The sequence below is a fragment of the Taudactylus pleione genome, unplaced genomic scaffold, assembly GCF_031769625.1.
Source record: "Taudactylus pleione unplaced genomic scaffold, aTauple2 ptg000447l, whole genome shotgun sequence".
Classification (NCBI taxonomy): Eukaryota; Metazoa; Chordata; class Amphibia; order Anura; family Myobatrachidae; genus Taudactylus; species Taudactylus pleione.
Window position 1 is genome coordinate 4,380,559 of NW_028284849.1, and position 257,527 is coordinate 4,638,085.

Here is a 257,527-nt window from a genome sequence, read left to right on the forward strand (position 1 = left end):
CGCCGACCATGTGCCCGGCGGTATTTCATACCGATTCCCTCAGCCGGACCCACAGCTATAATAGTAATATCTGATATGTGGTTATGCAGAAAATGATGCCCATTCATTCCAGGGAATTTCACCTCAAACGTTATGAAGTACTGATAGTTGTAGAGGTTCCATGGAACAGCTGCTCCGTGCCTGGTAATCAGCATTCAGGACCCTCCTGTGAGTGGGAAGCAGAGGCTGTAGGGGAAAGATAGGTTTATAACTCCAGTTATTCTAAATCTAAAGGAAAGTTGTTGCTGTTTCTAAAAACCCATCCACTTGATGAAGCTGGCCATGCTACACTCAGACAACAGGCACTATAATATAAGGCAATATTCTCGGAAGGGGGGTTATATCCATTATTTTATTGAAAACATTTGCAATCTTTTACTGTGTCTACTTTTGTTATATATATATTTTTTTATCTGAAACACTGTGATTACTTTAGGTCATATTAAACACCATTTTGTATTGTGTTTATATTTCATATTCATGAGCAAGGCAACGCTTGGTTACTTTGTAACGCTACATCTTAAGGTGGATATTGTTAGGAAAACAATAGATTTTATTTAAAGTGCTGCAAGGTGAGATAAGTCTGGGCAAACTCAAGAGCGTCCAGCCAGACTTTAGCTTTGGGAAAACCAGTTTTAAGTTGGGCATACACGTCCAGATAAAATGCCTGTCAGACCGACAGACATTTTACCTGGCAGCATGCCAGCCGCAGATGTCCCCGGCGTACACCGTGAAATCTCTCACAGTGTATCAGCCCGATATCTGCGCTCCGCCCCCGGGGAAGGAACACAGGAAATGTCTGTCTGTCTGTCGGCCGCTGCTGGGCATACACTGCTTGATGTGGCCGACAGTTTACCTCATAAATATCGCATCGGACGGGCATGCTGGACAATCGAAAGATTTTTTTTCCAACCATCCAACTTGTTGATCGGTTGGAATGAAAATCTGGTAACGTATGGGAGTAACTTATAATCAGCAATTTGCTCCTAAATGCCAGAAAACAGATGAAAATGGCGTCAGACAAGTTTGTTAAATGTTTGATCTAAACAATTTGTTCAAACAACAGTTTTTAGTCCATTTTCCGGCGTTTGGGAGCAAATTGCTGATTGTCATTTGCTTTCATCCCTTACCAGATTTTCATTCCAACCAATCAACTAGTTGGCTGGTTGGACAGATAGGGCCTGATTCAGAGCCGGTCGCTATTTGCGCTCGCTTGTTCTGAAAATAGGGGTGGCTATTCAAATGAACCGTTCGCTGTTTGCGGTCTGATCACGCCTTTAGGTCTGAACGAGCGAACAAAACTTGCGGTCGTTTTTTGGGAAACTACGCCCCCTGGCAGCTCGCATCCTACGTCATGTCCGCTATTTATTAGATTAATCGAGTACATCGAACAGGGTATGAACTGCTCGCTATTCTTGTGGTTGGTTTTTGCTACCACAGTTTTGCGAGCAGTTCTGGCTATAAAATAACCCAGTGACGTGGTCAATGACGCTGCTGTTTTAATTATACACACCCATAAAACACCCGTTTTGACCTTTAAGCACACCTGCGATCGGATATCCACTCCCCGTTTTCAAGCACCTTTCCCTGTTACCACCCACATACGCCTCTTTCTGTCACTCAAATTATCAGGCATTCGCTATTTTGCGAGCACATGAATTTCGGCCGCACTGACTGGTTCACGCATGCGTATAACGATCCGTACGCATGCGCATTTGGGCAAACATCGCTCGGAGCGAACGAGCGGCCGCTTACGAGTGGCTCTGAATCAGGCCCATAATCTTTACGTGTGTATGCACCTTAACGTTGACATCCAAACTGCAGGGCCGCACTGCTTTACCGTTACAAAGGCGCCTGCTCGACCGACATGTCATTTCAAGGTGAGCGCCAGTTTCACAGTCATTGAAGACATACTGTAAAATAATAAGTTTTTTATTACCCTGGTTCTAGGGCCAATAAAAATAGGGACAGGGTTGGGTTTCGGCAGATCTGACCATCAGAGGATTCAGGTCCATTTGCTGGAAGGAGAAATCTGTCCAGCTACATGGAAAACGGGGAACGCATCCCTAAATTCACCTTCTCTTCCCCGTCAGCTCGAATAATTCCATTCAGCACAATGAAAAAGTACAACACTGACACACATGTACCAAGGAAAGGTCTTAGCTGATTCACTACGGTACACAACTGCGATTTTTTCATTCTGCGCCTGCATCGCAGTGCGCAAACTGGCCGCTACGATCGGGACTGCGATCGCAGTGTCTAATGAGACCCATCGCAGAGTGATGGACAGGAAGTGCTGTTTGTGGGAGGTAACGGGGGGGGGATTTCTGCAAAGCGCAGGCATCCCAGTGTGTTCGGACGCAGTTGCAGGGCGTGCATAAATTAGCTACTGCGATGAATTACGCAGCCTGAGTTCTCATAGTGTGCGTGGAAGTTAGCAATTCCTGAGTACGGTCAGAGTTTGTGCAAATGTACGTGAGGCTTGCGATGGTCCTCGATTGTACCGATGGTTTCGCAGTCTTGCTAAACATTACGGATGTGTGCTAAGTAAAGTGGGCGTCCTTGTGTAGTGCTGCGAGGGCATTGTGATCACAATGGATTAGCATACCATCGCAGTTGTACTGCGTACGTAATCACTATTACATGCGCCAGAGGTTCCTAAACGCGGTCCTCAAGGCTCCCCAACAGTTCAGGTGTTAGAGCTTTCCATGATTGAGCACAGGTGGTTAAATTAAATTGACTGAGGTACTAATTACATCACCTGTGCTCAGCCATGGATGTCTCTAATGGGGCCCCACACATCAGAGATGGATTGCCGCGATCCCGTGATGCTGCAACCCGGCATCGGATGATCGCAGATATTCAACATGTTGGATTCAGCAATTTGACGATTGCGATCAAAAAATTATTGCAATTGTCAAAACACAGACATTTTAACATGTCAAATGTCTGCGATCCGACGACGGATCGCAGAACATCGATGGTGGGCGATCGGAAATTTCCGATGGTGATCGGAAATTTCCGATTGCAGCCCTGCATCGTGGCATTTCTTATATCTTTGTCGGGCTATCTTGGTCTGCAAATGTAACAGGTACATTTACGCAAAGGTATTAGTGTGATGATCTGGTGCCAGTTGGGCCCCTATGGCACATCATTGGAATATTTAGCTGTAGCAGTTAATGTGAGAGACTATTGCACCCCTGGGCAGCCTTGATTGTACAAAAGGATCCTGCAATCCGCTTTGTACAGAGATAATTGCACTGATGATGGTAGCTTCCGTTCACGCGGCGGCATCTGAGCTGTGATTTCGTCAATGACATACTAATGTCTTTATCTTGATTACAGATTTTCCTATGCAGTGTGTTTCTGCCGCACTCTCATTATCTGGGGCAGCTATTCCCAACCTCACATCAGGCTACAGAACTTTGAAGATGTAACTGATTCAAGGCAAACAGGCAGAAAATCCGGGGAGCGCCCTGCTTACCTACACGTGGGGGAGAGGAATATCTTACAGCAGGATGATCTCCAGTTGGGAACAGAAGTTGTGTCAGAATGGGGCTGTACAGGGTCCAAATTAACATTTTATGTAGCAAACACTTATTAATTCCCATTGACTAATGATTGGTTTCAAACCATCACAGGGCAAGAATAATGTTATTTATTAAATAAAATATATATAGCATTTTTCTCCATATAGGGCTCAAAGAACTTTAAATTTAAAAAAAACCCTACAACTTACGTTACAAAGGGCGGTATGTACTAAAACACAATGCGTTAAAAACCCCGAAAATGCAGTTTTTAGGGGGTTTACCGTATTTCCCATAAGTTCTAAACACTACGTCCCAGTGGGTAACGCCATCTTCAGATGGCGTTACCCAACAGAAGCCTATGTGCTTCTTACCGGGACGCCCCCTGAGAGGGATCCAATCAGATCTCCCCCAGCGGTGCGCGTGCAGAACGCCAGAGTGGTAAACCCAGGTCCCTCTATTCGGGGGTATCACGAAGGACAGCTCTTATTGGGAGAGTTGTTCTTTGTGACTTAGTACATACCAGGGAAGTAAATCACGGTCTGTACCAAATAAGATGTGGTATGTACCACACTGCGCATGCGATGCTTATAACCCCCCCCCCCCAAATAAGCTCAACAGAAAGAGAACTAAGCATTTGGGTTCTATTTTTTTTAGGAACCAAAAGGGACAATAGTGAAACCCCTGTCTGTCTGCCCCCTCCTATACACTGTAAAGTCACACGAGCAGGGCCCTCTTTCCTGATATGCTTTTCCTTCTACCACCATATCCTCCCCGTTGCCTACAACGCCACCCAACCTTTGGCTTCTGCCACCCTCCTGCCTATTAGAGTACAATGAATGCTGGTGTAGCAATGCTTATACACAATGGGCCTAATTCAGACGCGCTCGCAAGCGGGTCGATGTTGCCCAAGTGCGCATGCACACGACGGAGGCGGCTCCATCGTGCGCATGCGCGAGACCCGAATAACGACAGCCAAGCCGTCGTTATGGGTCTCGCACCAAAGGGGGCGTGCTGTCGATGGTGATTGACAGCACGCCCCCTTTGGTGGGGGTGGCTGCCCAGACGGAGGCGTTCCCATGGGAACGCCTACCGCCTGGGGCCGGCCCCACTGACATCACTAGTGATGTCAGTGGGAGTGCTTTTGGCTCTGATAGAGCCAAAAGCACTCCAGGGCTTGCAGCAGCGTGACCCTACCGCAAGGGTCTCGACGCAAGCCCAATGGTCGCGATGGTCTTGACCATCGCGACCATCATTTTGGCCGCTCGCTATAGCTGTGGGTGGTCACCCACAGCTATACAAGCGGCCAGGAGGCCGCTCCAAACAGTAGGAGGGAAGGCCCTGATTCAGAGCGAGCGCTCTGTCAGAGTGTCCAGCTCTGAATCAGGGCCGATGTTGTGTAATGTATGTCATGTATGTTCCTGTGTTATCTGTTCATACCGTTTGCGTTTATGTACTGTGTAAGGCACTGCGGATCCCGTGTGCCTCCATATAAAAGGATAATAATAATAAATACGTGAGTAAACAGGTCAGTCTTGAGTTGAAGGTTTCTAGATTGGAGGCCTCTCGAACTGTGTGAGGAAGCGAGTTCCAGAGTCAGAGCTGCAAAGCTAAAAGCTCGACCCCCAGATGAATTAAGGGAGAACTTAGGCACTACTAATAATCCATCTACAGATCACAGTAAGCGAGCGGGGCAATAAGGAATCAGACACCACGCCCGGGACCTTGTGCCCTGGTTATGTTGGTCAGTGAGCCAATCTTGAAACAGATTCACCATGTTACAGGCAGCCAGTGAGGGGAGCAGGACTGTGCCATCCAGTCCACAGATATTTTTCAGGAGCTCAATTAGAATCCCGTGGTCCACAGTATCAAATCCTGCTGAGAGATCCAGAAGGATTAAGACTGAACAGTCACCTCTGTCTCTTCCCATCAGAAGATCATTAAGCGCACGCACCAGGGCTGTTACAGTGCTAAGTTTCAACACATTTGATGAAGATTATTGTTTTTATTTATTGTGTTATTTCTGCAACTGGAGCTCTCACGTTTTTTGCTATTGGTGGATTTTTGTCCACTTACAGCAACACACCATAACATCAATGCCCTGAGGAGGCAACAGGGATGTGGGAAAATGTTTATCAGGTAGATTATAGATGAAAACAAGTGGTTAATGGATAGGCTGCACTTTCAGTGATGTAACTGGTTCCTCGTGACTGGATAGGCTGCATTCTCAGTGATGTTACTGGTTCCTAGTGACTGGATAGGCTGCATTCTCAGTGATGTCACTGGTTCCTAGTGACTGGATAGGCTGCATTCTCAGTGATGTCACTGGTTCCTAGTGACTGGATAGGCTGCATTCTCAGTGATGTCACTGGTTCCTAGTGACTGGATAGGCTGCATTCTCAGTGATGTCACTGGTTCCTAGTGACTGGATAGGCTGCATTCTCAGTGATGTCACTGGTTCCTAGTGACTGGATAGGCTGCATTCTCAGTGATGTCACTGGTTCCTAGTGACTGGATAGGCTGCATTCTCAGTGATGTCACTGGTTCCTAGTGACTGGATAGGCTGCATTCTCAGTGATGTCACTGGTTCCCAGTGACTGGATAGGCTGCATTCTCAGTGATGTTACTGGTTCCTAGTGACTGGATAGGCTGCATTCTCAGTGATGTCACTGGTTCCTAGTTAATGGATAGGCTGTATTCCAAGTGATGTCACTGGTTCCTAGTGTATGGATAGGCTACATTCTCAGTGATGTCACTGGTCCCTAGTTAATGGATAGGCTGCATTCTCAGTGATGTCACTGGTTCCTAGTGTATGGATAGGCTGCATTCTCAGTGATGTCACTGGTTCCTAGTGACTGGATAGGCTGCATTATCAGTAATGTCACTGGCTCCTAGTGACTTGATAGGCTGCATTCTCAGTGATGTCACTGGTTCCTAGTGACTGGATAGGTTGCATTCTCAGTGATGTCACTGGTTCCTAGTAAATGTATTAGCTGCATTCTCAGTCAGGTCACTGGCTCTATAAATTGTCAGAGTAAGATTCTTATTGTAATTGACATAAAATAACCAGTCACTTATCTGTGATACATTAAAGGCTCAGAACTCATATTAATAACATTGCATCCTTTAATATGTACATAACCTTCCTATTTATATCCTATTAGTTTAGTGTGGAGGAAAATCTTTACAAAAGTAAAAAGTAGTGTTGTTTCCATTGGCATTTTGTCCATGTTAGAGCAGAGCGTACATTCATGCGCAGATTATCGCGGCCGGCAGCAGCAGTTGTTTTCAGAAGATCCCGTCCGGCGCTATTGGGCCGCAGTTCTAGACTTCATAGTCCCAGTCGGGGTGGGGGGTGTGACTATTATGTCAGGGACACTCTGGGCACCATTGGATAATTTGCCGGGGGTCTCTTCACTCCTGTTGCAAATCTGCAGCCCTGGAGACATAAGGAAGAGTTATGATGAGTTAAGGTTGTGGCCAAACAACAGAGGTCACCTTTCATAGGCTGAGGCCACTTCTTATGCAATAGAGTAACATGGCCAAATAAATATAAAATTGTGACACAAAATATAATAAAAACAAGAAATGATACAAGAAAAAACTGGTTTCTGATGGTACCTGGGGAAGAAAGGGGGAGGGGGGGGGATAATAGTGCATTTTAATATTAGTTTTGTTTATAGCTCTTTTGAGTGAAATAAATAGAGTCCCGGGTGCCAGCTGAGCTGTTATCCAACTGTCCCTACCTTACCGCTGCTTGATCTTCTGAGTAGCAGGCTGGGGAGTGACTTGCAGACTTCCCCCGTAGATGCCTCTGTGTGTGCCACATCTCCGCTGTGCCTGGCCGGGCAGCCGATGTTGACGTCACCGAAGCCGGCTGGTAGATGAATGAAACTCTGGGTTCTCCTCCATGCTACCAAAGCGTTTCGTGCTGTTGCAGCACTTTTTCAAGGATGGCTTTTGTTGTGATGGTTTGCCTTTTAACTAGGATGAAAATTGTTATTGTCCATTTAGGAAACAAAAACGGAATTGTTAGAAAACAGCGGGATCCATATGTATCATGATATACATTTATTTATTTATTTTATGAAAAAATTAATTGAAAGTAATAAAATTAAACAAATAAAAATAGGTTCCATCAATATAAGTAAAAATCACCCACTTTTTATAACTGTTTTACATCACATAAGACATTCACTTACACTTTTTAAATTTTTATCATTCATATTTTTATCTTATTTTCACTTATTCTGCTGGCACCTATTTTTTTTTTGTTTTGTTTTGTTTTATTACTTTTAATGAATTTTTTCCTAAAAAAAAAAAAGAAGATCCAGGATACATGTGGATCCGACTGTTTTCAACACTTCCGGTTTCTTCCTAAATGGACAATAAGGTTTTTCCATCCTATTTAAAGGACAAACCATCACAACAAAAGTCTCCCTTGAATAAGTGCTGCAACAGCAGAGTTTCATTCATCTCAAAGCCGCACTTTATTATTATTATTATTATTATCCTTTATTTATATTGCGCCACAAGGGTTCCGCAGCGCCTTACACAGTACATAAACAAACGAGCACACAAGAAAACAGAAATTAACAGTACAAACAATGCAGGACAGATACATGATTAATACATTGCTTCATAACACTTAGATAAGCAGCATGGTGTCGGCAACCAAGGGTGGGGTACTGTTATATATTAAAGTATAATCATGTGATGGAGAAGCACATGAGGGAAGAGGGCCCTGCTCGTAAGAGCTTACATTCTAAGGGGAAGGGGCAGACAGACAGGGGTGACACAGTAATATAACATTTATGGATAGGTTAGTTTAAACTTAAGAGGAAAGGACAATGAGTTGATCCAAATTTCACCAAGCCTCTTTACCGCTAACTCCCGCTGACTACCAGCCCACTCCGGTGACATCATCATCGGCCGCCCGGCCAGGCACGCCGGAGAAGTGGCACACAGAGGCATCTATGGGGGAAGTCTGCAAGTTACTTCCCAGCCTGCTACTCAGAAGATCAAGCAACGGTAAGGTAGGAACAGTTAAATAAGATCTCAGCTGGCACCCGGGACTCTAATTTTTTCACTCAAAAGAGCTATAAACAAAACGGATATTAAAATGCACTAATAACCCCCCTCCCCTTTATTCCCCAGGTACCATCAGAAATACATTTTTATCATTTCTCATTTTTAGTATATTTTATATCACAATTTTATATTTATTTTTACTTGTTTTATACATCAACTTAACTATTATATTACCACTAATTACTATACCACACAAACAAACAGCGCTTATTGATAATTTTGTTACCCAATTAATCCTTTGAAAATAAACAGCTTTTTATCTTGAGCCCGGATATATCATGAGATAAAAGAGTAACATGACCACTGAGTATACAACTCCTCAGCCTCTACGTCACTGATGCTCATTTAGTAGCAGGCCTCTAATGTCAATGGTTCTAGTATACTAATTAGGGGGAGGAGCCAGACTCAGCTTCAGCTCTGATAGGTAACGGAGCAGGATCACCCTCAGCAATGATGCAGGCTGTGCAGGACCGGCCCTAGCCCAACTTTTTTGGTAAGCAAGTATATTTTTTGGCGCCCCCCTATGCAGTGCCCCTTTTACAGTGCCACCGGTAGTGGTCCCCCCTGTGCAGTGCCCCTTGTGCCCCCAGTAGTATTCCCCTTATATAGTGCCCCCAGTAGTAGTCCCCCTATGCAGTGCCCCCAGTAGTGGTACCCCCTTTGCAGTGCCCCTTTTACAGTGCCCCCAGTAGTGGTCCCCCCTGTGCAGTGCCCCTTGTGCCCCCAGTAGTATTCCCATTATATAGTGCCCCAGTAGTACTCCCCCCCCCTATGCAGTGCCCCCAGTAGTGGTACCCACTATGCAGTGCCCTTTATATAGTGCCCCCAGTAGTATTCCTCCCCCCTTGTAGTGCCCCCAGTAGTAATCCCCCCCTTGTAGTGCCCCCAGTAGTATTCCCCCCCTGTAGTGTCCCCAGTATTACCCCCTGTAGTGCCCCCAGTAGTATTACCCCCTGTAGTGCCCCCAGTAGTATTACCCCCTGTAGTGCCCCCAGTAGTATTACCCCCTGTAGTGTCCCCAGTAGTATTCCCGTTATATAGTGCCCCAGTAGTACTCCCCCCCCCTATGCAGTGCCCCCAGTAGTGGTACCCACTATGCAGTGCCCTTTATATAGTGCCCCAAGTAGTAATCCCCCCCTTGTAGTGCCCCCAGTAGTATTCCCCCCCCTGTAGTGCCCCCAGTATTACCCCCTGTAGTATTACCCCCTGTAGTGCCCCCAGTAGTATTAGCCCATGTAGTGTCCCCAGTAGTATTCCCCCCTTGTAGCGCCCCCCTGTAGTATTCCCCCCCTAATAATCCCCCCTTGTAGTGCCCCCAGTAGTATTCCACCTTCCCCCGCCCCCCGCAGTAGAGACGTAATGAAAATTTAAAAAAAAACACTTACCCGAAGCCCGCTCCTGGTCCCGCCGCCGATACCAGCTCCTCCGTCCGCCGCTTTGCATTATGGGAGTAACGTCACTCCCATTACCCACTGCGGGAGCTGGAAGATGTCCGGCTCTGGCAGTGGGAGCAGCAGCCGATGAGTCTGTCTGACTCTTATCAGCTGCTAAAGCAACACACAGCTGCCGGCTCCGGCGCCTGTGTGTTTGTGCTGTTTAGCGCTGACCGAACTCCGTCTGGTCAGCGCTACACACGCGGTGCAGCTGTGTCACAGAGACACAGTCTGCCCGCGGCCCGCATGGTATGCAGCTGAGGCGCCCTTCACTATGTGGCGCCTTACGCAGCTGCGCACCATGCGTAACGGGAGAACCGGCCCTGAGGCTGTGCTAGAATGATAACGGTTATGTAGATATATCCTTGTATTCTATATGCAGGGCAGGAATGTGATTTGCGGGCTGCAGCTGATAAATCTGCTAGACCCCAGTGTAATCGCTGAGACGCTGCGTGGATGCCGTTACTGTACAAACACGCTAAAATCACATGTATGGATCCAGCATATAGGCCATTCCAGCATCATTTGTATACGAACAGTAGGGTCTGGATTTTGAGATGTACGTTCATCCGAGGATAAAAGCACATCTCCGATGTTTAGGGTCCTTGCTCGCAGACCCCCCCAACCAAAGCTGCAGCATGAATGACATATTGCGGTGTTTGGGGGGGACATGCCTTGTCACCGTGCTGCCTCCATTTCCCGTGAGGGACGAGGTCAGGGTCTGCGTCAGCGGATGCAGATTCCTGGCCTCTTGCATGACCAGGCTGCGGGAAGCTTCAGCTCCTGCAGTCTGACCAAAGGAGCAATCATCGGTCACGATGGTTCGGATGGTGATCCCGGCCTGAGACAACGGTCGCAGTGCTGGGATCGCAGATGTAACAATGAGGTCTCTGACACCTCCTCCTGCACTAGCACCTGAGATGGACGGATTTGTACAGACGCTTGTGTGCCGCTGTGTAAATCCGTCCATCTGTGCATCAGGCGCTTAGTACGCCAATCGGGAGAACTCATATGTAAAAGGTGAAATCCCAAAACTTCGATTTAATAAATCTGTATTATTTTCTATATCCTGCGGATGGCGCTAAAAGGGACCAACCGAGTAATGGACAGGAAGTACACAAACGGGTTCAACAAAGGGGGCAGAGGAAGGGGCAGGACCACCCTCCCGATGATCTGGGAACAGGCGGGAGCCAGCTCATGTGCAATGAAAGCCCCAAACGGAACCACTGGGCCTGTCCTGAAATTTGGCTAGTGTCCAGCGATGCCGCTTACGTGGCAGCAAAAGGTGGTACTATAGTGGGTGCAGTTGCTGTGTCCTAGTTATGCCCCAGCAAGGCAGCCTCTGCCCGCCAGTGCCCCATGAAATGTATCTATAGAGCATGACACTGGCTGGAGAGGGGGCACAGCTTTCTGGGTGCAGCAGGGACTAGTGTCACACATCACTATATTCTCTTGTATATGGATTATTGTACAGTATAAAGTATTCTCCCATCTGCTATATATCAGATGTGTTACTGTTGTACAAATAAACCCCGGGGATTACCTTGTGCAGCAAATCCTCCATTAATAACATTGAAAGCGCATATAGCGATATCCAGCTGTAATGCTGGGCGACAATTACATTACATCGGATTACTGTGAGACAGGAGACTGCGCTACAATAACTGGCGACTACTGAAACACCGGGTATCAGCTTCTCTGCTGTGGAGAAGAAAGAATTCACCCCCATCTCGCCATCTTAGCGGGTCCAGGGTATAGATCATTAGGAGATCTCCCCCCGCCCCCAAAATAAAAGGAATTATTCTATAGTCCAGAGATTCCCAAACGTGGTCCCCAACAGTTCAGGTTTTAAGGTGCATCTACACACACACAACAATTTTTTGAACGACTGTCGACAACGATACCGTTCAAAAAATTGTTCACTTTCTGAGTTAAAACGATGAACGATTATCGTTCATGCGCGTTCACGTTTGTAGTTCAGTCAGACTGACCAACTGAACGATATTCATTAAGGGAATCTGCAAAAATCGTTTGTAGTTCAAAAAAATCGTTCATTACACTTTAAAAAAGCTGACAGAAAATCGTTCATAAAATCGTTGTGTGTGTGCAGCTTTAAGGCCCCCATACATCAGAGACTGATTGCAGCAATCGTGCAATTTGCAATCGATTGTGTATAAAAATCTTTCCCCTTTTCAATCGATTGCAGAATTGCCACAATCAATTGAAAAAGGGAAAGATTTTTATACACAATCGATTGATTGCAGCAATCGTGCAATCTCTGATGAATGGGGGCCTTTCGACATATTCTTGGTTGAGCACAGGTGACTTAATTAGTTCCTCTGTCAATTTGATTTAACTACCTGTGCTCAGCCATGGATAACACCTGAGCTGTTTGGGAGCCTTCGCAAACTTCCACAAGCAAGCCATCCTCGAAACAGTGCGTTCACCGTACGAAACACGTTGGAGGCAGAAAGGAGAACCTGGAGAGACATCTCATCCACAGCCGCTTACGCCTGCTGAGTCCCAGCCCGCTCCAAGCACGCCGGAGACGCGGCGCAGAGAAAGGCATGAGAGGGTGGCCAGACACCGCTCCCCAACCTGCTGCGCAGAAGATTTCTACAGCGGTAAGGTAGGGACAGTCAGGGGCTGGCTGGCAACTTTTAGCCTGGGGGGCAAATGCATGCAGGCGGCCCTGGCAGAGGAGTAGCGTGTAGCCAGGGTGTCCGACGAATATGCGTGCTACGGCGCCTTCCCCCCCCTCAAGTGTTCCAGGGAGGAGGCGGGTACATATGGGATTAATGTAAGGTAAAAATAAAGATTAGGGCAGCCCCCTGTCGTAGTGCCCATATGCAGTGCCCCCATGTGCCACAGGAGAGAACACCCTTATGCAGGCCTCCAGTAGTGCCCCCAGTAGTAGTAGTCCCCCCCCTTTGTAGTGCCCCCATTAGTAGTAGCCCCTCCTTGTAGTGTCCCCAGTAGTAGTAGTCCCCCCCCCCTTGTAGTGTCCCCAGTAGTAGTAGTCCCCCCCTTGTAGTGTCCCCAGTAGTAGTAGTCCCCCACCCCCCTTGTGTGCCCCCGGTAGTAGTAGTAGCAGTAGTCCCCTTATAGTGCCCCCAGTAGTAGTAGTCCCCTCCTCCTTGTAGTGCCCCCAGTAGTAGTAGTCCCCTCCCCCTTGTAGTGCCCCCAGTAGTAGTAGTCCCCAGTAGTAGTAGTCCCCTCCCCCTTGTAGTGCCCCCAGTAGTAGTAGTCCCCCCCCTTGTAGTGTCCCCAGTAGTAGTCCCCCCTTGTAGTGTCCCCAGTAGTAGTAGTCCCCCCTTGTAGTGTCCCCAGTAGTAGTAGTCCCCCCCTTGTAGTGTCCCCAGTAGTAGTCCCCCACCTCCCTTGTGTGCCCCCAGTAGTAGTAGTAGTGGCAGTAGTCCCCTTATAGTGCCCCCAGTAGTAGTAGTCCCCAGTAGTAGTAGTCCCCTCCCCCTTATAGTGCCCCCAGTAGTAGTAGTCCCCCACCCCCATTGTAGTGCCCCCAGTAGTAGTAGTCCCCCACTTGTAGTGCCCCCAGTAGTTGTAGTAGTCCCCTTATAGTCCCCTCAGTAGTAGTAGTCCCCAGTTGTAGTAGTCCCCTCCCCCTTGTAATGCCCCCAGTAGTAGTAGTCCCCCCCTATATAGTGCCCCCAGTAGTGCCAGACCCCCCCCTCCCCAGTAGACACACATAATATAAAAAAGAAAATAAAAAAAAAACACTTACCTGAATCCGCCGCCATCTGCTCCTCCGTCTGTCCTCCCGGGCCGGGCCGCTCTGCATTATGGGAGAGATGTCATATGACATCATGATGTCTCTCCCATTGCCCACTGCGGGAGCCGGAAGATGGAGCGGCTCCTGCAGTGGGCGCAGCAGCAGCTAAAGAGAGTCTGACAGACTCTCATTGGCTGCTGCTTACAACAAACACACAGCTGCCGGAGCCGGAGGCTGTGTGTTTGTCACTTGTGTAGCGCTGACCGAACTCCGTCCGGTCAGCGCTACACACGCGGTGCAGTCTGTGTCACAGTGACACATACTGCACCGGCCCGCGGCCCGCATGACGCTGCGGCCCGGGGGGCACATGGCACCCTGCCCCCCGGCCCAGCCCGCCACTGGGGACAGTTAGGTTATACATCTCCATACGGCTGGCTCCACCAGGACTCCTCCAACATTACTCAAAGAGAGCTATATACATTAAATATTGTATTTCCGTAATTAACTTTTCCTTTTCAGGTACTATCAGCAATAGTGTTTTAAATTGCCTTTTTTACACAGTGTTCTTATTCTTATTTTTATTTCATTTGCGTTTTTATAATATTTTACCATTTTATTTCAATTTTATTGTTATTTTATTCTTATCTCTGTTTTTACTTTGATTTATTTACTCGATTTTAATATTTGTATCATTTATTAATTTATTTATTTTTTAGTTATTTTAATTTTCAGTTTTTATTTATATATTTTTCTCTCTCTCCCCCAAACATTACATTATTAATTTCACACATTAACTCTAGAATTGATCATTAGCGCTTATCCATCAATTGCATCGTCTCTAAAAACCATGAACTGTTGGGGAACCTTGAGGACTGCGTTTGAGAACCTCTGCTATAGCAAATGAATATATTATTAAATTCAAAAAATAACTAGTAAACAGTAATACAGACCCAATGTCCCCCCCGATGTGATGTCAAACTTAAGGCGCCAGTTACAGCCTGCACCACGGGGAAAAGCTGGTATTATGGGGGTCTGGTACGTGGTTAGTTGTAGGTTGGACTTTGAAGGAAATGGTTTCCCTCGTTCCACCAGCTGCATTTCAATATGGACCTGAAATCCTGAAAACTGGGCGCAGATATATTTATTATTCATTTAGTAACATTAAATTATATAGCGCAAGCATATTCTGTGCGCTTTACAATGTGTAGTTCCCAAAACCGCAACATCGGTGTTCCCGTGATGCCGCCAAACCCGACCTATAAGCGCGTTTCTGCCGGTTTTGCCCTTTTGTGAATGACCTGAGACTTTAATTTACATTATCTTGGTTGATAAAATGCGCGACGGCTTCTGCTTATTCTAATGACAGAGGAAGAAGGTGGTCGCCTGGGCAGTACGACTCGGTACCTTATTACGGACTGAGCATTAAGCGGCTGACGCACTAGTTATACAGTGGTTACAAGTGCTCATTTATCATGATGATTTGCAGCAAAACCAGACGCACGTGCGACACACAGAGAGGCGGGCTCATCTGGAGATGCATACAGCGCTATATCTGGGCGAATATGCGCATTCATTTTCAGTTACTTCTGCGCAACGTACTCCCGGATTCAGTTCCTGCTCTGTAGGAGGGGCCTTAGTTAGAAATAGGATATATATTCTGCAGAGCGATAATCAGACACGTCGTTAGCTTTCACCATATAAGCTGTCGCTGCACAGGAAATACAGATTATGCAGCTACAGGAAGTGGTCGGCGCTACACAGTAACAATGATTTATACAAAGATGGTCACCGGTGTCAGCTGCCAGGAATAATTCCCCTACACTTGTACAGCGCCGCGACATATTACACAGCGCTGTGCACTCAGGTGGCTTCTGTTTAGTGCATAGATCTGGGATTACTACATCGAGATTGCGCTCTCGGTCTCAGATTAGACTCGTAAAACAAATTGTATAAAAAACACTGTGCAAGAATAATAATAGTAATAAAGTGACATTTAGCTGAATATAAAAAGACACAATAAAAGGAAAGACAGACACGTTGTGACAGCCGCCGCACCACATAAACTAATACAGCCGCGCTCATACACGGCCGGGGTCCCTCTCTTGTCACAGGAAGTTGAATGGAAAATATGAAACCACGATAAACACTTTTCCAGAGATGTATAAACCAAAAATTCATAATATTTGGAATGAGAGTTCCACATCACTAGAGACCGTACCTCTCGCCCCAGTAACAATGAATAGAAAGTCGGGGGGGGGGGGGGGGGGGTAACGGAGAAGGCGACAGCTCTCAGTGACTTATGGTCCTGCCGCCAGCCCATGTGCAATAATTTACGGCCGCCCCGATGCTCTAAAACACAAGACCGATAATAAGGAAACATTTTGGCCGTTTAAACCCAACAACCACTTAAATCTATTTAAACGGACTCCTACTTTTCTCATCTTATGGCGCCATTGTAGGGGAGATCTTATTAGCCGGTTAGTGTGGAGGAGCCTGGAGACAGACATAGAGGAGTATTCAATTTCAGCCGAGCCGCGATACTTTTTCGCATCCCGGACTTTTCGCCTGTTTTGCAGGCGGAAAAGTATCGCTCGCGTGCCCGCTTTACCCCATATTCAATTTGAAAGTAGGCGAAAACGGAACCCGGCGAAACTGTAACAAGCGGAAAGTACTGTCAGATTTGGGGAAATCAGCCTGACACCCCCCAAAAGATGCTCTGACATGGGGGTTAGCTATGGTACCCCCCGGTTTGGCTTGCTGAAGGTATTTGGGGTTTTAAAATGGGCTGCTAAATAGCGTTTTACTATACCTGATGCAGAATAGTATTCAGGAGGTTTTTTTGCAAAAAATAACTTATCCCAGCAAATTTGGGGTACTTGAAAATGGGGGTCAGCATATTTAAAAGTTGCTAAAGTTAATTTGAAAAAAATCCTGAAAAATCCACCTGCCGCAAACACCTGTAATAAAAAAACACCTGGGGCATACTTGGGGACCCCCCCAGAGTCAAGTTCGCTAGTTTTTAACTTTGCCCCCCAACATTTTTTTTTATTTTTTTTTACCCCTTTTTCAAAGTCATTTTTTGGGGTGTCCTTAAGTGGTTTTTTTTGTTTTTTTTTTTACACAGATTACCTTTGGGGGCCTGTCTGAAGGCTGCACGGGGATTCCCGCAACATTGCACCCCAACATTTTTTTTTATTTTTTTTTACCCCTTTTTCAAAGTCATTTTTTGGGGTGTCCTTAAGTGGTTTTTTTTGTTTTTTTTTTACACAATTTATCTTTGGGGACTGTCTGAAGGCTGCACGGGGATTCCCGCAACATTGCACCCCAAAACCCCAATTCTGCACTTTTTTCCGCTTCCCATTCCTAGGCGATACTTTAACGCCTATTACATTGCATTGACTTTCTGCCTAGGCGGAAAGTCTTTCAAATTGAATACGGAGTAAAATCCAAACAGGCGAAAATGACGTCATCGGCGAAAAAGTATCGCGGATCCGAACTTTTCGCCTCAAATTGAATACGGGCCATAGTATCAACATTCAGGCTGAACCAGTTACAGGACCAACATACCCTGACACCGTCACAAACAACCTTGTTTGTAGGAGGCATCGTCTGACCTATATTACCTCTATGCCGATCCCGGACAATACAGGGAGATACAATCATTTCTCTACCCTCCAATATGTGGATTTATCAAGACAGCCCATAGTGACATTTACAGGTATAATTTCTCTATGGATTGGAAGCTCTCACAAGCAGGGCCCTCCTCCCCTCACTTATACCATCTTCTCCCCTCTGCTAGCAGGCACTGACCCCTGTGTGGGCATATATGTGAGGATATACAGTAGTGTCTGTGTGGCTTGTATCCTTCTATGTTCTACATTATTTTGAACTTTATCATTATTATTAATTTATATGACGCCACAAGTGTTCCGCAGCGCCTTACACAGTACATAGACACATAGGTGACCAGTATTTACAGAACAATACAGGACCAGGACATGGATAATATACATTGCTACATTAGTAACCACAACACCCAGATAAGCAACAGAGCGTAAGCACCAAGTGTTAGGTGCCCTGGTGGGGGGTAAGAAGTACGGTATCTTTCCATGCGTCATGTTAGACGCGGCAGACCCCTTGTGGCGCCATATACATAAGGAATAATAAAAAGGCATAATATTGGGAAACGTATATAACACATCACATGGGATGCACTTCGGTATTAGTGGAAGGGGATTCTACGTGGGAGAAACATTTACTACCTTGCCTATATTTGCACGTCCGCCTAAGTGCACTATGTATCTCTCTCTGTGTATAGGGTATTGGAGGAGGTAAAGTAATAAAGTCCGTCAGTAGGAAAGAATGTGGGTCTCATTCAGACCCGCTCGCAAGCGAGTCGATGTTTGGCTGTGCGCACGCGCAGCGGCCGCACTTCGCGTGCGCAAGCCCCGGAACGAGAGAGAAATTCGATGTTGATCGACAGCTCGCCTCGTTTTGTAGGCGTGGCGGGTGGGGTGGTTTCACAAAAGGAGGCGTTCCCAAGCGAAGGCTTGCCGTTTGTGGGCGGCCTCACTGACATCACCAGTGATGTCAGTGGGAGAGCTTCCGGCTCTATTAGAGCTGAAATCTCTCTGGGGCTTGCGGCAGACGAGACCCTACCACATAGGTCTCGTTGCAAGCCCCGATGGTCGTGATGATCTTGACCATCGCGACCATCATCCTGGTCACTCGTTAAGGCTGTGGGTGGTAACCCACAGCCTAGTGAGCGGTCAGGAGGCCGGATCATTTTTAGATGCGGCCGCCTTCATTCAGAGCGAGCGCTCGCATTTTGCGAGCGGCTCTGAATGAGGACCTGTGTGCCTACCTATAATATAGAGACCACATCACTAAACGGCTATTGTAAATCTTCTGCGTGGCACTTGCACAAAATTAGGAGCATTTGCACTTGGTAAATAACCCTTAGAGATAGAGGGTCTGATTCTTAGTTGGGAGCAGGCAGAAAAAAATTTACTTTGCGCCTTGGTGACCCCATGCTGCACTGCGGGTGGGGGATATACAGAGAGACTGAGGGGTTTATTTACTGAGCGGCACATTCTAGAACATTTAAAAGGGTAATGATTTTACTAGACGTGTTTTGCTAGTCGTTTGTTACTTGGCGTGTTTTGCTAATCATGTGTTACTTGCCATGTTTTGCTAGTCGTGTGTTACTTGTCATGTTTTGCTAGTCGTGTGTTACTTGTCATGTTTTGCTAGTCGTGTGTTACTTGCCATGTTTTGCTAGTCGTGTGTTACTTGCCATGTTTTGCTAGTCGTGTGTTACTTGTCATGTTTTGCTAGTCGTGTGTTACTTGCCATGTTTTGCTAGTCGTGTGTTACTTGCCATGTTTTGCTAGTCGTGTGTTACTTGCCATGTTTTGCTAGTCGTGTGTTACTTGTCATGTTTTGCTAGTCGTGTGTTACTTGCCATGTTTTGCTAGTCGTGTGTTACTTGCCATGTTTTGCTAGTCGTGTGTTACTTGCCATGTTTTGCTAGTCGTGTGTTACTTGCCATGTTTTGCTAGTCGTGTGTTACTTGTCGTATGTTACTTGCTGTGTTTTGCTAATCGTGTGTTACTTGCCATGTTTTGCTAGTCGTATGTTACTTGATGTGTTTTGCTATTCGTGTTACTTCCCATGTTTTGCAAGCCGTGTTTTGCTAGTCGTGTGTTACTTGCCGTGTTTTGCTAGTCGTGTGTTACTTGCCGTGTTTTGCTAGACATGTGTTACTTGGCATGTTTTGCTAGTCGTGTGTTACTTGATGTGTTTTGCTATTCGTGTTACTTCCCATGTTTTGCAAGCCGTGTTTTGCTAGTCGTGTGTTACTTGCCGTGTTTTGCTAGTCGTGTGTTACTAGTAAAACAATTACACGTTAAATTTCAGGCATAAATTTTAGAACCCAACGCTTAGTAAATAAGCCATACTTGCCTACTTTCCTAATCTCCAGGAGGAGCCCGGAGAGGAGATGCAGGTGGTCGGTGAAGGGAATGGGGGCGGACTAGGTGCGTTATTAGGCCCCATTCTCTTGCTGCAAAATGCCGCAAATCGCACATATTTGAGTGCAAAAACAACGTGATTAGCATAGAATTGCTTCACTAAACCCCGCCTTTACCTCACGGACCGCGATTCTAGGTATTATTATCCGCCCCCATCCTGGTCACGTCACTAGGAAGTACCCACTCTTCCAGGAGCCCGGGGGACTACTTGAAAAACTGACAGTCTCCTGCAGGTTCCAGGAGGGCAGGTACTGGAAGTATGAAATAAACCCCATAGATTTGGGAGGGGCGTGTACACACTCAAATCTAAATTGCAGTGTAAGAATAAAGCCGCTCAGTATATGTAGGCTACATGCAAAAGCAGCCAGTATTTACCCTGCATGCAAAATGGTAAATGTATTTTGTCCCCCTTGTAGTGCAGCATGGTTTGTTCCAGGTGCAAAGTTATTGGCTTTAATCTGCGGAGATCTTGTGGCCAAGTTTAGTACAGACGGGTGAAGTTCAGTACAGCTACACAACCAGAACAGTCATACATACAGCGCGCACGCGTGCACACACACACAGCGGCCCTAAAGGAACCCTCCCATCTCTTTTGGACCTCCCAAATATTACTTTAGCAGGTCCCCCGCCTACTATCACTGCTCCGCTATCACCGACAGCCCAGATGGACTTCTCCAATATAAGAGCTGAACGTATAATTCCCTGTATCACCCTAATTTCTAATTGTAGAGACTTAAGCTCCCAGGAAAATCCCAATGATGTCCCCAAACATGCTGGGTTCTCCCCGGCCCTGATACCATTGCAATGAGCTGTGGTGATGACGTCCTAACTGCGTGAGCTGCTCCTAGAACACAGAAGCGCATCAGGTAAACATGGGGCACATGGGGGGTTGGGACATTGCTTTAAGTGGCAGGAAAAGGTGTGGAAGGACCCCCCCAAGGCTTTTATACAGTCAACAAAATGATACTGAAAGACACTGCTGCGGAACGCAAACATAAAGCGGGCACATACAATGATTAGTACCTACCACCCCGTTAGTGCACACAGGATGTTCTTACCTTTCAGACAAGAGAGATGGAGCCCCATCCTGTCATTCTGTCTTCACACTTCGGCCGAGTCAGAAAGCTCGCCTCGGTTGTCCCAGCGCATCTGCGGTGACAAGGAAACTGAGTGAGGGGTCTGGCACAGTGACATCTGGCTTCTCATATATGATGCACAGAGCAGGATGTAGCAGCCGGTGGAGTTTGTCGCACTCTGTAACTCACTTACTGGCAGGAGGGACCTCTAGAGCCCCAGTATTACAGAGAGGTGTCTGGGCAAACTCTGCACAGAACTCATGCACTTATCCGGGTGATCAACAGAGACACAGAACTACAGGGACAGAAAGAAAACACTAATTCGGGCAAAAATAAAGTTATAACAAAGTCTACAAACCTCAAACCACTGGTTGTCTCTGCATTGCTGGGGAGGGGGATGGGAGGTTGTGCAATAAAGAACATTCATTTCGGTTTCATGTGTTTATTTGTCGTTTCAATATACGTTTACCTAATGGGCAAAGGGCATTAAAGGGAGGATAACACAAAAATAATTCACTTTTAAACATCTTCGTGTATGACTGGTATCAGAATCGCGTCACTTGCTAAAATCAGTCTGTCCGCCCAACTATATGTCCTCAGTCAGCTCCGAATAGTTCTGCGAGATCGCGAGGTAACATGGATCAGCAGGACACTCATTTGTGCATCATGTAACGGAATTAGAATTACACGTTACATTTCCTCTTACACCTTAGATCCCACGCTGGATAATACAGAACACGGGACAGTCAGGTGGAGATGACCGCAGAGGGGAACATACCTTATACAATGCTCTATAATATGGATTTACCACCTATAATGCATCATAGATTGGAACCAATATTACAGATATTAAGTGAACTGTAGGATTACTGCAAATAATGAAGCAGTATTGGAATACAGTATAATTGGCTTGGGTGTGGGGAGGATAATGAGGTTTGTGTGTCAGTAACAGCTGGAGTGAACTCATGTAGAGACAGCACCAGATACTACAGCAGGTCTTGCTCACCATAAATAGACATCTCTCTGCGGTGCAGCATGAATGCTCTGTGTGTGTGTAAGGGCTTCAGGTATGGACACAACACAACAGATCATTTACAGACATGGCTAAAAGTAACCGACAGGCTCTTACCGTAAGTGTCCGGACTCTGCATGTCCACAGCCGTCCGCTCTGCCGTAGTTTACCTGACCCGATATACAGGGGACCGTCCTCTGTGCCAATCAGCAGCTGCTTACAGCTGCTGGGAAGAGATGAAATTTAAAATCACCTTCACCCCCCCCTTTTCATTCAGCTGTACAAGGTGGACTGCAATCCGTTCCTGGTACTGCCTCTGTGAATTACAAATCACTCATGCGCTGCATTACAGTAAACTTGGCAGGGATGGCTCTTTTTAAGCTGCTAAATGCACTTTTAAAGAATTAATGGAACGTATACAAATGTAGCTGGGACTGATGCGATTGCTGATGTGGGGCGCGGCGCACGGCTCCATCACATCGCAGAGGGTAATGGGAAGGATATTAATATTCACCGTTATTGAAAAGTTTGCAAAGTGCATTTGTAATTTACAGCCAGGACGGTCAGCATATTATAAAGTTACACGCATACAGAATGGCTGTGATCTAGAGACAGCTGGGAGGCATAGCAAAGGCTTTCACGCATTCATGAATCGCACATCATCTCAGCATTGTCATATATATAAAAACCGCTGGACGCCCTATATATACGGCTAACCAGGCTGCAATATGAGACCTCCGTATGTAAGAGATCACCATCAGGGTGCGTTTAAGGGACCAGCGCATCTCGGCTTAATCGGTTTTCAAAATCAAGTCCAAGGGAAGAGCCCAATTCATGACGGAGAACAGGGAGTTAAAGCGCTTACGCCAGGACCTAAGAGCGCAAATTCAACCTGCGGCGCAGGAAGCCAATTTCATCAGGAAGTCGGTGGAGAATAACAGGGAGCAGGATAGTCAGGAGCGGAGCATAAAACACTCACTATACCAGCAGAGCACAGGCAATGGCCTAGCAGAGCACTGGGGGAAGGCGAGATGGTCATATGAACCAGCCTCCATCATGTATTATACAGCCCTAAGCGCATATATACGGGAGTGACGGCTCTGATCATTCCGTAATGCTTTAGGAGCCATTTTACTGGAACATCATGGGTGCAGATATTATATTAGTGTGGTCAATGCTAATTTACGACTCAGTGGTACGGAGTGATCATCTTCACAAATCAGATGTGGCATCAGATGTGGCCCGGCCTATTCTACCAAACACCAGATGTGGCCCGGCCTATTCTACCAAACACCAGATGTGGCCCGGCCTATTCTACCAAACACCAGATGTGGCCCGGCCTATTCTACCAAACACCAGATGTGGCCCGGCCTATTCTACCAAACACCAGATGTGGCCCGGCCTATTCTACCAAACACCAGATGTGGCCCGGCCTATTCTACCAAACACCAGATGTGGCCCGGCCTATTCTACCAAACACCAGATGTGGCCCGGCCTATTCTACCAAACACCAGATGTGGCCCGGCCTATTCTACCAAACACCAGATGTGGCCCGGCCTATTCTACCAAACACCAGATGTGGCCCGGCCTATTCTATCCAACACCAGATGTGGCCCGGCCTATTCTATCCAACACCAGATGTGGCCCGGCATATTCTATCCAACACCAGATGTGGCCCGGCATATTCTATCCAACACCAGATGTGGCCCAGCATATTCTATCCAACACCAGATGTGGCCCAGCATATTCTATCCAACACCAGATGTGGCCCAGCATATTCTATCCAACACCAGATATGGTCCGGCCTATTCTATCCAACACCAGATGTGGCCCGGCATATTCTATCCAACACCAGATGTGGCCCGGCCTATTCTATCCAACACCAGATGTGGCCCGGCATATTCTATCCAACACCAGATGTGGCCCAGCATATTCTATCCAACACCAGATGTGGCCCAGCATATTCTATCCAACACCAGATATGGTCCGGCATATTCTATCCAACACCAGATATCGACATATTCTATCCAACACCAGATATCGGCATATTCCATCCAACACCAGATATTGGCATGTTCTATCCAACACCAGATATGGCCCAGCATATTCCATCCAACACCAGATATGGCCCAGCATATTCCATCCAACACCAGATATAGGCATATTCTATCCAACAAAAGATATGGCCCGGCATATTCTATCCAACACCAGATATCGGCATATTCTATCCAACACCAGATATGGCCCAGCATGGTCTATCCAACACCAGATATGGCCCAGCATATTAGACATGGCACCAGATGCGGCTAAGTATATAATACTGTACTAGATAGTATAAATAACCATTTATATTTAATATATGTATATTATATAGTTTTATTTTTACACATAATTGTACACAATTAACTTTATATCGGTTTTATATACCCATGTCTTTTATATACACATTTTTATTTTATATACCATTGTACGTATATTTTTAAATCTACAGTATGTTTTTCACATATTTATGGATTCATTTATATTTCTAACTAATCATCAGATTCAATTCACCACCAGCCGTCAGCAGCACGCGTTGGCCGTTTATCTGCCAGTTACGGTAGGAAGATTCTGTTTGCAGCTCTTTAGGGTGCGAGCAGAAACGTCCTTCGTGGAAGCCACTGGGACCCGTCCTGCGCATAAATGAATCTGCCCCTAATACTTCCTTATGTGCAATAAGGCAGGGTATGTGCAATAAGGCAGGGTATGTGCAATAAGGCAGGGTATGTGCAATAAGGCAGGGTATGTGCAATAAGGTATGGTATGTGCAATAAGGCATGGTATGTGCAATAAGGCAGGGTATGTGCAATAAGGTATGGTATGTGCAATAAGGTATGGTATGTGCAATAAGGCATGGTATGTGCAATAAGGTAGGGTATGTGCAATAAGGCAGGGTATGTGCAATAAGATATGGTATGTGCAATAAGAATTGGTATGTGCAATAAGGTATGGTATGTGCAATAAGGCATGGTATGTGCAATAAGGCATGGTATGTGCAATAAGGCAGGGTATGTGCAATAAGGCAGGGTATGTGCAATAAGGTAGGGTATGTGCAATAAGGTAGGGTATGTGCAATAAGGCAGGGTATGTGCAATAAGGCAGGGTATGTGCAATAAGGCTTGACACTGCGACCTGGAACGGAGTTGCTGGTCCAGGATTTATCATGTGGACAGGTTCACGGTACAGCACGTTTTGTGATTAGCACAGGGTGCGGTATGGAAATTGCGCACACAACATTCTTTTGCTGTAAGCGAGGAACAACGCCCCAATTATAGAACTAATCAGCTCTGATCGTCATACTTCTGGGCCTAGCTCATCATAGTACTTACCTCTTCCTCCTGAGCCCAGATACAGTCATCCCTAAAGAGCAGATTACAACGACGAAAAAAAATAAAAATTGCAGTATACAGTTAACTCATCCAGTACACGGAGCTGTTCCTCTGTAGGAAAAGATGGCAGAATATATTTGTTTGGAGCAAATATGTGTTGCAGAGAATGTAAATCATTTCTGTCCATGGATCTACATGAACGCAGCCACACAGATGCCGATCGTACGTGTGCGGGCTGATTAGCATAAAAATGGTGTAACACAGTCTATGGACAAGGAAGGCAGGGGACGCATCTGTCCTGGAGGCTGCGGGTGTAATTAACACACAATACGCGAAGCAATTAGCGCCCATGTTCTGTAACTCTCCACAACCAATCAGGTAACAGCATCATGATCACGTACATAGCTCTGGTATATAATAATCTATGTCTATTAGAGCATACGATGAGTGATTTATCTAGCAGTCAATGTATGGAAATCTGATATCATGACTCTTGGACAGAGCATTTTATAGTAACCCAGACCAACGTACAGTATATAACTTAGAGCTGCTTCGCTCAACACAAAACTCTGGATACTGGGATTGGCGAACGGTAAATTTAGTTAAAATTTAACAGCTTTGAAGGTCTTTGTAGGATTGAGATTGTAACTCTTTGATATTTGATAACATGCCCTTTAGAGGTCAGAAAACAGCACTGGACTGACTACCGACACGAGTTCTACGCACCCACCTACATTCAAATTATCTGTGCGTTTTATTTAGAGATATTATGGCAAAAGTAAAGTAATTTCGGGCTTGAGTGATCGGTCAGTCTCTTCTTATGAGATTAACAAACAGGTGCCTCCAATGAGCTTCTCACATCACAGTAAAAAGTTTTCTGGGACATGTAGCCGAATCGTTAAGATGATAATTAGTGCAACTCTACCGCTCCGCTGACACAACCTATACGTTGTTAGAGGTCTCGCCAATCAATGAGGGCACAGATGGAAAAGCTGCCAGTTTCTATATCCGTACATCTCAGGCGAGACTAGTTATAAAACAAATAAAACTGTGTTATTGTAAACAGGTTTCATTGATTGGAAAACAGTTAATTACAAGTAATGAGCAAAAACCTGAAGGTGATACAATACTGCTGGTCAGCAACACTCGTTACATCTCTAGTCTTTGTGTATTAATCCACCACTCTGGAGGATCATGGTTACCTAGGAGACTGCAAGCCCATAACATAAGCCCGTGCTGGCCAAACTCAGGGCCTCATTCAGAAACGGTCGCTCGGGAGCGATAGGTCGCACCCAAAGTGATCGAGAATATGCAAAATGAGCGCTCAGTCGCAACGCACATCGTAAGCGCGGAAACACCCACAACAATGAAAGCGCACCCCTATCTCTACGTCCTAATTCAGAGCCTGTCGCAGGCGGCAACCTACGTCAGCACTATTAACACCTGTTACATTGTTAATTGCCTACAAACATCGGTTGAGGCAGTAACCATCGCCAGCACTCGCAATGCTTAAGGTAGACCCTGGGCTACCCTTAGCTCTGCGAGCAGTAGCGTCGTTATTGCAACGAGATGACGTGTGTGACGACTCGCTCAGTAATATATGCACGCCCTTAAAATGCCCCACCACACCCCCGTTCACAAGCACCTTCCCCTGTAACCACCCACAAACGGCACGAAATGTCAATCACAGCTACGACCTCGTAGTGACTAGCGAGCAAGAGGATTGCGGTCGGGAAGACAGGCTTGCGCACGCGTACTGCCATGTACACGCATGCGCAGTTGAAAAAAACATCGCTCGCTACAACAAATCGCTCCGTGCGACCGCCTCTGAATCAGGCCCTCAGTCTGCAGGGATCCCTAACATTTCATGGTTTACAGACCACCTGCAGATCTTTTAAAATGTGTCAGTTAGTAATGAATATACCTGTGCACTTGCTAGATCTGGAAAACATAACCTGTTATAGGACAGAGGGCCTGATTCAGACCCGCTCGCAAGCGGGTCGACGGTGCCCGAGTGCGCATGACGGAGACGGCTCCGTCGTGCGCATGCGCGAGACACGAATAACGGCGGCCAAGCCGTCTTTATGGGTCTCGCACCAAAGGGGGCATGCTGTCGATGTTGATTGACAGCACGCCCCTTTGGTGAGCGTGCCGGGGGCGTGTCTGCCCAGACGAGGCGTTCCCATGGGAACGCCTACCGTCTGGGGCCAGCCCCACTGACATCACTAGTGATGTCAGTGGGAGTGCTTTTGGCTCTGATAGAGCCAAAAGCACTCCTGGGCTTGCGGCAGCGAGACCCTACCGCAGGGTCTCGTCGCAAGCCCGATGGTCACGATGGTCTTGACCATTGCGACCATCATTTTGGCTGCTCGCTATAGCTGTGGGTGGTCACCCACAGCTATGCGAGCGGCCAGGAGGCCGCTCCAAAAAGGAGAAGGGACGGCCCTGATTCAGAGCGAGCGCTCTGTCAGAGCGTCCGGCTCTGAATCAGGGCCAGAGTTCGGCTACAACGGACACAAACAACACCACCATTCTAAGCAATGTGCAGATCCACACAAGCTCTAAGTGGAACCTAATACCAGGTAACCATCCGGGAAATATCGCGGCAAAGAAACCCATTCACCTCTAAGCCTTGCAGCCTGCCCACAGTCTGGGGAGCCCGCTGGCAGAATATTGCATCAGTTACATTCAAGTCGTTTCATATTTTGCATTAACAGACCGCCGATAGTCAGAGACACGTGTACCCTCATCCCAAGGAGCAAATGTAAGACCACTCAGCTTTAACTAGATAATGAAGAAAATAAATAACACCACATTTTATCCTTGTAGATCAGGGGAACTAGTGTAGGTTTAGTTTTATTTCTAGGACAAAAAGAAAAACGCCATGATTTCAGTGTAAGACATCGTACCGCTCCCAGCAGAAGCCTACGCAGAACAGGGAATAATGACAAGAAAAACGCACAGGAGAAGGCGGCTGAACAATGCATTGCGCAGAGTCTTCTGTCCAACTACATGCGAAAACGGCCACATCTGGTTTATGAAAAAAAAAAAACTTTTCCTGGATACAATAATATCTATTTGTAGGCAGCAATATAAGCACAGCCGCCACTTACGAATGACCAGAAATCAAATGAAAGAAGATGGCGTCCTCTTCAGGCGTAGCGACCACAACCATCGAATATTACGACCTTGTCAATCCGGACGTGAATTATTCTTAAAATTTTCATTTACAAACAGATAAAAATCACACTGCAACATCACCCTATTATTTTACATTATATTAAGTCATCTGTTCATACAATTTTGTTTAGATGCCATCTGGAAAAAACTTAAATAGAACCGAAGATTTATTATCCTCTTACGATGATAGAAAAACGGATAAATCTGCCCAGAAATCTCTGCAGAACTTAGCAGGCTGCTCCCCAATCTCTGGGACAGGGACACACGTTTACACGGGTGGGATCCAGCAACTGCAGACCCCATCCGCATTGAAGAGAGTACGCCCCGGCTCACCGGACACCTCGCCATCTACAGACAGGAGACCGCGTCCGGCAGAAAATGTTTGTCCGTACAGAGGTCATCTTGCATAGCTTGGGCCCGCGGAGATCTGTGTAGCCTTAGCACAGATGGATAATGGATTTATTGATCTCTGAGTTGGCCCAATCATTTCTCAGGTCATCGAGGTGGCTGTCAAAATCCACAAGGGTCTCGTAAGACCGGCTGTCCAAGAGAGAAGCCGAAATCCTCTGAGCCTCTGGCCAGTCTTCAAAGACGTCCCTGGAAATATTAACAGCTGTCAAAATCACTTTACAGAAAAAAAAAAGAAAGACAACAGAGCAATGGCGGATAGCATTTAATAGGCCCATCAATATGTCACCACATGACCTCGATAATCCAATCAGGGGCTGCCAGCACTTAATATGGCGTTGCCCACTTTGAGATCATTACAGGGACTACATTTAATAGTGAATTTGAATAACACTGCAAGCGAAAAGCAAAGACGGTGTACTCTGGGCCTGATTCAGAGCCGGACGCTATTTGCGCTCGCTCGTTCAAAAAAAGGGGCCAGGTATTTAAATAGAGCGCTCGCTCTTTGCGCTCTGTTGACGCCTTTATGTCTGAACGAGCGAACGAAACATGCGCTCGCTATTTTTTTAAAAATGCCCCCTGGCCGCTCGCATCCTACGTCATCTCCACTATTTATTAGATTAATCAAGTACATCGAAAGGCGTATGAACTGCTCGCAGTGCTTGTGGTAGCATTTTCCTACCGCAATCATGCGAGCAGTTCAGGCTAAAAGACAACGAAGTGACGTGGTCGATGACGCTGCTTTGTTAATTATGCACACCCTTAAAACGCCCGTTTTGACCGTTTGGCACGCCTGCGTTCGGATCTCCACTCCCCGTTTTCAAGCACCTTCCCCTGTTACCACCCACAAACGCCTCATCCTGTCACTCAAAATAGCAGGCATTCGCTATTTTGCGAGCACACAATTTCCGACCGCAATGACTGGTTCGCGCATGCGTATTACAACCCATACGCAGTTGTGCGAACCTCGCTCGGAGCGAACGAGCGGCTCTGAATCAGGCCCAGTGTCCTTGCATAAGCAGAATGTTTGCAGTCCATCCATGTGCTGGCAGGAACGTGATCACTGCGGGAGAAACCCCCCGTGATGTCATGAGCTGCCAGCTTTCAGTCCATTGGCTCTAAATGATCACGAGACCAGTGTCGCTCGCAAACATATCACACAAACGACGTGCAATAACTGTACAGGGCCGGAAGGCTTTTACGCAACCTGCGCCATTGTTGTTACATTTCACAACTACAGGACACGGATGATTTGCAACCAATTTTAGTTTACTGCTGTTTGGCTGAAAATCATCATAGAAATTCCATGTTTCTATATATAATATTTGCCCAATAATCTGAAACCAATGAACCAGTAGTTAGCCCGGAGCCAGCCTCAGAGAGATCCAACTACAGGCTTACCAAACTCAATTCACACATCACATTGCATCTCTAGCTCACAACTAGATAGGCTAGAAATGACCTTACCTAGGCTTTTTCTACCAAAGGTGAACAGCAACAACACTCCGTAGATATTATAATGAATCAGGGGCTACAAATCATTAGTGAATTGAATGTAAAAGGTAAGTGTGGCATTTGCATTTCCCATTAGATGTAGCGGCCACCCAACTTGTGCCCGGTCATTGGGCGATGCTGCCGGTAATACTCACTCCTGCGCATCCTTGCCTTTCCACTTATTATCGTGGTGCTCGTACACGTGAATTGAAGGAATTACGCAGTCCACTGAGAATTTAGCGTTGTCCATCTGTCAAGGTAAAATCCAGGGCACATTACCGGGCAAAATTCAGAAATAAAAGTACTATTCTGTAACATTACTTCTAATATAAGACAAAAACATAAACCACTGCTGCGTTTCAGAGAGTTCAGTGAGAGAAATATAAGAAAGAAGTTATTCCACATCACCACCAGGGGGCACTGTGCTACGGCAGCGAGCTCCAGAAAAAGCTACATAATAACATTGATAAATAGCAAATCTTAAGCCACGTTCTTATATTTTAATGAAGTCAAACTTATGATGAAATGATAGTTACAGTATGACGAGGCGTGCTGGGAGATGAGGTGCGTCAGGCGTTGAGAATAAAGGTTCAGCCCACTAAATAACCCGTCTGTGTATCACTGTATGTACCACTATGCCTATGATTATGTATACATGTGTATGTACTATATAACCGTGTATGTATTACATGTCGCCAGGCGCAGACGTTCCCGAGCTGCCATCTGACTGGTATCTATCTGGGTAAAATTAGCTTATTTTATTTTTTTTAAACATGTTTATTTTAGATTTTACAAAAATAAAATAGTACAACTATATGTGCATAGGCAAAGAGAAGAGTATTTAGTATATACAGAATAGCATGGTATCATATTGACACATAGATCAACAAACTAATCCAAAAAATAGATATAGTATAGAAAAATAAAAACTATTATATATCGAAACACATTAGAATAGATCGTATATAACAATACAAAAAATAAGATTTTAAGAAAACATAAGCGGGAAACAGAATCACTTAGGAGAGAGAAAAAGAGATAGGAAAAGGAAAAAGAAGGGTAAGAATATGGCGGGGGAGGAGACAGAGGGCCTGATTCAGAGCCGGACGCTATTTGCGCTCGCTCGGTCAGAAAAAGGGGCCGGCTATTTAAATTGAGCGCTCACTCTTTGCGGTCTGTTGACGTCTCTATGTCTGAGCGAGTGAACGAAACATGCGCTCGCTATTTTGTAAAGACGCCCCCTGGCCGTTCGCATCATACGTCATCTCCACTATTTAATAGATTAATCGAGTACATCGAAAGGCGTCTGAACTGCTCGCAGTGCTTGTGGTAGGTTTATCCTACCGCAATCATGCGAGCAGTTCAGGCTAAGAGACAACCAAGTGAAGTTGTCGATGACGCTGCTTTGTTAATTATGCACACCCTTAAAACGCCCGTTTTGACCTTTAAGCACGCCTGCGTTCGGATCACCACTCCCCCGTTTTCAAGCACCTTCCCCTGTTACCACCCACAAACGCCTTCTCCTGTCACTCAAATTAGCAGGCACTCGCTATTTTGCGAGCGCTCGATTTCCGACCGCAATGACTGGTTGGCGCATTACGACCCATACGCATGTGCAGTTGAGCGAACATCGCTCAGAGCGAACGAGCGGCCGCTTACGAGCGGCTCTGAATCAGGCCCAGAGTCCGGGGTTACATTGGAAGCCTGAATAAAAAAATCGCCATAGCAAAATTAAAAGAAAATAAACGAATAAATAATATAAGTAAATTATGATCGTTGAAGTAGGAGGATTGAAAGGCCTGAGGGCAGGGCTCCATGTGGCGTGGTAAATGAGCTTATTTTTAAACTGGGGATATCTGGGAAGGGAAGAGGGTACAGGATACATTTTGGACCAAAATCCTAAGGCGGAAGGTGGGGCGGGTGTTGGTGGGGCGGGTGTGGGTGGGTGGGCGGGTGTTTTGTTGGTGGGTGGGCGGGTGTTGGTGGGTGGGCGGGTGTTGGCGGGGCGGGTGTGGGCGGGCGGGCGGGTGTTGGCGGGCGGCGGGTGTTGGCGGGGCGGGTGTTGGCGGGGCGGGTGTTGGCGGGGCGGGTGTTGGCGGGGCGGGTGTTGGTGGGGCGGGTGTTGGCGGGGCGGGTGTTGGTGGGGCGGGTGTTGGCGGGGCGGGTGTTGGTGGGCGGAGGGGTTTTATCTTCACTCTTAACTACTGGATTCTGGGAGAGCTCCAGCAATTGTACAAGAAGGAACCTTCCCGTCTGCTCCCCCCAGCACGTAGCTGATGTATTAGGGAGCAGGCTGCAGAGTCTCACTGTGGTATAGATATATAATAACTCTTTATTATGTACATATGTTGCAGTACAGTAATTGTATGGGGCCAACAATCCCAAAACAAATTTAATGCAGACTATCTCCAGTTCTAGGTCAAACAAGATATTAATCACATAATGCCAGGCGCTATACCCAGCACGAGGATTGGCATGTACTAAGCATTGGTGTGTCCTGGAGAATAAGAAAGTTGTGCCATAGCTAGTTAGAATGTATCTTCTGGCCCAAGAAACAATATAGACCAAACACTACTTCCCACGTTCCTTTAGTGAAATTAACATTATTCATCTGGGACAACGTTAAAGGGGTCAAGCGATGCCCAGCCCCAATACAGGCACATGCCCTCTTCCCACCAGGGCACAGTGATGATATTTCCTCCTCAGACTAGAAAGCAGCGGAGGGAACTCAACTGCCACAGGCAAGAATACACCCCACACTGGTCTGTGCCACCATACATTGCCCTACACTGGTCTGTGCCACCCTGCACTGCCCTACACTGGTCTGTGCCACCGTGCACAGCCCTACACTGGTCTGTGCCACCGTACATTGCCCTACACTGGTCTGTGCCACCGTACAGTGCCCTACACTGGTCTGTGCCACCGTGCACTGCCCCACACTGGTCTGTGCCACCATGCACTGCCCCACACTGGTCTGTGCCACCATACATTGCCTTACACTAGTCTGTGCCACCATGCACTGCCCTACACTGGTCTGTGCCACCCTGCACAGCCCTACACTGGTCTGTGCCACCGTACATTGCCCTACACTGGTCTGTGCCACCGTACAGTGCCCTACACTGGTCTGTGCCACCGTGCACTGCCCCTGCCCCACACTGGTCTGTGCCACCGTGCACAGCCCTACACTGGTCTGTGCCACCGTACAGTGCCCTACACTGGTCTGTGCCACCGTGCACTGCCCCACACTGGTCTGTGCCACCATGCACTGCCCCACACTGGTCTGTGCCACCATACATTGCCTTACACTAGTCTGTGCCACCATGCACTGCCCTACACTGGTCTGTGCCACCGTGCACAGCCCTACACTGGTCTGTGCCACCGTACATTGCCCTACACTGGTCTGTGCCACCGTACAGTGCCCTACACTGGTCTGTGCCACCGTGCACAGCCCCTGCCCCACACTGGTCTGTGCCACCATGCACTGCCCCACACTGGTCTGTGCCACCATACATTGCATTACACTAGTCTGTGCCACCATGCACTGTCCTACACTGGTCTGTGCCACCGTGCACAGCCCTACACTGGTCTGTGCCACCGTACATTGCCCTACACTGGTCTGTGCCACCATGCACTGCCCCACACTGGTCTGTGCCACCGTGCACTGCCCCACACTGGTCTGTGCCACCATGCACTGCCCCACACTGGTCTGTGCCACCATGCACTGCCCCACACTGGTCTGTGCCACCATGCACTGCCCCACACTGGTCTGTGCCACCATGCACTGCCCCACACTAGTCTGTGCCACCGTGCACTGCCCTACACTGGTCTGTGCCACCGTGCACAGCCCTACACTGGTCTGTGCCACCGTACAGTGCCCTACACTGGTCTGTGCCACCGTACAGTGCCCTACACTGGTCTGTGCCACCGTGCACTGCCCCACACTGGTCTGTGCCACCATGCACTGCCCCACACTGGTCTGTGCCACCATACACTGCCTTACACTAGTCTGTGCCACCGTGCACTGCCCTACACTGGTCTGTGCCACCGTGCACAGCCCTACACTGGTCTGTGCCACCGTACAGTGCCCTACACTGGTCTGTGCCACCGTACAGTGCCCTACACTGGTCTGTGCCACCGTGCACTGCCCCACACTGGTCTGTGCCACCATACATTGCCTTACACTAGTCTGTGCCACCATGCACTGCCCTACACTGGTCTGTGCCACCGTACAGTGCCCTACACTGGTCTGTGCCACCGTACAGTGCCCTACACTGGTCTGTGCCACCGTACAGTGCCCTACACTGGTCTGTGCCACCGTACAGTGCCCTACACTGGTCTGTGCCACCGTGCACTGCCCCTGCCCCACACTGGTCTGTGCCACCATGCACTGCCCCACACTGGTCTGTGCCACCGTACATTGCCCTACACTGGTCTGTGCCACCATGCACTGCCCAACACTGGTCTGTGCCACCATGCACTGCCCCACACTGGTCTGTGCCACCATACATTGCCTTACACTAGTCTGTGCCACCATGCACTGCCCTACACTGGTCTGTGCCACCATGCACTGCCCTACACTGGTCTGTGCCACCGTGCACAGCCCTACACTGGTCTGTGCCACCATGCACTGCCTTACACTAGTCTGTGCCACCATGCACTGCCCTACACTGGTCTGTGCCACCGTGCACAGCCCTACACTGGTCTGTGCCACCGTACATTGCCCTACACTGGTCTGTGCCACCGTACAGTGCCCTACACTGGTCTGCGCCACCGTGCACTGCCCCACACTGGTCTGTGCCACCGTGCACTGCCTTACACTGGTCTGTGCCACCGTACATTGCCCTAACAGACCACCGTACATTGCCCTACACTGGTCTGTGCCACCGTACAGTGCCCCACACTGGTCTGTGCCACCATGCACTGCCTTACACTGGTCTGTGCCACCGTACATTGCCCTAACAGACCACCGTACATTGCCCTACACTGGTCTGTGCCACCGTGCACAGCCCTACACTGGTCTGTGCCACCGTGCACTGCCCTACACTGGTCTGTGCCACCATACATTGCCTTACACTAATCTGTGCCACCATGCACTGCCCTACACTGGTCTGTGCCACCGTGCACTGCCCTACACTGGTCTGTGCCACCGTGCACTGCCCTACACTGGTCTGTGCCACCGTGCACAGCCCTACACTGGTCTGTGCCACCGTGCACAGCCCTACACTGGTCTGTGCCACCGTGCACAGCCCTACACTGGTCTGTGCCACCGTGCACAGCCCTACACTGGTCTGTGCCACCGTGCATTGCCCCACACTGGTCTGTGCCACCGTACATTGCCCTACACTGGTCTGTGCCACCATACACTGCCCTACACTGGTCTGTGCCCACATACCTTGCCCCACACTGGTCTGTGCCACCATACACTGCCCTACACTGGTCTGTGCCACCGTGCACTGCCCTACACTGGTCTGTGCCCACATACCTTGCCCCACACTGGTCTGTGCCACCATACACTGCCCTACACTGGTCTGTGCCACCGTGCACTGCCCTACACTGGTCTGTGCCACCATGCCCTACACTGGTCTGTGCCACCATGCACTGCCCTACACTGGTCTGTGCCACCATGCACTGCCCTACACTGGTCTGTGCCACCGTACATTGCCCCACACTGGTCTGTGCCACCGTACATTGCCCCACACTGGTCTGTGCCACCATGCGCTGCCCCACACTGGTCTGTGCCACCATGCACTGCCCCACACTGGTCTGTGCCACCATGCACTGCCCTACACTGGTCTGTGCCACCGTACCTACACTGGTCTGTGCCACCATGCACTGCCCCACACTGGTCTGTGCCACCATGCACTGCCCCACACTGGTCTGTGCCACCGTACATTGCCCCACACTGGTCTGTGCCACCGTGCACTGCCCTACACTGGTCTGTGCCACCGTGCACTGCCCTACACTGGTCTGTGCCACCGTGCACTGCCCTACACTGGTCTGTGCCACCATGCACTGCCCTACACTGGTCTGCACTGCCCTACACTGGTCTGTGCCACCGTGCACTGCCCTACACTAGTCTGTGCCACCGTGCACTGCCCTACACTGGTCTGTGCCACCGTGCACTGCCCTACACTGGTCTGTGCCACCGTGCACTGCCCTACACTGGTCTGTGCCACCGTGCACTGCCCTACACTGGTCTGTGCCACCGTGCACTACCCTACACTGGTCTGTGCCACCGTGCACTGCCCTACACTGGTCTGTGCCACCGTGCACTGCCCTACACTGGTCTGTGCCACCGTGCACTGCCCTACACTGGTCTGTGCCACCGTGCACTGCCCTACACTGGTCTGTGCCACCATGCACTGCCCTACACTGGTCTGTGCCACCGTGCACTGCCCTACACTGGTCTGTGCCACCGTGCACTGCCTTACACTGGTCTGTGCCCACATACATTGCCCTACACTGGTCTGTGCCCACATACATTGCCCTACACTGGTCTGTGCCCACATACATTGCCCTACACTGGTCTGTGCCACCATACACTGCCCTACACTGGTCTGTGCTACCATACATTGCCCTACACTGGTCTGTGCTACCATACATTGCCCTACACTGGTCTGTGCCACCATACATTGCCCTACACTGGTCTGTGCCACCATACACTGCCCTACACTGGTCTGTGCTACCATACATTGCCCTACACTGGTCTGTGCTACCATACATTGCCCTACACTGGTCTGTGCCACCATACATTGCCTTACACTGGTCTGTGCTCACTCACATACATTGCCCTACACTGGTCTGTGCCACCATGTATTGCCCTACACTGGTCTGTGCCACCATGTATTGCCCTACACTGGTCTGTGCCACCATGCAATGCCCTACACTGGTCTGTGCCCACATACCTTGCCCTACACTGGTCTGTACAACCGTACATTGCCCTACACTGGTCTGTACAACCGTACATTGCCCTACACTGGTCTGTGCCACCATGCATTGCCCTACCCTGGTCTGTGCCACCATGCATTGCCCTACACTGGTCTGTACCACCGTACATTGCCCTACACTGGTCTGTGCCCACATACATTGCCCTACACTGGTCTGTGCCCACATACATTGCCCTACACTGGTCTGTGCCCACATACATTGCCCTACACTGGTCTGTGCCCACATACATTGCCCTACACTGGTCTGTGCCCACATACATTGCCCTACACTGGTCTGTGCCCACATACATTGCCCTACACTGGTCTGTGCTACCATACACATTACATGACAGATCGCACTAGGATCTAGGCCTGGTTCTAGATCTTTGCATTGAAATGAGAAAACAATATGTAATTACCATTATTAGAGCTGAGTCACTATACCCCTCTGCGATCCGGGATGCGATTCTCTCAGCGACCTGGTTAGGACTAAAGCACATATTCAGTTATTATCTAAAAAACAAATTGAATAAAAATGCAAATGGACAAATAGACAGACACAACATGGATCAGGATTTCTATCACAAGAGTGTATAAAATGTAGAAATTCCCCATCTCAGGGGACGGGATCTCTTAGCAGGGCTTTCACAGCGAGTATGAGCCGTCTCTGACCCGGGGAGATGTCCCATCTCAGGGGACGGAGAGTGACGGGATCTCTTAGCAGGGCTTTCTCAGCAAATATGAGCTGTCTCTAACCGGGGAGATGTCCCATCAAAGAGATTACCCATCTCAGGAGACAGGGAGTGACGGGATCTCTTAGCAGGGCTTTCTCAGCAAATATGAGCAGTCTCTAACCGGAGAGATTTCCCATCTCAGGGGACGGAGAGTGACGGGATCTCTTAGCAGGGCTTTCTCAGCGAGTGAGCCATCTCTGACCTGGGGAGATGCAGGGCTTTCTCAGTGAACATGAGCCGTCTCTAACCGGGGAGATGTCCCATCTCAGGGGACGGAGAGTGACGGGATCTCTTAGCAGGGCTTTCTCAGCAAATATGAGCCGTCTCTAACCGGGGAGATGTCCCATCTCAGGGGACGGGGAGTGACGGGATCTCTTAGCAGGGCTTTCACAGCAAATATGAGCAGTCTCTGACCTGGAGAGATGCCCCATCAAAGAGATGCAACAGCTGAAACCTTTCATTTAGAATGACGTAATGCAGCCTTCACTGACAAGTCACATAGATATGAAATCGCAAACAACAGCGGGGAATAAAACCAAACACGACCAACCTGTTGTCCTTCAGGCGCTCATTGGCTTGGTAGTATCCTGCGATCACATAACTGTTTTCTTTGCACCAAGTGTCAATCTAGAAACAGGGAGTATGTAATAAGTAGCATATATTACCCTCCCATAGGTCTGATCTCAGGAAAAACAAGAGATATGGTAAGAACTTACCTTTGTTATCTCTGTTTCTACGAAGTCCATAGGGTCCACAGGGTTGACCTTGGGGTATAGCTGGATCTGGATCCATGGGCACCACGCAGTTAAAGCTTTAGCTGCTCCCAGGATGCACTTGGGTCCGTCCTCCTCTATACCCCGCCCCCGGCCACAGCACCTCAGTTGGTAAGCAGCCAAGGCCGGAGGAGGAGACTAAACAGAGAGAAGGAAGACTGGAACACACAAGAAACCATACTCACAGAAATGGGAGACGGAAAACCGGTGACCAGCCACACAGCCCATTTGAAGCCAGGTGCGTCAGGGCGGGCGCCCTGTGGACCCTATGGACTTCGTAGAAACAGAGATAACAAAGGTAAGTTCTTACCATATCTCTTGTTTTCTACTTCAGGGTCCATAGGGGGTCCACAGGGTTGACCTTGGGGATGTCCCAAAGCAGTACAACTAAGGGCGGGGACGCTCCTGTGCTGAAAGGAGTACCCGGCGCCCAAAGGATGCATCCTGAGAGGCAAAGGTGTCAAACGCATAGAACCTCAAAAACGTTTGAATTGAAGACCAAGTGGCCGCCTTACACAGCTGAACAGCAGAAGCGCCACGTCTAGCAGCCCAAGAGGGACCCACAGAACGAGTGGAATGAGCCTTAACAGAGGCTGGCACAGGTAAGCCCTCCTGTGCATAAGCCTCACAAATAACGGAACGAAGCCAACGGGCTAACGTTTGTTTGTTGGCAGGCCAACCCCTCTTGTGAAAACCAAAGAGGATAAACAAGGAATCAGACTTCCTAACCGAAGCCGTCCGGTCTACATAAATTCTAAGCGCCCGGACCACATCTAAGGAAGTCTCACCAGCTGAAAGATCAGGGGACTGAAAAGCTGGCACAACAAGTTCCTGATTAATATGGAACTTCGAGACCACTTTGGGCAAAAACTCAGGACGAGTGCGGAGCACCGCTCTGTCCTGGTGAAAAATCAGGAAAGGAGGGCGACAGGAAAGCGCCCCCAATTCAGACACCCTCCTGGCCGAAGCAATTGCCAGGAGAAAAACCGTCTTAAATGTCAGCCACTTGAGCTCCACCGCCTCAAGAGGCTCAAACGGAGGACCCTGCAGGACCCGTAGCACCACCGCCAAGTCCCAAGGAGCCACAGGAGGCACAAAGGGAGGCTGGATCCTGAGAACACCTTGGAAAAAGGTGTGAACGTCTGGTAGTATTGCAATCCGCCGTTGAAACCACACGGACAAGGCGGACACATGAACCTTCAGAGATGCAAGGCGTAAGCCGAGATCCAATCCTGACTGAAGAAATTCCAAGATCCTAGAAACTCGGAACACCTGAGGATCATAATGTCTGGACTCACACCACTGAAAGTAAGTGTGCCACACTCTGTGATAAATCCGTGCTGAAGCAGGCTTGCGTGCCCTGAGCATGGTACCAATAACCGAACTGGAGAAGCCCCGAGACCTCAAGACGGCTGTCTCAAGAGCCACGCCGTCAAAGACAGCCGACCCAGATCCGGGTAAAGGCAGGGCCCCTGAGACAACAGGTCCCGACACTGAGGAAGAAGGTACGGAGCGTCGATGGAGAGGCTCCTGAGATCGGAGTACCAAGGACGTCTGGGCCACGCCGGAGCTACCAGCACGAGCATGCCGCCGTCCTGCTTGAATTTCCGCAGAACCCGAGGAAGCAGGGATATCGGAGGAAACAGATACGCCAGGTGAAACGTCCATTTCACCGACAGCGCGTCCACCAGACTTGCACCTGCGTCTCTTGTCCTTGACCCGTAAACGGGCAACTTGTGATTGTGACGGGAGGCCATCAAGTCCAGCTCCGGCAGTCCCCACCTGTCCACGAGTAGCTGAAACACCTCTGGGTGAAGCGACCATTCCCGGGGATGCACGTCGTGACGGCTGAGGAAGTCCGCCTCCCAATTGAGGACTCCGGGGATGAAGACCGCCGAGATCGCTGGAATGTGACCCTCCGCCCAAGTCAGGATACGAGACACCTCCGACATCGCTGCCTGACTGCGAGTTCCGCCTTGGTGATTGATATACGCCACCGTGGTGGCGTTGTCGGACTGCACCTGTACCGCCCTTCCGTGAAGAGCGGGGCCGGACGACTGCAGGGCCCTGTATACTGCCCGCAGTTCCAGGATGTTGATGGGGAGAAGTGCTTCTTCCGCTGACCAACGACCCTGAAGCGACAAAGAGCCGGTCACTGCCCCCCAACCCCGGAGACTGGCATCCGTCGTGAGCAGGACCCAGTCCGGGATCCAAAATGGGCGCCCCTCGACCAGATGAGCTGTCTGAAGCCACCAAGCCAAAGATAGCCGAACGTCCGGAGACAACACCAGCACCTGAGAACGGATCCGGTGAGGTAACCCATTCCATTCTGATAGAATCAGCCCCTGCAGGGGCCGGGAATGGAACTGGGCAAATTCCACCATGTCGAATGTCGACACCATGGACCCCAGAACTCTCATAGCCGAATGGACCGACAGGCGGCAACGGCTCAGGCAACTGCGTATCCGCAGCTGTAGGGAGGCGACCTTCTCCGGAGTCAGGAAGATCCTTTGCTGACGCGAATCCAGCAGGGCTCCCAAATGAACCATCCGCTGTGATGGAATCAGGGAGGACTTTTTCCAATTTATCAACCACCCGTGTGCTTGCAGGCAAGCGATCGTCAGGTGGAGATGTTGAAGCAGTACCTCCGGGGAGCTCGCCAGCAACAGGAGGTCGTCCAGGTACGGCAGCAGCCGTACATTCTGGTTCCGAAGATGTGCGGCCATGACCGCCATAATCTTCGTGAACACCCTCGGTGCCGTGGAGAGACCAAAGGGTAGCGCCCGGAACTGATAGTGGTGTTGAAGGATAGCGAACCTCAGATACCGCTGATGTGAAGATGCTATCGGAACATGGAGGTAGGCGTCCTGGATGTCCAGGGACACCATGTAATCCCCCGGTTCCATCGCCAGAATGATGGAACGTAACGTTTCCATCCTGAACTTGGGAACTCTGAGGAATTTGTTCAGAGACTTCAAGTTGAGGATAGGGCGATGAGAACCATTGGGTTTCTGCACCAGAAACAGAGACGAATAATACCCCGTCCCTCGTTGTGATAGAGGAACGGGAACAATGACCCCTGCTTTCAGCAAGGACTCTATAGCCTCCTGAACCTGTAACGCCTTGGTCTTGTCCTGAGAAGGACTTGTGCAGAAAAACTGGTGGGGTGGTCTGTGCCGAAAAGACAGGGCGTACCCCTGGGAGACCACTTCTCGAACCCAGGCATCCGTGGTGGTATTGTGCCAGCACTGGGCAAATAGAAGAAGTTGGCCTCCCACTCTGAGGTCCCCCAGAGGGAGGCCCGTCCCATCAGGCCGCAGGTTTATCTTCCTGCTTGGAAGAAGGGCGCCGAGCACTCCAGGCTTGCTCCTTGGGTTTAGAGGCCGTCTTACTCGCAGACTGTCTCGGGAAGGACTGACCTTTCGCCTTACCCAGAACCCGAAAGGAACGAAAAGCCGAACTCCGAACCTTAGCAGGCAGTGCCGCCGAAGGGAGGAAGGCCGACTTGGATTTAGCCAGGGTGTCCACTATTTTGTCCAAGTCCGGACCAAATAGTAATTCCCCATTGAAAGGTAAGGCCTCCAGACCTTTCTTTGAATCAGAGTCCGCTCTCCAGGACCGCAACCATAAGGATCGGCGGGCAGACACCGCTGCAGCCGATACCCGCGAGGTCAGCAGACTAGCATCTAAAGAAGCTTCTCCAATGTAAGAAGCAGCGTCCCTCATTTGTCCCAACAACGCCCGCTGGACATCCGGAGCGTCGTCCGGGAAGGTATCTTCCAATGCATTGGCCCACCCCTCAATGGCCTTGGCCACCCAGGAGATGGCCATGGACGGTCGGGCCACCGCCCCGGAGAGGGAGTAAATAGACTTTAAGCAAGTCTCAACTTTCCTGTCCGTGGGATCCTTCAGCGAGGATATCGACGGTAATGGTAAGGTGGCGCCCCGAGTTAAACGGGTGACATGGGAATCCACCGCCGGTGGAGTTTCCCATTTTTTACAATGTGCCTCAGGGAAGGGGTAATTAGAAGCCAACCGCTTCTGAGGAAGGAATCTCTTACTGGGCGCCTGCCAAGCTACCGCCATATGATCCGTCAACTGATCCGACAGGGGAAACACCGCAGAAGCCACCTTAGTTTTTTTGAAACTAGGAAACTTCGACTTAGGAACCGGTGCCTCATCCTCTATAAGAAGAATAGCTCGCACCGCCCTAACTAGTGCTCGCACATTAATGGACGACTTGGTATCCATTTCCTGGACCGAGGCGTCCGAGTCAGTGTCATCAGGGACCTCCCCATCATCTGAGGAACCCTCTGAGTCCGATACCTGAGCAGCCCGTGTCATGAGTGGGCGTTTTGAAATCCTAGAAGGCATGTCAGTCTGCAACATTGACTGAAAAGCCGAGGAAGCGGCCGCCAAATTTTGCACGGAGTTGGAGAGCACATCCACCCAGGGTGGAGGAGTCACCATAGGGGCCTGAAAAGGTACCACAGGCTGCTGCGGCACAGGGGAAGCCTGTATATACATAGGCAACCCCGCATAGGGACCCACCGACTGAGACCCAGGAGGACTCCGAAATAACTGCGGGACACCCGGGGAATGGGGGATGGTCGGCTGGGACAACGACCTAGTAGGGAGAGCAGTCGGGACCGACAGACGGTCCGCAATAGACACCAGCACTTGAGAAAACATCGCCCACGGTGGTTCCTGCGCCAGAGAAGGTCTGGATGGGCCAGGAGCCACCTGGCATCGACTACACAGGCCATCCTGTGACAAATCCTCCCTATCTACTCCTGCAGAACAGCGTCCGCAGGAGGCCAACACCGGAGCCACTGAGCGCTCAACCTCCTCGTCTGACATGACAGAATATATTATATATCTGGCACCAGGGTAGAAGTAAAACGCACTCACCGGTGTGCTGAACAACAGCCCACAATATGGCACTGAGTAGCACACAACTGTATGTGACGGACCTCACAAATACGTGATCTATATAAGTGAGGTCAGTAGAAACGCCCCTCCCCCACACACCTGTAGGGCTTGTAGGAGAAGTAAAGGGATAGGTATAAGCTGACAGTAAGTAGAAAATAAGCACAGACAGGCAGCACTAGCAAAAGTCACATACCATGCAGGAAGATATACTCACTGCACCTTTCCACTACACTCAACCTGCCCAGATTCAGTGTCTGGGAGGGCTATAGTGCTGTGTACGCTGTCCTTAATCAGGGGAGAGGTACACAGGGGGACCGGTCCGCGTGCTCCCTGAAGATCTGCACTGCCACTGGGAAAATGGCCGCTGGAGACCTCAGAGGAGGAGTGGCCGAGTAGCTGCAGCTCAGCGACGCCAGACTCCGTGCTGAAAGGCGCGCTGAGCTGAGGGGAGGAGCCGCTGACAGGGAAGGCTTCCTCCCCTGGCTAGCATATTAACCCCAGGGCTTGCCGGCATCCCGCTTGCCATATATCCCTGGTGGTCTAGTGGTCCCACGGGTTATTCCTCCTCAGAGGGGGAGCCCGCCGCCACCGCTAGCGGCCCCCGGTCTGTCCCCTAGGACCGGGGGCAAAGGACTGCATCTGCAGGCAAAACCCGCGAGCCGCCAAAAATCGGCGACTCGCGGCTTACCTTGTCCCCGGCGACTCCGGCAGCAGTCCAGGGAGGGACCCAGAGTCCGGCTAGTACGGACTCTGGCCTCCCGCCGCGATCCCCAGTGCAGTACTGGCGTCGCGGCGCCAGCGGGGAAGGAGAGCGGCAGCGTGGGCGTCTGCATAGACAGCCCGTCGTTGCCACACTAGAGCCTCTGTTTTAAAATAAAAATCTAACAGGCTCTTTTTTTTTTTTTTTTTTTTTTTTAAATAAAAATAGAAAGCTTTTGGGGGCTGCTCCTGCAGCCCCCCTGCGCAGGTGACCCGACTCCGGCCGGGCACCAACTCAAACTGAGGTGCTGTGGCCGGGGGCGGGGTATAGAGGAGGACGGACCCAAGTGCATCCTGGGAGCAGCTAAAGCTTTAACTGCGTGGTGCCCATGGATCCAGATCCAGCTATACCCCAAGGTCAACCCTGTGGACCCCCTATGGACCCTGAAGTAGAAATAAGAAGACACTATAAATATTAACCCCTAGATCACCTAAACTGCCTCATATTTTAAGATAAATACATTACAGTGGCGAATAATACATTACAGTGGCGAATATACTAAAAGCCGATGAGGACGCACACGGTTTAAATACAATTAACAGCTGAAACCAGGCGTGACATCAGTACTCTGTATTACAGCAAGCTGGAGGGTTATTCCTTACCAGGGTTAGAGCTACCTCCAGCACCGGGGACAGAGCTATAGCACCGTGGAAGAGTGGGACGCAGTCCACAAACAGGACCTGCGAGTGACTTTCTTTGCGCTTTTGTTTCTCCGCCACCAAGATGCCGTTCACCGCGCAGGCTGGATGCTTGGCGCTGTGGAGCATCATTTTGCAGTACGCTTGTGTGGTCAACTTAAAGGTGGGCATTTTCTGTAATAAGGTTACAGAAGGAAATGTATTAACATTTACACAATCAGAACACACATTAAACGGCCAAAAGATGAACAAGTGACGAGACGCCATTTTACAAAGGCTCAAATTATATTTTAAAAACTTTGTGGCCGTTTGAAGAAACCCAACACCATATTAATATCTAATATACACCACCGTCCACCTCCTCCCATACCAGACATTACACAGTCCCAGGTAACGGCAGGGAAATGCCCAGTGCTGGATAACATCGGGAACAGGGGACTGGCTAAAGTTTGAGGTAGAGACAGAATGTGCAGCACTGGATAACGTCAGGAACAGACAGACGGCTAATGTTGGGGAACAGACAGGACGCGCAGTATAAGATAACGCTGGGAACAGACGGCTAATGTTGGGGAACAGACAGGACGGGCAGTATAGGATAACGTTGGGAACAGACAGACGGCTAATGTTGGGGAACAGACAGGACGCGCAGTATAAGATAACGCTGGGAACAGACGGCTAATGTTGGGGAACAGACAGGACGGGCAGTATAGGATAACGTCAGTAACAGACAGACGGATAATGTTGGGGAACAGACAGGACGCGCAGTATAAGATAACGTTGGGAACAGACGGCTAATGTTGGGGAACAGACAGGACGGGCAGTATAGGATAACGTTGGAACAGACAGACGGCTAATGTTGGGGAACAGACAGGACGCGCAGTATAAGATAACGCTGGGAACAGACGGCTAATGTTGGGGAACAGACAGGACGGGCAGTATAGGATAACGTCAGTAACAGACAGACGGATAATGTTGGGGAACAGACAGGACGCGCAGTATAAGATAACGCTGGGAACAGACGGCTAATGTTGGGGAACAGACAGGATGGGCAGTATAGGATAACATCAGGAACAGACAGACGGATAATGTTGGGGAACAGACAGGACGGGCAGTATAGGATAACGCTGGGAACAGACGGCTAATGTTGGGGAACAGACAGGACGGGCAGTATAGGATAACATCAGGAACAGACAGACGGATAATGTTGGGGAACAGACAGGACGGGCAGTATAGGATAACGCTGGGAACAGACGGCTAATGTTGGGGAACAGACAGGACGGGCAGTATAGGATAACGCTGGGAACAGACGGCTAATGTTGGGGAACAGACAGGACGGGCAGTATAGGATAACGCTGAGAACAGACGGATAACGTTGGGAACAGACGCGCAGTATAGGATAATGTTGGGAACAGACGGCTAATGTTGGGGAACAGACAGGATGGGCAGTATAGGATAACGTTGGGAACAGACGCGCAGTATAGGATAATGTTGGGAACAGACGGCTAATGTTGGGGAACAGACAGGACGGGCAGTATAGGATAACGTTGGGGAACAGAAGCGCAGTATAGGATAACGTTGGGAACAGACGGCTAATGTTGGGGAACAGACGCACAGTACAGGATAACGTTGGGAACAGACGCGCTGTATAGGATAACGTTGGGAACAGACGGGTAATGTTGGGGAACAGACACACAGTATAGGATAACGTTGGGAACAGACAGGACGGGCAGTATAGGATAACGTTGGGAAAAGACAGGACGGGCAGTACAGGATAACGTCAGGAACAGACAGACGGCTAATGTTGGGGAACAGACAGGACGGGCAGTATAGGATAACGTTGGGAACAGACGGCTAATGTTGGGGAACAGACAGGACGGCAGTATAGGATAACGTTGGGGAACAGAAGCGCAGTATAGGATAACGTTGGGAACAGACGCGCAGTATAGGATAACGTTGGGAATAGACGGCTAATGTTGGGGAACAGACGCGCAGTATAGGATAACGTTGGGAACAGACGGCTAATGTTGGGGAACAGACGCGCAGTATAGGATAACGTTGGGAACAGACGGCTAATGTTGGGGAACAGACGGGCAGTATAGGATAACGTTGGGAACAGACGGCTAATGTTGGGGAACAGACGGGCAGTATAGGATAACGTTGGGAACAGACAGATAATGTTGGGGAACAGACGCGCAGTATAGGATAACGTTGGGAACAGACGGGTAATGATGGGGAACAGACGCGCAGTATAGGATAACGTTGGGAACAGACGCGCAGTATAGGATAACGTTGGGAACAGACGGGTAATGTTGGGGAACAGAAGCGCAGTATAGAATAACGTTGGGAACAGAAGGCTAATGTTGGGAACAGATGCGCAGTATAAGATAACGTTGGGAACAGACGGATAATGTTGGGGAACAGACAGGATAGGCAGTATAGGATAACGTTGGGAACAGACGGCTAATGTTGGGGAACAGAAGCGCAGTATAGGATAACGTTGGGAATAGACGGCTAATGTTGGGGAACAGACGCGCAGTATAGGATAACGTTGGGAACAGACGGCTAATGTTGGGGAACAGACGCGGAGTATAGGATAACGTTGGGAACAGACGGCTAATGTTGGGGAACAGACGCGCAGTATAGGATAACGTTGGGAACAGACGGCTAATGTTGGGGAACAGAAGCGCAGTATAGGATAACGTTGGGAACAGACGGGTAATGTTGGGGAACAGACGCGCAGTATAGGATAACGTTGGGAACAGACGGATAATGTTGGGGAACAGACGCGCAGTATAGGATAACGTTGGGAACAGACGGATAATGTTGGGGAACAGACGCGCAGTATAGGATAACGTTGGGAACAGACAGGTAATGATGGGGAACAGACGCGCAGTATAGGATAACGTTGGGTACAGACGGGTAATGATGGGGAACAGACGCGCAGTATAGGATAACGTTGGGAACAGACGGCTAATGTTGGGAACAGACGGGTAATGTTGGGAACAGACGCGCAGTATAGGATAACGTTGGGAACAGACGGGTAATGTTGGGAACAGACGGGTAATGATGGGGAACAGAAGCGCAGTATAGGATAACGTTGGGAAGAGACGCGCAGTATAGGATAACGTTGGGAACAGTAGCGCAGTATAGGATAACGTTGGGAACAGACGCGCAGTATAGGATAATGTTGGGGAACAGATGCGCAGTATAGGATAACGTTGGGAACAGACGCGCAGTATAGGATAATGTTGGGGAACAGATGCGCAGTATAGGATAACGTTGGGAACAGACGGATAATGTTGGGGAACAGACGCGCAGTATAGGATAACGTTGGGAACAGACAGGTAATGATGGGGAACAGACGCGCAGTATAGGATAACGTTGGGTACAGACGGGTAATGATGGGGAACAGACGCGCAGTATAGGATAACGTTGGGAACAGACGCGCAGTATAGGATAACGTTGGGAACAGACGGGTAATGTTGGGAACAGACGGGTAATGATGGGGAACAGAAGCGCAGTATAGGATAACGTTGGGAAGAGACGCGCAGTATAGGATAACGTTGGGAACAGAAGCGCAGTATAGGATAATGTTGGGGAACAGATGCGCAGTATAGGATAACGTTGGGAACAGACGCGCAGTATAGGATAATGTTGGGGAACAGATGCGCAGTATAGGATAATGTTGGGAACAGAAGCGCAGTAAGCGCAGTATAGGATAACGTTGGGAACAGACGGATAACGTTGGGAACAGACGCGCAGTATAGGATAACGTTGGGAACAGACGCGCAGTATACGATAACGTTGGGAACAGACGCGCAGTATAGGATAACGTTGGGAACAGACGCGCAGTATAGGATAATGTTGGGGAACAGACGCGCAGTATAGGATAACGTTGGGAACAGACGCGCAGTATAGGATAACGTTGGGAACAGACGCACAGTATAGGATAACGTTGGGAACAGACGCGCAGTATAGGATAACGTTGGGAACAGACGCGCAGTATAGGATAACGTTGGGAACAGACGCGCAGTATAGGATAACGTTGGGAACAGACGCGCAGTATAGGATAACGTTGGGAACAGACGCGCAGTATAGGATAACGTTGGGAACAGACGCGCAGTATAGGATAACGTTGGGAACAGAAGCGCAGTATAGGATAACGTTGGGAATAGACGGCTAATGTTGGGGAACAGACGCGCAGTATAGGATAACGTTGGGAACAGACGGCTAATGTTGGGGAACAGACGCGGAGTATAGGATAACGTTGGGAACAGACGGCTAATGTTGGGGAACAGACGCGCAGTATAGGATAACGTTGGGAACAGACGGCTAATGTTGGGGAACAGAAGCGCAGTATAGGATAACGTTGGGAACAGACGGGTAATGTTGGGGAACAGACGCGCAGTATAGGATAACGTTGGGAACAGACGGATAATGTTGGGGAACAGACGCGCAGTATAGGATAACGTTGGGAACAGACAGGTAATGATGGGGAACAGACGCGCAGTATAGGATAACGTTGGGTACAGACGGGTAATGATGGGGAACAGACGCGCAGTATAGGATAACGTTGGGAACAGACGGCTAATGTTGGGAACAGACGGGTAATGTTGGGAACAGACGCGCAGTATAGGATAACGTTGGGAACAGACGGGTAATGTAGGGAACAGACGGGTAATGATGGGGAACAGAAGCGCAGTATAGGATAACGTTGGGAAGAGACGCGCAGTATAAGATAACGTTGGGAACAGAAGCGCAGTATAGGATAACGTTGGGAACAGACGCGCAGTATAGGATAACGTTGGGAACAGACGCGCAGTATAGGATAATGTTGGGGAACAGATGCGCAGTATAGGATAACGTTGGGAACAGACGCGCAGTATAGGATAATGTTGGGGAACAGATGCGCAGTATAGGATAACGTTGGGAACAGACGGATAATGTTGGGGAACAGACGCGCAGTATAGGATAACGTTGGGAACAGACAGGTAATGATGGGGAACAGACGCGCAGTATAGGATAACGTTGGGTACAGACGGGTAATGATGGGGAACAGACGCGCAGTATAGGATAACGTTGGGAACAGACGCGCAGTATAGGATAACGTTGGGAACAGACGGGTAATGTTGGGAACAGAAGCGCAGTATAGGATAACGTTGGGAAGAGACGCGCAGTATAGGATAACGTTGGGAACAGAAGCGCAGTATAGGATAACGTTGGGAACAGACGCGCAGTATAGGATAACGTTGGGAACAGACGCGCAGTATAGGATAATGTTGGGGAACAGATGCGCAGTATAGGATAATGTTGGGAACAGAAGCGCAGTAAGCGCAGTATAGGATAACGTTGGGAACAGACGGATAACGTTGGGAACAGACGCGCAGTATAGGATAACGTTGGGAACAGACGCGCAGTATAGGATAACGTTGGGAACAGACGCGCAGTATAGGATAACGTTGGGAAGAGACGCGCAGTATAGGATAACGTTGGGAACAGACGCGCAGTATAGGATAACGTTGGGAACAGACGCGCAGTATAGGATAACGTTGGGAACAGACGCGCAGTATAGGATAACGTTGGGAACAGACGCGCAGTATAGGATAACGTTGGGAACAGACGCGCAGTATAGGATAACGTTGGGAACAGACGCGCAGTATAGGATAACGTTGGGAACAGACGCGCAGTATAGGATAACGTTGGGAACAGACGCGCAGTATAGGATAACGTTGGGAACAGACGCGCAGTATAGGATAACGTTGGGAACAGACGCACAGTATAGGATAACGTTGGGAACAGACGCGCAGTATAGGATAATGTTGGGGACAGACGGATAATGTTGGGGAACAGACGCGCAGTATAGGATAACGTTGGGAACAGACAGGTAATGATGGGGAACAGAAGCGCAGTATAGGATAACGTTGGGTACAGACGGGTAATGATGGGGAACAGACGCGCAGTATAGGATAACGTTGGGAACAGACGGCTAATGTTGGGAACAGACGGGTAATGTTGGGAACAGACGCGCAGTATAGGATAACGTTGGGAACAGACGGGTAATGTTGGGAACAGACGGGTAATGATGGGGAACAGAAGCGCAGTATAGGATAACGTTGGGAAGAGACGCGCAGTATAAGATAACGTTGGGAACAGAAGCGCAGTATAGGATAACGTTGGGAACAGACGCGCAGTATAGGATAACGTTGGGAACAGACGCGCAGTATAGGATAATGTTGGGGAACAGATGCGCAGTATAGGATAACGTTGGGAACAGACGCGCAGTATAGGATAATGTTGGGGAACAGATGCGCAGTATAGGATAACGTTGGGAACAGACGGATAATGTTGGGGAACAGACGCGCAGTATAGGATAACGTTGGGAACAGACAGGTAATGATGGGGAACAGACGCGCAGTATAGGATAACGTTGGGTACAGACGGGTAATGATGGGGAACAGACGCGCAGTATAGGATAACGTTGGGAACAGACGCGCAGTATAGGATAACGTTGGGAACAGACGGGTAATGTTGGGGAACAGACGCGCAGTATAGGATAACGTTGGGAACAGACGCGCAGTATAGGATAACGTTGGGAAGAGACGCGCAGTATAGGATAACGTTGGGAACAGAAGCGCAGTATAGGATAACGTTGGGAACAGACGCGCAGTATAGGATAACGTTGGGAACAGACGCGCAGTATAGGATAATGTTGGGGAACAGATGCGCAGTATAGGATAATGTTGGGAACAGAAGCGCAGTAAGCGCAGTATAGGATAACGTTGGGAATAGACGGCTAATGTTGGGGAACAGACGCGCAGTATAGGATAACGTTGGGAACAGACGGCTAATGTTGGGGAACAGACGCGCAGTATAGGATAACGTTGGGAACAGACGGCTAATGTTGGGGAACAGACGGGCAGTATAGGATAACGTTGGGAACAGACGGCTAATGTTGGGGAACAGACGGGCAGTATAGGATAACGTTGGGAACAGACAGATAATGTTGGGGAACAGACGCGCAGTATAGGATAACGTTGGGAACAGACGGGTAATGATGGGGAACAGACGCGCAGTATAGGATAACGTTGGGAACAGACGCGCAGTATAGGATAACGTTGGGAACAGACGGGTAATGTTGGGGAACAGAAGCGCAGTATAGAATAACGTTGGGAACAGAAGGCTAATGTTGGGAACAGATGCGCAGTATAAGATAACGTTGGGAACAGACGGATAATGTTGGGGAACAGACAGGATAGGCAGTATAGGATAACGTTGGGAACAGACGGCTAATGTTGGGGAACAGAAGCGCAGTATAGGATAACGTTGGGAATAGACGGCTAATGTTGGGGAACAGACGCGCAGTATAGGATAACGTTGGGAACAGACGGCTAATGTTGGGGAACAGACGCGGAGTATAGGATAACGTTGGGAACAGACGGCTAATGTTGGGGAACAGACGCGCAGTATAGGATAACGTTGGGAACAGACGGCTAATGTTGGGGAACAGAAGCGCAGTATAGGATAACGTTGGGAACAGACGGGTAATGTTGGGGAACAGACGCGCAGTATAGGATAACGTTGGGAACAGACGGATAATGTTGGGGAACAGACGCGCAGTATAGGATAACGTTGGGAACAGACAGGTAATGATGGGGAACAGACGCGCAGTATAGGATAACGTTGGGTACAGACGGGTAATGATGGGGAACAGACGCGCAGTATAGGATAACGTTGGGAACAGACGGCTAATGTTGGGAACAGACGGGTAATGTTGGGAACAGACGCGCAGTATAGGATAACGTTGGGAACAGACGGGTAATGTTGGGAACAGACGGGTAATGATGGGGAACAGAAGCGCAGTATAGGATAACGTTGGGAAGAGACGCGCAGTATAGGATAACGTTGGGAACAGTAGCGCAGTATAGGATAACGTTGGGAACAGACGCGCAGTATAGGATAACGTTGGGAACAGACGCGCAGTATAGGATAATGTTGGGGAACAGATGCGCAGTATAGGATAACGTTGGGAACAGACGCGCAGTATAGGATAATGTTGGGGAACAGATGCGCAGTATAGGATAACGTTGGGAACAGACGGATAATGTTGGGGAACAGACGCGCAGTATAGGATAACGTTGGGAACAGACAGGTAATGATGGGGAACAGACGCGCAGTATAGGATAACGTTGGGTACAGACGGGTAATGATGGGGAACAGACGCGCAGTATAGGATAACGTTGGGAACAGACGCGCAGTATAGGATAACGTTGGGAACAGACGGGTAATGTTGGGAACAGACGGGTAATGATGGGGAACAGAAGCGCAGTATAGGATAACGTTGGGAAGAGACGCGCAGTATAGGATAACGTTGGGAACAGAAGCGCAGTATAGGATAATGTTGGGGAACAGATGCGCAGTATAGGATAACGTTGGGAACAGACGCGCAGTATAGGATAATGTTGGGGAACAGATGCGCAGTATAGGATAATGTTGGGAACAGAAGCGCAGTAAGCGCAGTATAGGATAACGTTGGGAACAGACGGATAACGTTGGGAACAGACGCGCAGTATAGGATAACGTTGGGAACAGACGCGCAGTATACGATAACGTTGGGAACAGACGCGCAGTATAGGATAACGTTGGGAACAGACGCGCAGTATAGGATAATGTTGGGGAACAGACGCGCAGTATAGGATAACGTTGGGAACAGACGCGCAGTATAGGATAACGTTGGGAACAGACGCGCAGTATAGGATAACGTTGGGAACAGACGCGCAGTATAGGATAACGTTGGGAACAGACGCGCAGTATAGGATAACGTTGGGAACAGACGCGCAGTATAGGATAACGTTGGGAACAGACGCGCAGTATAGGATAACGTTGGGAACAGACGCGCAGTATAGGATAACGTTGGGAACAGAAGCGCAGTATAGGATAACGTTGGGAATAGACGGCTAATGTTGGGGAACAGACGCGCAGTATAGGATAACGTTGGGAACAGACGGCTAATGTTGGGGAACAGACGCGGAGTATAGGATAACGTTGGGAACAGACGGCTAATGTTGGGGAACAGACGCGCAGTATAGGATAACGTTGGGAACAGACGGCTAATGTTGGGGAACAGAAGCGCAGCATAGGATAACGTTGGGAACAGACGGGTAATGTTGGGGAACAGACGCGCAGTATAGGATAACGTTGGGAACAGACGGATAATGTTGGGGAACAGACGCGCAGTATAGGATAACGTTGGGAACAGACAGGAAATGATGGGGAACAGACGCGCAGTATAGGATAACGTTGGGTACAGACGGGTAATGATGGGGAACAGACGCGCAGTATAGGATAACGTTGGGAACAGACGGCTAATGTTGGGAACAGACGGGTAATGTTGGGAACAGACGCGCAGTATAGGATAACGTTGGGAACAGACGGGTAATGTTGGGAACAGACGGGTAATGATGGGGAACAGAAGCGCAGTATAGGATAACGTTGGGAAGAGACGCGCAGTATAAGATAACGTTGGGAACAGAAGCGCAGTATAGGATAACGTTGGGAACAGACGCGCAGTATAGGATAACGTTGGGAACAGACGCGCAGTATAGGATAATGTTGGGGAACAGATGCGCAGTATAGGATAACGTTGGGAACAGACGCGCAGTATAGGATAATGTTGGGGAACAGATGCGCAGTATAGGATAACGTTGGGAACAGACGGATAATGTTGGGGAACAGACGCGCAGTATAGGATAACGTTGGGAACAGACAGGTAATGATGGGGAACAGACGCGCAGTATAGGATAACGTTGGGTACAGACGGGTAATGATGGGGAACAGACGCGCAGTATAGGATAACGTTGGGAACAGACGCGCAGTATAGGATAACGTTGGGAACAGACGGGTAATGTTGGGAACAGAAGCGCAGTATAGGATAACGTTGGGAAGAGACGCGCAGTATAGGATAACGTTGGGAACAGAAGCGCAGTATAGGATAACGTTGGGAACAGACGCGCAGTATAGGATAACGTTGGGAACAGACGCGCAGTATAGGATAATGTTGGGGAACAGATGCGCAGTATAGGATAATGTTGGGAACAGAAGCGCAGTAAGCGCAGTATAGGATAACGTTGGGAACAGACGGATAACGTTGGGAACAGACGCGCAGTATAGGATAACGTTGGGAACAGACGCGCAGTATACGATAACGTTGGGAACAGACGCGCAGTATAGGATAACGTTGGGAAGAGACGCGCAGTATAGGATAACGTTGGGAACAGACGCGCAGTATAGGATAACGTTGGGAACAGACGCGCAGTATAGGATAACGTTGGGAACAGACGCGCAGTATAGGATAACGTTGGGAACAGACGCGCAGTATAGGATAACGTTGGGAACAGACGCGCAGTATAGGATAACGTTGGGAACAGACGCGCAGTATAGGATAACGTTGGGAACAGACGCGCAGTATAGGATAACGTTGGGAACAGACGCGCAGTATAGGATAACGTTGGGAACAGACGCGCAGTATAGGATAACGTTGGGAACAGACGCGCAGTATAGGATAACGTTGGGAACAGACGCGCAGTATAGGATAACGTTGGGAACAGACGCGCAGTATAGGATAATGTTGGGGACAGACGGATAATGTTGGGGAACAGACGCGCAGTATAGGATAACGTTGGGAACAGACAGGTAATGATGGGGAACAGAAGCGCAGTATAGGATAACGTTGGGTACAGACGGGTAATGATGGGGAACAGACGCGCAGTATAGGATAACGTTGGGAACAGACGGCTAATGTTGGGAACAGACGGGTAATGTTGGGAACAGACGCGCAGTATAGGATAACGTTGGGAACAGACGGGTAATGTTGGGAACAGACGGGTAATGATGGGGAACAGAAGCGCAGTATAGGATAACGTTGGGAAGAGACGCGCAGTATAAGATAACGTTGGGAACAGAAGCGCAGTATAGGATAACGTTGGGAACAGACGCGCAGTATAGGATAACGTTGGGAACAGACGCGCAGTATAGGATAATGTTGGGGAACAGATGCGCAGTATAGGATAACGTTGGGAACAGACGCGCAGTATAGGATAATGTTGGGGAACAGATGCGCAGTATAGGATAACGTTGGGAACAGACGGATAATGTTGGGGAACAGACGCGCAGTATAGGATAACGTTGGGAACAGACAGGTAATGATGGGGAACAGACGCGCAGTATAGGATAACGTTGGGTACAGACGGGTAATGATGGGGAACAGACGCGCAGTATAGGATAACGTTGGGAACAGACGCGCAGTATAGGATAACGTTGGGAACAGACGGGTAATGTTGGGGAACAGACGCGCAGTATAGGATAACGTTGGGAACAGACGCGCAGTATAGGATAACGTTGGGAAGAGACGCGCAGTATAGGATAACGTTGGGAACAGAAGCGCAGTATAGGATAACGTTGGGAACAGACGCGCAGTATAGGATAACGTTGGGAACAGACGCGCAGTATAGGATAATGTTGGGGAACAGACGCGCAGTATAGGATAATGTTGGGGAACAGATGCGCAGTATAGGATAATGTTGGGAACAGAAGCGCAGTAAGCGCAGTATAGGATAACGTTGGGAACAGACGGATAACGTTGGGAACAGACGCGCAGTATAGGATAACGTTGGGAACAGACGCGCAGTATACGATAACGTTGGGAACAGACGCGCAGTATAGGATAACGTTGGGAACAGACGCGCAGTATAGGATAACGTTGGGAACAGACGCGCAGTATAGGATAACGTTGGGAACAGACGCGCAGTATAGGATAACGTTGGGAACAGACGCGCAGTATAGGATAACGTTGGGAACAGACGCGCAGTATAGGATAACGTTGGGAACAGACGCGCAGTATAGGATAACGTTGGGAACAGACGCGCAGTATAGGATAACGTTGGGAACAGACGCGCAGTATAGGATAATGTTGGGGAACAGACGCGCAGTATAGGATAATGTTGGGGAACAGACGCGCAGTATAGGATAACGTTGGGAACAGACGGCTAATGTTGGGGAACAGAAGCGCAGTATAGGATAACGTTGGGAACAGACGGGTAATGTTGGGGAACAGACGCGCAGTATAGGATAACGTTGGGAACAGACGGATAATGTTGGGGAACAGACGCGCAGTATAGGATAACGTTGGGAACAGACAGGTAATGATGGGGAACAGACGCGCAGTATAGGATAACGTTGGGTACAGACGGGTAATGATGGGGAACAGACGCGCAGTATAGGATAACGTTGGGAACAGACGGCTAATGTTGGGAACAGACGGGTAATGTTGGGAACAGACGCGCAGTATAGGATAACGTTGGGAACAGACGGGTAATGTTGGGAACAGACGGGTAATGATGGGGAACAGAAGCGCAGTATAGGATAACGTTGGGAAGAGACGCGCAGTATAAGATAACGTTGGGAACAGAAGCGCAGTATAGGATAACGTTGGGAACAGACGCGCAGTATAGGATAACGTTGGGAACAGACGCGCAGTATAGGATAATGTTGGGGAACAGATGCGCAGTATAGGATAACGTTGGGAACAGACGCGCAGTATAGGATAATGTTGGGGAACAGATGCGCAGTATAGGATAACGTTGGGAACAGACGGATAATGTTGGGGAACAGACGCGCAGTATAGGATAACGTTGGGAACAGACAGGTAATGATGGGGAACAGACGCGCAGTATAGGATAACGTTGGGTACAGACGGGTAATGATGGGGAACAGACGCGCAGTATAGGATAACGTTGGGAACAGACGCGCAGTATAGGATAACGTTGGGAACAGACGGGTAATGTTGGGAACAGAAGCGCAGTATAGGATAACGTTGGGAAGAGACGCGCAGTATAGGATAACGTTGGGAACAGAAGCGCAGTATAGGATAACGTTGGGAACAGACGCGCAGTATAGGATAACGTTGGGAACAGACGCGCAGTATAGGATAATGTTGGGGAACAGATGCGCAGTATAGGATAATGTTGGGAACAGAAGCGCAGTAAGCGCAGTATAGGATAACGTTGGGAACAGACGGATAACGTTGGGAACAGACGCGCAGTATAGGATAACGTTGGGAACAGACGCGCAGTATACGATAACGTTGGGAACAGACGCGCAGTATAGGATAACGTTGGGAAGAGACGCGCAGTATAGGATAACGTTGGGAAGAGACGCGCAGTATAGGATAACGTTGGGAAGAGACGCGCAGTATAGGATAACGTTGGGAACAGACGCGCAGTATAGGATAACGTTGGGAACAGACGCGCAGTATAGGATAACGTTGGGAACAGACGCGCAGTATAGGATAACGTTGGGAACAGACGCGCAGTATAGGATAACGTTGGGAACAGACGCGCAGTATAGGATAACGTTGGGAACAGACGCGCAGTATAGGATAACGTTGGGAACAGACGCGCAGTATAGGATAACGTTGGGAACAGACGCGCAGTATAGGATAACGTTGGGAACAGACGCGCAGTATAGGATAACGTTGGGAACAGACGCGCAGTATAGGATAACGTTGGGAACAGACGCACAGTATAGGATAACGTTGGGAACAGACGCGCAGTATAGGATAATGTTGGGGACAGACGGATAATGTTGGGGAACAGACGCGCAGTATAGGATAACGTTGGGAACAGACAGGTAATGATGGGGAACAGACGCGCAGTATAGGATAACGTTGGGTACAGACGGGTAATGATGGGGAACAGACGCGCAGTATAGGATAACGTTGGGAACAGACGGCTAATGTTGGGAACAGACGGGTAATGTTGGGAACAGACGCGCAGTATAGGATAACGTTGGGAACAGACGGGTAATGTTGGGAACAGACGGGTAATGATGGGGAACAGAAGCGCAGTATAGGATAACGTTGGGAAGAGACGCGCAGTATAAGATAACGTTGGGAACAGAAGCGCAGTATAGGATAACGTTGGGAACAGACGCGCAGTATAGGATAACGTTGGGAACAGACGCGCAGTATAGGATAATGTTGGGGAACAGATGCGCAGTATAGGATAACGTTGGGAACAGACGCGCAGTATAGGATAATGTTGGGGAACAGATGCGCAGTATAGGATAACGTTGGGAACAGACGGATAATGTTGGGGAACAGATGCGCAGTATAGGATAACGTTGGGAACAGACAGGTAATGATGGGGAACAGACGCGCAGTATAGGATAACGTTGGGTACAGACGGGTAATGATGGGGAACAGACGCGCAGTATAGGATAACGTTGGGAACAGACGCGCAGTATAGGATAACGTTGGGAACAGACGGGTAATGTTGGGGAACAGACGCGCAGTATAGGATAACGTTGGGAACAGACGCGCAGTATAGGATAACGTTGGGAAGAGACGCGCAGTATAGGATAACGTTGGGAACAGAAGCGCAGTATAGGATAACGTTGGGAACAGACGCGCAGTATAGGATAACGTTGGGAACAGACGCGCAGTATAGGATAATGTTGGGGAACAGATGCGCAGTATAGGATAATGTTGGGGAACAGAAGCGCAGTAAGCGCAGTATAGGATAACGTTGGGAACAGACGGATAACGTTGGGAACAGACGCGCAGTATAGGATAACGTTGGGAACAGACGCGCAGTATACGATAACGTTGGGAACAGACGCGCAGTATAGGATAACGTTGGGAACAGACGCGCAGTATAGGATAACGTTGGGAACAGACGCGCAGTATAGGATAACGTTGGGAACAGACGCGCAATATAGGATAACGTTGGGAACAGACGCGCAGTATAGGATAACGTTGGGAACAGACGCGCAGTATAGGATAACGTTGGGAACAGACGCGCAGTATAGGATAACGTTGGGAACAGACGCGCAGTATAGGATAACGTTGGGAACAGACGCGCAGTATAGGATAATGTTGGGGAACAGACGCGCAGTATAGGATAACGTTGGGAACAGACGCGCAGTATAGGATAACGTTGGGAACAGACGGGTAATGTTGGGAACAGACGGGTAATGATGGGGAACAGAAGCGCAGTATAGGATAACGTTGGGAAGAGACGCGCAGTATAAGATAACGTTGGGAACAGAAGCGCAGTATAGGATAATGTTGGGGAACAGACGCGCAGTATAGGATAACGTTGGGAACAGACGCGCAGTATAGGATAATGTTGGGGAACAGATGCGCAGTATAGGATAACGTTGGGAACAGACGGATAATGTTGGGGAACAGACGCGCAGTATAGGATAACGTTGGGAACAGACAGGTAATGATGGGGAACAGACGCGCAGTATAGGATAACGTTGGGTACAGACGGGTAATGATGGGGAACAGACGCGCAGTATAGGATAACGTTGGGAACAGACGCGCAGTATAGGATAACGTTGGGAACAGACGGGTAATGTTGGGGAACAGACGCGCAGTATAGGATAACGTTGGGAACAGACGCGCAGTATAGGATAACGTTGGGAAGAGACGCGCAGTATAGGATAACGTTGGGAACAGAAGCGCAGTATAGGATAACGTTGGGAACAGACGCGCAGTATAGGATAACGTTGGGAAGAGACGCGCAGTATAGGATAACGTTGGGAACAGACGCGCAGTATAGGATAACGTTGGGAAGAGACGCGCAGTATAGGATAACGTTGGGAACAGACGCGCAGTATAGGATAACGTTGGGAACAGACGCGCAGTATAGGATAACGTTGGGAACAGACGCGCAGAATAGGATAACGTTGGGAAGAGACGCGCAGTATAGGATAACGTTGGGAAGAGACGCGCAGTATAGGATAATGTTGGGAACAGAAGCGCAGTATAGGATAACGTTGGGAACAGACGCGCAGTATAGGATAACGTTGGGAACAGACGCGCAGTATACGATAACGTTGGGAACAGACGCGCAGTATAGGATAACGTTGGGAACAGACGCGCAGTATAGGATAACGTTGGGAACAGACGCGCAGTATAGGATAACGTTGGGAACAGACGCGCAGTATAGGATAACGTTGGGAAGAGACGCGCAGTATAGGATAACGTTGGGAAGAGACGCGCAGTATAGGATAACGTTGGGAACAGACGCGCAGTATAGGATAACGTTGGGAAGAGACGCGCAGTATAGGATAACGTTGGTAACAGACGCGCAGTATAGGATAACGTTGGGAACAGACGCGCAGTATAGGATAACGTTGGGAACAGACGCGCAGTATAGGATAACGTTGGGAACAGACGCGCAGTATAGAATAATGTTGGGAACAGAAGCGCAGTATAGGATAACGTTGGGAACAGACGCGCAGTATAGGATAACGTTGGGAACAGACGCGCAGTATACGATAACGTTGGGAACAGACGCGCAGTATAGGATAACGTTGGGAACAGACGCGCAGTATAGGATAACGTTGGGAACAGACGCGCAGTATAGGATAACGTTGGGAACAGACGCGCAGTATAGGATAATGTTGGGAACAGACGCGCAGTATAGGATAACGTTGGGAACAGACGCGCAGTATAGGATAACGTTGGGAACAGACGCGCAGTATAGGATAACGTTGGGAACAGACGCGCAGTATAGGATAACGTTGGGAACAGACGCGCAGTATACGATAACGTTGGGAACAGACGCGCAGTATAGGATAACGTTGGGAACAGACGCGCAGTATAGGATAACGTTGGGAACAGACGCGCAGTATAGGATAACGTTGGGAACAGACGCGCAGTATAGGATAATGTTGGGAACAGACGCGCAGTATACGATAACGTTGGGAACAGACGCGCAGTATAGGATAACGTTGGGAACAGACGCGCAGTATAGGATAACGTTGGGAACAGACGCGCAGTATACGATAACGTTGGGAACAGACGCGCAGTATAGGATAACGTTGGGAACAGACGCGCAGTATAGGATAATGTTGGGAACAGACGCGCAGTATACGATAACGTTGGGAACAGACGCGCAGTATAGGATAACGTTGGGAACAGACGCGCAGTATAGGATAACGTTGGGAACAGACGCGCAGTATAGGATAACGTTGGGAACAGACGCGCAGTATAGGATAACGTTGGGAACAGACGCGCAGTATAGGATAATGTTGGGAACAGACGCGCAGTATACGATAACGTTGGGAACAGACGCGCAGTATACGATAACGTTGGGAACAGACGCGCAGTATAGGATAACGTTGGGAACAGACGCGCAGTATAGGATAACGTTGGGAACAGACGGATAATGTTGGGGAACAGACGCGCAGTATAGGATAACGTTGGGAACAGACGCGCAGTATAGGATAATGTTGGGAACAGAAGCGCAGTATAGGATAACGTTGGGAACAGACGCGCAGTATAGGATAACGTTGGGAACAGACGCGCAGTATAGGATAACGTTGGGAACAGACGCGCAGTATAGGATAACGTTGGGAACAGACGCGCAGTATAGGATAACGTTGGGAACAGACGCGCAGTATAGGATAACGTTGGGAACAGACGCGCAGTATAGGATAACGTTGGGAACAGACGCGCAGTATAGGATAACGTTGGGAACAGACGCGCAGTATAGGATAACGTTGGGAACAGACGCGCAGTATAGGATAACGTTGGGAACAGACGCGCAGTATAGGATAATGTTGGGAACAGACGCGCAGTATAAGATAACGTTGGGAACAGACGCGCAGTATAGGATAACGTTGGGAACAGACGCGCAGTATAGGATAACGTTGGGAACAGACGCGCAGTATAGGATAACGTTGGGAACAGACGCGCAGTATAGGATAACGTTGGGAACAGACGCGCAGTATAGGATAACGTTGGGAACAGACGCGCAGTATAGGATAACGTTGGGAACAGACGCGCAGTATAGGATAACGTTGGGAACAGACGCGCAGTATAGGATACCGTTGGGAACAGACGCGCAGTATAGGATAATGTTGGGGAACAGATGCGCAGTATAGGATAACGTTGGGAACAGACGCGCAGTATAGGATAACGTTGGGAACAGACGCGCAGTATAGGATAATGTTGGGGAACAGATGCGCAGTATAGGATAACGTTGGGAACAGACGCGCAGTATAGGATACCGTTGGGAACAGACGCGCAGTATAGGATAATGTTGGGGAACAGATGCGCAGTATAGGATAACGTTGGGAACAGACGCGCAGTATAGGATAATGTTGGGGAACAGATGCGCAGTATAGGATAACGTTGGGAACAGACGGATAATGTTGGGGAACAGACGCGCAGTATAGGATAACGTTGGGAACAGACGGCTAATGTTGGGGAACAGAGCATATATATATATATATATATATATATATATATATATATATAGCGCTTTCCTCCAGCAGGACTCACAGCAGCCTATGTGTAAGCCCTGTGGGGGCCTGAGGGTGGATGGGGGGGTCACCAGGTGACAGTGCTGCCCGGTCTCTCACCTCTCGGTTGGTCCCGATGGGGTCTCCCGGGTAGTCGGGCACAGCCGTAAAGCGAGCAGCCGGCGGTCGCAAAGAAACAAGCTAAGACCGTGAATGGGCTCGGCCTGGTCACGTGGCGCTGAGTGAGCCCCGGGCGGCCATCTTGGGCGAGGGCAGATGGCTCGGACTATACATGGTGCGGAGCGCTCCTTGCCCACGGTCCTCCACCCTGTCCCGGCATGCAGCGCGGCAGCGGCTGGTCTGGTCTCCTCTGTCCTCTCGCCAGTTCCGGTGTCCTCTGTTCTTGGCAGGCGGTGACTGGGTGAGGTGAGTGCGGGCTCCGGGGAGTTGTGGTGGCTGGATGGGGGAGTGAGGGTCATACTCAGCACTACTGTATGACCGTGACAACCTGCATTTATATCCCTTCTCCTGCATCATCTCATCAGGGTGTGGGACTACAAGTCTCAGCGTGTCCTGAGCTGCTGCCCTGCTTGGGTTCCTGTCCTCATTGGGTAATAGCCTATTTCTGCCAGCACATATGAGGCAATGTCTGATGTGGGGGATACATATCCCTTGTACTGTGCTGTCCTACATGGCGGCGATATAGGAGGAACTGGTGATATTAGTGTCTGTAACGCTTCCAGTCCCCCCTTCCTCCTGCGCATGGGGCCATTAGAGCCGTCTGCTGTATATGATGTATTCTGCCGCAGAACGTATGAGGTGCGACGTGGCGGAACGTCATAGGACAGTAGCGGGGACGTGGCGCAATGTCGTATAACAGGACAGTAGCGGGGACGTGGCGCAATGTCATATAACAGGACAGTAGCGGGGACGGACGTGGCGCAATGTCATATAACAGGACAGTAGCGGGGACGTGGCGCAATGTCATATAACAGGACAGAAGGGGGGACGTGGCGCAATGTCATATAACAGGACAGTAGCGGGGACGTGGCGCAATGTCATATAACAGGACAGAAGGGGGGACGTGGCGCAATGTCATATAACAGGACAGAAGGGGGGACGTGGCGCAATGTCATATAACAGGACAGTAGCGGGGACGTGGCGCAATGTCATATAACAGGACAGAAGGGGGGACGTGGCGCAATGTCATATAACAGGACAGTAGCGGGGACGTGGCGCAATGTCATATAACAGGACAGTAGCGGGGACGTGGCGCAATGTTATATAACAGGACAGTAGCGGGGACGTGGCGCAATGTCATAACAGGACAGTAGCGGGGACGTGGCGCAATGTCATATAACAGGACAGTAGCGGGGACGTGGCGCAATGTCATATAACAGGACAGTAGCGGGGACGGACGTGGCGCAATGTCATATAACAGGACAGTAGCGGGGACGTGGCGCAATGTCATATAACAGGACAGAAGGGGGGACGTGGCGCAATGTCATATAACAGGACAGTAGCGGGGACGGACGTGGCGCAATGTCATATAACAGGACAGTAGCGGGGACGTGGCGCAATGTCATATAACAGGACAGAAGGGGGGACGTGGCGCAATGTCATATAACAGGACAGTAGCGGGGACGTGGCGCAATGTCATATAACAGGACAGAAGGGGGGACGTGGCGCAATGTCATATAACAGGACAGAAGGGGGGACGTGGCGCAATGTCATATAACAGGACAGTAGCGGGGACGTGGCGCAATGTCATATAACAGGACAGAAGGGGGGACGTGGCGCAATGTCATATAACAGGACAGTAGCGGGGACGTGGCGCAATGTCATATAACAGGACAGTAGCGGGGACGTGGCGCAATGTTATATAACAGGACAGTAGCGGGGACGTGGCGCAATGTCATAACAGGACAGTAGCGGGGACGTGGCGCAATGTCATATAACAGGACAGTAGCGGGGACGTGGCGCAATGTCATATAACAGGACAGTAGCGGGGACGTGGCGCAATGTCATATAACAGGACAGTAGCGGGGACATGGCGCAATGTCATATAACAGGACAGTAGCGGGGACGGACGTGGCAGAATGTCATATAACAGGACAGTAGTGGGGACGTGGCGCAATGTCATATAACAGGACAGTAGCGGGGACGTGGCGCAATGTCATATAACAGGACAGTAGCGGGGATGTGGCGCAATGTCATATAACAGGACAGTAGCGGGGACGGACGTGGCAGAATGTCATATAACAGGACAGTAGTGGGGACGTGGCGGAATGTCATATAACAGGACAGAAGGGGGGACGTGGCGCAATGTCATATAACAGGACAGTAGCGGGGACGTGGCGCAATGTCATATAACAGGACAGTAGCGGGGACATGGCGCAATGTCATAACAGGACAGTAGCGGGGACGGACGTGGCAGAATGTCATATAACAGGACAGTAGTGGGGACGTGGCGGAATGTCATATAACAGGACAGAAGGGGGGACGTGGCGCAATGTCATATAACAGGACAGTAGCGGGGACGTGGCGCAATGTCATATAACAGGACAGTAGCGGGGACATGGCGCAATGTCATATAACAGGACAGTAGCGGGGACGGACGTGGCAGAATGTCATATAACAGGACAGTAGCGGGGACGTGGCGCAATGTTATATAACAGGACAGTAGTGGGGACGTGGCGCAATGTTATATAACAGGACAGTAGCGGGGACGTGGCGCAATGTCATATAACAGGACAGTAGCGGGGACGTGGCGCAATGTCATATAACAGGACAGTAGCGGGGACGGACGTGGCAGAATGTCATATAACAGGACAATAGTGGGGACGTGGCGGAATGTCATATAACAGGACAGAAGGGGGGACGTGGCGCAATGTCATATAACAGGACAGTAGCGGGGACGTGGCGCAATGTCATATAACAGGACAGTAGCGGTGACGTGGCGCAATGTTATATAACAGGTCAGTAGCGGGGACGGACGTGGCATAATGTCATATAACAGGACAGTAGCGGGGACGTGGCATAATGTCATATAACAGGACAGAAGGGGGGACGTGGCGCAATGTCATATAACAGGACAGTAGCGGGGACGTGGCGCAATGTCATATAACAGGACAGTAGCGGTGACGTGGCGCAATGTTATATAACAGGACAGTAGCGGGGACGGACGTGGCATAATGTCATATAACAGGACAGTAGCGGGGACGTGGCATAATGTCATATAACAGGACAGAAGGGGGGACGTGGCGCAATGTCATATAACAGGACAGTAGCGGGGACGTGGCGCAATGTCATATAACAGGACAGTAGCGGGGACGTGGCGCAATGTTATATAACAGGACAGTAGCGGGGACGGACGTGGCAGAATGTCATATAACAGGACAGTAGCGGGGACGTGGCATAATGTCATATAACAGGACAGAAGGGGGGACGTGGCGCAATGTCATATAACAGGACAGTAGCGGGGACGTGGCGCAATGTCATATAACAGGACAGTAGCGGGGACGGACGTGGCAGAATGTCATATAACAGGACAGTAGCGGGGACGGACGTGGCAGAATGTCATATAACAGGACTGTAGCAGGGATGTGGCAGAATGTCATATAACAGAGGACAATAGCGGGGGTTGGTGAGCAGCGTATATTTGAGGACAATAGTGGTTATACTATTATCTATTCCATAATCCTTACAACGGCACCTACGTCCTGCTGCTTAATAGATGGTTATGACCACAGCAATGATTATATACCATGTACTTGTCCTGCATTGTCTTGTACTATAAGATAATACGGAGCATCATATAATGGGTCAATAACGGGGATATTAATGTTCTAGGTAAGGGTGATTTCCCTCCGCCTTGTGCACCTCTCAGTCAGACATCAGTGATAATGATCTCCTAGCTGGCATTGTTGCTGTAGCTCTCTATGTAAATGTATAGTGTGAATTATACGCTGTCACCTCCCACATGAGGTCACGCCAAAGGCATTTCTGAGAGCTTATACGCAGCTTGGTGCATATTGTGCCTCTCTGCAGCTTATACTGACTTCTTACCGATATAGTGACGTTGTGTACAATGGCTCCAGCCTCCGCGTCTGTCACAATCTGACGCACGTGTCTTTTCCAGGTCGGTTCGCTGTGGCCGTTGCGCAGTAACGAGAAAACTACGTATGCTGCGTATCTGGCGACTCCTGTTTTACCTCAAATGCTTTTTATACTGTGAAAAATACTAATATGTGGTTTGTAGATGACAGCGGATTCCATGCTGTTCATTGGGAAGCTTCTGTGGCTAGCTTGGGGCAAATCCCTCACCCGTTGGGCAGTGACGCTTTATTAAAGATTAACCAGTGTCCCCAGAAGAGGGTCCCGGAGTAGGTGTCGAGCCCTGTGCCGGTCTAGCGACGCTTCCCTCTTGCACGCCCGTGCTCCTGACACCCGAGAACGGGACGTGTAGGAGAGACTGTATTGTGCCCGGGTGTAACTGATGGGCATGAGCAGAGCTGTCTCTCCTGATACCTCAGTCCCAGGATCTGGGGGGAGCAGCAGGGAAGGTAGTACTGGGGTGGCAGAGGGCCTATTGGCTATGTGTATTTTGGGACTATTTATCAGTCACCTCTCCTTTAAAATAAGTAACCCCTGGTGAGGCCTGTGGTCGGATCGCTGCTGTGACGATACAGTGCTGTATTGTGGTCCCATATCCGTTATAACGTGTTTGTGTTGCTGTTTGCAGGATGTGGGCTCCACGAGTTCTTAGCTTGCTTGGGAGGAGGGCTCTGACCACCTCCGCCTGTCTCCAAGGACATGGTAAGTACCCGGCTGGGAACGGTCACTGCATTAGCCACAGAGCTCTGAGGTTTAGGAGACAGTCGGGTTGTAAGGGGCTGATGGGAAGGAGGGGCATTACAGCAATGTCATTTCAAGAACAGTATAGGTTCAGCATAGTAAATTGTACATGTTTTTCCCCAAACAAGTCGCTCTCCAAATACAGTCCCTGCTTTAAAAAAATAACTAAATGTATGCTTGTGGCGGGGTTGCACGATTTAAATCAAATGATGTAGCTGTAGCCCTGGATCATACACAAAGTCGCAACTTCACAATCAGTGAAGTGTGGAAGAAGCTGTTCGATGATCTTGAAGAGATTGGACACAGTAAAGGCAAGAGCTAAAATTGCACTCACAGATGCCCACTTGCTGGCTAATCTACTTGATCCTAGGTACAGGGGAAAAAAATCTTAGTCCTGCTGAAATTGAGACTGCTATAGAGTTTGCTCATGCCAATAATCGTCAAATTATGACGGTCATCATCAACTTTCGTGCATCCATGAAACCATTTGCACCATACTTGTTTGAAGTGGACACTTTACGCCAAGTATCTCCTCTAGCCTGGTGGATGTCCTACGCAGCTGAACGTCAGTCAGACACTTCTGTAGTAAATCTTCTGAAGCAGATGGTCACCGCAGTTTCACCAAGTGCAGGAATTGTACAATCCAAAACGCGCAACGGATTGGGAAACGAAAAAGCAGCCAAGCTGGTTGCACGCTGCAGAGCCTTTTCTGTTGAGGACGTGGACAAAGACATTTACATGTTTGACTCGGACTCAAATTCAGAGCCTAATTGTACTTCTTGATGCAACTGTTTAGGGTGTGTGTATTTATTCTATTGTGTTCATTTAGTTACTGTTCTCACTTCAAAAATTGTTCATGTATTACTAAAACAAGGTGTAAACGTCTAAAATTAAACCGGTTACTTAAAAAAAAAAAAAAAATGATAAAATCGGATTTGATTTAAATAGGTTTTTTTTTTAAAATTTATTTTAAAATCCAGATTTTTATGATGCGACCCTTTACTTTGTGGATACTTTGCAGAAAGCTGGCATTAGAAAGAGATTACTGGATAATGGCATATTATAGGCATGTGTAAAGTGTGCTGCTTACATGTGCATCTTGTATTAGTGCCCTATGTACTAAGTATGAGCAGATCAGTAGCTTATGTAGAGCAGTGCTAAATGGCAAAATGCTATATACCATATAAATACATGAGAGCTGTATGTCGGCACTCTTAGCCACCTAATAACCCCATGGCATAATGCCGGAGGGTCTTAGTTTTATGGTGGCGTATGGGTTAGAAAGGGCCTCGGGGAAGTGTTGCGATTCGGATTAAACTGTAACGTACCTTAGAGTTCTATGATCTATATTATACAGTTATTTCAATAAATAATATGTTCTCAGCTGGCGTGCACAGGATTCCTGCTCCTATTACTGTCTGGGTGCAGTAATCGTCTGCTCATGTCTTAGGCGACGCTGCTCTGTAATCGTTATAGTGTTTGCTTTCTTCGTAGGAAGTGTTGCAGTTCCTGAATACACCCTTCCCAAATACTACGACCATCGAACGACCCCTCTCCCGGAAGTCTCCTTTGTAGCGAACCTTACGCCGGAGCAGAAGTCTCTGAAAGAAAAGGAGAAAGGAACCTGGGCGTCTCTCAGCGCTAAGGAGAAGGTGGACTGTAAGTAGCCCCTTACCTGGTGCGCACACCCGACATATCCCCGTCCTTTGCGTCTAGCCTCCATCTTCTCTGTCACAGCATTGTATGGATTTACATTACTGTACGAGCTGTGGTTCCACTCCTACTAACTCCCAGCCATGTGGCTCCACACCTACTGTTCAACTACAACTCCCAGCATGGCCTCCCAGCCAGGGTTATGTGCATTACAACCTGTGGCGGTTCTTGGGGGGGCCTAGGGGTGGCCAGTTGGACAGCTCCGGTGGATATTGCTGCTATTATGATGTACAGTTAGGGAAGCCAATCCAAACCCATCTTTATAATCCCGGGATTCCGGGGATTGAGTTGTACAAAGATATTATTATTATTCTGTCCGTTTTCTAAGGTGATGCTGAGAGACTACAAATAAAAGTGAGATTGTGTGTGTGTGTGTGTGTGTGTGTGTGTGTGTGTGTGTGTGCGTGTGTGTGTGTGTGTGTATGACCGCACATTGCTATATCTGTATAAGGCACTGGGATAGCACATTGTGTGTGTGACTGTACATTGCTATATCTGTATAAGGCACTGGGATAGCACATTGTGTGTGTGTGACCGCACATTGCTATATCTGTATAAGGCACTGGGATAGCACATTGTGTGTGTGTGACTGCACATTGCTATATCTGTATAATGCACTGGGATAGCACATTGTGTGTGTGTGTGTGTGTGACTGTACATTGCTATATCTGTATAAGGCACTGGGATAGCACATTGTGTGTGTGTGTGTATGACCGCACATTGCTATATCTGTATAAGGCACTGGGATAGCACACTGTGTGTGTGTGTGACTGTACATTGCTATATCTGTATAAGGCACTGGGATAGAACATTGTGTGTGTGTGACCGCACATTGCTATATCTGTATAAGGCACTGGGATAGCACATTGTGTGTGTGTGACTGTACATTGCTATATCTGTATAAGGCACTAGGATAGCACATTGTGTGTGTGTGACCGCACATTGCTATATCTGTATAAGGCACTGGGATAGCACATTGTGTGTGTGACCGCACATTGCTATATCTGTATAAGGCACTGGGATAGCACATTGTGTGTGTGTGTGTGACCGCACATTGCTATATCTGTATAAGGCACTGGGATAGCACATTGTGTGTGTGTGTGTGTGACTGTACATTGCTATATCTGTATAAGGCACTGGGATAGCACATTGTGTGTGTGTGTGTGACCGCACATTGCTATATCTGTATAAGGCACTGGGATAGCACATTGTGTGTGTGTGACTGTACATTGCTATATCTGTATAAGGCACTGGGATAGCACATTGTGTGTGTGTGACTGTACATTGCTATATCTGTATAAGGCACTGGGATAGCACATTGTGTGTGTGTGTGACCGCACGTTGCTATATCTGTATAAGGCACTGGGATAGCACATTGTGTGTGTGTGACTGTACATTGCTATATCTGTATAAGGCACTGGGATAGCACATTGTGTGTGTGTGACCGCACATTGCTATATCTGTATAAGGCACTGGGATAGCACATTGTGTGTGTGTGTGTGACTGTACATTGCTATATCTGTATAAGGCACTGGGATAGCACATTGTGTGTGTGTGTGTGTGTGTGTGACTGTACATTGCTATATCTGTATAAGGCACTGGGATAGCACATTGTGTGTGTGTGTGTGTGTATGACCGCACATTGCTATATCTGTATAAGGCACTGGGATAGCACATTGTGTGTGTGTGACTGTACATTGCTATATCTGTATAAGGCACTGGGATAGCACATTGTGTGTGTGTGTGTGTGTGACCGCACATTGCTATATCTGTATAAGGCACTGGGATAGCACATTGTGTGTGTGTGTGACTGTACATTGCTATATCTGTATAAGGCACTGGGATAGCACATTGTGTGTGTGACTGTACATTGCTATATCTGTATAAGGCACTGGGATAGCACATTGTGTGTGTGTGACCGCACATTGCTATATCTGTATAAGGCACTGGGATAGCACATTGTCTGTGTGTGACTGCAAATTGCTATATCTGTATAATGCACTGGGATAGCACATTGTGTGTGTGTGTGACTGTACATTGCTATATCTGTATAAGGCACTGGGATAGCACATTGTGTGTGTGTGTGTGTGTGTGTGTATGACCGCACATTGCTATATCTGTATAAGGCACTGGGATAGCACATTGTGTGTGTGTGTGTGTGACTGCACATTGCTATATCTGTATGGCACTGGGATAGCACATTGTGTGTGTGTGTGTGTGTGTGTGTGTGTGTGTGTGTGTGTGTGTGTATGACCGCACATTGCTATATCTGTATAAGGCACTGGGATAGCACATTGTGTGTGTGTGTGTGTGTGTGTGACTGCACATTGCTATATCTGTATGGCACTGGGATAGCACATTGTGTGTGTGTGACTGTACATTGCTATATCTGTATAAGGCACTGGGATAGCACATTGTGTGTGTGTGACTGTACATTGCTATATCTGTATAAGGCACTGGGATAGCACATTGTGTGTGTGTGTGTGTGACCGCACATTGCTATTTCTGTATAAGGCACTGGGATAGCACATTGTGTGTGTGTGACTGTACATTGCTATATCTGTATAAGGCACTGGGATAGCACATTGTGTGTGTGACTGTACATTGCTATATCTGTATAAGGCACTGGGATAGCACATTGTGTGTGTGTGACCGCACATTGCTATATCTGTATAAGGCACTGGGATAGCACATTGTGTGTGTGTGACTGCACATTGCTATATCTGTATAATGCACTGGGATAGCACATTGTGTGTGTGTGTGTGTGACTGTACATTGCTATATCTGTATAAGGCACTGGGATAGCACATTGTGTGTGTGTGTGTGTGTGTGTATGACCGCACATTGCTATATCTGTATAAGGCACTGGGATAGCACATTGTGTGTGTGTGTGACTGTACATTGCTATATCTGTATAAGGCACTGGGATAGAATATTGTGTGTGTGTGACCGCACATTGCTATATCTGTATAAGGCACTGGGATAGCACATTGTGTGTGTGTGACTGTACATTGCTATATCTGTATAAGGCACTGGGATAGCACATTGTGTGTGTGTGACCGCACATTGCTATATCTGTATAAGGCACTGGGATAGCACATTGTGTGTGTGACCGCACATTGCTATATCTGTATAAGGCACTGGGATAGCACATTGTGTGTGTGTGTGTGACCGCACATTGCTATATCTGTATAAGGCACTGGGATAGCACATTGTGTGTGTGTGTGTGACTGTACATTGCTATATCTGTATAAGGCACTGGGATAGCACATTGTGTGTGTGTGTGTGACCGCACATTGCTATATCTGTATAAGGCACTGGGATAGCACATTGTGTGTGTGTGACTGTACATTGCTATATCTGTATAAGGCACTGGGATAGCACATTGTGTGTGTGTGACTGTACATTGCTATATCTGTATAAGGCACTGGGATAGCACATTGTGTGTGTGTGTGTGTGTGACCGCACATTGCTATATCTGTATAAGGCACTGGGATAGCACATTGTGTGTGTGTGACTGTACATTGCTATATCTGTATAAGGCACTGGGATAGCACATTGTGTGTGTGTGACCGCACATTGCTATATCTGTATAAGGCACTGGGATAGCACATTGTGTGTGTGTGTGTGACTGTACATTGCTATATCTGTATAAGGCACTGGGATAGCACATTGTGTGTGTGTGTGACTGTACATTGCTATATCTGTATAAGGCACTGGGATAGCACATTGTGTGTGTGTGACTGTACATTGCTATATCTGTATAAGGCACTGGGATAGCACATTGTGTGTGTGTGTGTGTGTGTGTGTGACCGCACATTGCTATATCTGTATAAGGCACTGGGATAGCACATTGTGTGTGTGTGTGACTGTACATTGCTATATCTGTATAAGGCACTGGGATAGCACATTGTGTGTGTGTGACCGCACATTGCTATATCTGTATAAGGCACTGGGATAGCACTTTGTCTGTGTGTGACTGCACATTGCTATATCTGTATAATGCACTGGGATAGCACATTGTGTGTGTGTGACCGCACATTGCTATATCTGTATAAGGCACTGGGATAGCACATTGTGTGTGTGTGTGACTGTACATTGCTATATCTGTATAAGGCACTGGGATAGCACATTGTGTGTGTGTGTGTGTGTGTGTGTGTGTGTGTGTATGACCGCACATTGCTATATCTGTATAAGGCACTGGGATAGCACATTGTGTGTGTGTGTGTGACTGTACATTGCTATATCTGTATAAGGCACTGGGATAGCACATTGTGTGTGTGTGTGTGACCGCACATTGCTATATCTGTATAAGGCACTGGGATAGCACATTGTGTGTGTGTGACTGTACATTGCTATATCTGTATAAGGCACTGGGATAGCACATTGTGTGTGTGTGACTGTACATTGCTATATCTGTATAAGGCACTGGGATAGCACATTGTGTGTGTGTGTGTGTGACCGCACATTGCTATATCTGTATAAGGCACTGGGATAGCACATTGTGTGTGTGTGACTGTACATTGCTATATCTGTATAAGGCACTGGGATAGCACATTGTGTGTGTGTGACCGCACATTGCTATATCTGTATAAGGCACTGGGATAGCACATTGTGTGTGTGTGTGTGTGTGACTGTACATTGCTATATCTGTATAAGGCACTGGGATAGCACATTGTGTGTGTGTGTGACTGTACATTGCTATATCTGTATAAGGCACTGGGATAGCACATTGTGTGTGTGTGACTGTACATTGCTATATCTGTATAAGGCACTGGGATAGCACATTGTGTGTGTGTGTGTGTGTGTGACCGCACATTGCTATATCTGTATAAGGCACTGGGATAGCACATTGTGTGTGTGTGTGACTGTACATTGCTATATCTGTATAAGGCACTGGGATAGCACATTGTGTGTGTGTGACCGCACATTGCTATATCTGTATAAGGCACTGGGATAGCACATTGTCTGTGTGTGACTGCACATTGCTATATCTGTATAATGCACTGGGATAGCACATTGTGTGTGTGTGACCGCACATTGCTATATCTGTATAAGGCACTGGGATAGCACATTGTGTGTGTGTGTGACTGTACATTGCTATATCTGTATAAGGCACTGGGATAGCACATTGTGTGTGTGTGTGTGTGTGTGTGTGTGTATGACCGCACATTGCTATATCTGTATAAGGCACTGGGATAGCACATTGTGTGTGTGTGTGTGTGTGACTGCACATTGCTATATCTGTATGGCACTGGGATAGCACATTGTGTGTGACTGTACATTGCTATATCTGTATAAGGCACTGGGATAGCACATTGTGTGTGTGTGACTGTACATTGCTATATCTGTATAAGGCACTGGGATAGCACATTGTGTGTGTGTGTGACTGCACATTGCTATATCTGTATAAGGCACTGGGATAGCACATTGTGTGTGTGTGTGACTGCACATTGCTATATCTGTATAAGGCACTGGGGTAGCACATTGTGTGTGTGTGATTGCACATTGCTATATTATTATCCTTTATTTATGTGGCGCCACAAAGGTTCCGCAGCGCCTTACACAGTACAGAATTGAGCACACAAGAAAAACAGTTAATAGTAATATAAGACAATGTAGGACAAGGACATGGTGTATAAACATAGCTGCATAACACAAGCAGCAGGACATGAGCAACCAGGTGTTAGGTGCTGTTGTGGGGAGTTAGGAGTAATTGATACTATATGTAGGGGGAGGAGAAACACGTGAGGATGAGGGCCCTGCTCGTGAGAGCTTACATGCTAAAGGGGAGGGGCAGACAGACAGGGGCGACACAGAGGGGTAGATAGTGAGGAAGGAGCATGGAGCAGTGGGTTAGGATATGTGCTGCGGGATGTGTGTGTTATAAGATGACCTGATGTTATGTAAACATTAAGTCCTTCATACATCTATCTCTATGACAGAAAATAGATTGTTTATGTGTTATTTACATGAGAGATGTACTAAATAAAGTTGTAGCACTTTAATCATTGTATGTTACATTTTAGCATCTATATACAGCCTGACAAGAAATGCAGCTATTATGGGACTGTCCCGCCATCCTAATACAGTAGTGTATACTTTAGTCCCAGCTGCTGGGTGCTATGTATTCCATGCTCCTGTGAGTGGGTGCATCTCACATGCTAGAGCCACCCACAAACGGGTGCAGCCATTCCCATCATGATGTGGTCCCACAGGATATTGCAGTACCCGGGCCCAGAATTTCCCTTGGCAGCCCTGGAGAGGACAGACAGAACCAGGAGGGCATAGTGGTGGGGTAGCAAGGCCATGGAGGGTGGGAGGTAGGTGAGAGTGGAGGGACAGGAAAGGTGGGGGAAAGAAGCAGAGGGTTGGAAAGCAGACTGATGACAGAAAAAAGGGGGAACAGCAAGTGGAGGAGACAAGAGGGGGAGGATGGGGGTGGATAAAGGAGAAGATTATGTGGACATAGAATATGGGGGTTGTTTGAAGTAAGGGTGTTCATGCTGTGGACAAGGTAATAAGTGAGTTGAAAACTGGAGTGGAGGCTGTGATGTGATGTGGAGGCTGTGATGTGATGTGGAGGCTGTGATGTGATGTGGAGGCTGTGATGTGATGTGGAGGCTGTGATGTGATGTGGAGGCTGTGATGTGATGTGGAGGCTGTGATGTGATGTGGAGGCTGTGATGTGATGTGGAGGCTGTGATGTGGAGGCTGTGATGTGATGTGGAGGCTGTGATGTGATGTGGAGGCTGTGATGTGATGTGGAGGCTGTGATGTGATGTGGAGGCTGTGATGTGATGTGATGTGGAGGCTGTGATGTGATGTGATGTGGAGGCTGTGATGTGATGTGGAGGCTGTGATGTGATGTGGAGGCTGTGATGTGATGTGGAGGCTGTGATGTGGAGGCTGTGATGTGATGTGGAGGCTGTGATGTGATGTGGAGGCTGTGATGTGATGTGGAGGCTGTGATGTGATGTGGAGGCTGTGATGTGGAGGCTGTGATGTGGAGGCTGTGATGTGGAGGCTGTGATGTGGAGGCTGTGATGTGGAGGCTGTGATGTGGAGGCTGTGATGTGGAGGCTGTGATGTGGAGGCTGTGATGTGGAGGCTGTGATGTGGAGGCTGTGATGTGGAGGCTGTGATGTGGAGGCTGTGATGTGGAGGCTGTGATGTGATGTGGAGGCTGTGATGTGATGTGGAGGCTGTGATGTGATGTGGAGGCTGTGATGTGATGTGGAGGCTGTGATGTGATGTGGAGGCTGTGATGTGATGTGGAGGCTGTGATGTGATGTGGAGGCTGTGATGTGATGTGGAGGCTGTGATGTGATGTGGAGGCTGTGATGTGATGTGGAGGCTGTGATGTGATGTGGAGGCTGTGATGTGATGTGGAGGCTGTGATGTGGAGGCTGTGATGTGGAGGCTGTGATGTGGAGGCTGTGATGTGGAGGCTGTGATGTGGAGGCTGTGATGTGGAGGCTGTGATGTGGAGGCTGTGATGTGGAGGCTGTGATGTGGAGGCTGTGATGTGGAGGCTGTGATGTGGAGGCTGTGATGTGGAGGCTGTGATGTGGAGGCTGTGATGTGATGTGGAGGCTGTGATGTGATGTGGAGGCTGTGATGTGATGTGATGTGGAGGCTGTGATGTGATGTGATGTGGAGGCTGTGATGTGATGTGATGTGGAGGCTGTGATGTGATGTGATGTGGAGGCTGTGATGTGATGTGGAGGCTGTGATGTGATGTGATGTGGAGGCTGTGATGTGATGTGGAGGCTGTGATGTGATGTGATGTGGAGGCTGTGATGTGATGTGGAGGCTGTGATGTGATGTGATGTGGAGGCTGTGATGTGATGTGATGTGGAGGCTGTGATGTGATGTGATGTGGAGGCTGTGATGTGGAGGCTGTGATGTGGAGGCTGTGATGTGGAGGCTGTGATGTGGAGGCTGTGATGTGGAGGCTGTGATGTGATGTGATGTGGAGGCTGTGATGTGATGTGGAGGCTGTGATGTGATGTGATGTGGAGGCTGTGATGTGATGTGATGTGGAGGCTGTGATGTGATGTGATGTGGAGGCTGTGATGTGATGTGGAGGCTGTGATGTGATGTGATGTGGAGGCTGTGATGTGATGTGGAGGCTGTGATGTGATGTGATGTGGAGGCTGTGATGTGATGTGATGTGGAGGATGTGATGTGGAGGATGTGATGATGAGGCTGTGATGTGATGTGGAGGCTGTGATGTGATGTGGAGGCTGTGATGTGATGTGGAGGCTGTGATGTGATGTGGAGGCTGTGATGTGATGTGGAGGCTGTGATGTGATGTGGAGGCTGTGATGTGATGTGGAGGCTGTGATGTGATGTGGAGGCTGTGATGTGATATAGAGACAGTGTGGATTAAACTTGTTAAATGTTCAAAAATACATGTAAAAGAACAGTACTGCTAATGTATGAGCGCAGCTCCAAAATTGATCTATAAAGAGAGGTGTGTGAGTAGTGGGTGCAGGAATTAGTTATTAAACAAATGATGTGGATAGATGTGACAATTGGAAAAGGACATAAAAATTAAATTTATGTAGTATGAGGACAAAATTACAACATACCCGAGCTGACCCAGTCCGAAGTGTTCTGATCAACAAAGATCAATCCACAAGAGCAGTACACAGACAGGGAAGTATTTGCAGTGTCCCAGCAGTGAGTGCAGTAAGTAGTGGCCTGGATATGCATACAGCAGAAGATGTTAATTCACATAAGTAAGTTGCATGTTGTCGGTCAGAAAGTGTTCTGGTTTTGAGTTCGTTTTTCCTCACTTTTCCTCCAGTTTAACTCCGACTTAGTTATGAAATTGTAATTACACTTATAATCTGAACACTTTGAATCGTAACATGGACTAAGGCAGCCACCGGCGATGCAGCCTGAGTGAGCAGAAACAACTAAAGTTACAAACGTGTCTCTGTGCTCACTGATTGGGACCCCACCCTGAAAGCTCAAACACACACTAAATTGGGATGCAATAAAGTCTAATATAAACAATTTATGAGAAGGGGGGAGACCAACACAGAATCACAATGCATTCCTAACTTCCTTTATAGAAATTGCTCTTAGTATAGCAGTAGTGGTAATTTACCGAGGATACATTTTTCAAAACTGTGCTGAGACAATCAATAAAACAGCATCTGATGGGAGCAGTAGTGGTAATTTACCTATCTGTATAAGGCACTGGGATAGCACATTGTGTGTGTCTGTACATTGCTATATCTGTATAAGGCACTGGGATAGCACATTGTGTGTGTGTGACTGTACATTGCTATATCTGTATAAGGCACTGGGATAGCACATTGTGTGTGTGTGACTGTACATTGCTATATCTGTATAAGGCACTGGGATAGCACATTGTGTGTGTGTGACTGTACATTGCTATATCTGTATAAGGCACTGGGATAGCACATTGTGTGTGTCTGTACATTGCTATATCTGTATAAGGCACTGGGATAGCACATTGTGTGTGTGTGACTGTACATTGCTATATCTGTATAAGGCACTGGGATAGCACATTGTGTGTGTGTGTGACTGTACATTGCTATATCTGTATAAGGCACTGGGATAGCACATTGTGTGTGTGTGACTGTACATTGCTATATCTGTATAAGGCACTGGGATAGCACATTGTGTGTGTGTGACTGTACATTGCTATATCTGTATAAGGCACTGGGATAGCACAGTGTGTGTGTGTCTGTGTATGTGACTGTACATTGCTATATCTGTATAAAGCACAGGGATAGCACATTGTGTGTGACTGTACATTGCTATATCTGTATAAGGCACTGGGATAGCACATTGTGTGTGTGTGACTGTACATTGCTATATCTGTATAAGGCACTGGGATAGCACATTGTGTGTGTGTGTGTGTGTGTGACTGTACATTGCTATATCTGTATAAGGCACTGGGATAGCACAGTGTGTGTGTGTCTGTATATGTGACTGTACATTGCTATATCTGTATAAAGCACAGGGATAGCACATTGTGTGTGTGACTGTACATTGCTATATCTGTATAAGGCACTGGGATAGCACAGTGTGTGTGTGTCTGTGTATGTGACTGTACATTGCTATATCTGTATAAAGCACAGGGATAGCACATTGTGTGTGTGTGTGACTGTACATTGCTATATCTGTATAAGGCACTGGGATAGCACAGTGTGTGTGTGTCTGTGTATGTGACTGTACATTGCTATATCTGTATAAGGCACTGGGATAGCACATTGTGTGTGTGTGTGACTGTACATTGCTATATCTGTATTACAGTAGTACAGGAAAGCGCAGACAGCCTGACAATTCCTCTAAGTGTCAGAATTACGCAGCGATCCGCAGCCGTCAGCGTCATGGGCCACACAGGAGCCGCATAAAGCTGTGAACATATTTTATCCTCATGTAGGGTATAAAGTGAATATATGTATCCCTTCTAGTAGGGGAAACTTTGTTTTATATAACATCAAAGTGTATTGTAGTGTTATTACACAGGTTGTGTGAATATCCTTAGTATGTGCAGTATCTTCACAGCACCTGTAGGTGGCGATGTGGTTGATGCTCCTGTATGAATGGCAGCAGCTTGCTCTGTGCATTGCAGTGTGTGATGTGACCTAACATTGTTCTGTCCCCATAGTGTACTACATCAAATTCCACGAGACCTATGCCGACATGAACAAGGCATCAAATGAATGGAAGACTGCTCTTGGCGGCGTGCTCTTCTTCATTGGTTTCACTGCTTTCGTTTTCATGTGGCAGAAGGAATACGGTAAGCTGGGAGACCCCTCACCTGCCCCTTCTGTGGTAGCGCCATCAGACCCACCTAACTTATATGTCTGCGAGGCTTTCCCTCCCGAGCTAGAGACCGGCTCTGTGCGCATTCGGTAACCCCTACACGGCCTTGTCCCTGTATTTACAGTCCCGTCTTTAGCAATCCCACTTTCTACTTCAGGGTCCATAGGGGTCCACAGGGTGACCTTGGGGTATAGCTGGATCCTGGATCCTCGGGCACCACGGAGTTAAAGCTTTTAGCTGCTCCCAGGATGCACTTGGGTCCAACCTCCCCTATACCCCGCCCCCGAGCCACAGGCACCTCAGTTTAAGATGGTGCCCGGCCGGAGTCTGGTCACCCTGCGGGGGGGGGCTGCAGGAGCAGCCCCCTAAAGTTTTTTTTAACTTAGTTAAATTTATTTATTTTTTTGACTATAGTTTTTTTCTCCATAGCGGCAGCGCTGGGCTGTCTGTACAGACGCCCACGCTGCCGCTCCTTCTCCCTGCTGGCGCCGCGACGCCAGAACTGAACTGGGGATCGCGGCGGGGGAAGCCAGAGTCTGTACTAGCCGGACTCTGGCTTCCCCCGGGACTGCTGCCGGAAGACGCCGGGGAGATCAGGTAAGCCGCGCACCGCTGATTAGCGGCGGTGCGCGGGTAATGCCTTTTATATGCAGTCCCATGCCCCCGGTCTAGGGGACAGACCGGGGGCGCTAGCGGTGGCGGCGGGCCCCCCCTCCAGCGGAGGCATACCCCGCCAGACCACTAGACCACCAGGGTAATTAAGCGGCAAGCGGGATGCCGCAACCTTGGGGGTTAAATATGCTAGCCAGGGGAGGAAGCCTTCCCTGTCTAGCGGCTCCTCCCCTCAGCTCAGCGCGCCTTTCAGCTCGGAGTCTGGCGTCGCTGAGCTGCAGCTACTCGGGCCACTCCTCCTCTGAGGTCTCCAGCGGCCATTTTCTCTGTGGCAGCGTGGATACTCTCAGGGAGCACGCGGACCGGTCCCCCTGTGTACCTCTCCCCCGACAAGGACAGTGTACACAGCACTATAGCCCTCCCAGACACTGAATCTGGGAGGGTGATTGTAGTGGAAAGGTGCAGTGAGTATATCTTCCTGCATGGTATGTGACTTTTGCTAGTGCTGCCTGTCTGTGTCTTTTTTCTACTTACTGTCAGCCTGTACCTATCCCTTTCCTTCTCCTACAAGCCCTACAGGTGTGCGGGGGAAGGGTGTTTCTACTGACCTCACCTATATAGATCACGTATTTGTGAGGTCCGTCACATACAGTTGTGTGCTACACGGTGCCATATTGTGGGCTGTTGTTCAGCACACTGGTGAGTGCGCACGTTTTCTTCCTAAGTCATGTCTGATGAGGAGATTGAGCACTCCGGGGCTCCGGCATTGTTCTCCTGCAGGCGCTGTTCTGCAGGAGTGGATAGGGAGGATTTGTCACAGGACGGCCTGTGCGGACGGTGCCAGGCGGTCCCTGGTACGTCTAAACCTCCCATGTCGCAGGAGCCACCATGGGCGATGTTTTCCCAGGTGCTGGTGTCCATTGCGGACCGTCTGTCGGTCCCGACTGCCGCCCCTACTAGGGCGTTGCCCCAGCCTGCCATCCCCCATTCCCCGGGTGTCCCACAATTATTGCAGACTCCCGTGGGGTCTCAGCCTGTTGGTCCCTATGCGGGGTTGCCAATGTATATTCAGTCCACCCCTGTGGCACAGCCGGCTGTGGTGCCGTTTCAGGCTCCTGTGACAGCTCCTCCACCCTGGGTGGATGCGCTTTCCCACACTGTCCAAGATTTGGCGGCAGCATCTTCGGCTTTTCAGTCGATGTTGCGCAGTGACGTGCCCTCCAGGGCGTCTAAACGCTCAGTCATGGCACAGGCTGCGCATCTTTCGGATTCTGAGGGGTCCTCGGATGATGGTGAGGTGCAGGATGACTCAGCCTCAGATGCCTCAGTCCAGGAGGTAGACACTAAGTCTTCCATCAATGTGCGGGCTCTGGTTAAGGCGGTGCGGGCTATTCTTCTGATTGAGGATGAGGCACCCGCTCCCAAGTCAAGGTATCCTAGTTTTAAAAAAGCTAAGGTTACTTCTACAGCGTTCCCCTTGTCTGATCAGTTGACTGATCACATGGCGGTGGCCTGGCAGACGCCCAGTAAGCGTTTCCTGCCACAGAAACGCTTGGCGTCCAATTATCCATTCCCGGAAGCGCATTGTAAGAAATTGGAAACTCCGCCTGCAGTCGATTCCCATGTAACACGCCTCATCAGGAGTGCTACTTTGCCATTGCCGTCTATATCCTCGCTGAAGGATCCTACGGACAGGAAGGTGGAGACTTGTCTAAAGTCTATTTATTCTCTCTCAGGGGCTGTAGCCCGGCCGTCCATGGCCATCTCCTGGGTGGCCAAGGCCATTGAGGGGTGGGCCAACGCCTTGGAGGACACGTTTACGGATGAATCTCCGGACGTCCAGAGGGCGTTGTTAGGACAGATGAGAGATGCCGCCTCCTACATTGGAGAAGCATCTTTGGATGCTAGCCTGTTGACCTCTAGGGTTTCGGCGGCAGCAGTGTCTGCTCGTAGATCCTTGTGGTTGCGGTCTTGGAGAGCAGACGCGGATTCAAAGAAAGGCTTGGAGGCCTTACCTTTTAATGGGGAATTACTATTTGGTCCGGACCTGGACAAAATAGTAGATACCCTGGCAAAATCCAAGTCAGCCTTCCTCCCTTCAGCTACTACACCTGCTAAGGTCCGGAGCTCGGCGTTTCGTTCCTTTCGTGTTCAGGGCAAGGCAAACGGTCAGTCCTTCCCGAGGCAGTCCGCACCCAAGACCGCCTCAAAGCCAAAGAAGCAAGCCTGGAGTGCTAGGCGCCCTTCTTCCAAGCCAGAAGATAAGCCTTCTGCGTGATGGGACGGGCCTCCCTCTGGGGGACCCCAGAGTGGGAGGCCAACTTCTTCAATTCGCCCAGTGCTGGCACAATACCACCACGGATGCCTGGGTGCGAGAAGTGGTCTCCCAGGGGTACGCCCTGTCTTTTCGGCACAGGCCGCCTTGCCAGTTTTTTTGCACAAGTCCTTCTCAGGACAAAACCAAGGCCTTGCAGGTTCAGGAAGCCATAGAGGCCTTGCTGACGGCGGGGGTCATTATACCCGTACCACAGTCTCAACGTGGGATGGGGTATTACTCTACGCTGTTTCTGGTGCAGAAACCCAATGGCTCTCATCGCCCCATCCTCAATTTGAAGTCCCTGAACAGGTTTCTCAGGGTTCCCAAATTCAGGATGGAAACTTTGCGTTCCATCATACTGGCGATGGAACCGGGGGATTATATGGTCTCCCTGGATATCCAGGACGCCTACCTCCATGTGCCTATAGCAACATCGCACCAACGGTTTCTGCAGTTTGCTATTCTCCACAACCACTACCAATTCAGGGCTCTACCCTTTGGTCTCTCCACGGCACCAAGGGTATTTACCAAGGTGATGGCGGTCATGGCGGCTCACCTTCGGAGCCAGGGGATACGGTTGCTACCGTATCTAGACGACCTCCTCTTGCTGGCAAGCTCCCCGGAGGTACTGATCCAGCATCTCCACCTGACAGTCGCTTGTCTACAGGCGCACGGCTGGTTGATCAACTGGAAGAAATCCTCCCTCATCCCATCACAACGGATGGTTCATTTGGGGGCCCTGCTGGACTCTCGTCAGCAACGGATTTTTCTGACTCCAGAGAAGGTCACACAGGATCCGCTCTCAGATGCTGGTGTTGTCCTCGGAGGTGCGTCTGTCCCTAGCCTGGTGGCTGCAGACAGCGCATCTCCTGGAGGGGCGCCCCTTTTGGATCCCGGAATGGGTTCTGCTCACGACAGATGCCAGTCTCCGGGGTTGGGGGGCGGTGACAGGCTCCTTGTCACTTCAGGGTCGTTGGTCGGCGGAGGAAGCGATTCTTCCCATCAACATCCTGGAACTGCGGGCAGTATACAGAGCCCTGCAGTCGTCCGGCACCGCTCTTCACGGAAGGGCCGTTCAGGTGCAGTCAGACAACGCCACCACGGTGGCGTACATCAATCACCAGGGAGGGACTCGCAGTCGAGCTGCGATGTCGGAGATGTCCCGCGTCCTGGCTTGGGCGGAGCGCTATCTTCCAGCTCTCTCGGCAGTTTTCATCCCAGGAGTCCTCAATTGGGAGGCAGACTTCCTCAGCCGTTACGATGTGCATCCCGGGGAATGGTCGCTTCATCCAGAGGTATTCCAACTACTCGTGGACAAGTGGGGGCTGCCAGAGCTGGACCTGATGGCGTCCCGTCACAATCACAAGCTGCCTGTGTACGGGTCAAGGACAAGGGACGCAGGCGCAAGTCTGATAGACGCGCTGTCGGTGAAATGGCTGTTTCAACTGGCTTACTTGTTCCATCCGATATCTCTGCTGCCTCGGGTCCTGCGCAAGTTCAAACAGGACGGAGGCACACTGATCCTGGTGGCCCCAGCGTGGCCCAGAAGGCCGTGGTACTCCGATCTGCGGAGCCTGTCCATCGACGCTCCGTACCTCCTACCTCAACGGCGGGACCTGTTGTCTCAGGGGCCCTGTCTTCACCCGGATCTGGGTCGACTATCTTTGACGGCGTGGCTCTTGAGACAGCCGTCCTGAGGTCTCGGGGCTTTTCTAGCTCCGTTATTACCACCATGCTGAGGGCGCGCAAGCCTGCTTCCGCGAGGATCTATCACAGAGTGTGGCACACTTACTTTCAGTGGTGCGAGGCCAGAAACTATGATCCCCAGGTGTTCCGGGTTTCGCGTATTCTGGCTTTCCTTCAGTCGGGTTTGGACTTAGGATTACGTCTTTCTTCACTGAAGGTACACGTGTCTGCTCTGTCGGTGTGGTTCCAGCGCAGGATCGCTGCTATGCCGGACGTACACACCTTTTTCCAGGGTGTTTTGAGAATCCAGCCTCCCTTTGTGCCACCTGTGGCCCCGTGGGATTTGGCGGTGGTTCTTAGGGCCTTACAGGGTCCTCCTTTTGAGCCCTTGGAGTCAGTGGAGCTCAAGTGGCTAACTTTTAAAACTGTTTTCCTCTTGGCAATTGCTTCTGCCAGGAGGGTTTCAGATTTGGGGGCGCTTTCTTGTCGTCCCCCTTTTCTGATTTTTCATCAGGACAGAGCGGTGCTTCGCACTCGTCCTGATTTCCTGCCTAAGGTGGTTTCCAGGTTCCGCATTAATCAGGAAATTGTTGTACCAGCCTTTCAGTCACCTGATCTTTCGGCTGGGGAGACTTCCTTAGACGTTGTAAGGGCACTCCAGGTTTATGTGGACCGGACTAGTTCTGTGAGGAAGTCGGATTCTTTGTTTATCCTCTTTGGTTTTCACAAGAGGGGTTGGCCTGCCAACAAACAGACTCTAGCCCGTTGGCTTTGTTCTGTTATTATTGAGGCTTATATGCAGGAGGGTTTACCTGTTCCAGCCTCTGTTAAGGCTCATTCCACTCGGTCCGTGGGCCCTTCTTGGGCTGCTAGCCGTGGCGCCTCTGCTGTTCAGCTCTGTAAGGCGGCCACCTGGTCTTCCATTCAGACCTTTTTGAGGTTCTATGCGTTTGACACCTTTGCCTCTCAGGATGCATCCTTTGGGCGCCGGGTTCTCCTATCAGCACAGGAGCGTCCCCGCCCTTAGTTGGACTGTTTTGGGACATCCCCAAGGTCACCCTGTGGACCCCTATGGACCCTGAAGTAGAAAACAAGAGATATGGTAAGAACTTACCTTTGTTATCTCTGTTTCTACGAAGTCCATAGGGTCCACAGGGCACCCGCCCTGACGCACCTGGCTTCATATGGGCTCTGTGACTGGTCACTGGTTTTCCGTCTCCCATTTCTGTGAGTATGGTTCTTGTGTGTTCCAGTCTTCCTTCTCTCTGTTTCGTCTCCTCCTCCGGCCTGGGCTGCTTACCAACTGAGGTGCCTGTGGCTCGGGGGCGGGGTATAGGGGAGGTTGGACCCAAGTGCATCCTGGGAGCAGCTAAAAGCTTTAACTCCGTGGTGCCCGAGGATCCAGGATCCAGCTATACCCCAAGGTCACCCTGTGGACCCTATGGACTTCGTAGAAACAGAGATAACAAAGGTAAGTTCTTACCATATCTCTTGTTATTCCTTGCACTCGAAGCCTCTCTCCAATGAGCTGCAATGTACATGGCACTTAGGACCCACTGCCAGCCTACAATGTATTATCCTAGTTTACGTCGTGTTCTATCCCCTCATGTGCAGCGTTTCCTGTACTCCTGAGTCTCTGTTTGTGTGTCTCCCAGATTTGAATATTGGTAGTTTGGTGCCTACTGCACCCACCTGTTACCAATAGCAAATAAATGACGTTATAAAGGCACCGACCGGTAATTATGCTCTTTATGCTTCCGGGAATAAGGATTTCTATTATGTGTAGGGTTTTTATTTATATTTTGGGACATTTATGGAAGATGAGGCAAAGGCTGTTCCTAACACTTCCTTTTCCAAATTGCACTAGAAACACGCTAGTATTTGGTTGCTATGGGCGACCCCAGTGTTACAAAATGACCCATCTGTATCCTGAACGTAGTCTTATTAAAGGACTGTAGACATTCAGAGCGTGTAGTTATGTCCTGAAGGCCTGTTACTATATACGTTGCACACTTCCGTTCTGTCTTATGTGCTGATGTCAGATGGCGCGCACCGGCTGCCAGTTCCATATAACGCTGCGGGCCCTGGCAAAGGATGCCCACATGGTGACCCCATATATGTGTCTGAGACATAGGTGAGCATAGAGCGCTGTAAGTCCTTGTCATATCATGGTCCGGGGGCCTGGCATAAAGTTACTGCTCCGCTCAGCAGGGTTCCGTTTGAGTTTTTTGTTTCTGACCGTCATCATTTAGACGCCATAATGTCCACACACACAGATTGTCAGTTTGTACACAATGTCAAGAGCCAAATAACAACTGGTACACAATGTCGACACTCCGTTTTAGACCTTACTAATATTTCTATGGTCGACATTGTAGCTGTGTTGACATTATAACATCATGGCGTTGACCTTTTGCCTAATAAGCTCCCATCTTGTTTTCAGTGTTCGGAGATATCCCTCACACCCTGTCTGATGACTGGGTGGCCATGCAGACCAAGCGAATGCTGGAGATGAGGGCCGGCCCCATTGAAGGCATCTCCTCCAAGTGGGACTTCGAGAACAACGAGTGGAAGAAATAAGATGGCCGACCGTCGTTCGCTCCAGTTCTGCAGACCAGAATCCCCCCTCATGGTCCATTCACAACATTACCTCATGGCTTCATTACTGGAATGTTTCCGCCCCCATTATGTTACCAATAAAGTGCTGGTTTACTTGAATTCTCCTTCGTGAGCTAAATGCATTTCTCACAATAATAAAAAAAAACATATTTGTGTTTAAAACAAACAAAAAGGTACAAATCTGGTCATAATTGCCCTACAAGGGGCAATAAATGCAAGCTCTATACACGCGTCTGACCCGCCAGCTCGGCCGCTTCTGTCTGGCGCCTGGTAAATAAGGGCATGCACTCTTCAGGGTAGTAACATGCGGGAGACTCAGCCACGCTCATATGCAAATATGTGATAAGCCACCCACCGTGTCCGGGCACCTCTGCCAAGGCGCGTCCTAAGTCTAAGCTATATGAGCTCCCACATTGGGACATACATTCATGTGTTTGTAAGTTGATAACGCCCCGGCTACTGATCCCATCCGTGCCATTCACAACAGTAATATATAAAGTGAAAGTTGCTCAGTTAATTGAATCACAACAGGTTTGTGTAAGGAAGGGGTTAATCTAGAAAAGAAAATACCACACACACACACACACACACACTATGGTGTAAGACAATACATTGATCATTTTGTATTACACCTGGTTCTGTCAATAATTCCAGTCTTCTCAATGTGTAAATTCTTGCACGAGGAGTGGTACAGAAGGGTCTTATTTTTTTTTTTTAATGCAATACAAAAAAAATATCTGGCCACAAGGGGGCGCTGTCTAGTTCTCATTTAGCGGTGTCCTATTTTTATTGTATTTTTTTTAATTGTAATGTTTCTATTTTGGTTTTCCCGCTATTGTCCTTGTACACCTTTCACCAGCTTGTTCCATCTTGTGCTGGTCATAGGGGTCCCCAGACAATACTGTGACTCTATTCATAGGTGTCCCCAAGTCCTATCACCTCACACCGGCAATAGTTAGCCCCATTCCCTCCTGTCACCTCACACTGGCCATAGGTGTCCCCAACTACTCCTGTCACCTCACACTGGCCATAGATGTCCCCAACGCCTCCTCCTGTCGCCTCACACTGGCCATAGATGTCCCCAACGCCTCCTCCTGTCGCCTCACACTGGCCATAGATGTCCCCAACGCCTCCTCCTGTCGCCTCACACTGGCCATAGGTGGCCCCAATGCCTCCTCCTGTCGCCTCACACTGGCCATAGGTGGCCCCAACGCCTCCTCCTGTCGCCTCACACTGGCCATAGGTGGCCCCAACGCCGCCTCCTGTCGCCTCACACTGGCCATAGGTGTCCCCAACTCCTCCTGTCGCCTCACACTGGCCATAGATGTCCCCAACGCCTCCTCCTGTCGCCTCACACTGGCCATAGGTGGCCCCAATGCCTCCTGTCGCCTCACACTGGCCATAGGTGGCCCCAATGCCTCCTCCTGTCGCCTCACACTGGCCATAGGTGGCCCCAACGCCTCCTCCTGTCGCCTCACACTGGCCATAGGTGTCCCCAACGCCTCCTGTCGCCTCACACTGGCCATAGGTGTCCCCAAAGCCTCCTGTCGCCTCACACTGGCCATAGGTGTCCCCAACGCCTCCTCCTGTCGCCTCACACTAGCCATAGGTGGCCCCAACGCCTCCTGTCGCCTCACACTGGCCATAGGTGGCCCCAACGCCTCCTCCTGTCGCCTCACACTGGCCATAGGTAGCCCCATTCCCTCCTGTCACCTCACACTGGCCATAGGTGTCCCCAACTACTCCTGTCACCTCACACTGGCCATTGGTGTCCCCAACTCCTATCACCTCACACTGACCATAGGTGTCCCCAACTTATCCTGTCACCTCGCACTGGCCATAGGTGTCCCCAACTCCTCCTGTCACCTCACACTGGCCATAGATGTCCCCAACGCCTCCTCCTGTCGCCTCACACTGGCCATAGATGTCCCCAACGCCTCCTCCTGTTGCCTCACACTGGCCATAGGTGGCCCCAATGCCTCCTCCTGTCGCCTCACACTGGCCATAGGTGGCCCCAACGCCTCCTCCTGTCGCCTCACACTGGCCATAGGTGGCCCCAACGCCTCCTCCTGTCGCCTCACACTGGCCATAGGTGTCCCCAACTCCTCCTGTCGCCTCACACTGGCCATAGGTGTCCCCAACGCCGCCTCCTGTCGCCTCACACTGGCCATAGGTGTCCCCAATGCCTCCTGTCGCCTCACACTGGCCATAGGTGTCCCCAATGCCTCCTCCTGTCACCTCACACTGGCCATAGGTGTCCCCAACTCCTCCTCCTGTTGCCTCACACTGGCCATAGGTGTCCCCAACGGCTACTCCTGTTACCAGACACTGGCCGTAGGTGTCCTTAACGCCGCCACATGTCACCACACACTGGCCATAGGTCTTCCCAGCGTCACCTCACACCGGCTATAGGTGTCCCCAGCATCGCCTCCTGTCACTACACACTGGCCATAGGTGTCCCCAACTTTGCCTCCTGTCACCACACTGGCCATAGGTGTCCCCAAGTCCTATAACCTCACACTGCACATAGGTCTCCAAAACTACTCCTGTCACCAAACTGGCCATAGGAGTCCCCAACTCCTGTCACCTCACACTGTCCATAGGTGTCTCCATTCCTCACCTCACACAGGCCATATGTGTCCCCAACTCCTCCTCCTGTCACCTCACACTGGCCATAAGTATCCCAATTCATCGTCCTGTCACCTCACACTGGCCATAAGTGTCCCAAATCATCGTCCTGTCACCACACACTGGCCATAGGTGTCCCTGAGTCATCCTGTTACCACATACTGGCCAAAAGTGCCCCCGAGTCATCCTCCTGTCACCTCACACTGGCCATAGGTGTGCCCAACTCCTCCTGTCACCACACTGGCCATAGGTGTCCCCAACCCCTCCTGTCACCACACACTGGCCATAGGTGTTCCCAACTTCGCCTCCTGTCACCACACACTGGCCATAGGTGTCTCCATTCCGCCTCCTGTCACCACACACTGGCCATAGGTGTCTCCAAGTCCTATAACCATACTGGCCATAGGTGTCCCCATTCTTCTCACCACACACCAGCTATAGGTGTTCCAGAGTCGCTGTCCTGTCACCTCACACTGGCCATAGGTGTCCCCAAATTATCGTTCTGTCACCACACACTGGCCATAGGTTTCCACATTCTCACCACACACCAACCATAGGTGTCCCCGAGTCGTCCTGTCACCACACACTGGCCATAGGTGTTCCCAACTTCGCCTCCTGTCACCACACACTGGCCATAGGTGTCTCCATTCCGCCTCCTGTCACCACACACTGGCCATAGGTGTCTCCATTCCGCCTCCTGTCACCACACACTGGCCATAGGTGTCTCCATTCCACCTCCTGTCACCACACACTGGCCATAGGTGTTCCCAACTATGCCTCCTGTCACCACACTGTCCATAGGTGTCCCCAACTCCTATCACCTCACACTGTCCATAGGTATCTCCATTCCTCATCTCACACTGCCCATAGGTGTCCCCAACGGCTACTCCTGTCACCACACACTGGCCAGAGGTGTCCCCAGCGCCTCATCCTGTCACCTCATACTGGCCATAGGTGTCCCCAGCGCCTCATCCTGTCACCACACCCTGGCCATAGGTGTTCCTAGTGCCTCATCCTGTCACCACACCCTGGCCATAGGTGTTCCTAGTGCCTCATCCTGTCACCACACCCTGGCCATAGGTGTCCCTAGTGCCTCATCCTGTCACCACACCCTGGCCATAGGTGTTCCCAACTCCTCCTATCACCACACACTGGCCATAGGTGTATCTGAGTCGTCCTCCTTTCACCACACACTGGCCATAGGTGTCCCCAGCGCCTCCTCCTGTCACCTCACACTGGCCATAGGTATCCCCAACTCCTCCTATCACCTCACACTGACCATAGATGTACCTGAGTCCTCCATTCACCACACACTGGCCATAGGTGTCCCCAGCGCCTCCTCCTGTCACCTCACACTGGCCATAGGTGTCCCTGAGTCATCCTGTCACCACATACTGGCCATAAGTGCCCCCGAGTCATCCTTCTGTCACCTCACACTGGCCATAGGTGTCCCCAAATTATAGTTCTGTCACCACACACTGGCCATAGGTGTCCGCATTCTCACCACACACCAACCATAGGTGTCCCCGAGTCGTCCTGTCACCACACACTGGCCATAGGTGTTCCCAACTTCGCCTCCTGTCACCACACACTGGCCATAGATGTCTCCATTCCGCCTCCTGTCACCACACACTGGCCATAGGTGTCTCCATTCCGCCTCCTGTCACCACACACTGGCCATAGGTGTCTCCATTCCGCCTCCTGTCACCACACACTGGCCATAGGTGTCTCCATTCTGCCTCCTGTCACCACACTCTGGCCATAGGTGTCTCCATTCCGCCTCCTGTCACCCACACACTGGCCATAGGTGTTCCCAACTTCGCCTCCTATCACCACACTGTCCATAGATGTCCCCAACTCCTATCACCTCACACTGTCCATAGGTGTCTCCATTCCTCATCTCACTGGCCATAGGTGTCCCCAACGGCTACTCCTGTCACCACACAGCGGCCATAGGTGTCCCCAGCGCCTCATCCTGTCACCTATTACTGGCCGTAGGTGTTCCCAGCACCTCATCCTGTCACCTCATACTGGCCATAGGTGTCCCCAGCGCCTCATCCTGTCACCACACCCTGGCCATAGGTGTTCCTAGTGCCTCATCCTGTCACCACACCCTGGCCATAAGTGTCCCTAGTGCCTCATCCTGTCACCACACCCTGGCCATAGGTGTCCCTAGTGCCTCATCCTGTCACCACACCCTGGCCATAGGTGTCCCTAGTGCCTCATCCTGTCACCACACACTGGCCATGGGTGTCCCCAGCGCCTCCTGTAAGCACACACTGACCATAGGTGTCCCCAGCGCTTCCTGTCACCACACACTGGCTATGGGTGTCCCCAACTCCTCCTATCACCACACACTGGCCATGGGTGTCCCCAACTACTCCTACTATCACCACACACTGGCCATAGGTGTACCTGAGTCCTCCTGTCACCACACACTGACCATAGGTGTCCCCAGCGCCTCCTGTCACCACACACTGGCCATGGGTGTCCCCAACTCCTCCTCTTATCACCACACACTGACCATAGGTGTCCCCAGCGCCTCATCCTTTTACCTCACACTGGCCATAGGTGTACCTGAGTGCTCCTTTCACCACACACCGGCCATAGGTGTCCCCAGCGCCTCCTGTCACCTCACACTGGCCATAGGTGTCCCCAGCACCTCACACTGACCATAGGTGTCCCCAGTGCCTCATCCTTTTACCTCACACCGGCCATAGATGTACCTGAATCCTCCTCCTTTCACCTCACACCGGCCATAGGTGTCCCCAGCGCCTCATCCTTTTACCTCACACTGGCCATAGATGTACCTGAGTCCTCCTTTCACCTCACACTGGCCATAGGTGTCCCCAGCGCCGCCTCCTGTCACCTCACACTGGCCATAGGTGTCCCCAGCGCCTCATCCTTTTACCTCACACCGGCCATAGATGTACCTGAGTCCTCCTTTCACCTCACACTGGCCATAGGTGTCCCCAGCGCCTCATCCTGTTACCTCACACCGGCCATAGATGTACCTGAGTCGTCCTCCTTTCACCTCACACTGGCCATAGGCGTCCCCAGCGCCTCATCCTGTTACCTCACACCGGCCATAGATGTACCTGAGTCGTCCTCCTGTCACCTCACACCAGCCATAGGTGGCCTGGATACTCCTTGTCATCACAGACTTCCTGTAGGTGTCCCCAGCTGTCATTTCAGAGAAGCAATAGGTGTCTCCGGTCCCTTCTGTCACCTCACTTTGGCCATAGGTGTCACTGGCTCCTCTTCTGTCACCATGCACAGGCTATAGGAGACCTCACCTGGCCGCAGATGACCCCAGCCTCCACTCCTGTCACCTCCCTCTGGCCATAGGTATGACTTTGGTGTCTCTGGCCCCTCCTCTGACTGGTTGGGGATGTGAAGTCTGGAGAGTAATCTGATGCCTCAGTCCCTGTGCAGTGAGTCCTGGAGACTGACTGACCGACCTGCAGCCCAGCTGTCCTCCTCTCCTGTAAGAGACCCTATCTAGCCCCCTCTCTGCCCTGTAATCTCTCTCATTGTACGGTCATCTCTGCTGGGCCAGTGGCTGCTCTGTGCCTCTCATATCGGTGTCTGATACAAAGTTTCTCCCCCCTCCCTTCTGTTTATCTGCAGCTCCTGGTAACCAGTTCCTGCTGGGAGTCATGGGTGGAGGAGTGAGCCAGGTACTGCAGCCATGTACTGTACTGCTGTGCTGGGGGCTACACGTGTGTAACTGGGACAAAGCTTTCTGTAGGGGTATACTGTATGTAGTCACTGTACAGTTATTGTTATACATTGTGCTTATGGGGAAACGCATTGTAATCTATACAGTACATAATGTATCCCGTGCGGGTGCTTTCCCAGGTTATATGTATCTGATGGTAATAACTCTATTGTATGATCTGTACAGGGCAGACATTGGCTGAACACGTGTAATCTGCCACCTTAGTGCTTTTATAATTACGTCTCCTTTTTTTTTTACCCTATTTTTTTTCTTCTATACTGTACGCGGGCCTTATATACTGTACGCGGGCCTTATATGCTGTACGCGGGCCTTATATGCTGTACGCGGGCCTTATATGCTGTACGCGGGCCTTATATACTGTACGCGGGCCTTATATACTGTACGCGGGCCTTATATACTGTACGTGGGCCTTATATACTGTACGTGGGCCTTATATACTGTACATGGGTCTTATATACTGTACGCGAGCCTTATATACTGTACGTGGGCCTTATATACTGTACGCGGGCCTTATATACTGCACGTGGGTCTTATATACTGTACGTGGGTCTTATATGCTGTACGTGGGTCTTATATGCTGTACGTGGGCCTTATATACTGTACGCGAGCCTTATATACTGTACGCGAGCCTTATTTACTGTACGCGAGCCTTATATGCTGTACGCGAGCCTTATATGCTGTACGTGGGCCTTATATGCTGTACGCGGGCCTTATATACTGCACGCGGGCCTTATATACTGCACGTGGGTCTTATATACTGTACGTGGGTCTTATATACTGTACGTGGGCCTTATATACTGTACGTGGGTCTTATATATTGTACGCGGGCCTTATGTACTGTACGTGGGCCTTATATACTGTACGTGGGCCTTATATGCTGTACGTGGGCCTTATATGCTGTACGTGGGCCTTATATACTGTACGTGGGCCTTATATACTGTACGTGGGTCTTATATATTGTACGCGAGCCTTATGTACTGTACGCGGGCCTTATGTACTGTACGCGGGCCTTATGTACTGTACGTGGGCCTTATGTACTGTACGTGGGCCTTATGTACTGTACGTGGGCCTTATATACTGTACGCGGGCCTTATATGCTGTACGCGAGCCTTATGTACTGTACGCGAGCCTTATGTACTGTGCGTGGGTCTTATATACTGTACGTGGGTCTTATATACTGTACGCGGGCCTTATATACTGTACGCGAGCCTTATATACTGTACGTGGGTCTTATATACTATACGCGGGCCTTATATACTATACGCGAGCCTTATATACTGTACGCGAGTCTTATGTACTGTACGTGTTTGCATATAAAGGGCCTGTTTTCGTGGCGGACCCAAATCCTGTCGCGACTGTGATCCGTATTCAGCAGTTGTGCGATAATACGGAAATGTTGCAGCCGCTGCGCTTTGTATAGAGGCGCCCACTAGCGTTGTTTCAAGACCTCTGTGTGAGTCACAACCGAGCCATCGATGTTCTGTCAACCCAGGGGCGTTTCTAGAGAGGAGGGGGCTCGTGTGCAGTCAAACACATGCCCCCTCCTCTCAATCCAGCGGCCGGCGCCGCACTTATAGACTCTGGGCACTAGAGTGTGCCCAGAGTCTATAGCGCATGCACAAGTCACCGGGAAAATGGCCACCACGGACATTTTCCAGTCGTTTTTAAAGTGCCGACGTGGTACTCCGGAGCGGTAAGTATAATATGCATGCAGGGTGTGCGGCGTGGGCCCCCCCCTGGACCCAGGGGCCCGTGTGCCCCACACACCCTGCACCCATTATAAATACGCCCCTGTGTCAGCCCTATGGTAGCTTAGAATGTCCGTCGGCAATGAGCGATGCTGGAGAGCTAACCTCGGTGTATGACTTAGCAGTGATTTCAGTCACCACCTCCCTCCTCAACGTTAGCTCCCACAAACGCTGTCAGCCAGCCACTCTGCGTCCACGTCCTCACTACCATCTGTACAACACATGGGCACCTCACACTGGTCATAGGCGTCCCCGGGGCCACACTCCTGTCACCTCACACTGGTCATAGGCATCCCCGGGGCCACACTCCTGTCACCTCACACTGGTCATAGGCATCCCCGGGGCCACACTCCTGTCACCTCACACTGGTCATAGGCGTCCCCGGGGCCACACTCCTGTCACCTCACACTGGTCATAGGCGTCCCCGGGGCCACACACCTGTCACCTCACACTGGTCATAGGCGTCCCCGGGGCCACACTCCTGTCACCTCACACTGGTCATAGGCGTCCCCGGGGCCACACTCCTGTCACCTCACACTGGTCATAGGCGTCCCCGGGGCCACACTCCTGTCACCTTACACTGGTCATAGGCGTACCCGTAGGCCACACTCCTGTCACCTCACACTGGTCATAGGCGTCCCCGAGGCCACACTCCTGTCACCTCACACTGGTCATAGGCGTCCCCGTGGGCCACACTCCTGTCACCTCACACTGGTCATAGGCGTCCCCGTGGGCCACACTCCTGTCACCTCACACTGGTCATAGGCGTCCCCGGGGCCACACTCCTGTCACCTCACACTGGTCATAGGCGTCCCCGAGGCCACACTCCTGTCACCTCACACTGGTCAAAAATAATAAGTTGATTTAAGATATGTGCTGAGGTTGGTACAGATGGCTGAAGGTTGGATGTTTGGTATGGCAGCCACTGGATGCAATGGGTATAAAAATTAGTATAATGTAATAACGAGTGACGATATATACTGTAGCATATAATGTATAATGTATATAATACCTGACAAATGTTTTACCAAACCCCAATGTTCCAGTTTTTAGTGAAATTTAAGCAGTTCAAGGCCAGTGAATAACCAGAGATGATACAAAGGTAACTAAGTGCTCAAAAATAATAAAAACTTCAGGCCCTGATTCAGAGGCGCTCGCACTGAATCAGGGCGGATATTTTCATTAAAAAATCCGCCTCCAGGACGCTCGCATAGCTGTGGGTGACCACCTCCATTTGTGCAGCCCCCCCCCCCGACCCGCCTACAAAACGGGGCGAGCTGTTGATCAACATCGACAGTCGCCCCGTTTTGCTGTGAGCCCCGAGCGAGTGAAGTTCTCACTCGCTCCGGTTCACGCGCAGTCCGACCATCGACCCGCTTGTGAGCGCTAAGCGCTCGAGAGCTGGTCTGAATCAGGCCCTCAGAGTTATAAAAAAAAAAAAGGGGGACAAGTAAGAGGGATAAGAACCTACACTGCAGCAACGACAAAGAGGCTGCCTGGGCCATGAGGCACCGCAAGTGGCTATTGAGGACCAGGAGAGGGTCTTATGGGCCGATGAATCACAGTTTGAAATCTTATGTTCATCTCGCAGGGTCTTTATACGCTGCTGAGTAGGAAAATGGATGGTTCCTCTCTGTGTAAATTATTGCTAAGCCAGCTGTGTGTTTAGGTCCAGAATTTAAAAGGGCAATTATTTTAATAGCAAAACCCCCCATATTATTCTATTACATTTCAGGCTTAAACACGCAGATTACATAAATAAATAAACCGCTGTGACAGCAGCTGGCAAACACTGAGACAGAAGCCTGATGGCCTGGGTCTCTTCTGCTAGATCCCAAGTCGGCGACTTGCACTGAGTGACTGGCACCCTGACTCAATACCCTCTGGTCCATGCCTGGTTGGCCAAGGGTTCATCCTACAGCAGTGGTTCTCAAACTCGGTCCTCAGGACCCCACACAGCGCACATTTTGCAGGTCACCCAGCAGGTGCACAGGTGTAATCATTACTCACTGACACATTTCCCAGGTCACCCAGCAGGAGCACAGGTGTAATCATTACTCACTGACACATTTCCCAGGTCACCCAGCAGGTGCACAGGTGTAATCATTACTCACTGACACATTTCCCAGGTCACCCAGCAGGTGCACAGGTGTAATCATTACTCACTGACACATTTCCCAGGTCACCCAGCAGGAGCACAGGTGTAATCATTACTCACTGACACATTTCCCAGGTCACCCAGCAGGTGCACAGGTGTAGTCATTACTCAATGACACATTTTAAAAGATCCACAGGTGTTGCAAATGATATTACTTGTGATTCTGTGAGGAGACCTGGAAAACATGCACTGTTTGGGGTCCTGACTCAGACCCGTTCGCTAAGCTGCGGATGCTCGCTAGGGGTGATTATCGCACATTTGCACATGCGTTTGCGTCAATATACACATGCACGAACCAGTCACTGCGGCCGGGAATTGTGCGCTTGTAGTACACAGACTGGACGCTAATTTGAGTGACAGCGTCGTTTGTGGGTGGTAACAGGGGAAGGTGCTAGTGAATGGGGGAGTGGATGTGTGGACGCAGGCGTGTCTGGGCGTCTAAACAGTGTTTTAGGGGTGTGCATAATTAGCCAAAGAAGCTTCAGTGCTTGCGGTGGGGTAGGGGCTACCTCAAGCGCTGCGTGCAGCTCCGATGGGTCTCGATGTTACCGAGTAATCAGGCACTTCCTGGAGATGACGTGTGCTAAGTAAGAAAGGTGGGCGGCTTTATACCGGCGTGCGTTCGCTCTGCCGTCACTCTCTAAGACATAGAGGGCGTCCTTCGACCAGACAGTGCGATCGCGGCATTTGCATACCCGGCCCCTTTTAGCTGCAGGAGAGTGCAGCTTAGCGTCCGGGTCTGAATCAGGCCCCGAGTTTGAGAATCTAGGCTATGTCAGAGCTACCTTTCAGGAAAAGAAGATGACGCTAGTATCAAATCATTAATTGGCCACACAGAGGGCCTAATTCAGACCGGGTCGATGTTGGCCAAGTGCGCATGCGCACGACGGAGGTGGCTCCTTAGTGCGCGTGCGCGAAACCTGAATAACGACGGCCAAGCCGTCGTTATGGGTCTCGCACCAAAGGGGGCATGCTGTCGATGGTGATTGACAGCACGCCCCCTTTGGTGGGCGTGCCGGGGGCGTGGCTGCCCAGAAGGAGGCGTCCATGGGAACGCCTACCGTCTGGAGCCGGCCCCACTGACATCACTAGTGATGTCAGTGGGAGTGCTTTTGGCTCTGATAGAGCTTCTGCTCCACGGGAGGTTTCTGTCCTCCCTGAGCTCGCCTTAGGACACCTGCGTTACGGTTTGACATGGTATGTCTGGGTCACATTTCACTAATAAAATAAATTGCAATAAATAGCGGACATGACGTAGGATGCGAGCGGCCAGGGGGCGTAGTTATCCAAAAAACGACCGCAAGTTTTGTTCGCTCGTTCAGACCTAGAGGCGTGAACAGACCGCAAACAGCGAACGGTTCATTTGAATAGCCACCCCTATTTTCGGGACGAGCGAGCGCAAATAGCGACCGGCTCTGAATCATGCCCTTAGAGTCCTGAACACCCGGCCTCAAGTTTTTGCACACCAGCTCTTACTTCTAAATATTTTCTATTGTGACTGTTCTTATATACACATACGGGTCTTGAACATTTGAGTCTAAGGCCATAGACTATTGTATCTCCCTTAACACCACGGAGCGCTTTTTAAATTTATTTCATTATCTAAGGAAGTAGGGATACTTCTTCAAAAGAGCTGCTAGTGGGGTTACACCCCTGCCCCTCCTATGAGCGCCGGCCGCCTCTGTTTGCCTTTATCACAGTTCACTAAATTATGTCACTTACTTTAAAAGTTATAAGAAGAACTTTGGGGCCAATAGCGAGTGAAACCCCCTGTATTATAATAAGTGGTCTCCCACGGATGGCGTGTGCTGGGACTGAGGTTGTACAGGGGCCCACGCATCAGTTCCCCCTGATTTAAAGATTCCCCAATCCACCAATCTGCGCCCATACATTACAGATCGTTTTCAGTGATTTGCAGATAATTTCCGGCAAATCGCATATCTACCAATCGGGGGACGTTATTTAGCGCTATCCTGGCGAGTCACCCCCAGGGACTGTAGTTTCTTTCATAAATACAGATTTTCCTCTGCAGATATCTGGCTGATGTGTCTATCCATAGTCTTCCTAGTAATGCTGGAGACGCAGGAATAACTTTTCCTTGATTGGAATTAATAGAGGTCTAATGTTATGTAAACACTTCTTTATTTTAAGTGTCTGTTTTTTTGCAATTTGAGCCGGGGATCCGTCGCTCGGTGGCCGGGATAAAGGCTCTGACATAAGAGGGATCAGCTAAAATTAGACGCCAGCCACCTGCTGTCATCCTGGACGCTCTGCCGAGTAAACACTGCGAGTGGGATCAGCCCATGGCGCCATGATGTATCATTAACACTTTAACAGCTGCTATAAGCGCGGCCGCCCACTAGAGGGCAGTGACCAGGGACACTCACTTACCGTTCCATTGTATCTACTAGTTTCTTTCTAGTAAACTTTTTTACAAATTAGTCAGAAGTGAAAAGAGAGTTGAGGAACTTTCGCTGTAACTTTCTTTCTACACTGCTGGACCTATCACCGCGTCAGTCACATGTAATGCCACCGTCATTGGGTAAAGGGCCAGGTAGGCGAGGGTATGTCTGGCATTATATATATAGGCTTATGAAGGAGTGCAGCGTTGGAACGCGTTAGTTAATAACTCTTCGAGCTGCGCAGACATGATCCCCAGCAGCCACCAGTGATGTGGTTTATAAATAGGGATCTCTCAGATAAACACAGCATAAAAATTGCCATTATCAAGTGGTAAATATCCCGTCATGTCTCTGCAGAGATTAAACAGAGCTGTCCGGCGCCTGCTGTGTGAGTGCGTGGGGTCTGGGTGGTCCAGGTGTTATCCTGGCTGCCTTAGTGACCGGGACGGGCTATTTATCATGCCATAGTCATTGCTGGATTTCACGCTTCTCTGCCTGTCCTCAGTGTTCTCTGTGCGCATTGGGCTACCGCTATAGGGTATGTCTGGCAGGCGGGAGGTGGCTTCCAGCAATAGTAACAGCGTCACCTACAGGGCAGCCAGATATGACCAGTATATTTCAGGCTTTATAGGGTCACTCAGCAATATTTCCTACTGTTTTATAGTGGATAATAAATGTACGTGTGGTGGATCTGCAGCTATTGGGGATAATTCTGAGTGGGAAGCAGCAGTATCCATGTATGCATGGATTGGTGGTCGCTCTCCTGGTTTACATCCGAGCGTCCGAAGGTGCAAGGACTGAGACGCCCGCTGCCAATGTCTGTAGATGCTGAAATACCGATTGGTGCGGCCTTAGATGCTTGTACCAGCTCTATGGCAGGTGCAGTGTTTCTGTGCGAGTATGGGCTCCTTTGTGAGCAGTTCGGAGTCTCTGTACGCACCACACTCACCGATGCGCCACCCAAAACACGCCCATAAGATGGGCCATCTCCGAGCATGCGCTAAGCCGCCTCCCTGTCACCGCCCGGGAAAGCCCAGCACACTTACAATACGTTCCTGAAAGCGACGTCTCTTGTGCGCCTCAATCGCAACTCGCACTGGTCATAGGTGTCCCCGGACCCCCACTTCTCTCCCCTGCCTCCGACAATGGCGGTGCCTGCATCTCAACCTCAGTGTCTCTTGTCATAGTGCTTCTAGGTATTCGGTCTCCTCAGAAATGTTCCGGAGATAGCATTACTCTAACTGGACACAATATAATGACGCAGTGACGTGTCACATGGACAAAAGATGGTATTGTCTGGACAGTTATTAATAAATGCTAAAGTCACATTTTCAACATAAAATGTCATTAAATACAAACACAAAATACAAATGAAATGAAATGTAAACATCTGTCCAAATGGAAAAGACGGCGCTGACTTCACATAATATAGTCACAGCGCTAATGATGATTTCTATCAGCTGGAGGGGTCAGTACGCAATCAGCCAATCAGAAGCCACCAGCCATAATATAATCGCATCCTAAACAGGGCTGCCGGGAGATCATTCAGGCATGACACTAGGGGGCGTGGTCATCCCATTGTGAGTACCGTGTGGCAGTGTGCTACTGATTGGACCATGGCTGCACCTCCCTAGGATACCCTCAGGACCTCGGCGTTCACAATGCCGCAATCCAGACACTTATGGGAATACCGGGTCCAGCGTCCCGACCACCTGGATCCCAAAGGTAAGTACCGAGGTTAGGGGGAGGGCTAGGGTTAGGCACTAGGGGACGTGGTCTGTAGTTCTTAACGCTTACATTTAAATTTATTTTGTATCATGTGTTTTTTTAATCTGCATATGTAAAGCACCTTGAGTCCTACTGGAGAGAAAGTTCTATGTAAATAACATTATTATTATTATATATTATTATTAAGTCAGCGATACGGAGAAGTGTATATGTAGATTTATGCGTATGCTTTGTTAGACCACATACAAATTCTGGAAATGAGTTATGTTATGCAAAACATAAAAAATAACAGACGCAGCTTTAAATGAGTCCCATTATTTGTCGTGAAACGTGCGTCTTTAGGCTCCATTTTCAGACTGTGGTTGCCATCAGCGACCAAAGATGACCTTTATAATAGCCGACATCTTGTCATCTGCACTGATTGATGCATTCGTATATACAGCGAATTCCATAAAAATGGTCGAATGCCTCCCGAATATTTTACCATCCGTGATTATACATTTATAAAAGTGATCTTAGAAAGTTATCCTGGCGTCCTGAGCTAAACTAATTCTTTTTTTTGTTAAGGAGAAATGACATAAATTAATAAAGGACAAACAATTGTTGCATATTTTTATATATATAACTGTATCTGTCCTTATAACTTGTGTGTTGATCTCTTACAGATCCTGGATGGGTTATACCTAGGAAACATACGGGGTGAGTGTCTTTTATACAGAGATGAACACACTGAGGGGTCTATTTACTGAGCAGTGTTAGGAGACAGAGTGAAAAGTGATAAGAAAGTGATAAGGTACCAGCCAATCAGCTCCCAACTGTCATTTTTCAAACACAGCCTGTGAGATGACAGATGGGAGCTGATTGGCTGGCACCATATCACTTTCTTATCACTTTTCACTCTTTCTCCTAACACTGCTTAGTAAATAGACCCCTGAGTACAGTAATGAGCAAACAAGCAGCCAATGTAAATATGGATCTGACAGTATGGGGGAAACCATTGGTTGTTTGATGTCATTTTCTTGGATCACCCCGGAACATGTATATGGAAGCGTAACCATGGGGAAAACAGAGCAAAGCCCAGGCAAAGGGTCTGGTCATAGGCCACATATGGGCTTGAAGAGGTTAAAGAGGAACACCCCACATAACGGATCGTTGTTGGTTTGCCGCGGTGTCGGATAGTGGGGAAAACAGGGCGTACATAAGGTGGGGACATGTGATGCAGAGTGCCGCGCAGTGTTATTATCGTATTAAGAAACGCCGGTTCCTAACAACACACCAGGGATTAGCACTCCGTAAACCCGCCTTAAAAGGATGAACATGTGTCGCGCTGCAGAGGAAACCGCAAAATCTAAGGCTGTCAGTTACCGAGGGGGAGGTGTATCAAAGCCTTGTTGTCCCTAGCAACCAGTCATCTCCTACCTATCATTTTATAGATTGCATTTGGTAAATGCTAGCTAGAAGATGATTGGCTGCTATGGGAATCTTCTGCACTTGTCCCCTCATTGGCTCTTTAGACAGATTTATGACACTTTAATGTACAAATAGTCTGATGTCTCCTCCTTTCTGCTCCTTCTCTGTAGATGCCGAGGACAAGGCGACTTTGGGTAGAAATGGGGTCACACACGTTGTGTCCGTCCATAACAATGCCCAGCCCTTGCTGCCGGTGAGTGCCATGTTACACCCCTCCGTGCCTGGTGCAGACAGGGGACACCATAGGACATAGGGGGACGTGGGATTTGGGGCCTGATTCAGAGATGGCCACCGCTCTCGCAATAGCGTCTGCGGGAAATTGCAGATGCTAATCTCAGCCTTCCCTTTGTGAGGGATGGCGAGTACGAGCAGGGGGACGCCTACTTTCAGGCTGCGTAGTTTGTGTAATTTGCGAAATTGTAAACACACCAACATCGATACAATATTGGTCGGACCATGGACATTTGTAGTAGCCTACGGTCTCCTGTAGCTTCGCTCCTCTAATCCAACTGAAGATGGCCTCTGAAGCGGTGAATTCGCGAATGGGAGCGCAGCGGCATCCCCAGACACGCCCCTAACACGACGATGAAACTGCCCCCCCAGACACGCCCCTAACACGCCGATGAAACTGTCCCTTTTTGCTATCAATTTAGGTCACCTCCCAGAGATCGCAAACCCCTTCTCAAGTGTTAGCGATGTTGTGCGCATTTGTGATCGCCATCACAGTTTTGGGTGTTCACCTGCGCAGTAGGGATTTCTCGCACTTGTCGCGCATGCACAGTAGCAAAAAAAAAATCGCTCAACTGCGTAAACATTTGCACTGCGGCCATCTGTGAATGAGGCTCTTGTTACTCAGAAGATCAGGGGCTGGTCATAGTGTAGTGAGCGGTGGGACAGCCCCTATATTACACTAATTATCACACTGATATTTGCTTTGATGTCTTTTCAAATGAGATTCCGCCAACAGAACAAAAACTTTCCATGACTATAATTCTTTCATCCAACCTGATGAGTAAATTTCTAGTCTCTAGGTTTCTGCTACACGTCAGCGAAACTGGGAATAACCTTTTATTATGGAGGGGAATCTGCAGGAGTTGATCGTTTATTTTCAGGAGAACCCCCAGAGGTGCAGTGCAAACCTATAACCCTATTTCACATCAATTATCTGCGCTATATGAGAGCGCCCCACGTGCAGCCACTTACACAAACATAATGGGGCTCTCTGCAGCATCACACATATAGAGAGCCAGCTTACAGATCAATGTACTGCCATAAAAATGATCTGCTCCCCTCATTTACTGTAAATATGTTTTATTTAATTTTTTTTTATCAACCCGAAAATAAAAGACATCTCTGGTAGTTGTTTGAACTTCAGCTCAGAGCAGATATACGGTAGCTAGTTGCATGCAGCTAAAACAGCAAGCGCTGTAGAACCTACACTGCACACTAGAGGGCAGTATTATTCCACAGGGATTTTGGGACTGTGGATAGGAGGCCGCATAAAATGGTATAAGGGTTCCTCCAAATTCTGCTGTTGTTATTCAGAGCCAGTACTCAGGCACATGTATATGAATAGCCTGGTGATCAATTAGCACAGCTTCAATAATGGCTGGTTAATCATCATAAATGTATAAAGGCGTGGCTGTATAGTAATGCAGGCTCAACCAGCCAGCTGTCTCAGGTTGCACGGAAATGTATGTTTGGGGGCTGGGGGGGAGGTTATGCAGGTTAATTAAGTGTTCAGTGAAGTTTAATACTGGCAATACACTTGTGTGATTGCGCGATTTGCGACGCGTCGTACGATGAATCGTGTGGAAATTGTGTCGTTTTTAAGGTAGGATACAGTCCGATGCGCGCTCCTGCAGCTCTTAAAATGTATCGTTTGATCAGATGTGCAGCCCATCATATCTATCGTGATTGTATCCCGATCGTGTCGTGTATTTACGCATGCGATGCATAATGCGTCCGAGCGGCATCATTTGTTAAAAAATAAAAAGGACTGATGCACGCACGGGGAGATCCGTGATATATGCATCTGTCTTTAATAAAATAAACACAGGTGCAGGGATGGTTCAGTGAGAGCTATCCGTGCAAATGTGAAAAAAAAAGTGATTTAATAAAAATAAACGACGTGCCCCCCGAAAGAGCAATCAGCCCCGGGCTTTTAGTGACTCAGTGCTGGTTGTGCAACATACGGGGGACAAACGACATAGGGGTCCCCCGTATGTGAGCACAACCAGCATTGGGCTAGTCAGAACCAGCCCTGGTTACCAAAATACGGGGGACAAATGACGTAGGGGTCCCCCGTATTCTGCACAACCAGCACTGGGCTCTGATCCGGTCCTGGTTCTGGAAATACAGGGGGAAAAAAATGCGTAGGGCCCCCTTATATTTTTCAGAACCAGTACCGGACTTTTTCTAGAGGGGAGCTGATGCCACAGCCAGGGGAGCCTTTTCACCGGGCCCCCAAGCCGAAGCATCAGCCCAGGCCGGGGATCCCTGGGGACCCCACCTAATAAAGGGCACCCCCCCCCTTCAGGGCACCCCAGGCTGATAGCCCGGGGTTATCCCCGGCACCCCTGGGGCGGTTTGTGCCTGGTTGATAGTGTATAAGTGTAGTTGAAAAAAAAGAAGTGAAAAAAACATTGGGCCTGATTCAGAGCCGGACGCAATTAGCGCTCGCTCGTCCAGAAAATAGGGGTGGCTATTCAAATGAATTGTTCGCTCTTTGCGGTCTGTTCACGTCTCTTGGTCTGAACGAGCAAACAAAACTTGTGGTCATTTTTTGGAAAACTACGCCCCCTGGCCGCTCGCATCCTACGTCATGTCCGCTATTTATTAGATTAATCGAGTACATCGACCAGTGTATGAACTGCTCGCTATTCTTGTGGTTGGTTTTTGCTACCACAATCTTGCGAGCAGTTCTGGCTATAAAATAACCCAGTGACGTGGTCAATGACGCTGCTGTTTTAATTATGCACACCCATAAAACGCCCGTTTTGACCTTTAAGCACGCCTGCGTTCGGATCTCCACTCCCCGTTTTCAAGCACCTTCCCCTGTTACCATCCACATACGCCTCTTTCTGTCACTCAAATTATCAGGCATTCGCTATTTTGCGAGCACATGAATTTCGACCGCACTGACTGTTCGCGCATGCGTATAACGATCCGTACGCATGTGCAGTTGGGCAAACATCGCTCGGAGCGAACGAGCGTCCGCTTACGAGCGGCTCTGAATCAGGCCCATTGTCTTTACGGGTAGAACTGCAGGTCCCAGGAAGCCTCCCCCGCATGCTGGTGCTTGGAGAGCATTAAGGGTCTGCTGGTACCTGTAGTTCACCTGTAAAGAAATGTAAAAATAAACAATACACAAACCGTATAGTTTTAATACATAAATACACGCTCACTCATACTCACCTACATTACCTGGACTGGTCCCCTTCTGCCTGTGTGCATCCTTGGTCTTGGTAAAACAAAAAAACGAGAAAATCAGACCCACGAAACAGGTAACAACCACGATGGTTGTTACCTCCCGAATGAAGAGCTCAGACGCGGCATCACCCTTTGTAGTGCTATGTCTGAGTGTTCATTGGCTGAGCGAGGTCAGCCCCCGCCTCTCTCAGGCAATGAACGGCTCCCACCTGGTTTTAATCAGCCACAGACCCTGTGTAAATCATCATTGTCCCGGATTAAAGGGATATTATGGTAAGCCTACGTATGGGGATACAGAGCCTATTAACGTGAGACTGCTGGGCCCATAACCTATCAGCAGAACAGTGTACCAGTGCACGTGCGCAGCAGTAATGCTGGATGTAGTAGTCCGCCAGACAATTTACTCCCCAGAAGGGAATACCCTTGGCCAGAGTATATATGATGTTGAGTGTGTTGCGCAGATGTTGGCGCTGGTGGTGGTTAGTCCACACGTGGTGCAACTTATCCAGTTCTTATTTATTGAACAAGGCAGAACAAGAAGTAGCATAAGACATGGTATAATTGTAGCATATAGAGCAGGGTGGAGCTTTAGGGTATCGCTGGGCGTTGTAGTGCGCCGGGCATCTGAGTGGCAATTACACCGGCGGATGTTGGCAATATGCCCACACACTATAGCAGTGGTGATATACTGTACCTGGCGTGTTTGTATAAGCTCTGCACGGCTGGTATGTTGGGGAGTCTGGGAGTCACGCCCAGCTGGCAGGAATACCAGGGAGAAAGACGTGCAGAGGTGCAGCACAGTAGCGCGTGTCAGAGGTTAGACCCCCTCACTGAGCTCCGTCAGGTCCCAGAGAGCACCTGCTCACCTTACCTATCTGACCTGAGGATGGAGGCAGCGCTCGGTGCTCCTCATCCAACAGATCTCCTGTGTACATATGTATAGAGGCTCACCGAGGACAGGTAATGTATACATGCGTAGAATGGCAGTGGCCCCAGGACAGGGACATAGGGGACCCCACAGAGTCATGCCCAAGCTTCTTAATACAACAATCACGTTACCTAGGAGACAACAAGCAAATTGGTACATCTATTAAGCTTTAGGTTAAGTCCTGTACATTGCAGAGGCTTCTATAATAAAGAAACCAAACTCACTGCACACATATAAAAGCATGCCATCTACTAGCATAAGGAAGGGACTGCTGGGGAGGGCATAATAACATATAAATACTTCAATCAGGTGTCTTATTATCAGTAATACATAGGCTCAGGGACAAATTAAGGGCCACAAGGGCCTGGGGCTGGAAATTATCAAGGGCCTATTGTTAGAAGTGGATGACGTGTTACCGATACTGTGTGGGCGTGACCAGTGCTGTGTGGGTGTGGCCAATGCTGTTTGGGCGTGACCAGTGCTGTGTGGGCGTGGCCAGTGCTGTGTGGGCGTGTACATCCCTACACTATCAGCACCATTGTCTCACTAAGGGGTCTATTCATAAAGCAGTGAAAAGTCCTGTTTAGCTTAAAACAGGACTTTCACTGCTTTCGGCGATTCATAGATGGGGTTACGGTGGAGAAGGTTATTCCTTCTCCTGTGGCACCACCGCTTCGTGTATGAATCGTATTACCATAGATTTGTATGGTGAGTGCAATTTATAAAGGAATGGAAAGCTCTGATTTCCATTCCTCTCCTGCGGTACAGATAGGCCATCTAAAAATGGCGTAATCTGTACCGCAAGCCAAACAGAGAAGGGAAGTTGCATACTTCCCCGCTGTCTGCCTGGCACCCGGGACCAGACACCACCCGAAGACGCCGGACAGATAAGTCTACATGAATGGCTACTAAACATCACTATATATCGCATCGATGTGATGCGATATATAGTGATGTTTATCGTGAGCCACTTCATATATGTAAAAGTATAATAATTATATTGTGAGGAAAATAGAAATACAGTTTTAAAACGTATGATTTATGGCCGACTGGTGGCCGGTCATACGTAATCATGTGGTTATTATGATGGGCCTATTCTTATGTGGAGGCCTGGAGCTGTAGTCCCATCTGGCTGATTGATAATATGGCCCTTCCAAGACTATAATATAATTTATTTGCTCATTACCTGTTAAAAAAAAAAAACACAAGTACAAAGATATCAGTGATGTGCGGTGAGGTCAATGGCTGGGGAGACACACATGGAGATGGATCTGTGCTGGGAGCAGCCCCTCACCCCCTCCTCACTGTAACTCTCCACTCATTACACTAAGCTTCAGTGTCCATGCATCACTGTGTCTCCTCTAGCTGCTGCTGACTTAGCACCGATTCTAAACACTGCAGTGCACTTCCTGGTCACGTGACACATCCAAAAGTGTCCATCAGTGCTCAAGACACTCCTCCCATACTCAGAGGCATGCCTCTATTAGCTCTCATTCTGTGCAGCTTACTGCCCGTGGGGTGGCCCCGCCCCCAGCTCTGCAAGCAGTGTCTTACTATACAGAAGCGAGGCTGAGCTGTTGCTGCCTCATCTCTCATCTCCCTGCAGTCCCGGGGAGCTCCACAAAGCTGGTGAATGTTAACTGTAAAAATGATTACAGTAAACAAAGAAGATGTTTAGAAGTTATAAATATATTCTTTGTATTATTCTAATAATTTTTATATCAGATCTCAGGAGTATGACAGGTGAGGCTCTGCCTACCCTGACTGCACGTCCCTGAAATATTAGCATTTTTAGTGCCAGATGCATGAAACAATGAATGCAGCCCCTACTCTATCTAGTCCCATAAAGTCTCGCTAATAGACTGGAGGGATAAAAATAATGTGCGCACAGCTTGGCGTCTGTCCCACATCTCACATGTCTACTGCGTGTGGCACTTAGAAGGAGGAACAGGAAAAGGGTGGTTGGTTGAGTAATACATCCAGCAGAGATTGAGGGCAGGGACCACAGGATAATGGTCTAGTGGATGACACTCCGATTCCTCTGCAGATGTCTCTTCTCCTCCTGGAGATGGGCAGGAAGGAAACAGCTGCAGAGGTGCCCCCAGGAGACCACAAGACACCGTCTGTCCTGTAGCTAATGATAAATGGCTCCTCCATTACCTTCCAAATCACACGACTCACTGATCCAGGGGGCGAGTGTCTGTGTCCCCGCAATATTTCTTACACTTACAAATGGCTCCTGACTGACGTAAATCTATATAAGTATGTCTGATTAGGTGTATGGTGATACGCCCTACTGAGCCCGTTACCACCAGCAATAACCACTGCTGGCGGTAAGATCCACCAGCTATTTAACAAATGTTGCAGTGGGACTTGTACCATTATAGCACCTGTTCATATCATTGAAAATATCTTTGACTAAAGGAATTTTGTAATGGGTAAGATTTTTTTAAAAATCTTGTTTTATCTTTTTTTAAGTGTATTTTCAAGATATATTTTTTATTTATGGAACTGAACCCCAAAACCTGGGCTTTCAGTGCAGTCATCTCACACATGCAGCCACTGGCAGAGACCGGTCTGGCGGAGCCGTGAGGTTAATGCGAGGGGTCATTATTGTTGAGGAGTAATGCTCGGCTGCCTCTGCAAGATGTCACGGATAATTTCCGGTAGCAAAGGATCGCACCAATAAAATAAAAAGTCATCATTAGCGACACCTATTAATCTCTATCATGATAGATAATTGAAGATCAAAATAATTTTATCCTAATTAATGTATATTATAACAGGTAAAATAAGGTTTTTTATAGACCATGGTATTTAACCTAACATTTATAGCCAAGTGTTTAATCTGATGAACAGTTCGGTTTTGGCTCGGATCTCCCCCTCCCCCAAAAATTGTTCGGATTGCACAATAGGGCAAAGCGTCATCAGATGTCTGAGAAAAGTAGAGATATGGTAAGAACTTACCCTTGTTATCTCTTTTTCTACGAGGTCCATAGGGTCCACAGGAAACCTTGGGGTATAGGTGATGACGAAGACGTCCGGGCACCAAGCAGTTATTTTTTTTCTCCCAGGATGCAACGGGGAAGTAGACGGAAAACCGGTGACCAGAGCGAAGCCCATCTGAAGCACAGAGCGGGCGCCCTTTGGACCCTAGGGACCTCGTAGAAAAAGAGATAACAAGGGTAAGTTCTTACCATATCTCTACTTTTCTACTTCAGGGTCCATAAAAGGTCCACATGAAACCTTGGAGATTCCCAAAGCAGTACCCTCAAGGGCGGGGACACTCCTGTGCAGAAGCGAGAGTCTGCCGCCCGAAGGAAGCTTCAGTGGCAAAAGGTATCAATGGCATAATACCTCAAAAAGGTCTGAATAGAAGACCACGTGGCCGCCTTACAAAGCTGTACAGCCGAGGCACCACGACTAGCTGCCCACGAAGGGCCTACAGACCGAGTAGAATGAGCAGTAACAGAGGGCGGGACTGGAAGGCCCTCATTAATGTAAGCCTCAGAGATAGTCATGCGAAGCCATCTAGCAAAAGTTTGTTTATTGGTTTGCCATCCTCTCTTGTGGACACCATAAACAAACAAACAAGGAGTCCGATTTCCGAAGAGAACTGGTACGGTCCACATAAATCCTGAGGGCACGTACCACATCCAATGAGGCCGAGAGGTCTGAGGAATTAAAGGCCGGCACAATAGTTTCATTAATGTGGAAACTAGAGACCACCTTAGGAAGGAACCCAGGGCAAGTTCGAAGCACTGCCCTGTCCCTATGAAAAACTAGAAATAGGCAACGACAAGAGAGAGCCCCTAAATCAGAAACCCTTCTGGCGGAAGCAATGGCCAGAAGAAAAACAGTCTTGGCAGTAAGCCATTTTAGATCCATTGAGCCCAGTGGTTCAAATGGAGGGCTCTGGAGAGCCTTAAGGACAACAGCCAAATCCCAAGGCGCTACAGGAGGGACAAAGGGAGGCTGGATACGAAGGACCCCCTGCAGAAAAGTGCAGATGTCAGGAAGAGAAACAATCCTTCGCTGGAACCACACTGAAAGGGCCGAGATATAGACCTTCAGTGTAGCAAGGCAAAGACCAAGGTCTAAACCCGCTTGCAGGAAAACCAACACTCTGGGTATCCTAAACACCTGGGGGTCATAACTTTTTGGACGACACCATTCAAATTAGGTATGCCATACCCTGTGGTAAATTCTAGCAGAAGCAGGTTTACGTGCTCTGAGCATGGTGTTAACCACAGAGCCGGAAACACCCTTGGACCTTAGGAGGGATGTCTCAAGAGCCACGCCGTCAAAGACAGACGACCCAGATCTGGGTAGAGGCAAGGACTCTGAGACAACAGGTCAGGACGTTAAGGCAACAGCCACGGAGTGTCGATGGAGAGACTCCGAAGATCTGAGTACCATGGACGTCGGGGCCACGCTGGAGCCACCAGCAGGACCATGCCTCCCTCTTGTTTGAACTTCTGAATTACTCGAGGAAGGAGGGAGATTGGAGGAAACAGGTACACAAACTGGAAAGTCCACTTGACTGACAGAGCATCCACCAAGAGAGCACTGGCATCTCTTGTCCTGGACCCGTACTGAAGCAGCTTGGGATTTAGTCGAGAGGCCATGAGGTCCACGTCTGAAAGGCCCCACCTGTCCACTAGGAGTTGAAACACTTCTTGGAGAAGAGATCATTCCCCTGGATGCACGTCGTGACGGCTGAGGAAGTCCGCTACCAAATTCAGCACTCCTGGAATGAACACTGCTGATATAGCTGGTAGATGGCCTTCCGCCCATGTCAGAATGCATGACACCTCTGTCATTTCCACCTGACTTCAAGTTCCTCCTTGACGGTTCAGATAAGCCACTGTCGTGGCATTGTCTGACTGTACTTGTACGGATTGGATTTTCTGTGAAGCAACAGCCTGGCTTGGTGCAGAGCCCTGAAGACTCCCCGCAGTTCCAATATATTGATTGGAAGTGCAGATTCCCCTGCGGTCCACCTTCCCTGAAAGGAGTGTAGACCCATCACTGCGCCCCAGCCCCGAAGACTGGCATCCGTCGTCAGAAGGACCCAGTCCGAGATCCAAAAGGGACGCCCCTTGTGAGGTGAGCCGTCTGTAGCCCCCAAGTCAGCGACAGGCGTACCTCCGGAGAGAGCACCATCATTTGGATGTTTCAAGGCTATTTGCCCAACATTCCATGGCCCGAGCCACCCAGCAAATGGCCATAGCTGGTCTGCACGCAGCCCCCGAAAGGGAATACACAGATTTAAGGCATACCTCTACCCTCCTATCTGTAACATCCTTCAGGGATGACATGGAAGGCATAGGAAGCGTGCTTCTTACCAAGCGCGTGACATGGGAATCCACCACCGGTGGAGTCTCCCATTTGGAAATATACTTCTCAGCAGAAGGATAAGCAGAGACTAGACGCTTTCCAGGCGTTTTCCAAGCTACCTCCAAGTGATTCACCATGTGGTCAGACAATGGGAATGTGGCCTCAGTCACCTATTCTTCCATGAAATATACATGCCTAGATTTGTGTGTATCTGTGTGTCCTATGTGCATCTGTGTATGTATCTGTGTCCTATGTGTATCTGTGTGTCCTATGTGTATCTGTGTGTCCTATGTGTATCTGTGTATGTATCTGTGTCCTATGTGTATCTGTGTATGTATCTGTGTGTCCTATGTGTATCTGTGTATGTATCTGTTTCCTATGTGTATCTGTGTGTCCTATGTGTATCTGTGTGTCCTATGTATATCTGTGTGTCCTATGTGTATCTGTGTATGTATCTGTGTGTCCTATGTGTATCTGTGTGTCCTATGTGTATCTGTGTATGTATCTGTGTGTCCTATGTGTATCTGTGTATGTATCTGTGTGTCCTATGTGTATCTGTGTATGTATCTGTTTCCTATGTGTATCTGTGTGTCCTGTGTGTATCTGTGTATGTATCTGTGTCCTATGTGTATCTGTGTGTCCTATGTGTATCTGTGTATGTATCTGTGTGTCCTATGTGTATCTGTGTATGTATCTGTGTGTCCTATGTGTTTCTGTGTGTCCTATGTGTATCTGTGTCCTATGTGTATCTGTGTATGTATCTGTGTGTCCTATGTATATCTGTGTGTATCTGTGTGTATCTGTGTGTCCTATGTGTATCTGTGTGTATCTGTGTGTCCTATGTGTATCTGTGTATGTATCTGTGTGTCCTATGTGTATCTGTGTATGTATCTGTGTGTCCTGTGTGTATCTGTGTATGTATCTGTGTATATCTGTGTGTCCTATGTGTATCTGTGTGCATCTGTGTATGTATCTGTGTGTCCTGTGTGTATATGTGTGTATCTGTGTATGTATCTGTGTGTCCTATGTGTATCCGTGTGTATCTGTGTATGTATCTGTGTGTCCTATGTGTATCTGTGTGTCCTTTGTATGTAGCGCTGTGTGTAATGTGTGTGTACTGTGTGTGTTCTGTGTGTATCTGTGCGTCCTATGTGTGTCCTGTGTGTATCTGTGTGTCTGTGTATATGTGTGTCCTGTGTGTGTCTGTGTAATGTGTGTCTGTGTGTACTGTGTACATGTGTATCTGTGTGTCCTGTGTATATGTGTGTCCTGTGTGTGTACTGTGTATCTGTGTGTAATGTGTGTCTGTGTGTCCTGTCTGTGTGTCCTGTGTGTGTCTGTGTGTGTGTACAGTGTATATGTGTGTATCTGTGTGTGTACTGTGTGTCTGTGTGCGGTGAGGAGGAGGGCCTTTCCTGTGGCTATTTATAAGCTGCAGATGTTGCCTCTGAAGCTGCTTCCTGCTCACACTCCCCCCACTGACACGCAGCCCCTACAGTCTGGGGGTCCACACGCAGGCTTAGTCCATCGGACACAACCCTATAAAGGCGGATTGCGGTGGCCTATGGCAGAGAGCTTCATCATTTCATCAACAATAAAAGGCTCAGAAATACAGTGCACAACAGACACCTGTTAATTAAATTAAATAGATATATAACTGTGAGGAGTAAATGTATTACACCGTAGTGATACCCAGATCAACATGCCAAGATGGGTTAGCAGCCTGGCACCAGTGCCACTCTAATGCATGGTATACGTGGCCTTGCCACAGATCCGGGTTGTATATATGTATATAGATATCCTGCCTTAGAGGCATCTGCAAACAACACTGGCCGGCAGGCAGGAACCAGTATTTGTGCTGTCCAACCGTTCAGCCTTTGTATCTTGCCATGGACGGGATTCCATATGCCCGCAACCACACACACCTCGCCTATGGCTAAACGTCTCAGTCTATTACAGGGATAGACAACCTGTGATACTCCAGCTGCTGTGGAACTACATATCCCAGCATGCCTTGCCACTGTTTTAGCATTCATTATCAGCAAAACTATGGCAGGGCATCCTGGTATGTGTAGTTCCACAGCAGAGTATTTTCCGTGACCTTACAGATAGCAGGCCTTTCAGCTTGAAAAAGATGATAATTGCAGTGTCAAATGTCACGAGCTCTGTAAAGGTATGAAACGTTTCCATATTCATCTTTGAATAATAATACTAATAAAAATACTACTAATGATAATGGGGTCAGTACAATTAGGAGTGAGTTTGCAAGTGCGAGTGTGTCTCCTGAAACTCACACACTTCGCACAAATGCTCGCTCCCAAGACGCATGCAATCCAATTAGAAATGCCGACACGTGCTACTCGCAATGAGGGTTTCCAAATTCCCTATAGCATGCGACTAGGAAGAAGTAGCATGAAAAAGTGGGGAGACCACCCTGGACCCCCAACAATTGATCATTTCTTTAGCAGGGCCGTATAAAAGGAAGTTAGTGGGCATAAGGAAAGAACTGGAAGTTTTTTAAATGGTGTCAAACGGCTGATTTGTGCATTTTTTTTTTAATTTAAAAACATGATAAAAAAAAAAGCCAACTTTTTTTTGTTTAATCCCAAACTAAACGAAAAATGAAAAAAAAAAAAAAATGATAGGAAAAAGGGTAATTTAGGAGTAAATAGGTCACTTCTAGATTTTGGTAACGAAAAATAAAAGCAATTATGTTTCTATTCAACAAATACTGTAATTAAATTTGTGCATAAACTTAAACGTTGATTTGGGGCTAATTTGAGGTAATTTTTTTTAAACACCCAAAAATGACATGTACTGTAATTATTAGGTCAATTAGGCTAATTAAAAACGTTGTGTCCTAACATTTTGTACATTAAAATAAAGATTTTCCCTAGTATTAGGATAAGAAGTGGTCAGTGGCGTAACAAGGGTATTTGGAGCCTGGGGCAAGAGGAAAATCAGAGCGCCCCCCCACCCCTTCCGCGAGTGCCAAAAAGTGGGCGTGATCATATGGGACAAGGGATGTGGTCACTGAAAAAATGGGGGCGTGTCAACATGACAACCCCCCGTTTCTCGTCACTCTGGGAATATTTATTCCATTCCATATGCACCTTAATGCCAGCAGCAGTAGTGCCCCTCGTGCAATGCCCAATGTAGTAGTGCCCCTTATGCAATGTCCCCAGTAGCAGTGCCCCTTATACAGTGCCCCCATTAGTGCCCTTTATACAGTGCTTCCAGTAGTGCCCTTTATACAATGCCCCAGTAGTGCCCTTTATACAGTGCCTTCAGTAGTGCCTTTTATACAGTGCCCCCAGTAGTGCCCTTTATACAGTGCTTTCAGTAGTGCCTTTTATACAGTGCCCCCAGTAGGGCCCTTTATACAGTGCCTTCAGTAGTGCCCTTTATACAGTGCCCCCAGTAGTGGTCCCTCTTATGCAGTGCCACCAGTGGTGCCCCTTATACAGTGCCCCCCTATTTAGTGCCCCTTATACAGTCCTCCCTATGCATTGCCCCAGTAGTGCCCCTGATACAATGCCCCCAGTAGTGGTCCCTCTTATGAAGGCCCCCAGTAATGTTCCCCCCTATGCAGTGCCCGTTATACAGTGCCCCCAGTAGTGTTCCCCCCTATGCAGTGCCCCTTATACAGTGCCCCCAGCAGTGTTCCCCCCATGCAGTGCCCCTTATACAGTGCCCCCATAAGTGGTCCCCATATGCAGTGCCCCCAGTAGTCCCCGTTTTACAGTGCCCTCAGTAGTGGTCCCCCTATGCAGAGCCCCTTGTACAGTGTCCCCAGTAGTGGTTCCCCCTATGCAGTGTCCCCAGTAGTGGCCACCCCTATGCAGTGCCCCTAGAGACGTCTCTCCCATCACCAACCGCGGGAGCCGGAAGGCGGAGCTCATGAGTACCACTGGAAGTGGTACTGTACAGCAGGCCAGTATTAGGATAAGAAGTGGTACTGTGCAGCGGGCCAGTATTAGGATAAGAAGTGGTACTGTGCAGCGGGCCAGTATTAGGATATGAAGTGGTACTGTGCAGCGGACCAGTATTAGGATAAGAAATGGTACTGTACAGCAGGCCAGTATTAGGATAAGAAGTGGTACTGTGCAGCGGGCCAATATTAGGATAAGAAATGGTACTGTACAGCAGGCCAGTATTAGGATAAGAAGTGGTACTGTACAGCAGGCCAGTATTAGGATAAGAAGTGGTACTGTACAGCAGGCCAGTATTAGGAAAATAAGTGGTACTGTGCAGCGGGCCAGTATTAGGATAAGAAGTGGTACTGTGCAGCGGGCCAGTATTAGGATAAGAAGTGGTACTGTGCAGCGGGCCAGTATTAGGATAAGAAGTGGTACTGTGCAGCGGGCCAGTATTAGGATATGAAGTGGTACTGTGCAGCGGGCCAGTATTAGGATAAGAAGTGGTACTGTACAGCGGGCCAGTATTAGGAAAATAAGTGGTACTGTGCATCGGGCCAGTATTAGGATAAGAAGTGGTACTGTGCAGTGGGCCAGTATTAGGATATGAAGTGGTACTGTGCAGCGGGCCAGTATTAGGATAAGAAGTGGTACTGTGCAGCGGGCCAGTATTAGGATAAGAAATGGTACTGTACAGCAGGCCAGTATTAGGATAAGAAGTGGCACTGTACAGCAGGCCAGTATTAGGATAAGAAGTGGTACTGTACAGCAGGCCAGTATTAGGAAAATAAGTGGTACTGTGCAGCGGGCCAGTATTAGGATAAGAAGTGGTACTGTGCAGCGGGCCAGTATTAGGATAAGAAGTGGTACTGTGCAGCGGGCCAGTATTAGGATATGAAGTGGTACTGTGCAGCAGGCCAGTATTAGGATAAGAAGTGGCACTGTACAGCGGGCCAGTATTAGGAAAATAAGTGGTACTGTGCAGCGGGCCAGTATTAGGATAAGAAGTTGTACTGTGCAGCGGGCCAGTATTAGGATAAGAAGTGGTACTGTGCAGCGGGCCAGTATTAGGATATGAAGTGGTACTGTGCAGCAGGCCAGTATTAGTAAAATAAGTGGTAATGTGCAGCGGGCCAGTATTAGGAGAAGAAGTGGTACTGTGCAGCGGGCCAGTATTAGGATAAGAAGTGGTACTGTGCAGCGGGCCAGTATTAGGAAAATAAGTGGTACTGTGCAGCAGGCCAGTATTAGTAAAATAAGTGGTACTGTGCAACGGGCCAGTATTAGGATAAGAAGTGGTACTGTGCAGCGGGCCAGTATTAGGATATGAAGTGGTACTGTGCAACAGGCCAGTATTAGTAAAATAAGTGGTACTGTGCAGCAGGCCAGTATTAGAATAAGAAGTGGTACTGTGCAGCGGGCCAGTATTAGGATATGAAGTGGTACTGTGCAGCAGGCCAGTATTAGGATAAGAAGTGGCACTGTACAGCGGGCCAGTATTAGGAAAATAAGTGGTACTGTGCAGCGGGCCAGTATTAGGATAAGAAGTTGTACTGTGCAGCGGGCCAGTATTAGGATATGAAGTGGTACTGTGCAGCAGGCCAGTATTAGGATAAGAAGTGGCACTGTGCAGCGGGCCAGTATTAGGAAAATAAGTGGTACTGTGCAGCGGGCCAGTATTAGGATAAGAAGTTGTACTGTGCAGCGGGCCAGTATTAGGATAAGAAGTGGTACTGTGCAGCGGGCCAGTATTAGGATATGAAGTGGTACTGTGCAGCAGGCCAGTATTAGGATAAGAAGTGGTACTGTGCAGCGGGCCAGTATTAGGATAAGAAGTGGTACTGTACAGCATGCCAGTATTAGTAAAATATGTGGTACTGTGCAGCAGGCCAGTATTAGAATAAGAAGTGGTACTGTGCAGCGGGCCAGTATTAGGATATGAAGTGGTACTGTGCAGCAGGCCAGTATTAGGATAAGAAGTGGTACTGTACAGCGGGCCAGTATTAGGAAAATAAGTGGTACTGTGCAGCGGGCCAGTATTAGGATAAGAAGTTGTACTGTGCAGCGGGCCAGTATTAGGATATGAAGTGGTACTGTGCAGCAGGCCAGTATTAGGATAAGAAGTGGTACTGTGCAGCAGGCCAGTATTAGTAAAATAAGTGGTAATGTGCAGCGGGCCAGTATTAGGAGAAGAAGTGGTACTGTGCAGCGGGCCAGTATTAGGATAAGAAGTGGTACTGTGCAGCGGGCCAGTATTAGGATAAGAAGTGGTACTGTGCAGCGGGCCAGTATTAGGATATGAAGTGGTACTGTGCAGCGGGCCAGTATTAGGATAAGAAGTGGTACTGTACAGCGGGCCAGTATTAGGAAAATAAGTGGTACTGTGCATCGGGCCAGTATTAGGATAAGAAGTGGTACTGTGCAGTGGGCCAGTATTAGGATATGAAGTGGTACTGTGCAGCGGGCCAGTATTAGGATAAGAAGTGGTACTGTGCAGCGGGCCAGTATTAGGATAAGAAATGGTACTGTACAGCAGGCCAGTATTAGGATAAGAAGTGGCACTGTACAGCAGGCCAGTATTAGGATAAGAAGTGGTACTGTACAGCAGGCCAGTATTAGGAAAATAAGTGGTACTGTGCAGCGGGCCAGTATTAGGATAAGAAGTGGTACTGTGCAGCGGGCCAGTATTAGGATAAGAAGTGGTACTGTGCAGCGGGCCAGTATTAGGATATGAAGTGGTACTGTGCAGCAGGCCAGTATTAGGATAAGAAGTGGCACTGTACAGCGGGCCAGTATTAGGAAAATAAGTGGTACTGTGCAGCGGGCCAGTATTAGGATAAGAAGTTGTACTGTGCAGCGGGCCAGTATTAGGATAAGAAGTGGTACTGTGCAGCGGGCCAGTATTAGGATATGAAGTGGTACTGTGCAGCAGGCCAGTATTAGTAAAATAAGTGGTAATGTGCAGCGGGCCAGTATTAGGAGAAGAAGTGGTACTGTGCAGCGGGCCAGTATTAGGATAAGAAGTGGTACTGTGCAGCGGGCCAGTATTAGGAAAATAAGTGGTACTGTGCAGCAGGCCAGTATTAGTAAAATAAGTGGTACTGTGCAACGGGCCAGTATTAGGATAAGAAGTGGTACTGTGCAGCGGGCCAGTATTAGGATATGAAGTGGTACTGTGCAACAGGCCAGTATTAGTAAAATAAGTGTTACTCGGCAGCGGGCCAGTATTAGGATAAGAAGTGGTACTGTGCAGCGGGCCAGTATTAGGATAAGAAGTGGTACTGTACAGCATGCCAGTATTAGTAAAATAAGTGGTACTGTGCAGCAGGCCAGTATTAGAATAAGAAGTGGTACTGTGCAGCGGGCCAGTATTAGGATATGAAGTGGTACTGTGCAGCAGGCCAGTATTAGGATAAGAAGTGGCACTGTACAGCGGGCCAGTATTAGGAAAATAAGTGGTACTGTGCAGCGGGCCAGTATTAGGATAAGAAGTTGTACTGTGCAGCGGGCCAGTATTAGGATATGAAGTGGTACTGTGCAGCAGGCCAGTATTAGGATAAGAAGTGGCACTGTGCAGCGGGCCAGTATTAGGAAAATAAGTGGTACTGTGCAGCGGGCCAGTATTAGGATAAGAAGTTGTACTGTGCAGCGGGCCAGTATTAGGATAAGAAGTGGTACTGTGCAGCGGGCCAGTATTAGGATATGAAGTGGTACTGTGCAGCAGGCCAGTATTAGGATAAGAAGTGGTACTGTGCAGCGGGCCAGTATTAGGATAAGAAGTGGTACTGTACAGCATGCCAGTATTAGTAAAATATGTGGTACTGTGCAGCAGGCCAGTATTAGAATAAGAAGTGGTACTGTGCAGCGGGCCAGTATTAGGATATGAAGTGGTACTGTGCAGCAGGCCAGTATTAGGATAAGAAGTGGTACTGTACAGCGGGCCAGTATTAGGAAAATAAGTGGTACTGTGCAGCGGGCCAGTATTAGGATAAGAAGTTGTACTGTGCAGCGGGCCAGTATTAGGATATGAAGTGGTACTGTGCAGCAGGCCAGTATTAGGATAAGAAGTGGTACTGTGCAGCAGGCCAGTATTAGTAAAATAAGTGGTAATGTGCAGCGGGCCAGTATTAGGAGAAGAAGTGGTACTGTGCAGCGGGCCAGTATTAGGATAAGAAGTGGTACTGTGCAGCGGGCCAGTATTAGGAAAATAAGTGGTACTGTGCAGCGGGCCAGTATTAGGATAAGAAGTGGTACTGTGCAGCGGGCCAGTATTAGGAAAATAAGTGGGACTGTGCAGCAGGCCAGTATTTGTAAAATAAGTGGTACTGTGCAACGGGCCAGTATTAGGATAAGAAGTGGTACTGTGCAGCGGGCCAGTATTAGGATAAGAAGTGGTACTGTGCAGCGGGCCAGTATTAGGATATGAAGTGGTACTGTGCAACAGGCCAGTATTAGTAAAATAAGTGTTACTCGGCAGCGGGCCAGTATTAGGATAAGAAGTGGTACTGTGCAGCGGGCCAGTATTAGGATAAGAAATGGTACTGTACAGCAGGCCAGTATTAGGATAAGAAGTGGTACTGTACAGCATGCCAGTATTAGTAAAATAAGTGGTACTGTGCAGCAGGCCAGTATTAGAATAAGAAGTGGTACTGTGCAGCGGGCCAGTATTAGGATCAGAAGTGGTACTGTACAGCAGGCTAGTATTAGTAAAATAAGTGGTACTGTGCAGCAGGCCAGTATTAGGATAAGAAGTGGTACTGTGCAGCGGGCCAGTATTAGGATAAGGAGTGGTACTGTGCAGCAGGTCAGTATTAGGATATGAAGTGGTACTGTACAGTAGGCCAGTATTAGGATAAGAAGTGGTACTGTGCAGCAGTCCAGTATTAGGATAAGAAGTGGTACTGTGCAGCAGTCCAGTATTAGGATAAGAAGTGGTACTGTACAGTAGGCCAGTATTAGGATAAGAAGTGGTACTGTACAGTAGGCCAGTATTAGGATAAGAAGTGGTACTGTACAGTAGGCCAGTATTAGGATAAGAAGTGGAACTGTGCAGCAGGCCAGTATTAGGATAGGAAGTGGTACTGTACAGTAGGCCAGTATTAGGATAAGAAGTGGTACTGTGCAGCAGTCCAGTATTAGGATAAGAAGTGGTACTGTGCAGCAGGCCAGTATTAGGATAAGAAGTGGTACTGTAAAGCAGGCCAGTATTAGGATAAGAAGTGGTACTGTACAGCAGGCCAGTATTAGGATAAGAAGTGGTACTGTACAGCAGGCCAGTATTAGGATAAGAAGTGGTACTGTACAGCGGGCCAGTATTAGGATAAGAAGTGGTACTGTACAGCGGGCCAGTATTAGGAAAATAAGTGGTACTGTGCAGCGGGCCAGTATTAGGATAAGAAGTGGTACTGTGCAGCGGGCCAGTATTAGGATATGAAGTGGTACTGTGCAGCAGGCCAGTATTAGGATAAGAAGTGGTACTGTACAGTAGGCCAGTATTAGGATAAGAAGTGGTACTGTGCAGCAGGCCAGTATTAGGATAAGAAGTGGTACTGTACAGTAGGCCAGTATTAGAAAAATAAGTGGTACTGTGCAGCGGGCCAGTATTAGGATAAGAAGTGGTACTGTGCAACGGGCCAGTATTAGGATATGAAGTGGTACTGTACAGCAGGCCAGTATTAGGATAAGAAGTGGTACTGTACAGCAGGCCAGTATTAGGATAAGAAGTGGTACTGTACAGCAGGCCAGTATTAGGATAAGAAGTGGTACTGTACAGCAGGCCAGTATTAGGAAAATAAGTGGTACTGTGCAGCGGGCCAGTATTAGGATAAGAAGTGGTACTGTGCAGCGGGCCAGTATTAGGATATGAAGTGGTACTGTGCAGCAGGCCAGTAATACTATCACTGATGAAATTGTCAGGAACGTATTTGTGTCCAGGTAATGATTATATATTGGTGATAAACCTATTAGAAATGGCTAATGCTGGTTGGTGCTTGAAACTGATTGAAGTTAAATTGAATGTGTCCTGTTTCTGGGGGGCCACTGTCCACGGGCTGGGGTATTTATTTACGTCTGTTTATTCTCTTGCAGGAAATGACCTATCTGTGTGTAGCCGCCTCGGATTCAAGCAGCCAGAATCTGTAAGTTGTCAGCTCTTGTGGTTTGTCTCCATAGGAGAACGGTGCAGAGACATTGTCAACAGGTTTCGTTTCTTTAGTCTCTATGAGCAGACAGTGGAAAATGCCAGAGACGTCTCATTGGGTCAGTGAGCGGCCCCAGTCTGTGGTCGTGTCTTCCAGTGAGACATGAACACGCTCAGTACACGCAGGTTGTGTTATTGTCACTATTACAGGCAGCAATGCACACATTTATTTGTCACAAGAACTTACAATCTCATAAATAAATATGAAGCTAATGATAGGTGCTCAGTAAGCAGTATACAGCCATTAGCGCACTGGTGGTAACTATACTGGGCCTGGGTTATAGTGCTAGGCTTGGCGATAGAGACTCAAAGTATTCTGGTTTAATTTAGTTCTCTATGGGGCCAGTCTCAGGGGACCTGCGCGCCTGCCTGACCACGGTAACAGAAGATGGATTACGGCACCACATATACTTGTACCACGTGCTGGTGGAGCTATCACTGCCGGAACCCCGCAAATCGGCGAGACTCTACAAATCTAATCATCGGCGAGACTCTGCACATCTAATCATCGGCGAGACTCTGCACATCTAATCATCGGCGAGACTCTGCACATCTAATCATCGGCGAGGCCCTGCAAATCTCATTATTGGGAGGCCCCTGAAAATCCTATCATTGGCAAGAACCTGCAAATCTAATCATCGGCAAGACCCTGCAAATCTAATCACCAGAGTGACCCTGCAAATCTAATCACCAGAGTGACCCTGCAAATCGGTGAGACCCTGCAAATCTAATAATCCGCAAGACTCTGCAAATCCTATCATCGGAGAGATCCTGCAAATCCTATCATCGGAGAGATCCTGCAAATCCTATCATCGGAGAGATCCTGCAAATCCTATCATCGGAGAGATCCTGCAAATTCTATCATCGGCGAGACCCTGCAAATCTAATCACCAGAGTGACCCTGCAAATCGGTGAGACCCTGCAAATCTAATCACCAGAGTGACCCTGCAAATCGGTGAGACCCTGCAAATCTAATCACCAGAGTGACCCTACAAATCGGTGAGACCCTGCAAATCTAATCACCAGAGTGACCCTACAAATTGATGAGACCCTGCAAATCTAATAATCGGCAAGACCCTGCAAGTCCTATCATTGGAGAGACCCTGCAAATCTTATCATCGGCGACACCCTGCAAATCTAATCACTGGGGAGACCCTGCAAATCCTATCATCAGCGAGATCCTGCTAATCCTATCATTGGAAGAGACCCTGCAAATCTAATCACTGGGGAGATCCTGCAAATCTAATCACTGGAGAGACCCTGCAAATCCTATCATCAGCGAGATCCTGCAAATCCTATCATCAGCGAGATCCTGCAAATCCTATCATTGGAAGAGACCCTGCAAATCTAATCACTGGGGAGACCCTGCAAATCCTATCATTGGAAGAGATCCTGCAAATCCTATTATCGGAGAGACCCTGCAAATCTAATCACTGGAGAGACCCTGGAAATCTAATCATTGGCAGTGATTTTGTGATCTATTGGACTTGTGCTTAGTTGGGAGATAGAGATTTCACTTGTGATTAAATAGACCCCTAAGTGGCCCATTTATCAATAATCACATACTCAGTCCAATATGGACACGATATTAGCGCCCATGATCACATTGCTGTATACGGTAATAGAGCCCGAATTTATTAAATGGCACACGCAGGGACAGGGGCTCTGAAAGGATCCCATCCCTGTGATGTGCTCGGAGTCCCTTCATTCCTCCATCGAGACTCCTCCGCATGAGTGGTCTACTGTACGAAGTGTATCCCATAGGCTGCAGCAGTAGGACGCCATCTGACGATGGCGTAAGCTGCTGGGGGCCACAGTCCGGAATGCGTGGTAAATCTGACAGCTTCGCGCTACGGGGGATGCGGCCGCTGCTGGAAATAGAAGGGTCCGCACAGAAAAGTGGAGATATCAGCTGCAACCCCTCCATAGTACATCTGGGGGACACTTAATATTTGCGGGTATCCACCAAAAATGGTTGTTTTCGGGGAATATGCCGCCATATTTAATGGTAAATAGGCCCCTGTGTTCTATTTAATAACATGATAGGAGGATCATCAATATTATATACTATTCCTGAACAATCCCAGCGCCCAGTCTTCCAAATGAGCTTGCAGAACAGCTTCTATAGCCAAACATATAGTGAGAAGGTAGTTACTGCGCAAAGCACTGTAAGTGGTAGATAAATATCTTACATGTTATCTAAGCCGTCTGTTTATTAACACAGATAGCAAACCACATTCATATATATATATTACTACATAAATCACAAATAATTCACTGGACATACAACGAATAACAATAAAAAAGCTGAGATGGAATCACAGGACACTTAGGGCCTCATTCAGACCCGCTCGCAAGCGGGTCAATGGTGGGGCACTGCGCACACATGGCGTGCGCGAGCCCCGGAGCGAGTGAGAAATTCACTCGCTCCGGGGCTCGCAACAAAACAGGGCGGCTGTCAATGTTGATCGACAGCCCGCCCCGTTTTGTAGGCGGGGGGGGGGGGGGGGGGTGGCCAAACGGAGGCGTTCCCGAAGGGATGTCAGTAGTGAGCTTCCGGCTCTATTAGAGCAGGAAGCTCACTGGGGCTTGCGGCAGACGAGACCCTACCACAAGGGTCTCGTCGCAAGCCCGATGGTCGCGACCATCACGGCCATCACCTGGCCGCTCGCAAAAGCTGTGGGTGGTCACCCACAGCTTAGCAAGCGGCCAGGAGGCCGGTTTATAAAAAAAAAAGTGGCTGCCTTGATTCAGAGCGAGCGCTCGCTTTTTGCGAGCGGCTCTGAATCAGGGCCTTAGTTTCAACCCTTGAAAAAGTCCCCACATGGGATGAAACGCGTTGGGGCAGCACCATCACTTGCATGACTTTGATTTTTTTATATCCCTACCTTCAGACCATATTGTATGTATGATCTGTAATTTAGCCTGTTTTTAGCATCCTCTGGCACCACAATCTGCCGCAGCAAGGCATGTGGGCAGAGCAATAAATGTATTTTTATCCTTCCACGCACCTAGTGTTCTGTAAGGTTATCATTGGACCTTGTGTCCCCTGCCCCTCATACCCACACGCAGCAACCACACAGAGAGAGTGCCACTGGTGAACCAACAGGACGGCGTCGAGACCTGGGTAAGTCGCACATTTTTACCCACCTTCTGTAAAATACTGTTCATCAGCACCTGTGGTTTGTTTATGTGAATCCTTGAGGTGCAGAGGCAGTTTTCCGATGCAGATACCACTTGGAGAAGGGAAGATACATCTTCACTACGTTAATGCCCACTAGGGACTCAATTGACTATTACCCATCATAACTCTCATATAAGATACAGATGAATACAACTGCCTAGAGTTTTTGCAAACCAGCATCCGGCACCAGGACCATTGTTGTAAGAACACTCACCCTACAGCCGGCTACAGGTGGTTCACACCAGGACTTTGGCACTAGGACTTTGTAAACAAAATTAACAGAATTAACAAATTATCCATAGTAAATCGACATAGATTTATACACCATATTAGACATACCCATAACATAGACCATAGATAACACTTTACAACGGTAGAATAGGACCTATGAGCGTGGACACCATATTACAATTTTGACATTATTTAGGAGAGTTGGGATACCCTACCGGTGTTCAGCAGCAAGAGGTACTACTCAATAGCGCGATTCCTTATATCTATCCACTTAGGGTCTGATTCAGAGCCGGACACTATTTGCGCTCGCTCGTTCAGAAAAAGGGGCAGGCTATTTAAATTGACCGTTCACTCTTTGCGGTCTGTTGACGCCTCCATGTCTGAACGAGCGAACAAAACATGCGGTCGTTATTTTTTAAAAAACACCCCCTGGCCGCTCGCACCATACATAATGTCCGCTATTTATTAGATTAATCGAGTACATCGAACGGCGTATGAACTGCTCGCTATTCTTGTGGTTGGATTTTCCTACCGCAATCATGCGAGCAGTTCAGGCTAAAAGACAACCAAGTGACGTGGTCGATGACGCTGCTTTGTTAATTATGTACACCATTAAAACGCCCGTTTTGACCTTTAGGCACGCCTGCGATCTGATCTCCACTCCCCGTTTTCAAGCACCTTCCCCTGTTACCACCCACAAACGCCTCATTCTGTCACTCAAATTAGCAGGCATTCGCTATTATGCGAGCACACGATTTGTGACCGCACTGACTGGTTCGCGCATGCGTATTACAACCCATACACATGCGCACTTATGCGAACATCGCTCGGAACGAACGAGCGCCCGCTTACGAGCGGCTCTGAATGAGCTCCTTAGTTTCAATGTCTCGATGTGAGAGATTTTGTAACAATGTGTTAATGATACACAAGTAGCTATATCAGACAAAGGTCCCAGTCACTGAGATGTTCTCAAAGTGTCACTAGTAAGTAACAATTATACACATGCAAATGACGGCCACAACACAACTCCGTTGGTAAATTGCATTTCTTTCACTGCTGGCGTTCCAGCGTGTGAATAGTGTCCGCACTTACGGTAAGTAAGTAAGTGGTATGGTCAATAAAGAAGTATAGTCGTATAACCTTTATGCAGCAGGTAACCGTCCTGGCTCTCGTCCGCTCTGGCTGTGTGGAGCCGCAGTGAGAGATGAATTGTTTGCCGTGGAACAGAGTAGCAGGAGGCTGCAGGTTAAAAGCGGTCCGTCAATCAAAGGACTTGCTCAATGGTGGTGGTGTGCAGCAATGCTGGTGGTAAAGGGACCTCGTCCGTGAAAGAAATACAATTTACCAACGGAGTTGTGTTGTGGCCGTCATTTGCATGCAGAATGTGTTGTTCTCACTGAGTATAATTGTTACTTACTAGTGACACTTTAAGAACATCTCAGTGACTGGGACCTTTGGGCCTGATTCAGAGCCACTCGTAAGCGGCAGCTCGTTCGCTCCGAGCGATGTTTGCCCAACTGCGCATGCGTACGGATCGTTATACGCATGCGCGAACCAGTCAGTGCGGTCGAAATTCATGTGTACGCAATATAGCGAATGCCTGCTAATTTGAGTGACAGAATGAGGCGTATGTGGGTGGTAACAGGGGAAGGTGCTTGAAAACGGGGAGTGGAAATCCGATCGCAGGCGTGCTTAAAGGTCAAAACGGGTGTTTTAAGGGAGTGCATAATTAATACAGCAGCGTCATTGACCACGTCACTGGGTTATTTTATAGCCAGAACTTCTCGCAAAATTGTGGTTGAAAAAAACAACCACAAGAATAGCGAGCAGTTCATACGCTGGTCGATGTACTCGATTAATCTAATAAATAGCGGACATGACGTATGGTGCGAGCGGCCAGGGGGCGTATTTTTCAAATTTACGTTCGCATGTTTTGCTCGCTCGTTCAGACTTAGAGGCGTGAACAGACCGCAAAGTGCGAACGGTTCATTTGAATAGCCACCCCTTTTTAGAAAACGAACGACCGCAAATAGCGAGTGGCTCTGAATGAGGGCCTTTGTCTGATATAGCTACTTGTGTATCATTAACACATTGTTACAAAATCTCTCAGATCGAGACATTCTAATTGAAACTAAGGGCCTGATTCAGACCCGCTCGTGAGCGCAAGGCACTCACAAGCAGGTCAATGGCCGGGCAGTGCGCACGCGCGAGCCCCGGAGCGAGTGAGACATCACTCGCTCCGGGGCTCGCTACAAGACGGGGCGGCTGTCGATGTTGATCGACAGCTCGCCCCGTTTTGTAGGCGGGTCGGGGAGGTGGCTGCACAAACGGAGGCATTCTCAAAGGAACACCTGCCGTTTGTGGGCGGCCCTACTGACATCACTCGTGATGTCAGTAGTGAACTTCCTGCTCTATTAGATCAGGAAGTTCACTGGGGCTTGTAGTGGACTAGACCCTACCACAAGGGGGTCTCGTCGCAAGCCCGATGGTCGTGGGGGGGAACGAAATTTTTACCCACATAAAATACGCAGGGGACAGAACAGATATATCGCGCGGCGTCAGCTGCGGTGGAAATACAGTAGCAGTAACGTAAGTAGTAAATTTTTTAAGAAGGTTACATAAGTTAAGTACCTTACGTAGCGGATAAGTAAGTTTACGTAGCGGGGGCCGCAGAGATGAGGAAGTACCATATTATCTACCACTTACAGTGTTATGCGCAGTAACTACGTTTTCACTATATTTTTCATAGAGACTACGGTCTCCGGGGTTCTAACTAAACCCTTATTACTTGCAGCAAACACTGAGTTGTAATTATTTCAGTTTAGCGCCCGGTGTGGTCAGCAGTTTGTACTGCTGAATGCTGTTATTTTCCTATAGCCAAACAGCTTCCTGGTCAATAAAAGGTTAATTAGGTGTTAATTTTGCCTGACTGTCTGCCGAATCTGCACCCTCCTTTGCCATAATGCAGGTTATCACTGCCCACCCATGGCAGCAGCACGGAGCTCCCTGTGAGCCAGGCATTGTGTGGTGCCCCCAGGCTCGGCCAGTACAATGTGCATTATCTACTCATCATGAAATGATAATTCTCACAGTCCTGTTATATCTTACATTGTATAAGTCTTTAGTTACAAATACCCAAGGCATGATTCCCTGTCCTGGGACAGAGATGTACAATGTTATCGGCTGAGGAACTAGATGCCAGGGTCAGCTCTGGGCCCTGGCAGCTGATCAGCAGCTTGCCCAACAAATGTGGCTTCTTCTAGGAACACAGAACTTTTCTCTGAAGTAACTTCCTCGCCGTTACCCAGAATCTCCTACAGTCTGACCCTGCAGCCACTTCCCTCTCCAGGAACAATCGCACCCCGTGTAACCTGCAAATCTGGGGTACTGGGATTATACTACTGGCAGATACTGGTTATACCATCCTGTATACTGGGCTGGGACATGTTACATCACAGCACAGGGATAGTACTACTGGCAGATACTGGTTATACCATCCTGTATACTGGGCTGGGACATGTTACATCACAGCACAGGAATAGTACTACTGGCAGATACTGGTTATACCATCCTGTATACTGGGCTGGGACATGTTACATCACAGCACAGGAATAGTACTACTGCCAGATACTGGTTATACCATCCTGTATACTGGGACATGTTACATCACAGCACAGGGATAGTACTACTGGCAGATACTGGTTATACCATCCTGTATACTGGGCTGGGACATGTTACATCACAGCACAGGGATAGTACTACTGGCAGATACTGGTTATACCATCCTGTATACTGGGCTGGGACATGTTACATCACATCACAGGGATAGTACTACTGGCAGATACTGGTTATACCATCCTGTATACTGGGCTGGGACATGTTACATCACATCACAGGGATAGTACTACTGGCAGATACTGGTTATACCATCCTGTATACTGGGCTGGGACATATTACATCACATCACAGGGATAGTACTACTGGCAGATACTGGTTATACCATCCTGTATACTGGGCTGGGACATGTTACATCACATCACAGGGATAGTACTACTGGCAGATACTGGTTATACCATCCTGTATACTGGGCTGGGACATGTTACATCACATCACAGGGATAGTACTACTGGCAGATACTGGTTATACCATCCTGTATACTGGGCTGGGACATGTTACATCACAGCACAGGGATAGTACTACTGGCAGATACTGGTTATACCATCCTGTATACTGGGCTGGGACATGTTACATCACATCACAGGGATAGTACTACTGGCAGATACTGGTTATACCATCCTGTATACTGGGCTGGGACATATTACATCACATCACAGGGATAGTACTACTGGCAGATACTGGTTATACCATCCTGTATACTGGGCTGGGACATGTTACATCACAGCACAGGGATAGTACTACTGGCAGATACTGGTTATACCATCCTGTATACTGGGACATGTTACATCACATCACAGGGATAGTACTACTGGCAGATACTGGTTATACCATCCTGTATACTGGGACATGTTACATCACAGCACAGGGATAGTACTACTGGCAGATACTGGTTATACCATCCTGTATACTGGGCTGGGACATGTTACATCACATCACAGGGATAGTACTACTGGCAGATACTGGTTATACCATCCTGTATACTGGGCTGGGACATGTTACATCACATCACAGGGATAGTACTACTGGCAGATACTGGTTATACCATCCTGTATACTGGGCTGGGGCATATTACATCAATAATAATATTACTTACCTGGTGTGTAAATAGCAGTAAATTAGAGTAATATTTGGCCCTACCTGGCAGCGTCCAGCCACTGCCCTCATGGCCGATTGGCACAGTGACCAACAACTGAAAGGGATTTGCAGGGAGATAGACATATGTATGTATATGGCAGATACTAGTTCTATCATCCTGCATAATGGGCTGGGGAAGTGCTACTATGCATATAGAACAAATAGTGAGCATTACATGCAGCGAGCACAGTCCGTGTGTACGGGGGATATCTGCTTCCATAGGATTCATGTTATTTATATTATTACCCCAATACACACATGTATCCGATGCACTGCAAAGACTTATCCCCCTTTGTATAAATAGGCAATAACAAATCTGAGTGGCAACATCATTCAAAGACCGTTATCTTCATCATAAAATATGGGGATTGTTACTGCAGATTATTACATAACTGTCCTCTCTAGTGATCTGCAGAACATTTCTCTGTTCCCTCTACTCCCCTGACAGGTACATAGTGATATATTCTGCAGATTATCACATCACTGACCTCTCTGCAGAACATTGCTCTGTTCCATCTACCCCCTGACAGGTACATAGTGATATATATTCTGCAGATTATTACATTACTGACCTCTATAGTGATCTGCAGAACATTGCTCTGTTCCATCTACCCCCTGACAGATACATAGTGATATATTCTGCAGATTATCACATCACTGACCTAGTGATATGCAGAGCATTGCTCTGTTCCCTCTACCCCCTGACGGGTACATAGTGATATATATTCTGCAGATTATTACATAACTGACCTCTCTAGTGATCTGCAGAACATTGCTCTGCTCCTTCTAACCCTGACAGATACATAGTGATATATTCTGCAGATTATCACATCACTGACCTCTCTGCAGAACATTCCTCTGTTCCCTCTACCCCTGACAGATAATAGTGATATATTCTGCAGATTATCACATCACTGACCTAGTGATCTGCAGAGCATTTCTCTGTTCCCTCTACCCCCTGACAGATACATAGTGATATAGTATAATGATGGTCATGATAAATCTTTGTTATAAAATGATGGCAACATTCAGTTATCACGGCGTTGGATTAAATATAGATAATGGCGTCTTGAACTCCTTGCCTTCAGTTCATCTTCTCACTGTGACTGCAGATCTCCCACAGGAAGGAAACCTTAGACAGCTATTTTTTGCCCTTTTTCGGGGCGTTGCATTATGCAATAACTTCTGCAGCAGAAAACAGAGACATCTGAGGTTGTTTTCTGATACGTTTTTTTCTGCACAATTAAATGTAAAACTTTAAACAAATTCATTAGAAAATAATACCCTATTATTGATGGTGTGAGTGGTTCCCTCACGATGTCCATCTGTACAGCCTGCAGGTGTCACTGTTACCACTAATGTCCATGATCATGTTTAGCTAAAGTCTTTTAGAACTAATACCCCTTTCACACCAAGCAAAGAACCCGGGTTATTGCCGGGGCAGGCCGTCGCGACCCAGGTCCTTGCTCAGTGTGAATGGGTCAACCCAGGTCATGCAAAAAGGCTGCTGATTGGCCGGCTCAGGAGCGCTTGGAGATGATGTATGTATGAATGGCGATGCCCCGGGAATAACCCGGGACTAACGGACAGTCTGAACGGGGTAAGTCATCTGAAGGCCCAGCTTCAACCTGTGTTCATTATCCTGGGTCGGAGCTGGGGCTTCAGTATGAAAGGGGAATCAATAAATTAGTATTCAATGATTTTTAATAATCAATATTTACATGTATTTTCTCCCAAAAGTTTACATACAAAGGCCGGGATGTAGTAAGGTTGCGGTGTACTTACCGCCAGTCACCGCAACCTTACTAATCGCACATGTACTAGCATATGTGATTAGTATCGCAAAGGACAGCTCTTGCGATAAGAGCTGCCCTTTGCGAAGCAGCCGACACTGGGTGACGGGGTCTCCGTGGGACCCCGCCCCCTCCAAGCCCCGGTGAACTTCCTGCTGGTCACCTGTGCAGGAAGCCCCGGGCTCCTCCTCCTCCTCCCTGCACCCGGAAGAAGATTAGGAGGAGGCGGAGGACCCAGGAGGAGCACGGGCCGGCGACCATGGGCGACTGCAGGGCGCTGCGGGATGCGGTAAGAAGCCCATAGGCTTCTTACATGTACTAAGCCCCGGCCGCCCTTTTTGTCGGTGGAGAGGGTAACCTGGCGTTACCCTATAGAAGCCCGTAGGCTTCTATGGGGTAACAAACACAAAATGGCAGCTGCTTAATCAATCTGGCAGTACTATTCAGGTGCATGAAAGGAAGGGGTCATACCAAGTAGAAAAAAGAGGGGGGTTTAACCCCCTATTGTTAATCAGCACTCTGAATTATACCTGCAACAATATATGAAGACTATATGGTAATAGAAATTCAGAGTTATTAGTTGCATGCATTTGCAAATACATGGGAAGCTGCTAGGCCACTTCACGGCTTCTCTGTCACTAGCAGTCCCCAACACTAAGGAGTTCATGTCCGGGGTGCAGTGCACCCCAAAAAATGTCCAGCCCAGAACCCCCCCAGGGCATTACACGAAAAGAGGAAGAAGGGTGACAGTGAAGTGTAAAGTATAGATGTGTAAGACTAATTAATAAGTGATGAAAAAAGGGGTTAAAATATATGTGAAAAATTACATGAATAAAAGACAAACATTAAAGGTGATGTGAAAAGTAACTATGTGTACTGCCAGATTTATCGAGCAGCTGCCATTTTGTGTTTGTTGTTATGAGATGTATGAATGAGCCAGTGTTAGGAGGGCATGCTGGTTCTAGTAGTGCCAGCTGGAGTTCCCAGGGGTGACTCCCAGGTAAGCTGGCTCTTAATTTGGATTCATTTAGGTACGTGCATTTATCATGAGGCCTTACATTTGTCAAAATATATATGTGTCTTTATTATGAGGCCTTATAATTAGCATATATTACATTTGGGGTAAGTGTTTGGGCGTAGGGCCCCCGAGGCTGCTCTGGTTGGGCCTCCTCATGGCATCACCACTTAATACACATAGTTACTTTTCACATCACCTTATAGTTTATCTTTATTCAAGTTCAGGTTCAGGCACCTGGGATGAAGGGTTAGGGAAGGGAGCGGGGAGGTTAGGTTTAGGGACTAGGGGGGTTAGATTTAGGGACCGCATAGAGTAAGGAAGGGTAGGGGGAGGGTTAGGATACCTAATGGCAGGGTTCAGTATCCTAACCCTGTCGGGATCCCGAGCGGCTTCTATAGGGTAACGTTATTAGAGGGCATCGCATTCCTGGGCTTGGTGCATATGAGAAATGCAATCGAACTCCCGAAAACTGCAGTTATGGGGGTTTGACCGCGTTTCTTACAGTGCTGCATCCCGGCCAGAGAGAGATCCGTCAGTGGATGGATCAGTCCCTACGCACTTTCACTCTCCACCCATGAGTGTATGCATGGTACGGAACATGTGCAGTATTGATCGCTCTCTGCGGCAAATGGGCAGTTTGCAGATATCCGCGAGACCCACCTGCATTTGGAGTTGTACCTGACTAAGAATGAGCCCCTTTTCTATCCCCCCACACCATCCCCTCTCCTCCGCACTCTGGGCCTGATTCAGCCCCGCTTGCGAGCGCACAGCGCTCACAAGCGGGTCGATGGTGGGCCAATGCGCACGCGTGGTGTGCGCAGCGCACGTTCGCAAGCCCCCGTAGCGAGTGAGAAATCACTCGCTCCGGGACTCGCAACATAACGGGGCTTCTGTCGATGTTGATCGACAGCTCGCCCCGTTTTGTAGGCGGGGAGGGGGGGTGGCTAACCAAACGGAGGCGTTCCCGAGTGATGTCAGTAGTGGACTTCCTGCTCTATTAGAGCAGGAAGTCCACTTGGGCTTGCGAGACCTGAGACTCTACCACAGGGTCTCCTCGCAAGCCCGATGGTCGCGATAATCGCAACCATCTCCTGCCCGCTCGCACTAGCTGTGGGGGGGGCACCCACAGCTTTGTGAGAGGACAGGAAAAAATAAATAAATTCCTCCCCGCCCTGATTCAGAGCGTGCGCTCGCAAATAGCGAGCTCCTCTGAATCAGGCCCTCTGTACAAGTGTTATTTTACCCATTGATACATTTCTAGTAGTGTTATCATTTCCTCTGGATTGTAGCCTTTTCTCGGCAGTTTCATGTGTTAGGTGACTCCCACCCACCACACTCTGTATCTTACTGCAGACCCTCTAACAGGAAGCGGTTTCTCACCTACCTGAGAGGCTCCAAAATACAGGAAATTAATGGTCTTAAAACAGAACTCGGCAATGTGCAGAACGTTTGTACATGTTACAGCTTCACAGCCCGAAAATGTATGAAAGTGAGCCAGGGTTTTACTTAGTAGAGTAACACAATTCTATATATAATACTATTATATATATATATATATATATATAGAAAGTGCTGAGTTTTCTGTTATATATATATATATAATATATATATATATATATATATATATCTATATATATTATGAATACATTTTTAGTATATTCAAAAGAGTACATGTAAAATTAATTCACTAATAGCAGCAGCTGGTTTCAAGGTAATTAGTGAGAAGACGTAATAAACAGAACCACCACAGACAAGTGAAACTGCGCTAATCAATACAAAATACCCATATAAAAAATATTGAGGGTTTTACCTATTGCTCTATAACCCGTGCAGGGGCGGCCGCTGCTCCTGTAATCTCCATTCTTACACCACCGAATGAGAGGCGCATCTTCTGTGCACATTGTTTTCCGCAGGTGCGCCTATTTACGTGCCACAGGCACACATACGGTAACATTCCAATTTTTCAAGTTGGCCCCGGAAAACCACTCATGCCTAGACCCCTTTCAGCAATTACACCCCGCTCCGCTCAGTTTCTCCCCATCAGATGGCGGTGCAGAATTTTGCGCTGCCGCCATCTTGGCCCTCAGATCCACTCACTTCCTCTTACTGTAAAATCGGTGCATAATATTATTTTAGTCCACAAAATTAAGTATTTTTTTTTTATTGCCTCGGCCGCCTTCTAGACCTGGGAGCTTACAGCCACGGACTAGCGGGAACTGATGGGTATATTGCGCGAGATACGATAAAACGCCGCAGAGTGGGAGCCGGCCCGCAGGAATTCCAATAGTAGTCACCGTCTGAAGCATGGTTGGGGGCACCATAATGGTATGTAGTCAGGAAGCCAGCGGTCAAAATGCAGACCGTCGGCTTCCCGACTGTCAAATCCCGGCATGGGACTAATGATAGGCGTCGAAATCCCGACGCCTATCATTATCCACCCGCCGATATCCCGATGCCTATCATTATCCACCAGCCAATATCCCGACACCTATCATTATCCACCCGCCGATATCCCGACGCCTATCATTATCCACCCGCCGATATCCCGACGCCCAGTATACCAAACGGAGGTAAGCTGGGTGTTGGGTCCTCTTAGCTGCGGTAGGGGGGAGTTAGGTTTAGGGACTCCCGGGGGTACTTAAGCACCCCCCCCCGGAAGGGTTAGGTTAGGGGAAGGGGGGTTAGGCACCCCGGGGGGAAGTTAGGGCTAGGCACCCCCCCGGGAGGGTTAAATTTAGGGTGCGGGGAGGGGGGGTTAGGTTTAGGCACCCCTGGGGGGAGTTTAGGGTTAGGCACCCCTAAGGGAGGGTTAGGGGGGGAAGAGGTAGGGATAGCCTACTTACCTCCGCTGTCGGGATCTTCACCCATCGGCCTGCCGGTGTCGGGATTTCAACCGCCGGCCGCACGTCTGGCAGTTATACATACCGATTCCCACAAAAATGTATCCTCCCTTCTCCCACATTGCATGCGGAGTACTGGTACCTTCTCGAGAGCCTACACTAGTATCCACCTTTGCTACGATGGTCATGATTAGCACAACCCGTGGCAATGCCGCATCGTGCAGAGACAGCGACAAGAAGCGGTGATCAGTAAGCGCGATTGTCTCCGCCCAACGAGAGCTTGTAGACGCAGGGCCCGATTCAGAGATAGACACTAATGTCGCCGCAGCTGCCAATTCACAGCGGCTGTGCGAAAATATGCAAACGTCGCAGCCGCTAGGAGTTGTATTGAGACGCGGCGGCTTCGCAATCCAAGTGACTGTGTACAAAATGCAGCATCGGCCACAGATCAGCCGATTATTGGACATCGGAGTAACGGGCGTCGGAGCTGAGACACCAGAACCATTTATTACTGCTTACAGAGTTGCCCCGAAACGGTCGCAACATGCCCGCCTTTAAGTCGCCACCTCTTCCATCGCCGCCCACAAATGCTCTCTGTCTGTCAATCACTGCGAATAATTACTCACTGCAAGCGACAACGGTAATGGAAGTTGCCGCATGCTGAGAGCAGCGATGATCTCCCCACGGCACTGACCGTTACAGTGATTGTTCCATAGGAACGTTTCATGGTTTCAAACATATTTAATATTGTAAGAGATTGTCGCAATTTAGTTTCTAAATACTGGTTTGAATTGAATAGATATTAATATGTTAATCTTCTATCGTCTCCTCCGTTTGATCTAAAACAACCTAAGGGGCTGCTTCATTCAAAATGTATATGGGCAACGGTAGCCCGCGTGCTGATGGGACTGGCCCTGCCTACTGCGGCAGAATAACAATCTCTTTATATCAGTAATTACTGAGCGCATGGGAGTCGCTGCTGTTTTCTGATGCCATTATAAATGTGACATTATTGTGAAAGTGTCAGCAAATCAGGGACATGACCTAATGCTGCAGCTTCCCTAAAATCTGGAAAGTGAAAGAGAGACTGTGGACCTCATTCAGAGTCGGTCGAAGCGGCCACACGGTCGTACGCCACCGATGTTCGGTATACTGCGCATGCGTAAAGTTCGCAATGCGCGTGCGCAAACTAGCCGCTACGATCAGAAATTTCTCTCTCCTTGAACACAGCCAGGACGGTAGTTTGAGTGACAGATTGAGGTGTTTGTGGGTGGTAACAGGGGAAGGTGCTTGAAAACGGGGGAGTAGAGATCCGAACGCAGGCGTGCCTAATTATGCGAACAGCGTTTTATGGGAGTGCATACGGATTATGGGAGTGCATAATTAACAAAGTAGCGTCACGGCACATGTGACATGGGAGGTTTTTACACTGACATGATCGTAGAGCTTAAGAGAGGGTATGGTCAACCTTAAGCTCTACGACCAGTTCCGATGGTCTCGATTAATCCTTATATGCCCGGAGATGACGTGCAATGCGTACGAGAAGGGGGCGTATTTTTTTAAATTCCGGCCGCTTCCTCCCCTTGGTCGGCCAGCTACCGATCCGAACTTAGGGACGCAATCTGCGAGGGAATCATTTGCATATCCGGCCCCTTTTCCCGTACGACCGTGCGGCCGCTACGACTGACTCTGAATGAGGTCCTGTGTGAGATGTATACACACATAGGAACACAGAATATGATGGCAGAGAAGAAACACTTGGCCCATCTAGTCTGCCCCTTTTTTTACCTTTTGATAACCTCAACCCTTTGGGGTCCTCAGTTCTTTAGCAGGAAAGAAAGGGGGAGGAGCAGCTGCACACTGTAAGCACTAATGCTGGGTACACAGTGGCATAAGTTCATCCCAGATGCCCGGGGGGAAGTTATAATTTGGTGCGTCCCCCCCCTCGGTCACAGCCGCTGACACTGTAATGTAGCAATTTGCATGCAGACAGGCTATAGATAGACGAAGGCGGCAGCTGATGGTCTGACATTGAGCTCTCCACTAGTGTATGGCGGCTTCTCAGGTGCCGGGTAGAGGTGCCATGTATTGGGCGGCCATGACGATACACTCCGGGCACATAGTTACAGCGCTAAGTGGGGTGAAAATGTTGTGGACAATGGAGGAGGTGCCCCTTCAGTGCTGGAGCCCGGCGGCAGGCGCCTCCATTGTCTCCCATAGTTCTGTCCCTGTGGCTACACACTGACAGATATATTGGGCGATCAATTGATCGGCCAATATATCTGCTGCCCGTCAGCCAGCGTGTACCCGCGATATGTCTGTGAACGTCGTCATTCACCGACATATCGCATTGGCTGTGCTGCACAGTCGATGGACAGATATGTCTGCAGACCGCCCGTGCGCACACAGCGGCGGGCAGGGGGTAGGACACGCCCCCTAGTCGCCAGGACCCAGAGCCAGACACAGACGATGGCCTTTCAGTGTGTATGAACGACCATCATCTGCAGATATATCTGTATAGTGTGTACCCACCCCAAGAATTCTAGTGATCAAAAAGTTATAATAAACTGCAACAACTAACATGGGTTTAAAAGTAAGGTCTCTTAGTGCATGTGTGGCCACCTACCACGTCACGGTGAACCTTATACAGGTGGGTTCCTAACATTCCTAATGCTGACACACTAATTAATTTATCTAGGTCTTACCTATCATAGGGCCCATTGGATGTGTGTACTGCAATGCAAGGACCCATACCTATTACAATCACCTGGGGGAGGCAGGAAGAGTGCTAGCCCAATATAAGGGGTCTCACCTTCATAATGTACCTTACATACACACACATAGATAAAAGGGAGGGGCTGGGCTGCTCATCCTAATATTAAACATGATAGTAGGTGCTACCCATGCTGAGACCTGTAGTTCTACAGCAGAAAATAAAGGGGGGAGGAGCAGGTGCACACTATAAGCACTAAGAATTCTAGTGATCAAAAAGTCAAACTGCAACAATTAACATGGTTTTAAAAGTAAGGTTTCTTAGTACATAGCAGCGCATGTTTAATATTAGGATGTGCAGCCCAGCCCCTCCCTTTTTTCCTATGTGTGTGTATTTAAGGTGCATTTGAAGGTGAGACCCCTTATATTGGGCTAGCACTCCTCCTACCTGCCCCAGGTGATTGTAATAGGTATGGGTCTTTGCATTGCAGTACACACATCTAATGGGCCCTATGAAGAGTAAGTCCTAGATAAATGAATTAGTGTCAGTATTAGGAATATAGTGACTCCTAGATCCCTTTCCTCCTACACACAGATCTAACAGTGCTGTATATGAGATTTGTATAGGCAGAGCCCAAGCCAAGTACATTCCTTAGAGTCACAGGCACAGAGTAGAATATGTAGCTTAGCGTTTCACTCTTATCGGTGTACCCCCGTGGAGGGGTCAATATAATGTGATTCACAGAAATGGGATTTTGTGAGAAGTATTAGAGATGTAATCATAACATCATTGCAAACTTGCTTACTCTCCCAGGACTGTCGGGAGGCTCCCAAAAATCGGGTGCCGCTCTCAGAGGGGGCCGCCCGAAAGTCGGTAAGTATGGATCATTGTCATTGTTTATTTGTAAGGCCCAAAAAATTCTGCAGCTCCGGTCAGTCGTAATATAAATCACATGAATGCAAATGAAGCTTTGTAACAAGACATGGTACAAATCCAAGTATGAGTTGTACAGGTACAATGGATAAAAAGCATGAATGCAAGCATGCAGGTACGTATGTATGATAGCACCATAATAATACAGCTTAGGATGTAGAGGCACATACTAGGTACAGACATGAGACATAGGGTACTACATACATAGAGCTTATAGCCTAGAAGGAGAGGGCAGTCAGAGGCAGAACAAGTAATGGCACTCCAGTGGGCTAAGTAGGGGAGAGCAAGGTCAGAGATGGTCTAGGAGGGGGTAGGAAAGAGTGAAGAGGTGGGTTTTGAGGAAAAGATTGTTAGTAGGGGCAGAATCTGGGCAGCGAGGCAAAACATTCCTTAGGTAAGGAGCACCATGAGAGAAGTCTTGGAGGCAGGAATGAGAGTAGGATATGGGAGGGGAGGATAGGTGTAGGTCAGAAGTGGAGCGGAGAGTTTGAACTGGTTTATACTTGCAGACGCTTAAAGTGTGATCAGAGATGGAAGCAAATCGTGAGAGGACAATTCTGCAATGGTCAAAGGGAGCGTAAGCCGTAAGGTGTTGGAAATGAAAGGGTGAATAAAAATGTAAATTAAAATTGTGAAGAAGTCTAGGAGTATGAGAAGGAGAAGTGACACTGTAGCTAAAAGTAAGCGATTGGCCCATTCTGATGAAGCTGGAGGGGAAGAACATGGTGGAGAGGTATAGGCTGGGGGTGAGAGGGTCAGCAAGGGGCCAGCAGGAATGAAGGAAGTGGAGGAGTTTAGAGGGAACATGAACAATGGTTAAAGTCGAGGAAGAGAGGAGAGCAAGGGTCTCTGACGGTTACAGTAGGGAAGGAAGAGATTACTGCACAGGTCCTACAATATTTCATGTCAATAATTGAAAAGCCCCATATTATTCATTGTGGTATTGTACATACATACAAATAACAATGTGGTGTATTCATTTCTTTAGGGGTGCAGCCTACTGACAACTATAAGTACACAGACTTTCAAAGAACAAAAAGGGGTTGTCCTCTTACAAGGCGCACAAATGACAATTAAAGAGTAACCTTTATTTCTCAATTCATAATATATATATATATATATATATATAATATATTATATATATATATATAAAATAAACAGCAACATATTTAAAAGAAACAAAGTGTTTCTAGACTCAAACAAACAAATATTGTGTTGACATTACAAATAAGTGTTTAAAACAGAGTCCTGCTGAGTGTTTTTATAGATAGTAAAAATGCTTTATTTACATATCCAGGTGTATTCTACCAGATCCTATGGATAATTAGTAGTCCTCTATGAGGTTTACAATTAAACGCTTACAATAAACATGAAGTAGAAAGATACAGTATGTGGTCCTGTGTAAGTATCATAAGTTTATAAGTAGTAAATTGACACATTTAGTTCTTCCACAATATCATCATTGTATCCACAGTTCAGTAACATTTGTTTCTAACAGGATTCCATAAACAGGCTGTCTGTGTCTGCTCCAATCTGGCAGACTAATGCCGAGTATCCACCAGCAGATACCGGCACGACGGTACGATTACGACATCATAATCATACCGTCGTTTGCTTAGGGGTGTAGTGCCGACACTGAACTATTGATCTTTCAGTGTAGGCGCCATCAATCATCTCTGAACATGGTCAAGCTGTCGTTATCGGAAGATTGACCAGCATGTTCGGAAGATGATTGATGTGGGAAACGACCAGCGGGAGTGCGAATTGCTGGTCGTTTCCGACATTTACATCTCTGATATGTGCCCGATTACTGAAAGATTGCACAATTACGATGTCGTAATCGAGCAATCGCTCTGTGTAACCGGGTAGCGGATACCCGGAATAATGGAGTAAGATTCTTTTTATATCTGTCTGCCACGAGACATATAAAAAGAATATGAGCAGGTATAGACAGCCTGATGAGAGGAGAGTTTGTGGCGTAAGGTATATTTTGCCTTTAAATTGATTGGCAAGTCATGAGTGGTGACAGTAGATGAGACAGGTGGTGGTGGTGACTGACACGTTAAAGTGGTGGAGAGTCAACAAGAATTGTTGGGCAGGGTGAAGATTAGTGGGAAGTTAGTTGAGAGAGAGAGATGTGTATTAGCAAATCAGAAAGGATGTGAAGTGGATGACATCAGCTTTGAAGTGAGATTTCCTTCATTGGTGCTCAGCAAAGTGGGAGCACTTTTGAAGGTGCTGAGTGTGTAAGAAGTTCCACAGTTGGGGTTTGGACTACAGGAGACGATGCAAGGTGGATGGGACTTCTCCACCAAGGCCATCGCTTAGTGTAATGCTGTAAATAGTGACAGCAGCCTCAGGACAGGATGGGATAGAGATGGTAACAAGGTGATGATAGAGAGTGGCTGAGAAAGGGATGGTTTTAAGGATGTTAAGGTGTAGCTGTGCTCATGGCTTTTGGTATTGTGGAGGAGCAGAGGTTATGAGAGGTATAATTGAAGGAGATTGTGGTCAGAGAGCAGGAAGGATGAAATGAAGGTTGGGTATGACGCAAAGATGGCAGAACACGAGGTTAAGTGAATGTCCATCTCGATGAGTGGTGGAAGGTCCATTGGGTGAGATCATAGAAGGAGCTGAGCATGAGAAATTTAGAGGAAGCATTACCAATATAAATGTCAGTGGGCACCGTATATGCAATAGTGATGTCCCTGAGAACGAGAGTGGGCAGGTTGGTGGAAAGGAAGTGGCAAAGCCAGGCGGTAATGTTATTTATAAACTGGGATGTGGGTGAGGGTGCTGGTAGAAGACAGCGACGCAGATTGCAGTGGAAGGAATGAACGTTATAGGTGGAGAAGGAGAGTGAGGGTTCAGGGGATGAGAAAGTATGACCAATCAGGAAACAGTAGGTCACCTACTCCAACGTCTTGGCGGACGCCAGGACGAGGAACATGGGCGAAGGAGAAACCACCATAGGAGAGTGCAGCAGAGGAAGCAGTATTGGAGTGTTTATGTGTGTAATAAAGCGTATCATTGAACAGTGCTTTGCAGATTTTAGTCCATGATTCAAATGCACGGCCCAGGGGTAGATTTACTAAAGTGCAGGTATATAGCAGTGGAGATGTTGCCCATAGCAACCAATTAGATACTTATCATTTATCTAGCATCTTCTAGAAGATTATAGGTAGAATATACCCCCTATGGCTCTGCTTTCCTGGGCAGATGGTTGTGGATGTAACTGAATTATTACAGCTAGTTCTGATGCTATGTAAATGCCACATATTGTAACTAATATCTTCTATGTTCTATTTTGTTCACTAGGATTCAGCATTTTAAAAAATGCATCAAGTTCATCCACGAATGTCGCCTGCACGGCGGAGGCTGCCTGGTGCACTGGTGGGTGACCCTCTCTCTCTCACTCTCTTTATATACTAATCGGGATTAAGCAAGTGCGCACTAAAAATGCGCTAATTCGCACACGGCTGAATATCCTGCTCCCATTTTGGGGACCAGGATGTAAATGAACGCGCTATTTGCCTTTTAGAGAAAATGTTTCAACTTTTGTGTAAAACAAACTATAATCTAATTATTATTATTAGTTACATATGATAATCTCATTTTAGCAATTTCTTCAGTTTGTTTCTGTGCCTTATAGGTGTCACTGTTGCTATTAGTTAGGATTAGTCAGCGACTAAACAGCACCCACAAAACACAGAAGAGGAATGTGCAGTTCTACATAACGTTACACATTATAACATATTATTTTCAAGGACGATTTCCTTTAACTTGTCATGCTGATGCGTATATACGCCGGATTTCCTTAGGATAAGACTGCATTACCTGGCTCTGGGGGGGTAGAGTCATGTAGATATTAATATATTTTGTGTTCAAGTACACCAGAGCTGTAAGAAGTTACGTGAGAGTAACGCTATATAAAACACAAATGATGAGGATTATTAATACTAATTGTAATAATAGTGATAGGCGGGTAGTCGATTAATGCTGGTAGCCCAGAGGTGCCACCATTGAGGTTGTTCCTTTGGCAGCCAGCAACCACCAACATTGCAGATGTTTCCTCGTACCCTATGGAGGCATTGCAGGGATATCTGCATTGTTGGAGTTCTGTAATTATCGGTGATGTGCGCAGCTCTTTGTCACTACAACCACACATCACCAATAATTGTATACACCATATAATAATAATAATATTGCAGTGCAGGACTTTTTCGGCACAGAAAAATTAGACGTAGGGGCCCGATGGTTCGAGTGGACTGGTACCCTATAACCTATACTCTATAGCCTATACACTATACCCTATACACTATATCCTATACTTTATACACTATACTTTATACCCTATACACTGTACTCTATACCATATACTCTATACACTATAGCCTATACCCTATACTTTATACCCTATACACTATACCTTATACACTATACCTATACCTTATGCACTATACCCTATACTTTATACCCTATACTTTATACCCTATACTTTATACCCTATACTTTATACCCTATACTTTATACCGTATACACTATACCGTATACACTATACCCTATACTATATACCCTATACTATATACACTATGCTTTATACCCTATACGCTATTCTTTATACACTATTCCCTATACACTATACCCTATACACGATTTCCTATACACTATACTCTCTACTTTATACCCTATACGCTATTCTTTATACACTATACCCTATACACTATACTCTATATCCTATACACGATACCCTATACTTTATACCCTATACACTATACTCTATATCCTATACACGATACCCTATACTTTATACCCTATACTCTATACACGATACCCTATACACTATACTCTATATCCTATACACGATACTCTATACTTTATACTCTATACCCTATACACTATACTTTATACTCTATACCCTATACTTTATACCCTATACTTTATACCCTATACCTTATACCCTATACACTATACCCTATACTTTATACCATATACTATATACACTATACCGTATACACTATACCCTATACTTTATACCCTATACGCTATTCTTTATACACTATACCCTATACACTACACTCTATACCCTATACTTTATACCCTATTCTTTATACACTATTCCCTATACACTATACCCTATATACGATTTCCTATACACTATACTCTATACCCTATACTTTATACCCTATACGCTATTCTTTATACACGATTTCCTATACACTATACTCTATATCCTATACATGATACCCTATACTTTATATCCTATACACTATACCCTATATTCTATATCCTATACACGATACCTTATACTTTATACACTATACCCTATACTTTATACCCTATACTTTATACACTATACCCTATACACTATACTCTATATCCTATACACGATACCCTATACTTTATACTCTATACCCTATACTCTATACTTTATACTCTATACCCTATACTTTATACTCTATACCCTATACTTTATACCCTATACCCGATACTCTATACTTTATACTCTATACCCTATACTTTATACTCTATACCCTATACTTTATAGCCTATACTTTATAGCCTATACTTTATAGCCTATACTCTATACTTTATACTCTATACCAGTGTTTGCTAACCTTGACACTCCAGCTGTTGTGGAACTATATATCCCAGCATGCCCTGCCACAGTTTTAGCATGCCCTTAGCAAAACTGTAGCAGTGCATGCTGGGTTATGTAGTTCCATAACAGCTGGAGTGTCAAGGTTAGCCAACACTGCTCTATACCCTATACACGATACTCTATACTTTATACTCTATACCCTATACTTTATACCCTATACTTTATACTCTATACCCTATACTTTATACTCTATACCCTATACTTTATACCCTATACTTTATACCCTATACTTTATACTCTATATCCTATACTCTATACTTTATACCCTATACTCTATACCCTATACACGATACTCTGTACTTTATACTCTATACCCTACACTTTATACCCTATACTCTATACCCTATACACTATACTCTATACTTTATACCCTATACTTTATACCCTATACTTTATACTCTATACACTATACTTTATACTCTATACCTTATACCCTATACACTATACTTTATACACTATACCCTATACTTTATACTCTATACCCTATACTTTATACTCTATACTTTATACACTATACCCTATACTTTATACTCTATACTTTATACCCTATACACTATACCCTATACACTCTACCCTATACACTATACTTTATACACGATACCCTATACACTATGTCCGATACCCTATAGTCTATATCCTATACACGATACCCTATACTTTATACCCTATACTCTATACTTTATACTCTATACTTTATACCCTATACTTTATACCCTATACTCTATACACTATACCCTATACAATATACCCTATACAATATACACTATATAAACTATACACTATATAACCTATACACTATGCACTATTTGTCTAGGAGTAAATGACACAGTTACAGACAATGCGCCTGATGCAGAGGGGGACGCAGGTCACACAGCGGCTCTGATCGTATGTAAAAGCAGCAGGAGGCGCCTGTAGTAGAAAGGCGCACGCCATAAAAACGGGGCCGCTCTCCCCCGTGTTCTGTAACGCTGGCCGTCGCCGCCTCTTCCCCGTCCCCAAAGGGCTGCATCATGTTAAGCATGCTGAGGCTTAGGGGGCACTGCGACTGTCACCGCAGACACAGATCGGCTCATTGCGCAGTACAGATCACGCAAATCGCCAAACATCGGAAATGTACACACACCATCGGGTTTGCGCACAACTCTGAAGCAGGCCCAATGTTACGATTGTATTGATATGTATTGATGATATATCAGTATAGATCTATGAATATGTAGAATTATAAATACGCTGGAAAGCACGGCCACTGTCCTATAGGAAAGGGAAGTTCATATGGAGGGGCAGACGTCCCCGTATTGGGCTTATAAAGTTACAACAAACTGTAACTAATGGGGGAATTCATTTTCCAGATGTCCAGTTGTATTGTCAGGCAGCTCATCTCAGATACCTCAAAGATTGCCTACATTGCCATGATACAGGGGCGTATCTATAATGGGCGCGGGGTGTGCGGAGAACGCGGGCCCCTGGGTCCAGGGGGGCCCCGCACCGCACACCCTGCACCCATAATATTACTTACCTGTCCGGAGTCCCACGTTGCCACGGGGCCCAGCGCTGTAAAACGACTGGAAAATGGCCACCGCGGCCATTTTCCCCGTCGTTTGCGCATGCGCAGTACAGGAAAAATGGCCGCCGCAGACCTTTTCCTGGTGCCTTGTGCATACACTATAGACTCTAGGTACACTCTAGTGCCCAGAGTCTATAACTCCGGTGCTGGAGCGCACAGCTCAGTGCCGGCCGCTGGGCGGAGAGGAGGGGGCCCATGTCTGAGACTGTACACAGGCCCTCTCCTCTCTAGAAAAGCCCCTGCCATGATAACTATACATTTACCTCTCTGGAAAGGGAATTTCTTCCGGGGGGCGAGCTAATATCTTTCTTGCAGTTATATGATCAAGAAGTTTTACCCCAACATCGTGATAACCCTTTACTATGGTCTGTCAGAAAATTATGGCACATCACACGCCACAAATATAATTTAAACGCCCATAACACATTATTTCTCCCATTAATATCAAATCCCGATTTTTCAGGCAGGGCGAGCCGGATACCCTTTTTCTATCTGGAGAGTAGGCGGAATGACCAATGTAGGGTGTATGGTAAATATGGAGGCCCACCGACCCCTAACTTTCCAGGAGATGTCTGAAAAACACCCAGTGATAACTGGATACTCAGTAGCATGTTTATTGGCACCGCACTATGGGCCTGATTCAGACCCGCTCGCGAGCGCTGAGCGCTCGCAAGCGGGTCGATGGTGCCCTAGTGCGCATGCGCGAGACCCGGGGAGCGACGGGGAAGCCGTCGCTCCAGGTCTCGCACCAAAGGGGGCGTGCTGTCGATGATTGGTCACCCACAGCTTAGCGAGCGGCCAGGGGGCCGGGTAAAATAAAAAAGCGGCCGCCCTGATTCAGAGCGAGCGCTCGCTTTTTTCGAGCGCCTCTGAATCAGGCCCACTGTTTGGGGTTATTTCCAGTGATTTGCGTATAACGAGAGGAAGCCTTAAACTATTGTTGGCAGTGAGTGCCTTGGCGAGGAAATCCATCCTGCAGAGCTGGATTCAACCGGAACCACCTTCTATGAGCATTTTCAAAACTGAACTTTTATGTCTCTTTAGAATGGGTGGGAACTGCTTTGGAAAGGGAGACGAAGGTTGAACGTTTCTTTGCAGTATGGGAGAGTTACATTGCAACCCTTTCTACAGCTGTTAAAACTCAGATATGTAACTCGTTTTCAAACACCACATGGTTCATGCACTGTAAGTGGATAACGATCCTCCAATAGTTTTGTAAATCTAGATTATAGATATTAATTTTTAGACAAAATTTCAGGGGTACTGCTCGAGGAGGAAATGTGGGGGCGGGGATAGGCGAACAAACAAAGACATCTTTTGTTATATTCGTTTTGAATTTTTTTTTTTGTATTGTCTGTTCAATATGTTTCCCTTTTTATGAAGGTACAATGTCAGAAACAGTGTTTGTTATACAGTATGTTGGTCTACGATATTTGAATTATCGAATGTATTCCTGAAAAGACACAGGGCCTGATTCAGAGGCGCTCGCTATATGCGAGCGCACGCTCTGAATCAGGGCGGGGAGTTTTTGTTTTTTTTCCTATCCGCTCGCTAAGCTGTGGGTGCCCACCCACAACTAGTGCGAGCGGGCAGGAGATGGTCGTGATTATCGCGACCATCGGGCTTGCGAGTAGACCCTGTGGTAGGGTCTCAGGTCTCGCAAGCCCGAGTGGACTCTCTGCTCCAACAGATCAGGAAGTCCACTACTGACATCACTCGTGATGTCAGTAGGGCCGCCCACAAACGGCAGGTGTTCCTTCGGGAATGCCTCCGTTTGTTCAGCCCACTCGCCTACAAAACGGGGCGAGCTGTCGATCAACATCGACAGCTGCCCCGGTTTGCTGCGAGCCCAGGAACGAGTGAAGTACTCACTCGCTACGGGGCTCGCGCACGTCGCACATGTGCACTGGCCCACCATCGACCCGCTTGCGAGTGGGTCTGAATCAGGCCCACAATTTGTACTAATATATTTTTTTACTAATTTGTATATTGTTTATTAATATGCATTGCTTTAATAAATAGAGTGTTGAAAAAAAAAAAAAGAACTATAAATACATTGCTCTGTCAGGCAGTGATATTAGCAGTAGAAGAAGGCGTCTTCCCTTGCTGACGACAGGCTGAGCAGACACCTTCTCCCACGTATGATATAAAGCAGGAGAACCCCTAGGCTACAGACGTGTGACGCTGTGTGTGATAGGAACATGGAGAAATGTCACCCAGTACTCACCCCCATTGTGGTTATCAGTACAGGACACACTGACTGTTGTAGTAGTGACTGCAGTGCTTGTGGTGGCAGGCCGGACGATGGAGGCGTGCTCATAGTACTACAGTATGTACATAATATGGTGGGGCGAGCCAGTCATTCCAGGTGTTCTATGTACACATTACCACTAATATTACACGTTAGACGGCTGTGCTCCTGGATGCTCATTTAAGGGACAAAACTTAATTTTATTTAACGATTGTGCCCATTTCTAAACCCGCAAATCCTCAGAGCTGGGAAATAAAGGGTCGTTACAAGTTTGAAAAAAACATTTGTAAAACTAATAATAATAATTAATAATAAAAAGAAAAAAAAAAAAAATATATATATATATATATACTGTATATACTGTATATATGTATAATGTCCCTGTTCTTTCTATGGACCTCATGCGGAATTGGATGTAAATGCAAGGGGTTCCAGACTATAGATAGACAGTAATTAGATAGACACCAGATGTTAGACAGTCAATAGTTAGACAGAGACAAATGTCAAACACACTAAAGATCGACACGAAAATGGTGTTTAAGGTTAAGCACTTACTGGAGGGTTAGGGTTAAGCACTTACTGGAGGGTTAGGGTTAAGCACTTACCCCCATGGTTAGGGATAGGCACCAGGAGGGAGGGTTAGGCACTTACTGGAGGGTTAGGGTTAGGCACTTACCCAGACAGTTAGGGATAGGCACCAGGAGGGTTAGGGTTAGGCACTTACTGGAGGGTTAGGGTTAGGCACTTACTGGAGGGTTAGGGTTAAGCACTTACCCCCATGGTTAGGGATAGGCACCAGGAGGGTTAGGGTTAGGCACTTACAGGAGGGTTAGGGTTAAGCACTTACTGGAGGGTTAGGGTTAAGCACTTACTGGAGGGTTAGGGTTAAGCACTTACCCCCATGGTTAGGGATAGGCACCAGGAGGGAGGGTTAGGCACTTACTGGAGGGTTAGGGTTAGGCACTTACCCAGACAGTTAGGGATAGGCACCAGGAGGGTTAGGGTTAGGCACTTACTGGAGGGTTAGGGTTAGGCACTTACTGGAGGGTTAGGGTTAGGCACTTACCCAGACAGTTAGGGATAGGCACCAGGAGGGTTAGGGTTAGGCACTTACTGGAGGGTTAGGGTTAGGCACTTACTGGAGGGTTAGGGTTAAGCACTTACCCCCATGGTTAGGGATAGGCACCAGGAGGGTTAGGGTTAGGCACTTACAGGAGGGTTAGGGTTAAGCACTTACTGGAGGGTTAGGGTTAAGCACTTACTGGAGGGTTAGGGTTAAGCACTTACTGGAGGGTTAGGGTTAAGCACTTACCCCCATGGTTAGGGATAGGCACCAGGAGGGAGGGTTAGGCACTTACTGGAGGGTTAGGGTTAGGCACTTACCCAGACAGTTAGGGATAGGCACCAGGAGGGTTAGGGTTAGGCACTTACTGGAGGGTTAGGGTTAAGCACTTACTGGAGGGTTAGGGTTAAGCACTTACCCCCATGGTTAGGGATAGGCACCAGGAGGGTTAGGGTTAGGCACTTACAGGAGGGTTAGGGTTAAGCACTTACTGGAGGGTTAGGGTTAAGCACTTACTGGAGGGTTAGGGTTAAGCACTTACCCCCATGGTTAGGGATAGGCACCAGGAAAGAGGGTTAGGCACTTACTGGAGGGTTAGGGTTAGGCACTTACCCAGACAGTTAGGGATAGGCACCAGGAGGGTTAGGGTTAGGCACTTACTGGAGGGTTAGGGTTAAGCACTTACTGGAGGGTTAGGGTTAGGCACTTACCCAGACAGTTAGGGATAGGCACCAGGAGGGTTAGGGTTAGGCACTTACTGGAGGGTTAGGGTTAGGCACTTACTGGAGGGTTAGGGTTAAGCACTTACCCCCATGGTTAGGGATAGGCACCAGGAGGGTTAGGGTTAGGCACTTACAGGAGGGTTAGGGTTAAGCACTTACTGGAGGGTTAGGGTTAAGCACTTACTGGAGGGTTAGGGTTAAGCACTTACTGGAGGGTTAGGGTTAAGCACTTACCCCCATGGTTAGGGATAGGCACCAGGAGGGAGGGTTAGGCACTTACTGGAGGGTTAGGGTTAGGCACTTACCCAGACAGTTAGGGATAGGCACCAGGAGGGTTAGGGTTAGGCACTTACTGGAGGGTTAGGGTTAAGCACTTACTGGAGGGTTAGGGTTAGGCACTTACCCAGACAGTTAGGGATAGGCACCAGGAGGGTTAAGGTTAGGCACTTACTGGAGGGTTAGGGTTAGGCACTTACTGGAGGGTTAGGGTTAAGCACTTACCCCCATGGTTAGGGATAGGCACCAGGAGGGTTAGGGTTAGGCACTTACAGGAGGGTTAGGGTTAAGCACTTACTGGAGGGTTAGGGTTAAGCACTTACTGGAGGGTTAGGGTTAAGCACTTACTGGAGGGTTAGGGTTAAGCACTTACCCCCATGGTTAGGGATAGGCACCAGGAGGGAGGGTTAGGCACTTACTGGAGGGTTAGGGTTAGGCACTTACCCAGACAGTTAGGGATAGGCACCAGGAGGGTTAGGGTTAGGCACTTACTGGAGGGTTAGGGTTAAGCACTTACTGGAGGGTTAGGGTTAAGCACTTACTGGAGGGTTAGGGTTAAGCACTTACCCCCATGGTTAGGGATAGGCACCAGGAGGGAGGGTTAGGCACTTACTGGAGGGTTAGGCACTTACCCAGGCAGTTAGGGATAGGCACCAGGAGGGTTAGGGTTAGGCACTTACTGGAGGGTTAGGGTTAGGCACTTACTGGAGGGTTAGGGTTAAGCACTTACCCCCATGGTTAGGGATAGGCACCAGGAGGGAGGGTTAGGCACTTACTGGAGGGTTAGGGTTAGGCACTTACAGGAGGGTTAGGGTTAGGCACTTACTGGAGGGTTAGGGTTAAGCACTTACTGGAGGGTTAGGGTTAAGCACTTACTGGAGGGTTAGGGTTAAGCACTTACCCCCATGGTTAGGGATAGGCACCAGGAGGGAGGGTTAGGGTTAGGCACTTACCCAGACAGTTAGGGATAGGCACCAGGAGGGTTAGGGTTAGGCACTTACTGGAGGGTTAGGGTTAAGCACTTACCCCCATGGTTAGGGATAGGCACCAGGAGGGAGGGTTAGGCACTTACTGGAGGGTTAGGGTTAGGCACTTACCCAGGCAGTTAGGGATAGGCACCAGGAGGGTTAGGGTTAGGCACTTACTGGAGGGTTAGGGTTAGGCACTTACTGGAGGGTTAGGGTTAAGCACTTACCCCCATGGTTAGGGATAGGCACCAGGAGGGTTAGGGTTAGGCACTTACAGGAGGGTTAGGGTTAGGCACTTACTGGAGGGTTAGGGTTAAGCACTTACTGGAGGGTTAGGGTTAAGCACTTACTGGAGGGTTAGGGTTAAGCTCTTACCCCCATGGTTAGGGATAGGCACCAGGAGGGAGGGTTAGGCACTTACTGGAGGGTTAGGGTTAGGCACTTACCCAGACAGTTAGGGATAGGCACCAGGAGGGTTAGGGTTAGGCACTTACTGGAGGGTTAGGGTTAGGCACTTACCCAGGCAGTTAGGGATAGGCACCAGGAGGGTTAGGGTTAGGCACTTACTGGAGGGTTAGGGTTAGGCACTTACTGGAGGGTTAGGGTTAAGCACTTACCCCCATGGTTAGGGATAGGCACCAGGAGGGAGGGTTAGGCACTTACTGGAGGGTTAGGGTTAGGCACTTACAGGAGGGTTAGGGTTAGGCACTTACTGGAGTGTTAGGGTTAAGCACTTACTGGAGGGTTAGGGTTAAGCACTTACTGGAGGGTTAGGGTTAAGCACTTACCCCCATGGTTAGGGATAGGCACCAGGAGGGAGGGTTAGGGTTAGGCACTTACCCAGACAGTTAGGGATAGGCACCAGGAGGGTTAGGGTTAGGCACTTACTGGAGGGTTAGGGTTAAGCACTTACCCCCATGGTTAGGGATAGGCACCAGGAGGGAGGGTTAGGCACTTACTGGAGGGTTAGGGTTAGGCACTTACCCAGGCAGTTAGGGATAGGCACCAGGAGGGTTAGGGTTAGGCACTTACTGGAGGGTTAGGGTTAGGCACTTACTGGAGGGTTAGGGTTAAGCACTTACCCCCATGGTTAGGGATAGGCACCAGGAGGGTTAGGGTTAGGCACTTACAGGAGGGTTAGGGTTAGGCACTTACTGGAGGGTTAGGGTTAAGCACTTACTGGAGGGTTAGGGTTAAGCACTTACTGGAGGGTTAGGGTTAAGCACTTACCCCCATGGTTAGGGATAGGCACCAGGAGGGAGGGTTAGGCACTTACTGGAGGGTTAGGGTTAGGCACTTACCCAGACAGTTAGGGATAGGCACCAGGAGGGTTAGGGTTAGGCACTTACTGGAGGGTTAGGGTTAGGCACTTACCCAGGCAGTTAGGGATAGGCACCAGGAGGGTTAGGGTTAGGCACTTACTGGAGGGTTAGGGTTAGGCACTTACTGGAGGGTTAGGGTTAAGCACTTACCCCCATGGTTAGGGATAGGCACCAGGAGGGAGGGTTAGGCACTTACTGGAGGGTTAGGGTTAGGCACTTACAGGAGGGTTAGGGTTAGGCACTTACTGGAGGGTTAGGGTTAAGCACTTACTGGAGGGTTAGGGTTAAGCACTTACTGGAGGGTTAGGGTTAAGCACTTACCCCCATGGTTAGGGATAGGCACCAGGAGGGAGGGTTAGGGTTAGGCACTTACCCAGACAGTTAGGGATAGGCACCAGGAGGGTTAGGGTTAGGCACTTACCCCCATGGTTAGGGATAGGCACCAGGAGGGAGGGTTAGGCACTTACTGGAGGGTTAGGGTTAGGCACTTACCCAGGCAGTTAGGGATAGGCACCAGGAGGGTTAGGGTTAGGCACTTACTGGAGGGTTAGGGTTAGGCACTTACTGGAGGGTTAGGGTTAAGCACTTACCCCCATGGTTAGGGATAGGCACCAGGAGGGTTAGGGTTAGGCACTTACAGGAGGGTTAGGGTTAGGCACTTACTGGAGGGTTAGGGTTAAGCACTTACTGGAGGGTTAGGGTTAAGCAATTACTGGAGGGTTAGGGTTAAGCACTTACCCCCATGGTTAGGGATAGGCACCAGGAGGGAGGGTTAGGCACTTACTGGAGGGTTAGGGTTAGGCACTTACCCAGACAGTTAGGGATAGGCACCAGGAGGGTTAGGGTTAGGCACTTACTGGAGGGTTAGGGTTAGGCACTTACTGGAGGGTTAGGGTTAAGCACTTACCCCCATGATTAGGGATAGGCACCAGGAGGGAGGGTTAGGCACTTACTGGAGGGTTAGGGTTAGGCACTTACCCAGACAGTTAGGGATAGGCACCAGGAGGGTTAGGGTTAGGCACTTACTGGAGGGTTAGGGTTAGGCACTTACTGGAGGGTTAGGGTTAAGCACTTACCCCCATGGTTAGGGATAGGCACCAGGAGGGAGGGTTAGGCACTTACTGGAGGGTTAGGGTTAGGCACTTACCCAGACAGTTAGGGATAGGCACCAGGAGGGTTAGGGTTAGGCACTTACTGGAGGGTTAGGGTTAGGCACTTACTGGAGGGTTAGGGTTAAGCATTTACCCCCATGGTTAGGGATAGGCACCAGGAGGGAGGGTTAGGCACTTACTGGAGGGTTAGGGTTAGGCACTTACCCAGACAGTTAGGGATAGGCACCAGGAGGGTTAGGGTTAGGCACTTACTGGAGGGTTAGGGTTAAGCACTTACTGGAGGGTTAGGGTTAAGCACTTACTGGAGGGTTAGGGTTAAGCATTTACCCCCATGGTTAGGGATAGGCACCAGGAGGGAGGGTTAGGCACTTACTGGAGGGTTAGGGTTAGGCACTTACCCAGACAGTTAGGGATAGGCACCAGGAGGGTTAGGGTTAGGCACTTACTGGAGGGTTAGGGTTAGGCACTTACTGGAGGGTTAGGGTTAAGCACTTACCCCCATGGTTAGGGATAGGCACCAGGAGGGAGGGTTAGGCACTTACTGGAGGGTTAGGGTTAGGCACTTACCCAGGCAGTTAGGGATAGGCACCAGGAGGGTTAGGGTTAGGCACTTACTGGAGGGTTAGGGTTAGGCACTTACTGGAGGGTTAGGGTTAAGCACTTACCCCCATGGTTAGGGATAGGCACCAGGAGGGTTAGGGTTAGGCACTTACAGGAGGGTTAGGGTTAGGCACTTACTGGAGGGTTAGGGTTAAGCACTTACTGGAGGGTTAGGGTTAAGCACTTACCCCCATGGTTAGGGATAGGCACCAGGAGGGAGGGTTAGGCACTTACTGGAGGGTTAGGGTTAGGCACTTACAGGAGGGTTAGGGTTAGGCACTTACTGGAGGGTTAGGGTTAAGCACTTACTGGAGGGTTAGGGTTAAGCACTTACTGGAGGGTTAGGGTTAAGCACTTACCCCCATCGTTAGGGATAGGCACCAGGATGGAGGGTTAGGCACTTACTGGAGGGTTAGGGTTAGGCACTTACCCAGACAGTTAGGGATAGGCACCAGGAGGGTTAGGGTTAGGCACTTACTGGAGGGTTAGGGTTAGGCACTTACTGGAGGGTTAGGGTTAAGCACTTACCCCCATGGTTAGGGATAGGCACCAGGAGGGAGGGTTAGGCACTTACTGGAGGGTTAGGGTTAGGCACTTACCCATGCAGTTAGGGATAGGCACCAGGAGGGTTAGGGTTAGGCACTTACTGGAGGGTTAGGGTTAGGCACTTACTGGAGGGTTAGGGTTAAGCACTTACTGGAGGGTTAGGGTTAAGCACTTACTGGAGGGTTAGGGTTAGGCACTTACTGGAGGGTTAGGGTTAAGCACTTACCCCCATGGTTAGGGATAGGCACCAGGAGGGTTAGGGTTAGGCACTTACAGGAGGGTTAGGGTTAGGCACTTACTGGAGGGTTAGGGTTAAGCACTTACTGGAGGGTTAGGGTTAAGCACTTACTGGAGGGTTAGGGTTAAGCACTTACCCCCATGGTTAGGGATAGGCACCAGGAGGGAGGGTTAGGCACTTACTGGAGGGTTAGGGTTAGGCACTTACCCAGACAGTTAGGGATAGGCACCAGGAGGGTTAGGGTTAGGCACTTACTGGAGGGTTAGGGTTAGGCACTTACTGGAGGGTTAGGGTTAAGCACTTACCCCCATGGTTAGGGATAGGCACCAGGAGGGAGGGTTAGGCACTTACTGGAGGGTTAGGGTTAGGCACTTACCCAGACAGTTAGGGATAGGCACCAGGAGGGTTAGGGTTAGGCACTTACTGGAGGGTTAGGGTTAGGCACTTACTGGAGGGTTAGGGTTAAGCATTTACCCCCATGGTTAGGGATAGGCACCAGGAGGGAGGGTTAGGCACTTACTGGAGGGTTAGGGTTAAGCACTTACCCCCATGGTTAGGGATAGGCACCAGGAGGGTTAGGGTTAGGCACTTACAGGAGGGTTAGGGTTAGGCACTTACTGGAGGGTTAGGGTTAAGCACTTACTGGAGGGTTAGGGTTAAGCACTTACTGGAGGGTTAGAGTTAAGCACTTACCCCCATGGTTAGGGATAGGCACCAGGAGGGAGGGTTAGGCACTTACTGGAGGGTTAGGGTTAGGCACTTACCCAGACAGTTAGGGATAGGCACCAGGAGGGTTAGGGTTAGGCACTTACTGGAGGGTTAGGGTTAGGCACTTACTGGAGGGTTAGGGTTAAGCACTTACCCCCATGGTTAGGGATAGGCACCAGGAGGGAGGGTTAGGCACTTACTGGAGGGTTAGGGTTAGGCACTTACCCAGACAGTTAGGGATAGGCACCAGGAGGGTTAGGGTTAGGCACTTACTGGAGGGTTAGGGTTAGGCACTTACTGGCGGGTTAGGGTTAAGCACTTACCCCCATGGTTAGGGATAGGCACCAGGAGGGAGGGTTAGGCACTTACTGGAGGGTTAGGGTTAGGCACTTACCCAGACAGTTAGGGATAGGCACCAGGAGGGTTAGGGTTAGGCACTTACTGGAGGGTTAGGGTTAGGCACTTACTGGAGGGTTAGGGTTAAGCATTTACCCCCATGGTTAGGGATAGGCACCAGGAGGGAGGGTTAGGCACTTACTGGAGGGTTAGGGTTAGGCACTTACCCAGACAGTTAGGGATAGGCACCAGGAGGGTTAGGGTTAGGCACTTACTGGAGGGTTAGGGTTAAGCACTTACTGGAGGGTTAGGGTTAAGCACTTACTGGAGGGTTAGGGTTAAGCACTTACCCCCATGGTTAGGGATAGGCACCAGGAGGGAGGGTTAGGCACTTACTGGAGGGTTAGGGTTAGGCACTTACCCAGACAGTTAGGGATAGGCACCAGGAGGGTTAGGGTTAGGCACTTACTGGAGGGTTAGGGTTAGGCACTTACTGGAGGGTTAGGGTTAAGCACTTACCCCCATGGTTAGGGATAGGCACCAGGAGGGAGGGTTATGCACTTACTGGAGGGTTAGGGTTAGGCACTTACCCAGGCAGTTAGGGATAGGCACCAGGAGGGTTAGGGTTAGGCACTTACTGGAGGGTTAGGGTTAGGCACTTACTGGAGGGTTAGGGTTAAGCACTTACCCCCATGGTTAGGGATAGGCACCAGGAGGGTTAGGGTTAGGCACTTACAGGAGGGTTAGGGTTAGGCACTTACTGGAGGGTTAGGGTTAAGCACTTACTGGAGGGTTAGGGTTAAGCACTTACCCCCATGGTTAGGGATAGGCACCAGGAGGGAGGGTTAGGCACTTACTGGAGGGTTAGGGTTAGGCACTTACAGGAGGGTTAGGGTTAGGCACTTACTGGAGGGTTAGGGTTAAGCACTTACTGGAGGGTTAGGGTTAAGCACTTACTGGAGGGTTAGGGTTAAGCACTTACCCCCATGGTTAGGGATAGGCACCAGGAGGGAGGGTTAGGCACTTACTGGAGGGTTGGGGTTAGGCACTTACCCAGACAGTTAGGGATAGGCACCAGGAGGGTTAGGGTTAGGCACTTACTGGAGGGTTAGGGTTAGGCACTTACTGGAGGGTTAGGGTTAAGCACTTACCCCCATGGTTAGGGATAGGCACCAGGAGGGAGGGTTAGGCACTTACTGGAGGGTTAGGGTTAGGCACTTACCCAGGCAGTTAGGGATAGGCACCAGGTGGGTTAGGGTTAGGCACTTACTGGAGGGTTAGGGTTAGGCACTTACTGGAGGGTTAGGGTTAAGCACTTACCCCCATGGTTAGGGATAGGCACCAGGAGGGTTAGGGTTAGGCACTTACAGGAGGGTTAGGGTTAAGCACTTACTGGAGGGTTAGGGTTAAGCACTTACTGGAGGGTTAGGGTTAAGCACTTACTGGAGGGTTAGGGTTAAGCACTTACCCCCATGGTTAGGGATAGGCACCAGGAGGGAGGGTTAGGCACTTACTGGAGGGTTAGGGTTAGGCACTTACCCAGACAGTTAGGGATAGGCACCAGGAGGGTTAGGGTTAGGCACTTACTGGAGGGTTAGGGTTAAGCACTTACTGGAGGGTTAGGGTTAAGCACTTACTGGAGGGTTAGGGTTAAGCACTTACCCCCATGGTTAGGGATAGGCACCAGGAGGGAGGGTTAGGCACTTACTGGAGGGTTAGGCACTTACCCAGGCAGTTAGGGATAGGCACCAGGAGGGTTAGGGTTAGGCACTTACTGGAGGGTTAGGGTTAGGCACTTACTGGAGGGTTAGGGTTAAGCACTTACCCCCATGGTTAGGGATAGGCACCAGGAGGGAGGGTTAGGCACTTACTGGAGGGTTAGGGTTAGGCACTTACAGGAGGGTTAGGGTTAGGCACTTACTGGAGGGTTAGGGTTAAGCACTTACTGGAGGGTTAGGGTTAAGCACTTACTGGAGGGTTAGGGTTAAGCACTTACCCCCATGGTTAGGGATAGGCACCAGGAGGGAGGGTTAGGGTTAGGCACTTACCCAGACAGTTAGGGATAGGCACCAGGAGGGAGGGTTAGGCACTTACTGGAGGGTTAGGGTTAGGCACTTACCCAGGCAGTTAGGGATAGGCACCAGGAGGGTTAGGGTTAGGCACTTACTGGAGGGTTAGGGTTAGGCACTTACTGGAGGGTTAGGGTTAAGCACTTACCCCCATGGTTAGGGATAGGCACCAGGAGGGTTAGGGTTAGGCACTTACAGGAGGGTTAGGGTTAGGCACTTACTGGAGGGTTAGGGTTAAGCACTTACTGGAGGGTTAGGGTTAAGCACTTACTGGAGGGTTAGGGTTAAGCACTTACCCCCATGGTTAGGGATAGGCACCAGGAGGGAGGGTTAGGGTTAGGCACTTACCCAGACAGTTAGGGATAGGCACCAGGAGGGAGGGTTAGGCACTTACTGGAGGGTTAGGGTTAGGCTCTTACCCAGACAGTTAGGGATAGGCACCAGGAGGGTTAGGGTTAGGCACTTACTGGAGGGTTAGGGTTAGGCACTTACTGGAGGGTTAGGGTTAAGCACTTACCCCCATGGTTAGGGATAGGCACCAGGAGGGAGGGTTAGGCACTTACTGGAGGGTTAGGGTTAGGCACTTACCCAGACAGTTAGGGATAGGCACCAGGAGGGTTAGGGTTAGGCACTTACTGGAGGGTTAGGGTTAGGCACTTACTGGAGGGTTAGGGTTAAGCACTTACCCCCATGGTTAGGGATAGGCACCAGGAGGGAGGGTTAGGCACTTACTGGAGGGTTAGGGTTAGGCACTTACCCAGACAGTTAGGGATAGGCACCAGGAGGGTTAGGGTTAGGCACTTACTGGAGGGTTAGGGTTAGGCACTTACTGGAGGGTTAGGGTTAAGCATTTACCCCCATGGTTAGGGATAGGCACCAGGAGGGAGGGTTAGGCACTTACTGGAGGGTTAGGGTTAGGCACTTACCCAGACAGTTAGGGATAGGCACCAGGAGGGTTAGGGTTAGGCACTTACTGGAGGGTTAGGGTTAAGCACTTACTGGAGGGTTAGGGTTAAGCACTTACTGGAGGGTTAGGGTTAAGCACTTACCCCCATGGTTAGGGATAGGCACCAGGAGGGAGGGTTAGGCACTTACTGGAGGGTTAGGGTTAGGCACTTACCCAGACAGTTAGGGATAGGCACCAGGAGGGTTAGGGTTAGGCACTTACTGGAGGGTTAGGGTTAGGCACTTACTGGAGGGTTAGGGTTAAGCACTTACCCCCATGGTTAGGGATAGGCACCAGGAGGGAGGGTTAGGCACTTACTGGAGGGTTAGGGTTAGGCACTTACCCAGGCAGTTAGGGATAGGCACCAGGAGGGTTAGGGTTAGGCACTTACTGGAGGGTTAGGGTTAGGCACTTACTGGAGGGTTAGGGTTAAGCACTTACCCCCATGGTTAGGGATAGGCACCAGGAGGGTTAGGGTTAGGCACTTACAGGAGGGTTAGGGTTAGGCACTTACTGGAGGGTTAGGGTTAAGCACTTACTGGAGGGTTAGGGTTAAGCACTTACCCCCATGGTTAGGGATAGGCACCAGGAGGGAGGGTTAGGCACTTACTGGAGGGTTAGGGTTAGGCACTTACAGGAGGGTTAGGGTTAGGCACTTACTGGAGGGTTAGGGTTAAGCACTTACTGGAGGGTTAGGGTTAAGCACTTACTGGAGGGTTAGGGTTAAGCACTTACCCCCATCGTTAGGGATAGGCACCAGGAGGGAGGGTTAGGCACTTACTGGAGGGTTAGGGTTAGGCACTTACCCAGACAGTTAGGGATAGGCACCAGGAGGGTTAGGGTTAGGCACTTACTGGAGGGTTAGGGTTAGGCACTTACTGGAGGGTTAGGGTTAAGCACTTACCCCCATGGTTAGGGATAGGCACCAGGAGGGAGGGTTAGGCACTTACTGGAGGGTTAGGGTTAGGCACTTACCCATGCAGTTAGGGATAGGCACCAGGAGGGTTAGGGTTAGGCACTTACTGGAGGGTTAGGGTTAGGCACTTACTGGAGGGTTAGGGTTAAGCACTTACTGGAGGGTTAGGGTTAAGCACTTACTGGAGGGTTAGGGTTAGGCACTTACTGGAGGGTTAGGGTTAAGCACTTACCCCCATGGTTAGGGATAGGCACCAGGAGGGTTAGGGTTAGGCACTTACAGGAGGGTTAGGGTTAGGCACTTACTGGAGGGTTAGGGTTAAGCACTTACTGGAGGGTTAGGGTTAAGCACTTACTGGAGGGTTAGGGTTAAGCACTTACCCCCATGGTTAGGGATAGGCACCAGGAGGGAGGGTTAGGCACTTACTGGAGGGTTAGGGTTAGGCACTTACCCAGACAGTTAGGGATAGGCACCAGGAGGGTTAGGGTTAGGCACTTACTGGAGGGTTAGGGTTAGGCACTTACTGGAGGGTTAGGGTTAAGCACTTACCCCCATGGTTAGGGATAGGCACCAGGAGGGAGGGTTAGGCACTTACTGGAGGGTTAGGGTTAGGCACTTACCCAGACAGTTAGGGATAGGCACCAGGAGGGTTAGGGTTAGGCACTTACTGGAGGGTTAGGGTTAGGCACTTACTGGAGGGTTAGGGTTAAGCATTTACCCCCATGGTTAGGGATAGGCACCAGGAGGGAGGGTTAGGCACTTACTGGAGGGTTAGGGTTAAGCACTTACCCCCATGGTTAGGGATAGGCACCAGGAGGGTTAGGGTTAGGCACTTACAGGAGGGTTAGGGTTAGGCACTTACTGGAGGGTTAGGGTTAAGCACTTACTGGAGGGTTAGGGTTAAGCACTTACTGGAGGGTTAGAGTTAAGCACTTACCCCCATGGTTAGGGATAGGCACCAGGAGGGAGGGTTAGGCACTTACTGGAGGGTTAGGGTTAGGCACTTACCCAGACAGTTAGGGATAGGCACCAGGAGGGTTAGGGTTAGGCACTTACTGGAGGGTTAGGGTTAGGCACTTACTGGAGGGTTAGGGTTAAGCACTTACCCCCATGGTTAGGGATAGGCACCAGGAGGGAGGGTTAGGCACTTACTGGAGGGTTAGGGTTAGGCACTTACCCAGACAGTTAGGGATAGGCACCAGGAGGGTTAGGGTTAGGCACTTACTGGAGGGTTAGGGTTAGGCACTTACTGGCGGGTTAGGGTTAAGCACTTACCCCCATGGTTAGGGATAGGCACCAGGAGGGAGGGTTAGGCACTTACTGGAGGGTTAGGGTTAGGCACTTACCCAGACAGTTAGGGATAGGCACCAGGAGGGTTAGGGTTAGGCACTTACTGGAGGGTTAGGGTTAGGCACTTACTGGAGGGTTAGGGTTAAGCATTTACCCCCATGGTTAGGGATAGGCACCAGGAGGGAGGGTTAGGCACTTACTGGAGGGTTAGGGTTAGGCACTTACCCAGACAGTTAGGGATAGGCACCAGGAGGGTTAGGGTTAGGCACTTACTGGAGGGTTAGGGTTAAGCACTTACTGGAGGGTTAGGGTTAAGCACTTACTGGAGGGTTAGGGTTAAGCACTTACCCCCATGGTTAGGGATAGGCACCAGGAGGGAGGGTTATGCACTTACTGGAGGGTTAGGGTTAGGCACTTACCCAGGCAGTTAGGGATAGGCACCAGGAGGGTTAGGGTTAGGCACTTACTGGAGGGTTAGGGTTAGGCACTTACTGGAGGGTTAGGGTTAAGCACTTACCCCCATGGTTAGGGATAGGCACCAGGAGGGTTAGGGTTAGGCACTTACAGGAGGGTTAGGGTTAGGCACTTACTGGAGGGTTAGGGTTAAGCACTTACTGGAGGGTTAGGGTTAAGCACTTACCCCCATGGTTAGGGATAGGCACCAGGAGGGAGGGTTAGGCACTTACTGGAGGGTTAGGGTTAGGCACTTACAGGAGGGTTAGGGTTAGGCACTTACTGGAGGGTTAGGGTTAAGCACTTACTGGAGGGTTAGGGTTAAGCACTTACTGGAGGGTTAGGGTTAAGCACTTACCCCCATGGTTAGGGATAGGCACCAGGAGGGAGGGTTAGGCACTTACTGGAGGGTTGGGGTTAGGCACTTACCCAGACAGTTAGGGATAGGCACCAGGAGGGTTAGGGTTAGGCACTTACTGGAGGGTTAGGGTTAGGCACTTACTGGAGGGTTAGGGTTAAGCACTTACCCCCATGGTTAGGGATAGGAACCAGGAGGGAGGGTTAGGCACTTACTGGAGGGTTAGGGTTAGGCACTTACCCAGGCAGTTAGGGATAGGCACCAGGTGGGTTAGGGTTAGGCACTTACTGGAGGGTTAGGGTTAGGCACTTACTAGAGGGTTAGGGTTAAGCACTTACCCCCATGGTTAGGGATAGGCACCAGGAGGGTTAGGGTTAGGCACTTACAGGAGGGTTAGGGTTAAGCACTTACTGGAGGGTTAGGGTTAAGCACTTACTGGAGGGTTAGGGTTAAGCACTTACTGGAGGGTTAGGGTTAAGCACTTACCCCCATGGTTAGGGATAGGCACCAGGAGGGAGGGTTAGGCACTTACTGGAGGGTTAGGGTTAGGCACTTACCCAGACAGTTAGGGATAGGCACCAGGAGGGTTAGGGTTAGGCACTTACTGGAGGGTTAGGGTTAAGCACTTACTGGAGGGTTAGGGTTAAGCACTTACTGGAGGGTTAGGGTTAAGCACTTACCCCCATGGTTAGGGATAGGCACCAGGAGGGAGGGTTAGGCACTTACTGGAGGGTTAGGCACTTACCCAGGCAGTTAGGGATAGACACCAGGAGGGTTAGGGTTAGGCACTTACTGGAGGGTTAGGGTTAGGCACTTACTGGAGGGTTAGGGTTAAGCACTTACCCCCATGGTTAGGGATAGGCACCAGGAGGGAGGGTTAGGCACTTACTGGAGGGTTAGGGTTAGGCACTTACAGGAGGGTTAGGGTTAGGCACTTACTGGAGGGTTAGGGTTAAGCACTTACTGGAGGGTTAGGGTTAAGCACTTACTGGAGGGTTAGGGTTAAGCACTTACCCCCATGGTTAGGGATAGGCACCAGGAGGGAGGGTTAGGGTTAGGCACTTACCCAGACAGTTAGGGATAGGCACCAGGAGGGAGGGTTAGGCACTTACTGGAGGGTTAGGGTTAGGCACTTACCCAGGCAGTTAGGGATAGGCACCAGGAGGGTTAGGGTTAGGCACTTACTGGAGGGTTAGGGTTAGGCACTTACTGGAGGGTTAGGGTTAAGCACTTACCCCCATGGTTAGGGATAGGCACCAGGAGGGTTAGGGTTAGGCACTTACAGGAGGGTTAGGGTTAGGCACTTACTGGAGGGTTAGGGTTAAGCACTTACTGGAGGGTTAGGGTTAAGCACTTACTGGAGGGTTAGGGTTAAGCACTTACCCCCATGGTTAGGGATAGGCACCAGGAGGGAGGGTTAGGCACTTACTGGAGGGTTAGGGTTAGGCACTTACCCAGACAGTTAGGGATAGGCACCAGGAGGGTTAGGGTTAGGCACTTAATGGAGGGTTAGGGTTAGGCACTTACCCAGGCAGTTAGGGATAGGCACCAGGAGGGTTAGGGTTAGGCACTTACTGGAGGGTTAGGGTTAGGCACTTACTGGAGGGTTAGGGTTAAGCACTTACCCCCATGGTTAGGGATAGGCACCAGGAGGGAGGGTTAGGCACTTACTGGAGGGTTAGGGTTAGGCACTTACAGGAGGGTTAGGGTTAGGCACTTACTGGAGTGTTAGGGTTAAGCACTTACTGGAGGGTTAGGGTTAAGCACTTACTGGAGGGTTAGGGTTAAGCACTTACCCCCATGGTTAGGGATAGGCACCAGGAGGGAGGGTTAGGTTTAGGCACTTACCCAGACAGTTAGGGATAGGCACCAGGAGGGTTAGGGTTAGGCACTTACTGGAGGGTTAGGGTTAAGCACTTACCCCCATGGTTAGGGATAGGCACCAGGAGGGAGGGTTAGGCACTTACTGGAGGGTTAGGGTTAGGCACTTACCCAGGCAGTTAGGGATAGGCACCAGGAGGGTTAGGGTTAGGCACTTACTGGAGGGTTAGGGTTAGGCACTTACTGGAGGGTTAGGGTTAAGCACTTACCCCCATGGTTAGGGATAGGCACCAGGAGGGTTAGGGTTAGGCACTTACAGGAGGATTAGGGTTAGGCACTTACTGGAGGGTTAGGGTTAAGCACTTACTGGAGGGTTAGGGTTAAGCACTTACTGGAGGGTTAGGGTTAAGCACTTACCCCCATGGTTAGGGATAGGCACCAGGAGGGAGGGTTAGGCACTTACTGGAGGGTTAGGGTTAGGCACTTACCCAGACAGTTAGGGATAGGCACCAGGAGGGTTAGGGTTAGGCACTTACTGGAGGGTTAGGGTTAGGCACTTACCCAGGCAGTTAGGGATAGGCACCAGGAGGGTTAGGGTTAGGCACTTACTGGAGGGTTAGGGTTAGGCACTTACTGGAGGGTTAGGGTTAAGCACTTACCCCCATGGTTAGGGATAGGCACCAGGAGGGAGGGTTAGGCACTTACTGGAGGGTTAGGGTTAGGCACTTACAGGAGGGTTAGGGTTAGGCACTTACTGGAGGGTTAGGGTTAAGCACTTACTGGAGGGTTAGGGTTAAGCACTTACTGGAGGGTTAGGGTTAAGCACTTACCCCCATGGTTAGGGATAGGCACCAGGAGGGAGGGTTAGGGTTAGGCACTTACCCAGACAGTTAGGGATAGGCACCAGGAGGGTTAGGGTTAGGCACTTACTGGAGGGTTAGGGTTAAGCACTTACCCCCATGGTTAGGGATAGGCACCAGGAGGGAGGGTTAGGCACTTACTGGAGGGTTAGGGTTAGGCACTTACCCAGGCAGTTAGGGATAGGCACCAGGAGGGTTAGGGTTAGGCACTTACTGGAGGGTTAGGGTTAGGCACTTACTGGAGGGTTAGGGTTAAGCACTTACCCCCATGGTTAGGGATAGGCACCAGGAGGGTTAGGGTTAGGCACTTACAGGAGGGTTAGGGTTAGGCACTTACTGGAGGGTTAGGGTTAAGCACTTACTGGAGGGTTAGGGTTAAGCACTTACTGGAGGGTTAGGGTTAAGCACTTACCCCCATGGTTAGGGATAGGCACCAGGAGGGAGGGTTAGGCACTTACTGGAGGGTTAGGGTTAGGCACTTACCCAGACAGTTAGGGATAGGCACCAGGAGGGTTAGGGTTAGGCACTTACTGGAGGGTTAGGGTTAGGCACTTACTGGAGGGTTAGGGTTAAGCACTTACCCCCATGGTTAGGGATAGGCACCAGGAGGGAGGGTTAGGCACTTACTGGAGGGTTAGGGTTAGGCACTTACCCAGACAGTTAGGGATAGGCACCAGGAGGGTTAGGGTTAGGCACTTACTGGAGGGTTAGGGTTAGGCACTTACTGGAGGGTTAGGGTTAAGCACTTACCCCCATGGTTAGGGATAGGCACCAGGAGGGAGGGTTAGGCACTTACTGGAGGGTTAGGGTTAGGCACTTACCCAGACAGTTAGGGATAGGCACCAGGAGGGTTAGGGTTAGGCACTTACTGGAGGGTTAGGGTTAGGCACTTACTGGAGGGTTAGGGTTAAGCATTTACCCCCATGGTTAGGGATAGGCACCAGGAGGGAGGGTTAGGCACTTACTGGAGGGTTAGGGTTAGGCACTTACCCAGACAGTTAGGGATAGGCACCAGGAGGGTTAGGGTTAGGCACTTACTGGAGGGTTAGGATTAAGCACTTACTGGAGGGTTAGGGTTAAGCACTTACTGGAGGGTTAGGGTTAAGCACTTACCCCCATGGTTAGGGATAGGCACCAGGAGGGAGGGTTAGGCACTTACTGGAGGGTTAGGGTTAGGCACTTACCCAGACAGTTAGGGATAGGCACCAGGAGGGTTAGGGTTAGGCACTTACTGGAGGGTTAGGGTTAGGCACTTACTGGAGGGTTAGGGTTAAGCACTTACCCCCATGGTTAGGGATAGGCACCAGGAGGGAGGGTTAGGCACTTACTGGAGGGTTAGGGTTAGGCACTTACCCAGGCAGTTAGGGATAGGCACCAGGAGGGTTAGGGTTAGGCACTTACTGGAGGGTTAGGGTTAGGCACTTACTGGAGGGTTAGGGTTAAGCACTTACCCCCATGGTTAGGGATAGGCACCAGGAGGGTTAGGGTTAGGCACTTACAGGAGGGTTAGGGTTAGGCACTTACTGGAGGGTTAGGGTTAAGCACTTAGTGGAGGGTTAGGGTTAAGCACTTACCCCCATGGTTAGGGATAGGCACCAGGAGGGAGGGTTAGGCACTTACTGGAGGGTTAGGGTTAGGCACTTACAGGAGGGTTAGGGTTAGGCACTTACTGGAGGGTTAGGGTTAAGCACTTACTGGAGGGGTAGGGTTAAGCACTTACTGGAGGGTTAGGGTTAAGCACTTACCCCCATGGTTAGGGATAGGCACCAGGAGGGAGGGTTAGGCACTTACTGGAGGGTTAGGGTTAGGCACTTACCCAGACAGTTAGGGATAGGCACCAGGAGGGTTAGGGTTAGGCACTTACTGGAGGGTTAGGGTTAGGCACTTACTGGAGGGTTAGGGTTAAGCACTTACCCCCATGGTTAGGGATAGGCACCAGGAGGGAGGGTTAGGCACTTACTGGAGGGTTAGGGTTAGGCACTTACCCATGCAGTTAGGGATAGGCACCAGGAGGGTTAGGGTTAGGCACTTACTGGAGGGTTAGGGTTAGGCACTTACTGGAGGGTTAGGGTTAAGCACTTACTGGAGGGTTAGGGTTAAGCACTTACTGGAGGGTTAGGGTTAGGCACTTACTGGAGGGTTAGGGTTAAGCACTTACCCCCATGGTTAGGGATAGGCACCAGGAGGGTTAGGGTTAGGCACTTACAGGAGGGTTAGGGTTAGGCACTTACTGGAGGGTTAGGGTTAAGCACTTACTGGAGGGTTAGGGTTAAGCACTTACTGGAGGGTTAGGGTTAAGCACTTACCCCCATGGTTAGGGATAGGCACCAGGAGGGAGGGTTAGGGTTAGGCACTTACTCAGACAGTTAGGGATAGGCACCAGGAGGGAGGGTTAGGCACTTACTGGAGGGTTAGGGTTAGGCACTTACCCAGGCAGTTAGGGATAGGCACCAGGAGGGTTAGGGTTAGGCACTTACTGGAGGGTTAGGGTTAGGCACTTACTGGAGGGTTAGGGTTAAGCACTTACCCCCATGGTTAGGGATAGGCACCAGGAGGGTTAGGGTTAGGCACTTACAGGAGGGTTAGGGTTAGGCACTTACTGGAGGGTTAGGGTTAAGCACTTACTGGAGGGTTAGGGTTAAGCACTTACTGGAGGGTTAGGGTTAAGCACTTACCCCCATGGTTAGGGATAGGCACCAGGAGGGAGGGTTAGGCACTTACTGGAGGGTTAGGGTTAGGCACTTACCCAGACAGTTAGGGATAGGCACCAGGAGGGTTAGGGTTAGGCACTTAATGGAGGGTTAGGGTTAGGCACTTACCCAGGCAGTTAGGGATAGGCACCAGGAGGGTTAGGGTTAGGCACTTACTGGAGGGTTAGGGTTAGGCACTTACTGGAGGGTTAGGGTTAAGCACTTACCCCCATGGTTAGGGATAGGCACCAGGAGGGAGGGTTAGGCACTTACTGGAGGGTTAGGGTTAGGCACTTACAGGAGGGTTAGGGTTAGGCACTTACTGGAGTGTTAGGGTTAAGCACTTACTGGAGGGTTAGGGTTAAGCACTTACTGGAGGGTTAGGGTTAAGCACTTACCCCCATGGTTAGGGATAGGCACCAGGAGGGAGGGTTAGGGTTAGGCACTTACCCAGACAGTTAGGGATAGGCACCAGGAGGGTTAGGGTTAGGCACTTACTGGAGGGTTAGGGTTAAGCACTTACCCCCATGGTTAGGGATAGGCACCAGGAGGGAGGGTTAGGCACTTACTGGAGGGTTAGGGTTAGGCACTTACCCAGGCAGTTAGGGATAGGCACCAGGAGGGTTAGGGTTAGGCACTTACTGGAGGGTTAGGGTTAGGCACTTACTGGAGGGTTAGGGTTAAGCACTTACCCCCATGGTTAGGGATAGGCACCAGGAGGGTTAGGGTTAGGCACTTACAGGAGGGTTAGGGTTAGGCACTTACTGGAGGGTTAGGGTTAAGCACTTACTGGAGGGTTAGGGTTAAGCACTTACTGGAGGGTTAGGGTTAAGCACTTACCCCCATGGTTAGGGATAGGCACCAGGAGGGAGGGTTAGGCACTTACTGGAGGGTTAGGGTTAGGCACTTACCCAGACAGTTAGGGATAGGCACCAGGAGGGTTAGGGTTAGGCACTTACTGGAGGGTTAGGGTTAGGCACTTACCCAGGCAGTTAGGGATAGGCACCAGGAGGGTTAGGGTTAGGCACTTACTGGAGGGTTAGGGTTAGGCACTTACTGGAGGGTTAGGGTTAAGCACTTACCCCCATGGTTAGGGATAGGCACCAGGAGGGAGGGTTAGGCACTTACTGGAGGGTTAGGGTTAGGCACTTACAGGAGGGTTAGGGTTAGGCACTTACTGGAGGGTTAGGGTTAAGCACTTACTGGAGGGTTAGGGTTAAGCACTTACTGGAGGGTTAGGGTTAAGCACTTACCCCCATGGTTAGGGATAGGCACCAGGAGGGAGGGTTAGGGTTAGGCACTTACCCAGACAGTTAGGGATAGGCACCAGGAGGGTTAGGGTTAGGCACTTACTGGAGGGTTAGGGTTAAGCACTTACCCCCATGGTTAGGGATAGGCACCAGGAGGGAGGGTTAGGCACTTACTGGAGGGTTAGGGTTAGGCACTTACCCAGGCAGTTAGGGATAGGCACCAGGAGGGTTAGGGTTAGGCACTTACTGGAGGGTTAGGGTTAGGCACTTACTGGAGGGTTAGGGTTAAGCACTTACCCCCATGGTTAGGGATAGGCACCAGGAGGGTTAGGGTTAGGCACTTACAGGAGGGTTAGGGTTAGGCACTTACTGGAGGGTTAGGGTTAAGCACTTACTGGAGGGTTAGGGTTAAGCACTTAATGGAGGGTTAGGGTTAAGCACTTACCCCCATGGTTAGGGATAGGCACCAGGAGGGAGGGTTAGGCACTTACTGGAGGGTTAGGGTTAGGCACTTACCCAGACAGTTAGGGATAGGCACCAGGAGGGTTAGGGTTAGGCACTTACTGGAGGGTTAGGGTTAGGCACTTACTGGAGGGTTAGGGTTAAGCACTTACCCCCATGGTTAGGGATAGGCACCAGGAGGGAGGGTTAGGCACTTACTGGAGGGTTAGGGTTAGGCACTTACCCAGACAGTTAGGGATAGGCACCAGGAGGGTTAGGGTTAGGCACTTACTGGAGGGTTAGGGTTAGGCACTTACTGGAGGGTTAGGGTTAAGCACTTACCCCCATGGTTAGGGATAGGCACCAGGAGGGAGGGTTAGGCACTTACTGGAGGGTTAGGGTTAGGCACTTACCCAGACAGTTAGGGATAGGCACCAGGAGGGTTAGGGTTAGGCACTTACTGGAGGGTTAGGGTTAGGCACTTACTGGAGGGTTAGGGTTAAGCATTTACCCCCATGGTTAGGGATAGGCACCAGGAGGGAGGGTTAGGCACTTACTGGAGGGTTAGGGTTAGGCACTTACCCAGACAGTTAGGGATAGGCACCAGGAGGGTTAGGGTTAGGCACTTACTGGAGGGTTAGGGTTAAGCACTTACTGGAGGGTTAGGGTTAAGCACTTACTGGAGGGTTAGGGTTAAGCACTTACCCCCATGGTTAGGGATAGGCACCAGGAGGGAGGGTTAGGCACTTACTGGAGGGTTAGGGTTAGGCACTTACCCAGACAGTTAGGGATAGGCACCAGGAGGGTTAGGGTTAGGCACTTACTGGAGGGTTAGGGTTAGGCACTTACTGGAGGGTTAGGGTTAAGCACTTACCCCCATGGTTAGGGATAGGCACCAGGAGGGAGGGTTAGGCACTTACTGGAGGGTTAGGGTTAGGCACTTACCCAGGCAGTTAGGGATAGGCACCAGGAGGGTTAGGGTTAGGCACTTACTGGAGGGTTAGGGTTAGGCACTTACTGGAGGGTTAGGGTTAAGCACTTACCCCCATGGTTAGGGATAGGCACCAGGAGGGTTAGGGTTAGGCACTTACAGGAGGGTTAGGGTTAGGCACTTACTGGAGGGTTAGGGTTAAGCACTTACTGGAGGGTTAGGGTTAAGCACTTACCCCCATGGTTAGGGATAGGCACCAGGAGGGAGGGTTAGGCACTTACTGGAGGGTTAGGGTTAGGCACTTACAGGAGGGTTAGGGTTAGGCACTTACTGGAGGGTTAGGGTTAAGCACTTACTGGAGGGGTAGGGTTAAGCACTTACTGGAGGGTTAGGGTTAAGCACTTACCCCCATGGTTAGGGATAGGCACCAGGAGGGAGGGTTAGGCACTTACTGGAGGGTTAGGGTTAGGCACTTACCCAGACAGTTAGGGATAGGCACCAGGAGGGTTAGGGTTAGGCACTTACTGGAGGGTTAGGGTTAGGCACTTACTGGAGGGTTAGGGTTAAGCACTTACCCCCATGGTTAGGGATAGGCACCAGGAGGGAGGGTTAGGCACTTACTGGAGGGTTAGGGTTAGGCACTTACCCATGCAGTTAGGGATAGGCACCAGGAGGGTTAGGGTTAGGCACTTACTGGAGGGTTAGGGTTAGGCACTTACTGGAGGGTTAGGGTTAAGCACTTACTGGAGGGTTAGGGTTAAGCACTTACTGGAGGGTTAGGGTTAGGCACTTACTGGAGGGTTAGGGTTAAGCACTTACCCCCATGGTTAGGGATAGGCACCAGGAGGGTTAGGGTTAGGCACTTACAGGAGGGTTAGGGTTAGGCACTTACTGGAGGGTTAGGGTTAAGCACTTACTGGAGGGTTAGGGTTAAGCACTTACTGGAGGGTTAGGGTTAAGCACTTACCCCCATGGTTAGGGATAGGCACCAGGAGGGAGGGTTAGGCACTTACTGGAGGGTTAGGGTTAGGCACTTACCCAGAAAGTTAGGGATAGGCACCAGGAGGGTTAGGCACTTACTGGAGGGTTAGGGTTAGGCACTTACTGGAGGGTTAGGGTTAAGCACTTACCCCCATGGTTAGGGATAGGCACCAGGAGGGAGGGTTAGGCACTTACTGGAGGGTTAGGGTTAGGCACTTACCCAGGCAGTTAGGGATAGGCACCAGGAGGGTTAGGGTTAGGCACTTACTGGAGGGTTAGGGTTAGGCACTTACTGGAGGGTTAGGGTTAAGCACTTACCCCCATGGTTAGGGATAGGCACCAGGAGGGAGGGTTAGGCACTTACTGGAGGGTTAGGGTTAGGCACTTACAGGAGGGTTAGGGTTAGGCACTTACTGGAGGGTTAGGGTTAAGCACTTACTGGAGGGTTAGGGTTAAGCACTTACTGGAGGGTTAGGGTTAAGCACTTACCCCCATGGTTAGGGATAGGCACCAGGAGGGAGGGTTAGGGTTAGGCACTTACCCAGACAGTTAGGGATAGGCACCAGGAGGGTTAGGGTTAGGCACTTACTGGAGGGTTAGGGTTAAGCACTTACCCCCATGGTTAGGGATAGGCACCAGGAGGGAGGGTTAGGCACTTACTGGAGGGTTAGGGTTAGGCACTTACCCAGGCAGTTAGGGATAGGCACCAGGAGGGTTAGGGTTAGGCACTTACTGGAGGGTTAGGCACTTACTGGAGGGTTAGGGTTAAGCACTTACCCCCATGGTTAGGGATAGGCACCAGGAGGGTTAGGGTTAGGCACTTACAGGAGGGTTAGGGTTAGGCACTTACTGGAGGGTTAGGGTTAAGCACTTACTGGAGGGTTAGGGTTAAGCACTTACTGGAGGGTTAGGGTTAAGCACTTACCCCCATGGTTAGGGATAGGCACCAGGAGGGAGGGTTAGGCACTTACTGGAGGGTTAGGGTTAGGCACTTACCCAGACAGTTAGGGATAGGCACCAGGAGGGTTAGGGTTAGGCACTTACTGGAGGGTTAGGGTTAGGCACTTACTGGAGGGTTAGGGTTAAGCACTTACCCCCATGGTTAGGGATAGGCACCAGGAGGGAGGGTTAGGCACTTACTGGAGGGTTAGGGTTAGGCACTTACCCAGACAGTTAGGGATAGGCACCAGGAGGGTTAGGGTTAGGCACTTACTGGAGGGTTAGGGTTAGGCACTTACTGGAGGGTTAGGGTTAAGCACTTACCCCCATGGTTAGGGATAGGCACCAGGAGGGAGGGATCGGCACTTACTGGAGGGTTAGGGTTAGGCACTTACCCAGACAGTTAGGGATAGGCACCAGGAGGGTTAGGGTTAGGCACTTACTGGAGGGTTAGGGTTAGGCACTTACTGGAGGGTTAGGGTTAAGCATTTACCCCCATGGTTAGGGATAGGCACCAGGAGGGAGGGTTAGGCACTTACTGGAGGGTTAGGGTTAGGCACTTACCCAGACAGTTAGGGATAGGCACCAGGAGGGTTAGGGTTAGGCACTTACTGGAGGGTTAGGGTTAAGCACTTACTGGAGGGTTAGGGTTAAGCACTTACTGGAGGGTTAGGGTTAAGCACTTACCCCCATGGTTAGGGATAGGCACCAGGAGGGAGGGTTAGGCACTTACTGGAGGGTTAGGGTTAGGCACTTACCCAGACAGTTAGGGATAGGCACCAGGAGGGTTAGGGTTAGGCACTTACTGGAGGGTTAGGGTTAGGCACTTACTGGAGGGTTAGGGTTAAGCACTTACCCCCATGGTTAGGGATAGGCACCAGGAGGGAGGGTTAGGCACTTACTGGAGGGTTAGGGTTAGGCACTTACCCAGGCAGTTAGGGATAGGCACCAGGAGGGTTAGGGTTAGGCACTTACTGGAGGGTTAGGGTTAGGCACTTACTGGAGGGTTAGGGTTAAGCACTTACCCCCATGGTTAGGGATAGGCACCAGGAGGGTTAGGGTTAGGCACTTACAGGAGGGTTAGGGTTAGGCACTTACTGGAGGGTTAGGGTTAAGCACTTACTGGAGGGTTAGGGTTAAGCACTTACCCCCATGGTTAGGGATAGGCACCAGGAGGGAGGGTTAGGCACTTACTGGAGGGTTAGGGTTAGGCACTTACAGGAGGGTTAGGGTTAGGCACTTACTGGAGGGTTAGGGTTAAGCACTTACTGGAGGGTTAGGGTTAAGCACTTACTGGAGGGTTAGGGTTAAGCACTTACCCCCATGGTTAGGGATAGGCACCAGGAGCGAGGGTTAGGCACTTACTGGAGGGTTGGGGTTAGGCACTTACCCAGACAGTTAGGGATAGGCACCAGGAGGGTTAGGGTTAGGCACTTACTGGAGGGTTAGGGTTAGGCACTTACTGGAGGGTTAGGGTTAAGCACTTACCCCCATGGTTAGGGATAGGCACCAGGAGGGAGGGTTAGGCACTTACTGGAGGGTTAGGGTTAGGCACTTACCCAGGCAGTTAGGGATAGGCACCAGGTGGGTTAGGGTTAGGCACTTACTGGAGGGTTAGGGTTAGGCACTTACTGGAGGGTTAGGGTTAAGCACTTACCCCCATGGTTAGGGATAGGCACCAGGAGGGTTAGGGTTAGGCACTTACAGGAGGGTTAGGGTTAGGCACTTACTGGAGGGTTAGGGTTAAGCACTTACTGGAGGGTTAGGGTTAAGCACTTACTGGAGGGTTAGGGTTAAGCACTTACCCCAATGGTTAGGGATAGGCACCAGGAGGGAGGGTTAGGCACTTACTGGAGGGTTAGGCACTTACCCAGACAGTTAGGGATAGGCACCAGGAGGGTTAGGGTTAGGCACTTACTGGAGGGTTAGGGTTAGGCACTTACTGGAGGGTTAGGGTTAAGCACTTACCCCCATGGTTAGGGATAGGCACCAGGAGGGAGGGTTAGGCACTTACTGGAGGGTTAGGGTTAGGCACTTACCCAGGCAGTTAGGGATAGGCACCAGGAGGGTTAGGGTTAGGCACTTACTGGAGGGTTAGGGTTAGGCACTTACTGGAGGGTTAGGGTTAAGCACTTACCCCCATGGTTAGGGATAGGCACCAGGAGGGAGGGTTAGGCACTTACTGGAGGGTTAGGGTTTGGCACTTACCCAGGCAGTTAGGGATAGGCACCAGGAGGGTTAGGGTTAGGCACTTACTGGAGGGTTAGGGTTAGGCACTTACTGGAGGGTTAGGGTTAAGCACTTACCCCCATGGTTAGGGATAGGCACCAGGAGGGAGGGTTAGGCACTTACTGGAGGGTTAGGGTTAGGCACTTACAGGAGGGTTAGGGTTAGGCACTTACTGGAGGGTTAGGGTTAAGCACTTACTGGAGGGTTAGGGTTAAGCACTTACTGGAGGGTTAGGGTTAAGCACTTACCCCCATGGTTAGGGATAGGCACCAGGAGGGAGGGTTAGGCACTTACTGGAGGGTTAGGGTTAGGCACTTACCCAGACAGTTAGGGATAGGCACCAGGAGGGTTAGGGTTAGGCACTTACTGGAGGGTTAGGGTTAGGCACTTACTGGAGGGTTAGGGTTAAGCACTTACCCCCATGGTTAGGGATAGGCACCAGGAGGGAGGGTTAGGCACTTACTGGAGGGTTAGGGTTAGGCACTTACCCAGGCAGTTAGGGATAGGCACCAGGTGGGTTAGGGTTAGGCACTTACTGGAGGGTTAGGGTTAGGCACTTACTGGAGGGTTAGGGTTAAGCACTTACCCCCATGGTTAGGGATAGGCACCATGAGGGTTAGGGTTAGGCACTTACAGGAGGGTTAGGGTTAGGCACTTACTGGAGGGTTAGGGTTAAGCACTTACTGGAGGGTTAGGGTTAAGCACTTACTGGAGGGTTAGGGTTAAGCACTTACCCCAATGGTTAGGGATAGGCACCAGGAGGGAGGGTTAGGCACTTACTGGAGGGTTAGGGTTAGGCACTGACCCAGACAGTTAGGGATAGGCACCAGGAGGGTTAGGGTTAGGCACTTACTGGAGGGTTAGGGTTAGGCACTTACTGGAGGGTTAGGTTTAAGCACTTACCCCCATGGTTAGGGATAGGCACCAGGAGGGAGGGTTAGGCACTTACTGGAGGGTTAGGGTTAGGCACTTACCCAGGCAGTTAGGGATAGGCACCAGGAGGGTTAGGGTTAGGCACTTACTGGAGGGTTAGGGTTAGGCACTTACTGGAGGGTTAGGGTTAAGCGCTTACCCCCATGGTTAGGGATAGGCACCAGGAGGGAGGGGTAGGCACTTACTGGAGGGTTAGGGTTAGGCACTTACCCAGACAGTTAGGGATAGGCACCAGGAGGGTTAGGGTTAGGCACTTACTGGAGGGTTAGGGTTAGGCACTTACTGGAGGGTTAGGGTTAGGCACTTACTGGAGGGTTAGGGTTAGGCACTTACTGGAGGGTTAGGGTTAGGCACTTACAGGAGGGTTAGGGATAGGCACTTACTGGAGGGTTAGGGTTAGGCACTTACAGGAGGGTTAGGGTTAGGCACTTACTGGAGGGTTAGGGTTAGGCACTTACCCAGACAGTTAGGGATAGGCACCAGGAGGGTTAGGGTTAGGCACTTACTGGAGGGTTAGGGTTAGGCACTTACTGGAGGGTTAGGGTTAAGCACTTACCCCCATGGTTAGGGATAGGCACCAGGAGGGAGGGTTAGGCACTTACTGGAGGGTTAGGCACTTACCCAGGCAGTTAGGGATAGGCACCAGGAGGGTTAGGGTTAGGCACTTACTGGAGGGTTAGGGTTAGGCACTTACCCCCATGGTTAGGGATAGGCACCAGGAGGGAGGGTTAGGCACTTACTGGATGGTTAGGGTTAGGCACTTACCCAGACAGTTAGGGATAGGCACCAGGAGGGTTAGGGTTAGGCACTTACTGGAGGGTTTGGGTTAGGCACTTACTGGAGGGTTAGGGTTAAGCACTTACTGGAGGGTTAGGGTTAAGCACTTACACCCATGGTTAGGGATAGGCACCAGGAGGGAGGGTTAGGCACTTACTGGAGGGTTAGGGTTAGGCACTTACCCAGACAGTTAGGGATAGGCACCAGGAGGGTTAGGGTTAGGCACTTACTGGAGGGTTAGGGTTAGGCACTTACTGGAGGGTTAGGGTTAAGCACTTACCCCCATGGTTAGGGATAGGCACCAGGAGGGAGGGTTAGGCACTTACTGGAGGGTTAGGGTTAGGCACTTACCCAGGCAGTTAGGGATAGGCACCAGGAGGGTTAGGGTTAGGCACTTACTGGAGGGTTAGGGTTAGGCACTTACTGGAGGGTTAGGGTTAAGCACTTACCCCCATGGTTAGGGATAGGCACCAGGAGGGAGGGTTAGGCACTTACTGGAGGGTTAGGGTTAGGCACTTACCCAGACAGTTAGGGATAGGCACCAGGAGGGTTAGGGTTAGGCACTTACTGGAGGGTTAGGGTTAGGCACTTACTGGAGGGTTAGGGTTAAGCACTTACCCCCATGGTTAGGGATAGGCACCAGGAGGGAGGGTTAGGCACTTACTGGAGGGTTAGGGTTAGGCACTTACCCAGGCAGTTAGGGATAGGCACCAGGAGGGTTAGGGTTAGGCACTTACTGGAGGGTTAGGGTTAGGCACTTACTGGAGGGTTAGGGTTAAGCACTTACCCCCATGGTTAGGGATAGGCACCAGGAGGGAGGGTTAGGCACTTACTGGAGGGTTAGGGTTAGGCATTTACCCAGACCGTTAGGGATAGGCACCAGGAGGGTTAGGGTTAGGCACTTACTGGAGGGTTAGGGTTAGGCACTTACTGGAGGGTTAGGGTTAGGCACTTACTGGAGGGTTAGGGTTAGGCACTTACTGGAGGGTTAGGGTTAGGCACTTACAGGAGGGTTAGGGTTAGGCACTTACTGGAGGGTTAGGGTTAGGCCCTTACAGGAGGGTTAGGGTTAGGCACTTACTGGAGGGTTAGGGTTAGGCACTTACCCAGACAGTTAGGGATAGGCACCAGGAGGGTTAGGGTTAGGCACTTACTGGAGGGTTAGGGTTAGGCACTTACTGGAGGGTTAGGGTTAAGCACTTACTGGAGGGTTAGGGTTAAGCACTTACCCCCATGGTTAGGGATAGTCAACAGGAGGGAGGGTTAGGCACTTACTGGAGGGTTAGGGTTAGGCACTTACCCAGGCAGTTAGGGATAGGCACCAGGAGGGTTAGGGTTAGGCACTTACTGGAGGGTTAGGGTTAGGCACTTACTGGAGGGTTAGGGTTAAGCACTTACCCCCATGGTTAGGGATAGGCACCAGGAGGGAGGGTTAGGCACTTACTGGAGGGTTAGGGTTAGGCACTTACCCAGACAGTTAGGGATAGGCACCAGGAGGGTTAGGGTTAGGCAATTACTGGAGGGTTAGGGTTAGGCACTTACTGGAGGGTTAGGGTTAGGCACTTACTGGAGGGTTAGGGTTTGGCACTTACAGGAGGGTTAGGGTTAGGCACTTACTGGAGGGTTAGGGTTAGGCACTTACTGGAGGGTTAGGCACTTACTGGAGGGTTAGGGTTAAGCACTTACCCCCATGGTTAGGGATAGGCACCAGGAGGGAGGGTTAGGCACTTACTGGAGGGTTAGGGTTAGGCACTTACCCAGACAGTTAGGGATAGGCACCAGGAGGGTTAGGGTTAGGCACTTACTGGAGGGTTAGGGTTAGGCACTTACTGGAGGGTTATGGTTAAGCACTTACTGGAGGGTTAGGGTTAAGCACTTACCCCCATGGTTAGGGATAGGCACCAGGAGGGAGGGTTAGGCACTTACTGGAGGGTTAGGGTTAGGCACTTACTGGAGGGTTAGGGTTAGGCACTTACTGGAGGGTTAGGGTTAGGCACTTACAGGAGGGTTAGGGTTAGGCACTTACTGGAGGGTTAGGGTTAGGCACTTACTGGAGGGTTAGGGTTAGGCACTTACTGGAGGGTTAGGGTTAAGCACCTACCCCCATGGTTAGGGATAGGCACCAGGAGGGAGGGTTAGGCACTTACTGGAGGGTTAGGGTTAGGCACTTACCCAGACAGTTAGGGATAGGCACCAGGAGGGTTAGGGTTAGGCACTTACTGGAGGGTTAGGGTTAGGCACTTACTGGAGGGTTAGGGTTAGGCACTTACTGGAGGGTTAGGGTTAGGCACTTACAGGAGGGTTAGGGTTAGGCACCTACTGGAGGGTTAGGGTTAGGCACTTACTGGAGGGTTAGGGTTAGGCACTTACTGGAGGGTTAGGGTTAAGCACTTACCCCCATGGTTAGGGATAGGCACCAGGAGGGAGGGGTAGGCACTTACTGGAGGGTTAGGGTTAGGCACTTACCCAGGCAGTTAGGGATAGGCACCAGGTGGGTTAGGGTTAGGCACTTACTGGAGGGTTAGGGTTAGGCACTTACTGGAGGGTTAGGGTTAAGCACTTACCCCCATGGTTAGGGATAGGCACCATGAGGGTTAGGGTTAGGCACTTACAGGAGGGTTAGGGTTAGGCACTTACTGGAGGGTTAGGGTTAAGCACTTACTGGAGGGTTAGGGTTAAGCACTTACTGGAGGGTTAGGGTTAAGCACTTACCCCAATGGTTAGGGATAGGCACCAGGAGGGAGGGTTAGGCACTTACTGGAGGGTTAGGGTTAGGCACTGACCCAGACAGTTAGGGATAGGCACCAGGAGGGTTAGGGTTAGGCACTTACTGGAGGGTTAGGGTTAGGCACTTACTGGAGGGTTAGGTTTAAGCACTTACCCCCATGGTTAGGGATAGGCACCAGGAGGGAGGGTTAGGCACTTACTGGAGGGTTAGGGTTAGGCACTTACCCAGGCAGTTAGGGATAGGCACCAGGAGGGTTAGGGTTAGGCACTTACTGGAGGGTTAGGGTTAGGCACTTACTGGAGGGTTAGGGTTAAGCACTTACCCCCATGGTTAGGGATAGGCACCAGGAGGGAGGGGTAGGCACTTACTGGAGGGTTAGGGTTAGGCACTTACCCAGACAGTTAGGGATAGGCACCAGGAGGGTTAGGGTTAGGCACTTACTGGAGGGTTAGGGTTAGGCACTTACTGGAGGGTTAGGGTTAGGCACTTACTGGAGGGTTAGGGTTAGGCACTTACTGGAGGGTTAGGGTTAGGCACTTACAGGAGGGTTAGGGATAGGCACTTACTGGAGGGTTAGGGTTAGGCACTTACAGGAGGGTTAGGGTTAGGCACTTACTGGAGGGTTAGGGTTAGGCACTTACCCAGACAGTTAGGGATAGGCACCAGGAGGGTTAGGGTTAGGCACTTACTGGAGGGTTAGGGTTAGGCACTTACTGGAGGGTTAGGGTTAAGCACTTACTGGAGGGTTAGGGTTAAGCACTTACCCCCATGGTTAGGGATAGGCACCAGGAGGGAGGGTTAGGCACTTACTGGAGGGTTAGGGTTAGGCACTTACCCAGGCAGTTAGGGATAGGCACCAGGAGGGTTAGGGTTAGGCACTTACTGGAGGTTTAGGGTTAGGCACTTACTGGAGGGTTAGGGTTAGGCACTTACCCAGACAGTTAGGGATAGGCACCAGGAGGGAGGGTTAGGCACTTACTGGAGGGTTAGGGTTAGGCACTTACCCAGACAGTTAGGGATAGGCACCAGGAGGGTTAGGGTTAGGCACTTACTGGAGGGTTAGGGTTAGGCACTTACTGGAGGGTTAGGGTTAAGCACTTACTGGAGGGTTAGGGTTAAGCACTTACCCCCATGGTTAGGGATAGGCACCAGGAGGGAGGGTTAGGCACTTACTGGATGGTTAGGGTTAGGCACTTACCCAGACAGTTAGGGATAGGCACCAGGAGGGTTAGGGTTAGGCACTTACTGGAGGGTTAGGGTTAGGCACTTACTGGAGGGTTAGGGTTAAGCACTTACCCCCATGGTTAGGGATAGGCACCAGGAGGGAGGGTTAGGCACTTACTGGAGGGTTAGGGTTAGGCACTTACCCAGGCAGTTAGGGATAGGCACCAGGAGGGTTAGGGTTAGGCACTTACTGGAGGGTTAGGGTTAGGCACTTACTGGAGGGTTAGGGTTAAGCACTTACCCCCATGGTTAGGGATAGGCACCAGGAGGGAGGGTTAGGCACTTACTGGAGGGTTAGGGTTAGGCACTTACCCAGACAGTTAGGGATAGGCACCAGGAGGGTTAGGGTTAGGCACTTACTGGAGGGTTAGGGTTAGGCACTTACTGGAGGGTTAGGCTTAAGCACTTACCCCCATGGTTAGGGATAGGCACCAGGAGGGAGGGTTAGGCACTTACTGGAGGGTTAGGGTTAGGCACTTACCCAGGCAGTTAGGGATAGGCACCAGGAGGGTTAGGGTTAGGCACTTACTGGAGGGTTAGGGTTAGGCACTTACTGGAGGGTTAGGCTTAAGCACTTACCCCCATGGTTAGGGATAGGCACCAGGAGGGAGGGTTAGGCACTTACTGGAGGGTTAGGGTTAGGCACTTACCCAGGCAGTTAGGGATAGGCACCAGGAGGGTTAGGGTTAGGCACTTACTGGAGGGTTAGGGTTAGGCACTTACTGGAGGGTTAGGGTTAAGCACTTACCCCCATGGTTAGGGATAGGCACCAGGAGGGAGGGTTAGGCACTTACTGGAGGGTTAGGGTTAGGCATTTACCCAGACCGTTAGGGATAGGCACCAGGAGGGTTAGGGTTAGGCACTTACTGGAGGGTTAGGGTTAGGCACTTACTGGAGGGTTAGGGTTAGGCACTTACTGGAGGGTTAGGGTTAGGCACTTACTGGAGGGTTAGGGTTAGGCACTTACAGGAGGGTTAGGGTTAGGCACTTACTGGAGGGTTAGGGTTAGGCCCTTACAGGAGGGTTAGGGTTAGGCACTTACTGGAGGGTTAGGGTTAGGCACTTACCCAGACAGTTAGGGATAGGCACCAGGAGGGTTAGGGTTAGGCACTTACTGGAGGGTTAGGGTTAGGCACTTACTGGAGGGTTAGGGTTAAGCACTTACTGGAGGGTTAGGGTTAAGCACTTACCCCCATGGTTAGGGATAGGCAACAGGAGGGAGGGTTAGGCACTTACTGGAGGGTTAGGGTTAGGCACTTACCCAGGCAGTTAGGGATAGGCACCAGGAGGGTTAGGGTTAGGCACTTACTGGAGGGTTAGGGTTAGGCACTTACTGGAGGGTTAGGGTTAAGCACTTACCCCCATGGTTAGGGATAGGCACCAGGAGGGAGGGTTAGGCACTTACTGGAGGGTTAGGGTTAGGCACTTACCCAGACAGTTAGGGATAGGCACCAGGAGGGTTAGGGTTAGGCAATTACTGGAGGGTTAGGGTTAGGCACTTACTGGAGGGTTAGGGTTAGGCACTTACTGGAGGGTTAGGGTTAGGCACTTACAGGAGGGTTAGGGTTAGGCACTTACTAGAGGGTTAGGGTTAGGCACTTACTGGAGGGTTAGGCACTTACTGGAGGGTTAGGGTTAAGCACTTACCCCCATGGTTAGGGATAGGCACCAGGAGGGAGGGTTAGGCACTTACTGGAGGGTTAGGGTTAGGCACTTACCCAGACAGTTAGGGATAGGCACCAGGAGGGTTAGGGTTAGGCACTTACTGGAGGGTTAGGGTTAGGCACTTACTGGAGGGTTAGGGTTAAGCACTTACCCCCATGGTTAGGGATAGGCACCAGGAGGGAGGGTTATGCACTTACTGGAGGGTTAGGGTTAGGCACTTACCCAGGCAGTTAGGGATAGGCACCAGGAGGGTTAGGGTTAGGCACTTACTGGAGGGTTAGGGTTAGGCACTTACTGGAGGGTTAGGGTTAAGCACTTACCCCCATGGTTAGGGATAGGCACCAGGAGGGTTAGGGTTAGGCACTTACAGGAGGGTTAGGGTTAGGCACTTACTGGAGGGTTAGGGTTAAGCACTTACTGGAGGGTTAGGGTTAAGCACTTACCCCCATGGTTAGGGATAGGCACCAGGAGGGAGGGTTAGGCACTTACTGGAGGGTTAGGCTTAGGCACTTACAGGAGGGTTAGGGTTAGGCACTTACTGGAGGGTTAGGGTTAAGCACTTACTGGAGGGTTAGGGTTAAGCACTTACTGGAGGGTTAGGGTTAAGCACTTACCCCCATGGTTAGGGATAGGCACCAGGAGGGAGGGTTAGGCACTTACTGGAGGGTTGGGGTTAGGCACTTACCCAGACAGTTAGGGATAGGCACCAGGAGGGTTAGGGTTAGGCACTTACTGGAGGGTTAGGGTTAGGCACTTACTGGAGGGTTAGGGTTAAGCACTTACCCCCATGGTTAGGGATAGGCACCAGGAGGGAGGGTTAGGCACTTACTGGAGGGTTAGGGTTAGGCACTTACCCAGGCAGTTAGGGATAGGCACCAGGTGGGTTAGGGTTAGGCACTTACTGGAGGGTTAGGGTTAGGCACTTACTGGAGGGTTAGGGTTAAGCACTTACCCCCATGGTTAGGGATAGGCACCAGGAGGGTTAGGGTTAGGCACTTACAGGAGGGTTAGGGTTAAGCACTTACTGGAGGGTTAGGGTTAAGCACTTACTGGAGGGTTAGGGTTAAGCACTTACTGGAGGGTTAGGGTTAAGCACTTACCCCCATGGTTAGGGATAGGCACCAGGAGGGAGGGTTAGGCACTTACTGGAGGGTTAGGGTTAGGCACTTACCCAGGCAGTTAGGGATAGGCACCAGGAGGGTTAGGGTTAGGCACTTACTGGAGGGTTAGGGTTAGGCACTTACTGGAGGGTTAGGGTTAAGCACTTACCCCCATGGTTAGGGATAGGCACCAGGAGGGAGGGTTAGGCACTTACTGGAGGGTTAGGGTTAGGCACTTACCCAGACAGTTAGGGATAGGCACCAGGAGGGTTAGGGTTAGGCACTTACTGGAGGGTTAGGGTTAGGCACTTACTGGAGGGTTAGGCTTAAGCACTTACCCCCATGGTTAGGGATAGGCACCAGGAGGGAGGGTTAGGCACTTACTGGAGGGTTAGGGTTAGGCACTTACCCAGGCAGTTAGGGATAGGCACCAGGAGGGTTAGGGTTAGGCACTTACTGGAGGGTTAGGGTTAGGCACTTACTGGAGGGTTAGGCTTAAGCACTTACCCCCATGGTTAGGGATAGGCACCAGGAGGGAGGGTTAGGCACTTACTGGAGGGTTAGGGTTAGGCACTTACCCAGGCAGTTAGGGATAGGCACCAGGAGGGTTAGGGTTAGGCACTTACTGGAGGGTTAGGGTTAGGCACTTACTGGAGGGTTAGGGTTAAGCACTTACCCCCATGGTTAGGGATAGGCACCAGGAGGGAGGGTTAGGCACTTACTGGAGGGTTAGGGTTAGGCATTTACCCAGACCGTTAGGGATAGGCACCAGGAGGGTTAGGGTTAGGCACTTACTGGAGGGTTAGGGTTAGGCACTTACTGGAGGGTTAGGGTTAGGCACTTACTGGAGGGTTAGGGTTAGGCACTTACTGGAGGGTTAGGGTTAGGCACTTACAGGAGGGTTAGGGTTAGGCACTTACTGGAGGGTTAGGGTTAGGCCCTTACAGGAGGGTTAGGGTTAGGCACTTACTGGAGGGTTAGGGTTAGGCACTTACCCAGACAGTTAGGGATAGGCACCAGGAGGGTTAGGGTTAGGCACTTACTGGAGGGTTAGGGTTAGGCACTTACTGGAGGGTTAGGGTTAAGCACTTACTGGAGGGTTAGGGTTAAGCACTTACCCCCATGGTTAGGGATAGGCAACAGGAGGGAGGGTTAGGCACTTACTGGAGGGTTAGGGTTAGGCACTTACCCAGGCAGTTAGGGATAGGCACCAGGAGGGTTAGGGTTAGGCACTTACTGGAGGGTTAGGGTTAGGCACTTACTGGAGGGTTAGGGTTAAGCACTTACCCCCATGGTTAGGGATAGGCACCAGGAGGGAGGGTTAGGCACTTACTGGAGGGTTAGGGTTAGGCACTTACCCAGACAGTTAGGGATAGGCACCAGGAGGGTTAGGGTTAGGCAATTACTGGAGGGTTAGGGTTAGGCACTTACTGGAGGGTTAGGGTTAGGCACTTACTGGAGGGTTAGGGTTAGGCACTTACAGGAGGGTTAGGGTTAGGCACTTACTAGAGGGTTAGGGTTAGGCACTTACTGGAGGGTTAGGCACTTACTGGAGGGTTAGGGTTAAGCACTTACCCCCATGGTTAGGGATAGGCACCAGGAGGGAGGGTTAGGCACTTACTGGAGGGTTAGGGTTAGGCACTTACCCAGACAGTTAGGGATAGGCACCAGGAGGGTTAGGGTTAGGCACTTACTGGAGGGTTAGGGTTAGGCACTTACTGGAGGGTTAGGGTTAAGCACTTACCCCCATGGTTAGGGATAGGCACCAGGAGGGAGGGTTATGCACTTACTGGAGGGTTAGGGTTAGGCACTTACCCAGGCAGTTAGGGATAGGCACCAGGAGGGTTAGGGTTAGGCACTTACTGGAGGGTTAGGGTTAGGCACTTACTGGAGGGTTAGGGTTAAGCACTTACCCCCATGGTTAGGGATAGGCACCAGGAGGGTTAGGGTTAGGCACTTACAGGAGGGTTAGGGTTAGGCACTTACTGGAGGGTTAGGGTTAAGCACTTACTGGAGGGTTAGGGTTAAGCACTTACCCCCATGGTTAGGGATAGGCACCAGGAGGGAGGGTTAGGCACTTACTGGAGGGTTAGGCTTAGGCACTTACAGGAGGGTTAGGGTTAGGCACTTACTGGAGGGTTAGGGTTAAGCACTTACTGGAGGGTTAGGGTTAAGCACTTACTGGAGGGTTAGGGTTAAGCACTTACCCCCATGGTTAGGGATAGGCACCAGGAGGGAGGGTTAGGCACTTACTGGAGGGTTGGGGTTAGGCACTTACCCAGACAGTTAGGGATAGGCACCAGGAGGGTTAGGGTTAGGCACTTACTGGAGGGTTAGGGTTAGGCACTTACTGGAGGGTTAGGGTTAAGCACTTACCCCCATGGTTAGGGATAGGCACCAGGAGGGAGGGTTAGGCACTTACTGGAGGGTTAGGGTTAGGCACTTACCCAGGCAGTTAGGGATAGGCACCAGGTGGGTTAGGGTTAGGCACTTACTGGAGGGTTAGGGTTAGGCACTTACTGGAGGGTTAGGGTTAAGCACTTACCCCCATGGTTAGGGATAGGCACCAGGAGGGTTAGGGTTAGGCACTTACAGGAGGGTTAGGGTTAAGCACTTACTGGAGGGTTAGGGTTAAGCACTTACTGGAGGGTTAGGGTTAAGCACTTACTGGAGGGTTAGGGTTAAGCACTTACCCCCATGGTTAGGGATAGGCACCAGGAGGGAGGGTTAGGCACTTACTGGAGGGTTAGGGTTAGGCACTTACCCAGACAGTTAGGGATAGGCACCAGGAGGGTTAGGGTTAGGCACTTACTGGAGGGTTAGGGTTAAGCACTTACTGGAGGGTTAGGGTTAAGCACTTACTGGAGGGTTAGGGTTAAGCACTTACCCCCATGGTTAGGGATAGGCACCAGGAGGGAGGGTTAGGCACTTACTGGAGGGTTAGGCACTTACCCAGGCAGTTAGGGATAGGCACCAGGAGGGTTAGGGTTAGGCACTTACTGGAGGGTTAGGGTTAGGCACTTACTGGAGGGTTAGGGTTAAGCACTTACCCCCATGGTTAGGGATAGGCACCAGGAGGGAGGGTTAGGCACTTACTGGAGGGTTAGGGTTAGGCACTTACAGGAGGGTTAGGGTTAGGCACTTACTGGAGGGTTAGGGTTAAGCACTTACTGGAGGGTTAGGGTTAAGCACTTACTGGAGGGTTAGGGTTAAGCACTTACCCCCATGGTTAGGGATAGGCACCAGGAGGGAGGGTTAGGGTTAGGCACTTACCCAGACAGTTAGGGATAGGCACCAGGAGGGAGGGTTAGGCACTTACTGGAGGGTTAGGGTTAGGCACTTACCCAGGCAGTTAGGGATAGGCACCAGGAGGGTTAGGGTTAGGCACTTACTGGAGGGTTAGGGTTAGGCACTTACTGGAGGGTTAGGGTTAAGCACTTACCCCCATGGTTAGGGATAGGCACCAGGAGGGTTAGGGTTAGGCACTTACAGGAGGGTTAGGGTTAGGCACTTACTGGAGGGTTAGGGTTAAGCACTTACTGGAGGGTTAGGGTTAAGCACTTACTGGAGGGTTAGGGTTAAGCACTTACCCCCATGGTTAGGGATAGGCACCAGGAGGGAGGGTTAGGCACTTACTGGAGGGTTAGGGTTAGGCACTTACCCAGACAGTTAGGGATAGGCACCAGGAGGGTTAGGGTTAGGCACTTAATGGAGGGTTAGGGTTAGGCACTTACCCAGGCAGTTAGGGATAGGCACCAGGAGGGTTAGGGTTAGGCACTTACTGGAGGGTTAGGGTTAGGCACTTACTGGAGGGTTAGGGTTAAGCACTTACCCCCATGGTTAGGGATAGGCACCAGGAGGGAGGGTTAGGCACTTACTGGAGGGTTAGGGTTAGGCACTTACAGGAGGGTTAGGGTTAGGCACTTACTGGAGTGTTAGGGTTAAGCACTTACTGGAGGGTTAGGGTTAAGCACTTACTGGAGGGTTAGGGTTAAGCACTTACCCCCATGGTTAGGGATAGGCACCAGGAGGGAGGGTTAGGGTTAGGCACTTACCCAGACAGTTAGGGATAGGCACCAGGAGGGTTAGGGTTAGGCACTTACTGGAGGGTTAGGGTTAAGCACTTACCCCCATGGTTAGGGATAGGCACCAGGAGGGTTAGGGTTAGGCACTTACTGGAGGGTTAGGGTTAGGCACTTACCCAGGCAGTTAGGGATAGGCACCAGGAGGGTTAGGGTTAGGCACTTACTGGAGGGTTAGGGTTAGGCACTTACTGGAGGGTTAGGGTTAAGCACTTACCCCCATGGTTAGGGATAGGCACCAGGAGGGTTAGGGTTAGGCACTTACAGGAGGGTTAGGGTTAGGCACTTACTGGAGGGTTAGGGTTAAGCACTTACTGGAGGGTTAGGGTTAAGCACTTACTGGAGGGTTAGGGTTAAGCACTTACCCCCATGGTTAGGGATAGGCACCAGGAGGGAGGGTTAGGCACTTACTGGAGGGTTAGGGTTAGGCACTTACCCAGACAGTTAGGGATAGGCACCAGGAGGGTTAGGGTTAGGCACTTACTGGAGGGTTAGGGTTAGGCACTTACCCAGGCAGTTAGGGATAGGCACCAGGAGGGTTAGGGTTAGGCACTTACTGGAGGGTTAGGGTTAGGCACTTACTGGAGGGTTAGGGTTAAGCACTTACCCCCATGATTAGGGATAGGCACCAGGAGGGAGGGTTAGGCACTTACTGGAGGGTTAGGGTTAGGCACTTACAGGAGGGTTAGGGTTAGGCACTTACTGGAGGGTTAGGGTTAAGCACTTACTGGAGGGTTAGGGTTAAGCACTTACTGGAGGGTTAGGGTTAAGCACTTACCCCCATGGTTAGGGATAGGCACCAGGAGGGAGGGTTAGGGTTAGGCACTTACCCAGACAGTTAGGGATAGGCACCAGGAGGGTTAGGCACTTACTGGAGGGTTAGGGTTAAGCACTTACCCCCATGGTTAGGGATAGGCACCAGGAGGGAGGGTTAGGCACTTACTGGAGGGTTAGGGTTAGGCACTTACCCAGGCAGTTAGGGATAGGCACCAGGAGGGTTAGGGTTAGGCACTTACTGGAGGGTTAGGGTTAGGCACTTACTGGAGGGTTAGGGTTAAGCACTTACCCCCATGGTTAGGGATAGGCACCAGGAGGGTTAGGGTTAGGCACTTACAGGAGGGTTAGGGTTAGGCACTTACTGGAGGGTTAGGGTTAAGCACTTACTGGAGGGTTAGGGTTAAGCACTTACTGGAGGGTTAGGGTTAAGCACTTACCCCCATGGTTAGGGATAGGCACCAGGAGGGAGGGTTAGGCACTTACTGGAGGGTTAGGGTTAGGCACTTACCCAGACAGTTAGGGATAGGCACCAGGAGGGTTAGGGTTAGGCACTTACTGGAGGGTTAGGGTTAGGCACTTACTGGAGGGTTAGGGTTAAGCACTTACCCCCATGGTTAGGGATAGGCACCAGGAGGGAGGGTTAGGCACTTACTGGAGGGTTAGGGTTAGGCACTTACCCAGACAGTTAGGGATAGGCACCAGGAGGGTTAGGGTTAGGCACTTACTGGAGGGTTAGGGTTAGGCACTTACTGGAGGGTTAGGGTTAAGCACTTACCCCCATGGTTAGGGATAGGCACCAGGAGGGAGGGTTAGGCACTTACTGGAGGGTTAGGGTTAGGCACTTACCCAGACAGTTAGGGATAGGCACCAGGAGGGTTAGGGTTAGGCACTTACTGGAGGGTTAGGGTTAGGCACTTACTGGAGGGTTAGGGTTAAGCATTTACCCCCATGGTTAGGGATAGGCACCAGGAGGGAGGGTTAGGCACTTACTGGAGGGTTAGGGTTAGGCACTTACCCAGACAGTTAGGGATAGGCACCAGGAGGGTTAGGGTTAGGCACTTACTGGAGGGTTAGGGTTAAGCACTTACTGGAGGGTTAGGGTTAAGCACTTACTGGAGGGTTAGGGTTAAGCACTTACCCCCATGGTTAGGGATAGGCACCAGGAGGGAGGGTTAGGCACTTACTGGAGGGTTAGGGTTAGGCACTTACCCAGACAGTTAGGGATAGGCACCAGGAGGGTTAGGGTTAGGCACTTACTGGAGGGTTAGGGTTAGGCACTTACTGGAGGGTTAGGGTTAAGCACTTACCCCCATGGTTAGGGATAGGCACCAGGAGGGAGGGTTAGGCACTTACTGGAGGGTTAGGGTTAGGCACTTACCCAGGCAGTTAGGGATAGGCACCAGGAGGGTTAGGGTTAGGCACTTACTGGAGGGTTAGGGTTAGGCACTTACTGGAGGGTTAGGGTTAAGCACTTACCCCCATGGTTAGGGATAGGCACCAGGAGGGTTAGGGTTAGGCACTTACAGGAGGGTTAGGGTTAGGCACTTACTGGAGGGTTAGGGTTAAGCACTTACTGGAGGGTTAGGGTTAAGCACTTACCCCCATGGTTAGGGATAGGCACCAGGAGGGAGGGTTAGGCACTTACTGGAGGGTTAGGGTTAGGCACTTACAGGAGGGTTAGGGTTAGGCACTTACTGGAGGGTTAGGGTTAAGCACTTACTGGAGGGTTAGGGTTAAGCACTTACTGGAGGGTTAGGGTTAAGCACTTACCCCCATGGTTAGGGATAGGCACCAGGAGGGAGGGTTAGGCACTTACTGGAGGGTTAGGGTTAGGCACTTACCCAGACAGTTAGGGATAGGCACCAGGAGGGTTAGGGTTAGGCACTTACTGGAGGGTTAGGGTTAGGCACTTACTGGAGGGTTAGGGTTAAGCACTTACCCCCATGGTTAGGGATAGGCACCAGGAGGGAGGGTTAGGCACTTACTGGAGGGTTAGGGTTAGGCACTTACCCATGCAGTTAGGGATAGGCACCAGGAGGGTTAGGGTTAGGCACTTACTGGAGGGTTAGGGTTAGGCACTTACTGGAGGGTTAGGGTTAAGCACTTACTGGAGGGTTAGGGTTAAGCACTTACTGGAGGGTTAGGGTTAGGCACTTACTGGAGGGTTAGGGTTAAGCACTTACCCCCATGGTTAGGGATAGGCACCAGGAGGGTTAGGGTTAGGCACTTACAGGAGGGTTAGGGTTAGGCACTTACTGGAGGGTTAGGGTTAAGCACTTACTGGAGGGTTAGGGTTAAGCACTTACTGGAGGGTTAGGGTTAAGCACTTACCCCCATGGTTAGGGATAGGCACCAGGAGGGAGGGTTAGGCACTTACTGGAGGGTTAGGGTTAGGCACTTACCCAGAAAGTTAGGGATAGGCACCAGGAGGGTTAGGGTTAGGCACTTACTGGAGGGTTAGGGTTAGGCACTTACTGGAGGGTTAGGGTTAAGCACTTACCCCCATGGTTAGGGATAGGCACCAGGAGGGAGGGTTAGGCACTTACTGGAGGGTTAGGGTTAGGCACTTACCCAGGCAGTTAGGGATAGGCACCAGGAGGGTTAGGGTTAGGCACTTACTGGAGGGTTAGGGTTAGGCACTTACTGGAGGGTTAGGGTTAAGCACTTACCCCCATGGTTAGGGATAGGCACCAGGAGGGAGGGTTAGGCACTTACTGGAGGGTTAGGGTTAGGCACTTACAGGAGGGTTAGGGTTAGGCACTTACTGGAGGGTTAGGGTTAAGCACTTACTGGAGGGTTAGGGTTAAGCACTTACTGGAGGGTTAGGGTTAAGCACTTACCCCCATGGTTAGGGATAGGCACCAGGAGGGAGGGTTAGGGTTAGGCACTTACCCAGACAGTTAGGGATAGGCACCAGGAGGGTTAGGGTTAGGCACTTACTGGAGGGTTAGGGTTAAGCACTTACCCCCATGGTTAGGGATAGGCACCAGGAGGGAGGGTTAGGCACTTACTGGAGGGTTAGGGTTAGGCACTTACCCAGGCAGTTAGGGATAGGCACCAGGAGGGTTAGGGTTAGGCACTTACTGGAGGGTTAGGGTTAGGCACTTACTGGAGGGTTAGGGTTAAGCACTTACCCCCATGGTTAGGGATAGGCACCAGGAGGGTTAGGGTTAGGCACTTACAGGAGGGTTAGGGATAGGCACTTACTGGAGGGTTAGGGTTAAGCACTTACTGGAGGGTTAGGGTTAAGCACTTACTGGAGGGTTAGGGTTAAGCACTTACCCCCATGGTTAGGGATAGGCACCAGGAGGGAGGGTTAGGCACTTACTGGAGGGTTAGGGTTAGGCACTTACCCAGACAGTTAGGGATAGGCACCAGGAGGGTTAGGGTTAGGCACTTACTGGAGGGTTAGGGTTAGGCACTTACTGGAGGGTTAGGGTTAAGCACTTACCCCCATGGTTAGGGATAGGCACCAGGAGGGAGGGTTAGGCACTTACTGGAGGGTTAGGGTTAGGCACTTACCCAGACAGTTAGGGATAGGCACCCGGAGGGTTAGGGTTAGGCACTTACTGGAGGGTTAGGGTTAGGCACTTACTGGAGGGTTAGGGTTAAGCACTTACCCCCATGGTTAGGGATAGGCACCAGGAGGGAGGGTTAGGCACTTACTGGAGGGTTAGGGTTAGGCACTTACCCAGACAGTTAGGGATAGGCACCAGGAGGGTTAGGGTTAGGCACTTACTGGAGGGTTAGGGTTAGGCACTTACTGGAGGGTTAGGGTTAAGCATTTACCCCCATGGTTAGGGATAGGCACCAGGAGGGAGGGTTAGGCACTTACTGGAGGGTTAGGGTTAGGCACTTACCCAGACAGTTAGGGATAGGCACCAGGAGGGTTAGGGTTAGGCACTTACTGGAGGGTTAGGGTTAAGCACTTACTGGAGGGTTAGGGTTAAGCACTTACTGGAGGGTTAGGGTTAAGCACTTACCCCCATGGTTAGGGATAGGCACCAGGAGGGAGGGTTAGGCACTTACTGGAGGGTTAGGGTTAGGCACTTACCCAGACAGTTAGGGATAGGCACCAGGAGGGTTAGGGTTAGGCACTTACTGGAGGGTTAGGGTTAGGCACTTACTGGAGGGTTAGGGTTAAGCACTTACCCCCATGGTTAGGGATAGGCACCAGGAGGGAGGGTTAGGCACTTACTGGAGGGTTAGGGTTAGGCACTTACCCAGGCAGTTAGGGATAGGCACCAGGAGGGTTAGGGTTAGGCACTTACTGGAGGGTTAGGGTTAGGCACTTACTGGAGGGTTAGGGTTAAGCACTTACCCCCATGGTTAGGGATAGGCACCAGGAGGGTTAGGGTTAGGCACTTACAGGAGGGTTAGGGTTAGGCACTTACTGGAGGGTTAGGGTTAAGCACTTACTGGAGGGTTAGGGTTAAGCACTTACCCCCATGGTTAGGGATAGGCACCAGGAGGGAGGGTTAGGCACTTACTGGAGGGTTAGGGTTAGGCACTTACAGGAGGGTTAGGGTTAGGCACTTACTGGAGGGTTAGGGTTAAGCACTTACTGGAGGGTTAGGGTTAAGCACTTACTGGAGGGTTAGGGTTAAGCACTTACCCCCATGGTTAGGGATAGGCACCAGGAGGGAGGGTTAGGCACTTACTGGAGGGTTGGGGTTAGGCACTTACCCAGACAGTTAGGGATAGGCACCAGGAGGGTTAGGGTTAGGCACTTACTGGAGGGTTAGGGTTAGGCACTTACTGGAGGGTTAGGGTTAAGCACTTACCCCCATGGTTAGGGATAGGCACCAGGAGGGAGGGTTAGGCACTTACTGGAGGGTTAGGGTTAGGCACTTACCCAGGCAGTTAGGGATAGGCACCAGGTGGGTTAGGGTTAGGCACTTACTGGAGGGTTAGGGTTAGGCACTTACTGGAGGGTTAGGGTTAAGCACTTACCCCCATGGTTAGGGATAGGCACCAGGAGGGTTAGGGTTAGGCACTTACAGGAGGGTTAGGGTTAGGCACTTACTGGAGGGTTAGGGTTAAGCACTTACTGGAGGGTTAGGGTTAAGCACTTACTGGAGGGTTAGGGTTAAGCACTTACCCCAATGGTTAGGGATAGGCACCAGGAGGGAGGGTTAGGCACTTACTGGAGGGTTAGGCACTTACCCAGACAGTTAGGGATAGGCACCAGGAGGGTTAGGGTTAGGCACTTACTGGAGGGTTAGGGTTAGGCACTTACTGGAGGGTTAGGGTTAAGCACTTACCCCCATGGTTAGGGATAGGCACCAGGAGGGAGGGTTAGGCACTTACTGGAGGGTTAGGGTTAGGCACTTACCCAGGCAGTTAGGGATAGGCACCAGGAGGGTTAGGGTTAGGCACTTACTGGAGGGTTAGGGTTAGGCACTTACTGGAGGGTTAGGGTTAAGCACTTACCCCCATGGTTAGGGATAGGCACCAGGAGGGAGGGTTAGGCACTTACTGGAGGGTTAGGGTTTGGCACTTACCCAGGCAGTTAGGGATAGGCACCAGGAGGGTTAGGGTTAGGCACTTACTGGAGGGTTAGGGTTAGGCACTTACTGGAGGGTTAGGGTTAAGCACTTACCCCCATGGTTAGGGATAGGCACCAGGAGGGAGGGTTAGGCACTTACTGGAGGGTTAGGGTTAGGCACTTACAGGAGGGTTAGGGTTAGGCACTTACTGGAGGGTTAGGGTTAAGCACTTACTGGAGGGTTAGGGTTAAGCACTTACTGGAGGGTTAGGGTTAAGCACTTACCCCCATGGTTAGGGATAGGCACCAGGAGGGAGGGTTAGGCACTTACTGGAGGGTTAGGGTTAGGCACTTACCCAGACAGTTAGGGATAGGCACCAGGAGGGTTAGGGTTAGGCACTTACTGGAGGGTTAGGGTTAGGCACTTACTGGAGGGTTAGGGTTAAGCACTTACCCCCATGGTTAGGGATAGGCACCAGGAGGGAGGGTTAGGCACTTACTGGAGGGTTAGGGTTAGGCACTTACCCAGGCAGTTAGGGATAGGCACCAGGTGGGTTAGGGTTAGGCACTTACTGGAGGGTTAGGGTTAGGCACTTACTGGAGGGTTAGGGTTAAGCACTTACCCCCATGGTTAGGGATAGGCACCATGAGGGTTAGGGTTAGGCACTTACTGGAGGGTTAGGGTTAAGCACTTACTGGAGGGTTAGGGTTAAGCACTTACTGGAGGGTTAGGGTTAAGCACTTACCCCAATGGTATAGGCACCAGGGTTAGGCACTTACTGGAGGGTTAGGCACTGACCCAGACAGTTAGGGATAGGCACCAGGAGGGTTAGGGTTAGGCACTTACTGGAGGGTTAGGGTTAGGCACTTACTGGAGGGTTAGGTTTAAGCACTTACCCCCATGGTTAGGGATAGGCACCAGGAGGGAGGGTTAGGCACTTACTGGAGGGTTAGGGTTAGGCACTTACCCAGGCAGTTAGGGATAGGCACCAGGAGGGTTAGGGTTAGGCACTTACTGGAGGGTTAGGGTTAGGCACTTACTGGAGGGTTAGGGTTAAGCGCTTACCCCCATGGTTAGGGATAGGCACCAGGAGGGAGGGGTAGGCACTTACTGGAGGGTTAGGGTTAGGCACTTACCCAGACAGTTAGGGATAGGCACCAGGAGGGTTAGGGTTAGGCACTTACTGGAGGGTTAGGGTTAGGCACTTACTGGAGGGTTAGGGTTAGGCACTTACTGGAGGGTTAGGGTTAGGCACTTACTGGAGGGTTAGGGTTAGGCACTTACAGGAGGGTTAGGGATAGGCACTTACTGGAGGGTTAGGGTTAGGCACTTACAGGAGGGTTAGGGTTAGGCACTTACTGGAGGGTTAGGGTTAGGCACTTACCCAGACAGTTAGGGATAGGCACCAGGAGGGTTAGGGTTAGGCACTTACTGGAGGGTTAGGGTTAGGCACTTACTGGAGGGTTAGGGTTAAGCACTTACCCCCATGGTTAGGGATAGGCACCAGGAGGGAGGGTTAGGCACTTACTGGAGGGTTAGGCACTTACCCAGGCAGTTAGGGATAGGCACCAGGAGGGTTAGGGTTAGGCACTTACTGGAGGGTTAGGGTTAGGCACTTACCCAGACAGTTAGGGATAGGCACCAGGAGGGTTAGGGTTAGGCACTTACTGGAGGGTTAGGGTTAGGCACTTACTGGAGGGTTAGGGTTAAGCACTTACTGGAGGGTTAGGGTTAAGCACTTACCCCCATGGTTAGGGATAGGCACCAGGAGGGAGGGTTAGGCACTTACTGGATGGTTAGGGTTAGGCACTTACCCAGACAGTTAGGGATAGGCACCAGGAGGGTTAGGGTTAGGCACTTACTGGAGGGTTTGGGTTAGGCACTTACTGGAGGGTTAGGGTTAAGCACTTACTGGAGGGTTAGGGTTAAGCACTTACACCCATGGTTAGGGAAAGGCACCAGGAGGGAGGGTTAGGCACTTACTGGAGGGTTAGGGTTAGGCACTTACCCAGACAGTTAGGGATAGGCACCAGGAGGGTTAGGGTTAGGCACTTACTGGAGGGTTAGGGTTAGGCACTTACTGGAGGGTTAGGGTTAAGCACTTACCCCCATGGTTAGGGATAGGCACCAGGAGGGAGGGTTAGGCACTTACTGGAGGGTTAGGGTTAGGCACTTACCCAGGCAGTTAGGGATAGGCACCAGGAGGGTTAGGGTTAGGCACTTACTGGAGGGTTAGGGTTAGGCACTTACTGGAGGGTTAGGGTTAAGCACTTACCCCCATGGTTAGGGATAGGCACCAGGAGGGAGGGTTAGGCACTTACTGGAGGGTTAGGGTTAGGCACTTACCTAGACAGTTAGGGATAGGCACCAGGAGGGTTAGGGTTAGGCACTTACTGGAGGGTTAGGGTTAGGCACTTACTGGAGGGTTAGGGTTAAGCACTTACCCCCATGGTTAGGGATAGGCACCAGGAGGGAGGGTTAGGCACTTACTGGAGGGTTAGGGTTAGGCACTTACCCAGGCAGTTAGGGATAGGCACCAGGAGGGTTAGGGTTAGGCACTTACTGGAGGGTTAGGGTTAGGCACTTACTGGAGGGTTAGGGTTAAGCACTAACCCCCATGGTTAGGGATAGGCACCAGGAGGGAGGGTTAGGCACTTACTGGAGGGTTAGGGTTAGGCATTTACCCAGACCGTTAGGGATAGGCACCAGGAGGGTTAGGGTTAGGCACTTACTGGAGGGTTAGGGTTAGGCACTTACTGGAGGGTTAGGGTTAGGCACTTACTGGAGGGTTAGGGTTAGGCACTTACTGGAGGGTTAGGGTTAGGCACTTACAGGAGGGTTAGGGTTAGGCACTTACTGGAGGGTTAGGGTTAGGCACTTACAGGAGGGTTAGGGTTAGGCACTTACTGGAGGGTTAGGGTTAGGCACTTACCCAGACAGTTAGGGATAGGCACCAGGAGGGTTAGGGTTAGGCACTTACTGGAGGGTTAGGGTTAGGCACTTACTGGAGGGTTAGGGTTAAGCACTTACTGGAGGGTTAGGGTTAAGCACTTACCCCCATGGTTAGGGATAGGCAACAGGAGGGAGGGTTAGGCACTTACTGGAGGGTTAGGGTTAGGCACTTACCCAGGCAGTTAGGGATAGGCACCAGGAGGGTTAGGGTTAGGCACTTACTGGAGGGTTAGGGTTAGGCACTTACTGGAGGGTTAGGGTTAAGCACTTACCCCCATGGTTAGGGATAGGCACCAGGAGGGAGGGTTAGGCACTTACTGGAGGGTTAGGGTTAGGCACTTACCCAGACAGTTAGGGATAGGCACCAGGAGGGTTAGGGTTAGGCAATTACTGGAGGGTTAGGGTTAGGCACTTACTGGAGGGTTAGGGTTAGGCACTTACTGGAGGGTTAGGGTTAGGCACTTACTGGAGGGTTAGGGTTAGGCACTTACAGGAGGGTTAGGGTTAGGCACTTACTGGAGGGTTAGGGTTAGGCACTTACTGGAGGGTTAGGCACTTACTGGAGGGTTAGGGTTAAGCACTTACCCCCATGGTTAGGGATAGGCACCAGGAGGGAGGGTTAGGCACTTACTGGAGGGTTAGGGTTAGGCACTTACCCAGACAGTTAGGGATAGGCACCAGGAGGGTTAGGGTTAGGCACTTACTGGAGGGTTAAGGTTAGGCACTTACTGGAGGGTTATGGTTAAGCACTTACTGGAGGGTTAGGGTTAAGCACTTACCCCCATGGTTAGGGATAGGCACCAGGAGGGAGGGTTAGGCACTTACTGGAGGGTTAGGGTTAGGCACTTACTGGAGGGTTAGGGTTAGGCACTTACTGGAGGGTTAGGGTTAGGCACTTACAGGAGGGTTAGGGTTAGGCACTTACTGGAGGGTTAGGGTTAGGCACTTACTGGAGGGTTAGGGTTAGGCACTTACTGGAGGGTTAGGGTTAAGCACCTACCCCCATGGTTAGGGATAGGCACCAGGAGGGAGGGTTAGGCACTTACTGGAGGGTTAGGGTTAGGCACTTACCCAGACAGTTAGGGATAGGCACCAGGAGGGTTAGGGTTAGGCACTTACTGGAGGGTTAGGGTTAGGCACTTACTGGAGGGTTAGGGTTAGGCACTTACTGGAGGGTTAGGGTTAGGCACTTACAGGAGGGTTAGGGTTAGGCACCTACTGGAGGGTTAGGGTTAGGCACTTACTGGAGGGTTAGGGTTAGGCACTTACTGGAGGGTTAGGGTTAAGCACTTACCCCCATGGTTAGGGATAGGCACCAGGAGGGAGGGTTAGGCACTTACTGGAGGGTTAGGGTTAGGCACTTACCCAGACAGTTAGGGATAGGCACCAGGAGGGTTAGGGTTAGGCACTTACTGGAGGGTTAGGGTTAGGCACTTACTTGAGGGTTAGGGTTAAGCACTTACTGGAGGGTTAGGGTTAAGCACTTACCCCCATGGTTAGGGATAGGCACCAGGAGGGAGGGTTAGGCACTTACTGGAGGGTTAGGGTTAGGCACTTACTGGAGGGTTAGGGTTAGGCACTTACTGGAGGGTTAGGGTTAGGCACTTACAGGAGGGTTAGGGTTAGGCACTTACTGGAGGGTTAGGGTTAGGCACTTACTGGAGGGTTAGGGTTAGGCACTTTCTGGAGGGTTAGGGTTAAGCACTTACCCCCATGGTTAGGGATAGGCACCAGGAGGGAGGGTTAGGCACTTACTGGAGGGTTAGGGTTAGGCACTTACCCAGACAGTTAGGGATAGGCACCAGGAGGGTTAGGGTTAGGCACCTACTGGAGGGTTAGGGTTAAGCACTTACTGGAGGGTTAGGGTTAAGCACTTACCCCCATGGTTAGGGATAGGCACCAGGAGGGAGGGTTAGGCACTTAGTGGAGGGTTAGGGTTAGGCACTTACTGGAGGGTTAGGGTTAGGCACTTACTGGAGGGTTAGGGTTAGGCACTTACTGGAGGGTTAGGGTTAAGCACTTACTGGAGGGTTAGGGTTAAGCACTTACCCCCATGGTTAGGGATAGGCACCAGGAGGGAGGGTTAGGCACTTACTGGAGGGTTAGGGTTAGGCACTTACCCAGACAGTTAGGGATAGGCACCAGGAGGGTTAGGGTTAGGCACTTACTGGAGGGTTAGGGTTAGGCACTTACTGGAGGGTTAGGGTTAAGCACTTACCCCCATGGTTAGGGATAGGCACCAGGAGGGAGGGTTAGGCACTTACTGGAGGGTTAGGGTTAGTCACTTACCCAGACAGTTAGGGATAGGCACCAGGAGGGTTAGGGTTAGGCACTTACTGGAGGGTTAGGGTTAGGCACTTACTGGAGGGTTAGGGTTAGGCACTTACTGGAGGGTTAGGGTTAGGCACTTACAGGAGGGTTAGGGTTAGGCACTTACTGGAGGGTTAGGGTTAGGCACTTACTGGAGGGTTAGGGTTAGGCACTTACTGGAGGGTTAGGGTTAAGCACTTACCCCCATGGTTAATGATAGGCACCAGGAGGGAGGGTTAGGCACTTACTGGAGGGTTAGGGTTAGGCACTTACCCAGACAGTTAGGGATAGGCACCAGGAGGGTTAGGGTTAGGCACTTACTGGAGGGTTAGGGTTAGGCACTTACTGGAGGGTTAGGGTTAAGCACTTACCCCCATGGTTAAGGATAGGCACCAGGAGGGAGGGTTAGGCACTTACTGGAGGGTTAGGGTTAGGCACTTACCCAGACAGTTAGGGATAGGCACCAGGAGGGTTAGGGTTAGGCACTTACTGGAGGGTTAGGGTTAGGCACTTACTGGAGGGTTAGGGTTAAGCACTTACCCCCATGGTTAGGGATAGGCACCAGGAGGGAGGGTTAGGCACTTACTGGAGGGTTAGGGTTAGGCACTTACCCAGACAGTTAGGGATAGGCACCAGGAGGGTTAGGGTTAGGCACTTACTGGAGGGTTAGGGTTAGGCACTTACTTGAGGGTTAGGGTTAAGCACTTACCCCCATGGTTAGGGATAGGCACCAGGAGGGAGGGTTAGGCACTTACTGGAGGGTTAGGGTTAGGCACTTACCCAGACAGTTAGGGATAGGCACCAGGAGGGTTAGGGTTAGGCACTTACTGGAGGGTTAGGGTTAGGCACTTACTGGAGGGTTAGGGTTAAGCACTTACCCCCATGGTTAGGGATAGGCACCAGGAGGGAGGGTTAGGCACTTACTGGAGGGTTAGGGTTAGGCACTGACCCAGACAGTTAGGGATAGGCACCAGGAGGGTTAGGGTTAGGCACTTACTGGAGGGTTAGGGTTAGGCACTTACTGGAGGGTTAGGGTTAAGCACTTACCCCCATGGTTAGGGATAGGCACCAGGAGGGAGGGTTAGGCACTTACTGGAGGGTTAGGGTTAGGCACTTACCCAGACAGTTAGGGATAGGCACCAGGAGGGTTAGGGTTAGGCACTTACTGGAGGGTTAGGGTTAGGCACTTACTTGAGGGTTAGGGTTAAGCACTTACCCCCATGGTTAGGGATAGGCACCAGGAGGGAGGGTTAGGCACTTACTGGAGGGTTAGGGTTAGGCACTTACCCAGACAGTTAGGGATAGGCACCAGGAGGGTTAGGGTTAGGCACTTACTGGAGGGTTAGGGTTAGGCACTTACTGGAGGGTTAGGGTTAAGCACTTACCCCCATGGTTAGGGTTAGGCACCAGGAGGGTTAGGGTTAGGCACTTACTGGAGGGTTAGGGTTAGGCACTTACTGGAGGGTTCGGATTAGGTACTTACTGGAGGGTTAGGGTTAAGCACTTGCCCCCATGGTTAGGGATAGGCACCAGGAGGGAGGGTTAGGCACTTACTGGAGGGTTAGGGTTAGGCACTTACCCAGACAGTTAGGGATAGGCACCAGGAGGGTTAGGGTTAGGCACTTACTGGAGGGTTAGGGTTAGGCACTTACTGGAGGGTTAGGGTTAAGCACTTACCCCCATGGTTAGGGATAGGCACCAGGAGGGAGGGTTAGGCACTTACTGGAGGGTTAGGGTTAGGCACTTACCCAGACAGTTAGGGATAGGCACCAGGAGGGTTAGGGTTACGCACTTACTGGAGGGTTAGGCACTTACTGGAGGGTTAGGGTTAAGCACTTACCCCCATGGTTAGGGATAGGCACCAGGAGGGAGGGTTAGGCACTTACTGGAGAGTTAGGGTTAGGCACTTACCCAGACAGTTAGGGATAGGCACCAGGAGGGTTAGGGTTAGGCACTTACTGGAGGGTTAGGGTTAGGCACTTACTGGAGGGTTAGGGTTAAGCACTTACCCCCATGGTTAGGGTTAGGCACCAGGAGGGTTAGGGTTAGGCACTTACTGGAGGGTTAGGGTTAGGCACTTACTTAAGGGTTAGGGTTAGGCACTTACTGGAGGGTTAGGGTTAGGCACTTACTGGAAGCTTAGGGTTAGGCACTTACCCCCTTGGTTAGGGTTAGTCACTTACCCAGACAGTTAGGGATAGGCACCAGGAGGGAGGGTTAGGCACTTACTGGAGGGTTAGGAGGGAGGGTTAGGGTTAGGCACTTACTGGAGGGTTAGGGTTAGGCACTTACTGGAAGGTTAGGGTTAGGCACTTACTCCCATGGTTAGGGTTAGGCACTTACCCAGACGGTTAGGGATAGGCACCAGGAGGGAGGGTTAGGGATAGGCATCAGGATGGAGGATTAGGGATTGGCACCAGGAGGGAGGATTAGGGATAGGCACCAGGAGGGAGGATTAGGGATAGGTACCAGGAGGGAGGATTAGGGATAGGCACCAGGGGGAGGATTAGGGTTAGGCACCAGGAGGGAGGATTAGGGATAGGCACCAGGGGGGAGGATTAGGGTTAGGCACCAGGAGGGAGGATTAGGGATAGGCACCAGGGCGGAGGATTAGGGTTAGGCACCAGGAGGGAGGATTAGGGATAGGCACCAGGAGGGAGGATTAGGGATAGGCACCAGGAGGGAGGATTAGGGATAGGCACCAGGAGGTAGGATTAGGGTGAAGATTAGGGCTAAAAAAAAAAAAAAATTGTTGACCATTTTTTTTTGTGTTGACCATTTTCATGTTGAAATTTTGACCCTGTCGACCTTTTGTAGCTGTCGACCTTCTTACATGTCGAACGTTAGTGTGTCTGACTTTAGTCCCTGTCGACCTTTCATCCCTGTCTAACTATTGACTGTCTAACATCTGGTGTCTATCTAATCACTGTCTATTACTTATACCGTACCCAAATGCAAGTTGCAGCTTTTTTGGCCACAACAATTATTTATTTTTGTACTGCAGTATGTGTGTATTTCATGATTTTTTTTTCATGGCAAGGCGCACTTGCGACTCCCTTATAACAAGGGTCTCAGGCCGTGGGATGGACTGGTCCTGTAGATGCGGGCAAAGTAGATACGGGATTTGCAGCCAGGATGATCGCCTAAAACATACTGGGTGGAAGGCTGCTTATATGTTTATTAGTGTACATTTTATAATATTGTACTTATTATCTACACTATCCGGACACTGTAATGTACAAAATACATAGGACAGGGGCTTCTGCATAGGAGTTATTATTGCACGATCCTTCCTATAGATCCCCATATTCTTATTTTGAAAGTAGTAATCCTGTTGGGGGTGCAGCTTTATAACAACTAACATAAGTTTAGAAACACAAGAGAAAAAGATGTTGTCTATGTGTTGCGCCGCGCAGAAACAACATCTTTTTCTCTTGTGTTTCTGAACTTAATGCGCACATCCATTTGCAGACCAAAAAACCACTGCACGATTACGACATTATAACCGTGCAGTCGTTTGTCAGTCTGTGCCTACATTGAATGAGCAGTCGCTCAGTGCAGGCTCATCAATCATCCCTGTTATCGGCAGGTTGTACAGCATGTTCCGGCAATGATTGATGTCGGAAACCACCAGGGGGAGCGCGCATCGCTGGTCGTTTCCGACATTAATGTGCCAGATAAATGCACGATTCATGAGCGATTGAATGATAACGATATCGTTATCATTCAATTGCTCAGAGAAATCGTCTAGTGGATTTGCGCCTTCGCTGTAATGTGTATGGATTGTGTGCTGCGTTTTTTTGTGCTCACGGTGAGAATGTAAGCTCTTTCGAGCAGGGCCCTCTACCCTCTTGTGCTTCTCTCTACTGTAATTTAATTTATCTCTTACTCCCCATTAGGGCAACCAACTCTCGGCTGCTTATGTGGGTGTATAGATCGCTAATATAGCAATGTTCATTATCCATGTCCTGCTTTGTATTGTATTGTAAGTCACTGGTTACTTATTTGTATATGTACTATGTAAGGGGCTGCGGAACACTTGTGGCGCCATATAAATAAATGATAATAATAATAATATATCACACCTCCAGTTGTACTCCTGCCGCATCTACTCAGCATTTCCATTTACTAACTAGACAGCGTCGGTCACATCTCGCGCCTGCAGCCAACTCAGAAGAGGACACAAAATGCTAATATTTCCTCCAGACACATTATACGTTTGTGGCCAACTATGACTGTGGTCCTGTGTTACTGCTCTTGCTGGAATGTCCATATTCCTAATGCAGTATGCGCTGTAATCCAGGACAAAATAACCACGTGAATCTGAATAATACTGAAAATGATATGAAAAATAAATGTTTCGAGAAAACATTTCACATTTCTGCTTTTCTGAATATCTGTAACATGACTGGAACAATGGCCCTCATTCAGAGCCGCTCGTTAGCGGCAGTACGCTCGTTCCGAGCGATGTTTGCACATCTGCGCATGCGTACGCTTTTTAGTACGCATGCGCGAACCAGTCAGTGCGGCCGAAAATCGTTTGTACGCTATATAGCGAGTGCCTGCTATTTTGAGTGACAGAATGAGGCGTATGTGGGTGGTAACAGGGGAAGGTGCTTGAAAATGGGGAGTGGAGATCCGAACGCAGGCGTGCTTAAAGGTCAAAACGGGCGTTTTATGGGTGTGTATATTTAAAACAGCAGCGTCATTGACCACGTCACTGGGTTATTTTAGAGCCAGAACTGCTCGCAAATTTGTGGTAGCAAACACCAACCACAAGAATAGCGAGCAGTTCATACGCTGGTCGATGTACTCGATTAATCTAATAAATAGCGGACATGACGTAGGATGCGTGCGGCCAGGGGGCGTTTTTAACAAATAAACGAGCGTATGTTTTGCTCGTTCGTTCAGACTTAGAGGTGTGAACAGACTGCAATGTGCGTACGGATCATTTGAATAGCCACCCCTTGTTTTTAAACGAACGACCGCAAATAGCGAACGGCTCTGAATGAGGGCCAATATTCCTGATACAATTCCCAAGTATGTTGTCAGTCTAGTTCAGTGATTCCCAACCACGGTCCTCAAGGCACACTAACAGTCCTGGTTTTAGTGATATCCATGGTTAAGCACAGATGGTTAAATCAAAATTACTGAGGTACTAATTAAATCACCTGTGCCCAGCTATGGTTAGCCTTAAAACCTGGACTGTTAGTGTGCCTTGAGGACCGTGGTTGGGAACCCCTGGTCTAGTTGCTGATCCACAGTTTAATTGTCAATATCTGAAAGTGATTTCCAGGACTGATTTGCTTTGACACTGTCTCAGCGGACATTAGAAGTACTACAATCCCCATCGGGTCATGTCTAGTGAATTTATTTCCTCTCTGATAAACATTTAGCTATAAAGACCAGAGAATGAGAATAGATGATAAGAACTGAAGCATTGTCTTTGGAGCCACAAATCTTTAAACCTGGAAATTAGTGACACTTGGCAATTATGTTACACTACAAAAAATCCATGCGTTCCTCTCTTCCAGTCCTCTGCAATGCAAACAATCCATGCTCTTACTAACTACAGGTATTCGGAGTAATTTAGGCTAATAACAAATTGATTGGCTCAGTGGGTAAGTGACCCTCTGTAATATAGCTGCCCGCGGGCTTGTGCCTAGTTTGCCTGCCTATAACCGCAGTACTGAAATGAAGATGACAGTCTTTATTTTCTCCCAATGAACAGCTTGGCCGGGGTGTCTCGGAGCACAACGATTGTGGTCGCCTACCTCATGACGGTGACGCGCTTCGGCTGGGAAGATTGCTTGTCCGCTGTGAAATCCGCAAGGTCTTACGTGGGCCCAAACCTCGGTTTCCAGCAGCAACTGCAGGAATATGAAATTACATTAGTGAAAGAGGTAAAATATTCTCATGCTGGAGGGAAAACAATAATAATCATCTTATTTATATAGCGCTGTTCTCCAGTAGAGCTCAAAGCGCTTTGCAGTAACCATAAACATCACCCGGAGGCGAGGCAGCCATCTTGGGCGCACTACACAGGTTACACTGGCAGAATAGGCAACTTCTGAAAGAGATGGTATATAATGGGGAAATACAGATAAAGCGAGATATGAGATACGCGATCCTTACAAAATAATCAGATCCACGCACACGTCATCCTACCCATGCAGAGGCTTCTCTCTAATGGCTGCAGGGCGTGTGGTGCACATGGGCCCCTGGGTACAGGGGGGCCCGCCCCACACATCCTGCACCCATATAGTGTTATACTTACCTGAGCGCTGGAATCTTCAGACAGCGGCGGCCATTTTCCCGGTGACTCGAGCATGCGCAGTACTGATCTCCCCGGGAATAAAGGGTGGGTGCCATTTTCCCAGAGACCCACGCATGTGCAGTAGATGCTGGCACCAAGCTAGAATCTACTACGCCGCCAGAGAGTAGGGGGTCCGCATTGTGGGCCTGATTCAGACCCGCTCGCAAGCGCTATGAGCTCGCGAGCGGGTCGATGTTAGGCCACTGCGCATGCGCACGCCGGAGCCGCTACAAGAGTTCCCTGTATCCCACAAAGCATTATCCAGTCACTAATGCTACTATACTCCATGTCTGCCTCATTAAGGTACCATCTGGCGTTTCTCAAATGCAACATGTTACGAAGAACTATCCTTTTTATTATCCAATAGCATCTGCCAAACATTCAGCGTCTGATGCCAGCTATTTATTATATTCTATACCCGTTTCCTGGCACTGGCACTGTATGCGGATAGCAGGAGAGGGACGTATTCAGCGTCTGATGCCAGCTATTTATTATATTCTATACCCGTTTCTTGGCACAGGCACTGTATGCGGATAGCGGGAGAGGGACGTATTCAGCGTCTGATGCCAGCTATTTATTATATTCTATACCCGTTTCCTGGCACTGGCACTGTATGCGGATAGCAGGAGAGGGACATATTCAGCGTCTGATGCCAGCTATTTATTATATTCTATACCCGTTTCCTGGCACTGGCACTGTATGCTGATAGCAGGAGAGTCCCTCTCCTGTATTCAGCGTTTGATGCCAGCTATATATTCTATTCTGTACCCGTTTCCTGGCACTGGCACTGTATGCTGATAGCAGGAGAGGGACGTATTCAGCGTCTGATGCCAGCTATATAATCTATTCTGCACCCGTTTCCTGGCACTGGCACTGTATGCTGATAGCAGGAGAGGGACGTATTCAGCGTCTGATGCCAGCTATTTATTCTATTCTGCACCCATTTCCTGGCACTGGCACTGTATGCTGATAGCAGGAGAGGGATGTATTCAGCGTCTGATGCCAGCTATATAATCTATTCTGCACCCGTTTCCTGGCACTGGCACTGTATGCTGATAGCAGGAGAGGGACGTATTCAGCATCTGATGCCAGCTATATAATCTATTCTGCACCCGTTTCCTGGCACTGGCACTGTATGATGATAGCAGGAGAGGGACGTATTCAGCGTCTGATGCCAGCTATTTATTCTATTCTGCACCCGTTTCCTGGCACTGGCACTGTATGCTGATAGCAGGAGAGGGACGTATTCAGCGTCTGATGCCAGCTATATAATCTATTCTGCACCCGTTTCCTGGCACTGGCACTGTATGCTGATAGCAGGAGAGGGACGTATTCAGCGTCTGATGCCAGCTATATAATCTATTCTGCACCCGTTTCCTGGCACTGGCACTGTATGCTGATAGCAGGAGAGGGACGTATTCAGCATCTGATGCCAGCTATATAATCTATTCTGCACCCGTTTCCTGGCACTGGCACTGTATGCTGATAGCAGGAGAGGGACGTATTCAGCGTCTGATGCCAGCTATATAATCTATTCTGCACCCGTTTCCTGGCACTGTATGCGGATAGAAGGAGAGGGACGTATTCAGCGTCTGATGCCAGCTATTTATTCTATTCTGCACCTGTTTCCTGGCACTGGCACTGTATGCTGATAGCAGGAGAGGGACGTATTCAGCGTCTGATGCCAGCTATATAATCTATTCTGCACCCGTTTCCTGGCACTGGCACTGTATGCTGATAGCAGGAGAGGGACGTATTCAGGATCTGATGCCAGCTATATAATCTATTCTGCACCCATTTCCTGGCACTGTATGCTGATAGCAGGAGAGGGACGTATTCAGCATCTGATGCCAGCTATATAATCTATTCTGCACCCGTTTCCTGGCACTGGCACTGTATGATGATAGCAGGAGAGGGACGTATTCAGCGTCTGATGCCAGCTATATAATCTATTCTGCACCCGTTTCCTGGCATTGGCACTGTATGCTGATAGCAGGAGAGGGACGTATTCAGCATCTGATGCCAGCTATATAATCTATTCTGCACCCATTTCCTAGCACTGGCACTGTATGCTGATAGCAGGAGAGGGGACGTATTCAGCGTCTGATGCCAGCTATATAATCTATTCTGCACCCGTTTCCTGGCACTGGCACTGTATGCTGATAGCAGGTGAGGGACGTATTCAGCGTCTGATGCCAGCTATTTATTCTATTCTGCACCCGTTTCCTGGCACTGGCACTGTATGCTGGTAGCAGGAGAGGGACGTATTCAGCGTGTGATGCCAGCTATATAATCTATTCTGCACCCGTTTCCTGGCACTGGCACTGTATGCTGATAGCAGGTGAGGGACGTATTCAGCGTCTGATGCCAGCTATTTATTCTATTCTGCACCCGTTTCCTGGCACTGGCACTGTATGCTGATAGCAGGAGAGGGACGTATTCAGCGTCTGATGCCAGCTATATAATCTATTCTGCACCCGTTTCCTGGCACTGGCACTGTATGCTGATAGCAGGAGAGGGACGTATTCAGCGTCTGATGCCAGCTATATAATCTATTCTGCACCCGTTTCCTGGCACTGTATGCTGATAGCAGGAGAGGGACGTATTCAGCGTCTGATGCCAGCTATATATTCTATTCTGCACCCGTTTCCTGGCACTGTCTGCTGATAGCAGGAGAGGGACGTATTCAGCGTCTGATGCCAGCTATATAATCTATTCTGCACCTGTTTCCTGGCACTGGCACTGTATGCGGATAGCAGGAGAGGGACGTATTCAGCATCTGATGCCAGCTATATAATCTATTCTGCACCCGTTTCCTGGCACTGGCACTGTATGCTGATAGCAGGAGAGGGACGTATTCAGCGTCTGATGCCAGCTATATAATCTATTCTGCACCCGTTTCAAGGCACTGGCACTGTATGCTGATAGCAGGAGAGGGACGCATTCAGCGTCTGATGCCAGCTATATAATCTATTCTGCACCCGTTTCCTGGCACTGGCACTGTATGATGATAGCAGGAGAGGGACGTATTCAGCGTCTGATGCCAGCTATATAATCTATTCTGCACCCGTTTCCTGGCACTGGCACTGTATGCTGATAGCAGGAGAGGGACGTATTCAGCGTGTGATGCCAGCTATATAATCTATTCTGCACCCGTTTGGCACTGTATGCTGATAGCAGGAGAGGGACGTATTCAGCGTCTGATGCCAGCTATATAATCTATTCTGCACCCGTTTCCTGGCACTGGCACTGTATGCTGATAGCAGGAGAGGGACGTATTCAGCATCTGATGCCAGCTATATAATCTATTCTGCACCCGTTTCCTGGCACTGTATGATGATAGCAGGAGAGGGACGTATTCAGCGTCTGATGCCAGCTATATAATCTATTCTGCACCCGTATCCTGGCACTGGCACTGTATGCTGATAGCAGGAGAGGGACGTATTCAGCGACTGATGCCAGCTATTTATTCTATTCTGCACCCGTTTCCTGGCACTGGCACTGTATGCTGATAGCAGGAGAGGGACGTATTCAGCGTCTGATGCCAGCTATATAATCTATTCTGCACCCGTTTCCTGGCACTGTCACTGTATGCTGATAGCAGGAGAGGGACGTATTCAGCGTCTGATGCCAGCTATATAATCTATTCTGCACCCGTTTCCTGGCACTGGCACTGTATGCTGATAGCAGGAGAGGGACGTATTCAGCATCTGATGCCAGCTATATAATCTATTCTGCACCCGTTTCCTGGCATTGGCACTGTATGCTGATAGCAGGAGAGGGACGTATTCAGCATCTGATGCCAGCTATATAATCTATTCTGCACCCGTTTCCTGGCACTGTATGATGATAGCAGGAGAGGGACGTATTCAGCGTCTGATGCCAGCTATATAATCTATTCTGCACCCGTTTCCTGGCACTGGCACTGTATGATGATAGCAGGAGAGGGACGTATTCAGCGTCTGATGCCAGCTATATAATCTATTCTGCACCCGTTTCCTGGCACTGTCTGCTGATAGCAGGAGAGGGACGTATTCAGCGTCTGATGCCAGCTATATAATCTATTCTGCACCTGTTTCCTGGCACTGGCACTGTATGCGGATAGCAGGAGAGGGACGTATTCAGCATCTGATGCCAGCTATATAATCTATTCTGCACCCGTTTCCTGGCACTGGCACTGTATGCTGATAGCAGGAGAGGGACGTATTCAGCGTCTGATGCCAGCTATATAATCTATTCTGCACCCGTTTCCTGGCACTGGCACTGTATGCTGATAGCAGGAGAGGGACGCATTCAGCGTCTGATGCCAGCTATATAATCTATTCTGCACCCGTTTCCTGGCACTGGCACTGTATGATGATAGCAGGAGAGGGACGTATTCAGCGTCTGATGCCAGCTATATAATCTATTCTGCACCCGTTTCCTGGCACTGGCACTGTATGCTGATAGCAGGAGAGGGACGTATTCAGCGTCTGATGCCAGCTATTTATTCTATTCTGCACCTGTTTCCTGGCACTGGCACTGTATGCTGATAGCAGGAGAGGGACGTATTCAGCGTCTGATGCCAGCTGTATAATCTATTCTGCACCCGTTTCCTGGCACTGGCACTGTATGCTGATAGCAGGAGAGGGACGTATTCAGCGTCTGATGCCAGCTATATAATCTATTCTGCACCCGTTTCCTGGCACTGGCACTGTATGCTGATAGCAGGAGAGGGACGTATTCAGCGTGTGATGCCAGCTATATAATCTATTCTGCACCCGTTTGGCACTGTATGCTGATAGCAGGAGAGGGACGTATTCAGCGTCTGATGCCAGCTATATAATCTATTCTGCACCCGTTTCCTGGCACTGGCACTGTATGCTGATAGCAGGAGAGGGACGTATTCAGCATCTGATGCCAGCTATATAATCTATTCTGCACCCGTTTCCTGGCACTGTATGATGATAGCAGGAGAGGGACGTATTCAGCGTCTGATGCCAGCTATATAATCTATTCTGCACCCGTATCCTGGCACTGGCACTGTATGCTGATAGCAGGAGAGGGACGTATTCAGCGACTGATGCCAGCTATTTATTCTATTCTGCACCCGTTTCCTGGCACTTTTCACTGTATGCTGATAGCAGGAGAGGGACGTATTCAGCGTCTGATGCCAGCTATATAATCTATTCTGCACCCGTTTCCTGGCACTGTCACTGTATGCTGATAGCAGGAGAGGGACGTATTCAGCGTCTGATGCCAGCTATATAATCTATTCTGCACCCGTTTCCTGGCACTGGCACTGTATGCTGATAGCAGGAGAGGGACGTATTCAGCATCTGATGCCAGCTATATAATCTATTCTGCACCCGTTTCCTGGCATTGGCACTGTATGCTGATAGCAGGAGAGGGACGTATTCAGCATCTGATGCCAGCTATATAATCTATACTGCACCCGTTTCCTGGCACTGTATGCTGATAGCAGGAGAGGGACGTATTCAGCGTCTGATGCCAGCTATATAATCTATTCTGCACCCGTTTCCTGGCACCGGCACTGTATGATGATAGCAGGAGAGGGACGTATTCAGCGTCTGATGCCAGCTATATAATCTATTCTGCACCCGTTTCCTGGCACTGGCACTGTATGCTGATAGCAGGAGAGGGACGTATTCAGCGTCTGATGCCAGCTATTTATTCTATTCTGCACCCGTTTGGCACTGTATGCTGATAGCAGGAGAGGGACGTATTCAGCGTGTGATGCCAGCTATATAATCTATTCTGCACCCGTTTGGCACTGTATGCTGATAGCAGGAGAGGGACGTATTCAGCGTCTGATGCCAGCTATATATTCTATTCTGCACCCGTTTCCTGGCACTGGCACTGTATGCTGATAGCATTAGCAATAGCGATCTTTACTGAGTCAGGCCCCTAGTTACAACATATGCCCGTATTCAATTTGAAGCGAAATGTAGGAATCGGCAATAATTTATCGCCGATGACGTCATTTTCGCCTATTTCAATTAACCCCGTATTCAATTACATTGACTTTTCATCGATGAGAAAAGTCAATGTAAAAAAGCGGGGATAAATATTCGCCAGCCTTTGGCAGGCGAAACAAAAGTGCAGAATTGGGGTTTTTAGGGCTTAAAAAAAATAGCCTGCAACCCTGGGAATGTCATTTAAAAATAAACTGTAAAAAAAAAATTCGGGACCCCCGAAAAATTAAATTTTTGGGGGGGTGAAAAAAAAACCAAACCAAAACAAAAAAAACCACTTCTAAAATAGACAAATTAAATCCACAGGGGTTCCCTTGTATGCGGCAGGTGCTTTCTTCATTGCGCAGGTGCAGAATTTTTAAAAATAACTTTAGGGACTTAAAAATATGCTTACCCACATTTTCATGTACCCTAAATTTGAAAGTTTTTTTTTTATAAAATAAATATTCCTAAGTGCTATTCTTCACCACTTCTTCATAGCTGCAAATATGCACCCGCCGCGGCTATTACAAACCCCGACTTCCATCAGCAGGAAAAAATGGGGGTACCCATAGTGATCCCCCATGCCTGGATATCTTTAGGGGGGTCCCAGGCACATTTCCCGAAAATGCCTTTTTTTTTTCGTAGATGCTGCAAAAAGTCAATTGAAAAAAAAACGGGGATAATTCTTCACTTGCCTTTAGCAGGTGAAAAAAAGTGCAAAATTGAGGTTTAGGGGTGTAGGCTTTAAAAAAAAAATAGCCTGCACCCTTGAGAATGTCCCCTTAAATGAAATGTGCAAAAAAAAGTTAAAAAAAAAAAAAAAAAATCGAGACACCCCAAAAAAATTATTTAAAATTTTGGGGTGAAAAAGATAAATAAAAAAAAGTGGAAAAATGTTTAAAAAAAGCCAAATAGGTTTGGGGGTATCCTGTAAGTATGCGGCAGGTGTTTTGTAGAATAGGCTATTAGCGGCAGGTGCATTTTTGCAGAATTTTTTTAAAATTAGTTTAGGGACTTAAAAATATGCTAGTACTCATTTTCAGGTACCCCAGATTTGATGTGACCACTTTTAAAAACGAAAAAAAAAAGCTAGGTGCCCTCACGTGGCTCTTTAAAAACCCGACTTTCTTTTGCAGGCAAAAACGGGGGTACCCATAGTAACCCCCAGGTCAGAATATCTTTAGGGGGGTCCTACAATTATTTCCCGAAAATTCCCATATTTTTTCGCCGATCAAAGTTTCGCCTGTTCCCGATTTCGCCTACTTTGGAATTGAATACGGGGAATAGCGGGCACGCGCGCGATACTTTTCCGCCTGGAAAACAGGCGAAGGAGGCTAAAAGTCTGGACTTTTCGCCTCAAATTGAATACAGGCCATAGCCTCCTTTATCAAAAGTTGCTTCTTATTATAAAGTCCGTACTCTAATAGCCTTGGGCGCCATGAGACCACAAATCACCCTATTTGTCCCCCTCCCCAAGGTGGCCCTGCCTACACTATGATGTTATTCTACCTTTGACGTATTTAAGGTTTGTACTATGAAATTGACCCTTGTTTATTTTATGTAGGTGTCCCTATATATCATTGTCCTCTGCCTGGGGTCTTCTTGTCACACACGAGCTGACATTACTCCCCGTTACACCATACTGAGGTTTTTCTACTTCTGTGTTCTCTGTTTACTGTTATCACGTGGGTTTCTCACTTCATCTTCACTCCTATTTTATTTTTGGAGTTTTTGCTCTAGGTATTTTGCAGTCTCTCGCTAAACCTTCAGTGTGCCACGGTACAAGGATCCTCCGTGGCCTGGGATGTGGATATTGGTAAATGAGATTGATTGGTCAGTGCACAGCAGCCATCTTAGTAGAGGCCAGTTATCATGGAAGAGGGTGATGGGTCCCAGCCCCTCTGACATTGCACATTTCATCCACAATCTGGAAAGTCTCCCAGCTCCTCATGATCTGTCAGGAATAAATCACATGTAGTATAAACTGCTGATCTGATTGCAACAGTGATTAAATGACCCTCTCCGGCATTGCACAACCACTTGTGGTTTCCCCAGGAAGGGATTTCCCTGAATAAGGGCTATGCTCTGTCTAATGTAGGGTATGCAATATACCAGGGGCGTATTTATAATCGGTGCACACGGGACCCACACCGCACACTGGGCCTGATTCAGAGCCGGACGCTATTTGTGCTCGATCGTTCAGAAAATGTTGACGCCTATATGTCTGAGCAAGCGAACGAAACATGCGCTCGCTATTTTGTAGATTAGTCATCTCCGCTATTTATTAGATTAATCGAGTACATCGAAAGGCGTCTGAACTGCTCGCAGTGCTTGTGGTTGGATTTTCCTACCGCAATCATGCGAACAGTTCAGGCTAAGAGACAACCAAGTGACGTGGCCGATGACGCTGCTTTGTTAATTATGCACACTCTTAAAACGCCCGTTTTGAGCGTTTGGCACGCCTGCATTCGGATCACCACTCCCCGTTTTCAAGCACCTTCCCCTGTTACCACCCACAAACGCCTCATCCTGTCACTCAAATTAGCAGGCACTCGCTATTTTGCGAACACACGATTTCCGACCGCACTGACTAGTTGGCACATGCGCATTACGACCCATACGCATGCGCAGATGTGCGAACATCACTCGGAGCGAACGAGCGGCCGCTTACGAGCGGCTCTGAATCAGGCCCACCGTGCACCCATATATTTTTTAAGTATTACGGATGTGTGTAAGGTAAGGTGGGCGTCCTTATGTAGTGCTGCGAGGGCATAGCAATCACTGTGGATTAGCATGCTATTGCAGTGGGACTGTGGGCCTGATTCAGAGCCGCTCGCTGCCGGCGGGCGCTCACTCTGAATCCGGGCGTTTGTTTTTTTGTCTCCGGCCGCTCGCAAAGCTGTGGGTGACCACCCACAGCTTCTGCGAGCGGGCTGGAGACCGTCGCAATTATCGCGACCATCGGGCTTGCGACGAGACCCTGGGGTAGGGTCTAGGCTGCCGCAAGCCCAAGTGAGCAGGAAATCCAGTCCTGCTAATAGAGCAGGAAGTCCACTACTGACATCACTAGTGATGTCAGTAACCCCATCTATAAACGCCAGGCGTTCCTATGGGAACGCCTGCATTTGTCCGGCCACCCCCCCCTTCCCGCCCACAAAAAGGGGCGAGCTGTCAATCAACATCGACAGCCGCCCCATCTTGTTGCAAGCCCCGTAGCGACTGAACTTCAGTTGCTCAGCCGGGCTCGCGCACGCCAGACGTGCGCAGTGGGGAACCATCGAGCTGCTTGCAAGCGGCTCTGAATCGGGCCCTGTGTGCGTAACCGCTATTGCAATCCGTAATGAATCAGGCTCAGTGTGGAGACACTCTTCAGGCTGGGAGAGCCTAACAATGAGTCTGTACCCAGAGACACATTCACACCATCAAACACTGGGCCTGATTCAGCAAGGATCACAGCTGCGATTACGAGCGCAGTCTCACTGCGAAAATATGCTAATGATTGCAATCACTAGGCCGTTGCAGCCTAACATAAGGATGCCCACTTTACCTTACACACATCCGAAATACTGTGCAAGACTGTGAAACCATCGGTACAAGCGAGTACCATCGCAGCCTCACGCTCACTTCCACAAGCTCTGACCTTACTCAGGAATTACTAACCTCATCCCACGCAGTGATAGCCCAAGCTGCATACGGCATCGCAGTGGCTAATTTATGCACACCCATATAACAGCGTTTAAACGCACCGGCATGCCTGCGTTTCACCAGCCACCCTCAGTCACCACCCCCAAACGGTTACTTCCTGGCAATCACTCTGCGATGGGTCTGCGTGGTCACTGTGATCACAGGACCGATTCAGACCCGCTCGCGAGCGCTGAGCGCTCGCAAGCTGGTCGATGTTGCCCAAGTGCGCATGCGCACAACGGGGGCGGCTCCGTCGTGCGCATGCGCGAGACCCGAATAACGACGGCCAAGCCGTCGTTAAGGGTCTCGCACCAAAGGGGGCTTGCTGTCAATGGTGAATGACAGCACGACCTCTTTGGTGGGCGTGCCGGGGGCGTGGCTGCCCAGACGGAGGCGTTCCCATGGGCCAAAAGCACTCCAGGGCTTGCGGCAGCGAGACCCTACCGCAAGGGTCTCCTCACAAGCCCGATGGTCGCAAGCCCGACCATCATTTTGGCCGCTCGCTATAGCTGTGGGTGGTCACCCACAGCTATGCGAGCGGCCAGGAGGCCGCTATAAAAACTAGGAGGGATGGCCCTGATTCAGAGCGAGCGCTCTGTCCGAGCATCCGGCTCTGAATCAGGGCCACAGTCCCTCCTTATATCTATATATTTACCTTTTCAGAAACTGTATATGCTAACTCAGTTTGTGCTTAGGAAACCAAATGTTTTTGGGTGGTATCAAGGAAATGTATTTAATTCCTGTGAAATGTAAGACTTATTTATGTTTTGAGAGATAGCCTGATTGGCTAAGAGGAACCCAGGGCGGACTTACCCCCTGTGGTAATGTGTATTGGAGTAGCATAAAAGAGGGCTTCGTGCCTGGTAAAAATTGTACAACCCTATAACTTCTCTGAGGAGACGAGCTGCTGATTGATAACATTCCTGTATGCTGATTATTCCCCGTCATTCGGAAGGTTGAGTCTTTTTTAAGACTTTGAGCAATAAACACCGTTTGCCTAACTTCAATTGCGTCTCAATCCTGCGACCAACAGAATTGCGCCAAACGCTATTGCGTTCTCCGGCGGTTATGGGTAAGAGCTCAGCGTCTCCAAGTTCAAGCCCTCTGCCAGCTACCGTGCTGACCTGGTCCATTGCGAGGGATCAGGAGGAATCAGCCGACACCAATCAGGGTGTGGCCACAGCTAGTCAAACGCATACGCAGCAGAAGCGGTTCCAGATGCCGATGTAGGAGCCTGATTGTACCCAAGAAGCGGTTCCAAACGCCGATTGTAGAGTTTGGTGGTGGCAGCATCGTTACGCCCACGGCGCAGTGGGTGGAGTCAATGACAGGCGGTCACTGACGGTAAGCGGGAATCCCTGATACCCCAAGGTCAGGTGGGGATCGAAACCCCAACCTGTGGGCCTGATTCAGAGCCGGACGCTATTTGCGAATGGTCGTTCAGAAAAAGGGGCCGGCTATTTAAATTGAGCGCTCGCTCTTTGCGGTCTGTTGTCGCCTCTATGTCTGAGCGAGCGAACAAAACATGCACTCGCTATTTTGTAAAGACGTCCCCTGGCCATTCGCATCATACGTCATCTCCGCTATTTATTGGATTAATCGAGTACATCAAAAGGCGTCTGAACTGCTCGCAGTGCTTGTGGTAGGATTTACTTCCCGCTATCACTGCGAGCAGTTCAGGCTAAGGAACAACCAAGTGACGTGGTCTATGACGCTGCTTTGTTAATTATGCACACCCATTAAACGCCCTTTTTGACCGTTAGGCACGCCTGCGTTCGGATCTCCACTCCCCGTTTTCAAGCACCTTCCCCTGTTACCACCCACAAACGCCTCATCCTGTCACTCAAATTAGCAGGCCCTTGCTGTTTTGCGAGCGCACGATTTCCGACCGCAATGACTGGTTGGCGCATGCGCATTATGACCCATACGCATGCGCAGTTGTGCGAACATCGCTCAGAGCGAACGAGCGGCCGCTTACAAGCGGCTCTGAATCAGGCCCTGTGATCGGTAGTCCGGGCTGGAAGCCATCCGGTCACAGCGATAAAAAAATCTTATCGCTGCATATTAATAATTAGACCTCTGGGCCCAGATTTAGCAATGAGTGATATTCTTGTTAACACTCATTACGAATATTAAACGATGCTCCAACCAATCAGCTCCTAGCTGTCATGTGTTTGATAAATATGATAGCAAGAATATCACTCGTTGATAAATCTGGGCCTTAGTTTTGAGAAAAATACATAAAAATGTGACATGGGAGAATGATCCGTGTGTTATGTGTTCCGTACATCCTGCAGTACTTGCAGTGGAAGCTGTGTAGTGTCTGTGACGACCACAATGCCTAACCCCGTGTGCTGGACAAGGCATCGCGTGTAAGGTGCTCACTGACGGAACACGCCAAGTAACCAAAGCTTTGTCTGTGGCTGACCAAAGAAATATGGCTGCGTAGCTCAGACAGGAAAGGAGCCGAGACAAAACCTCATATTGTATAGTGAGAGAAAAAGGAAGACTGACAACACCATGACGTAATCTGCACATATACTGATACTGTTACTATACAGAGAGTCTGTACTGTGTCTCATCTCCTCCATGTTCTGTGCTGACGCATACTTCCTTCGCTTCTCCCCGCGGATGTAACATGGTGTAATCCATCGTATTAAAGCCAAGTGAGGCAGTGGCGGAACTATCGCCGGGGCAGGGGGCGAAGACGCTTTGCGGCCTGGAGACCATGGAGCAGTGCTGGGTCACACCAACCTCTGTGGCTCCCGCTGCACCCCGAGTCCCCTGCTCTGCTCCCTGCAAAGAAGGACGGAGGTCTTTTTTGAGCCTGTGCAGTCAGTGCTGCCGCTAGACCCGCGCACGCGCAGGATTGGCCCACACTCTTCTGCTCTTTTGAGCTAGAACCACAAAATCACGCCCTTACCGAAATGATGATATGGGGGACGGCAATGCAACGTTTCCCCACTGTACAGTTAAATACAAGGCCGTTGTTCATGTTTAAAATCGAATCTTGTTACAGTTTTAAAAAAATTATTATTAATAAGATGGAAACTTCTCTGTTTGTTCACAGAAATGTAAATGATTCAGATTTTACACACTTTAAATTAAGATTTGGGAATAGAGTACGTAAGAGCCAGTAACTCTGCCCCTGGGTAACACCGTGCTGCAGGGGGGCAGATGTAACATGTGCAGAGGGGGGTGTCCAAACGGTATGCAGTCGGGAAGCCGGCGGGCCTAATCCTGACAGCCAGCTTCCCGACTGCTTAATCCCGGCGAGGGTTAAATGACAGGCGTCTATATCCCGACGCCTGTCATTTTACCGACGCCAGGAGACTGACGCCCGGCATCCCGATCGAAGGGACGCCGAGCGCGGATAGCTGCGCTTTAGGTTTAGGGCTCCTGGGGGGGGACTTACAGTTAGGCACCCCCTCGGGAGGTTAGGTTTAGGCTAGGGGAAGGGGGGATTAGGGTTAGGCACCCCCGGGGGGGGGACTTAGGGTTAGGCATCCCCCCCGGGGGACTTAGGTTTAGGCAGCTGGGAAGGGGGGGTTAGGTTTAAGCACTTTGAGGGGGGATTAGGGTTATGCACTGGGGAGAAGGTTAGGGTTAGGCACCCCTAAAGGAGGGTTAGGGGAGGGAATTAGGTTAGTCAATACTTACCTTAGGGACGATCGGGATTTTTACCCATGTCGGCCAGCCGCTGTCGGGATTCCAAACGCCGGATACCGATTCTGTCCAAACTGACATCTAAATTGCAGTATGAGAATAAAGCTGTCCAGCATGTGTGGGCTACATGCAGCAGCAGCCACTATTTACCCTGCATGCAAAATAAAATGTATGTATCTGCCCCTCTTGCATTACAGCGTGGTTTGCCCAGGTACAGAGTTACTTGTTCTATGTTACTCTATTCCCAAATCTGAATCAGGCCCTTCGCCCTCTCTTTATATTACTTGGCCCATTTATTTGTTGATAATTTTGAACTCCCTCAAGCGTAAATCTGATAGGGAATGCAGCGCATTGGTACAGTAAATATGGAAGATGTGGACACAATCAGACAGAAGGTAGAATGCACGCTGCGGAGGCGCGGGATTGGCTGTCCCTGTCCGAATCCTCGTTGATTAGGGAGATAAATAGTTATTATCCTTTATATCATCTTTATCAGCCAGCTGTTTCCTTGTTCCGGTACCAACCTTGCTGATTACATAAGGGGAAGGCAGCTATTAGTGAGATAAGCCACTTATCAATGTGTTTGCCAGGAAGACATCCGGTTACCAGCTCCGGTTATAATCCATATATATCCTCAAGTCTCATTTATTTTATAATAGCTGAGTCCCCTGCCCGCCAGAGCCAATGCCACCACTCTCAGTTCTGCTTTAAGCTTATACAACTTTCTTCTGAATCCATATTTTCTACATCAGGGTCCATAGGGTATCCACAGGATACCTTGGGGTATAGGTGATGACGTCAGGCATCGGGCACCATAGAGTTAAAGCTTTCAGCCTCCCAGGATGCACTAGGGTCCCCCTCCTATAGCCCGCCCCCGAGCCAAGGCATCTCAGTTTAGTTTGGTGCCCGACCGGAGTCGGATGCACATGTTAGAGGGGGGCCATGAAGAGCCCCTGAAGTTTTCGTTTTTGCAGCTGTGGCTGCACATCTGGATGTACAGCATGGACAGTCAGTCCTGACATCCATGCTGTCTTCCCTACACCCCCGCCGGTACCGATCCGGGGATGCTGGTAAGCATCTGGGGTCACAGCTAGCGGTGACCCCAGATGTTTGGGACCATGGCCGGATCCAAGGGGGACTACAAGGTAAGCAGCAGGGTCCCGCGGTGGGACCCTACTGAACATGGTCCTAAGTCCCCAGGCAGGGGGCTCCCTGGGGACTGGCTGCAGCGTGGAGCCAGGTACTAACCTGCGCTTCCACTACCCCCTGGGACAGCGGACCGCGGCAGAGCGGTAGTGCTGCGGCGTCCCAGTGGTTAAATGCATGCCAGGGGAGCGCGCCTTCCCTGTCTCACAGCCGGCGCCTCCCCCACTGCACACAGCCCTCTCCGTTCTGCTGACTGGTCCTGTGTCAGCGCTCCTCCCCCAGGCCGGCCTCCTCTCTGCTCCTCGGTGGCCATCTTTGGAAGAAGCATGGTGAGCGCTGCTGGACGCTGAAGATCGGTGGCATCGCGGTCTGGATCCCCCGGCATACCTCTCCTCCGTTGCATTAAGGTCTGTGTATGCAGCGCTGTGTCCTACCAGGCTCTGAGTCTGCGTAGTTGAGTAACAGCACTGATAGTGCAGGAATTGATTTCTTTGCATTGTATGTGACCTATGCTAGCGTCTGCGGCCTGTACTTTCACTTTCTTCTGTCAGCATTTCACTGTCCCTGATCTTTTTCTGCTAAAGCCCTTGCGGTGCGGTGCTTGCAGGGTGGTTCTCCCACTATACTAACAAGTATCAGTGAGAGGGGTCACATACTTACCATTATGTCTGAAAGTGACTTTCCTCTCCAGCTTTTATGTACTACATGCAAGGTACCTATAGCGGAGGGGGACGGTAGCGCGGAGGGGCTATGTCGGAAGTGTTATTCATTGACGCGGCCGATTCCGGTCACGGCTCCGGTACAGGAGCCGCCCTGGGCCTGTTTCGCCAAAGCGCTTACAACCCTCGTGGGCCAGTTAGCTCCGCAGCCTGCCTTCACTCAGATGGGATTGTCCCAGCAGTCAGTGGTGTCGTCACCCATGCAGGGTTTCCAGAGACAATTGATGGTACCCCACAGTCTCCCTATTTCCCCTCCTCAGGTCTCTCAGGAGCCTGCGTGGGTTAATTCACTGACAAGTTCTGTACAGCATTTGTCAGACGTGTTGCAGGGGGAGTCTGTGTTGCGGCCTCACAAACGGCCGGTGGCGTCTGTCTGCTCCTTATGAGGATGACGACGGGACATCCGATGATGGGGAGATTCTGGATCTTTCTGACCAGGAACCTCCCCGTCCTAAAGAGTCGGACGCTAAGTCTAAGGTTTATATACCTGGCCTTATTCGTGCAGTCCGTACTGCTTTAGTTATTGAGGATGAGGAGCCTCCGGTATCAAAATCCAAATACGCCTTTTTCAAGGATGTTAAGGGAGATGCCACAGTGTTTCCTCTTTCGGGGCAATTAGTGGACCACCTAGAGGAAGCGTGGAAACAGCCAGGCAAACGGTATCAGCCTCAAAGGCGGTTAGCAGTGGCGTGTCCGTTTGCGGACAATTATTTTGCCAAGTGGGAATCTCCGCCACAGGTGGATTCCCATGTAACACGCCTGGTCCGAAGTGCCACGTTGCCCATGCCCTCCATGTCCTCCTTAAAGGATGCCATGGACCGTAAGGTGGAAATCCGCCTAAAGTCTGTTTATTCCCTCGCTGGGCAGCCAGGCCGGCTATGGCCATTTGTTGGGTTGCCAGAGCTATGGAGCGCTTGGCAGATACGTTAGAGGCCTCCTTCGATTCCGACTGTTCGGCTGAACAGACCGAGTTGATAGGCAATCTCAGGGATTCGGCCACTTATATTAATGAAGCGGCTTTGGATACCAGTACCCTGACCTCACGGATTTCTTCGGCTGCCGTGGCGGCTCGTCGCACGTTATGGTTCGATCTTGGAAGGCGGACGCTGATTCCAAGAAGGGCCTGGAAGCCTTGCCCTTTAACGGAGAAGTCCTATTTGGTCCAGATCTGGACAAAATTGTGGCCACGGTGGCGGCAGCCAAATCAGCATGTCTCCCTTCTGCTGCAGTTCCGTCCAGCTCAGGTACGTCATCCTTTCGGCCTTACAGGGCCCAGGGTAGGCCTAAAGCACAATCTTTTCCCTGACAGGCTGGCCCCAAAAAATCGGCCAAGCCCCGGAAGCAGGCCTGGAGTACCAGGCGTCCGGCCCCTAAGCCAGATGACAAGCCTGCGGCCTGACGGTCCAGGCCTCCCTTTGGGGGATCCCAAAGTGGGAGGCCGTCTGATGCAGTTCGCCCAGTGTTGGTCGGTCACCACGACGGACACTTGGGTTCTCGAGGTGGTTTCTCACGGGTATGCCCTCTCCTTCCGGCACAGACCCCCGTCTCGATTCTTCACCACGGGTCTACCATCAGACTGGAACAAAGCCTTGGAACTGAGGAAAGTTTTGCACACTATGCTCCAGGCTGGAGTTATAGTGCCTGTTCCATTCTCCCAGAAGGGCCAGGGTTTCTATTCCAATCTCTTTTTGGTGCAGAAACCCAATGGGTCGTATCGTCCGATACTCAACCTCAAAGCTCTCAATAAGTCTTTGCGGGTACCGAAGTTTCGGATGGAGACCCTGCGGTCCATCATTCTGGCGCTGGAACCTGGGGACTATATGGTGTCGTTGGACATACAGGACGCTTACCTGCATGTCCCTATTCTTTTGCGCCATCAACAGTTCCTTAGGTTTGCAATCCACAGCGACCACTTTCAGTTCCGGGCGTTACCTTTTGGCCTGGCGACAGCACCACGTGTTTTCACCAAGGTGATGGCGGTCATGGCGGCTTCCATGCGGCTGCAGGGAGTCCGCATGTTGCCGTACTTGGACGACCTTCTCTTAGTGGCAGGATCTCTGGAGCTCCTTCTACGCCACTTGGACCTGACCATTGCGGTACTGCAACAGCACGGCTGGTTAATAAACTGGCAGAAGTCCACCCTGATCCCGTCTCAGCGGATTCTGCACCTCGGAGCCTTATTGGACTCCGGACAGCAAAGGATCTTTGTGACGGGGGAAAAGATCTCTGCCTTGCAGTTGCGGGTGCGCAGTTGTCTGCAGAGCCGCCGGGTGTCTCTACACTCCGCGATGAGGTTACTGGGTTCCATGGTGTCGGTATTCGACATGGTGGAATATGCCCAGTTTCACTCCAGACCTCTGAAGCACCTGATCCTGTCCAAATGGAATGGACTGCCTCAGAGTCTAAAGTCCCAGACAATGGTGCTCACTCCGGAGGTTCGCCTGTCCCTTGCCTTGGGTCGTCCGTTCTGGGTGGCGAATTGGGTCCTGTTAACAACAGACGCCAGTCTTCGGGGCTGGGGAGCAGTCTCGGGTCCACACTTGTTCCAGGGCAGGTGGACTCGGGCAGAAACAGAGCTTCCAATCAACATCTTGGAACTCCGAGCGGTTTTCAATGCTCTCCAGCAGGCACATCGGGTTCTCCAAGGTCACCCGGTGCAGGTCCAGTCGGACAACGCTACCACCGTGGCCAACATAAACCGGCAAGGAGGAACCCGAAGTCGGGCGGCTCTCGTGGAGGTGTCCCGGATCCTGGTATGGGCGGAGCGCAATCTTCCGGCCATATCAGCGGTCTTCATCCCGGGAGTGCTAAACTGGGAAGCGGACTTTCTCAGTCCCCAGGACGTTTATGCGGGAGAATGGTCCCTGCACCCGGACGTTTTTCAACTGCTGGTGGACAGGTGGGGTCTTCCAGAGATCGACCTCATGGCGTCCGGCACAACAACAAGTTGCCGGTGTACGGGTCTCGCACAAGAGACGAAGAGGCGTCTCTGGTGGATGCTCTGTCCGTCAGGTGGACGTTCCGGTTCGCTTATCTGTTTCCTCAGTTTGCCCTTCTTCCGCGGGTAATCCGGAAATTCAAACAGGAAGGAGGGATGCTCCTGTTGATAGCTCCCGCATGGCCCAGACGGCACTGGTTCTCAGACCTTCAGGGTCTGTCCGTGGACAGTCCTCTGCGGTTGCCGCTATGACCGGACCTTCTGTCACAGGGTCCTTGTCTTCACCCGGACCTTCCTCAGCTGTTTTTGACGGCGTGGCTGTTGAGATGGCCATGTTGAGGTCCAGGGGGTTTTCCAGCTCTGTAGTGCGAACCATGCTAAGAGCTCGGAAACTGTCTTCCGCGAGAATATACCCTTGCGTGTGGCATACGTTCTTCCAGTGGTGTCGACCGAGAGGTTATGCACCGCGGGAGTTTCGTCTGTCTAGAGTGCTAGGCTTCCTACAAGCGGGACTAGACCATGGGCTTCGCCTTGCTTCTTTGAAGGTGCAGGTTTCTGCTCTGTCTGTCTGGTTTCATCGTAGGATTGCTACAATCCCTGATGTGCGCACCTTTATGCAAGGTGTTCTGCGAATTCAGCCACCATTTGTTCCACCTGTGGCGCCTTGGGACTTGGCTGTGGTCCTGAGGGCTCTCCAGGGACCGCCGTTTGAACCACTGGGCTCAGTGGATCTTAAATGGCTAACAGCTAAAGACTGTTTTCCTTCTGTCCATAGCTTCGGCCAGACGTGTTTCTGATTTAGGAGCTCTCTCTTGTAGACCCCCTTTCTTGATTTTTCATGGGAACAGGGCAGTGGTACGCACTCTACCTGAATTTCTTCCCAAAGTTGTTTCCCGGTTTCATGTTAACGAGGAAATAGTTGTACCGGCTTTTAACTCACCTGGCCTTTCTGTGGGTGAGGCCACTTTGGATGTTGTGCGGGCCTTAAGGACTTATGTTGACCGCACTTCTTCGTTTAGGAAGTCGGACGCCTTGTTTGTCCTCTATGGCTTCCGTAAAAATGTTGGCCTGCTTCAAAGCAAACTTTGGCAGCCTGGATCCGTATGGCGATTTCAGAAGCTTATCTTCATGAAGGCCTTGCCGGTTTCTCCTTCTGTGAAGGCTTATTCCACTAGGTCTGTGGGTCTTTCGTGGGCAGCTTGACGTGGTGCCTCTGCAGTCCAGATCTGCATGGCGGCCACGTGGTCCTCTGTCCATACCTTTGTGAGGTATTACGCATTTGACACCTTTGCCTCTCAGGATGCTTCCTTCGGGCGGCGGATTCTCCTTTCAGCACAGGAGCGTCCCCACCCTTAAAGGATACTGATTTGGGATATCCCCAAGGTATCCTGTGGATACCCTATGGACCCTGAAGTAGAAAATATGAGATATGGTAAGAACTTACCCTTGTTATCTCTATTTCTACGAAGTCCATAGGGTTCCACAGGACTCCTGCCCTGTCGCACCTGTGCTGCAGATGGGCTTTGCTCTGGTCACCATTTTTTCCGTCTCCCTTTGGTGAGAATGTGATTCTTGTGTATGTCCAGATCTTTTTTCTCTCTCTTCCTTCTCCTCCTCCGGCCTATGGCTTGGTATGAAACTGAGATGCCTTGGCTCGGGGGCGGGGTATAGGAGGGGGACCCTAGTGCATCCTGGGAGGCTGAAAGCTTTAACTCTATGGTGCCCGATGCCTGACATCATCACCTATACCCCAAGGTATCCTGTGGAACCCTATGGACTTCATAGAAATAGAGATAACAAAGGTAAGTTCTTACCATATCTCATATTTTTTTTTGTCTACAAAGAGGGAAAACTTTAAGTGGCTATAAGGCCCAAGTCAAACGCATCTGCGCCCGCTTTTCCGTGCGGCCGGGCAGCCTGCTTTCTGCTTCTATGCGAGTAATTGCCAGTCTTCGAGTGGATGAATGGCCGGGCCGCACACTGTATTTCCATCCACTGCTGTCGCCACAAGCTGAGTGCAAACGATCTGTCTGAGACAGGCGTCCCATCTGCGTCACCACAAATGATCCTGCCTACACGCCCACGACACTCCCATGAGACAGATCATTTCTGTGTGATTACATGGTGGCCGCCCAGAAGCGCCACTTTCACGGAAAAAGCGATCTATCAATAGACGGATCAATCAATCTGCGCACTTCTAATCTCCATCGGCGTGTGTATTCCTGGTACGGCACATGCGCGGTCTGCCATTGCTCCCCGCGGGATGCGCCAGCATTTGGACTTGCGTCTGAATCATTCCCATAATGTCTAACAAATACTTTAGGAGAACTGACCTCCCCCATCCTCTCCTCCCCATGCAGACTCACCCTCATTATACTAAAACTGACCCCCGGCGCACATGAGGACCTGATGTACATTTTTACACATTTAGATTACACAGGACAGATGATAATACTACCTTCAATATATGTACTGTACGTTGCAGGATACATCCACCATTGGGTTAAACATGCTAAAAGTAACACCAAGCGTGTATTCTGGCAATTGCTGATCATGTGCTAGTGGTCCTAACGTTGTAGTAAGCTCATTTCCAACCAGACTGTAAGCCCACAGAGCGCTGTTACGGTGGCACTTCCAGAAACCAAATGATGCTGCACTGTGGACATTATATGCATAATGTGGACAATTATTCGCATTTGCGCTACACAGGAATGTAACGCATTTACTGCACCCATGCATATTTTGCAGTTCCATGTTCTGTGCCACCAAAACATGCTCTGTGGAATGATACAGTCGTATAATAAGCTATGTATAACTCCGTGGTATCCCCGCTGTTACGCTGAATACTTGTGTGAGTAAGCTGTGCATAACTCCATGGTTCCCCTGCTATTACGCTGAATACATGTGTGAGTAAGCTGTGCATAACTCCCTGGTCGCCCCGCTGTTACGCTGAATACATGTGTGAGTAAGCTGTGCATAACTCCCTGGTCGCCCCGCTGTTACGCTGAATACATGTGTGAGTAAGCCGTGCATAACTCCCTGGTCCCCCCGCTGTTACGCTGAATACATGTGTGAGTAAGCTCGGCATAACTCCCTGGTCCCCCCTCTGTTACGCTGAATGCATGTGTGAGTAAGCTGTGCATAACTCCATGGTCCCCCTGCTGTTATGCTGAATACATGTGTGAGTAAGCCGTGCATAACTCCATGGTCGCCCCGCTGTTACGCTGAATACATGTGTGAGTAAGCTGTGCATAACTCCCTGGTCCCCCCGCTGTTACGCTGAATACATGTGTGAGTAAGCTGTGCATAACTCCGTGGTCCCCCCGCTGTTACGCTGAATACTTGTGTGAGTAAGCTGTGCATAACTCCATGGTTCCCCTGCTATTACGCTGAATACATGTGTGAGTAAGCTGTGCATAACTCCCTGGTCCCTCCGCTGTTACGCTGAATACATGTGTGAGTAACCTGTGCATAACTCCCTGGTCCCTCCGCTGTTACGCTGAATACATGTGTGAGTAAGCTGTACATAACTCCCTGGTCGCCCCGCTGTTACGCTGAATACATGTGTGAGTAAGCTGTGCATAACTCCCTGGTCGCCCCGCTGTTACGTTGAATACATGTGTGAGTAAGCCGTGCATAACTCCATGGTCCCCCCGCTATTACGCTGAATACATGTGTGAGTAAGCTGCGCATAACTCCATGGTCCCCCTGCTGTTATGCTGAATACATGTGTGAGTAAGCCGTGCATAACTCCATGGTCGCCCCGCTGTTACGCTGAATACATGTGAGTAAGCCGTGCATAACTCCCTGGTCCCCCCGCTGTTACGCTGAATACATGTGTGAGTAAGCTGTGCATAACTCCCTGGTCGCCCCGCTGTTACGCTGAATACATGTGTGAGTAAGCTGTGCATAACTCCCTGGTCGCCCCGCTGTTACGCTGAATACATGTGTGAGTAAGCCGTGCATAACTCCCTGGTCCCCCCGCTGTTACGCTGAATACATGTGTGAGTAAGCTCGGCATAACTCCCTGGTCCCCCCTCTGTTACGCTGAATGCATGTGTGAGTAAGCTGTGCATAACTCCATGGTCCCCCTGCTGTTATGCTGAATACATGTGTGAGTAAGCCGTGCATAACTCCATGGTCGCCCCGCTGTTACGCTGAATACATGTGTGAGTAAGCTGTGCATAACTCCCTGGTCCCCCCGCTGTTACGCTGAATACATGTGTGAGTAAGCTGTGCATAACTCCGTGGTCCCCCCGCTGTTACGCTGAATACTTGTGTGAGTAAGCTGTGCATAACTCCATGGTTCCCCTGCTATTACGCTGAATACATGTGTGAGTAAGCTGTGCATAACTCCCTGGTCCCTCCGCTGTTACGCTGAATACATGTGTGAGTAACCTGTGCATAACTCCCTGGTCCCTCCGCTGTTACGCTGAATACATGTGTGAGTAAGCTGTACATAACTCCCTGGTCGCCCCGCTGTTACGCTGAATACATGTGTGAGTAAGCTGTGCATAACTCCCTGGTCGCCCCGCTGTTACGCTGAATACATGTGTGAGTAAGCCGTGCATAACTCCATGGTCCCCCCGCTATTACGCTGAATACATGTGTGAGTAAGCTGCGCATAACTCCATGGTCCCCCTGCTGTTATGCTGAATACATGTGTGAGTAAGCCGTGCATAACTCCATGGTCGCCCCGCTGTTACGCTGAATACATGTGAGTAAGCCGTGCATAACTCCCTGGTCCCCCCGCTGTTACGCTGAATACATGTGTGAGTAAGCTGTGCATAACTCCCTGGTCCCCCCGCTGTTACACTGAATACATGTGTGAGTAAGCTGTGCATAACTCCATGGTCCCCCCCCAGCTGTTATGCTGAATACATGTGTGAGTAAAGCTTTGCTTCCTCCCTCCTACAGTACAGAATGTGGCTGCTGCAGGAGTACGGAAGAAATCCCTTCAATGATCAAGAAAAGGTGCAGCGGTTATTATCCCAACAGGAGCAACAGGACCGACTCAGGGAGACACAGAACCAATGGATTAATAGACCAGAGACAAACTATTCGCTTCCATACAAAGCCTATGGCTCCAGCGGCAGATGGGCCAAGAGATGACAGCCCAGGCCTGAATTAAAGTGACTTGTCACCTGCACAATGATGGCTGACATTTACTTTTTGGTCCATCCCACGAAATGCATAGTTGCCAAATGTTTATTCTAATCTCCCGAGATATGTTACACAAGGGACAACGCATTTAAGTATGAGAAACGCCACATATGTATGTCACATGCAATGAGCTAAACAAAGCATTGCAGCTGAAGCAATACAGTTCATGTCAAGTTTACAATGTATTTTATTGCCTTTTAAATTCTAATTTTCAATAAATAATAACTTCAGAATGTACCTGATGGTTAGCGCCCATCTCCGATGGTGGGAGGATTGCGTATACTCAGGATGTGTTCTGCGCATGCACAGCCCTCCATCTGCGAGTTCGCTCGCAGTGCCTCCTGCATACTTACCGACTTTGTATAAACACTTTTCGGGAGCAGCCTGGAGAGCTGCTCCTGCAGGCCGGTTCGGGGGGGCAGGGCCGGACTTTTGACATAATTAGGCCCCACCTCTTTCCCCAGGAAAAGTCCGCGATTCATGGGACCCTTATGGAGGGGTGGGGCTAAAGCCCGCCCCTCTCTACGGCCCCGCAAATTCCACATTAAATCTCACCATCCTGACCGCTACACTAGGAAGTGGGCAGGATATGGGAGATCTGCCTACACTTCTGTGGGTGCAGGGGGCTACCCGAAAAATTGGAGCCTCCCGCAACTTCCGGGAGTATAGGCAAGTGTGGCCTCCGCACAAGGCCCGGATTAAGGTCTGTGGGGGCCCCCATTAAATGTGACAAACGGGGTATGCGCAATGGGGACCTCAGTAGTGTCAGTGCCCACAGCCGTGGTGCCCTTTATGCAGTGCACTCAGTAGTAGTGCCCCCTATGCAATTCTCCCATTAGTAGTGCCCCAGTAGTCATGCCCCTGTAGTTATTCCCCCAGTAGTAATACCACTATAGTTGTGCCCCCAATAGTAATGCCCCCTGTATAAATACCCCCAGGAGTAATACCACTGTAGTTGTGCCCCCAATAGTAATGCCCATTGTGTGTGCCCAATAGTAATGCCCCCTGTATAAATGCCCCCAGTAGTAATACCCCTGTAGTTGTGCCTCCAGTAGTCATGCCCCCTGTGGTAGTGGGCGCAGTAGTAATGCCCCTGTAGTAGTGCCCCTAATAGTAATGCTCACTCTGTAGTAATGCCCCCTGTAGTAGTACCCTCTGTATAAATTCTGTAGTAGTGCCCCAGTATTAATGCCCCACCTTCAAGTAGTAGAGCCCCCAATAGTAATGCCCCCAGAAGTGGTGCCCCCAATAGTAATGCCCCCCGAGTAGTGCCCCTAGTAGTAATGCTCCCAGTAGTAATGCCCTCCCACCCCCCCCCCCCCCGAGTAATTCCCCCAGGAGTAATGCCCCCAGTACAAATGCCGCTTGCACTAAAAAATAATAATACCTTAGGCCCCGCTGCCGTCCACGTCCAGTCCGCTCGGCTGCTCCTCTGCACCATGGGAGAGACGTCAATAAGTCTCTCCCATAGTGCACTGCATGAGCCAGAGCTCACGAGTGAGCTCCAGGCTCCGGCTGCCGCTGCGGGGGGGGAGCCGGGCGCCCGCTGGTTACAATCTCAGCGGGCATCTGGCAAATGGTGTCTCCCGGCAGCGCCGGGATTAGGTTGTCCGGAGGAGGTGGAACTGGTTCTGTCTCCTCTGGTTCATTTTAACCCTGATGGGTGTGGGTGCCCTTCAGGTGTGGGGGTCCAGGGACGGTCGCCCCCCCGTTAATCCGGCCCTGCTTCCGCAGATACAGCAAGGAGGGGTCTGTTTCTTACAGACACCTCCTGCTGCATTTGAATCTTAGATGGAAGGAATTGCACAGGCGCTTGTGTGAGGCTCTGCAATTCCGCCCATCCCTGAATCAGGCCCTCAGCCCATACAGTACTTCAAAATAAACGTTTCCCATTTCTGCTTAATTAAGTTTTATGTATCAGCTGAATAGGCAGCTAAATATCAGATGTGGCGTCTGACTGGATTTGTAGAGTAAACCGTATGATACTTCATCGATAGCTAGATCTCAGGGCCTGATTCAGAACAGGTCGCAAGCGCTGAGCGCTCGCAACCAGGTTGATGTTTGCCAACTGGGCATGCGCACGACGGAGCCGGCAAACCGTCGCTCCGGGTCTCGCACCAAAGGGGGCGTGCTGTCAATGTTAAGTGACAGCACGCCCCCTTTGGTGGGCGGGCTGGGGGGGTGGCTGCCCAAATGGAGGCGTTCCCATGTGAACGCCTACCGTTTGGGGCCGGCCCCACTGACATCACAAGTGATGTCAGTGGAGAGATTCCGGCTCTGTTAGAGCCGAAATCTCTCTGGGGCTTGCGGCAACGAGACCCTACCACAAGGGTCTCGTCGCAAGCCCAATGGTCGCGATGGTCTTGACCATCGCGACCATCTTCCTGGCCGCTCGCTATAGCTGTGGGTGGTCACCCATAGCTATGCGAGCGGCCAGGAGGCCGTTCTAAAAAAAAAAAAGCCGGCCCTGATTCAGAGCGAGCGTTCTGTCAGAGCGTCCGGCTCTGAATCAGGGCCTCAGTTTGGTGTATATATATTGTCCTAAGTGATACGCACAGAGAATTAAAACTTGCCCAAAACATGTTGCATACAAACGCAGAACAATAGAGGTGACTCTGGCCGACAACATTGGAGCTGTCAGAGTAATAATTATTAATAGTATTATGCCCCATTAATATTACTACTAATAGTAATTCTGCATTTGGAAAAACATTTATAAAAAATAAATATTCTTCTGTGAAAAACAATAATAACAAATTGTCCCTTTTGAAAAGAAATAATAAACGTTTACCACCTTATTATAAAACAAATATCCGCATAATTAAAAAGTTGTGCCCTAATTTTGTTGGAGTAAAAAAATTGCCAAAAACACACAGGACCCAATTTCAACTGGCTCCCTAGCTCCTGATTGGTTATGTATTATCCTGGAGTAGAGTTTAGATAAAGCCTCTAATAATTAGTTGTCCAGCTAATAACTGGTGGAACTACCTAATTTCAACTCATTGTGTTGCCTGGTCTTTTCAGAGCAAGTCGCGTTAAATGTCCCTAATTTATACTTTTGCATCAAGAACATTGTCATTTTCACATTCCCTTTATTTGGCTGCTCCCCCACAATAGGCTCAGCAGCCCCTTAGTGGTCCCCCTGGCAGGGCTGGCTGCCTTTTGCAACCACTGGAGTTCATCTGCAGTGAAGAGTCCTGGACACCCAACACCTATTCTGCCGTGCAAGACAGTGATACAGGAGTACTAGACACCCTCACTGGAAGGAATCATGCAAGAGTACATATATGTCTTATATAACCACTGGTATGAACGTACGCCCCTGCCTGCTGGTGATGGAGGGTAACCTTGCAGATCATAACTATTATTGTCTTTTGTGTGCCAGCATGTTGTACAGCGTTGACCATTGAGGGACCCGGGTTACAAACAAATGACATACAACTACGAGACAGAATGGCCCCGAACCAGCAAAGTTTGAGATGTACCTTTGTATAAGACCAGTCCCACCTGTCCACACTCCATGTCATTCAGAAACTACAGAAAGGGGATCCGGGAATTATTCAGCTTCTTCTTAGCACTTTCGATGTTGGGACTGGAGCAAAATTAGCTCTGGTGGAAAATGAGCACAAGATGAACTTCCAAAAAATGTGAGCATTAAGGTGCTACAGAGAGAGCCTGAGTTTCGATGTGGTCACGGTATAGGGATATACAGGTATTGAAATGAAACGTAGCAGATATTTTGGGACTGTTAAATTAGAGAGAGGGGAAGTTGGCACGTCCTGTTTATCAGACTGCGTGTTGTGCCGACGCACAGCTGCCTGATGAGGCTTTTCTAGAGCAAATCCCACATATTTTGCTCACTAGAAGTTGCTGTAACTTCCCGTTTTGTCCTGTTTTTTTTTTAATTCTTTCTCTCAAGCTCAATTCTGCAGCTTATTTGCAAAACAAAGCTGCAGACAATGATGGGTACAACAAAGATCATTTATTACGTGCTTTCATCACTCACAATAATATATAAGTAAATAATGGGGTTTTGGTTCATGGATTGATCAATGCATTTAAGCCTGCAGCCCACATCACGAGACCCCACTTCTCTGCAGGTCCTACACTATCTGTCATAATTATGGAAACCTGGTAGCTGATATCACAGAGTTAAACTGAAAAATGTTAACTGGTGTAAAGCATACTTGCCTACCTTTTAAATCTCCTCCCCGGGAGAACCCGGGGAGGAGAAGCAGCTAGATCCCGACGGGGGCGGGGCCAAACGATTCACGTCATTAAGCCCCGCCCCCTCAGCGGCAAATTGCCACGATTGGCGCATATTTAAATAAGGGGCGGGGCTAAATGACGCGATTCATGAAGAATACAGGGACCCGCGATTGCCGCGGAAGTTCTCCCCATTCTGCCCACTTCATTAGGAAGTGGGCAGAATGCGGGAGAAGTGCTTACCCTTCCAGGGGTGCGGGGGGTTACCTGAAAAATCGTGAGCCTCCCGCGAAAACCGGGAGGGTAGGCAGGTATGGTGTAAAGCTCACCTGCCAGCTAATGGCTTTTAGTGTGAGTGATTTAACAATGGTGAGTGCTGAGTTTTCTGTTTTTATTTATTTAAGCAATGTGGTCACAAGCCACTTGCACCCCATGCCTGGGAATGGCGAGTGCAGGTCTGCACCCCAAATCTGCGAGTGGCGTGTGCAGTGGATTTCTGACTTTGTTTATTTGGTTAATTTTTAATTAACCTTTTGTGATCACAGCTTTCTCATGCACCCCTGTGCAAGCTCATTTATAATAACCTGTGTCAGCTGCCTTTTGGGTAGTATGATAGAAGCTATGTTTGGTGACTGCCTTGCCTTTAAAAGCCATTAGCTGGCAGGTGAGCTTTTGGCAGACATAACAACAGGTTCATCATCCGCATCATAAACATTTTCCTTGTAACTACTCAAGAGAGGGTACAGGTTACATGTTACATTTTTATGGGTTATTACATCGACTGTACCTCCACCCCCATCCGCATAGGTCGGAGGTGGTGCGCGTGAACCACTGACATTACCCTCCGCAACGCTACCTTGCTGTGCGTGCGTGCTATTTTGCGGCGTGCACGCAACGCTGTTTAGCGCTGCGTGCGCACTCTCCTGCATCGTGCTCGCGACGCTAGTTTGCGTCGCGTGCACACCCTTAAGCCACGTTTCCCCCTCATGCTGCCATAACTTTAAACAATCATTATACTTTATCTTTTTCTTTCGAGAGTGCACCATACAGATGCTATCTCGGACATTGTTCAATTCCTCCTTATCAAAGCTGCCAATTCTGGGAAACGGTTTCACACTCTCTCAGCATTTTAAACCATACATTACAGTACATAGTATGCATAATATGCCGTGCCGAACCAATCGGCGCTTCCAAGAGCAGCACATCATCTAACATCTCTACCGCTTGCTTGGCTCCCATCTTGGAAAAATAACACTAAACTTTTCAATAGAGATTTAAATCGGTGAAAGAATGTCAAGGCTACTTTCACTTACCTGTGGACGATATTAACAGGACGCGCCCGCACACCTATGGAAGAATAACCAGGCTGCTTCCACGCACCTAAGCCCTTTTTGAGTGCTTTGCACTGCTAGAATTTTACCATTCCAATAACACCTACCCTTTTCAGTGATTCCGTCCACCCTCTATTCAGTTCACAATCACAATATGCCACAACTGTGTGGTTCAATCACAATGCCCAATAACCCTAACTGATCACTGGATGCTGCGATCACACTGAGAGCCGACACCTACAACAAGACAACAACTACACCTGCTATGTGTATAGACTTCGGTATCTACTACCGAGCCACTAGGCCGACACCAGGCGCCTAGCCCCTAAGGGTCCTACGATACCCCTAGCTAGGGAATATGTTACCCCTACCAACACACGTTCACTGTTACACACCCTTTTCCTGCGCAGAAATATAAACTTTTTCCCAGATTAGGGTAACACCAACTAAGATATTTACAACAATGCTGTCACGCTCTCAATATCACAATGCAATCTCCACAACTTTGTTTAAACATGCGGCAGCATTACAGGAAATCCATGTACACTATTGTGCGACTAGTCGCATACACAATAATGCGACCGCTACACAAAATGTATTATTACCCTTACGCTATTGTGCGACTTCCCCTTTTAACATGAAATTTTATTAACGAAGGAAAACAAACTTTTTCCTTCCTTGTCCCTGGATTCTAATCAGCGCTCCTTGAACTCACACAATAACGGGTAGCGGTCTCTCAGCAACAAAGTGGTAGCAGGTATTCAAAGGCACAAAGCGTTCTTTCCTGCGTATGGTGCATCCACCCTTTGCTGAGAGATCGATGACCGTGTGTTACCGTGTGACCGGTAGCGTGTTTTCACTCTACGAGCCCCCAACTATTGATTCCTACCTATCTGTACACTCTAAAATGTCGCTATTTAGCGTTATAAGTCGCACAAGAAATAATTGCTTTCAGACTTTGATTGTGGTTCCAAAGCACAAAAGGATATCATTCACCAAAAAGCAGATAGTTACACGCTGTGATCTTAATACAATTAGCGCAAACAAATTATACAGTCACAAGGTACAGTCGTTACATACGCATGCGCTCTGGATCCAGATCCCGGCATCAAAGATGAAACCTCCGTCACAAAGAAGAAGATGACTGACCAGATAGATTCAGAGAGCTTGCATATATACCCTTACAGAGATAGGCAATACAATAGAACAAGTTGGCATAATCCCATTGGTTCTTCTTCCTGGTTCTTCTGTTACAGTACAGTTCATAGGTCAGTTTGTAAGATCACAGTCCAGCCTCCAACAGCTCTTTGTGTCCATTTTTCCACTGAATAACAAGTCTAAACTGGCTGCATTACGGAGTACATTTTAATGCCTATCTCTCTATGATCCATAATTTGCAGACGCATGTTGCGATTTCTTCCCCGGTGGAACCGGAAATCTGCAAATACACAGTAGTTTAGAATAACACCAAACACGGTCTGCTTATCATGTACTAAACCTGAGATCTTAAATACAGTCGCTTTATTACATACTTAATAATGAATAAAACCTTGAATATAAACCTTAATGCTAGGGAACCTTTTTATATAAGTGTGCGGTTTGTAAGTGTAAGTATATTAAGAAAAGCCGCTAGTTAGCGTTGTGCGTTTATGTGTTTGTGAAGTACACCGTGGTACGTGTTTTGCAGGGTTGGTCATATTATATGTTTTAGTAAATGTATATATCTATATAATGAGGACATTTAACATTGTTCAATTGCGTGGGAATTGCACGACGCTAAATAATAGCATCGCCGTATGTACTTATGTGTGAGATTCGCTAAAATGGCACTGGGCGGCCATTCGCAAAATGGCGTCTTGCGGCCATTCGCAAAATGGCGTTGTGCAGATTTTAATTGTAACCGTTTCTGTCTCAGCCAATCATCTGGCTTCGACACCCTGAGTAACACAGATTGCCCCTCGCCAACCCTGTAGCTGAGACCAGGAAGTCTGCGTCTGAAGACGCAGACCCTGGCCTCTGCACTCCCACAAAACGTGGGTAACATGCCTCCTTTGAGGCCAGCCCTACCCACTGCACACCGCAAACAGGAGAACTGCAAGCGACGTCACAGAGGGAAACCTGCCCATGTGCAGGTCTATCACAATTAGAGTAGTGTGTAAACCCATGCTATTTGGTAGCTTCCCCCAGCTCCCTAATATTTGTAGGTACAGGATCTTGGGTGTGAACAGACCTCTCCACTATGTCCCATAAATGCTCGATTGGGTTCATGTTGGGTGAACGTGGCGGAACTCTCCAGAATGCTCCCCCGAACCAATTCTGGACAATTTGAGACTGATGGTCGGTGCATTATTCTGCTGGAATATACCATTATTGTGGGGGTACATCAAGTCCATGAATGACTGCAAATGGTCATCAAGCAATGCGACATACCGGTTACCGGTCAATGACGTGATCTAGCGGAACCAACCCATGTCATGTGAACACACCCTACACCATTATGGAACCACCACCAGCCTTGTTGACAACTGGCTTCATGGGGTCTGCGCCACATTCCAACCCTACCATCAGCCTTAAACAACTGGAACTGTGACTCACTGGGCCACTCCACAAATTACAAGTCCTCCGGGGCCCAATTAGTGATGTCATGAGCCCAGGTGAGGCGATGTGTCCTGTGTCGCAGCGTTAACAGGGGCACTGTGGTGGATCTCCTGCCCCCATGTTCCATGGAAGCTATAGAGCGCTGCATTGACCTGCTGGACATGCGTCTGGTATCTCCTGCATTGAATGTGGTAGTGATTTGAGCCAGTGTCACTTGTTTGTTACCACAGACAACTCTGGCCAGACGCCACTGGTCACCATAATTAAGCACCCGTGGTCGGTCACTGTGCTGTCCATGGCGGGTGCTAGTGCCTTCCATGAGGTATTCCCGGTACAAGTGTGACACCGTAGGACGAGGAATGTTGAATATCCGCACAACTTTGGAAATGGAATGTCCCATCCGTCGGGCACCCACTATCATGCTCCCTTCAATCTCCGATAATTCACCTTACCATGAGCAGCCTAGCTGGTGTTCAAACTGACTCATGTGATGTCAGATTACAACTGATGTAGGTCTCGGCATTTCCAAGACGTCACGATACGGTGACACTACCTACCATTACCTTTACATACTGCTATCCCATGACTTTAGGGACTTCAGTGTAAGAAGAATGACATGTAAAGATAGTTTTGGCAAATCATGTTCTCGTAATAAAAATAAAAAATTAATAGAACAGTCTGTTTGTGGGAAGATGTCTGAAGATGGAGCAAGTCTCAACATACGATTGGCTCCCAAGTACTGTACAAAGTTCTGCATGTGGAATATGGTATTTATCCCTATCTGGGTGTCAGGTACCCCCTTCCCTTTTCCTTGACTTTCTGTGTCAATGCAAAAAGGCCAAGATCATGTTTATCAAAATAACATTATACAAGGAATGTATAAAACCCCACATTTTTACCATTATCTGCCTGTTGGATCCTTATTTGGCAGTCCTAATAGGCTATACATAAATCTGCCAGTCTCCCCCTCACATGGCATCTTCTCAGACATTACACATCAAGGGTCAATTGCAGGTCGCCATGCTGGTAATTAAAACACAAACACTTGATAAACACAAAGGGTTACATGTTGCCTAATATCTTGTGATCCATAACATAATCAGGACAATCTACGTAACCTTATAGGTGCATATGGGAACTGGTTATTGCATATGACCTTATGTGAAGTCAGCTTGAAACTAGTGTAAAAGAGGGGGCTGTGGTGACCAATATCAATAGGAAACAATAGGAAGCACAATGAGATGGAGATTAAATCAGTCGCCTGCATGTGTGAAAGTTTCCAAAAACCCACAAAAAAAAAAAAGAAACATGGCGTCAGATTGCTTCCAAGCGCTAAACATCAGAGATGAACCACTCTGCAGTCTTTTCCGGGAGGAGGGGGTTGATATAATGTGCAGGGGGGTCCTGATTCAGAGTTGTGTGAAGATGCGGCTGGGATGATAAAATATGAGAACGGCGCAGTCGGCGTCTTGTGTAGCTAGACGCATAATGCCAGCTTCTGTTATCTGCAGCCGCATCTGAGTACGCAGCCATCGGGTCACTTGCGTGACCGTCGGCCATCTGTGTAACCCTGTAGCTCAGGATGGCCAATGTTTTCACATAGCCAGGGCCAGTGAAGCTGCATTGGAAGATACAGGCATTGGCCTCGGCGCACCAAGGAACTGGGGCCGTCGCGCCCCCATTTTCTAGGATGCCGGCTGTCGCGGCCCCTTCCCTGACCCCCCAAACGGCCGCAGCATGCCAATTGTGCTGCAGCATAGGGAGCACTGTGAGATATTCCACAGACACTGATGGGCACGTGTGCAGTACAGATCCTGTGCATTCGCCAATTGGCCACCATCTGCACTGTACGCAAACCATCGGGTTTGCGTCCAACTCTGAATCAGGCCAAGTGATTAGGCCGAGGAGAATCATTAGTGTTTTGATAAGGTCGTGTGTTCTATGCAACCTAGTACTGGTGAGATGTGGATACTAATTCAAAGAAAAAAAAAAAAAATATTTTTTTGTTTCTTTTTTATTTATTTATCCTTATTAAATTTTTTACTTTGAGTATATACATTTGTCCATGCACATTGCTATTTAGTATAGTTTTAAGACTATGGGGCCCATTTATCAAAGATCATTTGAGGTAAATTCCCCAAAAACACCTGTTTTCGGGGGTTTACCTCAAATACTTAGTATCCCCCGAATGTATGAAGGAGGGACCGCAGCAGGTATCTCCAATATCTATATATAGGATGATCTCCGATACCTGCTGCGATCCCTCCATTGCCGCCAGCAGCCGCCTCCCCCATAGGTTTCTATGGGGGATGCGATGCTGACAAATGTATCAATATCGGGAATGCTTCGCATTCCCGATATTGACCCCAGCAGCTAACGCTATCTGAAGATAGCGTCAACCGCTGTGTCCTATGGGCACTGACCGCATTTGAGCCGGCGGAGGGATCTTCCAGATCCCTCCGCCGTCAATGGCTGCCGCTCATGTGCAGTCCGCGGGACTGCGTATGCGCAGCAGCCCGGAATGCGCTCCGGCCACATCGCAGGGACAGGCTGTTTTCGGAGCCCGTCTCCGTGCATGTGCCGGGTCATACATTCGGCCGGTATGATCGCATTTTGCAATGCGATCATGGGCGATACTGCATGCCCTGATCGCATTGCAAAATGCGATCCTTAATAAATGGGCCCCTATATTTGTTCTAGGGATCTGTTTTTTGAAGAAACTTGCTATTGTGCATGTTAAATACTTTTAGACTACATATCTTTTGATTAAAGAGGAGGGGGATCAGGAGGTGGTATCCTAACAGGTGCAAATGATAGAAATCAATTTATTTACCAATGAGGAGATCTTTGCCCTGTTATAAGGAAGGGCTCTATGGAGTAACAAATCACTCTTTGAAATAGCTCCCATGCTGTGGTGCGGAACATGTCGGAGATAACTGCTGGACTCACTGTCTATACTCGCTGGCACTTGCTGTTTGCTGTGGAGACCCAGAGATTCGGCTGCTTTATTGTGCGGATGGAAACGCTGAAACTGTCCCAGTGGAAACTGGGCACATCAGGAGATTTACAAGATCGTCCACACCTGACTATTGTTGAGCCCTGGAGACATAGACATTGTACTGCACAGCTGACACATTGTTGCAGTTACGGTTGCAGCTGGGCACAACACAAGAGTTACAGCACTGTACTTATCTGACAGAAAGTTGATGCCTGGTACCCCCGTTTGGAGAAGTGTCTCCTTTTGTCTCCCCCTGTCCATATATTGTCTGCACAGCGTATGATTATACATCAAAGCCATCATTGCTATTACGAATGTACACAGAACTCCACAGAACCTTGATTGAGTTGGGTGGTATAACCCCCAAAGTGCACTCCAAACAAAATAAAAAATAATTTTCTGTGTTTGTGAATTGTGTGCACTGTGGCTGCACGCGCATCAACAAAGGAGCAGCGCCAAGCGTGCGCCTGTGTCCCATAAGTAAAGGGCCAGCTGGCTTGTCCGTTAAAGGGTGCTGTAACCCCCAAAGTGCACTCCAAAAAAAATAAAAAAAAATATTTTTTTGTGAATTGTGTGCACAGTAGCCGCACGTGCATCAACAAAGGAGCAGCGCCAAGTGTGCGCCTGTGTCATAAGTAAATGGCCGGTTGGCTCGTCCGTTAAAGGGTGCTGTAACCCCCAAAGTGCACTCCAAAAATTATATATTTTTTTCTGTGTTTGTGAATTGTGTGCACTGTACGTGCATCCTCAAAGCGGCAGCGCCAAGCGTGCATCTGTCTGTTAAAGGGTGGCGTAACCCCCAAAGTGCACTCCAATAAAAATAAAACATTTTCTTCTGTGTTTGTGAATTGTCTGCACTGTACGTGCATCCTCAAAGCAGCAGTGCCAAGCGTGCATCTGTCTGTTAAAGGGTGGTGTAACCCTCAAAGTGCACTCCACAAAAAAAATAATTATTTTTCTGTGTTTGTGAATTGTGTGCACTGTAGCTGCACGTGCATCAACAAAGGAGCAGTGCCAAGATTGTGCCTGTGTCCCATAAGTAAAGAGCCGGCTGGCTCATTTCTTAAAGGGTGGTGTAACCCATAAAGTGCACTAGTCTCCAACAAAAATAAAAAATTATTTTCTGTGTTTGTGTGCGCCTTAGCTGCATGTATATATCAATATAACATAAATGGAGGACCAAACTTTCTCCGATAAAAATAAAATAGGGAAAGATCAAGAACCACTTCCTCCTAGTGCTAAAGCTGCTGCCACTAGTCATGACATAGACGATAACATGCCATCAACATCGTCTGCCAAGACCGATGCCCAATGTCATAGTAGAGGGCATATACAAGTTTGGTTTGTTTAAATCAGGCTCCGGGGGAGACAGTTGTTGTCCGTGGGATGAAAAAGCCCATCACGGTCATGCCTGGGCAGAAGACCAAACATTCCACCTCTTTGGTCTGGCAATATTTCTATCCAAATCCGGACAACAACTGTCTTGCCATATGTAAAGGTGAAATAAGTAGGGGTAGGGAAGTGAACCACCTAGGAACATCCTCCCTTATACGTCACCTGCAGCGCATTCATAAAAAGAACCTTGATTGAGTTCTATTGAACTAGCTACGGGACTTCAAATATATTGCATCAATTGATGTAAAATTACATTCTTCGAGTATCACACAATACAATCGTTATACTGGTAATACCAGTTTTTTTAGGATCCACCTCCTTTAGGTTTTATTATACATTGCAGTGTATTATTGATTTATTTAGCTTATATTAATTTTCTGTAGTTAATAATATTATTGTCTCATATGTGATATTCTATGACCGGTCATATTGTTTCAGGATATTAAATTTCCTTTTATATTTTGATAAATTATATTGTGTTTTATTTTCAGTTAGGTCTTCTTTCATCCCAATTAGCGCAGATAATACAATTATTAATAGTTCAAAGACACTTTATGGTATAATTGAAACAGAGATCAATAACTTAGGATGGAACGTGCGAGTTATTATCCATAATAATAATGTGTGCTGAAATTATAGATTTACTTCTGCACTTTCTGACCTAAATTAATCTTGGATACAGTTAACTGAAAAACAAAAAAAGTAGACCTAAAACAAAATCAAATTGACAGACTTGAGCTGGTGCTGAATACAATGGGAGGGTAGGTACCCCTGCTAAAAAAAACTATGCTGTGCAATATTGAGCTGTATGAACAGGTTAGAAACCCCTGCTGAAGAACATTACTGGGTAATATGGTGCTGGATGAAAAAGGTTAGGAACCCCTGCTGAAGAACATTACTATGTAATATATGATGTTGGGCGAAAAAGGTTTAGAATACCTGTAGAAGAACAATGTTATTCAAATAGTGCAGAATGAAAAATAGGATAGGAATCCCTGCTGAGGAATCATGCTGTACAGTGTGGCGCTGCAGAAGCACTATGGTGTGTAATGTGGTGCTTGATGAATAGGTTAGGAATCCCTGCAGAAAAACAATGCTGTGTTATGTAGTGCTGGATGGAAAGGTTAGGAATCCTTGCCGAAGAACAATGCTGGGTAATGTGGTGCTGGATAGAAAGGTTAGGAATCCCTGCAGAAGAACAATGCTGTGTAATGTGGTGCTGAATGGAAAGGTTAGGAATCCCTGCAGAAGAACAATGCTGGGTAATGTGGTGCTGGATGGAAAGGTTAGGAATCCCTGCAGAAGAACAATGCTGTGTAACGTGGTGCTTGATGAATAGGTTAGGAATCCCTGCAGAAAAACAATGCTGTGTTATGTAGCGCTGGATGGAAAGGTTAGGAATCCCTGCAGAAGAACAATGCTAGGTAATGTGGTGCTGAATGGAAAGGTTAGGAATCCCTGCAGAAGAACAATGCTGGGTAATGTGGTGCTGGATGGAAAGGTTAGGAATCCCTGCAGAAGAACAATGCTAGGTAATGTGGTGCTGAATGGAAAGGTTAGGAATCCCTGCAGAAGAACAATACTGGGTAATGTGGTGCTGGATGGAAAGGTTAGGAATCCCTGCAGAAGAACAATGCTGTGTTATGTGGTGCTGGATGGAAAGGTTAGGAATCCCTGCAGAAGAACAATGCTGTGTAATGTGGTGCTGGATGGAAAGGTTAGGAATCCCTGCAGAAGAACAATGCTGTGTAATGTGGTGCTGGATGGAAAGGTTAGGAATCCCTGCAGAAGAACAATGCTGTGTAATGTGGTGCTGGATGGAAAGGTTAGGAATCCCTGCAGAAGTACAATGCTGGGTAATGTGGCGCTGGATGAATAGGTTTGGAATCCCTGCAGAAGTACAATGCTGGGTAATGTGGTGCTGGATGGAAAGGTTAGGAATCTCTGCAGAAGAACAATGCTGTGTAATGTGGCGCTGGATGGAAAGGTTAGGAATCCCTGCAGAAGAACAAAGCTGTGTAATGTGGTGCTGGATGGAAAGGTTAGGAATCTCTGCAGAAGAACAATGCTGTGTAATGTGGCGCTGGATGGAAAGGTTAGGAATCCCTGCAGAAAAACAATGCTGGGTAATGTGGTGCTGGATGGAAAGGTTAGGAATCCCTGCAGAAGCACTATGGTGTGTAATGTGGTACTGGATGAATAGGTTTGGAATCCCTGCAGAAGTACAATGCTGGGTAATGTGGTGCTGGATGGAAAGGTTAGGAATCTCTGCAGAAGAACAATGCTGGTAATGTGTTGCTGGATGGAAAGGTTAGGAATCTCTGCAGAAAAACAATGCTGTGTAATGTGGCGCTGGATGGAAAGGTTAGGAATCCCTGAAGAAGAACAATGCTGTGTAATGTGGCACTGGATGGAAAGGTTAGGAATCCCTGCAGAAAAACAAATGCTGTGTAATGTGGTGCTGGATGGAAAGGTTAGGAATCTCTGCAGAAGAACAATGCTGTGTAATGTGGTGCTGGATGGAAAGGTTAGGAATCTCTGCAGAAGAACAATGCTGGTAATGTGTTGCTGGATGGAAAGGTTAGGAATCTCTGCAGAAAAACAATGCTGTGTAATGTGGCGCTGGATGGAAAGGTTAGGAATCCCTGAAGAAGAACAATGCTGTGTAATGTGGCACTGGATGGAAAGGTTAGGAATCCCTGAAGAAGAACAATGCTGTGTAATGTGGCACTGGATGGAAAGGTTAGGAATCCCTGCAGAAAAACAAATGCTGTATAATGTGGCGCTGGATGGAAAGGTTAGGAATCCCTGCAGAAGTACAATGCTGTGTAATGTGGTGCTGGATGGCAAAGTTAGGAATCCCTGCAGAAGAACAATGCTGTGTTATGTAGCGCTGGATGGAAAGGTTAGGAATCCCTGCAGAAGAACAATGCTGTGTAATGTGGCGCTGGATGGAAAGGTTAGGAATCCCTGCAGAAGAACAATGCTGGGTAATGTGGCACTGGATGGAAAGGTTAGGAATCCCTGCAGGAGAACAATGCTGGGTAATGTGGCGCTGGATGGAAAGGTTAGGAATCCCTGCAGAAGAACAATGCTGGGTAATGTGGCGCTGGATGGAAAGGTTAGGAATCCCTGCAGAAGAACAATGCTGGGTAATGTGGTGCTGGATGGAAAGGTTAGGAATCCCTGCAGAAGAACAATGCTGTGTTATGTAGCGCTGGATGGAAAGGTTAGGAATCCCTGCAGAAGAACAATGCTGTGTTATGTAGCGCTGGATGGAAAGGTTAGGAATCCCTGCAGAAGAACAATGCTGTGTAATGTGGCGCTGGATGGAAAGGTTAGGAATCCCTGCAGAAGAACAATGCTGGGTAATGTGGCGCTGGATGGAAAGGTTAGGAATCCCTGCAGAAGAACAATGCTGTGTAATGTGGTGCTGGATGGAAAGGTTAGGAATCCCTGCAGAAGAACAATGCTGTGTAATGTGGTGCTGGATGGAAAGGTTAGGAATCCCTGCAGAAGTACAATGCTGGGTAATGTGGCGCTGGATGAATAGGTTTGGAATCCCTGCAGAAGTACAATGCTGGGTAATGTGGTGCTGGATGGAAAGGTTAGGAATCTCTGCAGAAGAACAATGCTGTGTAATGTGGCGCTGGATGGAAAGGTTAGGAATCCCTGCAGAAGAACAAAGCTGTGTAATGTGGTGCTGGATGGAAAGGTTAGGAATCTCTGCAGAAGAACAATGCTGTGTAATGTGGCGCTGGATGGAAAGGTTAGGAATCCCTGCAGAAAAACAATGCTGGGTAATGTGGTGCTGGATGGAAAGGTTAGGAATCCCTGCAGAAGCACTATGGTGTGTAATGTGGTACTGGATGAATAGGTTTGGAATCCCTGCAGAAGTACAATGCTGGGTAATGTGGTGCTGGATGGAAAGGTTAGGAATCTCTGCAGAAGAACAATGCTGGTAATGTGTTGCTGGATGGAAAGGTTAGGAATCTCTGCAGAAAAACAATGCTGTGTAATGTGGCGCTGGATGGAAAGGTTAGGAATCCCTGAAGAAGAACAATGCTGTGTAATGTGGCACTGGATGGAAAGGTTAGGAATCCCTGCAGAAAAACAAATGCTGTGTAATGTGGTGCTGGATGGAAAGGTTAGGAATCTCTGCAGAAGAACAATGCTGTGTAATGTGGTGCTGGATGGAAAGGTTAGGAATCTCTGCAGAAGAACAATGCTGGTAATGTGTTGCTGGATGGAAAGGTTAGGAATCTCTGCAGAAAAACAATGCTGTGTAATGTGGCGCTGGATGGAAAGGTTAGGAATCCCTGAAGAAGAACAATGCTGTGTAATGTGGCACTGGATGGAAAGGTTAGGAATCCCTGAAGAAGAACAATGCTGTGTAATGTGGCACTGGATGGAAAGGTTAGGAATCCCTGCAGAAAAACAAATGCTGTATAATGTGGCGCTGGATGGAAAGGTTAGGAATCCCTGCAGAAGTACAATGCTGTGTAATGTGGTGCTGGATGGCAAAGTTAGGAATCCCTGCAGAAGAACAATGCTGTGTTATGTAGCGCTGGATGGAAAGGTTAGGAATCCCTGCAGAAGAACAATGCTGTGTAATGTGGCGCTGGATGGAAAGGTTAGGAATCCCTGCAGAAGAACAATGCTGGGTAATGTGGCACTGGATGGAAAGGTTAGGAATCCCTGCAGGAGAACAATGCTGGGTAATGTGGCGCTGGATGGAAAGGTTAGGAATCCCTGCAGAAGAACAATGCTGGGTAATGTGGCGCTGGATGGAAAGGTTAGGAATCCCTGCAGAAGAACAATGCTGGGTAATGTGGTGCTGGATGGAAAGGTTAGGAATCCCTGCAGAAGAACAATGCTGTGTTATGTAGCGCTGGATGGAAAGGTTAGGAATCCCTGCAGAAGAACAATGCTGTGTTATGTAGCGCTGGATGGAAAGGTTAGGAATCCCTGCAGAAGAACAATGCTGTGTAATGTGGCGCTGGATGGAAAGGTTAGGAATCCCTGCAGAAGAACAATGCTGGGTAATGTGGCGCTGGATGGAAAGGTTAGGAATCCCTGCAGAAGAACAATGCTGGGTAATGTGGCGCTGGATGGAAAGGTTAGGAATCCCTGCAGAAGAACAATGCTGGGTAATGTGGCGCTGGATGGAAAGGTTAGGAATCCCTGCAGAAGAACAATGCTGGGTAATGTGGCGCTGGATGGAAAGGTTAGGAATCCCTGCAGAAGAACAATGCTGTGTTATGTAGCACTGGATGGAAAGGTTAGGAATCCCTGCAGAAGAACAATGCTGTGTTATGTAGCGCTGGATGGAAAGGTTAGGAATCCCTGCAGAAGAACAATGCTGGTAATGTGGTGCTGGATGGAAAGGTTAGGAATCTCTGCAGAAGAACAATGCTGGGTAATGTGGTGCTGGATGGAAAGGTTAGGAATCTCTGCAGAAGAACAATGCTGGGTAATGTGGTGCTGGATGGAAAGGTTAGGAATCCCTGTAGAAGAACAATGCTGTGTGTAATGTGGTGCTGGATGGAAAGGTTAGGAATCCCTGCAGAAGAACAATGCTGTGTAATGTAGTGCTGGATGGAAAGGTTAGGAATCTCTGCAGAAGAACAATGCTGTGTAATGTGGTGCTGGATGGAAAGGTTAGGAATCCCTGTAGAAGAATGCTATGTAATGTGGTGCTGGATGGAAAGGTTAGGAATCTCTGCAGAAGAACAATGCTGTGTAATGTGGTGCTGGATGGAAAGGTTAGGAATCCCTGCAGAAGAACAATGCTGTGTAATGTGGTGCTGGATGGAAAGGTTAGGAATCCCTGCAGAAGTACAATGCTGTGTAATGTGGTGCTGGATGGAAAGGTTAGGAATCCTTGCAGAAGAACAATGCTGTGTAATGTGGTGCTGGATGGAAAGGTTAGGAATCCCTGCAGAAGTACAATGCTGTGTAATGTGGTGCTGGATGGAAAGGTTAGGAATCCCTGCAGAAGCACAATGCTAGGTAATGTGGTGCTGGATGGAAAGGTTAGGAATCCCTGTAGAAGCGCTATGGTCTGTAGGGAAGCAGTCAACTAAAATGCAAATGCAGCAGGTCTCTGCCCCCAAGCGCCACAGCATATCTATCAAGTTGCAGCTATGGGAGGACTGTGAGCAATCATGCAGTACCCATTCGGCGCAGACCCAAAACCATCGGGTTTGCAGTAAAAATCTGAATCAGACCCAAAGCTGTGCAATGTGGCACTAGATAGAAAAGGTTAGGAATACCTGCTGAGGAATAATGCTGTGTAATGTGGCACTAGAATAAAAGGTTAGGAATACCTGCTGAGGAATAATGCTGTGTAATGTGGCATTAGATATAAAAGGTTAGGAATACCTGCTGAGGAGTAATGTTGTGTAATGTGGCACTAGAATAAAAGGTTAGGAATACCTGCTGAGGAATAATGTTGTGTAATGTGGCACTAGATATAAAAGGTTAGGAATACCTGCTGAGGAATAATGTTGTGTAATGTGGCACTAAATATTAAAGGTTAGGAATACCTGCTGAGGAATAATGTTGTGTAATGTGGCACTAGATATTAAAGGTTAGGAATACCTGCTGAGGAATAATGTTGTGTAATGTGGCACTAGATATTAAAGGTTAGGAATACCTGCTGAGGAATAATGTTGTGTAATGTGGCACTAGATATAAAAGGTTAGGAATACCTGCTGAGGAATAATGTTTTGTATTGTGGCACTAGATATAAAAGGTTAGGAATACGTGCTGAGGAATAATGCTGTGTGTTTGAGCTATAATGTTTGTGTGTGTGTGTATATATATAGATATATATATACATATATATATATATATATAATATATTTTTTTTTATAATACATTTTTAAACTTGATTTTCCATTTTAGTAGAAATCATAGCCCAAATCTCATAAGCCAAGGGATAACCTGGCAAAAAAGTCAATTTATCAATTTTCAGCCATTGATAACAGAGTTTTCGCTGAGCTACCGCAGCGATGATTTTTGTTTTTATTGCTATAAGCGCCCATTAAATAATTAATACATTTCCTGTCCTGTCAGGGGGCATGCTAGAAAATATATTTAGAAAGCTGCAAGGGACGTATACAGCATTACACTGTTTTACAGCCAGCCACATATTACTTTTAAAGTCACCTTAAAAGATGGGTCACTTCTCCAGCACAATGGACCAGCACTGTTCAGTGCTGTATAAAACCATGCTGTGCTGTAATACCATGGGCTGCTGTATAAAACCATGCTGTGCTGTAATACCATAGGCTGCTGTATAAAACCATGCTGTGCTGTAATACCATAGGCTGCTGTATAAATCCATGCTGTGCTGTAATACCATAGGCTGCTGTATAAAACCATGCTGTGCTGTAATACCATGGGCTGCTGTATAAAACCATGCTGTGCTGTAATACCATGGGCTGCTGTATAAAACCATGCTGTGCTGTAATACCATAGGCTGCTGTATAAAACCATGCTGTGCTGTAATACCATAGGCTGCTGTATAAAACCATGCTGTGCTGTAATACCATAGGCTGCTGTATAAATCCATGCTGTGCTGTAATACCATAGGCTGCTGTATAAAACCATGCTGTGCTGTAATACCATGGGCTGCTGTATAAAACCATGCTGTGCTGTAATACCATAGGCTGCTGTATAAAACCATGCTGTGCTGTAATACCATAGGCTGCTGTATAAATCCATGCTGTGCTGTAATACCATAGGCTGCTGTATAAATCCATGCTGTGCTGTAATACCATAGGCTGCTGTATAAATCCATGCTGTGCTGTAATGCTATAGGCTGCTGTATAAAACCATGCTGTGCTGTAATACCATAGGCTGCTGTATAAATCCATGCAGTGCTGTAATACCATAGGCTGCTGTATAAAACCATGCTGTGCTGTAATACCATAGGCTGCTGTATAAATCCATGCTGTGCTGTAATACCAAAGGCTGCTGTATAAAACCATGCTGTGCTGTAATACCATGGGCTGCTGTATAAAACCATGCTGTGCTGTAATACCATGGGCTGCTGTATAAAACCATGCTGTGCTGTAATACCATGGGCTGCTGTATAAAACCATGCTGTGCTGTAATACCATGGGCTGCTGTATAAAACCATGCTGTGCTGTAATACTATAGGCTGCTGTATAAAACCATGCTGTGCTGTAATACCATGGGCTGCTGTATAAATCCATGCAGTGCTGTAATACCATAGGCTGCTGTATAAAACCATGCTGTTCTGTAATACTATAGGCTGCTGTATAAAACCATGCTGTGCTGTAATACCATAGGCTGCTGTATAAATCCATGCAGTGCTGTAATACCATAGGCTGCTGTATAAAACCATGCTGTGCTGTAATACCATAGGCTGCTGTATAAAACCATGCTGTTCTGTAATACTATAGGCTGCTGTATAAAACCATGCTGTGCTGTAATACCATAGGCTGCTGTATAAAACCATGCTGTGCTGTAATACCATAGGCTGCTGTATAAAACCATGCTGTGCTGTAATACCATAGGCTGCTGTATAAAACCATGCTGTGCTGTAATACTATAGGCTGCTGTATAAAACCATGCTGTGCTGTAATACCATAGGCTGCTGTATAAAACCATGCTGTGCTGTAATACCATAGGCTGCTGTATAAAACCATGCTGTGCTGTAATACTATAGGCTGCTGTATAAAACCATGCTGTGCTGTAATACCATGGGCTGCTGTATAAAACCATGCTGTGCTGTAATACCATAGGCTGCTGTATAAAACCATGCTGTGCTGTAATACCATAGGCTGCTGTATAAAACCATGCTGTGCTGTAATACCATGGGCTGCTGTATAAAACCATGCTGTGCTGTAATACCATAGGCTGCTGTATAAAACCATGCTGTTTGGAGATATCATAGGCTGCTGTATAAAACCATGCTGTGCTGTAATACCATAGGCTGCTGTATAAAACCATGCTGTGCTGTAATACCATAGGCTGCTGTATAAAACCATGCTGTTTGGAGATATCATAGGCTGCATTCAGTGGTGTAAGTTCACCCCAGACGCCCGGAGACAAGTTAGAATTTGGTGCCCTCCCCCTTAAAAAGAGAAAATAAATATGGTGCATATCTATCTATCTATCTATCTATCTATCTATCTATCTATCTATCTATCTATCTATCTATCTATCTATCTATCTATCTATCTATCTGTCTATCTATCTGTCTATACACACGCATAAAAACACTAATATAGAACATGTGAATTTGTTTCTCTTAGGCCTATTTACTAAAATAAATTTGCAGGATATCCCCCAAAACACCCTTTTTCGAGAGATCTTCAAATTTATAGAATCCCTTGAATGTATCTGCGTTCCTGGAGGCTGGCCCTGGTAGCTAACACTCGGGGATATGTACTAAGCCTTGGAAAGTGATAAAGTACCAACCAATCGGCTCCTAACTGTCACTTTACAGGTTGTGTTTGAAAAATGACAGTTAGAGCCCTAATGGTTGGTACTGTATCTCTTTCCACTTTATCACTTTTCAAAGCTTAGTACATCTCCCCCACTATCTCAAAGTGGCGTTAGCTGCTGTTGCCTATGGGCTACAGATCTCAAAAAGTACCAGGAGAGGGATCTGTACAGGGGCGTATTTATAATGGGTGCAAGGTGTGTGTGGGGGGGGGGGGGGCACACAGGCAACACACATTGCACCCAATAAAATATACTTACCTTCCCAAACTAGCACTCAATGATGCTAATCCAGTATGCGCTCACACCTAATTTTATGTGCCCATAGGAAATTAATTGTAAGTAACATGCATATTAGTCACAACTAATTCCCTATGGGCACATAAAATGAGGTGTGAGCGCATACTGGATTAGCATTATTGAGTGCTAGTTTGGGAATGTAAATGAAAGAGGTGAGTGGAGACCTCACCAGTAAGCTGCTCCCGCTTTCCATCACTAATCCCCCAGCGTTGAGAAAATATACTTACCTCACCGTCGGCCCGGCACTGGCTGCAGAAATCACTGGGAAAATGGCCACCACGGCCATTTTCCCGGTGATTTGTGCATACACAATAGAGATGTCCCGGGAATGTGCCTCAGGTGCCATGTACCTGGAGACCTGTGTCTGCACAGTAGACCAGGGGTTCCCAACCACGGTCCTCAAGGCACACTAACAGTCCAGGTTTTAGTGATAGCCATACTTGAGCACAAGTGACTTAATTAGTACCTCAGTTATTTTGATTTAACCATCTGGGCACAATCATGGATATCACTAAAACCAGGACTGTTAGTGTGCCTTAAGGACCGAGGTTGGGAATCACTGCAGTAGACTCTGGCACGCTGCTAGAGTCTACTGCACTGCCGAAGAGGGGGCCCGATCAGAGCCTGCACACGGGCCCCCTCCTCTCTTAAAGCGCCTCTGGATCAGTAGCATCCCTCCCTGGCACTCTCCTCAGACCATGCATGGACAGTAACGCTGAGGGAGAAGTGAAGGGTTTGCATTAGGGTTGTGTATAGATCCCCTTCAGTTACTTGGTACACAGACACAGGTATACAGCTTTCCCATCGTATGCCAGAGACACAAGGGATAACATTGCACCATTGTCTATTATAAAGATGGGGACTGCACTGAGGAACGGAATATGTGTACAGTATGAAGAGCGACCTCAGCTACAGCCCTGGGGTTAATTAGAAGTATATACAGCTATGCGTTAGTCACAGATAAGATAGTGACCTGTATAGTGCATTCATACTTGCCAAATCTCCCTGATTGTCATAGAGACTCCCTGAAATAGCAGCAATCTCCCTGACTCCCTGAAGAGTCCAGTAATCTCCCTGATTGTACCGTACCCCCATTATGTAGCTGTTGTATACGTGGAAAAAAATTAAATAAATCAGAGATATATACATTCAAATGGTATAACCAGTGCCATTTCCCTGCACTGGTTATAGGGCACAATGATCCCTATGGCTACATGCATTTTATTTTTCATATAAGGTTTCACTTGAACACTTATATGGAACCCCTTGTAAAACACAATACATGAGTAAGCCCTGTAATGTATCAGTGTGTTTTCCTCAATAAACAGATCTTACTAACTGCTTTGGGGCTCGTTTACATTTGGATGAAAGCCAAGTTTATGACCCCCCCCCAAATGTAGCAGTACACACCCACTTTACCGCCGCGCTCATAGCTGCTGCTTTCACAATCTTCCTGAAATGCTTTTACAAAAGTAGGGTGCAATTAGCATGAGGCTCAGAGTCCTCCTGTTGGAGGTGATAGCCATCTGATGTGGGTGGGGAGCCCTCCTGATACCCCAGATAGAGGGGAAAACCACCTGATTTGTGGGCTTTGAGGAGTGAGGGCCTGATTCAGAGCCACTCGCTCGCGCTGTGCTTTCACAAGCGGGCCGATGTTCTGCGTATGTGCATACGTACGCTTCGTTCTGCGTGTGCGCAAACTACACATTGTGATCGCAAACCGCTCGCCCAGTGTAAAGAGTGACAGGAGAGGCCGTTTGTGGGTGGTAACAAGGGGGTTGGAGATGCGAACGTAGGCGTGCCTGAGTGTTTCAACGCCATTTTAGCGGCGTGCATAATTAACAGGCAGCGTCATAGTACACGTCACTTGCCTTTTTTTTACACTGATTTCCTCACAATGCTTGCGGTAGGGTAAAGCAACCTCAAGCACTGTGTTCACATCCGATGGTGCTCGATGTACCAATGTTTAATACACTTCCTGGAGATGACGTGTGCTGGTGGGCGGCTCTGCCTGTGCGACTGGGCGTACGCTCAGACAAAGTGGCCACTCGCTAAGATATGGTGGGCGTGCTTATGCCTTGGCGAGCATTCGCTTCCCGTGGCATCCAGCAAGCATACGCAGATAGTGAGCGGCTCTGAATCAGGCCGTGAGTTTGAGTCATGATACTGTAAGACTGCTACTGTGGTGGGACTACAAATCACAAAATGCCCAGTCTTCTGCCAACTGCTTCACATGCCAGTAAGTTGCTCCACCAAAGATCTGCCCCCAGACTCAGTCGCTTGTGCCCCAGACCCCCACCTCCCATGCCCTCTTACCCGCAGCTCCGTCTGGTGCATACTTGTTGACATCCAGCTCCTGGAAGATTTGCAGACTCGCTTATACTTGGGCCCCCCGCACAGGTCCGCGGCTAGAGCTGCCACCAGGGAGGAGTGGGACAGGGAGTTGTGGGTGAGGAGGGCACCAGAATCACACTGGCATGAGAAGTTGCTGAGGAGCAGCGACACCAATGAGCGGGGACAGGCTATAGATAGACGGAAGCGGCCTCTGATGGTCTGACATGGAGCTCTCTACTAGTGTATGGTGGCTTCTCAGGTGCCAGGAAGAGGTGCCATGTATTGGGCGGCCATGACGGTACACTCCGAATACATATATACAGCCCTAAGTGGGGTGAATATATTGCTGGTGCACGGCGCCTCCATTGTCTCCCATAGTTCTCCCCTGGCTGCATTGTAAAACCATGCTGCTGTGTAACAATGCTGTGCTGTGATACTATAGGCTGCTCTGTAACAATGCTGTGCTGTGATACTATAAGCTGCTGTGTAACAATGCTGTGCTGTGATACTATAAGCTGCTGTGTAACAATGCTGTGCTGTGATACTATAAGCTGCTGTGTAACAATGCTGTGCTGTGATACTATAGGCTGCTCTGTAACAATGCTGTGCTGTGATACTATAAGCTGCTGTGTAACAATGCTGTGCTGTGATACTATAGGCTGCTGTGTAACAATGCTGTGCTGTGATACTATAGGCTGCTCTGTAACAATGCTGTGCTGTGATACTATAAGCTGCTGTGTAACAATGCTGTGCTGTGATACTATAGGCTGCTGTGTAACAATGCTGTGCTGTGATACTATAGGCTGCTGTGTAACAATGCTGTGCCGCGATACTATAGGCTGCTGTGTAACAATGCTGTGCCGCGATACTATAGGCTGCTGTGTAACAATGCTGTGCCGCGATACTATAGGCTGCTGTGTAACAATGCTGTGCCGTGATACTATAGGCTGCTCTGTAACAATGCTGTGCTGCGATACTATAAGCTGCTCTGTAACAATGCTGTGCTGCGATACTATAGGCTGCTGTGTAACAATGCTGTGCTGCGATACTATAGGCTGCTCTGTAACAATGCTGTGCTGCGATACTATAGGCTGCTCTGTAACAATGCTGTGCTGTGATACTATAGGCTGCTGTTTAACAATGCTGTGCCGTGATACTATAGGCTGCTCTGTAACAATGCGGTGCCGCGATACTATAAGCTGCTCTGTAACAATGCTGTGCCGCGATACTATAGGCTGCTGTGTAACAATGCTGTGCCGCGATACTATAGGCTGCTGTGTAACAATGCTGTGCCGCGATACTATAGGCTGCTGTGTAACAATGCTGTGCCGCGATACTATAGGCTGCTGTGTAACAATGCTGTGCTGTGATACTATAGGCTGCTCTGTAACAATGCTGTGCTGTGATACTATAGGCTGCTCTGTAACAATGCTGTGCTGCGATACTATAAGCTGCTGTGTAACAATGCTGTGCTGCGATACTATAGGCTGCTCTGTAACAATGCTGTGCTGCGATACTATAGGCTGCTGTGTAACAATGCTGTGCTGCGATACTATAGGCTGCTCTGTAACAATGCTGTGCTGCGATACTATAGGCTGCTGTGTAACAATGCTGTGCTGCGATACTATAGGCTGCTGTGTAACAATGCTGTGCTGCGACACTATAGGCTGCTGTGTAACAATGCTGTGCTGCGATACTATAGGCTGCTGTGTAACAATGCTGTGCTGTGACACTATAGGCTGCTCTGTAACAATGCTGTGCTGTGACACTATAGGCTGCTCTGTAACAATGCTGTGCTGTGATACTATAGGCTGCTGTGTAACAATGCTGTGCTGTGATACTATAGGCTGCTGTGTAACAATGCTGCACTTTGTTACTATAGGCTGCTCTGTAACAATGCGGTGCTGTGATACTATAGGCTGCTGTGTAACAATGCTGTCCTGTGATACCATAGGCTGATGTGTAACAATGCTGTCCTGTGATATCATAGGCTGCTGTGTAACAATGCTGTGCTGTGATACTATAGGCTGCTGTGTAACAATGCTGTGCTGTGATACTATAGGCTGCTGTGTAACAATGCTGTGCTGTGACACTATAGGCTGCTCTGTAACAATGCTGTGCTGTGACACTATAGGCTGCTCTGTAACAATGCTGTGCTGTGATACTATAGGCTGCTGTGTAACAATGCTGTGCTGTGATACTATAGGCTGCTCTGTAACAATGCGGTGCTGTGATACTATAGGCTGCTGTGTAACAATGCGGTGCTGTGATACTATAGGCTGCTGTGTAACAATGCTGTGCTGTGATACTATAGGCTGCTGTGTAATAATGCTGTGCTGTGATACCATAGGCTGCTCTGTAACAATGCTGTCCTGTGATACCATAGGCTGCTGTGTAAACTCATGCTGTCCTGTGAT

General features: G+C 49.2%; 3 protein-coding genes and 1 long non-coding RNA gene across 8 annotated transcripts; 2 read left to right on the forward strand and 2 right to left on the reverse strand.

Moving 5' to 3' along the window:
- Window positions 1-6,674: 6,674 nt before the first annotated feature.
- Window positions 6,675-26,952, reverse strand: LOC148505609 (uncharacterized). The gene is made up of 2 exons (XR_015869876.1): window positions 20,911-26,952; window positions 6,675-7,005 (listed from the first exon to the last, which is right to left on the reverse strand). It is a non-coding gene; the product is annotated as an uncharacterized LOC148505609 (long non-coding RNA).
- Window positions 26,953-27,961: 1,009 nt separating this feature from the next.
- Window positions 27,962-63,759, reverse strand: EMC8 (ER membrane protein complex subunit 8). The gene is made up of 6 exons (XM_088448029.1): window positions 63,586-63,759; window positions 45,118-45,327; window positions 38,601-38,677; window positions 37,736-37,805; window positions 30,546-30,640; window positions 27,962-29,085 (listed from the first exon to the last, which is right to left on the reverse strand). Exons 2-6 carry the CDS (start codon window positions 45,322-45,324, stop codon window positions 28,926-28,928), a joined length of 609 nt encoding a protein of 202 aa, XP_088304155.1. The 5' UTR covers window positions 45,325-45,327; window positions 63,586-63,759; the 3' UTR covers window positions 27,962-28,925.
- A 29-nt stretch (window positions 63,760-63,788) lies between these two features.
- On the forward strand, window positions 63,789-88,183 carry COX4I1 (cytochrome c oxidase subunit 4I1). 2 transcript variants are annotated; one of them, XM_088448027.1, is made up of 5 exons: window positions 63,789-63,891; window positions 68,210-68,283; window positions 69,817-69,981; window positions 80,693-80,824; window positions 87,909-88,183. In XM_088448027.1, the coding sequence occupies exons 2-5, from the start codon at window positions 68,211-68,213 to the stop codon at window positions 88,043-88,045; spliced, it is 507 nt and encodes a 168-aa protein (XP_088304153.1). In that variant the 5' UTR covers window positions 63,789-63,891; window position 68,210; the 3' UTR covers window positions 88,046-88,183. The 2 variants fall into 2 exon arrangements, with proteins under 2 accessions (XP_088304153.1, XP_088304154.1); XM_088448028.1 differs by lacking the exon at window positions 63,789-63,891 and adding an exon at window positions 63,962-64,076.
- A 5,961-nt stretch (window positions 88,184-94,144) lies between these two features.
- Window positions 94,145-230,705, forward strand: LOC148505612 (dual specificity protein phosphatase 22-A-like). Of its 4 annotated transcripts, none has more exons than XM_088448030.1 (9): window positions 94,145-94,199; window positions 94,343-94,392; window positions 103,156-103,189; window positions 104,071-104,153; window positions 123,665-123,714; window positions 141,181-141,240; window positions 144,619-144,693; window positions 206,611-206,782; window positions 230,223-230,705. In XM_088448030.1, the coding sequence occupies exons 2-9, from the start codon at window positions 94,372-94,374 to the stop codon at window positions 230,415-230,417; spliced, it is 690 nt and encodes a 229-aa protein (XP_088304156.1). In that variant the 5' UTR covers window positions 94,145-94,199; window positions 94,343-94,371; the 3' UTR covers window positions 230,418-230,705. The 4 variants fall into 4 exon arrangements, with proteins under 4 accessions (XP_088304156.1, XP_088304159.1, XP_088304158.1 ...); XM_088448031.1 differs by having other exon boundaries at window positions 94,171-94,247; XM_088448032.1 differs by lacking the exon at window positions 141,181-141,240 and having other exon boundaries at window positions 94,148-94,199.
- Window positions 230,706-257,527: the final 26,822 nt, after the last annotated feature.

Coding starts and splice junctions, on each gene's coding strand:
- EMC8 (XM_088448029.1), bottom strand. CDS start 45,324: ATGCCCACCTTTAAGTTGACCACACAAGCGTACTGCAAAATGATGCTC. Junction 38,678..45,117: donor TGGAGGTAGCTCTAACCCTG/GTAAGGAATAAC, acceptor CCCTGTTTCTAG/ATTGACACTTGGTGCAAAGA. Junction 37,806..38,600: donor GAGCGCCTGAAGGACAACAG/GTTGGTCGTGTT, acceptor TATGTGCTTTAG/TCCTAACCAGGTCGCTGAGA.
- COX4I1 (XM_088448027.1), top strand. CDS start 68,211: ATGTGGGCTCCACGAGTTCTTAGCTTGCTTGGGAGGAGGGCTCTGACC. Junction 68,284..69,816: donor CGCCTGTCTCCAAGGACATG/GTAAGTACCCGG, acceptor CTTTCTTCGTAG/GAAGTGTTGCAGTTCCTGAA. Junction 69,982..80,692: donor CGCTAAGGAGAAGGTGGACT/GTAAGTAGCCCC, acceptor CTGTCCCCATAG/TGTACTACATCAAATTCCAC.
- LOC148505612 (XM_088448030.1), top strand. CDS start 94,372: ATGGGTGGAGGAGTGAGCCAG. Junction 103,190..104,070: donor ATACCTAGGAAACATACGGG/GTGAGTGTCTTT, acceptor CCTTCTCTGTAG/ATGCCGAGGACAAGGCGACT. Junction 123,715..141,180: donor GATTCAAGCAGCCAGAATCT/GTAAGTTGTCAG, acceptor TTACTCTCCCAG/GACTGTCGGGAGGCTCCCAA.